Source organism: Capricornis sumatraensis, chromosome 19 (genome assembly GCF_032405125.1).
Source record: "Capricornis sumatraensis isolate serow.1 chromosome 19, serow.2, whole genome shotgun sequence".
Lineage (NCBI taxonomy): Eukaryota > Metazoa > Chordata > Mammalia > Artiodactyla > Bovidae > Capricornis > Capricornis sumatraensis.
The window spans coordinates 41,509,703-41,793,959 of record NC_091087.1 but is presented as its reverse complement, the minus strand read 5'-3'; the positions used below and the strand labels follow the sequence as shown (position 1 = coordinate 41,793,959).

Genomic DNA, 284,257 nt, shown 5'->3' with positions numbered 1-284,257 from the left:
CCACTGAGGAGAGCTCTCCTTTCTCCAAACCTCTGGCCCAGCCGGCTGCCGGGATGAGGGCTGTAATCAGGGCTATTCCAATCCAGGGCACAACCTCAGTCTGGCTCAGACATGGGCATGGCTCTGCTGCTGATGACCACGGGGCCCAGAGGAGAACAACAGGGGACTAATACAAGAAAGAAGTCGGAGCACCTGTCCCGCTCCAGAAACACCTGCCCCCTGCCGTCGGAGAGGCCACACCTACTGAGAGTCTCGAGGACTTCCTAACCAGCAAGGTCAGTGATGGCCACTGAGCTCAGCCTGCCCTTGACCAGACTGCCCTGGGAGGGCATCTCAGAGAAGCTGCCTGCCGGGGGCATCTCCCAGCCCTGCCTGCTCTGTGACCTCCGTCTTGGCCTGTCTTCTCTTCTGTAAAGTGGAGAGGTAGGGAGAGAGGACCTCCAGGGCCTGAGCTCTGATGCTCTGCAAATCCAGACAGCTCCCTATCTGTCCTTCATCTCAGGCAGGTGCAGGCTTCAGAGTCCTTCTGACTTTGGCCCAGGTGACCTGTTGGAGCCTGTCCAAGGGATGCTTGCCTTCCGGAAGCTGGCTCATACACACAGGAGATCTGATCATGCTGGGAGGTACCTGCCCATAAGCTCTCTTAGGGCAGAGACAGCATCTGCCTGGTTCACAGCTCGCCCAGGCCAAGCAAGGCACCTGGTAGCAGGGTGGGGGGCTCTGCATAGTCGCTCAGTTGTGTCTGGCTCTTTGTGACACCCCCCACCCCACCCCACCCCATGGACTGTAGCCCACCAAGCATCTCTGTCCAAAGGGATTCTCCAGACAAGAATACTGAAGTGGGTTGAAGAGTACTGGAGTGGGTTGCCGTGCCCTTCTCCAGGGGATCCTCCCAACCCAGGGACTGAACCCTGGTCTCCGGCATTGCAGGCAGATTCTTCACCAGCTGAGCTACCAGAGGTGGGGAGACTCAATATTTGTGGAATGAACGATGTAGCAAACCTGTCTCTGCTTGCCATCCCTCTGCTTCTGTGTGCTCTTACTTGGTGGGGGGCACAGTGTTGGGTCTCTGCAGCAGGTGGAGGTGGGCTCTGGGTTGTGGTGAGGGCTTCTTTCCAGAGCCCATGGGTTCAGTAGTTGTGGTGCATGGGCTTAGTTGCTCCTTGGCACATGGAATCTTGGTTCCCAGACCAGGGATTGAACCTGCGTCCCTTGCATTGGAAGGCAGATTCTTAACCACTGGACCACCAGGAGAGTCCCTGCTTCTGTGCGCTTTACTTCTGACAGCTCACACCTGCAACTTTCTTCCAAGGCCTGCCCTTCAGCTGCTGAAACTGATTGCCTACAGGCACAGAGAGGGAAATGCCTGGAAGCTTCCAACCCCAGGGGCAGCCGCTTGTGACTATCCGTGTCTGTGGAAGCCAAGCTCCTCTCCCTAGATCAGGGCAAACTCTGAGGTGTGATTATGCCTAGAGCTTCCTGGGATCGGGCTAAGCCTGCCTGAAATCGCACCCTGGCTTGGCTTCCTGCCTTTCCTCTCCTGCCTCCCCTGTCCCTTGCTGGTTTCTGCTGAGGCATTTCCTTAATGGATCACTGGGGTGCGAATCCCTGTCTCCATTCCGCTCTCTAGGAAACCATATTCAGAAACAAATGAAAAGCTTGCTGGCCACAGGAGACTTAAGATTCCCAGGAGGAAATTCAATTTAGTCCATGCTGCCACATGACCCCCATGGGCTTTGATGGGGACAGCAGATGCAGAGACCCTGGTGACCCTCCAGGAGCTTTGAGTCTGAGGGATGGAGGTGGCGGAGGTTCCCTGGGCCTTGCTTGCCCTTGTGGGCTCTGCCAGAGACCACACTGGGTTGGGGGGGCAGAGAGTCTCTGACAACATATTTATTGAGATCTTCTCTCCAAGTCCTCTGATAACGCCAGGCAAGAGAGAGCTGAGGGCCCCGGAACAGAGAGGAGTGGCCTCAGCTGCTGGAAGAGTTGGAATCCCTTCTGCATCCCAACCCCCAACCCCACCCCACCAGCCAGGGAGTCCCTGGCAACCTTGGCCTTTCTTCCTGAGCCTACCTGCCATGCTCTTGAAATATTCATTGATTGGATTTAATCTCTAATCACATCACGCCCTCTGCCCCCAGACTCCTACCATGTGAAGGACCTTCAGGAAGTGTTTTGTAGCAGGAATCCCCCTGCCCACAGAGTTGTGGACAGCACTCTGGGGAAGGGTGAGCTCCTGGGCGCAGGGATGCTGATGGCCTCAAGAGATGAGGTGGGCTGCAGTGTGGTAGGAGGGGAACAAAAAACCTGTCTGGGGGCATGAGGGAAGAGGGCAAGAGGTGGTCCCCAGACTTTATGAAGAGCCCCTCCTGCAGGAAGCCCTGGCAGACGCCCCCTAGAGGCCTCAATTCAACCTGCAAGCTTGCTTCTTAAGCTGCAGCACCCCAGACAGTGGCTCTGGAAGGGCCTCCGAACTCTTCTAGCCCATTCTTCTACCTTCCCAACGGTAGAGGCTTAGAATGAGAGAGGCCAAGGAGCTGCTTGAGATCACACAGCAAATCTGTGAAGCTGGCACCTTTGTGCCACCTCCGCGTTCTTCACAAGACCAGTAGAATTCTTTCTCCTGTTTTCCACCTCGACAGTAAAATGCCTCTCTCCCCTGCCATGGGACCCAGTGACATGTTCAGGATGTGAAGTCATATAGGAACAGTCTTTGAATTCAGAAACATCTCCTGTTCATAAATACCCAACTAACGACTGAAACTTCCACGGCTCCCAAAATAGCTTTGGATCCAGCGCTGGCATTTCCAAGAACAGATTTTTATCCTTTCAAGAATTCTATGAAAGCAGAGAATCCTCTAGTCTGTATGCCTGCTCAAGAGAGCTCCCTGATCCTGGTCACAGGTTGAGCCTTGACCCTGGTCACAATCTGTGGACATAATCTGGTCTTATTTCCAGATAAAAGGTATCTACTTTTGTTCATCATAATTACGTCAACCTCAATTCATTTTAACACAATGTTAGATTACTCTGATCATGCAATTCCCCAACTTCTATTGAAAGGAGACTTCTTGCTTGTAGTGAATCTTGGGACTGACTCCTCAACATCTATTTCAGGACTAGATGATTACTCTAAGCCAATCAATCCTATCCCCTTTGCCAGTGACTGGCTCAAAGATGGAGAGTCCTAAGCCAATATGTGTCCATAAGACCTAAGGAGAGGCAATATCTCCAGTCTCTCTCTTCTGGGGCCTGCTACTGACAAGCATGTTACCCCAGCTGCTGCCAAAGCCCTCCAATGACGCTGAGGGACATGAGGCTCAAGTTGAAGCCCTGTGGAGAATGGGAGAAGAGACAGAAGAACCCAAGCCTGCCAATGTCATTGAACTACTGAATCAGCCAGCCCTGAAGCCAGACCTGCTTCCTGCTTGTGAGATGATGCACTTAGTTTAACACACCTTAAGATGGGCAGATATGCAGATGACACCACGCTTATGGCAGAAAGTGAAGAGGAACTAAAAAGCCTCTTGATGAAACTGAAAGAGGAGAGTGAAAAAGTTGGCTTAAAGCTCAACATTCAGAAAACGAAGATCATGGCATCTGGTCCCATCACTTCATGGCAAATAGATGGGGAAACAGTGGAAACAGTGTCAGACTTTATTTTGGGGGGGCTCCAAAATCACTGCGGATGGTGATTGCAGCCATGAAATTAAAAGACGCTTACTCCTTGGAAGGAAAGTTATGACCAACCTAGATAGCATATTCAAAAGCAGAGACATTACTTTGCCAACAAATGTCCATCTAGTCAAGGCTATGGTTTTTCCAGTAGTCACGTATGGATGTGAGAGTTGGACTGTGAAGAAAGCTGAGTGCTGAAGAATTGATGCTTTTGAAGTGTGGTGTTGGAGAAGACTCTTGAGAGTCCCTTGGACTGCAAGAAGATCCAACCAATCCATTCTAAAGGAGATCAGTCCTGGGTCTTCTTTGGAGGGAATGATGCTGAAGCTGAAACTCCAGTACTTTGGCCACCTCATGTGAAGAGTTGACTCATTGGAAAAGATTCTGATGCTGGGAGGGATTAGGGGCAGGAGGAGAAGGGGACGACGGAGGATGAGATGGCTGGATGGCATCACCGACTCGATGGATGTGAGTTTGAGTGGACTCCGGGAGATGGTGATGGCCAGGGAGCCCTGGCATGCTGCAATTCATGGAGTCGCAAAGAGTCAGACACAACTGAGCGACTGAACTGAACGGAACTGAACTGAAGATGGGCATTCTGTTATCTGCAGATGGAAGCATCATTAATGATTCCCTGGCCTCCCTGCCCCTGCTTCCCCCTGCCATGGAGAGACTGGCTGCCCAGGACTCCAGCTCTGGGGGTTCCAGTCATGTCTGGACTAGGTAGAATAGCTAAGCATGTTGCCCAGGCAGGCGTGTTGTGTCTTCCAGGTGGGAGTTTCCTATCTTTGGTGAGACAAGCACAGACTCAGATAATTACATGAGATGCCACTGGAAAAGCTGTCATTAATTTTGATGGCAATAAAGCGCCTTGCCAGCAAGTTAAGCTAATTTCATGAAAGCACTGGGAGGAAGGTCATGGACTGGATTCCAGCTTATTAATAATGTCGAGTTTCATTTGAACCATTCAGGAAATTCCTCCCAGTTGCCTCCAGCAAACTGCCACAGGTTGCTACTTTCCTCTGAAATCAACAGTCTTCCCATATGCAAATGTGGATTTTTCTGTTTTTCCCTAGAAAATAATTAAAGTCACAGAGCCCAATAAATACTTAAACAGATTGTGGTTTTAATTAAAAACCTTTCTCCAAGCCTGCAGCTGCAGGTCTCTCTTCCCAAACAGGCATGCTGGTGACAGCTGCAAATATGAGAACCTGGGTTTAAGCATCTGAGATCAGAAGACTTTACAAATAATAATAATAGCAATTCTGATTTTTACCTATGCCATGGTGTGTGGGAGGTACAGGAGGAGTGAAGAGAGATTTTGGGGGGAGGGCCAAGGCCCTTCTTCCTATTGGAGAGAAGTACACAAGCATACAGGAGCATGCTCAGTGGCGCATCTCATCACCCCTGTACCCAGTGCTGGAAGATAATAATGACAGCTAATTCTAGCTATTGTTGGGAGGGGAGGAATAGCTCATTTCTGAGCACCACCTAAGTGCCAGTGTTTTGCATGCATTGACTCATTTAATCCTCACAGCAACCCAATAAAAAAGTTATTCTTATTTATACCCTCCACTCCACTCCCCCCACTCCACACAGAGAGGTTAAGTAACTTGGCCAAGGTCACACAGTACATACATGGTGAAGTCAGATGATAGCACCTTCCTTCCTAACCACTATGTAGAGTGTGTATGAGAAGGAGAGATGGAAGTTGGGACTGAAGTGTGTTAGTCGCTCAGTTGTGTCCAACTCTTTGTTGGACCCCAAGGACTGTAGCCCACCAGGCTTCTCTGTCCATGGAACTCTCCGGGCAAGAATACTGGAGTGGGTTGCCATGCATTCTCCAGGGGATCTTCCTGACCCAGGTCTGGAAGATTAAACCCAGGTCTCCTGCATTGCCAGAAGATTCTTTATCATCTGAGCCAAGGTTGGGGACAGGCTGAGGGTGGTGGTGGTGTGGTTTTATAAACAAGGACTACAGAAGCTGAAAGGTGGGAAGCTGTGTGTTTAAGAGATTTTGGCTGGAGGGCAAGTGGGAAGGGTCTCCTGAATAGGCTGCCATGCTGCAGATACTTGATGCCCTTCTGGGTTCTGTCTTTCTTACTCTCAGAGACCCTTGTTCTTTCATTAAATCGCCTGCCTGTCACATTAAATACAAGGGCATGATTTCCAAGTCATTGTCTGCTAATTCCATCATCTCTGTGGTTTCTATTTCTGTTGACTTATTTTTTTCTCTTAGTTATGGGTCCTATATCCACCTTCTTTACATGTACAGTAAGTTTTGATTGGACACTGCCCATTATGGAAGTTTGGATTTTTGTTCTTTTCCTTTAAAAAGCGTTGAGCTTTTCTTTAGGAAGGCAGTAAATAAATACAAGGGCGTGTACAACTCTGCGTGCAGTTGCAGTGGAATGGTCTGCACAGTGTTATATGTCCTAAACATTTCATCAAACGTCTACTACTTCCAACTCTGCAGTTTTCTATTTCCTTCTTAGAGCCTGAAAGAGATTTTCTTTTTCAGATACAGGCATTTTATAGGTCTGGCAAAATCAGAAGACCTAAGGTCGGCCTTCTAGGCATGTGTGTGTGTGTGTGTGTGTGTGTGTGTGTGTGTGTGTGTGTGTGTGTGTGTGTGTGTGTTAGTTGTTCAGTCGTGTCCGACTCTTTGCGACCCATGGACTGTAGCCTACCAGGCTCCTCCATCCTTGGGATTTTTCCAGGCAAGGGTAATGGAGTGGGTTGCCATTCTCTTCTCCGGTCTAAGCCTGGGTACTGGACTCAAAGAGAAAGCACTTAGCCTGCACAGGGAAGGTAGGGGAGGAGTACAGGGTGGCTTCATCCCAGGAGAACTAAACTTCTTCGTTGCTCACCGAGTATCCAGAGGGTGCCAATTGTGCCCTGGGCGTTGGAAACAGCGGGGTGCAAAGTGGGGACTGTGCCTGTGTTGTGCGGGGGGCGGGGGGGGGGCGGTGAAGAGGCTGTGGATTCCTGGGACATCCGCTGAGTGGTGGGCATGGGGACGAAAGCTTTGGTGCTTGGGTTAGCATGTCTCACTTCGGAATGTCGCACCACGGGATGCAGAACCGGGAGCCGCGCAAGCTTCGGTCCCGGCCCAGGTTCGAGCCTCAGAACCTCCCGGCCCAAGGTACCCCAGCAGCTGCCCCGCGCCTCTGAGCCCGGAAGGCGGTTTCCAGCAGGGGGCGCGCGCGAACCAGGGCTGGGCCCGAGCTTTGAATAGATGGAATCCGGGTAGCTTAGTGCCGGGATCCAGGGGGTCTCAACTCTCCCTACCCTCGGAACCGTGAGGGTCGGCAAGGTCACAGTTAAAAGTTCACAAAAAGCTGCCCAGAGCTCGAGTTATCCTCTCTGGGTTATCTAGGGTCGGCACCGCAGCCTGATCCAAAAACCTTAGCCTAGATTCTGCAGATTTCAAACCTGGGCCCTCCACGCTGGCGTCTTGGAAGCTTGTACCTCTTCTCTCCCCTATTTCCACGCACCTAATTAGGTGTCTGTTTCTTTAACCGTAAAAGACGTAGGCGGAGGTGGGGGTGGTATCTTCGCTCCCGGTTCTCCAGCCCTTCAGTAACTGTACCATCATCCACATTACCAACATTAGAGAGGCTGGCTCCTGGGCGCCTGGCGGCGCCGGTGGAGATACGCACAGCCTTCTCCAAGAGGAGCTCGGAGGCAGATTCTGGAATCGTAGCTCCCAACCGAGACCTCGGCTGACTCTGCCCCGGGGCGACTCGGGCGCCAGCCCGGCCCGGGCGGGCACTGAACTCTTCAGGGTTCAAGGCGGGGGTAAGGGTTGTCTTTTCCCCCAAGGCAGGCTCGGGGAACAAAAGCGCTTGCAGGAGAGTGGGTGGGAGCTGCGAGGGTCCGCGGGAATTGACTCCCTCTCCTGGGTGGCTACTGCGCCCTTAGCCCCCCCTCCAGGCGCCTGGAGCCCTGTCTCCCTGCCAAATTCCCCTGGCTTCTGCATCCCTGGCAAAAGAACAAGGAAGGGGGTCTTTCTCGGCTCGCGGGCCCCAGATGTCCCCAGGTGGGGCGAGTCCCCACTGTAGAGGGAAGTTCTTCTGCAGAAAGAGAGACAGCTCATTTTTCCTTCCATTCCCCGGCTTCTATCTTCCAGTCCTCAACCCTTCCGAGTTACTCCATCCCTGCCTCCCCTTAAGCTTCCTAGCCCAAGGCAAAAAGAACCAAAACGGGGGGAGGGAATGAAAACTGGTCCACAAGTCACCTGCTTCCAAGCCTGAGTCTAGGTCACTGCCTTTAAGCCAGGCACCCCTCCCGCCGCCAAAGAAAGTCTCCAGGATCCCCCATCCAGGACTCTATTCTCCAACCTGGCTGCAGGGCCCCCGTCTCCCCAGATCCCTCTTATTCGACCAAGGCTCCTGGAATTGCCCTTCAAGATTCCCAAGACGCTCAGACTGTACATCCAGGAAACCCCCCTTGCTGTGCAGACAAAGAAGCTGTGCCAGGCCTGCTGGCCGGCGCCATTCCCCCACCTAGCCAGCCACCACCACCCCCAACTCACTCCTGAACTAGGGACCTGCTCCTGCTGCCCCTTACCCCTCCTCCCTCCTCGAAGACTCCTTCTCCCTCTGGGTGCCCCCATCGCCTTCCCGGAGGCGTCTGTAGGGATTACAGACACAGGCAAGTGGAGTGAAGTTCAGGGTTCTGAATTCTGGGTTAATGAGATGCGCTGGTCCCATCAGGGCTGCCTGTAGCGACCGCAGGAATAGGCGAGAGGAAAGGATGCGGAGTATGCATGGAGCAGTCTGTTCATATTTAATTTACAAAGCCTCCTCGGAACCCCTGGTGGGGTGATCTCTTTAGATGCAGCCCTCCTCACCCGTCGCTCTCCCCCACCTACTCAGCTCATTAAAATGCTCAAATTCAAATAAGAAGATTGATCTGAGAGGCCCCAAAACCGACCCACCTCCAGAGACCACCTTGGCCGGAGTGAGGGCTAGGGGGCCAAGAGCCCCCAGAGTGCTCAGTGTTTATGGAAAAACCGAGGAACGGGGCTCTGCATGTTCACCGCCTGCAACCCCCTTTCCGATTCTGGTCAGCAACTCTGTCTCCAGGGCTGTCACGGGCACTGGGGGAACAGAAGTCGAGATCTATACAAATGCATGGACATCCCTGAGCCTCCACTCTCTTGTCGCTAGAAGAAATGTCGGAGTTTCGCCAGAGACAGGAAGAGCATATATTCGAGTCTGCTGAGGCCGACTGTTGTGTGAGGGTGTGAGACGGTAGGGCGGTATCGGGGCTGCGGAGGCTGTCAGGGATAGTGTGTGTGTGTTGGGGGGGTGGGGTGGCTGATGGTGTGTTTGCTGGTTAGACCGTGAAGACGTTGGTGGGGGCGGAGGAGGGAGAGAGATGCTCAAGCTTTACATCCCCAACGCACAGTGCTCAAAAGGAGCAGACGTTTTGTAACTATGCCTCTCCATCCCGGCGTCTGCTACAGCCTCGGAGCCCCAAGCTAGCAAGACCAGAGGGCGAGGCGCTGGGGTTCGTGGGAGCGCAGGCTGGTACCCACGCGCCCTGCCCCACTCGGCGATACGCACGGTCCCATACGCTGGGCGGTGGGCTTCAAGCGCTGGGTTAGCCACAAAAGACAAGACGTACGCAGTCCAGCTGAGGAGGCTGGGATGGGGCGGTGGTGGGCTGGGGAGGGGAGCGTCGCTTCTCCGCGCGCCCAGTAGGGCGGTGCGTTCTAGTCTACGGGTTGGGATGTTGGGGGTGGGGAGGGGGCGGGGAAGACAGGGGCTTGTAGCTGCCCGGATCCAGGCAAAAATAGCAGGGAGGGTGAGACGCTCTGCTAACACTATCAATTATGCATCGTGTTGAACGTGGCTTCGGGGAGGAGGCGGTTAGCAGCGAGAGTGCGGGAAGGAAGGGTCCGCGCGAGCCGGGCGGCGCGCGGCTCAGCCAGTCCCGGGCGAGGTCCGTCGGCACCACCGCCTGCCTTTGCAGAAAGAGTTTTAAGGCAAAGACACGCCTCCCCCACTTCAGGCGTGCGCCTTTCCTTCCCCCAATTCCTCAAAGATGATTTGTCTCACGTGTTGCGGGGCGTAAAAGAGGCTCGCATTCAATTAGCAGCAAAGCTAACGGGCCCTGGCGGGACTCGGGCGTGAGGGTGAGTGCGCATGAATGTGTGTGCGTGCAGGCGGAGGGGAATGGTGAGTGTCCCGGGTGTGAACACTCACCGGCGAGTGAAAATGTGCGTGAACGTAGCGAGAGCTCAACACATTGGCGCGATTATTACATGATGATGGGTAATTCTAATATTGAAGAGCGACTGTGTGGACGGTGTGAGGGTCTGTGTCTGTGCCAACATGTTTGAACGAGGGGAGGAGGCTGCATAATTAAGAATAGTGATCATGTCTGCAGATGTGTAGAGGTAGGGGAAATGTGGGTTTGGGGAGTGCGGTGAACTAGAAAGAGCCAAGTCGAGGGCGGTGGGCGTGGGGGCGCCTCTTTGTGACCAGGGGAAGAATCTCTACGGCTTTAACAAATGTAGACGATGCGGGAGGTGGGAGAGGCTGCGCAAAGCCCCGCAGCCCGGGAGGACTTCAATCTGCAGCAGATGAGAGGTGCGGGGAGACAGATGCGAAAGAGAAAACTGAAGCGGGACCTCAGGGCCAGGGGAATCCACAACTTACCGGTCCCTTTCTCTGCCTCTCTACCATCTTCCCCCACAGTCGCAGCAACAGATGTGGGGAGCGCCCTTGGGCTGTCGTCCTGGCTCCGCGACATCCAGGCTGGAGAGGGGGTTGCAACCCGAGGGCAGCGCACGGAGAGTTGGAGAGCAGCCGGTAAGCCTCGGAGACCACTGCACAACCCTGGCCCTGGAAGGGATAGAGTCCGTCCAGGGTGCCAGACCCTGCTGGCTCGTCCAAGCAGGAGACAGCGGGGAGCAGAGGGGAGGGGCCTTCCCTCGGAAACAAGAGGGAGTGGGGATGCCGGTTCTAAAGACCAGAGTGTGGGAGGGGCTCGGCCAGCCTGTCAGGAGCCCTAAGTGGAAGCCGGGATTCTGTTTGTAGGTGCGTTTGTTGTGACTGGGGATAAGAATTTTTTTTGCGGGGCGGGGGGTCGTTGTCAGGCATCTGGGCTACAGAAGAGAGGCCAAATCTTAAACCTTCTACTTGATTAGCTAGTGACAGGCGCCTTAACCCCACTGGCCAGGGACACCCCCTCACCCCATGGGAGGTCCCAAGGGGGAAGTGAGACTCTTCAGTGACGTCCCTCCATTGCTCTTGGTCCCAGCTTGGAGAAGGAAGGTTGGCTGGGCAGCCCTGACGCTTTCCCCTCCCTGGAGTTGCAGTCCCCGGGGGAGCAGCTTTGACTGCAGCCTGAGAGGGGCCTGGCGAGCCTGCTTCCCCGTCCCCGTTCCATCCTCCTGCCACCTGCAGCAAGCTCACACCTTTTGCTGAACCGCTGGGATTTCAGTTTCAGAGGGCTGTCTACAGACGCAAGTGCCCACCTGTGTTCCGGTATGTGGGTCCGCCCATGTGAGGACCTGTGCCCTGATGTCTGTCAGTTCCAACAATGAACAGGAAAGTGCCTTGCCCGGTGCTGGAGAATGCTGTACAAAGGCTGTGTTCAGTTCAGAGAACAATGAGGTCTCCAGAGTATATGGTGCCTGTGTCTGGGTGCCTTTGTGTTTGTCTGTCTATGAAATGTGTTGGGACACCCTAAACCCCTAAACAGAAGTCCCCGTTTGATGGCAGGTGCCTGGGCTTGTGTTGTATTGTCCAGCGTCTGTATGGGCGTGTGTGGGCGAGTTCTGTGCAGTTCCACAAAGAGTTCAGGGGAGGACAGACGGTCATGGACAAAAATAGCCTATGTATCCCTTTCACTGAGTTAAACCTAGGGTTAGAAACAGAGTCAGGGATCAATGGAAAGCTCAGGGCAGACCGGGTATCGGCCCAGCCTGTGGAGGGTCTAGCTGTGGAGGCTGACAGGATAGGTAGAGAGAAAAGAGCGAGGTTGGAGGCTGCTAGAAAAGGAAGTCTTGAGAGGGAGCACCCACTGAATCCCGAGACTTATTGAGCTCCAACTCGTGCCTAAGAGAGACTCTGGGCCCAGATCAGAAAGTTACCAGAGCCCTGGGATCTGCCCTAGACAGGTTTACAGGAGGCAGGGCTTGGCAGGGGAGGGCAGCTAGAGCTCGGTGAGTCACATTCTCCCCCTACCCATCTCGGTCCCACGCCTCCCTCCTCTCTCTCCCATGCCTATCCTCCTACCCCCACCCCACGCCTACCACCCCCTCACCCCCCGTTTCCACCTGCAGGATCAGCGATGGTACCGTTGAGGGCCCTGTGTCTGGCTTGGGCGCTGCTAGGAGCGGCCGCAGCGTGCCCTGAGCCGTGCGCCTGCGTGGACAAGTACGCGCACCAGTTCGCCGACTGCGCCTACAAGGAGCTGCGCGAGGTGCCAGAAGGACTGCCGGCCAACGTGACCACGCTCAGTCTGTCGGCGAACAAGATCACCGTACTGCGGCGCGGGGCTTTCGCCGACGTCACGCAGGTCACCTCGCTGTGGTTGGCGCACAATGAGGTGCGCACGGTGGAACCGGGCTCGCTGGCCGTGCTGAGCCAGCTCAAGAACCTCGACCTGAGCCACAACCTTATATCCAGCTTCCCATGGAGCGACCTTCGTAACCTGAGCGCGCTACAGCTGCTCAAGATGAACCACAACCGACTGGGCTCGTTGCCCCGGGACGCACTCGGTGCGCTGCCTGATCTGCGCTCCCTGCGCATCAACAACAACCGGCTTCGCACGCTGGCTCCTGGCACCTTCGACACGCTAAGTGCGCTGTCGCATCTGCAACTCTACCACAACCCCTTCCACTGCAGTTGCAGTCTTGTGTGGCTGCAGGCCTGGGCCGCGAGCACCCGGGTCTCCTTACCCGAGCCCGACTCCATCGCGTGCGCCTCGCCTCCTGCGCTGCAGGGCGTGCCGGTGCACCGCCTGCCCGCCCTGTCCTGTGTACCGCCCAGTGTGCATCTGAGTGTGGAGCCGCCGCCCGAGGCGCCGGACAGCCCCCTGCCCTCCGGCCTGACGCTCATGATACACTGCGTCGCCGAAGGACACCCCACGCCCCGCCTGCAATGGCAACTTCAGATCCCAGGTGGCACCGTAATGCTAGCCCCGCTGGTCCTGAGCGGGGAGGACGGCGGGGACGGGGCGGAAGACGGGGAGGGGGAAGGAGATGGGGACGGGCCAACGCAGACAGAGGCCCCAACCCCGACTCCAGCACACGCCTGGCCGGCTCCCCCAGCCACCCCGCGCTTCGTGGCCCTCACCAATGGCTCCCTGTTGGTGCCCTTCCTGAGTGCCAAGGAGGCAGGCGTCTACACCTGCCGTGCCCACAACGAGCTGGGTGCCAACTCCACGTCGGTACGCGTGGCAGTGGCAGCTGCCGGCCCCCCAAAGCACGCTCCTGGCGCAGGGGGAGACCCTGATGGGCAGGCTCCAACCTCTGAGCGTAAGTCCACAGCTAAAACCCGGGGCAACAGCGTCCTAACGTCCAAGCCCGAAGGCAAAATCAAAAGCCAAGGCATGGGCCGGGTTAGCGTACTCGGGGATTCAGAGATAGGGCCGGAGCAGGAGGAGGCGGAGGAGGCAGGTGAGGGTGAAGTGGAAGACCAGGTCCCCGCCGACCCGATGGAGGAGCAGCGCTGTGGCCACGGGGACCTCTCGCGGTACGTGTCCAACCACGCCTTCAACCAGAGCGCCGAGCTCAAGCCTCACGTTTTCGAGCTGGGCGTCATCGCGCTGGACGTGGCAGAGCGGGAGGCGCGGGTGCAGCTGACGCCCCTGGCGGCTCGCTGGGGCCCGGGGCCCGGGGGCTCTGCGGGAGGAGGGCGACCCGGGCGGCGGCCACTGCGCCTGCTCTATCTGTGCCCGGCGGGGGGCGGCGCAGCAGTGCAGTGGTCGCGTGTCGAGGAGGGCGTCAACGCCTACTGGTTCCGTGGCCTGCGGCCCGGCACCAACTACTCCGTGTGCCTGGCGCTGGCAGGCGAGGCCTGCCACGTGCAAGTGGTGTTCGCCACCAAGAAAGAGCTGCCCTCGCTGCTGGTGATCGTGGCGGTGAGCGTGTTCCTCCTGGTGCTGGCCACCGTGCCCCTGCTGGGCGCCGCCTGCTGCCATCTGCTGGCCAAACACCCAGGCAAGCCCTACCGCCTTATCCTGAGGCCGCAGGCCCCCGACCCCATGGAGAAGCGCATCGCCGCCGACTTCGACCCGCGCGCCTCCTACCTCGAGTCCGAGAAAAGCTACCCAGCGGGTGGCGAGGCGGGCGGGGAGGAGCCGGAAGAGGCCCCCGGGGAGGGCCTCGACGAAGACGCGGAGCAGGGGGACCCCACTGGGGACCTGCAGAGAGAGGAAAGCCTGGCGGCTTGCTCGCTGGTGGAGTCCCAGTCCAAGGCCAACCAAGAGGAGTTCGAGGCAGGCTCCGAGTACAGTGACCGGCTGCCCCTGGGTGCCGAAGCGGTCGACATCGCCCAGGAGATTAACGGCAACTACAGGCAGACGGCGGGCTGAACGCCCAGCCTAGCTGGCAGCCCATCCCCGTCCCCGACCTCGGGTATCTGGGAGCAGAGGCGTAGGGCTGTTAGGATTTATGCCCCAACCCCACCTTCACTTACTCCACCCCCTTACCCTGACTCCTGGGAGCGTCCAGTGGGGAGTGGGACGATTTCACCAGTCCCACCCACGACGGTCGTTGTCCCTGTGGGCTGAGTTCCCCTCCATGCAAGCACAGTTCCCCCCGGCTCCACCCGCCCTGTGTGAGACACCATCCGCTGACCGTGAGGCGAACTCCAAGCCTCTCCATTCCCACTCCAATTATCTGCGCAATCCCGCCCCGGAGCCCACTTCACTGTGGGCTCGGAAGCCGAAGGAAATGGAAGACGACGTTAGAAATATCTGATGGTCATGCTGTGGCTCGCGGTCAGCCCAGGACCCCCAGCAGACGTCCCTGGCGTGGAGCGCTATGGCGTCCCGCCTCCACCCCCTACTCTGCCCTTTCCGGGGCTGCGCATCCCAGCAGCCAGGATTCGGCGGCAATCCCGTTTCTAGTTTCAAAGCCCCCTCCTGACTGGAAACCAGACGCTTCTGTACTTTCATCGCTTCTCCGCTTCGGACCGGCTGGAGCCGAGCCGGGTGCCTGGGGCGCATTTCAGCGCCGCACTCCGATTTTCGTATTTTCGTTGTGTTCCAAGACAGCGACTCTCCGGGTCTGGTGCTAACACTCCCTTCTTTGCCTCTGGGGAAAACTCGTGTGTGTGCGTGCGTGTGTGTGTGTGTGTGTGTGTGTGTGTGTGTGTGTGTGTGTGTGTGTCTTGGGTTGGGGGGAATCCGTCTTCTTTCGCCCTGTCCCCTAACTTAAAGTGCGGGAGAACCACGCACCCCTTTTCCGCGGAGGGTGCGGCCTTGGTCCCGGGCCAGTTTCGTTGTGGGGGACTTGGGGTTTCCGGAGACTCGACAGCTCCGCTTCCGCTGCTGCTCGCGGCCTGGACCTCAGCTCGAGAAGGGCCGGGGAGCCCAGGAAACCTGCTCTGGCTTCCCGGATCAGGTCTCCCGTGAGGGGACTAGTGCTCCAGTTCGCACAAAGCCTGCGCATGACTGCGGCGAGGTCCGGATGAAGAAAAGTCACGGATGCTCGCGCCTCCCCACCCCGCCCCTCCTTCGAGAATAGTGTTTGCCCGGCTGTAGTCCTAGACGAGCGTGCTCTGTAGGAGAAAAGTCTGTGTCCCGTAAAAGTGTGTCAAGTATAGTGTTGGGAGGCGGGCGGGAGGGAGGGCGGGGAGAGGGGACGCGGCGCGGCAACTGGGGCGGTGGTCTTTTTTTTTTCGTTCTTCTTGCAGAAAAGCCTAGGGGTTGGGGTGGGGGTTCGGGGCATCGGGAACCAGACCTGTCGGTGAAGCGCAGCACAAGTGAGGCCTCGGGGTGGAATAGCCCCCTGGAGCCCGCGCCCTTTTCTCAAGGCGTCTGTATGATGTAAACAGTCAATAAAACAATCGATTTGAACTGGGCTCGGTGACTCTTTGTCGGGGTGGGCGGGGGGGGGGACGGACAAAGGGAGGGGATGCAAGAGGAAACCTTAGAAGGAAGGAACCCCTGGGATCCTCCCTTTGGGGTCTTTTGTGTGATTTTTTTTTTTTTTTTTTTTGCTTGACTGCTTTGTGATTTTTTTTCTAGGTGTTTACATCCCGGTGCCTGCTCTGGGCGCCTCCAACTCCAGGATGGAGCCGGGAGACCAAGTGGGATGGGGGAGGCTGCAAGTGAGTGAGGAGGGTTAGCAGGGAGGGAGGGGTGGTTTTCTGCAGACTGAACTCTTGGGGAGCTCCAGAGTGTGCGTGTGAGTGTGAGAGCGTGCACAGTCCTCCCTGGTTTGACCCTGTCACTGTAATGGGCTGTGGCTTTGTTTGTGAGGACTGCCTAGTTTCTGTGTCTCAGCACCAGCTTGGGTTGTGTGAGGAGGTAGAGGGGCAAGACTTGTGCACAAAAGTTGGCACAAGTCATGCAAAGGACAGAGCAGGCAAATGATGGAGAGCAGCAAAGGGGGAAAACTGCAAAGAACAAGCTGGCACCTTTACCCCAGGAACCCTGTGTGTGTGTGTGTGTGTGTGTGTTGGTGGTGGCAGTGACGATGCTCAGTGAAGTGATGCATGGACACCTGGTAGGGCATGTGATGTTGGTGTGGGCTGAGGTATGTACCCTCAGGACTGGAAGCATACTGATTTTAGTCCTAGAAATGGGGCTTCTTGGGTGGGAAACAGGAGAGAAGAAGGATGAAAAGTGACACTCCTGTCCAGCTTACAGTGCTGGGACTGGGCTGGTGTGTTTCAGCTGAATGTCCTCCCACCTCCTCAGGTGGTGGTGGGGTGGGGGATCGCAGGGCAGGAAGGAGGGTGGAAGAGGAAAAGAATAGAAAAGAGTGGGGCAGGTGAAGAGTCCATCCCTACGCTCCCTACTTCTCGCTTCCAGTCTATCTCATCCCTCACCCTCTCTGTGGGTATCAGGTCTTCCTAACTGGATCAGGCTGGTCTGGAGACCAGGCCCAGGTCCAGACATCCAGCATTCTGTCCCAGCTGGGACACTTCCCAGGGCCAGAGCCCAGTTTCCCTTCCCAGGCCAGCAAAGCTGTCTCTGAGAAAGATTCCCCTCTGAGGGCCACAATCCTAAGCCCCGCCACTGTAGTCCACACCACTGTCAGGGACATAGCTCAGAAGTATAATCTTTTAGGAAGCAGGCTGCTTTGTTCTACCTGCAAATGCTGCTTTTGAGCAGGGGGCAGGGACTGGCCCGATTTCTATGGTTCATGAATCCAACCACATGGTTGCATTTGGACACAGGCCCGGCTGATGAGTGCTTATCGATGTCAATCCCACACAATCTTCTCATTGTGGGAGGGCAGGCTCGGAGAGTGAAGGGCTCCTTCTTGTCCCCTCTGTTCTAAGGATTGAGAACCCTCCTGGAGAACTCCTCAGATCCTGTGTGCCCCTAAGAGATTGTGCAGAGTTGCTGAGAGTTCTGCCCTTCTTTGTCCTAGGCCAAGCTTCCTAATGAACACACACTGCTCAGGTGGGCCTCATGCCCCTTTGGTGGGGCCAGGCCCAAAGGCTTGGCCCACAGGACAGGAATGGGTGGGTGCTGAAGGGTGCTGTGACACTCTGCCCACCGCCTATTGAGACACCAGCCTCTCAGGAACTCCGAACTTTCTATCTGAATATTTGGCCCATGCATAGAATTGTCCCCAGCCTCCAGCCTTCCTTCCTGTCTCTTTTTATATTTTATCCTTTCATTTTCTCCCCCTCTCTCTTCTGATTTTTTTTTTCTTTCCTGCCTTTCCCCTTTTTCTTCCACAAGGAATGTCATAAAATCCCAGGATGGAAAGGGACCCTGAAGACTTACCAATTCAACTACCCCCTCTGAGATTCGATTCTTTTCTACACTGTCTCTATTAGGTAGTTGTGCTCACTCTATATGGGAACTCACTGTTCACTCCCTCTCGCTGAAGAACGGTGTCGAGCAGTTTAAAATGTCTGTCCTCTACATTTCCAGCCCCCAGGCCTGACACTGCTTTGACACGTGCTCTGTGAGAACTACAGATGGGTGGAGGTGAGAGCCCTGCCTCCATCCCTCACTGCAGGGCTCCACAGCTTCTCATGCAAAGCACATTTGTGAGCCTCTGCTGAATGCTTTGGGTGCTGTGCTAGCTAGCTAGCTCCAGAGCATTTTGTCATAAAGCTTGTTTGGGTGGGAGTGGTGTGTAATGGGTTGAAGAGACAGACAGACAGAGAGAATCTAAGTGTGTATGAGGGGACCTGGAAAATGGTCAGAGAATGCAGGATGACAGCAGTAGCCTTGGAACTCGGAGCAATTTATCAGGAGCAGTAATTCTTTGAGCTACAGAAACCAGATGCCCAGGACGTGGCCTTGAATCAGATCAGAAAACTGTCTGCAGAAAGGTGATTTGAAGGGAGTGCCCCCCTCCCCACCGCCCAGCATCTCTTAAAGATCAGCTGGAATGAGAACCATCTTGAAGATCATTAGAGAAAGTCCATTAATACAAAAGGACAAAAGGAGGCAGGGCTTCTTTGAGGAAGTAGCAGCTGGTGCAGGGTCCTCAGTGTCCTGATCTCCTGTCTGGGATGCAACCCCCACCACCGCCATGACACCTGAAAGCTAACATCTCTGAAGATTACCTGAGTCAGTAAATGTTTGAATTGCTATTCCCTGGTGGTGATGGTAACCTCGGATTTCCTTCTGGGGTATCAGGGTGATGCATTTTGGTACATAAAGGAAAGGGGATGGATGGCATCTTGCTATGGCTGCCTTGCCCCAGATTTTTTTTTTTTTTTTTTTAACATAAGTTCTCTAAACTCTACTTTCCTTTTGGAGGATTTTTCTGAAGGAGTATTTTTTTTTTTAAATTTAACTGTCAGGTCTTAGTCATGGCGAGGGGCTTAGTTGCTCCATGGCACATGGGATCTTAGTTCCTGCCCAGGAATCAAACCCACATCCCCTGCATTGCAGGGCACTTCCCAGGAAAAGAGGGACCTTCTGTCTGCACAAAAGAAGGCATCTTCTATAAAGAAAGAACCATGACTGCAGGAGCATGAAAAAGAAACTGGGGGACCTTGTCCTTCTAGGGATTATATGTGTTCTCTGCTGAAAAGGCAAGCTCAGATACTAGGATATAACAAAGGCCCCAGGTAGAGGCCATAAATTGCCAAGTTTGACCTAACAAATACCTTTACCTTGTAAATCTCCAACATAAAGACAATGACAAGAGCAATTCTGGAAAATTGAAGATGGAGCAACCAAAGCCACTTCAGTTGTAATGTGTCAATTAATTGATTGTATTTACAACACACCCACCCACGCATATGTGCTCAATGACAAGCTTTTGCCTTAGGACTCAATAGAGAATAACATTACATTGAAAATGAAAGATCTGCTGTGACTGGCATACAAAAGAGATTGAATTAGAAAACGTCTTACAATATTAGCATTTATTTCAAAATATGGCCAGTGTTCCTAATGAGACTTGATATGGATTAAAAAAAAAAAAAAAGCCATCCAAAGACCCCATGATGGGCAGACTTGTTGGTTTAAATTAGTTGGAAAGATTTTGTATCATCTGTTGGTTGAATAAGCAATTTAGGTAATTTGGAGATGGTATGATTTTTCAAATTGTGCTAATTGCATATGCTTTGTCTGGACATGTGAATGTAAGTTCAATAATTAAGTTCAAGTCCACATGGAATAAGGAGAATGAAAGTGTTTATATTTTTATCAACTGTTTGCTGCTTAAACATTTCCCCTTGTGTATTATGAGTTAATTTGGTTTTGGCAAATTAGACGCATTTTCTCTTAGCAACACGCTAGCAAACTGGTCCTTAAATTGAGTCTAAAAGCCATTCAAAGCATCCAACCATTTGTGAGAAAAACTGCCACAATCATAGAGATCAGAGAGAAACTTCATAAGAATTGATCAGTGTTGAAATGGAGAAAAGAATGGGAATGGAGAATTAATTACCAATGCTTTGTAATAAAAGTGGACTATCATGTATTAAAACTGGCTGGAAATGCTACTGGTGATCAAACGTTAATAAAAATATTAATAATACCAATACTGGCTAAGATTTATGCAACTACCATGTTTAAGGCATATGCTATAGAACTTGTAAGCCTTATTTTATTAATCCTTACAATAATCCTGTGAGATGATATTATTTCCATTTATAGACAGAGACCAAAGTGCAGAGAGGGTTAGTCATTTGCTGAAGGTCACATAGCTGTTACTTGCAGAGTTGAGTGAGGTTTGTTCTTTGGTTATCTGGCTCCAACATCAGAACTCTAAAACACCAAGCCAAACCTCCTCCCAATACCTATATAAATCAGTTTAAGCAAAGGGTAATGTATTTTACATAGTGTTGCCAAAGTTGCTTCTAATTATGGAATTTGTCTAGAAAAAGGATTTCTCTTGCTGTCTCATTTCTCAAACTAGCATTGCCGCCCCCCCCCACACCACAATTTAAGATAGGCATGATTTAATACATATGGTTATAGCCACACTGAGACAAATCTTTGACAGTATTCTAAAGGTAAAGATACAAAGACTTTATGATACAGCAATTTCACTCTCGGGCAAATACCCAATAGAAACGAACGCTTCTGTCCATCAAAAGACAAGTGAGACTTTTGATAGACACAAGCACAAGGATGTTCATACTGGCTTTATTTGTAATAGCCCCAAATTAGAAATAACCCAAATGCTCACCAACAGTAGAATGGGGTTGGGGGGCGGTTGCCAGGACTGCAGTATATTCATACAATGGGATACCACACAACCACGAAAAAGAACAAAGATACAATTACACACAACAGCATGGATGTCATAATGTTGAGTGAAAGAAGAATATGTAATGTGTGATTTCATTTACATGAAGTTCAAACATGGGTCAAACTAGTTTTTGGTGAAAGAAGTCAGAATAGTGCCTAAGGGACTGACTAGGAGTGGGAGCGGTCAAAGGAGTATTCTGAATTGTGAGAAAGGGTTTCACATCTGGATCCAAGCGGTGGTGTTCTTTGTCTTTATTTTGGCCACTCCGTGAGGCTTGTGGGATCTTAGTTCCCTGACCAGGGATCAAACCTGGGCCCTCAGCAGTGAGAGCCTAGAGTCCTAATCACTGGACTGTGAGGGAATTCCCCTGGTGGTGGCTTCATATCTGGAGATAGGTGGTAGTTTCATGGGTCTGTGCATATGTGAAAATTCATCAAGCTATAAACTTGAAATTTGTGCACTTTATTGTATTTGTTATACTCTGATTTTTAAAAATGGAAAAATAACCCTTGGAAACAAAGCAACGAAATAATATGTACTCATTGTGTTAGAACTGCCCTGACCAATGCATCAGCCACTAGCCACATGTGGTTATTTAGATTTAATTTTAATTAATTAAAATGAAATGAAAAATTCAGTCCTCCATCGAATTTCACAGTTCCTAACCACATTTCAAGTGCCCAATAGCCACAATTGCCCGGCGATTTCTGTATATCGGTTAGCAGAGAGAGAGAACATTTCCATCCTCATGGAAAATTCTGTTGGTAGTGTTTCAATAGAAAATTGAAAAATGCTGAAATATATAGAAACTTCCCTGGTGATCCAGTGGTTAACAATCAGCCTTGCAATTCAGGGGATGCAGGTTTGATCCCTAGTCAGAGAACTAAGATCCCACATACCCCAGGGCAGCTAAGCCCCTGCGCCACAACTATTGAGCCCACGCACCTCACCAAAGGGAAAGATCCCATGTGCTGCAATGGAGACCTGAGACAGCCAAATAAATAAAGATTTTTTTTAAGTATATAGAAAAATAACAGTATTCATAATACCACATCCAACAAAAATCATAGTTAACATTTTATATGCCTTCCAGGCTTGCTCTAAAAAAATTTTTATGAAACTTACATAAAACTTTTTGAAATTACATGAGTGATGTATGAATGCATTCTCATCCTAAAATAACTCAATGCTGATTAATTGAAACTCTCCTTGACTACTAGCTGCAATCCCAGTGTTCTCTCCAGTGATAATCACTCTTATTGGGGTAGCGTGTAACTTTTCACACCCTTTTTGCATGCTCTTGTAAACATGTATGTATCTGTATGGGCGCGAGTAGTAAATAACCCACTTGCCAATACAGGAGACATGAGACTCAGGTTCCATCTCTGGGTGAGAAAGATCCCCTGGAGGAAGGCATGGCAACCCACTCCAGTATTCTTGCCTGAAGAACCCCATGGTCAGAGGAGCCTTGTGGTCTATAGTCCACGGGGTTGCAAAGAGTCAGACAGAATTGAAGCAGCAGGCACACATGCTTGTATCTGTATGGAAATAGAAGCAGTGTCATTAACACCACCCCAGCTCAGGGAGCTTCCATCTGGCTCAGTTCAGTCTCTTCCAGTGCATGTAAAGGATGTTATCTCCATCATCCACACCCCACCAGGGGTCAAGGGCTCCACTCCCCTTCCTCTTGAGCTACTGTGATCCTGAGGTTTCATAAGAACAAATGTCACGGGGCAAGTCAGACAAGGGCCCAAGCACGGTCTCAGCCCAGAGGTGCTTCTCCTATTGGATGCTCCCAGGACAAAGAGCTGGCGATAAATCAGGCAGTGTTACTCCATACTGACTGTACGGAGAGCTAGCCTGTGGCCCAGGGCCAGCCTGACTGATGGTGGTGCTTGCGAGGGTAAAGCCTGGGAGGTCTGCAGGTAGGACTCTGCTCCCACTGCGGGGCCTCACACAAAGGTCTTCTGCTACTCTCACACCATGATGGAGCATGGAATTCTTTTGTGAGGCTGCCCAGGATCGCATTAGTACCAACATAATAATCTTCTTTCCGAGCTGCACTGCAAGGATTGTGGCACAGGCTCCCTCTGACTCAGACCAATGCAACTCTCGGTGTTTACCTTTTGAGTTCTGTTCTTAATTCATTATATTTTAAATTTTCTTGATTTTAATATATGCATCTATAGCTATTTATGTCCCCCTAAGTGACACTTTAACAACATCTACCAAGTTTTGATAGAGAGTGTTTGCATTGTCACTTAGTTTTAAATATTTTATTTCCATGAGATTTGTTTTTGACTAGTGAATTATTTAGACATATACTTTTAAATTTCCAAATGTATGCATTTTCCCCTGCCATTTTTGTGTTTAATACTAATAGTTGTATTCAAAGAATAAGGATGGTACAATGTTGGTTAATTAATTATTAAAACTTGCTCTGAGGAATAGTATGTAATAAATTCAGGTAAATGTTTACATATATTTAAAAGAATGTTTATTATTGAATTGTTGAGTTTATGTTTATATGATATGTTCATTAGATCAATTTGTTAATTTTATTATTTACATCTTCTATTTCTTCACCAGTTTTTTGGTCTGCTTGCTCTATTAATTTCTGAGAAAGATGTATTAAAATCTCCTTCTATGATTATCCATTTTTCCTTGTATTTTGCTTATTTTGCATCGTGTATTTTTGATACAATGTCATAAGATTCATTCTTCTTCAGTTAGATCTTTATCAAAGTATAACATACATACAGAAAAATATTTTCACAAACGGAAATCATGTATACCATCATTCACGTCAACAAAAAGAAAATTATCAGCATCCACAGCCTCCCCGTACTCTCTTCCAGTCACTCCCCTGCCCCCACTATCCTAACCTGTAACATCACAGACTAGTTTTGCCTCTGTGTACAGTATGTCTCTGAGAGTGCTTCATCCAGGTCATTGCATATAGTTCATTCATTCTCACTGTTGTATAGTGTTCCAGCATGTAAATATACCACAATTCATTTATTCATACTACTGCTGATGGACTTTTATGCTGTTTCCAGCGTGGGACTCTTAGAAATAATCCTGCTATATACATTCCTGTATATGTCTTTGGGGAATTGATACATTTTTGTAGGAGCAGAATTGCAACACAATACAGTGTGCATTCACAGCATTGGTAGATACCTCCAAACAGGTTTTCAATATGTACCAGTTCACGCTTGCACCAGTAATGAGTCTTCATCAGCACTCAGCACTGTCTGCTTTGGTTTTAGACATTCTGTTAGGTATGTAGCAGCATCGCACTGTGGTTGTAACCGGCATTTCGCTCATAAGATGAACATTGTTCTTTACTGTCCACTTGGATATATGTATATGTATGTATGTATTTGGCTTCACTGAGTCTTAGTTGCAGCACATGAACTCTTAGTTGAAGCATATAGGATCTAATAATACCCTGACCATGGATAGAAGTGGAGTCCCCTGTATTGGGAACATGGAGTCTTAGCCACTGAACCACCAGGGAAGTCCTGGATATCCTCTTAAGTAAAATGTCTTTTACTCATTCTTCTATTGGGTTGTCCAGCCTTTTCTTTCTGATTCCTAGAGTTTTTAATATATTCTGGGTAGGACTCTCCTGTATTTAAAATGTCCTCACCCTGTTTATGTCTTGTGTTGGCGGGGGGGTGGATGGGGAGGTGGATGGGGGGCGTCTGTGCTTTAATGAAAAGTTGTTCTTAATTTTTGTTGTTCTTATTTAGTTGCTAAGTCGTGTCTGACTCTATTGCAACCCCACGTACTGCAGCCTGGCTCCTCCGTCCTTGGGATTTCCCAGGCAAGAATATTGAAATGGATTGCCATTTTACCATTTCTTTCTCCAGGCGATCTTCCCAACCCAGGGACTGAACCCACGTTTCCTGCTTGGCAGGCGAATTCTTTACCAATTCTTAATTTTAATGTATTCCAGTTGATTTATTTTTTTCTCTATGGTTAGAACTTTTTTGGAGTTTAAGAAATCTTTGCCTATCCCAAGGTAAAATATTCTCTTATGTTTTCTTCTAAAAGCTTCTCTTTTTTTTGCCTTTTACATTTAGATCTACAGGCCATCTGGAAGTTATTTTTGTGTATGGAGTAAGGTGAGGTCAAGATTCATGTTTTTCTAGGTGGATAACCAGGTGATCGCACATTTTTTATTGAAAAGATGTTCTTCCCCCAACCCCTCAGCTCCCAGTTTAAGGCTTTGGCACCTTTATCATTGGTTAGGAGACCATATCGGAGAAGGCAATGGCACCCCACTCCAGTACTCTTGCCTGGAAAATCCCGTGGGCGGAGGAGCCTGTAGGCTGCAGTCCATGGGGTTGCTAAGAGTCGGACACGACTGAGCAACTTCACTTTCACTTTTCACTTTCTTGCATTAGAGAAGGAAATGGCAACCCACTCCAGTGTTCTTGCCTGGAGAATCCCAGGGACGGGGGAGCCTGGTGGGCTGCCGTCTCTGGGGTTGCACAGAGTCGGACACGACTGCAGCGACTTAGCAGCAGCAGGAGACCATATATGTGTGCATTTTTTTTCCTGGACTGTCTGATCCTACTTTGGTCATCATATCTCTTTTTGTGTCTCTTTTCTATGTCTTTCTTCTATTTTAAGGATCTTTGTGATCATGCTGAGTCCACCCAGATAATCCAGGATAATCTCCTCATTTTAAATCAGCTGATTAACTATTTTAATTCCATGTGCAACCTTAATTCTCCTTTGCCACCAAACCTGAAATACTCAGAGGCTCTAAGGATTAGGATATGTACCTCTTTGTTGTCGTTCAGAAGCTGTCATGTCCAACTCTTTGCAACCCCATGAACTGCAGCACGCCAAGCTTCCCTATCGCTCACCGTCTCCCAGAGTTTGCTCAAACTTATGTCTTTCCCAGCTTCAGGGTCTTTTCCAGTGGGTCAGCTCTTTGCATCAGGTGGCCAAAGTATCGGAGCTTCTGCTTCAGCAACTGTCCTTCCAATGAATATATCTTTGGAGGTCCATTATTCTTCCTACTGGAATGAGTGATTCAGTTTTTCTGCATCCTCACAAACATTTGGTGTTTTCACTATTTTTTATTTTAGTCATTCTGGTATGTGTATGGTGATACCTCACTGTGTAGTTTTAATCTGCAGTTCCCTAGTGGGCAATGGCACCTGACTCCATTACTCTTACCTGGAAAATCCCATGGACGGAGGAGCCTGGTAGGCTGCAGTCCATGGGGTTTCAAAGAGTCGGACACGACTGAGCAACTTCACTTTCACTTTTCACTTTCACTTTTCATTTTCAGGCATTGGAGAAGGAAATGGCAACCCACTCCAGTGTTCTTGCCTGGAGAATCCCAGGGACGGGGGAGCCTGGTGGGTTGCCGTCTATGGGGTTGCATAGAGTTGGACACGACTGAAGCGACTTAGTAGCAGCAGCAATGGGGAAGGATGTTGAATATGTTTTCATGTGTTTACGTGCCATTTACACATCCTTCTCAGCAAAATGTCTGTTCATATCTTTTTCTGATTTCCTAATTAGATTGTTTGGAATTTTTTGCTATGGAATTTTGAAAGTTCTTTGTATATTCCAGATACTAGTCCTCTGTTGGATATGTGGTTTGCAAGTATTTTCTCCCACATTGTAGTTTTTCTTATTGTTCTCTTAAGAGTTTTCATATAGCAAATATTTTTAATTCAGATAAGGTCAAATTTAATAGTCTTTCCTTTTGTGAATTGTGATTTTGCTGTCAAGTTGAAGAACCCTGCCAAACCTAAAAGAAGATTTTCTTTTATATTTTTCTCCAAAGTTTTACAGTTATAGGTTTTATATTTATATCTATGATCTGTTTTAAGTTAATTTTTGTATAAAGTATGAGGTTTAGGCAGATTGCCTGTGAATTTCTCCAACACCATCAGTTAAAACAGGTATCCTTCCTCCAGCAAACTGCTTTTGCATATTTGTTAAAAATCAGTTGGGTGTATTGGAATGGGTCTATTTCTGGGTTCTCTGTTGTCTTCCACTGATCTATGTGTCTATCCCTCCACATACTGATACCATACTGTATGGATTATTGACCGAATATCATGTAGAATGATTCCTTCCATTTTACTTTTCCTTGTCACGATTGTTTTAGTTATTCTAGGAACTGTTCCTTTCCATGAAATTTTTAGAATAGGCTTGTCTATGTTATGAAAAGAAAACAAAAACCTCCCTGGGATTTTTATAGGAATTGTATTAAACTTATGGACATCTTTACTATATCAAGTCTTTGAATCCATGAACATGATATGTCTCTCCACTTGTGTAGGCTGTGTTTGGTTTCTTTCATGAACATTTTGTAATTTTCAGCATGGGGATTCTGTACATACATTAATAAATGTATCCAGAAGTATTTCATTTTCTTTGGGGTTTCTGTTAAAGGTGCTGTGTTTTTAATTTTGGCTTGGACATGTTCATTATCAGGATATAAAAATGTGATGGGACTTTGCTGGTGGTTCAGTGACAAAGAATCGACCTCGCAAGGCAGGAGACATGGATTTGATCCCTGGTCTTCAATGATCCCACACGCTGAGGGGCAAATAAGTCCGTTCCCCACAACAGCTGAAGCCCGTGCACCCTAGAGCCCGTGCTCCACGGCAAGAGAAGCCGCCACAATAAGAAGGCCGAGCACTGCAGCTGGAAAGAAGTCTCCACTTGCACAGTAGAGAAAGCCCGTGTGTGGCAACAAAGACCCAGCACAACAAAAATAAATTAATTACTTCAATCATTTTTAATTTGTGTATGTCAGCCTTATACTCTGCAACCCTGTTGAGCTCACTAAGAACTTTTTTTTAAGATTCCTTGGAATTTAATAGGCAGATATTTTAATGTTATTTTGATAGCCAAGTCTTGTATTTATTTATCCACATGATCAAGTCCTCATTATCACTCCTAATGTTGTTTATTTGTGTCTCTTCTTTTTACTTGATTCCCAAATTATGGACTTTTAAAAAGAGCAAACAGCTTTTGCTTTTGTTAATCAATTTTACTATTTTTTTCTTTAATTCATTATTTTCTGATTTTTTTTTTTTTTTTTTTTTTTTTTTAGTATAAACTGAGTCTTTATTTCAATGGTGTAAGTTAAGGTGTCTACCATGGTAGCTACTAGCCACATGTGATTACTTCAATTTAAGCTGATTAAAATTAAGTTAAGTCGCTCAGTTGTGTCCAACTCTTTGGGACCCCGTGGACTGTAGCCCACCAGGCTCCTCTGTCCATGGGATTCTCCAGGCAAGAATACTGGAGTGGGTTGCCATCTGATTTTTATCTTTACCAATTTTTCTACTTTCCTTGGGCTTATTTTTCTGAAAAAATTTTGCTTTTGAGTAAATTCCTTGAATTTACTTGATTTCCTTGATCCTTTGCATATAAATCCCATAAGTTTTCTATGTCATGCTTTTGTTCTTATAAAAAGTCTGTGTTTCATTATGGGATTATGAAAAAACTTCTGGAGATGGATAATGGTGATAGTTGCATGAAAGTATGAATGAACTTAATGTCACTGAGTTGTACACTTTAAAATGGTTGAAATTTTAGGTTGTATATATATTTGACCACAGTTAAAAAAAAAGTTTGTAATTGCAGTTTGAATTTCCTCTTTAACTTGAGAGTTTTCCTAAGTGCATTTTAAATTTCTCAATTTTTGTTTTGTGGTTGTTGTTGCTGTTGTGTCTTTCGGCCATTTTTTTTTAACCCTAATTTTATTATATGTGGTTTGTGAAGGTATCACGTATGCTTTGCTATTTGAACTTTATTGATTTCTTTTGTGGCCTGAGAAAGTTTAATTTAGGAAGAACACTTACTGCGTTCTTGATGAAAATATGTACTTTCCCATTATTGGGTAAAATATTTTAGGAAATTTTTCCATCTAGCTACTTAATTATTATCAAACCATCTGTGTTCTTACTTATTTGCTGTCTGATCTCATCTGCTGAAAGACGTGTTAAAAATCTGCCACTTTGATTGTAGATTTTTCTCATTATACTTCTGTCAAAGCTGTGTTAGTAGATGCATACGTGTTTATGCCAATTGTATCTTTCTGATGGACTATACCATCTATTAATATGAAATAGACTCCCTTTTTAAGGTGGGTTGCTTTGACTCTCCTTTTTTTCTGATGTTAATATTGCAACGCCTACTTTTAAAAAAGTGTACACCTAGGACTTCTCTGGTGGTCCAGTAGTTAAGAATCCTTCTGCAAATGGGGACATGGGTTTAATCTCTGGTCTGGGAAGAATCCTCATGCCTCAGGGCAACTACAGCTCTCAGGCCGCAACTACTGATCCCAAGCGCCATAACTACTGAAGTCTGAGTGCCTAGAGGCTGTGCTCTGCAACAAGAGAAGCCACTGCAATGAGAAGCCTGCCCACCACAACTAGACAACAGTTCCCACTGCCACAAGCTGAAAAAGCCTGTGTGCAGCAAGGAAGATCCAGTGCAGCCAAAAATAAAGAAATAAATAATTGTAATAAAAAATAATCAAAATGCATATGCCTAATGTATGTTTTTCTATTATTAAAATTAATTTCCTATGAAATAATTCTCTAAGGCTTATGTTGAAAAATAGTCCTGATTTCAATTCTCTAAGGCAAACACTTTCAATTTTTTCAGCTACTTCTTCCAACATTTCCCACTGTATTAAAAAAATACTTTTGTGTTATTTCTTTCAATTTTGTGTATTACCTATTGACTTTCTATGGAAGTTGAAAAATTAGCTTTCTTACATACCCTCTCTCAACCTCCTCTATCTTCCGATAAGATTAAATTATCATTTTTGCTAAAATCAACGTTCAGTGTTTACATTATGATAATTACCCAGACATTATTCACGACTGGTTCCTGTAACTAATTAAGCTTCTATTTCTTTTCTTGTAGAACCTTTTGTTCTCTCTGGAACTGATAATTACCTTGGTTGTTTGGTGGGTTTTTTTTGTTGTTGTTGTTTATTTTTTGTTTGTTTCTATTACTCTGCCAATGCAGGAGACGCAGAAGAACTCGGGTTTTATTCCTCAGCTGAGAAGATCCCCTGGAGGAAGACATAGTACCCCACTCCAATATTCTTGCCTGGAAAATTCCACGGACAGAAGAGCCTGGCAGACTACAGTCCAAGGGGTCGCAGAGTCAGACACGTCTTAGCAACTGAGCATACCCTAAAACTTATTGCAGAAATATACATTTTCCCTCAGTGTACCCTTAAAAGTGAGCTACTTGGTCAGTTTCTTCTGTTTTCTTGGAGATATTCCTCTGAAGCTGTCCTTCCTTCTGCTCCCATCCAGGCCAGGCTGCTTGCTCCCTACACTTGCTGCACAGTTGCCATCCAGAGACTTCCCTGTACCATCATCCTCAAGTTTGCCCTGTCTGATGTTGGACCGTCCCTTTCCTGGGTCTTTTTCTTCTTGGTATAGTCCCTCTTTTTTGATGGAGCACCTTCTCTAGAGAAGCAGGAGAAGATCCTGATTTCATGGAGCCTAAGATAATTATACAAGATTAAATATAACAGAAAATAGTGTGAGAAAAGAAATCACAATTTGCATTTTTTGAAAATGGTAACAAATACCACAAGCAACAGAAAATCCAGGAAATAAGCCCAACATTAAGCTGTATGATTTACCTCTGTAACAGTTTTCCTCCTGATATTTTAGTTGTGCCTCTGATGCCTTTTGTATTAGCTGAGGTTCAATCAGAAACCAATCTCACTAGAAGGAAAAATTTCTATCTATCCATCAATCGTCTATTCATCTATCCATCTATGTATCTTTTAACTATCTATCCATACACCTATCAGGTATCTATCCATCTGTGTGTCTTATCTCTATCTATCTATAGATCTGTTAGAGGGCTTTGACTTTGCACATCATGGGAGCTGGTTAAGCAGAATGTATAAGGCTGTCCCCTTTGCATCTTCAGCTGGAGCCTGATGTCTGCAGGGCAGGGAGGGTGAAAAGGAAGCTGGATGTTATGGGGGATACCATGGACAAGCTGGCACCCCAGAGCATAAGCTGGGACCCACAAGGACTGACTGGAACTGTCTCCAACCTTGATGATGTGGCTGTCCTGGGGGAGAAGCTGGTACCCTATCTTGAAGAGCTAAAAACACAGTTGACTCAGGAGTTGGAGAAGTTGAAGAGGCTCTAGGGGAAGGTGGCGCCCCAGCTGCTGCCCCAGACCAAGGATGTGAGCCAATTGGAAAGAAGCAGTATGTGTGAGCTACAAAGTAGCTGCTGCTTCTCTCCAGCTCTCTAAACATCCCTCCAAAGTGTCCCTTGTGGCCACCCCAAATGGAGACATACAAGAAAGGGAGTTCTGGGAAACAGTTCAGCCCGGCCAAGTCAACTCCAAAGGCACCAGTGCTTCTTTAGTGCTAATGGCTTTGTAACATTTTATATTCTCCATTGAAAGAATAAAAAGGTAATACAGTCTTAATCATATAGTCAAAGCTATGGTTTTTCCAGTAGCCATGTATGGATGTGAGAGTTGGGCCGTAAAGAAGGCTGAGTGCCAACAAATTGATGCTTTTGAATTATGGTGCTGGAGAAGACTCTTGAGAGTCCCTTGGACTGCAAACCAGTCAATCCTAAAGGAAATCAATCCTGAATATTCATTAGAAGGGCTTTTGCTGAAGCTGAACCTCCAATACTTTGGCCACCTGATGTGAAGAGTCATCTCACTGGAAAAGACCCTGATGCTGGGAAAGATTGAGGACAAGAGGCGGAGGGGACAGCAGAGGCTGAGATGGTTGGATGGCATCACTGTCTCAATGGACATGAATTTCAGCAAACTCCAGGAGATAGTGGAGGACAGAGGATCCTGGTGTGCTGTAATCCATAGGGTCACAAAGAGTCGGACAGTGACTTAGAAACTGAACAATAACAACAGTCTTAACTGTAGCATGTTCAATCAAAATTTATTTCTAGTATTTCTAGTTGAGATTCATAAAACATGCGACCTCACACAGTTGGACCTGAGATTTACAATACTATTATAGTTCTGTGTCCCACAGACATGGACTCTGATAAACTCCATTTCATATGGTTCTTACTCATAAAGAAAAGAAAAAGTGCCCTGACATTTAATCAATAATTTGGCTGGGTATGGAATTCTAAGTTTGAGATTATTTTCCCTTAGTATTTGGAGAAGGCAGTGGCTCCCCACTCCAGTACTCTTGCCTGGAAAATCCCATGGATGGAGGAGCTTGGTAGGCTGCAGTCCATGGGATCACTAAGAGTCGGACACGACTGAGCGACTTCACTTTCACTTTTCACTTTCATGCATTGGAGCAGGAAATGGCAACCCACTCCAGTGTTCTTGCCTGGAGAATCCCAGGGATGGGGGAGCCTGGTGGGCTGCCGTCTCTGGGGTCGCACAGAGTTGGACACGACTGAAGCGACTTAGCAGCAGCAGCAGCAGCAGCAGTATTTGGAAGTTGTTGGTCTATTTTGCAAATACTGAATATATTCCTGATAGGATTCACCATTGGTATTGACCAAGCTTCAGTGAGAAATGAACTCTTTCCTTACAATTTTGTACATCTGATGATGGGAGAAATTTCCTACAGACTAGCTTTTTGTTCCATGCATCTCAAACCTTGTTTTTTCTCTTCTGCCCACCTAGGTAATTGCCAGATGCCATAGAATATATTATGATTCAATATCTGGCCTTGCACCTTCCAGTCAGAGTGCCAGGTTAAGTCAGTGCCAGGTAAGTCAGTGGGTGATGGAAGTATTCCCAAACATGATTTTTCTTTATTAATTTTTATTGGAGTACAATTGTTTACAATGTTGTGTTAGTTTCTGCTGTACAGCAAAGTGAATCAGCTATAAATATACCCCCCTCTTTTTTGGATTTCCTTCCCATTTAGGCCACCACAGAGCACTGAGTAAAGTTCTCTGTGCTATACGGTAGATTATCTATTTTATACATAATGTCAATAATATATACATGTCAATAGCAATCTCCCAGTTCTTCCCACCCCCAAACACCATTTTTACAATTAGATGTGAGTAATCACAACTGCTTAAGAAAGTGACTTAAAACCACATAAAAATACATAGGTCACTGTGAAAGGTTGCTGCTGCGAGCTGTGTGTTGCCAGGATTCGTGACCTCCAGAGGAGAGGATTTCGATTTGGGATTAGAGACAAGGTTTGACTACTTGGAGATTTTTGTGTAGCAAAGTTTTATTAATGTATAATAGAGATGGGGAAAGCTTCTGACATAGACATCAGAAGGGGACAGAAAGAGTGCCCCCTTGCTAGTTTTTAGCAAGGTGTTTTATGTCTGTTAGAAAGCTATTAATCAGATAAGAGAGACACCTCAAGACTGAGGGAATTGCACCAGGTCCTTTCCCCACAATATGCACTTTTGAGATAGGATGGCACAAGGTGTGTCATTCCCCGGGCATAAAACAATTGACAGAAATCCTGGTTTGTTGAGCCATTATCAGCCCAAGGTTTGGGAAAAGAAAAAAAATTAGTTTTAGGCAGAACCATGTTGAAGAAAGGTAGATTCGGAAGCAAATACACAGTTTCAATAACACAGTTTAAAAAAAACATTTCCGTAAGAAAAACGCATTGGTTAGCTCAAGGCAGAACCAAGTGTTCTCAACACAGAATTAAAGAAGCCTCTTTTAATTTTGTGTAGAGAAGGAATAAAATGCCTGCCACTTGCAGTTTATTTCCTCAGGCTGCTTGGGGACCTCTGGCCTTCCTGACTGTTACCCTGTCAACTGAACTCACACTAGACTTACCCCCAGCTCAATACATTCTTATTCTGATCCCAGATATCCCTGCAGTCACTGCTAACACCGGCCAGCAGCATATTCTGGACTTGGGACCACTTTGATGGATAGAATGTGGCAGAAGTAACTGTGGTTTCTGAAATTGAGTCTTCAGAAGCCTTGAAGCTCCCTCTTTTGCCCCCTCGGAACCACCCAATCATCATGTTGTGACGAAGCCCCAGCCAACCTCCTGCAGGATGAGAGGCCACAGAGAAGAGAGCCCAGGAACCCCGCCGAAGCCATGACCAACGACCACGCATGGATTGCGGACATCCCAGGTTCTTCAGCCTCAGTCGAGCTGTCCAGTGACATCAGCCACATCAGCCACATCAGCGATGCCAGGCCGAGACCAGCAGAACTGCCCAGATGGCCAGCCCACAAGATGGTGAGAAACATTTTTGTCTTTAACCACTACGTTTTGGAGCGGTTTGTCACGGAGCAGTAGATAACCTACTACATGTTAACCACACAATCACGTGTAACTAGAATTTTAAAAAACCCAGTTTGAATGCCCTTCTTTTCATTGATAACTGCTCACAGTTTATTAGTGATATGTTCACGTATGCGTGCGTGCTGAGTCGCTTCAGTTGTGTCCGACTCTTTGTGACCCTAGGGACTGTAGACCACCAGGCACCTCTGTCCATGGGATTCTCCATGCAAAAATAATGGAGTGGATTGCCACACCCTCCTCCAGGGGATCTTCCTGACCCGGGGATCGAATCTGCGTCTCTTACACCTCCTGCTTTGGCAGGCGGGTTCTTTACCACTAGGGCAACCTGGGAAGCCTGATACGTTCATATCTATTTCTAGCACCTTATTTTGAGTTTTCTCTCCACCACGATTTGCTTTTTTTTTTTTTGGCTTTTCCCCCCTTCCCATGTCTTGCCTTTTGTTAATTTGGTCCCGTTTTATTTGTTGTATTTTTCTTCTCATGACTTAAAAGTTACAAACTCTATTTCCATTCTTCTGGCTTTTCAATGAAACAGAAGAATATATGTGAACCTGTTTCTTCATTTTTCTTTGGCTAGCGGGTGTGCTTTGGGGGTAATTAGGTTGAATTTTACCCATTGGAAGGGAAGCCACTGCTTGTGGTCTAGAAAAATATAAAATATAGAGTAAAGCAATCAAAATCACAACAGGATAGGAGCTCCGTGAGCCTCTCTGTGTGTGGGCGTGCGAGTGGATGGTTATTGGAAAATGGCAGGAGTACAGCTCGTCAGCTCTGGTCTTGCACTTATCAGCCGCCCACCTGACACTTATTGAACGTGTCTGCAGATGGACCAAGCATCCACACTGGCCCCTTGCTTACCCTCTGCTTTTCCTTGACCACACTTCAGGCAGGCTTCTCTTTGCACTCCAGGCCCCTGATCCCTGTTCCCCCAAGCCTGCGCAAGCACAGAAACATTGGGCTGTGCCCCCCTCCCCCATCTGCCTCTCCTGGGAATTGCCAGACCACAGCGGAACACTTTTCCTGCCAAACCTCACTGGTATTTCCCCTTGCGTTTCAGCTTTCCCTCCAATGATTCTGCTTATCGCTTCTTGGCTCTCCTCTACCCTATAAACGAAAATCCCTTTTCTGTTTGATTTTAAGATGTTTGCAGATTTCTGAGATGAATGTTCTCCCTATTGCAATAGTTTTTCTAATTAGAGTCTCTATCTAAGTCTCTTATCTAAGTCTAGATTTCTGTTTATTTGACAAGACATAATTATCATTTGCTGAACTAAAAACCTGGATAACATCAGAAACCTGGAAGATAAACTCTTTACAGGGAGTGGGACTAGCCCCTTATTTTTCTTTCCATGAACTTAGACTGCTCTTGAAACATTATTGGCATTGAATAGGTGTTTCCTAAATGGAGGAATGAACAAAGGAACAGTTGCTGAACTCAGGGGGTGGAGGAAGAGATTGGGACACCTTGTGCCTAGTCCCTCTTTGCCCTAGAAGTTAAGCTCTCCCTGTTCAAATCTATAGCTGCTAGAGATTCTGGAAATACATCTTCTACCTTGGAAATATGTGTAATCAGAGTGAGAAATTTTAAGTTACTTTAAAAAGCTACATTGTTTGGAAGCAGATCTCCTTACTCCTGCAGGAGGCAGTGACTGGATGATAATGGCGGAGTCACATGGTTAATGATGACAGTCTCACAGGAAGCTTAAACAATAGCTGGAGGTGCAAACGTTTTTGCCACTTACTGAGTTCCCTGTGTCGTTTGCCTTGCTTTCTCCACTTTTACCTAACTTCTTGCAGCTGGATGCATATGTTAACAGCAGCAGCTCAGCCCGCCCTAGTGACTGAGGCAGGAAGTTGGTCTGTCTCAGCAGCTCTTGACAAAACCCAGTCGGCTAAAATCTGTCAACCCTTCCCCCAAAGCTGTTGCTGAAGCGAGTCCCCACCCCCTGGCGGCTTTGTCAGGCCTTGTTTATCTTTTCATCACTCTTGACCGGCTCTGGACTATTTCTGGATCCCATATCTGGGATTTCCCAGACAAATCCCACATCTCTGCCAGCTCCCTGGTGTCTGAGATTCTGAGAGGTGTGGAAAAACATTGTCTAACTGAACCAGCATTCCACTGTGGCAAAAAAGTAGATTTGTCCAAAGCAAGTTGGGCACAGGTGAATGTCCCTAGTCACCAAACATCCCCAATCACCGGTTTTCCCCACGGTGAGCTTTGGCCAACACTTACTCATCTCTATGCATTTTTATGCCCTGATATTAATTTCGATGGATTTTTCTCTCCCCTTTACTTAAAAAATCATTTAAATCCATTTTTAGTTGATTATTCCTTCTCTGAGCTGTTTTTAGAACAGCTGGAAACAGCATAATTGTTAATGGCAAGAGATATTCCCCCTCACCTGGTGTGGGGTCCCTGTGATTGAAGGCTGGGGCTTACCTTTCTCCTCTCATTGGGCTCACTTTTCTCCTCTCATTGGGCTCACTTGCAGCTAACCTATAGTCTGGTGGCCTAGCCTCTTTCCAACCAACTGACCTCTGCCTGGTCCACGCAATCTGACAGAGCATCTTCTTATTCCTGATGGGAGGATGGGAGAGGAGCAACTGAATGGAGCAGAGAGAGGCCTGCCCACCGGTAACTGATGACAGAGGTGAAACCGGGGACTTCCTTGGTGCTCCAGTGGTTAAAACTCTGTATTTCCACTGCAGGGGTCATTGGTTCGCTCCCTAGTTGGGGAACTAAGATCCCACATGCTGCACCGAGCGGACAAAAAATAAGTAAAGAAATAAATCTTTTTTTAAAAGGTGCAACTGATCTATGCACCCAACATGCTCTCTCTTCCACAAATGTGGGCTGCATCCTTATAACTGCATCTGCTCACTCTCCCTACGAGCCTCCCCAGTGCAGAGCATTGAGGATACTATATTAATGAAACCCTCCCCTCCCCCACATCTCTTAGTCACCTGTAAGGCCCAGAAGCAGTTACACCAATTAGAGCATCACCTCCTACCTTTCCGGATACACAGTTGACTAGCTGTGCATCAGTCTAGAAAAGTCATCCTGAAACCTCACTCTAGTGTGGGGAGGCGACACACTCTTGCTTTGTTCTAAGAGATGTTCTTCTGAGGTCTCTGTAATGGAGGACCTCCCTGGCCAAGCACAGCAGCCTGGCTAGGGAAGGAAGGATCTGTTCATAAGTCTGGGAGGTGACAGTTACTTCTAAATCAGTCAAGAGTTTTCATCTCCCCAAAGATACCAATGCTCAATTGAACATGGCAGCCGCTGAATTCGACTGGGTACATCATTTATTATGGTGCTGTTTTCTCAATTGTCTTGTGAAACTAAGTTACATTTCCTGATTCAGAGGTTGTGGCGAAAATGTTCTCTGGGGAAACAAATGCGGGAAATTTTGTTTAACAGATGTGTTGGCCCTTTGCAGGGCAGAGCGGATTCTGTGAGCTGTTCCAGCATCCACACATTCAGTAACACATCTAGCCATGTGCTGAAAACGGCAACCCAAACAGGTTCTCCTGGGGTCTGTGGTATTTTTAGTTGAAAGATGGAGTTTAAAATTGTTTTCCTGATTTCTTTGAAGATCTTGGTGAAATCACAGATTATATGAAACAAAAGATTGTTATCTTGTCTAAATGTTAACTTTGCTCGTCTGTTGGCATATTGGCAAACAGTGCAAAAGTAAATGTTGAAAAATTCCATTTAGTCTATGAACTTCTCACCAAAGAGAAATGTTTAAATCTCACCAGGCTAAACGTCCTGTACACCTTTTACATAACACTGCTAAAAGGAGGTTTGATTTGCTTACCTTGGATATTGAGATTTTCATGATGAAAGTTTAGGTCACTTTTCCATTTCCTGAAAGCATGAATAAACACTCAACGAGATTTTTAATTTATAGAAATAGAAGGAGATAGCCTCCTTAGGCATACGCTTACAAGACATCTTATGGAATAGATGTTAAAATATTGACATACTATAAAATAACACTTTCCAAGTGTGGGACCAGAAGAATGTCCTTCTATAACTTAGAAATACACTGAGATGGAATTCCCGGTGACTTAGTGGTTAGGATTCTCAGCTTTCACTGCCACGGCCCGGGTTCAATCCCTGGTCGGGGAACTGAGATCCTGAAAGCTGTGTGGCATGCCCTTGACCACCACCCCTCCTCAAATATACTGAGGATGAGAGTGGAGAAAGGGGTTACTGGGGAATGGAAATCTATATGCCATTTCTCCCCAAAATTGTCTGGTGCTCTTTGAAGAAGTTGCAGAAAAGGATGAACGGAGTGCACCTGACTAGTTCCATTCAGGTGCAGGTTGGACAGAAGCTCATCCAATGAAAAAACGACTCATTTCTTGGAAGTGAGACTGCTTCGGAATTCAAAAAATTATCATCAGTAAAGGACAGCCGAGCTGAACAGGACTTTCTGAATTCCTTTCCCGTCACTCATTTGAAACCCAAATTCAGTTTCACAAGTTCAAATGGCCTCTGTGGTTTAGAACCACTTTTCCTGAGAAAAGAGGTTTAACTTGTGATGCCATTCAATATGCTTCAAGATGTTTTAAAATGATGGACATTTAAGGCTTCCTTGGTGGTCTGGTGGTTAAGAATCCACCTTCCAATTCAGGGGACGTGGGTTCAATCCCTGGTCGGGAAACTAAGATCCTACATGCTGCAAGGTAACTAGAGAAAAGCCCACGTGCCACAACCAAAAACCCCTCATGCTGCATTTAGACCAGACACGGATAAACAAATCAGATTAGTAATAAAGTAAAATACAGTGATGGATGTCTTAGACATGGAGAACATATGGGATGAATTTATAGACACAAAAGGCTGACAAACAGCTGGTCTCCTAAAATGAGCTTGTAGGTACAAAGAGGAAGAGCATTTTTGGAGAGGTGGAAATTAATTTCTACAAGTTCAAATTTCTGCTGATGCAAATAAGTAAAATCCTAAGTTCCAGGCTCACACACTTTTTCTTGAGAGGCTGCCTAGCACAGTGTTGTCACATTGAGCCAACACTAGGACCCTGTATAGTGCAGGCTTGAGAAGAGCAGAACTGCAGGTCAAAGTGTTTAACTGTTTAAACTCTATTGGTCTCTATTCCATTTCACCATCACATAAAGAAAAAGAAGGCTGTCATAAAGGCTGCAGGCAATTCAGAGAGGTGTCATTGGTAAAAGAAGCTGAAAGAGTAAAAATATGCTACCATATCATGGGACAGAAGGAAAAACATCTTTGTTACTTTTTATTAAGTACAGGTAATATCTGTTTTGTTTAACTGATACTATTATATTTATAGAGTGTTCCTTTTAGAAGTCTTACATGTATGTATCTTAAGAATATATGATTAACTTACAAAATTTAAATATCCAATAGAGTTTAAAAGATAAACTGCTATGTCAGAGGATATAAAGAGTACAAAAATATTTTTATAGTTTTTCTCACATTTACTACATGCCTAGTTCTACTATTAATGACCACCATTGCTCAGTTCGGTTCAGTTGCTCAGTCGTGTCTGACTCTTTGTGACCCCATGAACTGCAGCACGCCAAGCCTCCCTGTCCATCACCCACTCCCAGAGTTCACTCAAATTCACATCCATCGAGTCGATGATGGCCATCCAGCCATCTCATCCTCTGTTGTCCCCTTTTCCTCCTGCCCCCTATCCCTCCCAGCATCAGAGTCTTTTCCAATGAGTCAACTCTTCGCATGAGGTGACCAAAGTACTGAAGTTTCAGTTTTAGCATCATTCCTTCCAAAGAACACCCAGGGCTGATCTCCTTTAGAATGGACTGGTTGGATCTCCTTGCAGTCCAAGGAACTCTCAAGAGTCTTCTCCAACACCACAGCTCAAAAGCATCAATTCTTCAGCGCTCAGCTTTCTTCACAGTCCAACTCTCGCATACATACATGACTACTGGAAAAACCATAGCCTTGACTAGATGGACCTTTGTTGGCAAAGTAATGTCTCTGCTTTTCAATATACTATCTAGGTTGGTCATAACTTTCCTTCCAAGGAGTAAGCATCTTTTAATTTCATGGCTGCAGTCACCATCTGCAGTGATTTTGAAGCCCCAAAAAATAAAGTCTGGCACTGTTTCCACCATTGCTACTATTGTTTAAATGATAGCTTTTGTGTAACAGAAAGTAAACAATATAGAATAATACATAATTTCAAATAAAAACTATTTTTATACTTGTATAGTAAAAATTTGAAAGTAATAGCTCATATGTATATAATTATTTATTACACATGATATTATTATACATTTATTTTTTGGTCTGGTATGGCATAGCTGTCTTAGACTCTCTGAAAAGTTGGTCATCCTGTTTGTCATTCAGCATAATGGTTCTGAGATTCATCCATGTCGTGTGTATCAGTTATTCAATGTTTTTAATTGCTAGGAAATATTCCATATTATCAGAGAAGGCAATGGCAACCCACTCCAGTACTCTTGCCTGGAAAATCCCATGGATGGAGGAGCCTGGTAGGCTGCAGTCCCTGGGGTTGCTGCGAGTCGGACATGACTGAGCAGCTTTGCTTTCACTTTTCACTTTCATCATTGGAGAAGGAAATGACAACCTACTCCAGTGTTCTTGCCTGGAGAATCCCAGGGACGGGGGAGCCTGGTAGGCTGCTGTCTATGGGGTCGCACAGAGTCGGACACAACTGAAGTGACTTAGCAGCAGCACCAACCTTCCATATTATGGATGTATGCCTGTGTTTCTTTTAATTCATTCACTACCTGATGTTGTTTCAGTCCTGGGTGATTATGAATAGTGCTACTCTAAACATATGCATGCAGGTTTTCGGATGACCATGTATTTTTATTTTTATTGAGTACCTCCCTAAGAGTAGAATTGATAGGTTGTACACTAAATATAAAGGTAAGCTCTTGTATTGTTTCCCAAAGCGGCTGTGCCATTTTGCATTCCCCCAGCCATGTACGAGCTGCTCCGCATCCCAGCAAGGCCCTGATTATTTTAGAGTTTTTTTAGAAAAATCCCTTTTCAGCCATTCTAATAGGTGCCTAGTGCTATTTCGCGGCTTTAACATTTCACAGCAGTTGTTCTGATGGACGTGCACAGCTGCCTTGAATGGAACTGAGACAACAAGAAAACATAAAGAAAAGAAGTCCCCCAGTGAAACTGGAGAATGGGACAGGTGTGGGAAGGGCCCTGGGGAACATATGTGACTTTGGGTAAAGAATCAGCTTGTGGTTGGGGAGGAACAAGAAGAGGAATCAGCCAGACTCTCCCCTCCCCTAGAAGCTCACACCCGCAACCCTAAAAATTCTCCAGAGGAAAGAAGGAATGGGGGAGAGGGGAAGAACTCTTGCTCAGAGAGTTCGCTCTCAGGGACTTTCATAAACTCTATGAAGGCAGCCTGCTGTCCACCTCATCCCCTGCCCTCTGTCCCCAGAAACTGCCTCATCACAGGAGCCCAGGGGATGCTGCAGAGTGAATGAATGAGGGTCTCTGGGCCACGGAAGCTGCTCCCTCTCACCATCCCTTTGCGAACCAGTGAAGCAGTGACTGCCCCCTCTGCCAGCCCAGGGAAAGCCCCTTTGCTCATCCTGTCAGCAGAAACACACTGACTGAAACCACCCACCCTGGCCAAGCACCATAGTAACCGTTTGTGTGAGTTATTTTAAGACAGGAGGTCCTGGTAAGGAACATGGAACTAACAAGCCACCACCAACCGGAAGAGTTTGGGAAAGGTCAAAGGGAGGCACCACGCATCCTACCACCTCCCAGAATCCTTCTCACTGGAATCCATCTTGGCTGAGCAATGTGTGTGCCACCAGGAAGAATCCTGAGTCAGGATGACTGGGCAAAGACAACCCTGAAACTAATCCCACCATCATAAAACCCGAGACTGTAAGCCATGAGGTTCTGGGGTTCCCCTACCCTTCTGTTGTCTGCCCGGGTGCCCCTTCCCAATAACGTCTCTTGCTTTGTCAGCACACGTGTCTCCTCAGACAATTCATTTCTGATTGTTAGACAAGAACCCACTCTTGGGCCTTGGAAGGGGTCTGCCTTCCTGAAACAACCCCAAGCGCAGGCCCAACTTGTTCCCATCTGGTTATTTCCTCATTGCCTCTCGCCCCTGCCCACTCCACTGCTGCCCTCTTCCTACTGCTTCTCCTCTGGGTGATTGACACAACCTCCTGACAACTCTCCCTGCACCCCAGCCCCCTTCTCTCCCGCCTTGCTAATCTATCTCCTTTGCTCCAGATGCCAAATTCAGAAATCACAGCTTCTGTCCTGTACTCACATCCAAGCCTCTTCACCGGCTCCAAGGTGCTCACACGAGAGAAGTCAATGAGCTGTCAGGGCCTGGCTCCCTTCCTCACACTGGCACTCTGGTGGCTGGGATTTTGGTCAAATTCCACCTTCACGTCTCTTCTCCTCCTCTTTCCTGATGAAGCCACAGTTGATCCAGAATGTCAGGCCCCTTGAGAAACAGAGAGATTTTGCATTCTGGTCCCTTTATTTCCTAAGCAAGGGGACATTGATGAATTTCTTAACCCGAGCCTCAATGTTCCCTTCTCTGTGTTTAGTTACTCAGTTGTGTCCAACTCTCCATGACCCCATGGACTGTAGCTCACCAGTCTCTTCTATTCATGGGGATTCTCCAGGCAAGAATATTGGAGTGGGTTGCCATGCCCTCCTCCAGGAGACCTTCCTACCCCAGAGATCAAACCCAGGTCTCCTGCATTGCCGGTGGATTCTTCACCATCTGAGCCACCAGGAAAGCCTAAGAATACCAGAGTGGGTAGTCTATCACTTCTCCAGGGAATCTTCCTGACCCAGGAATTGAACCGTGGTCTCCTGCATTGCAGGCAGTTTCTTTACCAGCTGAGCTACCAGGGAAGACCTCCCTTCTCTAGAATGGGTAATGAAAATGCCTATGTTTTGTGTGGTTTTAAGGAGATAGTTGTATGAAAGGTCTGGCACATGGTATTTAAAGAATGGTAGGTACAATTTTTGGTAATTCCTGCCTCAAATAAGAAAGAAAAAAAGGCTAAAAATGTAACAGGAGGGAAAAGGACAGGGCACAACTTTTGAAAGAATGACATAGCCCAAGACAACATAAACTGGTTAGAATCAAATGGGACCAAGATGGCAGACAAGACTAGACCCGGATCCTCAGTCAGCAACTAAATGACACACCCAGAGGCGCCAGGACAGTTCCCAGGCACTATCGAAAGAGCAAGGAGTGGGCAGGGGCCCAATTCCTGCAAACATCCTCCCATTCTCCAAAATGGATGGAATAATGCATATGAAATTACCCAGCCTATGAAAACTAGCCACACCACATTTGGCGGCCACACTCACTCTCTGCCATGGCCCACACTTTGTCTGTGCTCCTCTCTAAGTAAGTAAGTGAAGTCGCTCAGTCGTGTCTGACTCTTTGCGACCCCGTGGACTGTAGCCTACCAGGCTTCTCCATCCGTGGATTCTCCAGGCAAGAATACTGGAATGGGTTACCATTTCCTTCTCCAGGGGATCTTCCTGACCCAGAGATCAAACCCAGGTCTCCCGCATTGGAGGCAGACGCTTTAACCTCTGAGCCCCCAGGGAAGATGTTCCTCTCTAAACCTGAATAAATCCACTTCTTATCTATCACTTTGTCTCTCAATGAATTCTTTCTGCGATGAGACATCAAGAACCTGAGCTTCGTTAAGTCCTGAAACCAGGTACCATGGCCTTTGGCTGGGTTCAAGTCCCAATCTGAGGTAAATGGTTTCAAAAACAGGGGTGTAATTAATTTTTTTCAAATCCCCTTCCAGCCCCATACTGGAATATTTTTCTCTAAAATTCATCAGAGGAACCGCCTGGAAGAGATAGGGTTTCAAGGGTGGGTGCTGCTGTTGATGCTGAGCAGGGCCCTGTGAGCTCCTGGGCATGGAGGCTTTTTCATTGTTGTTCTCCATTTCTTATGGGTAAGACTCCAGCTCCCAAGACCTTCTCTCAGTTCCAAAGGTTAGAACTGCTGCCAATCAAAGGAGTAACAGCCAGGAAACCACCTGAGGCAAGATTAAAGGACCAGAGACTCATCAGGATTAGGAGACTGGCTGGACCACCTAAGATCCCAAACACACCCTCTCCTTGTCAGCAACCCCACCCTTTTGAAACTTTATGAAAGACTGTTACTGCCTTGATTCTTACTGCCTACTCCTGCCTGAGTATATGCTGCTGCTGCCGCCAAGTCACTTCAGTCATGTCCGACTCTGTGCGACCCCATAGATGGCAGCCCACCAGGCTCCCTCGTCCCTGGGATTCTCCAGGTAAGAACACTGGAGTGGGTTGCCATTTCCTTCTCCAATGCATGAAAGTGAAAAGTGAAAGGGAAGGCATTTAGTCGTGTCCGACTCTTCGAGACCCTCATGGACTGCAGCCTACCAAGCTCCTCCATCCATGGGAATTTCCAGGCAAGAGTACTGGAGTGGGGTGCCATTGCCTTCTCCGGCCTGACTATATAACCTCTCCCTACTCACTGGGGACAGGGCGCATAGTTCTGCTGGCCTTGGCCTACTGTGTTCCCCCTTTGCCTGGCAGGGTAAAAAAGGCACCCTTTCTTTCTTCTCCATAACTCTGTCTCCTTTTTCTGTCTGGCATTGGTTCACAAAGAGCCAAGATTTTGGCAACACTGCCTCTGAGTTCAATGCCCCCACCGTGGCCTTTGGGGTATCCCCTAATGGTTCATACAACCTAAAGAGGGGTGGGTCAATCGATGTGCCCTCCCAACCCCTCTCTGCCCTCTTCCCACCAGCAACCAGCCTTCTTTCTTGGGAGAGAGGTCTCCAGTGTCCAATAGGAAGCAGTAAGAAGAAGAGCGAGAGAAGATCTCTCATTCTCTGGGATGGGCAATTGGGTTTTTCTTTATGTGTGAGCCTCATGTAGCGGCAAGATAAACCAACAGACTGGAAGCTTCCTGAAGGTAGTCACTGAACTGGGGCTAGGCACAGGGCTCCAGAAACCACTAATAATGTTTGGAATTCTTCTAAGAAGGATACCCTCAAAATTCTCCAAAGTGATGGGCCTCTTTGGAGTAAAAACTTCCCTGGAATTGATGGTGTTCTAGAGGGAACATTATGATTGAGTATCAGGGAGGAGCTTGAGGCTTCTAAAGGGGTCTTTTGATTAGATGCCCTCTCAGTTCAGTTCAGTCTCTCAGTCGTGTCCGACTTTTGCGACCCCATGGACTGCAGCACGCCAGGCTTCCCTGTCCATTACCAACTCCCGGAGCTTGATCAAACTCATGTCCATCAAGTCAGTGGTGCTCTCTCAAGCCTGGCCTCATTCTGGGCTCTATAACTGAACGAGGCATCAGGGTTTCAAAGGGCTTCCAGCTGCTTGAAAAGCAAAAATAAATAGAAGCAGCTTGTATATCAATAAAGCAAGTCATTAAGGAAAGTAGGGGCTTTTAATACGAGGCAATGTCAGCACAAGGAGACGTATACAAAGCGGGGTCATTTTTAGAATATGGTGCAGGCACATTATTCTTTTGACAATAGGAATAAAGAAAGCAATTAGAAACTCCATGAAAATAAAAAGCCATACAAAAAAAGCCATCACCCAAATATAAAGCAAATGAAAATGTGGCAAGCCTTTGAGTACTTGATAGAGCCTAAGAAAACTGAATACATGTGACCTTGGGGCATTCTCAGCCACCCTTTAAATGGCCTGGGCATCACAACCTCAGATCAGAAGGGAAGGAAATCATCCTTGGGTACATATTCCTTTGCTCAGCAGTGAACTGTACTCCTAGTAATATTGGTTTATTGATTTTTCTTAATTTTTAAAGCCGATCTAAAGACAAAATGCAACTGACGTAATTATGACTTCAACACAGCATTTAAATATCATCATTCTTTTAAAATGTCAGACTGTTACAGACAGGTTGAGAGGTAGATGAGTGTGGGGGAGGGGAAGAGGAGAGAAAGGAATGGCAGATTTCTCATTTTGTTTAGTGGGAGGCATTAGATGGCATCTCCTTCCCTGGTGGCTCAGATGGTAAAGAATCTGCCTGCAATGCAGGAGACCTAGTTTCAGTCCCTGGGTTGGGAAGATCCCCTGGAGGAGGGCATGGCAAACCACTCTAGTATTCTTGCCTGGAGAATCCCCATGGACAGAGGTGCCTAGTGGGCTACAGTCCATCGGTAGCCAAGGGTCAGACGCAACTGAGCCACAAAGCACAGCACACAGCACCACTCTATGGAGGAGGAAGGAAGGGGTACTATTTAGAGAACAAAGGCAACCAACAGAAGAACCAGGACTATTTTAGCTAGCCCTGCACTTTAGAAGGCTCTGCTCTGACTCTAGCCTAGAGTTGCCATGTTTGGTAGAATTTCAGATAACAAATATGGTTTTTGTTCTTTTTTTTTTTTTCAGTATATGTATGCTCCCATTTACTATTGGGGCCATACTTACACTAAAAAATTATTGCTGTTCAGTGGACTTCCTGTATTTTATCTAGCAATCCCATCTTGCACATGCCTCTCAAGGGGACTTTTCCACCTAGAGCCTGCACCCACTTCTAGACCTGGGACCCTGGAATTCTCTGCCCAAATGAAGAGCCTGAAACCTACTTCCAGGGCATCTGTAAGTCTTCTCACCCTAACCACTCCTCCTGAGGGAGAGCTACACCAGAGTGTGTGTCCCCTTAGGCCTGAGTCAGTTTGAGGGAGGCAGGGGATGTGGACAGAGCTTGGGTGGCAGGACTGGGGCATTCACTTCTCTTTGCATAAGGCCCCTCGTGGTACGGGATGGAGCCTGGGGTGGGGAAGAGAAACAGGCCAGCTGTCAGCTGGGGGCTGTGGGAGACGGTGGGTGGGCCCTGCCTGCCTGTCTAGTTCTAGGACTCCAAAGAGTAGAAGAATTCTAAATTTGAACTTGGCTTTCAAGTGGTTATGAAAGTACATTTTTCAAGGTAGGAGAATAGAACACTTTATGTAGCTTGCAGGATTTACAACTTCTAAATATTTAGACACATGCTATGTGTGCCCCCAATGTGCCCTTGTCCCAGGCCCTGCAAACGTTCTGGGCAGGCCTGATGTGTGTAACCACAGCAGAACTAAAAACAGAAACCATCCCAACTTGTTGCCTCTGGGGAGGACGGGGCAGGAAAGGATGGGAGGCAGAGAACTGTAATATTTTATATTAAGCCTCTCTGTCCATTTGATTTTCTGTTGTATGATTTGCATTCTTTGTCATGAAACACCATTCAAGTTCCAAGCTCCTCCCTCAAATCTTCCTCACCCCCAGCTCACACCCCCTTCTCCCAACCCCTACACCCCTACGTAGTGCAGCATTCTGTCCTGCCTGGCTCTCTCCCAGAGTTCTCTGCAGCCGAGGCCACCTCCCCAGCTTGGCCGGCCACCTGTCTCCACTTCTTGTCTTCCCCTGAGAGGCAGCCTTAGGCTGAGGTCAGCACAGCCCTGTGGCCCTGCTTCCCAATGGTCAGCAGCCTCAGCACGAACTCCTGTCCTCCCTCCATTTCTGGGTGGTGCTCTCATTGGTACCCTCCAGGAAGCCTCTCAAGGTTGGGAGAAGCCTGCTGCCCTGCCTGCAACCTCTTTCTGCAGGTTTGTGTGGAGCAGGATTACATGGAAACGGTGCTGCCGCCTGGCCGGTTAATGGGAAGCATTAACCTGGAGGGCTTTCTGCTGCTGGCAGGATGCTCCACGCTCCTCCTAGCTGTCACCACCTTTCACACCCTGTTCTCTCATGGCTCCAGTGCTGCCTGCCCTCTCCTCTCTTCTTTCTCTCTCTGCCCTTGTCTCCCTGTTTCTCCTTTGGCATGTTTACATTAGTCTATAGTCTTCTGCCTACTGCCAAGGATTTTGCCTTCCAATAAGGCACAGGGACCATTGCTATTCTCCCATTCTGGATCCCAGACCCTGCTTCAGACCTGGTTTAAAAATACTCCTGTCCCACCCTCTAAACCTGTACCTTCATCCAAACCTAGCCTTTCAAGCTGACCCCTAACAAATAGCTTTTGGCCTGTTTTGGCACCTTAGAGCTACTTAGGGACAGGTATCCTGACCCTGTAACTCTGGCCCCAGTCTGAAACATTAGTTCAAAGCCTCATTCATTCGCAGCACTCCCCAGTCCCACCTCTAGCCTTGGAGAAGGGCTGGGGCTGCAAACTGTAAATCTGCTATGTGCTCTGGGTGAGTGGCCAAGGTCTGAATTTCTGGAAATTGTGGGATTGACCTGCAGAACAAAAATAATTCCAATGAAATATGTCCCAGTTGGCACTGCTGCTGAAAGTGGTCCCTGTGAACTAAGGGAAAGGTCAGGAGAGGGCAGTGAGGATGGTGCTAGGAGGTGGGGATCAGAAAGGCCAGCTAGAGAGTGTCCAGTGACAGAGAGGGCAGTGCCACACAGAAGGGAAGGGTTGGTGGGACCCTGGGCAGACAGAGGAGGGCTGTGGGCAGAGGCTTCCTGCTAGGAGCCTAGAGGTCTTTCTTCACTAATTCATTCAACACTATTTATTGAGCACCTACTAGGTGACTGGCCCTTGGCAGACACTGGGGGTATTGCAGTGAACAGAACCAAATACCCTCTCATGTGGAGCTCATATTCAGACTGGGGAGATGGAGAAGAATTATACTCGGATACATCAAAGGTGTTAGGAAGAGAGACAGAGAATTTCCTTGTGGTCCAGGGGTTTAGGACTTTCACTATCATGGCCCGGGTTCAATCTATGGTCAGGGAGCTAAAATCCTGTAAATCCCATAGCCATGCAGCTAAAAAAAGAAAGAAGAAGAAGAAGAAGAAGAGGGACAAATAAGGCAGAGTGAGGGGACAGATTCAGAAACTGAAGAAACTAGGGAAAACCACGAGACCATCAGGTATGGCCTAAATCAAATCCCTTCAATTATACTGTGGATGAGAAATAGATTTAAGGGACTAAATCTGTTAGACAGATTGCCTGATGAACTATGGCCGGAGGTTCGTGACAATATACAGAAGACAGGGATCAAGGCCATCCCCAAGAAAAAGAAATGCAAAAAAAACAAAATGGCTGTCTGAGGAGGCCTTACAAACAGCTGTGAAAGGAAGAGAAGCAAAAAGCAAAGGAGAAAAGGAAGGATATAAGCATCTGAATGCAGAGTTCCAAAGAATACCAAGGAGGGATAAGAAAGCCTTCCTCAGTGATTAGTGCAAAGAAATAAGAAAAACAATAGAATGGGAAAGACTAGAGATCTCTTCAAGAAAATTAGAGATACCAAGGCAACATTTCATGCAAAGATGTGCTTAATAAAGGACAGAAACGGTATGGACCTAACAGAGGCAGAAGATATTATGAAGAGATGGCAAGAATACAAGAAGAACTGTACAAAAATGATCTTCATGACCCAGATAATCACGATGGTGTGATCACTCACCTAGAGCCAGACATCCTGCAATGTGAAGTCAAGTGGGCCTTAGGAACCATCACTACGAACAAAGCTAGTGGAGGTGATGAAATTCCAGTTGAGCTATTTCAAATCCTGAAAGATGATGCTGTGAAAAGGCTGTACTCAATATGCCAGCAAACTTGGAAAACTCAGCCGTGGCCACAGCACTGGAAAAGGTCAGTTTTCATTCCAAACCCAAAGAAAGGCAATGCCAAAGAATGCTCCAACTACCGCACAATTGCACTCATCTCACACGCTAGTAAAGCAATGCTCAAAATTCTTCAAGCCAGGCTTCAGCAATATGTGAACTTCCAGATGTTCAAGCTGGTTTTAGAAAAGGCAGAGGAACCAAAGATCAAATTGCCAACATTCACTGGCTCATCGAAAAAGTAAGAGAGTTCCAGAAAACCATCTATTTCTGCTTTATTGACTATGCCAAAGCCTTTGACTGTGTGGATCACCATGAACTGTGGAAAATTCTGAAAGAGATGGGCATACCAGACCACCTGACCTGCCTCTTGAGAAACCTGTATGCAGGTCAGGAAGCAACAGTTAGAACTGGACATGGAACAACAGACTGGTTCCAAATAGGAAAAGGAGTACGTCAAGGCTGTATATTGTCACCCTGCTTATTTAACTTATATGCAGAATACATCATGAGAAATGCTGGGCTGGATGAAGCACAAGCTGGAATCAAGATTGCCGGGAGAAATGTCAATCACCTCAGATATGCAGATGACACCACCTTTATGGCAGAACGTGAAGAAAAACTAAAGAGCCTCTTGATGAAAGTGAAAGAAGAGAGTGAAAAAGTTGGCTTAAAGCTCAACATTCAGAAAACTAAGATCATGGCATCCAGTCCAATCATTTCATGGCAAATAGGTGGGGAAACAGTGGCAGACTTTATTTTTGGGGGCTCCAAAGTCACTGCAGATGGTGACTGCAGCCATGAAATTAAAAGACGATTGCTCCTTGGAAGGAAGGTTATGACTAACCTAGACAGCATATTAAAAAGCAGGAACATAACTTTGCCAACAAAGGTCCGTCTAGTCAAGGCTACGGTTTTTCCAGTGGTCATGTATGGATGTGAGAGTTGGACTATAAGGAAAGCTGAGCACCGAAGAATTGATACTTTTGAACTGTAGAGTTGGAGAAGACTCTTGAGAGTCCCTTGGACTGCAAGGAGATCCAACCAGTCCATCCTAAAAGAGCTCAGTCCTGGGTGTTCTTTGGAAGGACTGATGTTGAAGCTCAAACTCCAATACTTTGGCCACCTGATGCAAAGATCTGACTCATTTGAAAAGACCCTGATGCTGGGAAAGATTGAGGGCAGGAAGAGAAGGGGACGACAGAGGATGAGATGGCTGGATGGCATCACTGACTCGATGCACGTGAATCTGAGTGAACCCCAGGAGTTGGTGATGGACAGGGAGGCCTGGTGTGCTGCGGTTCATGGGGTTGCAAAGAGTCAGACACAACTGAGCGACTGAACTGAACTGAAGGTCTCTTCCTTCTCTTCTTTGGTTTCACTTCCTCAGATCCTGAAAACCAGAAAGTGTCTCCGTGATCTGCCCCACCCCCCACCCTGCTCCCTGTGTTCAGCTTCTCACATCACTTGCTCCCACCTTGGGGCCCTGCTATTGCTCTTTTCTCAAACTGGACTCTGTAGGGCTCACTTCCTCTATCTCTGGAGACTTTCAGATACCAACTCTCCAGATCTTCCCCAGTCACCATATTGTCACTCTGTCCCCTCAGTTCAGTTCAGTCAGTTCAGTCGTTCAGTCATGTCTGACTCTTTACAACCCCATGCACGCCAGGCTTCCCTGTCCATCACCAACTCCTGGAGCTTGCTCAAACTCATGTCCATTGAGTTGGTGATGCCATTCAACCATCTTATCCTCTGTTGTCCCCTTCTCTTCCTGCCCTCAATCTTTCCCAGCATGAGCGTCTTTTCAAATGAGTCAGATCTTTGCATCAGGTGGCCAAAGTATTGGAGTTTGAGCTTCAACATCAGTCCCTCCAATGAACACCCAGGACTGATCTCCTTTAGGATGGGCTGGTTGGATCTCCTTGCAGTCCAAGGGACTCTCAAGAGTCTTCTCCAACACCACAGTGCAAAAGCATCAATTCTTCGGTGCTCAGCTTTCTTTATTTATAGTCCAACTCTCACATCCATACTTGACCACTGGAAAAACCGTAGCCTTGACTAGACGGACCTTTGTTGGCAAAGTTATGTTCCTGCTTTTTAATATGCTGTCTAGGTTGGTCATAACCTTCCTTCCAAGGAGCAATCGTCTTTTAATTTCATGGCTGCAGTCACCATCTGCAGTGACTTTGGAGCCCCCAAAAATAAAGTCTGCCACTGTTTCCCCACCTATTTGCCATGAAATGATTGGACTGGATGCCATGATCTTAGTTTTCTGAATGTTGAGCTTTAAGCCAACTTTTTCACTCTCTTCTTTCACTTTCATCAAGAGGCTCTTTAGTTTTTCTTCACGTTCTGCCATAAAGGTGGTGTCATCTGCATATCTGAGGTGATTGACATTTCTCCCGGCAATCTTGATTCCAGCTTGTGCTTCATCCAGCCCAGCATTTCTCATGATGTATTCTGCATATAAGTTAAATAAGCAGGGTGACAATATACAGCCTTGACGTACTCCTTTTCCTATTTGGAACCAGTCTGTTGTTCCATGTCCAGTTCTAACTGTTGCTTCCTGACCTGCATACAGGTTTCTCAAGAGGCAGGTCAGGTGGTCTGGTATGCCCATCTCTTTCAGAATTTTCCACAGTTCATGGTGATCCACACAGTCAAAGGCTTTGGCATAGTCAATAAAGCAGAAATAGATGGTTTTCTGGAACTCTCTTACTTTTTCGATGAGCCAGTGAATGTTGGCAATTTGATCTTTGGTTCCTCTGCCTTTTCTAAAACCAGCTTGAACATCTGGAAGTTCACATATTGCTGAAGCCTGGCTTGAAGAATTTTGAGCATTGCTTTACTAGCGTGTGAGATGAGTGCAATTGTGCGGTAGTTGGAGCATTCTTTGGCATTGCCTTTCTTTGGGTTTGGAATGAAAACTGACCTTTTCCAGTGCTGTGGCCACGGCTGAGTTTTCCAAGTTTGCTGGCATATTGAGTACAGCCTTTTCACAGCATCATCTTTCAAGATTTGAAATAGCTCAACTGGAATTTCATCACCTCCACTAGCTTTGTTCGTAGTGATGGTTCCTAAGGCCCACTTGACTTCACATTGCAGGATGTCTGGCTCTAGGTGAGAAACCCTCACACCTGAGCAATGGGGAGGGGTGTGTGGAGAGGAAAGTGGAGGGTGGGAGAGAAAACAGGAGTAGAGTCAGCCGGGGGCCAGGCATGCTTTGTCTGGGCGAGGGCCTCTGGGCGGAGGCGAGAAGATGGGGCCTGGCCTGTGCCCCCAGTTACAGCCTTGGGAGCCTGCACGAGGAGCTGACGCTGGAGCTGTCTACCCCTCATACCCACAGTGTGCACATGCCAACAAGCACACATAGAAAACCAGCACAGTGCATGTAAATAGAAATGAGCGTGCATGAACACACATGTGCACGCAAACTCCTCATGTGAAGGTAGACGTTTGTTAGAAATTCTAGAACATCAAGGCTGAAGGACATCAGACAGTCTCATCTGACTCCCACATGAAAAAGAGAAACTGTATTTTCAATGGCCCAGGACAGACTCTCCTTCTGGGGAGACCCACAGGCTTACCCAAGTCCCTCCAGGAGCAGCTGAGCTCCCTACCAATTATTCCCACAAGCTGTGTGGAGAGAGAGTGAGGTTGGGATCAAGACCCACCTGCCCTCTTGGCATGATGGCAAAGCCCTTCCACCACGGCTGCCCACGCTTCTGAGTGCCTGCTGTCTCCTTCCTCTCAAAGCTGATTTCCAGGCCCACTAGACCTTCTCTCTCCATCTCCTTTGCTGTCTTCCTTTCTCTACCTTCACTCTAACCCTGGTTTTTAGTGATTCTGCGGGTTTTCTCTTTCTTTCTCCCCCATCTCTCTGTCTCTCTTTCCTTGGTCTCTCAGTTTCTCTCCGGTTCCCTCTCTGCTGGGCTCTATCCCTCTCACTCTATTTTCTTTCTCTCTCTCTCCAGGATCTTTCTTTGCCTTCCAGGAAAAGCTGACGTGGCTCTGGTCACTCAGCGGGAGTGAGGCCTCTTTGGGGTGGGGGCTTCAGGAGGGCTGAGCCGCTGCAGCTGGGGAGGGATTGGCTGCCCCGTGGGAAGGAGAGGCTGGAGGGATGGGAGGAGAAAGGGCTGGGCTTCCAAGGAGGGCTGGAGAAGGGGGAGCCGGAAGAAAAACTCTGGGAAGAGCCGAGCACCACCTCCCCTGTTAGGGCGATCAGCTGTTCCAGCTGGCCTGGGACTGTCTGGATTTTAACACCGAAAACCCCGCATCCCAGGACTGCCGGGCACTCTACCCTGAGGCCCACAGGAGCCAGGATGGGGCAGGCAGGAAGGGCTTCCAGACCTGACTCCTTCCCTCCGACTCCGCACCTTCCAATTCTCCCTTCCACTGTTGAAGGGCTGCCGGGTATCCAGGGATGGTGCAGAGGTTTGGGGTCTTGGAGATGCTCTCTAGTCCTGGGCCTTTATGCCCGCATCTGTGATCTAGGGATAGTCAGGGTGTTCACACGCTCACCAAGGACCCCCACCTCCAGGCCCCCAGGGAGCTGCTGGCCTGGGAAGAGAAAGGGGAGCTGACTCCCAGTTGTGTCCTTACCTGCTCGCATCATCTCCTGTGGGACAGGCTTTGCAGGACGAGCTTGATGAGATGATGGCACCCGGAGAGCTGAGGGGCTGCCTAGGAGGTGATAAGCCCCACTCCTGGAGGCGTGCCACTGCTTCTCAGGCTTTGTGGTGGGTGGCCCCACGTGGCCCACTGTGAAGCGCCTTGGAGGACGCAAGACGCTTCTTAGTAGAGGCCCGCTGCGTCCCGGTGGCCCTTGTCCCGTTGTCCTTCCTGGGACATGCTGCCCCCTTTTTACCCTCCGGAGGTGATGGGATCTGGGCAGATGGGGGAGGGTTGTCAGTGACTGATGGGTGCAGACTCGGTGGGCAGGTTACTCTTGCTTCACCTGCCATAGCTCCCGTTCCCCCCACACCCCCACCCCCAGCTGTTCTGCACGGGATTCTGAGGATGGCCTGGCGCCGGGTTACCATCAAGGTCTTTGGCAATGTGGAATGAGGTGCAAGGACCCTCAGGAAGGCTGGTAACATGCTCACATACCCAACAGAGTGCGGATCCCCCACGCACGCTCATGCTCATGTTAAGTCGCTCAGTCGTGTCCAACTCTGTGCGACCCTGTGGACTGTAGCCTGCCAGGCTCCTCCATCCATGGGATTCTCCAGGCAAGGGTACTGGAGTGGGTGGTCATTCCCTCCCAATCCAGGGATTGAACCCACATATCTTATGTCTCCTGCACTGACAGGCAGCTAGTGCCACCGGGGAAGTGGGTCCCCTACATTGTGCGAGATAGCCTGAAAACGTCCTAAGGAACCTGGTCTGGACCCAGAGTCCCTATCTGTAAAAGAGGGTGTGGAGAAGGGAGCCTCCAAAGTGCTTTCATTTGTGGCATCTGTTGCTCACCCAACTCACCCACTCGTTGAGTCAAGAGCTATTTATTGAGCATCTTCTCTTGTGCCAGGGATTAGCAGCAACTGGGAGGACAAGTTGTCTGCCTTCAACAGGCTTCCTCCCCAGTAGAGGGGTCTCCCTTTAAACACGTGGGAGTACATTTATGTTGAGTGAATTAACTGAGAGAACCTCTACAAAGAAAGACAGTTCTAAACAAGTAAACTAACAGGGGAAAATTAAAAGGCAACTTAAAGAAACAGACAATGCAGATAGAAGGACACTTTTTTAAAAAGGCTATTATTAGCTTCAGAGAAATAAAAAATATATATACATAAAACAAGAACTGGGTGTAAATCTCCTCCCCGGAGGCAGTTAGAGTTGGGACGGTGGAGTTCAAAGAGTGATACTGCCTCTCCAGACAAGCAGCGCCAACGGTGGGGTTTCAGGCCCTTTGGGAGACCCCAGAGAGAATATTACAGAAGGAGCAAGGTCCTCAACCTCACCTGGCTGCCAGGTGGACAGTCCTGGGTGATAGAGCCGTCTCTGTGCCTGAGTGCCTCAGAATCCCCATCAGAAAGCTGAAGCCTGGCTGATTCCTGTCCTGAGCTTCCTTTTACCCGACTGGAGTGCAGTCACACCCCTGCCTGCCTCCGCCCTCCTCTCCCAGCTCAGCTCATCCGGAGACCTCCTGGGACTTCAAGTGTTTAGGGCAGCCCAGCCCTGGAGCCAGCAGGCAGCCGTGACTTGGGGCGGCGGGCTGGTGAGGAGGATGTGTTTTCTTACAAAAACAGGTCTGAAGTTTTGGCTTCTCCCTGAGACTCTGCATCATGGTGGGTGTTTTATACACTTTGGCCTCAGCTTTTCACTGGAACACACCCACCACCCACACAGACACATGGTCACAGAGATGCACATTCATTTCTACACATAAACACACACACGTGTCTAAATATACGAATTAGACTCACGCACATCCACACAAAACACACAAAGACTTAACCTCACAACCCGCACAAATACACACACTCAAACATTCCAAAACACACAAATTCACACATACATGATCTCACACCCACATCCACACACACACACACACACACACACACACACACATACAAACTCATTCACACACAGAGATGTCACACCCACCCTCAGACATGCAGACACAGTCCCTCGCGTGGTCCCTACTTGGAGAATGCCCTCTCCTTTTTCTCCTGTTCAAAGTGAGGTTAAAAGTCCCCCACCTTCCATGGGATTCAATTTCCCACCCCTCCCTCCCATAAAATCCTTCTGGCCCCATCTTTTCTTGGGTCCTGTCCAGCTAGTGCTGTGGCTTTAAGGAAGTTGAAGCTGCTAAAAGTGAGTGAGAGAGAGAGAGAAGAAAAAAACAAAAAATTTGGCATCTTTTCCCCCTGAAGTTTCTGGTGTCACTTATGAAACACGGGTCCTTGTTGCTGCAGAGAGGCAGTCGTTTTGCTGGAAGGAGGGAGTATACGGACTGCCTGGGTTCCCTTCCTGCAGCCTCGTGTCAACAGATGGTCTCAGGCACCCTGTCTGGATAAGGGCAGGCCCAGGTGTGCAGACTGAAGGTGGGACAGGGACCAGGCTGTCCCTTCCTCCAGCATCGTCATCTTTCCTTAGCCCTGCAGACTGTCCAGGACTAACTCTTTCTTTGTTGCTTATTGGTTCCATCTTAGAAGAAGCCCTGCTTGACTAAGAAAGAGTAGTTTGAAGGTAAGTCAGCGGCAAAAGGGCTCTAAGGGCCAGTGGGAGGAGAAAGCAGTCTACTGGGCACGGGGACTGGACACTTTCCTGTTGGTTTGGGGTGCTCAAACAATCCCTTCCTTGGATCTGTTCAGGGGCCACGGATCCCTCTAACAACCACAGCTCTGGAAACCCCAGCAGTATTTGGGTTGAGCCACTGGCCTCATCCAAGCCAGCTGAGAGGTCCTGGCAGGGGTTTATTTAGGCAGCTGCCTGGTGTAGTTTGAACCGAAAAGGCCAAGGGTGTGAGTCTGTAGAAAGGGTCTGGTGTGTGCTGTGGTCACGGCTGGTAGGAGCAGGAGAGCGGTGGGTGGGGCGGATGGGGGTGGTGTGCACTGCACAAGGGGCCTTGTCTAGGCCAGGGGGCAGAGCATACCTTTGGGGGGCTCCAGGGGGAGGGGCTGTGGCCAGGATGTGGGAGGGCAGGAGGGAGGCTCTGCCAAATGCTGGGGGAGGAGGCGGCTGGAAAACAGATTTCAAGTCACAAAGTCAGCTAGGAGCCGGTGGAGGCAGGGAGAGTTCTCGGCTCAGGGAAGGAGCTGGGGTCCTCTTCCATCTTGTCTTCGCCCCCTCCTGACTGCGTGACCTCGGGCAAGTCCTGGACCTTCTGTGGGCCTCAGTTTCCCCTTCTGTAGAATGGGGGTGGTGGGCTAGGTGGTGTGGGGGGTGTCTTATCTGGATTATGTGGGCAGGGCCTTCTGATGGGGAAGAGCTCTGTGTCGGGGTGCTGAGAGGGACAAGTGCCTTCTGTGGGTCTTTGGGGGTCACCTTGGAGGCATGTCCTTCTCTGCAGGATGCAGGAGCTGCGTCTGCTGTGCCTGGTGGTCCTTGTGGGCCTGGCACGGGCCTGTCCAGAGCCCTGTGAATGCGGGGAGAAGTACGGCTTCCACATTGCCGACTGTGCCTACCGTGACCTGAAGGCTGTGCCATCTGGCTTTCCGGCCAACGTGACCACGCTGAGCCTATCGGCCAACCAGCTGTCAAGCCTGCCGGGGGGCGCCTTTAGGGAAGTGCCCCGGCTGCAGTCGCTGTGGCTGGCCCACAATGAGATCCGCAGCGTGGCCGCGGGTGCCCTGGCATCTCTGAGCCAACTCAAGAGCCTGGATCTCAGCCACAATCTCATCTCCGAGTTTGCCTGGAGCGACCTGCATAGCCTCAGCGCCCTTCAGTTGCTCAAGATGGACAGCAACGAGCTGACCTTCATCCCCCGTGACGCCTTCCGCAGCCTTCGCGCCCTGCGCTCGCTGCAGCTCAACCATAACCGCCTGCACACGCTGGCCGAGGGCACTTTTGCCCCGCTCACTGCACTGTCTCACCTGCAGATCAATGATAACCCCTTCGACTGTACCTGCGGCATCGTATGGTTCAAGACGTGGGCCCTGACCACAGCCGTGTCCATCCCAGAGCAGGACAACATCACCTGCACTTCGCCCCACGTGCTCAAGGGCACGCGGCTGAACCGTCTGCTGCCGCTGCCCTGCTCCGCACCCTCGGTGCAGCTTACCTACCAGCCCAGCCAGGATGGGGCTGAGCTGCGTCCGGGCTTCGTGCTGGCACTGCACTGTGACGTGGATGGGCAGCCAGCCCCTCAGCTCCACTGGCACATCCAGACTCCCGGTGGCACCGTGGAGATCGCTAGCCCCAACGTGGGTGCCGATGGGCGTGCCCTGCCTGGTGTCCTGGCGGCCAGCAGCCGCCCACGCTTCCAAGCCTTTGCCAATGGCAGCCTGCTCATCCCTGACTTTGGCAAGCTGGAGGAGGGCACCTACAGCTGCCTGGCTACCAACGAGCTGGGCAGCGCAGAGAGCTCGGTGAATGTGGCCCTGGCCACACCAGGTGAGGGTGGTGAGGACGTGCTGGGCCGCAGGTTCCGGGGCAAGGCGGCCGAGGGGAAGGTCTGCTACACGGTTGACAATGAGGTGCAGCCGTCGGGTCCGGAGGACAACGTGGTCATCATCTACCTCAGCCGCGCCAGGGGCCCCGAGGCTGCAGCAACAGCAGAAGGTGTCTCTGGGAAGCAGCCCCCTGGCCTGCTTCTGCTGGGCCAGAGCCTCCTCCTCCTCTTCTTCGCTTCCTTCTAGCCCCACCCCTACCTGAGGGCTTGCTGACTCCTGCCCTGACCGCTGGCTGTCCCTCACAAGTGGTGCAGGGGCCTGGGGGTAGCAATTCTTGGAGCCTGCATCAGGGACTTCCCACCTTCCTACCTCCCCTTCTCATCCCTTCTGGGACACTCAGCACTCCCACTTCTAGACTTGCTCAAAGCTAGTGACTAGGATGAAATTGGATCCCCTAACTCACCGTCTACGGTGCTAATTGCTGCTAACCACGCTGCACGTGCTCCTCTGTCTCGGGGGCAGCATGCCGACCAGGCGATGCCCTAACCACCCAGGGGGAGCCTCCCTGATGGACTTCCAGGCACTGGGACTGACAAGCTCTCTAAGGCTATGGTCAGGGCCTAGGGCCTGGGGCCTGGGGCTGGGCGGGGAAGTAGCCTGAAGCAGATGGGCACGGGAGATGTAGAATTAGGACACAGAGCAAGTGGCTGGCATAGCTTGGAGGCTCTCTGATCTGCTTGAGCTCCTGCTGACCTTCCATGTTCTCTAACGACTTGAGGGCTGGGGAGTCTCTGCCCTCAGACAGGACTAGAAGGCCCAGGATGGTGCTCATCTCCAACTCTTCCTCCCTTGATGTGCCCCTCCATCCTGGATTCCTGCCCTGCCTTCCTCTCCAGGTACACATCTATCACCTGCCTTCCCCTCTACCTCGGGAGAGGCTAGCCAGCCTGGGGGCGGCAGAGAAATAAATAGCATTTCTGATGCTCCCCTGTGTCTGCCTCGAGTTTTGTCTGGATCTAGGAGCCCTGCTGCCTCCCACCCTGCCCCTTTCCAGATCAAAGGGTGCTATGCTTCGGGACAAGAGCCTGTGAAAGAAGCTCTGAAGCCTCTGACCAGAGCCCCCAGAACTGCTGAGGCCAGCAAAGTGGAGACAGGGAGGCCCAGGAACGTAGGGTAGCAGCTGTGAGACTTGGAGTCTGGCCAGCCCCTCTTCCCCTCCTCTACACACAGTATCTCCTCATCCTCTGTCAGCTTGCAGCTCCCACTAGGCTGCTGTCACCAGAGCACAGGCCGAGGATGACCGCACCTCTGATGGAAAACAGCAGGATGGAGCCAAGTCCCCTGTGCTGTGTTACCTTGGGTGAGTCACTGCCCATCTCTGGACTTCGATTTCCTCAGAAAACAAAGGATGGGGTGGGACATGGTAATGTCAAGGGTTCCACTGACTCTGAGTATCTAAGGCCTTATAATCCTAACCCAGCATGGACCCCTTGACATCTCTGGCTCTGTTCACAGCTGAGCAGGCTTGGCTTCTTGCAGTAGGATGTGGGCCTAAGACCTGAGTTGGGGGCAGCTGGGGAACACTTGTGTCCTGCCTGAACTAGCTAAAGTCCCCTGTGGCCCCCGTGTCCTCAGGGTGAAGCCGGAGTCTCCGGTCAGACGTTCCTGGCCCTTCTGGCTGGCTCTCTGAAGTCACCCCTCCCCACCCCTATGGGAACAGCTAATTAATTGTTCCGTGAACACTCTGAGATGCGTCATCCTCTGTATACTTACTTGCACTGTTCCATCTCTCCAGACATCCTCCTGCTTGTCACTTGACTAAGGCAGCTTTTGAGACTCGGCTTAGGTACCACCTCCTCCAGAAATCCTTCCTGGATGCTTTTCCCTCAGCCCCTCAGACTGGACTAGGCCCCCTCCTCCGGCTTACATAGCCCTGAGTGTCCAGTGTCCCAGTCTGATCACACACTTTTATGACTGTTTCCATATGAAGGACAGACCCTGTCAATCACAGACACAGGGCTAGGAATACATTTTTCATCGGGCTTCAGTGGGATCATCTCTGCCTCCCTTGCCCTCTTCCTGGGCACCCTTGAAGGTGAGTTGGAGCTCCCTGGCCCTGCCTGGCTTCCTGCCAGTTTGAGGCTGTAGTTTGGGATTGGGAATGTGGTGGGGGTGGTCTTCACTAGCTGTACAGACATCTCTTGAGGCCCCACTGATCTGGGTGTGTGGGGTGGCTGCATTCGCCCCACTCTCGGTAGCCCCAGCCCCACAGTAGTCCCCACCTCAGCCAACCCCCAGCAGGAGTGGGGGGCCCCCTCAGTGGCCCTTCCCTTTGCAGGCCAGTCTCCTCCCACCTCCGTGTGTGTGTGTGTGTGTGTGTGTGTGTGTGTGACTCAGTCTTGTCCAACTCTTTGCCACCCCATGGACTGTAGCCCACCAGCCTCCTCTGTCCATGGAATTAAAGTGGGTTGCCATTTTCTTCTCCAGGGGATCTTCCTGACCCAGGGGTTGCACCCCGGTCTTCTGCATTGTAGGCAGATTCTTTACCCTCTGAGACACTAGGGAAGCCCCCCACCCCAACCTCCATACTCTTATTCACATTGCTTTCTCCTGAAATCTCTCCTCCTCCCCAAATTGCCCATTCTTGAAGACCCAGAATCAGTCCTACTTCCAAAGCCCACACTGACACAGCTCAGGGGTGGCACCCTGGGTCCCCAGTCTCCCCACCACCCAAAGGGATGAGGCCACAGGTTCCCCTCTGCCCTCTCCACCCAGCGCAGCATGTGACCAGAATACCCCAACCCCCCCCCCCCCCCCGCCCCGCCAAGCCCCACAAACACACTGTTGATTCACTGAAAGTCTGGGTGGTTTTCCCCACATATCCCCTGCCCCCCCACCCCCCACCTCAGGAGGACTGCTTCTCAAGCACAAGTTTATTACAGAGAGCACACTAACCTCTTTCATAATCTCTAAGGGAATACCAACTACAAAAATATCAGGCTCTCAAGTGTGGCCAGTTCGGTGTGGGGTCTGGTTGAGCCATGACTTTGCTGTGGGATAGGAGCCCATGGCTTCCTCCTGGGCTGCCTTGCAAGCCATGAGAACCCCCAGAAGGAGAGGGGGAAAGCTGTAAGAGACAGGAGGCACTGCGTCTCATCACGGCGGTGACGAGAAGCTGAGGGGGCCCAGCTGGAAGGCTAGGCTGTCCTGGCCTGAATTGCCAACCCAGGTCAGGAGAAGGCTTCAGGGAAGCCTGGAGGCTGGTGGCAGGGCCGGGCATCGGGAGGGGCCTGAACCTGCTTCCTGGGCCAAGCTCGCCTTCTCCAGAGCCCTTACTGGCTTCCCAAGGTCAAGAGGGGCAGACCAGAGCCTTCCCAAGGCTCAAGGCTCATAGTGCTGACGGACTTCCATCCAACCACAGCGAGCCCCGGCTGGTCCTGCTAAATCTCCGGGACCTGCAGGCAGAGCTGGGGCCAAGCAGGGGGCTGCCGTGGCCATGGTGATGATGCTGGGAGAGCCGGGGAGGGACGGGCTGGGAGGCAGGGACACGGCAGTGCAGCCTTCCCCGGCTCAGGGCTGGGCACCGTTGGCCCGAGCACCTGGCAGGGCTGTCTTCCGGAAGGCCTGCAGAGCTGGGTTGTGCAGCAGCGTGTACGCCAGACCCCAGCGAGCCCTGCCGTGGTGGGCCCTGGGCCTCGCTCCTCTGGCCACCAGGTCCTTGGCCTGTAGCAGCTGAATCCCTGAGAAGAGGCCTTCTGTGAGTCACTCAACAAACACCCGGCTAAACCCTGCCCTCCCCCCGCCACCCCAGCACCAAGATGGGGGCCGAATCTGAAAATTGCCCGTGTAGAGTCGGGGAGGTTGACGAGACAGGGCCTCCGGGTGCTATTTCACAGGGTGGGAAGCCGGGAGAAGTGTGGGGCTGCAGAAGGGGTTTGTTCAAGATCAGGTGGTCACCCTCTGGGTGGCCGGTAGGAGAGGGAGAGGAGGAGCTCTGTGAAGGCAGGGCTGGGACCAGGGACTGGAGGCAGCTCAGTGTCCCCCTCCCTACTACACCCAGGCTGCAGGGCAGGGGAAGACAGATGGCTTAGAAGGAGAGTAGGGGTGGCCTGGGTGGGGCAGTGACAGAGCCCCTTAGCAAGACAGCAGTCTCATGCCCAAGTGAGGACTAAGTGTGTGTGCACACATGTGACAGACAGTGTGTATATGTTAGTATCAAGGAAAAAGTTACCCTGAGATGGACCAGGAAAATTCTCACTTCTTCTTTCCCACAGGCAGCCCAGAGAGGAAGTAAGCATTTTCCTGGCCCTCTCTCCCTTGCCTGTGTTGGAGAGGGGGGGGTGCCTTCCTCCTGGAAGAAGCCAGCTGGGTTCCACCTCCCCCCATCCCCAGTGGAAGGGCGTACCTTCCTCTTCCTCCCCCAATCTGAGGCCATCCCGGGGGGTCACGCGGGGCTGGGGCCTCTGAGTCCGCAGGAGCAGGGTGCAGAAGGCTGTCGCAGCTGGGTGTGACTGGCTGACCTCCATCTTCAAGAAGTTGCAATATGCGTGGTAGCCTGGGTGGGGGGTGCAGCGCTAGCTGGGGAGGGCCCAGAAGCCCCGAAACACAGTCCTGCACACCCTGCATGTGAGCGCGCGGCCCCCTGCACATGCCCATGGCTCAGGGTTACGGACATCCTCCAAGGAGACTAGGTCAGGGCAGAGCCTCCCTCCCTGCTTGGCCAGGCTGAGCATCCCCCACCGTCAGCTCCTGCCCAGTGACCTTACCGGGGTCAAGAGTGGCAGCTCTAAGCGGCAGCAGGCTGAGGTCCATCCGGCCAAGGTGGACGGCATTGTAGAGGGCGGAGAGGAGCACTCTCCAGGCGGCCGCCATGGTGCCCACCAGCATGTTGATGGGGAAGAGAAGGAAGGTGGCTGCACAGAGTGCTCTTCTGCTGGCCGGGAGAAGAGGGCTGAGGCAGGTCCCCACACAGAGGCCCTTCCTCAGGTCAGTGTCAGACTGATGACCACAGCTGCCGTGCATTTACTGAGCACACCTCAGTGCACCCACCTTGTGCCTTATGTCTGCCCTCTTAACCCAGCTCACCCATTCCCCCAATCTGGGAGGCCCAGACAGATGTGGTGACTTAGCCAAGGCTGCCTAGCTGGTCAGTGGCAGATTTGGGGTTTCACTCCAGGTCCACCTGGATCTTTCTATGATCCTGGTGTCTCCCACCTCCCTCCTCTGGGTCCCTTGTCCACAACTCTAAGCCTTTCCTGGGGCCAGGATCTCCCACAGCCTAGCAGAGAAATGACATGGCTATTAACCTCCTTCCTGCAAAGGGGGGAGCAGGGCTGATCCCCAAGACAGGGAAACTCAAGGGGGTATTTCTGGCCCTGTGACAGGTAAACAGAGGCATTCTGAACTAAGCTGGGCCATGGCCGCCTCTCTCTGTGGATAAGGCGAGCTCTTTTTACCACCCGCTGGGGCTCCCTGTTAGAGAAAGGGGGAAGACAGCAGTGGAGGGCAAGGGGGACAGAAAGGAGGACAGGGAAGAGGCGGCCACGGGCCTGAGGGAGCCACGAGCCCAGGGGCCACCTCACCGGTTGGTCAGCCCCGGGCGTCCATGGTGAGTGTCCAGAAAGAGCCAGTGGGCCGCCACCTTCTGCAGGGTCACAGCCAGGACCAAGGTCAGCCAGAAGGGCCTGTGAGAGGTGAGGGGAAGGGGAGGGTGTCACTGTTAGTGGCCCTTGGGGAAGGGGTCTCAGAACCCTCAGCCTCTTCCTCACTCACCACGAGGACTTCAGGTAATGGAGGAGCAGGAGGTTCCTGCCGTGAAGCATGGGCATGAACACCAGGAAGGCCAGGGTCAAGGTCCCCAGGAAGAAGAGGATCTGCTGTACCAGGAGTCCTGCCAGCATCGGGAGGAGGGGCGCAGGCATCAGCCCACCCCCTCCATTCCCAGGCACTCAAAGCTTTGGAATCAGGTAGACCCGGTTTCAGATCCCTGCTCTGCTGCTGTTTAGCTGGGCCACCTTGAGCAAGTTACTTAACCTCTCTGAGCCTTGGTTTCTTCCTCTGTAAAAAGGGGAAAGCAGCCCCTACCCAGGAGGGCCGCGCTGAGGAGGCAGTGAGACGAAATCTGTGGCCACTCTTGGAAAACCACGAAGTGCTTTGCAAATGTTATTTTCCCCCCAATTGCTCCTGCATCCTTGAGGACAAGACAGTATTTGAAATTAATGTTTACATTCCTACTGGCCAGAGCCTGGCCCATGGTAGGCACCTGAAAGCTGTCTGTTAAAATGATGGGCTAATTGTTTACCTAGGATGTGTACAAAAGGGCTTCAGAGGCTTAAAGTTTACCAATTCAAGGAATTATGACTTTTAGTGCTAATAGTCCCTCTACCCCTTTATCATCTTTTCCCACCTTACCCAGAGGGGCGAGAACTGAAAGCAGCAGCAGGGAGGGAAATCAGGTCCTTGCTGGCTTCAGCCCGCTCACATTTGAGAGGACTTTACTCACTGCAGTGCCCAAGGGAAGAATCAGAAACTTGGAGCAGGGAAGGGTCCTTAAAGTTCACTAGTCCAATTCTCTGAGTAGGACCCCCTTTGCAGCCCCCAATAATGGCCACATAACCATGCTAGTGGAGGATGGGGAAGCCTGGCATGATACAGTCCACGGGGTTGCAGAGAGTCGGATGTGACTTAGCGACTGGACAATATCAGCCATGCTTGAATACTCCCATTGACAGGGATCTCATTACCTACTGAGAGCCCATCATGATATAGCCCTCCCTTACAAAAGCAGGAATGTGCCTCCTTCAACTTTCCAGCCCTGGGTCACCCTCTGTGCTAACACCTGGTAGCACCCAGGAGCCAACCTAGTGAGGGATGTTCTTTCACCAAGGGCTCCTGCACCTAACCCCTCCCTCTCATCCCACCTGTGCGGACTCCCTGAGGGCAGGGGAGGCAAGGTGGCTCCTTCCTTTTGCTTTTATCCCAGAGCCAGCTCCAGCACAGGCAGACCTGCAGGGGCAGCCAAGACCTGCAGTGCATTCCTTCCCCTACTCGGGCCAGCGTCTGGGGTTGGAAGGCGGTCAGTGCTGAGGTCAGGTGGAGCGGGCGAGGGGGGCTCACCAAGGCAGGTAAAAGCAGTCTGGTAGGCAGTGAAGCTCATCCAACAGAATATGGCCTGGCGGGAGGGGTGGGGGCTCTGGGTCAGGGGGCCTATGTCCAGGGCACCGCCTCGGTGCAGAGCTCGCAGGTTGGTCCTAGGGTGGGAGTGAGGAAGGCAGGGATCTCAGGGTGCACACATGCTTCCTTATTCCCAGCTCTGGGCCAGCCTCTGGCTGAACTCCTAGTCTAACCCACAGCCACGGGCAGGGAAGCCCAGGGCTGTGGGAGCCCAGTGGAGCCTACTAATCCAGCCTGGGAAGTCAGGGAGGGCTTCCCAGAGGAGGTGATGCCTGAGTTGAGTTTTAAAGGATGAATAAGAGTAAGTTGGTAGGGGATGGGGCAGGGATCAAGGGAGACAAATTAAAACAGAAGACTCAACCTGAGCCAAGTCAGGAAAGTGAGACACAACAGTAGGGATAGAAAATGACTTGCAGCTCAGCCACCAGGGCAGGAGGCCAGGTTCCAGGTAGGCAGAGGCTTGAGAGCCTTAGCCACCTGACAGGAAGAGCCGACTCACTGGAAAAGACTGATGCTGGGAAAGATTGAAGGCAGAAGGAGAAGGAGGTGACAGAGGATGAGATGGTTGGAAGGCATCATTGACTCAATGGGCATGAGTTTGAGGAAACTCTGGGAGTTGATGAAGGACAGGAAAGCCTTGTGTGCTGCAGTCCCTGGGGTTGCAAAGAGTTAGACACAAGTTAGCAACTGAACAACAACAAGTAGCACCAACCCAGTAAGAAAAGATCCTGGAGCAGGAACCCTGAGCTCTGCTCAATGTAAAGCACGGGGACCAGCTTCCTGCTAAGTCCCTGGCCCTCCCCTTCCCACCCACCCTACTCCCAACCAGAACTTTCTCTCCTTCTCTGCTCACACTTCTTCAGTGCTCCTTACCATTCACCATGAAAGGGCAAGGTAGGAAGCTTGGCATTCAATATCCCACAAGAATCTCTCTGGTGCCCCAGGCGCCAGCCGGCCCGCCCCCTCACCCACACTCACACTTGCTCTTGCTCATGCAGCTCCTCCCGCCCATGGCACCCTGCCTCCCTCATCTCCTAGTAGGACGTCAGCTCTCCCAGGTAACCCCTCCTCAGAGGACAAACTCCACACTTCAGCCCTTCATCAGCCATGCCCTGCATTAGTCACAGACATTTCTCCGACCAGACAGGGACACCCCACCTTCTCCACCCACTGCAGGGCAGCTCGCCTCAGGGACAGCTCGGTCCTGCAGGCATTCTCCCTCCCTCTAGTCCCTAGATTTTCCCCTCCTGGGTCAGGGGTCCTGCAGGCCCGACCTCTCCCCGACATCTGTATCAGAGGGTGTCAGAGCCTGCCACTGACCTGTGTGTCACCAGCGAGTGGACCAGCATGAGGAAGGTGAGCAAGCAAGACAGGACCAAGGCCGAGATGTAGCAAACTGGAAAGCCGAAAAGGAGCAAAGTGGCAGGTCAGGGCCTGGGGCGGGTCTCCTGGGTAATCTCTGAACTGCTGTCGAGGGACAGCTGGGTGGGAGTTACCCCCACCCCACAGCCACACTGAGCGGAGGCCTCTCGTCACTTTCCCTGTTCTCAGATCCAGTGTAAGTCGACAACTTTGGTTGGCCCATACTGCCAGGTGACATCTGATGGCCAGGATGGGAGAGGCCAGCTCTGAGGTTGCAGACCTGGCCCTCACTCTGGTCTTGCTGCTTCCACTGCTGTGTGGCCCCCAGTGAGGGACTCCATGGGGCTCTGCCTCCAGTTCCATGACCTCCCGGCTCTGAGGCGTCAGGAGACCATTCCATTGCCCAGCCTCAGCTTGTCCATACCAGGCACACCGCTGGGCTGCCCATTTCCCAGCATGCTGTGAACCCTAAAATCCCATCAAGGCCTGCATTAGTGGCCTTGGTTCAGAGCACAGAAGATACAAGCACCCATCCGCGTGACCTGAGTCCATCAGAATGAGGGACATAACCGCTGCTACGCATCTCCTCCTCAACTCCCCATCCACCCTGGCCAGGAGTTCCTTGTATCAGCAGCAACTGGGAGAAAATGTATTGAACAAGCCTGGTCTTTAAGCATAGCAGAGCTGCAACCCTTCCTATATCCACAGCCAGTCTCACTCAGTACCCTCAGAACAATCCCACAGGAGAGGCCCTGGGAGACGTGGGACCCACAAAGAAGCTGAGACTCAGAGCTGGTGGGCTTGACCCACCAGCCACACCACTTGGAAGTTATGGAGCAGGCTGTGCAATCTTTCGATCTAGGATAAGCCTGGGAGGTCTGCACCCTGATCTCATTAGTCATCTGAGGAAAGTGTCCCTGGTTCCCAGCAGAGACTCAGGAGGGGAGCAAACACACATGGGTCCGTGCAGCCACAGGTACTGGAGATGTGGGTCTTATCACTGACAGCATATTAGGATCACCTGGAGTTTTCAGTTCCCATGGCCCAGGGACTTCCAGTGGCTCAGAGGTTAGGAATCTGCCTTGCAATGCAGGCATAAAATCTTCCTGCTCTTCACTTCCTCTGGAACTCTTCACCTTCCCCCTTCCAGGCCCGGGGTTTTGTGGATCAGTCTGTCTCCCACACCTGATCAGGAGTCTCGAGGACAAAGATGCCTTTAGAGCTTCAACACCCATCTTACAGGTAGGGAGATTGAGATCCAAAGGAGTAAACGGCTTGCCCAGGACACACAGCTGGTAAGTGATGGAGCACAAATTCTAACCTAGCTGGCCTGACTCAGAGTGCAAGCTTTCTGTGAAAGATGCCGGGCTTATGGTCCAGGTGTCGGATGGGTAGCCCTAAAACAGGCTCTCAAAGCTCAGAAGACATTAGCTTCTTAGGCTGAGAACAGACCAAAGGGCCTCAGATCTCATCTCAGTTCTACCCCTGGGTTGCCTTGTGCTTAGGGCATATCCCTAAACCTCTTGGGCCTCAGTTTGCCTTGCCTGTGAGCTGGAACGGTAAACACTGATCTACTTAACCCCCACTTCTAAGGAGATTCAGAGTGGGAGAATTTGGGCTTGGAAACTGCAGCATGTGATTGTAAGTGTCAAGTGTGTTGCACAGAAACCAAATCCCCTGTCCTAGACATGTCTGCCTCTTGATTTCCTGCTCTGTGAGAGATCAATGATGCTGACCCAACAGGGCCGCTGTGAGCAAGGTCTGAGCTTGGATATGGACTGATAAGGGTCATGTCTGCTCCTGCTTGTGGCTCAGATTGCAACCAACTTGGAAAATCTTGGAGATGTCATTTTCAGCCCATCCAGAGCTTGTCACCTATGGGCTTCAACCACAGTTCCAGGACAGATTCTGGTAGGGGAGCAGATGCACTCAGGAAAGTGGTGGTCAGGGAAGGAAGCAGTCACTGCACACACCTCTGCCCACCCGTATTCCCTCCCTGATGGTCTTGGTAAGGAAGAGCGGCAGAGCAGTCATACCTCCACCTGCAATAATGGCAGCCTAAGCTCCGACCATCACATGTTACTCCTCAGGAGCCAGGGTGCCTGTGCCAGCCAGGGACTCCCTAGCCAGAAGAGAGTGTAGGCCACATGACATCTGACCAACAGGCCCTGTCTTAAGGTGGTGGATAGTCCCAGCCTGGGTGTTAGGAGACTTTATTCTTCTCTTGGCTCTATTTCTGCCTGGCTGTACAACCTCAGACCAGTTCTTCCCCCTGTGTCAAGTGAGGATGTGTCTCAGTCTCCAGCATAGGGCTGTGGAGATGAGGTAGTGGGTAACAGGGCGAAGGGCTAGAGGAGGCATCAGACCACAGAACTGGCGAGGGGCAGCTGGTATAGTTTTGGAGCCCAGGAGCTCATTGTCAAGGGAAGGAAGGAGAAAGGAGGTGCCTTGAGGACAGGGATTGGGAAGAGAGAGCATTTGCCCTTCCTGACCCCACCCACCTGCCACAGGATTAACTCAGAATCCTGGCCTGCCATCCTGACACACTGCCCCCTCGCCTGCTTCCCTCAGAGCCCACGGCTGTCCCCTCAGCTCACACACTCCATGCCCTCCTCCACCTCCACCCCTGCAGAGCAGGGCAAAGTTGCTGGGGGTAGGGGTGGGGGTGGAGGTGAGAGTTCCCACACAAGCTGACAGGGGGCCAGTGAGATGACCCCTTCAGGTCTCAAGACTCGAAACTGGAAGCTCCAGCCTCCCAATTTGTAGATGAGGCAGCCGAGACTCAGAGAGGGGATGCCCAAGGCACCCCACGTGTCCGTGGCTCCTGGGATAGAGCTCAGGCATCCCAGCTTGGGTCCCCACTGCAGTGCCTCGGGGGCTTCTGGGAGGCCTCACCTTCTAGAGCCCACAGGTGGTGCTTCACCAGCTCTACCACCTCCTGCCTGTCCTCTGAGAGCACGATCCCAAAGCCGGCCAGCAGGTAGGAGACGTCCGTGGTGATCCCCGCCCTCACCTTCTGGATGGTGGGTACCACGCCCACTAGCAGCAGCAGGGCCACCTGGAAGAACCCAAAAATTAGGATGGCAGGGCCTGGCTGTGCTCACACCAGGCACTCCCATCCCAGGAGAAGTGTTTTCTGAGACTTCAGGAGATAAACTCCAGCAGCCCGTGGGCTGCAGCCACATGCCCATCACTCATCACAGTGTTCTTATCTGTCTTTTAGAGCAGCATCCTCAAGCCTCTAATCAGCATGTTACAGATATGACTTTAGCCTCATCGACCTCAGACATGCTTTCAAGCAACTCAAGGGCACGTGTGCATCTCTGAATCGTCTATCTAAATTTAGTATGAAATTTCCAGTTTTTCCATGTTGGAGAAAGAAAAGTGTCCCCTAAATGAGCACAGGCATTGAAGCTAGCCAGACCTGGATTTGAATTTTGGCTACCCCGAGATATTGGCTGTAGGAACAAGGCCAAGTCAAATTCATCTCTCAGCCTCAATTTCCTCTATCTGTGAAAGGGAGAAGACTCATACCTACCTCCCAGGATGTTCCGATTTTTTTTGTCTCTTTTAGGGGGAGGGGTGGTGGTGGTGGTGGGGATTTATCAAACATACATCATTTCACTAAGTCTTCCCGACTGAAAGGAAGTAATTCTATTTCCTCCATTTCACAGACAAACTAGTGGGTTCAGGGATGTTGAGTACCTTGTCCAACATCACTTGAGGTAAACAAAAGAGTGAGGATTTAAATCTATGTTTACATGACTCCGGAACTCATGCTCTGACCCTGTGTGAGCCCAACAAGGGTTAGCATCCCCTCCCTTCTGGGTAGGCCAGCATTCCCAAGATGGCCAGAAGCAAGAGGATAGGATTGCGGGTGAGGCTTTTGGAGAGTTGAGCCTAAGTCATCTCAGGGTTGGGGGTTGGGAGCAGGGGTCCAGAGGCAAATGGCATGACAGAGGCAGGACATACCTGGTAGATGGCCGTCCCTGTCAGGGTGACTGAAAGCACCAGCTTCAGGGGGAGTCGGAATCCTGCAGTCCCCAAAAGGAGGGGTATGGTGAACCCCAGCACCACCCAGGCCCCGGAGCCCCCTCCCGCCCAAAGGACCCAGGAATAGGACCAGGGCTCACAGGATCCTGGACCACCAAGGCCAGTCAGGGGCTTCCCCTTGTCTCCTGATGACAATGGTACTAAAGGTAGGAGCTGGCCTTCTCCAGCAGCTGTTCTGTTGGGATGAGGGGTGCGGTCACCCGCCACTCTTGACCTCAGCTCCCCACCGCATACCTCGCTGTGGAATGTAGAGGGAGTGTCTGAAGTAGATCCAGGCCCGGGATGCGAAGCCATGCTTGCAGGTGTGGGAGCTGAGGAAAGACCCAGGCAGGGGGCAGCTCTCAGGAGAAGCTCCTGCCCCGAGCCTGGGCCCCGAGGTCTGGTGGATTCTTCAACTCTGCCCCACCATGGGGCCCAGCGCCAACCTTCCAAACAAACCTGCCTGCCCAGGCCTGTCCCCCCCAGCCCAAAGGATGTGCCTGGAACCTCACCTGCTTTTCAGCTTCTTCTGGCAAAGGAGGGTCCTCAGATATTCTTCAGAGTAGCTGCTCTGAAGCCCCTGTGGGGACAGAGGACAAGAAGGTGGGATCTGTCTTGAGCCAACCCTGGGGCCCTGGCTCAGGGTACCTTGCTGGGCACCCAGTAGGTGCTCCATACAAACCTCCTGTGGTAGAGTACAGAGAAAGGGCACCTTATGGGGATAAGGGCCCCCCAGAGCTGCCCTCTCCTCCTCCTTAAATAAAAGACTAATCCGTCTCCTAGCGAAGAACTCCCAATGCTGGCAAGTCTTTCCTAAGGGCTATTTCCAACCCTCCCCTGCTTTGCTCAGTCTCTTCACATCACTGCCTTCCTCCTGGCCCTCTGGCCTTTGCTAGCTGAGACGGGGGCTAAAGGGATACTATGTCCTACGAGTTTATCCCTGACCAGGACACAGGCTGGGCCGTTTTGGGTCAGATGCCCCAGGCCTCTCCTACTCCAGGGAGATCACAAGGGTGACCTGATTTGTCTAAGCCACATTCCAGGCCTTAAGCTGCCTGCCAAGTGGCAGAGGTCCACAGTAAGCCCCTGGCCCCTGATCATTTGGAAAATATAGGCCAAGTCACCCATTGCCATGGGAACCCTGGGATCCAGGGCAGGTGTGGATCAGCTCAAAGAATGACTGTGTCCTTTGAGGATTAAAACTCTTTGACCAAGGGCCAAAGAGGATTTTATTTCTCCTAAGACTTCCCAAGAGGAAAGGCGTGCAGTGGAAGGAGAGGCTGAGAAGATCCCCAGGAGAGGAAGGAAGGGCCTGAGCAAGGCAGAGACGTGCCGGTGTATCCTGGGGAGCCGCTCTCCTCCTCTGAGCATCTGGAGGGCAGTAGTGACAAGTACTGAGGACCCTACTGCTACCCTGTGAGCATGAAACCGGCAGTCAAGGGGGCCAGCGGGGGATCCAGGGCCACCCTGGAGACACTGAGCCCACCCGCCTCTTCTCCCCCGTGGGGACCTCACTCCTTCTCTGGTTTCAGTCCCAGCCCCTCTGTTGAGCTCCAGGCGCAGGGTCCAGCTGCCCGCCAGGCCCCTCGGCACCACACACGCACAGCTGTACATCGCCCCCCGCACACCTGCTCTCATCCAGGGCATCTCGCCAGGAACTGGCGCCACCACCCACCCGCTGTCTGTCCTGGATGCCACCCTTCAAGCCTTTCCTTCAACCTCCCCATCTGCAGAGCAACCAGCCTTTTGCATCTCTGTGGGGTAGTTTCCCTCCTCCCCCTCTCTCACCAGGAAAAACCTTGACCCCTCCTCCACCCATGCTCTGAGATTGCAATTCTCACACTGTAAGTATATCTCTGTATCCATTGCCCCCAGCATGCTGGGAAGTCCAACACAGGTCACCCAGCTGAGTCTATAGCCCCAGCCCAGGACCTGGCATAGGGATAGGTGCTTGGAGAATGGAGAATATGATTGGCATATCTTGTAAGAATTCTCCCTTGCCATGACATCTTCATCCACACACACACCTACCCAAAACTTCAGAAATATTTGCTGAGTGTCTACCATGTCTACCATCTCTACCATGATGCTGGGAAAGTTTGAAGGCAGGAGAAGGAGGTGATAGAGGATGGGACGGTTGGACGGCATCACTGTGTCAATGGACATGAGTTTGAGCAAACTCTGGGAAATGGTGAAGGACAGGGAAGCCTGGCGAGCTGCAGTCCAGGGGGTCACAAAGAGTCAGACACACTGAACCACTGAACAGTGTGCCAAGACCTGCCCGATGCTGCAAACCATGCACGAGTGAAACAGATGCAGCCCGTCTCTGCCACTCACACTCTTTGCCATGCCTGCAATGCCTTTCTTTTTCTCTCCCTATGCCAGATCTTCCCTGTCCTTCACCCCCGGCCACATCTACTTCCTCCAGGAAGCCCTCCAAGCACGACTTAGTTCTTCCAGCCCTCCCCTTTACCCAAAGTTATCCAACCTAGGGTTAATGTAATTCAGGTGCTCTCTGAATCATGTCAGCATCTACAGAGCTTCTATTAGCCCCAAGGCCCTGGCCTGTCTCATTTCTCCAGCTAGATCCTCTGTGTTCCAGAAATAGGGCTATGAGTTCCCTGTCTTACAGCCCACTTCTCCTTTGTTGAGTCCCCACTCTGCAAACAGCTTGGTGCCCCAGGCATCCTGGGTGCCAGCCGAGGGCCTGGCTTGGCCTTTGCTTGGGGAAGGACGACTCACCAGTTCCTCAGTGACTCAGCAAGTGTTTTCTGAGTACCTGCTATGTTCTAGGCCCTACACCAAGCATGACCACAGGTAGGATACCAAAAGACCTGGGTGAGTCCAAGGTGTCTTGAGTGCTGAGTACAAGCCCACCCAGCCCTGCGCCTTTACCTTGGAACCCGTGGCTGCCCTATGACTGAAGCTTCTCACCAGCTGCACTGGGTACCAAAGGCTCAGGAATCCGAGGCCCAGAAGGAGAGGCAGCGAGGCCAACAGCGAGTAGTGCTTGTAGATCTGGAGGGACAGACACCAAGACACATCTGCCTTCCGCCTCCTTTCCCCAGTCAAAGACTGAGATTCATTTCCCTTTCCAGCTCACAGGGGCCCCTGAAGGTGATCGAGGGTGCGTGGGAAGGCTTCTGGTTCTATTACTATCCTACAACCTAGGTCACTTGGCACCGACTCCTACTTCTCCTTCTCGGGCCCCACAGAGGTGCTTGCCCCTCCTCCAGGCCCCTAGACTCCCTGGGCCCTTTCAGGAGCCAAAGGGAGGATGTTTTGTGAGTCCCTCCTACCCACCCCAGGGGACTGCCATGGGACCTGAAACAGGAGACAGCCACCTTCTACGTCCCTATGTTCCTGGTGCTTTGACACTGGCCTGTTTTTGTTTTTTTCTATTACAGTTTGCAACCTGAGCAACTGCGAAGAACATGCCCTGCCTCCTGGGGCTGAGGCCCCCCTAGGGTTGAGCATGGATTCATTTATCTGTTAATGCCATATGTTTTTACTGAGAGCTTAGTATGTGCCAGGTCCTGGCTGGTGAAAAAGACCAACCAAGTCCTTACTCTCACGGGAACCACCTAAGCTTCAACTCTACCCTGAAGGATTCGTGTTATCAGCTCCATTGTGGGAGTGGGGTGGAGTGGGTGGGGGAACCTGAGCCTCAGAAAGGTGATAAGGTGTTCTCAAAGAACCTGGCACCACTTGGCATCATTGCATATATTTGCTTGTTTGACTGTGTGTCCCCTTCCAGAAAAGGCAGCTCTTGGGATGCCAGGGACTCCATCAGTCTTATTCACAGCTCTACTCAGGGCCTAGAAATGCCCCTGGGACAGAGAATATACTCAAATATGTTTGTGGAATGAACTAAGGCAGGAAGGGATAAAGCTGGATTCAAACCTGGTGTCTGACTATGTAGGTTACACTCACACCCTTTGGGCTCTGGACCAGGCAGCTTCACACCCTAACCAAGCCCAGTGAACCAGGGTCTGAGGTTCTGGAATTCTCTTTTTAGCCCTCTGAGACCATCCCCCGACTCAGTGCTTGCATTCTGCAGCTCTCTTCACTCCTTCTCCAGCCCAGCCAAGGGAAGTCTGGGCAATTAATAATGGGGAGATTTCAGGGTTCCTCTCCCTCCTTCTCTGCCCCTTCCCTCCCTTCCCTCTCCCAGACAGGAAGCTCCTGAGGGCAGGCCCAGCTGGCTTGGAATGAGCACATGGCTAGAGGCGTGAATCCCATGCCCAGTAGAAGGCAGCAGGGAAGCATGCAGACAGAGATGAAAGGAGACTCGCCGGCTGACGCAGCTCCCCCATGCCACGCTGTCCCGGGCTGTCTCGAGTCCATGGTTACCTTGGGTGACTCGGGACACTCTGCCCTTTGCCAGACCTGGACCCCCAGATGAGCCCAGGACAGCAGGCTGCCGAGCAAGTGGGCAGCTCCATGTCTGATGGTGGCACAGGCAGCCAGCGGATAGTAGAGGGCAGGGTAATAGAGCAGAGCCAGCATCTTCCACGGGCCTGGAAGGCAAGACAGGCGGGGAGACACACAATGGAGGAGCAGAGGTGGGGCCTGGGCCCCGCCCATCCCCACTTCCCTCCCGTCTCTATCTCCCCAGCCCCTCAGCTGATTCAATAGGCAACAGCCCTGCATTCAAGCCAGGCTCTTGACTAGTATCACCTCCGTGATCTTGGGCAAGTTACCTCTTGCAGTCTCAGCTTCCCCATCTGTAAAATGGAAATAAGAGAGCATATTAGCCAAGATCAAAGGAGAAGGTATATGTAGGGTGCAGAGCACCGTGCCTGAGTTAGTACTAAATAAATTCAGCTACTATTTTATTAGTGCTCCCATCTCTGACCCTTGGCCTCCACCACTGTAGAATGGAGCTAATATCTGCACTTTGTGGAGTCGTTGTGAGGATCAGATGACCTAAAGAGGCCACGCTGGAGGGCGGTGGCTCCTCTGGATGGTGGCTGTGCTTTCTACCACCACTTCCTTAAGCCCAGATCAACTCTCCAGGACCCCTCCCTATTCCCCTCCCCACGCTCCTTCATGTTCACACGGGACTAGGCTGTCTGGGGTCTGGGGGACTCAGCCTTTGCCCCCTCACCCAGGGGAGCAGAGTTCGTACAGGAGCCAAGAGAGCAGCATTGACCCAAGGATGGAGTGACAAGATTCCAGGCACTGTGGTGGGACAGTTGGCGAGGGTGATGGGACAGTGTCTTCTGGCCAATGGCTCATGACTGGGATCAGGAGCCCCAGTGCTCTGGAGATCTACCCGCCTGCTGCTGTCCATCCAGCCCGGGGCATGAGCCATGCTGGGTACCTTGGCCGGGTGGTGAGGCGAGGCTCAGGAAAGGCAGCGGGTCCTCGGTGGGGAGCAGCAGGCACAGGGAGCTGAAGAGGACCACGAAGACGGCAGCAGGCACGGCCCGGGGCCTGTCTCCAGCCAAGAAATCCACAGGGCTGGTACAGAGCAGGGGCAGACAAGAGCGAGTCACTCAGGCCATGCACGCCCGTTACCACCCCGTGTTCCAAACAAGGAGGTGGAATCCTGCTTTCCAGATGGGGAAACTGAGGCCCCTTCATGTATTCATTCCACAAATATCTGTGGAGTGCCTCCTACGGATCCAGACCTGGGCCCTATGGCAAGTGACTCAGGAACACGCCCCCCTCCCCCCAACACACAGACGCAGAAGGAACAAGTCTAAGCACTGCTCCCCCCCACCCCGCCCACTCTGGAAGCTTCAGGAAACGGCCGCCTCCACACTAATCGGTCTGTCTGGGCTGGCAGACCTTCAGAGAGCTGGAGAGTCACAACATCCTTATGCAACGGCCGCCGCCCTGGCCTGGGAGTGGCCCCAGGGCAGAGGGCAGACAGCGGGCACGGTTATCCCAGGCATTGCCCCTCTGAGCTCAGAGCAAGCCTCTGAGACCCTCTGCTTGCTCTAGCTTGCCTCCATGCCCAGAGGGCTCTATCCTGCTTCGTTCTCCCCCGGGCCCACCCCTAGGCAGGGCAAGCTCTTTTTCCAACCAGCTGGTGCAGCAGAAACCCCCGGCTCATTTCCGTCAAAACCAGTATGGCAGGCCCCACCTCGGTGTGCAGTTCTGAGTGCAAGGCTGTCTACACTGAGGCTCCGCCTACCACCTCCCCCGATTCTTCGGTTTCTCTCACACTTGCCTGCCCAGTCCCCACTCCTCAGAGTCATCCCCACCCCAGGCTCTGGGGTTGCAAGGCTGAAGGAGGCAGGGGGAGAAATTTCAGCCAGAGGGGCTGGAGGTCAGTCCCTCATAAACCTATGTCAGTAGGAAACACCCTCAGGGAAGAGGGCGAAGATGGCGCGGAGTGATCATGGCCCGTCCAGACCAGGGGTTGCCTGAGGGGCTGTGTCCTGGAGCTGGGCCCTCTTGGGCTCCGTCTCCCTGGGGTCTGGAACAGGAGTGGGTGCCCCTGAGCGGGTCCCTCCCCTTCTCTCTGGGAGTCCCAAACAAACCTGGAGATCTCGGTGGGGGGGCAGACGGGAGAGCCTCCAGACTGAGAGGGTTCTGGGTGCCACTGAGGCCCAGGTACCCAACAACTCACCACCCTCCCAGAGTGGCCCTGTCAGCTGGGCCCCCCAGAGAGGGGAGCCCAGGCCAAGGCACCAACCTGGGCAGCCCGGGCCTGCCATGCCCGCAGCGGGGCCAGAGCTGGCGGCGCCGCACCAGCGTGGCCAGCAGGAGCAACACGAGGACCTGAAAGAAGAGCACAGCGGCGGGGCTAGGGTGCCCAGGCCTTCCCCAGGGGCTGAGTCAGAGCCCTCGGCCCTGGGAACCCCCTGACCCCCGTGCACCCTCGGGCAGCAGGTTGGGGACTGGCACGGAGGTGACAGAAGTTTGAGAGGTTAGACTCCGTCTGCATCCTGGTTTGGGTCCCTACCCTGGGAGAACTCCCAGTACCACCACCCCCCACCCCCATGTTTAGGTTCCCAGCGTCTCCCTTCACCACCCCAGCCTACATCCCCCTGTTCAGGCTGGCAGCAGGTCAGTTTGGACTCACCGACAGCACGGCCAGGCAGGTGTGGTAGAGGCCGGGTGGCACGTTGGGCTGGCAGGAGGGGACCAGCCTGCAGAGCAAGTGAAGGCTGGTCAGGCTGAGGTAGGAAAACCCCAGGTGTGCGGCGAGGTCTGGGGTTCCAGGCTCCTTATGCTGGGGCTCTACTCATCACCTCCCTTGACCCCCTGATCGCTCACACACAGTTCCACCTTCTCAGAGCTGTTCTGGGCCCCATGACCCTACGGGGTGCCGGTCCCATACCAAGGCTTCAGGTTACAGGGCTGAAGGAGGCAGAGGGCTCCCAGGGGAAGACATGGGAGAAACAGAATGGGTCGACTCAGCCTTTCTCTCCGTCAAGGCTCGCTTCATTCCTCCCTCCTCCAGGAAGCCCCCCAGACTGCTCCAGGTGTCAAAGGCCTCTTCTCCAAACTGCGGCTGAGCATACCACCTGGATCCAGCAATCAAGCACTTGGTTCTGTGATCTGCCTTTCACTCACTGGTATCTGAGTTTGGTCTGTCTGTGACTGGAATGATCTACCTTGGTCTCCCAGGATTTATGTCTCTACTTGTTTTAGTTTTGATAAGGGCTGAGCCCTGTGTCAGTGAAAGGTATCAGGTTGAAGCCCTGAGCTCAGGATTGGACCTGAACCTGGAGGAGCAGATAGGATTGGGTTCCTGCGGGAGGGCTAGACCTCTGGGTTTGCCCAGCCAGAGCCTGGGAGCGCCAGCAGGAGGCCACCAATGTGGACGGGGCCACCAAGTTCTGGCGGATGAGGCATCGGAGGAAGCCCCTGCTGCAGCTGGGCCTGCCCTGCCTAGGGGTGGGGGTAGAGGGCTCACCCACCCTGCTGGGCTCCTTCCCCTGTGTGGACAAGACGAATCTCAAGGGTGAGCCTGAGGACTCTGCACTAGAATAGCCCAGGCTTCCTGAGCTTGGAAATATCAGAGCGTGAGCAGCAGGAAAGAACCCAGTCCTGTGGGCTTGTCCTTCGGGTACAGGGTACAGAATAAGCCTTTTTTTGTGCAACTTCTTGGCCCAAGCAGCTCCAGCCTCTTTCCAAAGCAGAGTAGTGCTCATGGTAGAGTAGCGTAGGCGCCACAGGGGACCAGGTTCCTTCTGTCTGCGCTCAGGCCTCACACAGCCCACTTACAACTCTGAGGCACCTTACTGGAGTACGTGGGGTGGGGTTTGGGTGAGGCAGGCTCCCTGACCAGCCCCAAGAGTCCAGAGCCACCACTCCTGGCCATCCCTGCTGGCATCTCATCACTTGACAAAGTCCGACTCAATCCTGCCCCCACCCCCAGGCCCAGCCAGAGCAGGGGCCTCCGCAAACTGTTCCTGGGCAGCCTGACCCTTTCCCATTCATCCTAGACCAGGAGGCACCCTGGACCCCTCCACGGCCCTGTCTGGGGGAATCACTGGCCTTTCTGTACCACCTGGCACCCGCCTCCATCTACCCTTTATTTATCTCCATGTGGCTGAGACTCATGGACCCTCAAATGTTTGAGGTCTGGGCAACAGAAATTTGGCTGAGCAAACGCTTGGCTGATGGCCCGTGGACCCGTGTTTCGTGCTGTGGGGCAGACAAGATAGCACAGACACAAAGAACGCCATGGTGGGGAGGGTGGGAGCACGCTCCTTGAGGGAGTGCAAGCAGATAATGATGAAGAGGGGGAGACATTTGGGGCAAGGCCTCGGGGCGGGTGGTATTTGAGTTTGGAAGATGGTTAGCATCTCTTCAGGCAAACAAGGGCCAAGGGAGATCCATGCGGAGGAAAGAACAGGAGAAAGTGCAGCGGCGGGCAGCAGCGAGTGGAGCTGGGGCCGTACAAGGCTTGCAGCTTGACTGGAGCCCAGAGGGCAGGCTGAGGGCCGGTTATAGCAGGCATGGGAGGCACTGAGAGTGTTTAAGCAGGACAGTGTTCCAGATTCTAGGAGATTTCTGTGGCCAGATTTGAAGGACTTCCCTGGTGGTTCAGTTGTTGGGAATCCACCTCCCAACGCAGGGGACGTGGGTTCAATCCCTGATCAGAGAACTAAGATTCCACATGCCGTGGGGCAACCAAGCCCACACACAAGTGCTCTGGGGCCTGTGTGCAGCAACTAAGACCCAATGCAGCCAAATAAATAAACATTAAAGACAAAAAGAACAGCCTAGTACTTACTAAGCATTGAATAAGTGCCATGTACTGCTTGTTCCACATGCTAACTCAGCTGTTACCTAAGAGGTGGATGCTAGTAGGATCCTCCTTGTGTAAACGAGGAAAACAAGGCTCAGAGAGGCTAGGTGTCTTGCCCAAATCACACAGCTAGTAAAGCACCAGAGACAGGATTCGAACAGAGGCAGTCTGACTCCGGTAGCCGCAAGTGAACAGGACGTGAAAGTTAAGGAATATGTGGAAGCTATTAAGCTGAACCATATGAAACTGCCATTTCTTTACATCAAAGACAGCTGAGTATCAGCATTTTCAAATGGCTCGGCGCAAACAGTCTCAGAGGTATTCAGGAGGAAGAATTGACATGACTTAATGTGGAGGAGCGGAGGGAAGGGGCATTTCTGGGATGGCTGTAGGGTCCTGGGCCTTATCCCAAGATGAAGAGTGAGGACCAGCGTCCAGTGGAGTCCAAGGAAGCAGAGGCCTGGTACTGGGCAATTCAGAGGTGGTGATGGGCACTCGGGGACAGAGGCCAGACTGCCAAGTGGTGAGGACAGCGGGACAAAGGAGAAGCCAGAACACAGTTTCTAGAGTTTGACTCTGAGCGAGAAGCTGCACAGGGCCCCACCCAGAGCAGAGGGTAGAGCACAGCTCTGGGGGTGAGACAAAGAGGCTGACTGTCTGGGGCGGGGGTCTGGAGGCCTGGGGTCCAGGGAGGCCTGAAGCCCTGCTCCCCGGCCCTGTCCCCCTCCCACAGCAGAGTGACCTGCGCATCACCCTGGCGTTGGCCTCGCTTGGTAGGAGGGCAGGCCATGGAGGAAGCCTCCCAGTTCCGCCTTCCAGGCAGCTCTTTGAAGTGGTGGGGAGGTGACTGACATCCTGGACAGCTGCCACAGATGTATTTGTGTCCCCAGGCTCTGGCTGGGGAGCTCAATATTGATGATGGGTGGATGACACATGAGCACACGGCAAGTAGCGCCCATAACCTGGCCGGAGGAGCCTTTGCGGGGAGGAAGGAGCCAGCCTGGCTTCTATAGATCAATCCTATGTCCAGAGAAGACCCTTGCCAGTGCATCCCATCCCCATCAGATGCACCCCACCCCCTAACCTCTCCAGCCAGGCCCTGGTGCCAAGGGGGCACGTGGGTAAGTGTGACCAGGAGGTTGAGTCCATCCCAGACACTGTCACCATTTCCCACGACCCTGACTCCAGCCCAGTGAAGCACGGGGGGAACCCCTGTCCAGAGGTCCTCCAAGTTTGGGGGCACCACCTCACTGGGGTGTCTGACTCACACGGGAAGAAGTGAGTCCAAATTCGCCTCCTTGGGATTCCCCTGGGCTCCCAGCTTCCCACGCCCACCTCAGCAAGAAGCTCGACTTGGTTGGGCCAAGTAAATAGAGTCAAACAAAGTTCTTCATTCTCACCTGCAGTGGGAGAAGGGAGCTACAAGTACGAGATGTCACCTACCTCAGAGGTAGTGCTGCCCGTCACTCAGCCCCTGCCACACTTCCAATTTTATTTTAAGGCCATGTCTAAATACCGGAGCCACGGAGCTGGCTGCAGGCACCCGGCCCCAGCCAATGCCTGGGTCCTGAGGTGGCTATGGACACAGCTTCCAACTAAGGCCTTAACTTGGGTGGAAGTCTGTGTCCTCCTGGGGCTCCTGGGACCCTCTCCATTCTTCTGCTTCTCTCAGCTTACACACACACACACACAGCAGGAACCTGGGGAGCCCTGGGCTCTCAGGCAAGGGAGGTGGGTACATTGTGCTGACCGCAGGACTGCATCCCAGGTGGTCAGAAGCCCAAGTTCTCCAAACAACACTCCTTCCCCCAGGCTGGGGTGGGGCCTCCCTCCCTGCCGGGTGACCCAGGCCTGGCCAGGCTGCAGCCCGGCCCCTGGGAAGGCACCAGAGCATTTTCCCTTCTCCAGTTTTGGTTGCTGATGGAGAACAGATGTGCACACATCTGGCTTGACACCACCCACCCCCCACCCCCAGCCTACCTCACCTTTCCAGTTCCCCAAACCCTCAGACAGAGCAGGGAGGTGGGGGATGGGGCCGAGGTCAGGAACAACAGTGGGATAACTGGGCTCTGGGGCCCACGCAGGCTGGGTGTCCTTGGCAGCATGGGGGCACAGGGAGGTCCAGCTCCTCTGCCAGCTTGCCCAGATTAAACAAAGATAGAGGGATCTGGGCAGAGGCAGCCGTGGGCCGAGTCCTCAGGCCACACAGGCCTGGGCAGAGGCCACCTCCCTCCCCTGACCTGGCCCGGGCACTCCTGCTGAAGAGAACTGGATCTCCTATCTCCACAGAGCCTCAGATCAGCCTGCGCCAACAGGGCTGCCTGTTCCCCCAGGCCTCCCCCTGACCCGGGCCTGCTCAGAGAAACTGACGCTCATTAACAGCGCACCCAAGATGGTCACCTCAGAGACCAGTAACCCCTTGAAGGCAGGACCAACTTCCCTCAGCCACTCACCCAGCACTCTCCGTCTTGGCTACAAGCCAGAGTCAGCCAGCCCAGTTGGATCTGAGTTTGCAGGAGGGGCCCCAGGAGTCTATTTTTGAAACACACCACAGGGAGTTCCCTGGTGGTGCAGTGGTTAGGACTCAGCGCTTTCATTGCCAGAGTCCGGATTCAATCCCTAGCCAGGGAACTAATATCCCGCCGGCCATGCAGCATGGCACCACCATCCCCTCCAAAATAACAGTAAAAAAATAAACACACCACACAGGTGATAGTGAGGTGCCTAGCCTGGCCAAGGTCCCCCACCTCAAGTATCTTAACACCAGCGCAAGGGCTGTTCTCGCAGAACAGGGGAGGAGTTGAAACCCAGAGAGGCTGTGACTTGCCAAGGGTCCACAGAGCAAATGAGCAACAGAGTCCCTCTTAGCAACCCTTGCTCAGGGTCTTCCCCACCCACCCCTCAATATCAGTAGCCTCCACCACACCCCACATGCTGGCCAAGAAGAGCCAGAGAGAGTCCAACTCACCCCTCGGGCTGGAGCTCCTGGCCACCCTGGGGCTCGTCGATGTACCAGCTGTCATAGGAATCCTCGTCGTCAGTGGCCCCGGAGGAGGTCTGGTTCCCTGCTGCCTGGGTGGACATCCTCAAACCCTTCTCCTCTGACCCCGAACAAGAGGGAAAAAACCACTACAGATGTGAAAAGAGGCTTAGGGGGAAAGAAAAAGAAGAAAGAAAGAAAACCCAAACAAAGAAAGGTTTCTCTTTAAACCTAAAGGTTACTTTCTTGCTTTTAGCTTTCTGGGAAAAGCCCGTCTGGGAGTGAGGGCTGCAAGAGGAGGGAAGGGCTTCTGTCCCCTCCTGTCCCTTCCCGCCCAGTCTCGTGTGGTCTTGCAGGAGGCTATTATCCCTCGGGGTCGGTGCCCCCTCGGGGTCCCTAGGTTCTTGCTAGAGCACCTGTCTGTCTCTTTGTGACTGGCCACCGGTAGGCTTTGCCTCAAAGCACCATTTTCAAGGAAGTTTTATCCAATCCAAGCTGCTCACAGAGACCTCCCCCTTTCCTTCCCCTCCTCCCACCCATCCAGATGGACCCACAGACACACACTCAAGGAAGGACCAGGGAGGAAGAAGCTGCGGAGATGAAAGGGTGGGCGGGCAGCGGGCAGGCTCAGCACACCCGGCTGGACTCTCCCAGCTGGGCTCCTGTCCCCTCCCGCTCTCAGGGGTCCAGCCCAATCCCCTCCTCTTTGTTCAGGTTCCCTGGAGACCATCCCCCAGCCTCAGCCTGCCCCTCTCTGGCCCCTGTGGGCGCCACTGATGGGAACATACCCAGGGTCCTCGCAAGCCCCCGTCCCAAAGGTGGAGGCCCGGCTCCACCGGCGGTCCGAGCCTGGGAAGAGCGTGGCCTGGAGGGCCAGCACCTCACTGCACCCACATACCTGCCTTCCGCGCCTGCCCCAAATCGCTCACACCTTTGCCCAGCACATCTACTGGGCCCCTACTTACAAGACAGGCATTCTGGTAACCCAGGGAGACTGCTGGAGCTGGGCCAGGGGTGGAGGCAGGGGAGGGAGCCCGTCCTTTCCCTCTCCTGGAGGAACATGTGTCCCTCGCGGGTAAAACCTTTTTGTTTCTCCAACTTGATAACTCACCCCCACAAGGCATTTAAATTAGTCCTTTAAACTCAAACCAGACCGAGTAGGCAAGAGCCCTGCCTGCCTCCTGTTCCCCCCAGAGTGTGGGGTGTGGGTGAGGAAGGCAGGAGTGGGGGTTCCTCTCCCCTTCCTGGTCCCCAACTGTGGGTGGGAGTACAGCAAGATACAGACGAGGCAGAGAGCAGTTCTCAGGACCCTACTCCTGGGTGGGAGTCAGACCCCCTCCCTGAACTTTTGAGGGTCCCTGAACTTTTGAGGGTCCCTGTCCTTTCAATACCCCACAGGTGCCTGAGCCACTGCCTTACCCAGCTAAGGCATTCATTCAACAAGCTTCGGAAAAGGACATTTATCTATTTATTGTTTTAACACAAATTCACTGAACACCTACTAGGTGCCAGCACTGTTTGGGGCCCTGTGACAGGAGAGTCTACAGTTTAGGAGGATACAGCAGTTTAGGAGGAGGCGGTAAATAAGCTCGAATCTGAAGGTCACAAAGGGAATGCAGATTGCCCTGCTGTACACAAGAAACTGAATTTGGTTTGAAAGGATGGGTTGGGTGGGCTGGAGGGAAGCATGTTCCTGAAAGAGGGAACAGCCTGAGTGATGCTCAGAAGGGTCAGAGCTTGAGATCCTAAAAGCTGTCCTTCCAGATTCTGCGGCCAGGCCCACCAAGCCTTCTAGAATTAGGACGTGATTTTGCCCTGTTGGCCTTGGCTCCTCCCTCTCCTTCCCAATGGCCCCTCTTCCGGGAAGAGGGCTCCGGCCACCCTTCCCCTCCCCCACAGATACGTCAGTATCTTGCTGACTCAGAGTTGAACCTGAACTTTGATGCAACACAGGAGCCCACACTGCCCATGTGATTTCAGGCATGTGGGGGTGAATCCTGCCTCCCAGGCCCCGCTACGATCTAAGGACAAAGATGGGTCTCTGCTCCTCTGCCCTCCTTCCCCCTGATGCATGGTTGACTGGGGCCACACAGGCTATCTAAGCTGGGTTTGGCTCGCTGCCTGCTCCGGTGACCGTGACTCCTCCATGGGCCTGTCTCATGCATGCTGCTGTTTCTCCAGGCAGGTTTCCAGAGCCCTCTGCTCCAGCACCCGAGCCCACCTTCCCTTCACTGCTCAGGAGTCTTAGACCCGTAGCTTGCATGCATGCCCGCTAGGTTGCTTCAGTAGTGTCCGACTCTTTGTGACCCTATGGACTGTACCCCACTGTCTATGGGATTCTCCAGGTAAGAATACTGGACTGGGTTGCCATGCCCTCCTCCAGGGGATCTTTTAGGGAACAGCTAACTCTCTGATGTTAAATCCCCCTCCTGATTCCTCCAACAACTGGAATCCAGTCTGTGCTGGGGAGCTCACTTGCTCTACCAGGTAGAGAAGTTTGGAGCTGGATAAATGCCCATCAGAAACTGCTTCCTACCCTGCAGGCAGCCTGAATCTGCCTTCCCAGTCTGGTTTGTTCATCCCCTCCTTCATTCAACAGCTCTAACTGCAGGCCGATTATGTGCCAGGCAAGGTTTTCCACGCTGAGAATAGAGCAGTGAGCAAGAGAGAGAAAGTTCTGCACCCCAGGGACCTTCATGTGTAGTGGGGGTGGGGAGAAAGAACACACATCATGTGTGCTGAAAGGGAAAATAAAGTGAGAGGAGGGAGGAGAGACAAACAGAAGCAGTCTGTTCTCAGCAGGATGCTGAGGACAGGCCAGGTGAGAAGGTGATGTTTCAGCAGACACCTGAACGAAGGTAGGCACCCAGATGGGCACTGAGGAAAGGCACTCACGCTGCCTGGAGGGGCCACCATCAGCCTCAGGGGCTGCAGCCAGACCAGCAGGGAGGGGCCCAAGCTACAAGGTCCAGGCTTAGCCCCTTCCCCATAGCACCCTTTCCTCACCCAAAGCCTGCTCTGCTTCCAAAGAGACCTCAAGTGAAGTCCGTGCCTCCTCCCAGGACTAGCCCGGAGCCTATGCAGAGAATGCGGAGACCACTTTCAGGAAGGCCCTCAGCAGAGGTGAGGAAATGATGAGCTTCGCCTCTCTCCCCAGCTCCAGGCACAGCGGAGAGAGGGCAGCCTTCTGCCCAGTTCCCCTAGTCAGGGCCAGGCTGAAAATGGTAGGAAGCAGGTCCAGAAGAAAAGAGCTGGGTTTCCATACGGCAGGGAGAAGTGCCCCGGTTGGGCAGGCAACCTACCTGGGTGATTTGAGCCCTGGGATGGGCTGTGTGACCGTGAGTGATTCCCTTGGCTTCTCTGAGTCTCAGCCCTGCCTCTCTTGCAGGATGGGGTAGGTTATCCAGCCAGGAGATTCTTTGTGGGCTCTCTCCTCTCTCCAAGGCCCCCACTCCCTGCCCTCAATGACTTCATGGCCCAGGAATGTGAAGCCAGCACACCAGGCACTGGTTGTAGTAAGAAGGTCAAAGCCACAGAGAGCAGCTGCGATTGCCCAGGGTCCCCCATTGTCTTTCACCCACCCACCCTCTTGGCCCCCCAGTAGAGTGGCCTCCACTCTGGGCGGGGAGGGAAGCAGGCTGAGTTGAAGATCCATGGCTATCGAGTGGTTGCAGAGCTCAGGCTAGGAAGGGAACCCCACTTCTTGAGCCCAAAGCACCACCCCAGCTTGAAGGTAGGAGAGCTCACATCTGTGAAATGGAAGGTTATCACTGAGGTGTTAGGAAGGATGCAGCCCAGTCAGATTGTGAGCTGGTGAGGAAAAGTCTTGAGAAAAGATGGCAATGACATGCTCCTGAATTCCTCCAAAGGCCTGGAGGCAGAGCGCAGGGCAGGCCCTCTGGGGTTGGCTGTATAGGGGGACTCTATCCAGAAGAGTCAGAGACTGGCACCTGCCCTCAGGAGAGGAGGGAATGTCGAGTGGAGGTACTTGGAAGACAGTGAAATCTTGGAGAAGGGAGAAGAGGGGAGGAGGAATAAACAGATGATTTGAGCAGTCCTGGAGGCTTCCTGGAGGAGGGGGCCTGGAGCAAGGCCCAGAGGCCCAGACTGTGAAGAATCAGCCTGCAGAGCAGGAGATCTGGGTTTGACCCCTGGGTCGGGAAGATCCCCTGGAGGGGGAAATGGCAACCCACCCCAGTATTCTTGCCTGGAGATTCCCATGGACAAACAAGCCTAGCAGACTGCAGTCCACGGGGTCACAAAGAGTTGGACACGACTGAGCGACTAGCACTTGAGCAGTCTTGGAGACTTCCTGGAGGAGGGGGCCTGGAGTGAGGCCTTGAGGTCAGACACGGCCAGCAAATGGTAGCAAAGATGAGGTGTGTCATAGGAGAGTTGAGAAGGGGAATTTGAGAGACAAGGAGAGTGCAGAGCAGGGGTCAGAGATGCCTGGCACACTCAGATGAGGCCAATGCCAACACCCAAGGAACAGCCCAGGCCAACAGGGCTCCCAGCTGAATACAGATCTGGGGGTGTTCATGCTGAGAGGGGGTCACTAAAAGCTTCTGGGCTTGAGCAGACAAAAGTCATCTGCCATCTGGGCTTGGCACTGAGCTGCCCGGTCCTGCCCCTCGGGCTGGAGTTGGCCCATGCAGACCTCAGGACAGGGCTTCCTTCCTCTCCGTGTTTTTGTTCAAGTTGATTAAATCTGAGGAATTTTTGCGTCCAGGAACAGAGGCCCACGTGTGTGCCTTCAGCAGCCCATGGTTATCAAAATCCTTAAAGGGCAAAGTGCTAAGCTTAAAAGGAGCTGACAGTGGGCCGGAAGGCAGGAGGAAGAACCTCAGACACACCCCCAAGGACCCCCAGTTCCTCCAGAGGCCCCCGCTTAGCATCTTAGCAATATCTCCAGAACTTTAGTAACACCACAAGAACTCCCAGAACCCAGTGTCAACCCTTTATGAGCCCCCAGAACTTCAGTAACACGCCAGAACATCTACAACACCTGAGAACTCCAGCTACTTTCTGAGGACCCTCAACTCTGGCAAATCAGGCATGGGTGGGGCAAGATGGTCAAAATCATAGTGGGTAGGCTCAAAAGGCCCAGAGACCCCTCACTGCTCACCACATTCCTATCCCAGCTTTTGCCTTAGAAGTCCAACTGCACCCCCAAAATTTCTACAGCACTGAAACCTCAGTAACATCCCAGAGCCTCAGCAACACCCCAGTCTCTGGCAGGGAGCCTGAAATCTCCCACAGCAGACTATGGCCGAGGAGTGCTTCAGTCCAGGAGTAGGGGGACGGCCCATGCCCTTGCCTGTGCAGTCCAGCCCCCCACGAGCCTGTGGATAAGCAGCCAAGGCAGGTTCAGCCCCCATGTGGACCTATGAGCTCTGAGTCTGTCCCCATCTACACAGTGCACTCACACACACACATACATATTGAACTGCCCCCGGCACACACAGGTACCTAATCCTGGCTCCAGACCCAGCCTGATCCCATTCAGTGGTTGGAAGGCAGCATTACTGGCTGCTCAGCTTATGAACGAAAAGTGTGGGTTAGCTCTCTACTCCTACCTCCCTTGCCGCATGAGAACATCAGTAGCATCATCTGATATGCCCTTCTTGGAATTCTCCTGCCCCCTCACCAATAGCATCACCACAGCAAGAGAGACTGAAGCCAGAGCCCGCTGGCATGAGTGTGGGCACTGGTGGGAAGGAGGGCAGCCAGCTCTTTCAGGGGAGCAGTTGTTCGTCCCCTCCCAGAGTGCTAGGCTAGAACTGGTTCAGAGGAGGGAAGGCAGGGAGGCAGATTTCAGCTCAAGACAAAGGTAGGTTTCTTAATCTCATGGAGTAGTGAGCCCGCCACAAGAGGAGGCAATCAAGAATTGGCTAGTAACATCAAGATGCTACAGAGGGTTTCCTGCCTTCACAGGAGGGCTGGTCAAAAGGCCATGAGGACTCCCCTAGCTTTAGAGGCCTGGATTCTCCCTTCCTAACACCTCCTCCCTAGGATGGGACCACCGTGGTCTGGTCTTGAGATGTGGGCTTTGTGCTACCCTCTTTCCTCACTAAGGACACCGACTACTGGGCAGATCCCGAGTTCTCCTTCCTTGTTGCCTGCTGACTACAGGACAGGGCTCTCCATCGATCTCTTGCCCACTTGCAAATCCTATGCGCTCAGTCCCTTTAGTCGTGTCCTACTCTTTGTGGTCCTATGGACTATAGCTCACCAGGCTTCTCTGTCCACGAGATTCTCCAGGCATGAATACTAGAGTAGGTTGCCGTGCCCTCCTCCAGGGATCCCAACCCAAGGATCGAACCTGCGTCTCTGGTGTCTCCTGCATTACAGGCAGATTCCACTGAGCTACCTGGGAATCCAACGCGGACTTCATGCAGACTCAACTGTTCTGGTGTGCCCCTGCCTTTTGGAGCTTGCACTAGCTCCCAGGGTGCCCCAAGTCCCAGCCATCTCCAGGCCTCCAACCTCATCCCCCAGAATTGCTCGACCCTACCATTCCTGCCTCCTTCCTGCCCCGTGCCTTCATTTGTGCTCTGCCCCCCACCATACCTTTTCCTTGCTCCCCAACCTGTCGCAAACCTACCTGGCCCGCAGGCTTGGCTCCAGCCCCACTGCCGCAGCGTTCTCTTGACCTCTCCCTTCTGTATCTCTTCTTCTCTTTAGTGATCACCCTCAGGAGTCCTGTGCCTCCAGGCAGACAGAGTGCTCCCCACCACCTGGGACCTCCTCCTCTGAGCACCAGCCCCAGCTCTGGCTGGGATCCCGGAGGGATGACTGGCTGTACCGCCGTCTCAGCACTTGGCCCTGAGCAGAGTCCCCAGCACCTGCTTTAAAAGGTGTTTGATCTCCTCCCTCCCTCCAGGAAAGGCAGCTCCCTCCTTCCCACCAGTCCTGGCCCTGCCCCTCCTCCCACCCCCCAGGCCTCCCCCATCCCCCAGGCCTCCCCAACCCCCCAAGCCTCCTGCCTGTGATTCCGGGGATCAGAGAAGCCCACCCCACCCCCATCTCTCCAGCTCAGGCCCACAGCCCGGCTGGGGCCCCACACAACACACAGGGCGGCTTGTTTTTGGCAGAGACTCTCCAACCCCCAAACCATTTGCCCGAAACTTGATCTCCTTGGCCCTTAGTCACCTCGGTGGAGAAGCCTGCACGGGGCTTTCTTTGATGGCTGAGTTTCCCCAGCTGTGGCCCTGGGTGGGTTCAGGAACCCCCTACCTACCTCCGTTTGTCACCATCCATCACTCCCAGGGGGCCATTGCCTGATGAATTGCACCAGGCCGGAGGGGAACCACCAGCTAATCTTTTAATAACCCGATCAGCGTCCTGCTGCTGCCCAGCTGGGCTGAGGGCCCTGACTCTGGGAAGTGGGGAATCTGTCACACTTTCATGGAGCCTTGGGGCTCAAAATTCAGGTAGGATCCATTCCAGGGGGAGAGCCTAAAGCATCTCTCAAAGAGCTTTCTCTCTACTCTAGAAGGCTGGGTTTCTGGGGGCTGCTATTCACCCCAAGCACAACCCCCAAGGCTGCAGGGACAGTCACCCCATCCCTGTCCCTGAGCTGGGAAGGGGAGATGTTTGGGTCAGATTTTCCCATCCCCCCCCCTCCCAGGTGATCTGGAAGAGTGTGAACCAGATAGGGAAGGAAAACAGGGCTCAGAAGATGCCAACATACGGTGCTATGGTAGTCGGGGAGGGAAGGAGTGAAGGTGGAGACCAGAAGCAGGGCCCTCAGTTCCCAAGAGAAGGATACCAGGGGAGGTGTCTTCTGCCTCCTCAACCTGGGAAGGGGACCCAGTCAATGAAAGGGTGGGGCAGCCTAGGCACCAACTAGAATGTGAAACTGGCTTCTGGTGATGGCACAGATCCCAGAACAGGACTTCTGTGGTGGTCCAGTGGTTAAGAATCCACCTGCCAATGCAGGGAATGTGAGTTTGATCCCGGGTTAGGGAAGATCCCACGTGCCGTGAAGCAACTAAGCCTGTCACCACAATTACTGAAGCCCATGTGCTGAGCCTATGCTCTGCAACAAGAGCATGGCCCCCACTCACCACAACTAGAGAAAGGCCGCACACAGCAACGGAGACCCAGCACGGCCAAATAAATAAATTAAAAAAAAAAAAAAAAAAGACCCCAGAACAGCGGGCACAGAGATGAGGAGGTTGCCAGAGCTGTGCCTGCCAAACAGGAAGGCAGGAGGGAGAGGGAGCCATCCAAGCCAGGACGGAAGGGGTCTCTGACCTGACTGTTATTTTCCCCATGGAGAAGGATTTTCACAGAAAGGGTTAAACCCCCAACACTAGGAGAGAATTCAACTTTGGCCCATTTTTAGAAATCTGTCCTCAAGGACCACTTGTGTATATATATGCAGAGAAGATGCCCAAGACTGTCAGTAATGTAAAAATTTGTCAACAAGCCCAATATTCATCAATAAACTTTGGTAAGTCTGTATGGTAAGGTACTGTTCAACTGTCACAAAGAATGAAGTACCTCCTCGTGAACCAACAAGGAAGAGCTCCAAGGCAGGATGCCATGTAATAACCAAAAAGGCAAGTTGCAGAACGCTATATACATATGTTCCTTTAAACTAGGTACACATTTTTGTGTGTGTGTATTGTTTGTGTGTCTGTAAACACACAAAATGAAATGGACAAACACACATCAAACTGTCCACAGTGATCACACTCAGGGGAAGGATGAGTTTGGGGAAATGAAGGGCGATTTTCACTAATAAAAACTATTATCTGTCTTTAGTAAACAAAGGAAAACATTGCAAGGCTGTGTTGAAGCTGCTGTGAGGAGCTGTGACACCATCACTGAACTGTGTGAAATGGATTCTGTGCCCAACCTGGTACTGCACATTTCACAGAATTTCTTGAAGTTAGATGCAACCCTGTGTTCTAAGTATTAGCCAATAAGATGGAAAAAGAAATGCTGAGCGTGACTTCCAAAGAGGTGTTCTTTTAAAGAGGGGTGGTTTCTCTAGCCCTTCCTTCTTCCAACTGGTTGAAATGTGCTTGTGATGGCTGGCCCACAAGCAGCCATCTTGGACGATAAGGTAGAGGTCATGAGTTAAGTAGGAAAGAGCAATAAGTTAGCGGCAAAAACAGAGTCTGAGTTAAGACCACATGCTAGGGCTGGAGGAGACCTGAGACCCCTGCCTGAACCCACATCCAGAGGAAACAGAACCTCTGGGGGCACGTGATATGTCAGGGGCAGTGACTGCGCTAGCAGAAGCTTTGCCAGAGATCCCCCACCCCCATCCCACCCACACATATACACAGAGCTCATGGTTCTTTCCCCAGAAACCTCCCTCCCCAGAGCTTTAATGCTGCTCCGTTCTGACTAGGAGACTCCCTCTGGGGCCCAGTCTTAGGGTTGCGTGAAGGCCCCCACAGTTGCTTAAGTGACCGGCCTGGGACATACCTCTCAGGACTCAGACTCTGGTGAGGACATAGCAGAACCTCTGCCCACCGGTGGGTCTGTCAGTTTCTCCTACTTGCTTTCTCTCTCTCTCTCTCTCTGTCCTGTCTTCTTGTCTGTCCCCATCCATCAGCGCCTCTTTTCATCCCAGTTATTGTCTGGCTAGCCCACCCGCTCTCTGAGCACCCCAGTCTGCTTGTCTGCTCTCTGCCCTGTCTGTCTCTGCCTCATTCTCTCTTGTCTATCTCTGTCTCCCTCTGGTCTTCCTGGCTTTCCCTTTCTGTTTCACTCCTGCTCCTGCACTGTCTCTCTTTCCATCTGCCTCTCTCTGAGCCTGACTGTGAAGCACACCTCTCTCCTCAACACTTCGGGCAGTACCTTTCGTTTGGTCATGCTGTGTACTGACTCGGTGCCACCCCGCCAGCTCCTGCCTCCTCTCTCCCCCTCTACCTGCTCTGTCTGCCTGTGGCCCCCAGGCAGGCTGGACGCCCTCTCAGGGGTTTGAGTCCTTGAAGCCAGTGGGGCAGCTGAGCAACTGGGCACGCAGAAGGCAAAGCTCAGTGCTGCGGATGCTGGCAGAGAGGCTAGCAACTGCTCCCTCCTGCGACCCCAGAACTTTATCCCTTCTTACCAAGGCCGGCAGAGTGGGCTATTGGGGTAAGCCCAGGGACCATGGGTATGACTCTAGCTCACACTTGGCTGAAGGCCAGAGCCAGAGGGCTTCAGGAATGACCTAAGACCCTCCAATGTTCCATGCTGGCTCCTGGAGCAAAAACCACCAGGGGAAGAGTATGTAAACTGATGGGTTCGGAGGCTTGGGGACTGGATCAGCCACCACTCAGACAGGAGAGTTTCAAGGTAGCCATGCCCCAATCCTGACCACCACAATCAAAGGAGGGAAGAAGCCAGGCTTCTAATTTTGCCTTTATCACTCACTAGCTGAGTGACCACAAATAAAGTCCTTTCCAGCCCTGGGCCTCAGTTTTCCCTTCTGTGCAATGGACAGAAACAGGCTGCTGTGTTTCACTTTGTTGGTCTGAGTCTGTGATTCTATCACCCCATGAATCTCTAGCACAGTGGATCTGAAGGGAGTAGGGTATGGGGCTCATATGGTTTCACTGTTGGGGAGGGGAGGCTAACTGGAGAGGGGCGGGGGGCTGAAATTCCAGTGTGAAGCAGTGATGATCACATGATCCCACTGGCCTGGGAATGAGGCAGTCTGAGGTCCAGATCTGTCCCTTCACTCATCCATCTGGTCTCTCTGTGTCTCTGTTTTCCCTTCTGTAGAAGGGGATAGTAGTCCCAGCTCCCAGGCCTCGGGAGGACCCAGTGAACTCCTCCTGGTCTCTGCCAGGAAGACTCAGCTCAGAGTGCGGAGGTGAGGGGTGAGGAAGGGGGGAGTTGGCGTTGGGCCTTGGGAGGTGGGGGTCTTCGGGCCCAGAGGAGCCATGGGGGCTGTCAGCAGGGGAGCAATTGTGGGAAGCAGGAAGGGGGCTCTCTGGAGTGGGCTAATCACAGGCCGCAGCTCTACCAGACAAAGCCAGCAGCCTCTGAATGGCCACTCTTCTGGAGAAGAAAGAACACTGTAGGCCTTGCAGGCTGGAACTGTGGAAAGCAGCCTGGAAGCTCGCCCCGCTGCCTCCTCTCCTCACGCCACACCCCCTGCCCCTTCTTGGCTCCTTCTGTGGGAGTCAGGCTTCTTCCTAGAGTTTAAACCTTTTGAAAAACCACAGGAGGCTGAATCAGGGAGGCGGCTGGGAATAGAGAAAATACTAGGAAGGGAGTCAAGATCTGGTCCTGCTCTACTATCCTGGGCTCAGTTTTTCCATCAGTAAAATGGGGGTACTATCCTGTCCTGACCTGATAAAATTCATGAGGTGTCCAGACTTTCTTGGTGGAACAGAGGCTAGGCTCAGAGAAGCCTGAGAATTAGGAACAGGCCTGCTGCTCTGCCACTTGCCCCCCTCGCTCCTGGCACCAGCCTGTCCCCTGAGATACCAGGATGCATCTCTGAGTCCAAGTGGGGGTCAAAAGCCCAAAATGGTCTTCATTATCACAGATGGGTTCCAGATGAAATGACCAAAAGAACTATTTCCTATTCTTTCATGCACTCACGGGCTTCCCAGGTGGCTCAGTGGTAAAGAATCCCCTTGCCAATGTAGGAGACAATGTAGGATTCGATCCCTGGGTTGGGAAGATCCCCTGGAATAGGAAATGCCAACCCAATCCAGTATTCTTGCCTGGCAAATTCCATGGACAGAGGAGCCTGGCAGGCTACAGTACATGGGGTCGTAAAGAGCCGCGTGCAACTGCACAAGCCAAAGCTGGGTTAGGTCTGTCCTTCAATTCTTCCTTCTTTCCCTCCCTCCCTCCCTTCCCCCCTCCCACTCTCCCTTCCTACCTTCCTTCCTTTCTTTCTGCAAGGCTTTAAGTTCTCCCAGTCACCTATCCTTTGCCCAGCCCTGTCCTGGGCACACAGACATGATTCCTGAAAAACCTTCAGTGGAGCATGGGCAAGACATCATTTGAGACAGGAGAGGAATATGCAGTGTGTGGCAACCGGGAGGGGTGGACAACCTGATTCCAGAGGAGGAGGCTATTAGCCAGACTGGAGGTTGAGTAGGGTGACATCAGGGGAGCCTGGGCAGTCTGGGCAGAGAAAACAGCCCCAGCAAAGACAGGAAGGGGACACAGGGCAGGCCTGGCCTGGGGCAAGAGTGAGCCCTCCCCAGGACACTACGTGGAAAGAAATAAGTCAGCCACCAAAGGACAAGTACCACGTGATTCCACTTACCTGAGGCGCCTAGAGTAATCTCATTCATAGAGATAGAAAGTAGCCTGGTGCTTGCCAGAGGCTAGGGGAAGGGAAGTGGAAAGATGTTGTGTAATGGTGTAGAGTTTCAGTTTTACAAGATGAAGAATGCTCTGGAGCCTGGTTGCACAACAAAGTAAATATCCTTAACACTACTGAACTTGCACACTTAAAAATGGTCAAGATGGTCAGTTTTATCTTATGTATGTGTGCGTGTGTGCGTGCTAAGTCACTTCAGTCATGTCTGACTCTTTGCAACCCTACAGACTGTAGCCAATCAGGCTCCTCTGTCCACGGGATTCCCCAGGCAAGAATACTGCAGTGGGTTGCCATGCCCTCCTGCAGGGAATATTCCCAACCCAGGGATCAACCCAGGTCTCCTGCATTGCAAGCAGTTTCTTTACTGTCTGAGCCACCAGGGAAGCTCTGATATTACATATATTTTATCACAAGTTAAAAACAAAAACAAAAAACAGTCACACATACACACCAAAACATGAGTTTCACCCAGAGACTAAGGAGGGGAGGGGAGGCTAGAAACAGGAGGGGGTGGGGTGTCAGATGCAGAGGGCCCTCAATCTATACTATCGCTGACATAGTCATCTCAGATCCTCTGTGGAAGGTTGGAGGGAGGCAAAGAAGAGAGGAAGGGGAAAGAGGGAAGCGCTGAGGAAGGGACTCAGGACAGTCCAAAGCACAGAGGTGTGCCCGGGGCCGGCCTGCAGGAGCAAGGGCCTGGATGCAGTGCACAGAGGTTTGTCCGAGGGCAGAAGAGACTGGTTCCCATCTTGTAACAGCTCTGAGGGTCACTTCAAACATGCAAGAGAAGAGGCTCACTGAACCTCCAAAACTTCAGACCTAGGAGAAGCATACCATAGCTTCTGGACTCAGGCTGGTTGGTCAGGCCCAGTTGTGGAGCCAAAGGTTTCTAGGTAACCTCTGCCAGCCAAAATGGCCAGACTGTGGCCTTTCCCAATATGACTTCCAGAGTTTTAGACCACCAGAATTCATCTGGGAAGACTTATCCATCTGACTCCTACCCATTATACAGATTGGTCCACTGATAGCCAGAGAGGGAAAGGAATCTGCCCAAGATGACCTGCAAGTTAGGTGACTACATCTCTGGCCTTATGAACCCTCTCTGTCTCAGTTTCTCCTTGGAGGAACTGAAGAAACTGAATTTTAATCATTGCAGAAGAAGACTACCACATACACCAGGGCCCTTAGCTGGACTGGCCAAACCATCTTTAGACTGTAGGTGTTAGTCATGTCTGACTCTTTGTGACCCACCATGGACTGTGGTCCACCAGGCTTCTCTGTCCATGGAATTCTTCAGGCAAAAATACTGGAGTGGGTTGCCATTCCCTTCTCCAGGGTATCTTCCCAATCAGGGATCAAACTCAGGTCTCCTGCATTGCAGGCAGATTCCTTACCATCTGAGCCACCAGGAAAGCCCACCTGTAGACTGGTTCTCTTATTTTTTGAGAATGATGCCTTCCAGTCAAGATGACTTCAAATGAATGCTTTTGGATGAAATCTATGCTGTCCATAAATCCACTTGTTAGTCTCAGAACTTTACTTCTAGAGTTTTAAGGTACAGAAGTCCTGAATAGTCTGATTGAAATCCATGAGCCAATCCCAGGACATGTTTAGTAGGGGGAAATGTAGATAGATTTAGAATCTCTAGGTTCAGATCTCAACTCTGCTTCTTACTAGACACATTATCTGAGATTCTCTCTGCCTCAGATTCTTCATCTGTAAGATGAGGATAATTATATCTATCTCACAGAGCCATATGATGTCTGGTACCTGTAGCTGCTCAATGAAGAACCATATAGTGTCTGGTACCCAGTAGCCACTCAGTGAAGAGGAAATGATGGTGATGATATTAGCTAAGGACGAGAATGATAATAGTGGTGCTGATGATGGTTATATTGGTGGTGATGGCAGAGATGGCTCTTACTGAGGAGTGTTCAGAATCCCCCGTCTCCCACTGGTATCAGCAAGACCCAGGGTGAGGAAGGATGGGTTCTAGCTTGACAATTCTTTGGTCAAGAATTGTGGCAAGTTCTGGGCTCTCTGTAAAGAGAAACTGTGCCCCATATTCTATGTTTTGAAGGTTAACAAACTGGTTCTAGAAGCAGGTGTTAAGGGTATGTTCCCAGAGAACAGACACTTCCCTAATTCAAGATCTCCAAGGAATGAACAGGCATGTGGAAACAGGCTTTCCTGGAAATGGGAAGTCCTGATTACCCCATACCCACATGCTCCCCACACAGGGATAAGTACTCCTTAACCCTGACCCTGGTCGAATTTTTCCATAGAACTTATCATCATCTAGCAGACATCACCGTTTACTTATTTTCTATATTTAGTGTTTACTTGTATCTGCCCCATGTCCCTCCCCGAATAGAAGATAAGCTTCAGGAGGACAAGAATCTTTGGCTTACTGCTTCACTTTTGATGCTGAAAATAGTGCCTGGCATATAAGACAAGCTCAATAAATACTTGTTGAATGAACAAAAGCTAAATGGGAGGAATCTACTGTTGCCTTTGTTCCCTGGGATAGGCCCAGCTTCCTAACTTGTTACCTGGGTCCTCCACAAGCAAACAGAGAAAGGCGGAGTGTGGCCCTGAGTGCCCAGCAGGTAGGTTTTTAGGCTGGGCCCAGGTAGGGACTGTGGGTGGAAGGGGGCTGTGTTGAGCCCAGGGGTCAGTCCCCAACACAGGCAAGGCCTTCCGGGGGCCTGAACCCCAGGTCCCTACATCCCTGCTGAGTCAGAGGCTGAAGACTGAGGCAAAGACACTGGACCTGGAGTTCGAAGTCTTGAATGTGGGGTTTAATGAGGAGGGCAGGTATGCCCTCCGGCTGTCAACTGAGGACCCCCTGCAGGCCTGCTCTGGGGCTGGGGTGTAGCTGCAGGTGATTGATGGGGACCACCTCCCCACCTGCTCTGCTGTCACTGATGTTGTTGAGCCGAAAGACCCTGGGCACAGCCTCACCCTCACCAGGAACAAATTAGCCTTTACTTTTCCTAAAGGTATGAAGTAAAGGTGGTGGCTGGGGAGGAACAGAGACCCTGCAAATCCTGCCCAGCCCCTGTCCGGGACTCCAGGGAGCCTCCAGGGAGCCTCAAGGGAAACAGGAGGGGCAGGGGCAGAGCTCTAGACTGAACCCACAGCTCTGCTGGTGTGACTGATGGCAAAGCTGACCCTCTGTGAGCCCCCGCCTCCTTCAAGGTGACCTGGGGACACTGATGCTGGTCAGGGTCAGATGAGGAGGGAATGAAAGGACAGGTGAGGAATGGCTTTGTGAAACTGTAAGAGCTGAGCACACAGCAGGTCTGGGGCCAGTCCTGCTGGGCATCACACTGAGTAGCCACTGGACTGTGGGCACGCAGGGTAGGCAGAGAGATGGAGACCTGGGCCCCACTTTCTGGAATATTCCAGCAATCAGGTAGAAAGGCAGAAATTCCAAATAAAGAATAGTTAACTGATCTGGAAGGAGGAGAAAATCCATGCCTAGCTTGTGAGGCCATCCAAAGAGGCTTCCTGGAGGAGGAGGCAGTGAGAGAATGGGGAAACTAAGTCCCAGGCTTTCACATGGTCAGAGATCAGGGTCGGGTGGCAGGACCCAGGATCATCTCACAGGCTAGGAGCCCTCAGCTCCCCACATGAGTAAAGGGAGGAGGCCATGGGTGTGGCCTGACAAAGGGTCATCCTCCAGAAACTCCTAGCCAAGCCTGGCTTCAGTTCGAAGGCCAAGCCGCTTGTGTTTCCCAGGGGCCCTGCCTGTCATCCTCATCCCCTGGGGGAGGCAGAGAGAGAGATTCCGGAGTCCATCTCTGGGACCCACGTTCCCTACCCAGGTTTCTGCAAGAATGATGGACAGCACGACGCATAACTGCATGTGGAGGCGCTGAGCCTGGGCAGGGCCTCGGGAAGGGTGGCCCAGGGGGTGTACGTGGCCATCTTCCCCATCTACCCACATCCAGACCAGCCCCGCATGAATCGCTCCGCGCGGGACAGGAATACAAGGACTTGTACCGCTACTGCAGCAACCTGGCTCTGCTCCAAGCCAGTGCAGACCCCACGGCCCGCCACTGAGGGGACCTGGCTTACAGGGTGGCCTTCCATGTGCCCCTCAGCCTCCTGCCACAAACTGCCATTCTGGTGCCAGCCAGCTGGAACCAATGTCACCGCACGCAGAGCCCCAGCTGCCCAGGCTGCAGGTAGGTGTTCCCTGGGTGCCCATCAGGTTCTAGCATCACTGCTCCCCTAGTTAGGAAACCCTGCGTCTCTGATGAGCCTGGCTGCCCCACAGTCCTTCACTGAGCGGAACCGCAGAACTTGCCTAGGTTGCCTCATTGGGTTCTGAAGAACAAGCAGTCTGAGGGTGGAACGGGGAGTTCCAGTTTGAGGTGGGAGACAGAATGGAGCAAACAAAGGCCACACAGATCAAGGACATCACTGGGTGGGGTTTCTTTGCCCAGTGGTGAGTGTCCCCAGAGACGCTTCAGTCCTCAAACTCACTCTCACATGTTCTCACCGGGTTTCAAGGGAGGCCTGGAGCGACCAAGAGACAGAAGTCTTTCTTTTCCCTCCCTCAACCCCATCTAGCTTCCACCACAACCAGGCAGGACTCAGCCCTGAACTGGGACCCTGGAAGCCTCAGGCCCAGGTGAGAGGATCTAGCTTTCGTCCAAGCTAAGAAGGATTCATTCCCCAATGTGGTAGTGTTCTGCAACCAGACAGTGTATCTGGTGGGCCTCGCAGCCAGTATAGGCAGAAGCTAGTAGAGCAAGCCATCCATTTCACAGGCGGAGAAACTGAGGCTCATCCCCCAAGGATACTTGATTCCATCTAATGCCAGCCACATTTCCTGGGGACCTTAGTGCACAGTAGTGCATGGGATCCAAAGCTGGGTCAGACCCTGGGTTCAAGGTGCCACCTGGCTTGAAGACAGCCTGGCACAATGTGGGGATCCTATGGGCCCAGAAGTTGTGTGCTGGGAGGAGAGCTCTGATGAGGGAGTGTGCAGGTCTGAATTTGAAGCCTAGGAAAGGCTTTTCAAAAGAGATGTTATTCGAGGTGAATCCTTCATTCATTCAGGCTTCCCTGATAGCTCAGTTGGTAAAGAATCCACCTGCAATGCGGGAGACCCCCGTTCAATTCCTGGGTTGGAAATATCCTCTGGAGAAGGAGGCTACCCACTCCAGTATTCTTGGGCTTCCCTTGTGGTTCAGTTGGTAAAGTATCCGCCTGCAATGCCGGAGACCTGAGTTCGATCCCTGGGTTGGGAAGATTCTCCGGAAGAGGGAAAGGCTACCCACTCTAGTATTCAGGCCTGGAGAATTCCATGGACTGTATAGTCCATGGGGGTCACAAAGAGTTGGACACAACTGAGCCACTTTGACTTTCACCTTCATTCATTCATTCATTCCCTCATTGATCCATTCATTCATCCATCAAACATTTGTTAAGTACTGACTCTCTCAGATTCCATGCTAGGTGAGGTAAGATTTAGTAATGGTAATTGCGGGCTTTGAGGAGTATATTCCAAGGAGGAGTGACCAGAATAAGCTGACTGAGAAGGAAAGGGTTTGGTTGGCAGAAGAAATGAGCTGAGGTTGAAACCAAAAGTTTGCAACCAAAGGTGCCTGGCTGTCCTGCAGGGCCTCCATCCCATGATGCATTAGTTTGAAAGTGGAGCCCAGGGTGGTGGGCTCAGTTGGGCTGGGAGATGGCTGATGGGTGGGAGAAAGTGGAAGGAAGAGTGACAGAAGAGCTAGACGGATATTCATGTCAGGAGGCAATGGGGAGCCCCCAGAGGGGTTTGTGCAGAAGAAAGACAATCTGATCTGTGGTCTAGCCAGAGTAATCTGGCAGAATGTGCCAGGAAACCAGAAGAATGGACCAAGGACCAACTTCTCTTGCCCAGGTCTCAGTTTGTTACCTGGACTACTTTGGCCTCTGTTTATTAATTCGTCAGTCAATCGGCAAATACTGTTGATCACCTACTTTATGCCCAGCTCTGAGCTGGGTGCTGAGGGTACTGTGGTGAGCTTGTGAATAAAATAGATAAGGCTTGGATTCCTACATGTTCTAGAGTTATCACAGGACAAGATAACGCAAGAAGCTCAGAGCTCAGGGAGAAGCAGTCCCGTGCTGTCTAGGTCCCTGCGTGCCCTGACCACCTGATCCAGGGGCCACGTGGACCGTTTTTGTGCAGGCTGCTCCTCTGAATGCCTCTGAGGGAGGGTGGGACTCCCGCAGGGAACGGGGGCTGGGAGATGGCTGAGCCAGCCGCTGCAGCTCTAATTTCTGTTATTTAATGCCATCATCTCCCTGCCGTTCTCCCTCTTAAAGTGTCAGATGTCTGCTTCTACCAAGACAAGAAAATAGCTTTCAAGGGAGAGGAAAATCACTTCCCTCCTAGGGGAGGGGTCAGCCATCACAACCCTGACAACAGGGCCAGGAAGCCAGTGGGGGGAACAGACAATGGTGAGGCGTCCTCCAGAGGAGAGAAGGGCTGTCTCACCTCAGGCAAACTCACCCAGCAGTTCAGCATGAGGAAGGGGGTTACCTTTCTGGCATCTTTGGAGGCTCAGAGACACAACTGGTGGGACAGAGCATGACCAGGCACTCAGGGAGGGGTGGGCTTGCAGGCGGTCATCTGGACCTGTGGGCAGCTCCTTGGGGAAGTGGATCAGGCCTAGAACCACAGGGAGGGAAACCATCCCCTCTCCCCTCCTTGCAGATAGGGAAAATGAAGCCCAGGAGGGAAGGACTTAACCCAGCTCTCTTTGATTCTCAGATGAAGAGGAGGAGAAAGCAATCTAGAGGGGTTGAGGGTGGCGAGAAGAAAAGACAGTGAGCAGCGGGGAAGGAGAGGAGAGGAGGGAATTGCATTCTCAAATTCAGCCCAACGTCAGCAATACTCAATTCAAGGCCAGGAATGGATTTCTAGGCTCCAGATGCTCATGGATAGACCCAAGGCCATTTCCTTCAGGAAGACTTCCGTGCATTAATTTTGTTCCTTCCAAACTAGCCTCCATCCTGTCTGCATCAGTTATTTCAGTCATTCAGTCTATTCAATTGAGAACGTTATTGTAAACTCACAAGTTGTTTTCCAACTTGTGTGTCAGGTTTTTTTTTAAGCCAGGACTGATGATGGTCATAGATTGAGAGACGGGGTAAGGGTGGAGCAAGGGGCAGAGGGCAGGGAATTAGGAATGCCATGATCAAGAAAGAGTAAGGGGCGGGAGGCAAGGCTCACTGTGAAGCTGCAGTGACTGACTTTGAATCACTTTGCTTCTCAGTCATGGTCCACAGGTTACATAGCCCTCAGTGGCCATGCCGGGGCTAGTCACAGGTTTCCCGAAATCCTGGAGACTCTGCTGGGACAATCCATTCCCCTAAAATAACATCTTTTCTTCAGTCCTCAAGTTACCTCCTCTGTGTGTGGGGAGCTGGGAAAATGGTGGGGGTAGGAGGTATGGGGGTTGGTGGTAGGAAGGGCTTACCTCCCTGAGTATTTCCAGTGTGTATGGCCAGGCCACAGACCCCAGAGCAGACCCCAGACCCTCGGGGTCTGACCCACGAATTGGGGGACCAGGACGTGCAGGCAGTGGCTGCAGAGGAAAGATTACCGCACACAGGAGGGAACCAGCTCCAGGCTTCCTGCCAGATGCAAGAGGTGCTCCGGCGGTTTCCTTGCCAGGCAGAGCTCCGCCAGACTCATCCTGTCCCTGACGCTGCCTCCTTCACCTCTTGGCTGGTTTGAGACCATGAGGCTGTACCACCCCAGCACTCCCAAGGCCCTTTCTCCCCAGGGCAAGAGAGAGTTGATCTGAGCAGAATGAGGGTGGCCTGTCCACTGCAGGGCAGAGTAAGGTACCCAAGGATGAGGGAAGCAGCAAGTGTTAAGTCGCTCAGTCGGTGTCTGACTCTTTGCAACTCCATGGCTTTGTAGTCCACCAGGCTCCTCTGTCCATAGAATTCTCCAGGCAAGAATACTGGAGTGGGCAGCCATTCCCTTCTCCAGGGGATCTTCCCAACCCAGGGATCAAACCTGGATCTCCTGCATTCCAGGCAGATTCTTTACTGTCTGAGCCACCAGGGAAGGACAGAAGGAGGAGCACGGTGCAGGCCAAATCTGGCTGCTGAGCCCTTGTGGGGGGCTCCTGCTCAACTCCTTTAAGGGCATATGAGGCCTCTTGGGAAATAAGGGTTAGGGGGAACGGGGTGGAGGAGACGGGGTAGGGGTGGGGAGGAGGCCACTGCGGCTTTGGGCCGGGAGCTGCAGGGCCCTCAGGGGCCGCAGGCCCTCCTCGCACCTCACTCACCTCTCTAAGAGATCCTGAAGGTGTAGGACAATCTCCTGCGAGCCAGGCGGAGCTATTTAAGAGGGAAACTGTGGCCTGGAAATTCCCAGTGATGAAATTTCTGGAAACATGAACTTCAAAATTCCTTGCTGCGGCTCTGTGAGCCATCCTGGGGGCTCCTGCGCTGGGCCCTGGAGCTTCCTCCCACGCAGGGGTGGGAGGGAGAATGGGAGCTGGAGGCTGGGGAGGTGGGCTCCCTCCCCTCACATGTACCTCTTGCAAACAATCGCAGTTTTGTTTCAAGGAAATGATTCTGTTCCCGAGGAGCCTTTTAAATGATGCTTTCAAGGGTCTTTTTTTTTTTTTTTAATTCTTTCCATTTAAAACATTTTTTTTTTTTGCCCTGGAGGGGAAAAAAAAGAGAGGAGAAAAAGCTAATAAAGCAATCACCAAATGCTGAGCACCTGGCTCTAAGCCTGCGGATTCTGGTTGTAGCCTTGGCACCAGCAGGCTGGGGGGCTTTCATTAAAAAGAAGAGTAGGGGAACGAGCAGTCAGTGGCTCGACCCGCATGCCTGCCGCCGGCTGTCCGTCTGGGCGTCTGTCTCCCTTTGTTCCCGCCTTCCTCCCCTCCCCCGCCCCGTCTCAGATTCTCTCCATCCTCTTCGGCTCGTAGTTCCGGCTGGCTCTCCAGCCCCGAACACTTCCAGCCCCAGGCATCTTTCTGCCTTCGGGCCAGCGCACTCCAGGCCTTCACTCTCTTCCCCTTTCTGCTCCGCTTTTCAATTTATTCTGCCTTTTATTGCTCGCTATTGCAGAGACTATTGCCCTGGAGACAGGAATGGTTCTAGTAGGGAAAGGCACACTTGGTGGATTTCATTAACATTCCTGCCCGGTCCGTCTGCGGTGGGGGCGGGTAGCTGGCCCGGCAGGGCAGCCGGGTGCCTCTTTGCTCCCACCCCTACACCTCAGTGCCAGGCCTTTGGGGTCAGGGGCGGCTGCCCAACTGTACCTAGGCTTGTGGTGGAAGGGGATGGCCCATAGCCCATTTCACAGGTAGGGAAACCGAGGCTTGGACTGCTACTAACATGGAAAGGGTGAGAACAGGTTAGGTCAGGACTGCCAGCCCCCTCCCCAGCTAATGCCCCAGTTCCTCGGTATCGGGGCCCCATGTCACCCTCCCCTCTCCCTTCCTGTGCTCCATCACGTGACAGAAGCTGTGAGCAGGTCAGCTCCTCCTTGCAAATGAGGCAGTTTTATGGGCTTTAGAAAAACACTCCAATTGTTCCCTCAATTACCCTGAGCGGATTGAATATATTAATCTCTCTCTTAACTGGAGTGAGACTCGGCTGCTGCCCCTCCCCCAGCCACCAGCATCCCTTCACCGCACGTGCCAGGGAGTGACTCCCAATCCCTGCTCCCCTGGCCTGGGCACCTGAGCAGGTCAGCCTGGGTCCAGGCAGCATACTTCTGCTGTGCCTAACACACACACACACACGTGTGCACATGTGCACACTCACACATGCACACACTCAGACATACACATGCACGCGCACACACACTCATACACAGACGCACGCGGCTGCTTTACATTTCTCTCTCAATTTGTATTGATTTTCTCCTTTGCCGCTATTTGGAAGAATCTTTTCCTTGTGTAAAGTTGATCAAGGGGCCAAGGGGGGCAGGAGGGGAATGTGGGCAGCTCCCCCTTCTGCTCCTGTGACAACTGCCTCCAGCTTAAACACACTCTGCCCCAGGCAGCTGAGCTCCGTTAAAAGCTACCTGAGGTTTCCCTTTGTAGCTCGATTTTCTTTTATTTCTGGGGAACAAAGACTCTGTCAAGGCCTTCCCAGAGAGCGCTGTCACCCATGCAGGGAAGGGTGTAGACCTGTCACCAATCACCCAGTTGGAGAGGCCAGGCTGGTAGGAGAGGCGGGGCTGGCCCAGGCTGGCCCCAGGGAGGGCGAGGGTGAGGGGCATGGCCAGTCCCCCCTCAGGAAGAGAAAGGCTCTTGGCTATTTGTACCACAATGACCCTGCCAGCTGCCTTCTGTCCCCTCGTGCTCATGGGTGGCACTGAAAGTTTTTCTGCCCATGCGGGTCTCTGAAGGGCCTCAAAAGTCCCTGAGTAAGACCTAAAAATATGTTATTTGGGGGGGTCTCATATTTAGATACTTGCCCAAGCTGGTCTCTTCTCTCTCCTAGCCGATTTCCATGTCTCTGTATATGCCTCTGGAGTCGGTGCCTGAAGCTCAGAGAAGTAGGGTATAGGAGAGGTTTGGGGTCCAGCCACCTTGCAGTGAGAGGCAGGCATAGTGGGGTCAGGTGGATCTGGGTTCAGGTCAGTCTCTGGCATTTATGTAGTAGCTGAGTGACCCTGTGCAAGTTGTATAACTTCCCTCAGCCTCCATTTTCACATCTGTAAAATGGGGTAGGACCATTCCTATGCCCTCTATTGCCGGGGAAATTAAATGACCTAGTATATGGTTAGCTTTGCCCTGCAGGCAGGGTTTAATAAATGCTGTCCTAGTCACGAGTTGGGATGTCTGGGCAAAGCAGATAGGTCTCAAATGGCCTCAGTTTCTGCATCTAGGAAAGAGGGTAGCTCCTTTATGCCTAGCTGGTCTCCCTAGGGGAGGGCATTGGGATCTTGTGAACCCCACTGTCTCTGGGACCCAGGTACCAGGTTTCTGGGTGGAGGAGGCTGGATCAGCCTGGGGTGCTGGTCTGCGAAGAAACTCCATTAGCAGATTGCTGTATCCGAGCACACCAGATGGCCCTGCTGCCCAGCCCCCATCGCTGCCTTCCTTCACCCCAGCCAGGGGCTGTCGCTGACTCACACCTCCTAGAAGCTGTGTGTGTGTGTGTGTGTGTGTGTGTGTGAGTGTGTGATATATGTGGGGTGAGGGGGAGATGGAGAGGAAGGGGGTACCGGCTCTGATGTCCTCCCAGCCAGCCCAGGCCCAGCTGCTGATGGGTTCCAGGGTGGGAATGAGGGGGACTGTGATTGCCTTCTCATCTCCAGAAATTACCTTCATGGGAAAGGAGGAAGGAGGAGCAGGAGCGCAGTTGTCCTGACCTTTTAAGGTCATCTTCCTCTTCTCTCCTTCACTCACACCCTTGGAAAGTGGAGGCTCCCCCAACAAACACTCTGGAACACAGCCACTCTCACAGACATGCAGACGCACAAGGACATGCACTTGTTGAGTATACATGGACCCACCAAATTCCGGACATGCAGAGACCCCCCCACACCCCGACATCACAATAATAGACTCACACCAGCTCACTGGTGGACGTACTTGGGGCACACCGCCTCCCACACAAACACAGGCCCACACCTCCTTGGGGAACTTCTGGCTTTATCTCGGTAGGAATTCTCCAAGTGCAGCCTCTACCAGATGAGAAAGAGGCTTTGGGGACACAACATGTGTGATGTAAGAGGTGAAATTAAAACCCTGTGTGAAACAATCTTTAATAACTGGTCTTTGATGAAACAGCGGGCTGAGGAGGGCAGGAGAGAAAGAAAGCTGACAGTGTCCAGTTGGCCTGCCCTGGTCCTGGTGAGGGCTTGGCCTGTCAGGAGTCAGCCAAGACACCCCAACCTGGATTCCGAGCTGGTACTGCAGAGTCCCTCGGCGAGGAGCAGCTGAGGCCAGCAGGATGGATGGAGGATGAGTTGAGGACATCCTTTCTCCCATGCTTTCTCCCATCCTTGTCCTTGGATCCAATGGTCCAACCTCCTTTAGCCCACAGTGGTCCTCTGTCCATCCAGCCCTCCATCCATCCATCCACTCCCCCAGCAGTAAGCAAGGTAGCTGATCTCTCAGCCCTTAGGGAGCTGCCAGGCTACTTGGGGAGAAGAGATAGGGGAAGTTGGAAGATCATGGCCTAAGAAGCACACTCTGAGGGCCCTGGAGCTCGGGGAAGAGGGATGGGCTTGAGTTGGGTGGTCATCACGGACTCAGTCTCTCGTAGGAAAGCCAGTTCTGACTGGGAATCAAAAGACCTTGGTTTAGGATTCCATTTTGAGGTTGCTTAAGAGCTGTATTGTTGTTCTGTCGCTAAGTCGTGTCTGACTCTCTGCAACCCCAGGGACTGCAGGCCTGCCAGGCTTCCCTGTCCTTCACCATCTCCCAGAGCTTGCTCAGACTCATGTCCATTGAGTCAGTGATGCCATCCAACCATTTGATCCTCTGTTGCCCCTTCTTTTCCTGCCCTCAATCTTTCCCAGCATCAGGGTCTTTTCCAATGAGTTGACTTTTCACATCAGGTGGCCAAAGTACTGGAGCTTCAGCTTCAGCATCACTCCTTCCAATGAATATTCATGGTTGATTTCCTTTAGGATTGAGTGGTTTGATCTCCTTGCTGTCCAAGGGACTCTCAAGAGTCTTCTCCAGCACCACAGTTTGAAAGCATCAATTCCTTCATCGCTCAGCCTTCTTTATAGTCCAACTCTCATATCTCTACATGACTACTGGAAAAACCATATCTGTAAGTGCTGTATGACTTCAAGAAAATCACTTACTTCCCTGGGCCTCAAGTTCTTCATCTTGAGGGCAGAGCAGTGCCCACTGACAGGGAGGTTGTGAGGCTTAGATGAGGAAGAGGGTGGGAAATTTCTTGGTTCATTATAATCCACCTCACAAATGTCAGGGGGTGGAGCATCTAATCCCTGCCTCAAAGAATGGGTGTGATTCCAGTAGGGATTGAGGAAAGTGGTTTTCAAGTGGAGAGGACACGGTGAGCAAAGGCGTGGGAACCGAAACATGGGGGTGTGTGAAGGAACAGCAAGCAGGGAGAAAGGATGGAGTGGAGGGACCACGATTGTGGGAATGGGGAGTGGCAGGGAATGCCGAAGCAAGGGAGGGTCGGTGCCAACTCCAGGCCTCTGAGCCCTCTGCTGTCACATTTGCCCAGGCTGCTTGGAGCCAGGCTGGCAAGTGCAAAGGGCTCAAAGTCCATTAGAGCATCACATGGATCTTGGGAGGTGGGCAGGGTAGCCTTGATAATGTTCATTTCCTGGAGCAAGAAACTGAGTCGCTAGGAAGTAAGCCACTTACCCAAGGCTTCCTATTGACTCAGTAGTAAAGTCAGGCTGGAATCCCAGTCTCCACGATATGTTTTGTTTTTTCTGATACAGTAATCAGCGCAGAGGTGGGAATGAGTTGCTGTGTTCTTTCCCAGGGAGACTCATTCTTCAGTGGGCTTTCTAGACAACTTGACGGGATCATGGGCAAGCACTTGGAGGAAGAGATTTCTTCCCTGTCACCCCATATCCTACCACAACCAGCCAAGACAGATTACTCAGGGTTATGCTGACCCTAACAGCAAGTGCTCATTGTCCCGGATGGTTTGGGAGCCAGACTGGGGAGGAGGTTGGGGCAGTCAGTGACTCAGAGTCCCCAGGCAAACTCCCTAGACCGCTGGAGTTGGCTGAGGACACTTAGAAAAAAGTGTTGCATAAATAGCCCCAGCGCAGAACTAAGCCCTTACCCACCCTATCTGAGGAGTGAGAGTGAGTTACAGCCAAGAAAATGCTGTGGATAAACATCAACTTTGTATTCCCATATGAATTCAGATCCCTGCTCTGCCTTGTATTACGTGTTTCTGATGAAGTCACTTCACTTCTCTGACTCTCTGTTTTCTCCTCTGCAATATGGGGATGACAATGTCTACTTTGCAGTGTGACTATGAAGATTAAATAATATGTTAGCCTGACTGCAGTCCAGGAGTCCTCCCTGGAGGAGAGGGGATTCCAAATAGATTCCAGTTCCAATACAGATAAACTGGAATACACCACTGGAAGGATACAGCCTCGGAGGCAGGAGTGGGCCGCACATCAGCACCCCTACTGTCCCTGTAGGGAGGTGCATCAACTCTCATGCAAGAATTATCTGTTAAACCCTGATTCTGCTCTAGGCCTGGCCTCTCAGAGCTCTCAGGGAGGTGAGACCCCCACAGAGACCAGAGCAGTCATGGGGATGGGAGGGGAAGCTGCTGGGGCTACCCTGGGTGTGGGGAGAATGTTCTTTAACCCCTGCACTGCCACTTTCCAGCTATGGGAAGCTGCCCCCTCTTTCTACATCTATAAAATGGGAATAATGATGATAGTTCTTGGACAGAATCATTGAATTGAATAAGTAGTAAATTTAACTGGGAGGCTAGGTTTAACATGAATACACTACCATGTGTAAACTAGTTAGTGGGAAGCTGCTGTATTGCGCAGGGAGCTCAGCTCAGTGCTCTGTGATGACCTAGAGGGGTATGGGAGGTGCAAGAGGGAGGGGATATGTGTATACGTCTGTGTATGTGTACAGCTGATTCACTTCATTGTACAGCAGAAACTAACACAACATTGTAAAGCAATTATACTCCAATTTTTAAAATTATGGGCAAAAAAATAAATATGCTAAATGCTTAGAAAACTTAAGTGATGATTATTATGCCTAGTGAACGGCAACTTGCCGGATAAGCAGGGGTTGGAGGGCTACATTCTAGGCAGAGGGAACAGCCTCTGCAAAGGCCCAGAGGCTTGAGAGGGCGTGGGTTCTTTTAGGATCTCAGGGAGGTAAGTAGTGGTGGATGAGGACAGGTGAGGGACCAGGCCTTGGGAGCACAAGTACGAGGGAGCGAATTGAGTCAGCCCCACCCCGCAACCCAGCAGCACGCCTGCCCTTGTCACTGTTGGGAGGTGGTGGAGGCTGGGTAGAGCTGAGATCGGGTGGGGCTAGGGGGTGGATATTATTTTAAACTTCCTCTTAAAGCATAATTGCTTTTTGTCAGCGGGTGTTCTGGGAGGCACCTCCCCATGAGATTGCTTTCCAGGCTCCTCTCCTCCAGGAGACAGGCAGGGCTGGGCCAGCTCTCCGCTACTTTAATACGCTGCAAATGCGATTTCATGGCCGCAAATGAGATTAGGGCCAGAGTCTCTGCTCTCTGGTTGAGACGGTGGGCAGGCGGTGTGGGCCAGGGGCTGGTGCTGAGCACAGAATGAGGTGGAGGGAACCAAGGGATGCAAGCAGTTGAGGTCTGAATAAGCAGTTTCTTGTAACTGGAGCTCCCTGGACTTGCTTGCTCATTCCAGCTGCAGAGCAGCCCCTGAGGCCCTGTCCTGGAAGTCGGGGTGTTCTGGGCTGTCTCCCCCAAACTCTTCACAAGTGCCACATTTAAGGTAGAGGGCTGTGATGACAAATGCTGGCTCTATAGCCATATGGCTTGGGTCTAAGCTTGGCTCTTCAGCACCTGCTACTGCCTCTGTTTTTTCATCTGTAAAAGGGGTTTACAGTTCTACTGACCTTACACGCAGCTGTGAGCACTAAGTGAACATATATAAAATGCATAGACAAGTGCCTGGCACACACACCTTGTGAGGTGTGTGCTAAGTCGCTTCAGTTGTGTGTGACTCTTTGCGACACCATGGGCTATAGCCCACCAGGCTCCTCGGTCCATGGAATTCTCCAGGCAAGAATGCTGGAGTGGGTTATCATTTCCTCCTCCAGGGATCTTCCCAACCCAGGGATTGATCTTATGTCTCCTGGAGGTGGGTTCTTTACCGCTAGTGCCACCTGGGAAGCCTGCTTATGAGGTTCACACTCCCAATATTCATGCTCTAGTTGGGGAAAAAGGCCCCTGAGGGCTTGCTCTCTGGAAGAGGGAGGGCTATTTGGGAAGCAGGCATCACTATCCCAGCTGAAGTGGGGGCATCTGGAGAACTGGCAGGGAGGAAGAAGGCATCTATTCTTAACATCTTCCCTCATACATTCGATGAGCACCCACCTGGCACTCATCCTTTACCAGGCAACAGCCTGGGCCTTGGGGACAAGGCATCATCAGGCACAGTCTCTGCCCTCAGAGACAGAAAGTCAATAGTGGGTCATGAGCCAGGCCAGGGGGAGGCCCAGGGACTGTGGATCTGATGCCCCTGGGTGGAGATGTGAGCTATGAGGGGAAGTGTCGGGGAAGATTTGCTGGAGGTTATTGCATTTGTGTCTTGAAGAAATATGATGAGTTATTCTAGCTGGTAGACGGAGGACAATCCAGCCAGAGCTTAGGTGAAAGGCAGAAGGCTGGAGAGACCAATGCCCATTCAGGGGACCTCAGGCATGTAACGTGGCTGGAGCATGGGTGTGAGGCAGGGATTGGCTGTGATGAAGCTGGAGGGGCTGGGGTGAGCAGACCGGGAGGCTCCTGAGTCAGCACCTCTCCTGAGAGTAATGGGGAAATGTTTATCAAAGCAGAGGAGGGACATGGTCAGATTTCTGGGTGGGAAGAGTAGGGTTGAGGGAACTGGTTGAGCCTACTGCCACCTCTGCCCACTGCTCGGTCCTGAGTGGACCCTTTGGCAGGGTCCCTCTTCCACCCCCTTCTGACAGAAGGGAATGGCAGGAGGCCTTTCCTGTTTACCCCTTTATTCAGTCCTTTGTTAACAAGTTATTGATTTTTCCCAAGAAATATGCCCCAAAGCCACATTGCATCTTTAACAAAGTGATTCACAGCGTGATGATGGGACCGGGGCTGCCCCAAACAAGAGCTCTGTTTACCAAATGCTGAGAGGACTTCTTCGATGCAGCGATCAATAAACGTGCCCGCTGAGCTCAGGGACGCGGAGCCGGTGTCAGACAACAAGGAGAACAGCACACCCATAACAATCATTGCGAGTTTCCCATTGCAGCGCTGTGGCTGCAGGGGCTCCAGATTGGCACAGATTGGCATAAACACGAGGGAAGCTTGTTTCTGGGCTGTCTGCCATGCGCCAGGTGTCCATTCTCTCACCTGATCCTCACTGCACCCCTACAAGGTAGATTATCCTTGCTGTTTCACAGATGAGGAAGGGAGGCCCAAGGGAGTCAGAAGTGAAGTGAAGTGTCAGTCATTCAGTTGTGTCCAATTCTATGCAACCCCATGAACTGCACCCCACGAGGCTCCTCCATCCATGGGATTTCCCAGGCAAGAATACTGGATTAGGTAGCCATTCCCTTCTCCAAGGGGTCTTCCTGATCCAGGGATCGAAGCCAGGTCTCCTGCATTGCAGGCAGATTCTTTACCATCTGAGCCACCAGGGAAGCCTGATAAGGCAGTCAGAGGACTTGCCCAAGTCCTTGCCACGGGGCCTGGAGGAGGCAGGGTTAAAGCCTTACCTGGCAGATTTCAAGCCCATTGGTAGAGTTCTTTGCTGCCCAGTGTGGTGGTGCTAGGCCAGTCTGGTCAGGCCTGAAGGATGGAAACGGGATGCAGGACAGGATTGAGATTGTAAAGTACTCCGTGACAAAATGTGGAGGCACATGCGTTATGCCCAGCTGCCATTGACTGAGCAGATCCAAGTCACCTCCACACAGTTGAGCACCAGAGGAAGGTCAGAAGGGGAGGCCCCCAGTGCCTCCAGGATCCACCACCCAGTCAGCAGGAAAGCTACACTGAAGGGACATAGCTGGAGCTGGGAGCAAGCTTCCATCAGTGATCCCAGGCATAGCCTCTGGACACTGGGACCCTGACAGACAGCCCTGCCACCCATTTGTGCTAGACAGAATGGGCTCCTCTGGGCACCCCAGCTACTGCCCTGGCTTATAGGGGCCTGGCCCACCTTGCCCAGCTAAGCCTCCACCTCTCTCTCCTTTGACTCTGGTGTCTGCAGGATGGCACACTGTCACAGAGCATCTCTCTGGACCCATTCAAAAAGTCGGGTGTTTCCATCTCTGAACTTCACTTGTTTCTTTTTCTAATTTATTTTTTACTGAAGTATAATTGAATTACAATGTTGTGTTAATTACTTCTGTATAACAAAGTTAATCCGTTATCATATATATATATATATATATATATATATACACATATATACCCACACATTCTTTTCCATATTCTTTTTTGTTATGGTTTATCACAGGATATTGAATATAATTCCTTGTACTGTACTATATTCTTGCCTGGGAAATCCAGAGGCGCCTAGCAGGCTACAGTCCATGGGGTCACAAAAGAGTTGGACACAACAGCAACTCAGCAACAACTATATAGTAGGACGTTGTTGTCTATCCAATTTATATACGCCAGTTTGCATCTGCAGTCCCACACTCCAGGTCCAACTCTCTCCCACCCCTCTCCCGCTTGGCAGCTACCAGTCTGTTCTCTATGTCCCTGATTCTGCTTCAGAGATGTTACAGGCTCATTTGTGTTGTATATTAGATTCCGCATATAAGTGATATCATATGGAGTTTGTCTTCCTCGTTCTGATTTACTTAGCATGCTCATCTCTAGTTGCATTCATGTTGCTGCAAAAGGCATTATTTCATTCTTTTTATGGCTGAGCAATATTCCATTCTACACATGGACAACATCTTCTTTATCCATTCACCTGTTGATGGACATTTAGGCTGTTTCCTTGTGAATTTGACCTTCTTCATGTTGTCCCAGTTTTAGGAGTGAGGGATGGAGTAAGGAAAAAGCAATATGCTTTGGTGGTTATGAGCACAGGCTTTGGAGCCAGCAGGTCTGCATCCAAATCCCAACTCTGCTGCTTTGAAGTTTGGATAAGTCCCTTAATTTCGCAGAGCATCTGTTTCCTTGTCTTAAAGTGGAGTAGCAGCAATAACCCCTGGGGACTGTGAGTGTGAGGATGGAATGAGTCAGTGACTAAGTGCTGGTCACTGCACCTGGCTCATAGTAAGAGCTCCCTCATTAGCAGGGAGTGAAGGGTGTGAAGGTAGCTGGGTGTGAAGATGCGGAGGTGACGAGGATGGCAGTGATACCAGGGTCAGATGGGTGCTCGGGCCCACAGAGAGGGGTTCACACAGCAGGTGCCTCAGTCAGGGGCCTTGTGGGAAAAAGAAGGCATTCAAATTCAGTCATTTGAGGGGAATTGATCAGAGGGGTTGTTTGCAAAGTTGAGGGTGATGTTTAGGAAAAATAAAAGGGACAGTGTAGTCCCCTGGGAGCTAGTAAGTCAGAGGACCCCTTATTGCCCCTTAGCCTTAACAAGCAAGAGGGGGAATGATGACCTGGAAGGGCAGCTATAGGAGCGTGCTGCCTATCAGGCCGCGTGGCCCTGGGGAGGGGAGCAGCCACCTAGAGAACCAGCCAGGAGGATCTGCCAAGCTCCCTGATGACCCTCCCATATACCCAGCCCAACCAGAACCCGGTGAAATAGTGACATAGATAGCCTTCTGGGCACAGGGCAGGGTGGAGACACGGGAGAATGGGAGACACCCGGCACTGTAGGTGACAAGCGAGGAGACTCAGCTGCATCCTCCAGCCACGCTCACCAGCTCTCCAGTGGGGACTCTCTCAGAAGAAGCCGGCGGCCCAGTCCTTGGGCTGCTTCTTTGGTGTGGGAGGGGCTGAGGGCAGGAATGGGGACAGGCTGAAGGGAACCACAGACCGAGGGGTTCCAGGTGCCCCCAGCAGACCTCTGGCTGCAGTGACTGAAGCTCAAACTCTGCCCAACACCTTAACAGGTAGGATGTAAACTGGCCCCAGGCGCCCCAGTGGGAGTTGTAACTGAAGCACAAGGCAGAGCAAGTCTCCCCTACTCACCCCCAAATCTCTCTAGAAACTTCCAGGTTGAGCCTCAGCTGATGTGAGGTTAGAGCAGCTGTGGATTCACCACTGTAATTAGAGGAGGGGGTCCCTCCTGGAGTCTGCCAGCCTTCAGCCAACAAGTGAGGACCTGCTGTATATGCCCCTGGGGCTCAGGGGAAGTGGCATTTGGAGCGCAGAGACCCTCTTAGGGAACTGCCTTGGCTGACAGTTGTCAGTAACTCAGGGAGGGGCAGGGACTTGACCTCAGGTTTATTTCCTGTCAGGAGTGAACTCAGCAGCGCAGGTGCAGGCAGGTGTTACCGTGAACAGAGGACTGTACAGAGCAGGAGAGAAGGGGGTCAGGAAGGGCTCCTGGATAACATGTCTTGAGCTGGACCCTGAGGATTTAGGTAGGCGAGGAGGAGAGCTTTCTGGTGAGGGGGTTGCCTTGAGAATGGTGGCTGTGAGAATGGGCTTGGAAGCCGGGAACAGAGTGAGTCGGGGAAGAGAGTAGGTGGGGGGCTGGAATATCTGGGGTGGGCTGAAGGCTCCGGTGCTGGGTAAAGATGTACAGACTGTGCCCTGCAGACATCTTTTTACTTCTCTGGCTCATTTCTTCTAGGGTAGAACCTGCCAAGGCTAAGTTGTTTAGCAAGGGAAAGAGCAAGCATTTTGGGAACACTTAATAGGATCAGCCCTAAGGGCTTTGCCTGCACTGTCTCATTCAGTCCTCATAGCTGCCTGATTTCCCCACTGTGCAAATAAGAGAGCTGAAGCTCCGAGAGGGTTAGTATTTGAACCGTGGTCACACAGTTATCAGCTGCTGTTTGCTATGAAACCCACTAAATTTCCCACTTCATCTATCCCCTCCCTGTCCCAGAAGCCCAGTTCAGCTGCCCAGAAGAAATGGAGATAAAATGTTGGGATGGGGGATGGGGAGTAGTGGTGTGGAAAGAATGGGAGAGGTGGAGGGGTAGACGCTTCCTGCTGCCCAGCGAGCCCAGCGCCAAGCTAAGGGAGGAAGCAGGACCCCTCCTTCCCCAAGAGCTGGCCTCAGATCCGGAGCAGTGGCTGTGGGCTCCTTAATGGCTGTGTTTAACCCCTGGCCCCATTGAAAGAGGCTGCTCCAAGTGTTCTCTGCTAGTGGGAGGGGGTGGGTAGGCTTACCTATTAGCTGTGAGATCAATCATTACCTGCTTCCGCTCACAATGGAATCTCCCTGAGTCATCAAAGCTTGGGGCTCGTCCCCCGGGGGAAGGGGAGCAGAAGGTCTTCTGGGCGCTTGGGAAGGAGGTTCATGTCCCTTGGCAGGGGGAGGCCAGGTTCCCTTTACTGGGAAAGAGGAATGAGGCAGGTAGAAGAGCTGGGGGTAGGGGAGGTGGAGTAGCTGGGGAAGGGGCTTCATAGTGTTGTGACGCAGGAAAGCCATGTCCAGTCCCCTGGCTGGTGGCCGTCTCCCTGGTGAGGAGTAAGCAGTTCTGGGGGGCAAGGTTAGTGAAATACAGGAGTGAGTGTCCCAGAGGCCCTTGGTCCAGGGAGCCGGGCAGCCAGTGAGGCAGTGGGAAGGCCCTCTTTCCGGCGTTGCTGAGTGTGCAGGGATCACTAGCACTCTGGAGCCAGACCGCCTGGAACCAGCCCTCAATTGCATTATCTTCTTCCCAGGCAGGAAGGTCACCGGGCTGGGAGCTGCAGAGACAGATAGTTCAAGGGCTAGAAGGGCAGCTGGGTGAGAGCCCAGGGGTCACCAGGAGGAGTTGCAGGGCAGGGCAGGGGCCACAGCAGGGCAGGCAAAGCAGTTAGGGGGCAGAATTTAAGGAGGTACAGTGTCAGGAACACTCACATAGCCCTGAGAGCCAGTGCCTCTTAAACGTTTGCTCCCTGAGAGCCCTCCTGGAGGGCCCTGGACTGAGCCACGAATGGCCTCTGGAGTAGCGCTGGTCCCCAGCCCCCACCACAACTTGCTCCCAAAGCTTTGGGCCTGATAAAAGGGGGAGCCACCCTAGGGAGACTGGGGAACCATCCCCGGAGGCCTTCTCCATGCATACTAGATCGGGACAGTCGGCCCAGCCTGGGAAGGGAGAAAACTGGGAGTGGAACTCACAACCTCCATCCCCAACCATCTGAGTAACCTAGGCTGGTGACCTTTCAGTTCTGATTAAAGGTGAGCTCTCAGCTTTTCTGTTCTAAACCAGGGAGAAGCACATCCTCTCTTCGTGGATCACAGCCTTGTTGTGGCGAAGGGGATTGCGTAACTCGATGAAGCTATGAGCCATGCCGTTTAGGGCCACCCAAGACGGACGGGTCATAGCGGAGAGCTCTGACAAAACGTGGTCCACTGGAGGAGGGAATGGCAAAACATCCCATATACTTGCCAGGAGAACCCCATGAGGAGTATGAAAAGGCAAAAAGATATGACACCAGGAGATGAACCCCCCAGGTCAGAAGGTATCCCGTATGCTACTGGGGAAGAATGGATGGCAATTACTAATAGCTCCAGAAAGAATGAAGCAGCCGAAGTGGGAAAAACTCTCAGTTCTGGATGTGTCTGGTGATGAAAGTAAAATCTAATGCTGTAAAGAACTATATTGCATAGGAACATGAAATGTTAGTTCTGTGAATCAAGGTGAATTGGACATGGTCAAGCAGGAGATGGCAAGATTGAATGCCAACATCTTAGGAATTGATATCTTAGGAAATGGAAAGGAATGGGTGAATTTAATTCAGATAACAAGATTGCCAGGAGAAATATCAATAACCTCAGATATGCAGATGACACCACACTTATAGCAGAAAGTGAAGAAGAACTAAAGAGCCTCTTGATGAAAGTGAAAGAGGAGAGTGAAAAAGTTGGCTTAAAGCTCACCATTCATAAAACTAAGATCATGGTATCCAGTCCCATCACTTTGTGGCAAATAGATGGGGAAACAGTGGAAACAGTGGCTGACTTTATTTTTCTGGGCTCCAAAATCACTGCAGATGGTGATTACAGCCATGAAATTAAAAGACGCTTACTCCTTGGAAGGAAAGTTATGACCAACCTAGACAGCATATTCAAAAGAAGAGACATTACTTTGTCCACAAAGGTCCGTCAGGTCAAGGCTATGGTTTTTCCAGTGGTCATGTATGGATGTGAGAGTTGGGACTATAAAGAAAGCTGAGCACCAAAGAATTGATGCTTTTGAACTGTGGTGTTGGAGAAAACTCTTGACAGTCCCTTGGACTGCAAGGAGATCCAACAAGTCCATCCTAAAGGAGACCAGTCCTGGGTGTTTATTGGAAGGACTGATATTGAAGCTGAAACTCTAATACTTTGGCCACCTGATGCAAAGAGCTGACTCAGTTGAAAAGACCCTGATGCTGGGAAAGATTGAAGGTGGGAGGAGAAGGGGATTACAGGGGATGAGATGGTTGGATGGCATCACCGACTCGATGGACATGGGTTTGGGTGGACTCCAGGAGTTGGTGATGGACAGGGAGGCCTGGCGTGCTACGGTTCTTTGGGCTCGCAAAGAGTCAGACACGACTGAGCAACTGAACTGAACTGAACCATTATATCTACTAGTATGGGCAAGAATCCCTTAGAAGAAATGGAGTAGCCCTCATAGTCAACAGAAGAGTCTGAAACGCACTACTTGAGTGCAACCTCAAAAATGACAGAAGGGTCTTGATTCATTTCCAAGGCAAACCATTCAACTTCCAAGTCTGTGCCCCAACCACTAATGCTGAATAAGCTGAAGTCGACCGATTCTATGAAGACCTATAAGACCTTCTGGAACTAACACCCACACATACACACAAATGTCTTTTTCATCATAGGGGATTGGAATGCAAAAGTAGGAAGTCAAGGGATACTTGGAATAATATGCAAGTTTGGCCTTGGAGTACAAAATTAAGCAGGGCAAAGTCTAACAGAGTTTTGTTAAGAGAACACGCTAGTCATAGCAAACACCCTTTTCTAACAACACAAAGAGCTGGCTCTGATCATTACTGAAATCAGACTGGTTATATTCTTTGCAGCCAAAGATGGCGAAGCTCTGTACAGTCAGCAAAAACAAGACTGGAGCTGACTGTGGCTCAGATCAAGAGCTCATTATTGCAGAATTCAGGTTTAAATTGAAGAAAGTAGAGAAAACCACTAAAGCCACTCAGGTATGACCTAAATCAAATCTTTTGTGATTACACAGTGGAGGTGACGAATAGATTAAGGGATATCTGGTAGACAGAGTGCCTGAAGAACTATGGATGGAGATTCATAACACTGTACAGGAGGAGGTGATCAAAACCATCCCAAAGAAAAAGGAAGGCAAAGTGACTGTCTGAGGAGAGCTTACAAATAACTGAGGAGAGAAGAGAAGTGGAAGGCACGGGAGGAAAGGAAAGATACACCCACGTGAATGCGGAGTTCTAGAGACTAGCAAGGAGAGATAAGAATGCCTTCTTAAATGAACAATGCAAAGAAATAGAGGAAAACAATAGAATGGTAAAGACTAGAGAGCTCTTCAAGAAAATTGGAGATATCAAGAGAATATTTCATGCAAGGATGAGCACAGTAAAGGGCAGAAATTGTAAGGACCTAACAGAAGCAGAAGAGATTAAGAAGAGGTGGTAAGAATACACAGAAGAAATATACAAAAAAGGTCTTAATGACCCGGATAACCATGATAGTGTGGTCACTCACCTTGAGCAGGACATTCTGGAGACTGAAGTCAAGGTGGCCTTAGGAAGCACTACTATGAACAGAGCCAAAGCTAGTGGAGGTGACAGAATTCCAGCTGAGCTATTTAAAATCCTAAAAGATGATAGATAATGTGAAAATGCTGCAGTCAATATATCAGCAAATTTGGAAAGCTCAGCCATGGCCACAGGACTAGAAAAGCTGTTTTCATTCCAATCTCAAAGAAGAACAATGCCAAATAATGTTCAAACTATTGCACAATTGCCCTCATTTCACATGCTAGCAAGGTGATGCTCCAAATCCTTCAGGCTAAGTAAGCTTCAACAGTATGTGAACCGAGAACTTCCAGATGTACAAGCTGATTTAGAAAAGGCAGAGGAACCAGAGATCAAATTGCCAACATTAATTGGGTCATGAAGAAAACAAGGCAGTCCCAGAAAAACATCTACTTCTGTTTCATTGACTATGTGAAAGCTTTTCACTCTGTGGATCACAACACACTGTGGGAAATTCTTAGAGAATTGGGAATTCCTGACCACTTTACCTGTCTCCTGAGAAACCTGTATGCAGGTCAAGAAGCAACCTGGACATGGAACAACTGACTAGTTTAAAATTGGGAAAAGAGTACAAGGCTGTTTATCGTCACCCTGCTTATTAAACTTATATGCGGAGTACGTCGTGTGAAATGCTGGGCTGGATGAAGCACAAGCTGGAATCAAGATTGCTGAGAGAAATATCAACAGCAGATATGCAGATGATACCACTCTAACGGCAGAAAGTGAAAAGGAACTGAAAAGCCTCTTGATGAGGGTGAAAGAGGAGAGTGAAAAAGTTGGCTTGAAACTCAACATGAAAAAACATGAAAAAACTAAGTTCATGGCATCAGGCTCCATCACTTTATGGCAAAGAGAAAGGGAAAAAGTGGAAGCACTGACAGATTTTATTTTCTTGGACTCCACAAATCACTGCAGATGGTGACTGCAGTCACTAAATTAAAAGATGCTTGCTCCTTGAAAGGAAAGTTGTGACAAACCAAGAAAGCATATCAAAAAGCAGAGACACCCACTAACAATGGTCCATATAGTCAAAGCTATGGTTTTTCCACTAGTCATGTACAGATGTGAGGGTTGGACCACAAAGAAGTTTAAGCGCCAAGAACTGATGCTTTCGAGCTGTGCTGCTGGAGAAGACTCTTGAGAGTCCCTTGGACTAGAAGGAGATGAACCCAGTCAATCCTAAAGGAAACCAACCCTGAATATCCATTGGAAGGACTGTTGCCAAAGCTGAAACACCAGTACTTTGGCCACCTGATGAGCTTGCTCACTTAAAAAAACTTTAATTCTGGGAAGGGGCTTCCCTTGTAGCTCAGTTGGTAAAGAGTCTGCCTGTGGTGCAGGAGACCCGGGTTCGATCCCTGGGTTGGGATGATCCCCTGGAGAAGGAAATGGCGACCCTCTCCAGTATCCTTGCCTGGAAAAATCTCATGGACAGAGGAGCCTGGTGGGCTGCAGTCCATGGGGTGGCAAAGAGTTGGGCACAACTGAGTGACTAACACTAATCCTGGGAAAGGCTGAAGGCAAAAGGAGAAGGGGGCAGCAGAGGATGAGATGGTTAGCTAATAACATCACTGATTCAGCGGACATTAATTTGTGCAAACGCCAGGGGATAACAGAGGACAGAGGAGCCTGGCTTACTGCAGTCCTTGGGGTCCCAGAGTCAGACACAACTTAGCAACTGAACAACACCAACATCCTCCCAGCCCACCCGCCTCGCTCTGGAGTAAGGAATGGGAGGTAGGCTAGGAGGCCTCCGTAAAATATGGCTCCTGCCTCTTGATGCCAGAGTGGGCCTGCTTTTGGCCCTCAAACCAAGGAAAATGCGAAGAACCCTCTGTACAGTGTCTAAAGCAGCTGGCAGAAGAATGAGGCAGGCCACAGGAGTCTTCCAGACATTGCTCAACTCTACCCAGTGCCCGTATCTCACCTTTGCTAGCCCAGGATTCCTGGTCATCCTTTGAGGCCAGTTCAGACCTTGCCTCCCCATGGAGCAGACCCCACCTCAGGCCAAGGGCCAGTCACTCCTCATTCTGCCATCTCATGGTGGCAGAACCATGCCTGACATGTGGTAAGTGCTTGATAAAAAGAGTTATTATCTTTGTAACCATTTCTTGTGGAGTTCAGAGTTGGGTTAGTCATAACCTTTGGTTCGTACTCTAGAACCACTGTTGACCTGTACATGCCCTCTTTAGTCATTTGTTTTCAAGAATATAATGAACACTCGTGAACTGGCCACCCATTCTAAGAGACAAGGTTACAATAACACATCCACCTATTTCCCATTCTCTCCCCCATCTTCCCACCCACCCTCCAAGAGGAAACCATTCTCCTGAACTTTGTGTTTATTATTATTAAACAAACAAAAGACCATAGGCATCCACAGAGGCAGGATGGCTGCAGATTCACTAACAGAAATAGCTGTTTTCCCAATTGAGTTGCAACTTCCTTGCCGGCAGCGGCGGGGTTTCCTCCTTTCCTGCAGAGCGGTCAGCATGTGGCTGGGTACACAGGACCATCGGTGAATCTTGGTTGGTGGGCTGTTTGGGGTCCCAAGGGCAGGAAGGATGAGGACTGAATGCTGGAGAGCGGCTCCAGGAATAGGGGGAAGGGCTTCTGATTGCCCTGCCTTGGAGTCTGTGTGACTTCTGCCTGCCCTGTGAGGTCACAGTATTGCCCAGGTGACCCAGCTGGGTGGGAAAGCCCACTGCTTTTCCAGGTCTAAGCAGAGAGAGGGCCACTCCTGTCTTTACCTTCTGTGGGTGCCAAGAGCCAGTTGCCCAGCTGCTGACCCTGCCCAGCTGGCCATGACCCAGAGTCCCCACGGCGCCTCTGCTTACAGAATGTCTCCCTGTTGAGAAAGCCCCAGACCGTGGCCCTCTCCCTTCCCCTGCCCAGGTCCCAGAGCCCGTGTCTGGCACCCCTGAGACCACCTTGACGTTCCATAATGTTAGCCAACCGCAAGACTCCAAGGTGCCCAGGCCAGCTGTCTGGGCAGGATTGATCACCCAACGATGCCAGGTACTGGTCCCCAAGACTGTTAAACAAGGCCAAACACTTCTGCCCCCAAGAGGATGGTATGGTGAAAGAGAAAGGTATGGGCTGTGCTCCGGCATGAACTCATCTCTTCTAGAGTTCTTTGTTTCGTTTGCTCCTGAATCACAACAGAAGCTTCCTTTCTCTGGACGTTGGTTTTCATAACTGTGAAATGGGGATGGAAGTGACTTTGGTGGCTTTTCCAAGTGAGGTTCCTAGACCCCCTCGAACACGTGGGATCCGAAACAAGGTGCACTTACAGGTGTTATCAATGCAATCTGGTGATTTTTGCCAGAGAGAAGCACAGCTTGAAATAAGTATGTCACCTCCCCTACACACACACACACACACACACAGTCTAGAAAGGAGTCTCTGCTTTCTTGTTGCTGGGGGTCACAGAGGCTCAGAGAGCCTGCTGCGATGGTTCATCATCATCCTCCAAGATCTTCCGGGAGATTTCCAGGCTGCTGCCCCGGCAGCGCACATACCCCTCTGCTCCACAGCCTCCCAGCCCTGACCCAGCCCTCTCCCTCGGCCCCAAATGCTCCAGTGCCTGGAGAGAGGGGATTTTTGTCTGTTTCAGTCACGGCACATAGTGACTCTGACAGAGGAGCACCACCTTTACCGTGCTCACTGGCAAGCCCACACCCTTCACTGTGTCACTTAGCAAAGGCATACAGGTACTTGCTAACTCGGGAGCACGCTTTTTGTAGTTACACTCTTAGGTCAAATAAACCAGATGGCCTAAGGGTACCCCGACCCCAGTGCGGTTTCTACTTTATTACCCTTGACTTTGGTGTCTCTGGTTCCTGGTGTTCTCTACCCCCAGCTGGTTCCTCCTCTTGGCTCCACCCTCCCCCTTTAAGCCTCTTTCTGGAATGTCACCACCACTTGGGGCCAGGAACCCAACTGGACTGACCTGGGGGGCCCTGAACTGCCGGCTGGTTCTGGAAGCTCATTCCCACCTGCCCCCGCAACTGGATTTGGGGATCTCGGGAACCCTGAGGAGGAGCCAGATGTGTTTTATTTGGTTCACAGCTTTGGGAAACATTTTTGATAGTTGGCTAGAACCCCCTATAAGGAGGTCTGTAATATACATAATCACATGTCACATATTAATAATCCATATTAGTATTTCTTGTGCATCCTCCATTCATGTTTTTTCTAAGATTGTAATGTTTATAGATTTCAGTGTTCTTTGTGCATTAGGGATATCGACCTTTTATATATACTGCAGATATTACCTCCAGTTTCTCTTTTTTCTTTTTTGCATTGTGGTGAATTTTGCACCATTATAGAAGATGACACAGATTTTTAAAATTTATTTTATTGTTTGGCTGCACTGGGTCTTTGCTGCTTAGCACGGCTTTCTCAGGTTTCAGGGAGTGGGCATTCCTCTCTAATTGGGGTGAGCCAGCTTCTCACTGCGGTGGCTTCTTTTGTTGCAGAGCAAGCAAGGGCTCTAAGGCCTCAGGTTTCTTAGTTGTAGAACATGGGCTTAGGCAAGTGTGTGATCTTCTGGGACCAGGGATCGAACCTATGTCCCCTGCATTGACAGGCAGATTCTTAACCACTGGATGACCAGGGAAGTCCTCTGGTGTGGATTTTTAATATAATCAGTCTATCAGTCCCTTTCTTTATGATTGTTGGCTTCTACGTCCTTTTGAAAAACCTCTCCTGCTCCAAGTGCCACAACTCCTTCTGTTAGGACTGTTTGCTGGTACTGGCTCCTCAGGTTATGAGCCTGCATGAATATACACATTGTGGTTCAGAGAAATCATGTCACCTCCAAAGAACAGCTGGTGAGAGCAGGCTAGAGACAGAGGATGTGGAGGTGGATGGATCCTGGTTGCATTTCCGGCTCTGTGCCTATGAGCTAAGCTGTGCGCTTCAGTGAAAGGCCTTTTGTGTCCCTGAGCCTGCCTCCTCTCCTATTAAAAGGGCCTCACCATGACCGTCATAACTCCCAAGCAAGTTTAAATGCTGAAATGAGAAGGAACAGGGGGGGCATTTTTAACTCCAAGCCCTTGTGATGCAGCTGGAGAAACAGGGGCCCTGGAGTGAATCAGCCCAAACGACTGATCAGGGGCATTCCTCCCATCCCTCCCAGCCCAGCAGCCCCTCCTCTTGCCCCAGTCAGAGCCTCACCAGTGGCAAGGCTTTCAGATCCACGGATACTCTGGAGGGTGGAACTTGCCTTCCTTGCTTCTCATGGCCTCCCAGATTGCTGGAGCAGAGGAGTGGCCAGGGGAGGTTGGAAATTTGTCTCCTTCCACCTCCCTCCCCACCAGAACCAATTTAAGTGCCTGCCACACAGACCATTAACCGCTTCACTGCTGATGCAATCTTCCTACCCCACCTTGTCCCATCCCTCCACCACACACATCCCCAAATGCCCTGAGCAATGGGCAGTCACAGGTCCCTCAGGACATCTGCTGGCTAATCCTGGCTTACTGAGGGCATGACAGACTGTCTGGAGGGTGAGACACTGGAATTAGCAACTTCTGAGCCTGCCCACATGCTGGAGCCCAGTGGTGGAGCAGAGAGAGGTGTGCTTTGGCATCAGGCAGGTTTGGGTTCTCATAACCCAGCCCTGCCAGTACAGGCTGAGTAGCCTTGGATGCTAGTGGTAAAGAACCCACCTGCCAATGCAGGAGGCATAAGAGATGGAGGTTCAATCCCTGGGTCAGGAAGATCCCCTGGAGGAGGGCATGGCAACCCACTCCAGGATTCTTGCCTAGAGAATCCCATGGACAGAGGAGCCTGGTAGGCTATAGTCCATAGGGTTGCAAAGAGTCAGATACACTGAAGCAATTTAGCATGCATGCAAACCAGCCAGACCTCTGCCTAGAAATCCTGCCTACTGATTTCTGCACCCTGGCAGTGTTGGGTGAGTTAACGGAGCAAGCCAATGGTGAGTGTATATCCAGCTCTGCCCCCTGGCCTATAGGAAGTGCCTTCAGGGGACGTGAATTCCCTCCCCAGGGCTCAGCTCATCCTCACAGATGGGTTTGTCGGACCTGAGACTTAGCTTCATCATCAGTTCACTTCCCCACATGGAACCTGGCATGTGGACATACCCTACTCCCTGATAAAGTCTCCAGTGTAGGCCTGGGAAGGGCAGGAGGTGGGGAAGGCCTTGATCCCGATACAGGCACACATCTGAGGGAAGAGGGGAAGGCAGAAAGGTTGGCCCACTGTGGCTCCTCCAGGTCCTGCTTGATGCCAGGCCTTGGGCCAGCCTGCCCAGTGGGCACATGCCTGAAAGTGAAGCATGAGCAGTTCTTGCCAACCCCCCTGCAAGCTTTATTTCCCAGATGGCTATCCAGAGGAGAGGCACCGAGGATGCAGAGGACATAGAGAGGCACCATGCACGGCCTGGTCTGCAAAATGCCTGGCCGGACTTGGGGTTGCCGGGAAGTCAGTGAGAGCCTCTGGGCAACTGCCATGCTGCTGGGCACTCACTTCCAGGGACCTCGGGAGCTCATGACAGCCACGAGGGCACTAGAGCTACCATCCTAGGCAGTTCCTGGGAACCTGGCAGTGAGAGGGACATTAGTCACCTCTCCTGACCTCACCGCAGGAACCTTAGGCCAAATCATTGGGAGAACTGAATTACCAATGGTTCCGGACATCCCCATTGACCCGGTGGGAAAAATTAAGGCTCAGAGGGTTTTTCCAAAGAGCTAGGGACATGGATGGGTTGAAACCTAGGTCTCAATCCCTGGGCTGCTTGTCTTGCTCCTGGATCACCACACCAGGTCAAACCTGCTGGGGAGTGAGTGGGTCACGGAGCATGCAGTGTGGGTGGAACACTGATCTATGAGCCTGGGGGTGGCTCTGCAGCTGTTTTTCCTTTCCCCCTCCACCTGGCAGGAGTCCTGAGTACAACCTCCCTCCTCCTCTTCCCACCCTGGCCTGGCAGAGGAATAGGGGAGGAAGGGGGGTTACCTCTGCAGATGGTGATGTCTCCTGCTGGGTCCCGGGCTGGGGGGAGGGGCTCCTCAGAGGAAAAGAAGGAGGGTCTCTGTAGGGCAGGCCCTTCTGGGCTGGGGGAAGGGCGTGGGAGTGATGCTCTCACCTCCCAATTAGCCATCTTGTTAGGCAAGGACCACAGCCTGTACCAGGAAGGCCTCTCTGATAAAGAGTGAGATGCACAGGAAATGAGGGAACAAGCCGCAGAAATGGATTTGTAGGGAAGAGCAGTCCAGACAAAAGGGACAGCCAGGGCCAAGCCTGGGAGGCAAAAGCCAGCTTGGAGGGCGTGAGAGATCACTAGAAGGCCAGCATGGCTAGAGCGAGTGGGCGAGGGGCTCGGGGATGAGACAAGGTCGGTTTCCTGGACCAGAGCATGCAGCCCTTACAGGCCACGGTGCAGCTGTGTGGGAAACAAGGAGCTACTGCAGGAGCTCGAGCAGAGAAGTGGTGTCTGCTTGACACTGGCAGAGGATCGCTCTGGCTGTTCGTGAGAGGGGGCGGGGTGGCAGGAGGGCCAGAAGGAACAGGAAAGTGATGAGGCGAGTGCAGGAATCCCATGTCTCAGACCCAAGTGGAGATGGTATGAAGGGATCCAATTCTAGACACGGCTTGAAGGTAGAGCTGGCGGGACATGCTGATAGATTGGAGTGGCACTAGGAGCTGCATGAAATCACATGCATAAAAGCCCTTCCCTTTCTCTCTGCCTGGAGACTTCCCACAGCCAGGAGCAAATGTGCCCAAGACCCCCAGGCTCAAAGGGAGAGCAGCGTCTGGGGAACCTGGACCCTCACAGAGGAAGCAGGTAAGTGTCAGACAGACTGGTCCAGGGACTCATTGTCACATTAGGGAAACTGATTCTCAGAGCACACGTGGCTTTGTTTCTCGCCGTAATGAGAGGCAGAGTTGGTTTAAACCCAGCCTTTCCAGCACTCGGTGCTCATCAGGACAGAGGGAGCCAGGGGACCCAGCCTGCCTAGGCTGCCATCAGCACAAAGCCTGCCTAGGACACGTCCTTGCTTTTCTGTGAGTCAGCGTCTCACATCATTCTTGATGGTCTCCGTGGACAATTCCCCCTTTGAGGGCTCCTCCTCCCCTGCCATGGCCTGCCTTGGAATGCAGATCTGATAGTTCAAGTTTCTCATATAAGACGGTCAGCCCCCAGTTCCCTCCGTATCCCCCCAGGACCCCTTCTCCAACCTGAGAAGGTCCACTGCCTCTCCCCCAGGGCCAGGGGGAGCCTCTCACATCAGCTGGTGCTTATGAATTAGCAGCAGGCGCATAAGGTAGTGGTGGGGGGCACCTCTCGCCAGATGAGGTTTAATCTAGGTCAACCGTGTCAACCCCAGACCCTGGGAAAGAGGGCCAGGCTGTCAGTGCCAAGGAACTGACGAGAACTGGACACCCCAACTACAGCAGCCCAAGGGATGAACATCCCAACCAATAGCAACCTCATGTCCGTACTCTGACTCTGCCACCCTCTGTGGACTCCCCACTGCCTCCAGAGTCAAATTGAGCCTGCCCTGGGCCTCAGGAAGCTCCCTCCCCTTCCCACTTTGCCCTGTTTGCCCTCAGCTCAGGGTTCTGCTCTCTGCTTGTGAGTCCACAAAATGCTGAGCTGTTGAGCCCCTGCACGTGTGAGCCCCTGCTTGGGGCAACCAGACTAGAGACCTGATGTGCGGGCAGGCCCCTCTCCTCCTCCATGGTCCGAGGGGTTTTCTGGGTAGAAGATGGATGAGGCATCTGGAAAAGACACATTCGTTCATCTCCATCTAGTGCTTTGGGTGACTTCATGGATGTGGATAAGCCTTTGTAACCTAGAAAGTGCTGGACCTCCCTGGTGGTCCAGTGGTTGGGACTCTGAGCTCCCAATGCAGGGGGCACAGGTTTGATCCTGGTCAGGGAATTAGATCTCACATGCTACAACTGAGACCCAGCACAGCCAAATAAATAAATATTCTAAAAAAATATAAAGCGCTATGCACAGGTGGGACCTGGGGTAACAGGATGGACTAGGGTGAAGTTACAGGAGAGAGCAAAGAGGGCCAATCGCCAGAATCTCAAAAGCAGGCAGGATTTCGAAATTACAGACATGGGTTCCAGTAAAGCAAAGGCTTAGAGGTGGGACTGACTGGACTTGAAAGGTGAAGTGGCTTGTCTCATTCTATAGAAAGTGCTGGATCAGGACTGGGGGAGGCAAGAGGGAGGTAGAGATGTGGAGGGAGGGACAGAGGCACAGAGAAAAAGGGGTCAAAGTTGACTGCCCCTGTAGTTGCAGATTGGGTATGGGGATGACAGAGGGAAGCAGCTACTTGGACAAGAGGCAGTAAAGAGAGGTGGCCACCCTGGAAGAGGCCACTCAGCCCCGGCTTTCTCCACAGGTCACCGAGGGCCCAGAAGACCCCATGAATACCTCCCAGAAGGTGGACTCTGTCATCAGCCACCTGGCTCCCCCTCATAAGGAGGCCATAGTGGTCACTCTCCATGGGGCCACCAACCTTCCTGCCTGCAAGGATGGCTCTGCACCATGGCCCTACGTGGTAGTATAAATAGCTAGCTGGTTGAGAGCAGGGTCAGGGATGGTGTGCAAGCTGGAGCAGAAACCAGCGTGTGGATATTTGGGATATGAGTACCCAAAGGTTCAGGGCAGGGACTGTGACACCCAGAGAGGAAAGAAGGCTGAGTGTGAACCACCCAGGGACTGTGGGCTCTGCAGAGGTCTCATATCTTCCCTGCTGTGTGGGAAGCTGCTCACCATGGCTGGGGAGGAGGGAAGAGCCACTCCTTGATCTCACAACCACCAGGGTTTGGCCACAAATCGACCTCAGCAAGGCAGGGCCCCCAGATGCAGAGACCTGGGCTGGACTCAGTGGGAGGTGATGGTCAAAGGAAGGAGAAAGCCTAAGGCCTACCTCTCCCGGCCTCTGAGTGCTCCGTCTTACCATGCCCAGTCCTGGGGTAAGGACCCCATGACCATCCTCCTCCTCAGTCCCCATCACTTCTTTGCATATGTGTATGGTGCTCAGTCATGTCTGACTCTTTGCAACCTCTTGATCCTATGGACTATAGCCTGCCAGACTCCTCTATCAGTGGCATTCTCCAGGCAAGAATACTGGAGTGGGTTGCCATTTCTTACTCCAGGGGATCTTCCTGACTCAGGGATTGAAGCTGTGTCTCTTGTGATTCCTGAATTGGCAGGCAGATTCTTCACCACCAGCGCCACCTTCTTTGGTCATTTCTATTATGAGGCTTCCCTGGTTCCTTCTGATCCCTTAATGCATGCTCCCTCCCCTCCAACCAGCTGGAGTCAGGAAGCATACTTCTTGCAGCCTGGTATCCGAGTGAGACCTGGTATGTCATGTACACTGCATGCTTCCTGGACCTCACTTCTGCTGGAAGGGCATCAATGGGCGACAGAGTCTCCATCCAACCAAACTTCTATATGGATGGGGGGAGGGTAACATCTGCTCAGTCTTGATTATAAAGCATGTGCAGTAACCCCTCCATGAACTTGCTATCCCTTAGCCCCTCAGTAGACAATGGGAGCCCTTAGGCCTCCCCACCAGGCTACCTACCCCTCCCCTCCTTCAGGCTTTGCCCACCTTTCCTTTGGGGGAGTGCCTACCCCAGCTGAAATCCACCTTCAGAGCCTGGTTTGTGCACCTCCCCCTCGGGGCACCCATCCTAGCTGAGCTGTCCCTGCTTTGGGACCCACAGCAGCAGCACCACTGGTCTGACATACTTTATATAAACAAAATTAGGTGCTGCTCCTCTGTCCCCCACACTGGGGTTTCCAAGGACAGACCCCCTCTCCCCCTCTCCATTTCCCTAACAGTATGCCCAGTAGAGGCCTGAGCAGACTTAGGGGTCAAGGAATACTGAGGCAAACATCCTAGGTTACTATGACAACAAGCCGGCCACAGGCACCCACACAGCGAGTGGGACAGAGGATGAGCTGGAGCCCAACAGGTGACACACTTGCTTGTCTCAAAAGCCGGGCACTGCCCAGCTCCTCAGCCCTGCCCGCCCCGCCCCCCTCCATTTCCGTGGTAAGGAAGGACAGGTGGCTGGGAGCAGGCTTGGCGGGGAGCTCCCTTTTCCCCTCCGCTATTTCCATAAACCAATTATCGCCGATCATCTCGGGAGATTGAGGCCCTGCCTATCACCGATCCAGCTTGGGCGGCGGGGCGGGGAGCTGGGCGGCCCAGGGCTCCGCGACCCGCGCCAGCACCCGGTTGCCATGGGAACGCGCAGTGGGAGCCAAGCGGCGGCGCCAGGGTGAAGGGTGTGGAGGGGTGGACGTGGGTAGCGGGGGAGCGCATCGCTGCACCCATCTCCCCCCGGAGAGGGGGCAGGGAGCAGGGCCTGGGCGAGCCTGCAGCCTGCGTTCCAGGGCTCCAGGCGGCAGAGCTGCCACCAGCAGCGGAGGTGCTAATGAGATGCAAAGACAAGCAGAAGGGTCGGGGGGGAGCTTCTGAGAAAGAAGGCCCAGCTGTCAGAACCTGAAAGGGGCTTTCAGTGTGAGCCCCCGGCACCAGGCAGGAGCCCCAGAGGGAGGACTGGGACCCTCAGAAGCCCTACACCCTACACCCTACACACCTTCCACGCCTGATTTCAAATACACAGCAACAGAGCGCGTCCACCAAAGCTTTCATTTTTTTCACAATGAATATTTCAATGCTTGAAATATATATTGTATGTTTAATATATATTAAATCATATTATATAATATATATTGAATATATATGGAATTTTATGTCCTTTCAAAGTTTTTTTTCCCCCTCAGATTTTTGTTGCCTGTGTTTGGGTGCCCTCTCCTCAATTCCTAGCTTAGTTCCCTACTTTCTGCCAACCCATTGGTCTCACCTCAGATAGGGAATATGGTCCTTGGGGTTCCTACCTCTGTCTGGTACCCTCCCCCTCTCTGAGTGGTTGCAATCCCAGCAGGCAGGCCCATTTTGGGGCCAGAGAGGTGGAGTGGGTGAGAGCACCCCAAAGCCATTCACTCACTCAACTCATTAGTGAGGAGCAGAAAAGGCAGGGTTCAGGTCCAAAGACGGGGCCTTGCTAGTCCGGGGTTTAGCCACTTCCTCCATCATGAAGGCTCTAGCCTTGAGAAAATCCAGTAATAGAGTGTATCCCCCAGTGGTGACTATGCCAGACCAACAGGTCCACGTGGCTCATCTTGTGGTTGGTTCTGCCTCTTTCCAGCTGAGCCATTGACCTGCTTCCAATCTGACCCCACTTCTTCACTGAAATGTTGTTCAGTCACCAAGTTGGGTCTGACTCTTTGCCACCCCATGGACTGTAGCACACCAGGCTTTCCTGTCCCTCACCATCTCCTGGAGTTTGCCCAAGTTCATGTCCATTGAATCAGTGATGCAATCAAACCAAAACTTTGTTTAAAATCACCAGTAATCACCATGCCTAGCTCTCCATCCAACGGGTCTCATCTGTAATCTCTCAGTGGCATTAGCCCCTCATGACCACTCATTCTGTTGGAAACCCTTCCTTGTCTTGGCTTACAAGATGCCCTACTCTTATTTTCTTTGAAGTGTAACTCTATCTCGTCTACCTGAAATTACATGTTGGCCTGTTCCAGGTTTCAACCCACGGTCTCTCTCTTATTTCTCTATACTCTCTCTTCATGTGAGCTCCTCCCCATCTTGGCATCAGTAATCACATTCTTTTTCCCCAATTCAATCCACTGCCAAGTCGTGTCAATTCTCCTGTGATCTTGATTTTGGCTGCTCCTCTCCCTCAGCTCCACCACCTTAGGTTACTGCACTGTTCACCTCTTGGTACATCTAACATGACCTTTTTTCAAACCCCCTTCAAAGACAGGTTGTCTTTGATACGGTGGTGCCACAGTACCAGTGGAACTCTCTGATGCTTTCACATTGCTCCCAAGGTAAAGAGAATTCTAGGCCTAACATGGTTAGGTCTTTGTCAGTCCCTCCAGCTCCCCAGCAGCATGATACCCCCCACCTCCTTCTGTCTGCTCCAGCCATACCTGATGGACAAACATCTCTCAATTCTCTGAGCAGTCCCTCTTCCCTCTCACAGCAGGCCTTTGCACTCTCCCTCCCCAGAACATTCTATCCCCGCTCTTTGGGGGATCATCAGTCATCACCGCCTCAAGAAAGCCCTCTCCACTTCCCAGGCCAGGCCAGATCCTCATCTATTACATGCTTCCACGGGACTCTGTACTTCTCCAGGGTTGCTGCTGCAGTTTCGCGTGGTTTATGTGCTTTGATGTGATTAGTGACTTATTCTTCATCAGCACCTCCTCCCATTGTGCCCCACTGGTTCCATGAGCAACCCCAGGTCTGTTTCCCTCACCATCTTATCCCTACTTTCAACATAGTCTCTGGAGCTTAGGAAGCTCTCAATAATTATTGAATGAACAAATAAACAGATCTGGCTGTATTTTGAGCATGCTCCATGACATTGGGAAAGTTACTTTATCTCTTGAAGCTGAATACCTCACCCGAGAACCTGCCCCAAAGGGCTGAAGAAATGGGGGAGCCAGACCACCATCTGGGAGATACTGGCAGATATAAACCCTTACTTACACAGGGTGAGGGGATATCCTTAGTAGGGGTCACAGTGGGCACCTGAGACATAGCAGAGGAAGCCACAGAGCAACAGAGAGAAGGCAAAATGGAATCAGGAAAACCCAGGGTCGAGCCCACGGCCCCTGAATCCCTGTGTGACCCCAGGCTGGGCCCTGCCCTTCTCTGAGTCCTGGTCTTCCCGTGGCCAGGATATAAGACTTGGCATCCTTGCTAGTTTCAGGCTTGCTGGGCTGGTTTGTGCTCTGGCCTGGTAAACCGTCTCAGTTCCTTACAGGCAACAAGAGCTCCAGTTGTACCCCCCCAACAGATTACACCCCGAGGTCTGCTGGGCCTGTGGCCAGGCCCAGGGGCTCCCCTGAGTGGCTTGATTCAAGGCTCTGGGGTCTGAGCAGTGCCCAGCACCTGCCTGTCAACTTGGCACAGAGAGACCTGCCTGACAGAGCACAGCAGGGACCAGGAAGACAGTGGCCTGTCAGGTGGGGAGTATCCCAGCATGCAGAGTGTGGGGAGGGGACCAGCCAGGAGACGGCCTGCAGAGTTCCGACCCTTGGCCAAGGGCTGGATGGCTGGGCTGCCCGTGGCAGCTGCTTCTGTGACTGCTTGCTGCCCAGAGCTAAAGAGCAGGGACAAAGCCAGTACTGGGAGGGGGAGGGCTGCTTCCTCTGTACACATGGAACAGGCTTGGTCCAGGCCAGGGTAAGAGAGACAGGGCACAGATCAGCCCAGTTAGTCATACTCAGGATCTTTGGGGGTTTTTTGGACAAGCCTGAGAGCTATGACTCTGGCCCCAGACTGAGCCTGACCCTGATGACTAATTGAAGAAGCTATTAAAAGTAGGGCACTTTTGTCTAAGGTCCTAGTAAGAAAGGCCAAGTTGAAGATGGTTATATTTTTCAAGTGTCTACCATGTATCCAGGGCTTCTTCTGCCTGCAATACAGGAGACCTGGGTTTGATTCCGGGTTGGGAAGATCCTCTGGAGAAGGAAATGGCAACCCACTCCTGTATTCTCGCCTGGAGAGAATCCCCTGGACGGAGGCACCTGGCAGGCTACAGTCCATGGGATCACAAGAGTCGGACATGACTTAGCAACTACACCACCATCACCATATACCTGTCAAATGGGCTAGGAGTGTGCGTGTGTTTGTGTGTATGTGTGTGTGAGGTTTAATCATCACTTGGTCTTGTTAAGTAGGTAACATTGTCCTTAGGTTACTAAGGCTCAGAGCATTTTCATGACTGCCCAACACCACAGAACTAGTGAGTATCCAAGCCAGGATTCCAAAATCCAAAAGGTCTTTCCACTTCACTTGCTGCCTTGATCTTCATGTAGCTGCTGCCCTTGGAAGGTGACGTTGGCATCAGGGTCCCAGAATTGCAGAGAAGATCCAGTGACTATTCTGAAGACCCTCCTGGGACTCGACTGCTCAAACCTGCCCGTGTCCAGTTGTGGGCCTTGGCCAAGGCCCCCAGAGGGCAGAAATTCGGGCAAAGTGGGTAGAGGCCCAATATGACCCATAGGTGCCCTGGGAGCTTGTCTCAGCAGCCAGAGCATTGGACTCACAAAAATAACACTATAATAACAAAAATAATCCAGTGACAGGGGTGATGTGAAGTTAAAAAGCAGCCCGCATTTGCTGGGAAGGTCCCACACTGAGCTCACTCAGCGCTTGGTTCTCCACGCACTCTGGCTGTAACACAGGCCCCAGGGAGGCCAGTCACATTGGCCCCATTTAATAGCCAAGGAGGCCAAGACTTTGAGCAGTGAAGGGACTTGACTAAGATCGCATGGCTGGCCAGTGGGAGTGGAGCAGATGAAGAACACTGTCCCCATCTGGCCACCAGCCATTTGCTCTGGCAGAGGCCAAGCCTCCTTCCTTCCCAGCAGGATGCCTGTGGGAGAAGGCGTGTGATGGAGGAGAAGGCCCTGGAATCCTGAGTTTTATCTTCCCTGCAGGGCCTCCTGCCTATGCCACAGCCTGACCTACCTGCACCTGCTCCAAGTGACGTCAGTCCCCTGAGGCTCAGAGCCTCAGAATTTTTGTTCAATGAGAATATCCCTGTGGCCCAGAGCTCTAAACACAGCTGGCGTCAGTGTTTAAAAGGAAGTTGGTGGGAGACCCCCCAAGCCAGACTGAAGCCACAGGGTTCTTTCCCAATGTTCCCCCATCACTGCTGCCAAGGCCTCCTGAGGTCTTCTCATACTTGAAACTTTTATTCAAACCCCCAAAGCCTGAGTTCTCCCCCGGGGGTGCTAGAATCCCAGAGGGGCAGCCCGGAAAGACAGAGCTTACCAATTGAAGCAAGTATTAGTGGAGTGATTTCAGGCAATGAGGCAGGCCGGGGGGGCCCTCCTGGTGTCCTCATCGCATTAGACACAGACTGTCTGGTCTGCTTATTTCTGAGCATGACCAAAACTGATGACAGGGCTCTTCCTTCCTCCCAGGACACCATGAGGAGCCCGGAGCTTTGGTGCCCCATCCAGGCGTGGTCGGACTTCACTCTGCCCTCGCCTGGCCCTCCAGGTTTCAGGGCCACACGCCTGTAGTCTAGCATCTATCGAAGAGGATGGGAGGCCACTGGGCAGGGAGCCAGGACTCGGGTTCCAATTCGGCTCCTTCTGCCCTGTGCGCTCCTGTTTCTGTCCTTTCCCATCCGTACACACACAGTGAGATTCCACCAGAAGGAATGGCATCAGGGATGGCACGGTCACAGCCCCTTCAAGGCCCATGCCAGTTAATAGGTACAGAAGTCAGCCAGGTGTACGACATCTCGCTCACCCCAGGCTACCCATCTCCACCCCAATTCTGGAGTGGTTAGAGCTCTCCGGTTTTCAAGAGAAGATGGGAATCCAGATTGTTATGTGAAATCAGCCAGTTTTTACAGGCAGAACGAGCACCTCTGCTCAGTTGGATCTGAGTCTCACCTCCTCGTCTTCCCTTCCTGAACCCTCAGCCCACTTAGGCTCAACCTCTGCATTCATTGTCGCTGACCGCCCTGCTCTCCCAGGGGCCACAGACTCCCCCATGATTGCTCATCCTTTGAACAAGTCTGAGAGGCATCCCCCCCTTTTATTAAAAAAAAATATTGATTTATTTGGCTGCACAGAGTCTTAGTTACAGCATGTGGGATCTACTTCCCTGACTAGGGATCGAACCTGGGCTCCCTGCATTGGGAGTGTGGCATCTTAGCCACTGGACCACCAGGGAAGCCCCAGTCGCCACTTCTTGAAGCCCTTTCTTTCTTTGCTTCCAGGACACCTGGTGTCCTGATTCCCGTTTCTCTCTGCCCACTCCTCTGTGGGGCCCTTTCTCCCTGTACCCTATGAATGTCCACGCTCCCTGCTCAGTCCTAGACCCTCCCCTGCATCTCTACACTCCTGAGACATCTCCCCCACCCCAGACTACCCACCTCCACCCCAATTCTGGGGGTTCCAGAATGTATATGGGTCCAGTTCAGACCTTTCCAGCCCCTAGACCCACCAATCAGTGTACACTCTATGCCAGACTCAGTCTTCCGCAAACTGGCCTTCTCATCCCCTCCTCCTCTGGGGTTCACTGTCCATCCAGAAACCTGTGTATTACAGAGACATTGTGAGTTACACTGTTGGGAGGTGCTGAGCTCACAGATGTTTAAAGGATGAGCCCGCACAATCAGTAGCCAGTCGTGTGTGCGTGCATGTGTGCTAAGTCACTTCAGTTGTGCCTGACTCTTTGCGACCCCATGGACTGTAGCCCACCAGGCTCCTCTGTCGATGGGATTCTCCAGGCAAGAATACTAGAGTGGGTTGCCACATCCTCCCCCAGGGGATCTTCCTGACCCAAGGATCGAACCCGCATTTCTTGTGTCTCCTGCTTCGGCAGGTGCGTTCTTTACCACCACCGCCACCTGGGAAGCCCCAGTAGGCAGTGAGGCCAGGACTCAAGAGACCCACAGCCCATGAGACTGAGCACCAACCCAGCCTCTCTGGCCCGGGAATGCTCAGAAGGCCGAGGGGCTTTATCTCTGGGGAGGGGGGCTGTGGCCTCCCTCTTTCCTGCTCCCACAAAGTTGGAGACAGAGGTGCGGCTGGCCCTGAGTTAGGGGAAGGGCTCATGGCCCTGACCTTCTCCCGCCCCATCTCTCATTTGCTGACTTCCCAGTTAGTTCCAGGGCTTGTGGGGAGTGCCGTGTGCATGCCGAGATGTCCTGTGGGTGTTGGAAAAGCTGGACCTGGGGAGCCAGACCATGGCTACGGTGGGCAGTGATCAGGATGGTCAGTGTGGCCAGGAGAACCAGGATTCAGGATCCAGCCCCAGGGCGCCAAGCTGGGACAGAGAGGCCAGGGTCCAATCTGCACCAAGGATCTCAAAGCCCCAAGGCACCAGAACCTCAAGAGGTCCCAGCCCCTACTGCTGGGTTCCGCTTGCCTCCTTGTGAGGACACGCTTCTGGGTTAGAACTTGGGATCTGAACTCTCCTCCTAGGCTAGAACTGATTCCAGGGTGGTCCTGATGAGCTTCCCCGGGTTAAAGAAGGGTCCCAGCAGTCCAGGCTGAGGGCTGGCCTAGCAGAGCTGGAGAGGAGGGGCTGCCTCTGTCTCCACGTGCTTTTCCAAGGGTCTGGCGCCCCTTTCTTCATGCCACAAACACTTGCTGGGACCCACTGTGCCCAGACTGGGAGCTGGGAACAACTGCAACTCTGACAAGGCAGATCCTTGTCCTCCAGGAGCTCACAGTCTAGTGGAGGGAGATGGAGTGGTGAGTAACAGATAGCCCTCACTTGCCCTGTGCCCACAGTCTCCCAAGGCAGGAGGCAGCTGAGCAGGCTGCAGGCCCCAGCACTTGGGAACCAGAACTCCTGAGGGAGGCTGTCTCTTGGGAAGGGGACAAGAGGCAGGCTCTGTGTCTCAAGTCATTTTTCTGAAGCTGGGAAGTTCACTTAAATGTCTGCCCACATTCTTCCTGCTCTAAAACAGCATCTGTGAGAAAGGGGATACTCAGAGGGAGTGCACAGAGAGACCCATTGAGAAGGTTCCAAGTCATGGTGGATCTTCCAGGGTTGTCTCTCCCAAGGCTGTACTTTCCCAAGGAGACTGTCATGACATCCTTTAGGACATGGTGTTGATGGACAGCTGGGCCCTCTCTCCTCTGCCTGAGAAATGGGTCCCTCACCAAGCTAGGCCACAGGATTGGCCACAGCTGGACATGCCAAAGGGCTTCTCTGGTGGCTCAGAGGAAAAGAATCTGCCTGCAATGAGGGAGACCTGGGTTTGATCCCTGGGTCAGGAAGATTCCCTGGAGAAGGAAATGGCAACCCACTCCAGTATTCTTGCCTGGAGATTTCCATGGACAGAAGAGCTTGGCGGGCTACAGTCCATAGGGTCACCAGGAGTCGAATGCGACTGAGCAATTTTCACTTCAGACATTCCAAAGGCTGGCAGATGGCACAAGCAGAGGCCTTTCTTTGCCTCCTATCATCCCCTGCCTCAACAGAGACAAAAGGGGTCTCTGGAAAACAAGGAAATTCTTCCCAGGAGAGGATGAAGGATGTGACGGTGCCTGGTAGACTGGGGCTTGAGTCTGGCTTGGACCACCCCCAAAGCTCTGTGGGCTCTGATTTTCCTGTGGGCCATATGGAAAGACTATCCCTGCCTGGCTGTCTCCCTGAGCTTCCAGGGGGAGGGGTGCCTGTTGACCATAAGGGGCTCCCCTGAGAACAGTCGGGCTATTTCAGATGAAGTGTGGGTGGGGGTGTGGGGATCAGCGTTCTTGTTTTACAGAAAGACTTCTTCCTTTGCCAAAGCGCTCATCTCAGAGTTTCTTGGAGTGTGCCATTTCTGATTTCCAGAGCAGTCCCCGCTGCCCACAGGAGAGTGCAGGGAAGGAACCATGTCTGTGTGGATGCCGAGATGACTGGCCTCCAGTTTACACCCGCCTTACACCTTCGATCCTCTAAATCGAGGCCCCCCTGAGGTGGTGTAGCACCATCAACAATTAGTGATGGTTCATTAGCATCCAATTAAGAAATGAAACCCAGGATGAGAGCCCATCACTTCACTGAGAATAACAGCCCCGCTTATGCCTTAAGTGGCAGCCTTCCAGGAGCTCAGAACCCACAAGGATCAGATGCACTGGGAGCTGGGTGGGGGGAGGCAAGCATGAAGTGGGAGGGGGACATCATGGATGGGCTGTTATCTGGTGATGTGGGAGACTCGAGAGGAGGAGATTCAGACTAAACACTCCCTGACTCGGATCTCGGCTCCTCCTTCATGGAGCCTCTGGAAGCATCTTCTTGCCCAGCTATCCCTTGGCCGACACTAGAAGTGTGAGGAACAGGGCTTTTCCCTCCTACCTGTCTGGCCTCAGAGGATGACCACACCTGGGTGTGGAGAGAAGGCTGGAGAGGAGATGAGGTCAGGGAGGACCACAAGCCTCGTTTTCCTCTCTGACTACTCCAACTCAGGCTCCCAACCCACTGACCTTAGAGAGGACCGCCAGCCCCTCTCCCGACCTGCCCATTGGCTCACGGCTCCTTGGAGCCTCAGGCTCTACCTCCAATTGCGAAGGTCTTCCTTTCCACCTGTTCAAGCCCTGCCTCCTCCAGGAAACTTTCCTTCCCTGGTCCATCTCAGGCAGGGTCAGAAACACAGGAATCCAGCCTCTGACCAGCCTGATCAGATGGCCATCTCTGCAGAGGCCCGCTCTTCCATCCTGTCCACATTGTGTAAGGCTGGGCCTCTGAGGCAGGAAGTGGTCATGGGGTTTGTCTCTGCCTTCCGGGGATGGGGGTAGCCCTGTGACCTGGGAATCCAGCTGCCTCTTGGGCTTCTGGAGGGTGGGGGAGGCTGGCCTTCCTGGCTCAGAGGCCAGCACGGAGGGTCCAGGTAGAAGACAGTTTCCTTGTCCTCTCAGAATAGAATGAGGCCCAGTCATGGCGCGCCAGCATCTGGCCTGCAGCAGTCTTCATCTGAATCTGTTTCCTCGCCTCCCTCTAAGGTTCCCTGTGAGAGAGCAGCAGGGCTGTGGAGGACAGGTCAAAAGGTCATAAGACCTCCTCTGCCACCCATCCACCTACAGTTCTGCCCTCCACCACATCCTTCTCTATCTACCCAAGCACTTCCCTCCCCAGGACTTCTGGGAATATACCTGTGGTCTTTCAGGATTCAGGAGCCTGCCCATGTGGGACCCCAGCAGCCAGAACAGACCCACACTGGAGGGCTCCCCTTTCCCCTGATCCCCCAAGGGCTGCCCAGGGAATGGCACTCAGGTCAAGTCAGGTGGCTGACATCCTTCCAAAACCCTGCCTAGGAGGAGGCCAGACCTTGGCAGTTGTTCATTTTGAGGAATGTGGAAGACCAAGAGGACAGCCAGGGCAAGAGGTGGGCTGAGAGGCACAGAGGCACCTTGAGGGCTAGCAGACTGGAGGCTGGGTATGGAGATCAGGTACAGCATGTCACACAAACTTCTGGGGCAGCCTGTGTGTGTGCGTGTGTGTGTGCGCTCGCACTCGCGTACACACACCCACACATGTGCTTGTAATGGGAGAGGGGAAACCAAGGAGTCAGCGGAGCCTTCCTGGGCACAGGGACTTTGGCACATAGGTTTCCCCCAAGGTATGTGCCCTGGAGGGCATTCGACAGACAGTGGAGGCTGAGGAGGATCTCAGGGACTCGCCTGTCTCCGTCAGCACTCTGCGCCTTCTCGGAGCTCACCTCCATTCAGAGCTGAGGCCCCTGGAACCAGACAGCACTCTCCCCTTAGTTCTGGCCTCACGAAGCAAAGCAGAGTCCTTCTCCCCTCCCACTTGCAGCTGGCTGGACTTTGTCAAACACACAAGCACCCGCTCCCGTGCCCTGAGGGGTAGGCCAGATGGAGGCAGGTTTACATTTCCTGCAGTTTGGGACCCAGGACTACTGCACTGGGCCTCTGAACCCAAGCCCGCTTCCATCCTGGGGTGGCTGCCCTGCTCCCATGGCTGGATGAAGTCTGAGCCCTGGGACAGTGGGCAGCAGCTGGCAGCTCCCCCACGGGCCCCTGATAGAGCCAGGCCAGGGCTTTAAGAACAGGGAGGGAGGGTCTCAAGCTTGCAGGCGGTCTGTGTGGAGGCAGGTCCCTGAGAGGTCCTCTGGGTACTGAGGCTGCACTGGGAGACCTGAACTCCATCAGAGGCCTGGGGGATATTAGAGCTCAGCTTCTCTCATACCAGCTGGGGGCCCAGAGTGGGGACTGAAAGCGGAGAGTGAACTGGTTTCCTTCTGCAACTGTGTGAAGGATCAGAGGCCCCTCTAGCTCTCATTTCTAGACTAGCATCAAGACCAGGAGGAGTCAGTTATGCCAGGAAAAGCCATTACCCTGACAGCCTCCCTCCACCTGCTAAAAGCCTCCATCCTTCCCCTGGGGCCTCACCCCTCCTGAGCTATTTCTTCTCAGCTCACCTAGCTCTGCCCAACCCCAGTACTCCCACTGAGGGAGATGCTTGCTTAACCCTTTCTATGCCTGAGCAGAGTCAGCACCAGCAGACTCCTTTGGCCTTTTCCATTGCCCTTCCCTGTGTCTTTCCACCTGGAATTCCTCCTGCCAGATGCCCAGGAGCTTATGTAGAAGAGGGGAGGGGACAAGAGGCTGAAGACATCAGAAGGGTGGAAGACAGGCTGGAAAGTTGGGGTCATGGGTTAAAACCTGCATTGTGTCACTGCACTGCTGCAACCTAAGTTCATCACCCACCCCGTGGGTCTGTCCTCTCTTTGCTCAGGGAAGCCCCCAGGGGTGCAGTACCACGTGCCCTGCAGAAGCAGGCTTGCTGTTTGGGTGGAGAAGGTCTGACTTCCTCCTGACACATGTCCTTACATCACTCCCCGCTCAGCGCTTCTGCCTCTCTGCTTCGCTCTGCCTTCTGTCCTCTGTGGAGCCTGGTTCTTGGTTCCCAGAGGAAGGGAGGCGTGGGAAACAGACTGAACAGGCAGCATGGGAGCTGGTGGGAGGCTGCTGAGAGCTCTGCGGCCTCCAACCTTGGGGCTGGCTGTCAGAGGGAGGACCCGAGCAGAGCGGCAGGAGGAGAGGTCCCGGTGTCACCCCTCAGTTAGCAGAGGTCACAGAGCTGGGAGGAAGGGACTGAGGAGCATGGCAGGCTGGGCTCTACCACCCCGCCAGCCTTTCTGCCTGCTCCTCTGCAGCCTGGCAGCCTCTCACACGCATATCCCTGGGCCTGAAGGACCTGCTTTTCAGGCATGCGGAGGTGATGGCCATATGTGGGTGGGCACTGAGTCTGGGGGGCTCCGTGGTATGGCTCTATGGGCACCCTTTCATACCTCATTGAGGTGGCAGGGGGGTCGGTGCTAAAGCTTATTATACTTTCTTCCTTGTCCTGATAACCATCCTTAGAGGGAGTGGCTGCTTAGAGAAGAGGAAACTGTGGCTCAGAGAGGGGAGGTGCTCGGCCAGGAGAGCACTGTGGGCTTGAAACCACTTCGGCGTGGCTCCAGAGCCTGTGCTCTTTGCATCCTTTGGTCACAGCAGCCAGTGACCTCCTGTTGCAGACCAAGAGTTGGGAGTCAAGACGGAGAGACACCAGGCCAGGAGCAGCTAAAATTATTGTAATTATTGCTACTATCGTTATTGTTAACACTCTCGTGGTATTTAACAATGTCAGATAGTTTACATGCATGAATTTTTGTCCACAACAACCCTGCATTACCACCCCCACTTCACAGATGGAGGAAGTAAAGCCCAACAAGGTCATGAACCTTGCTCAAGGTCACACAGCTACTTAAGGATTGTGTGTTCAGTCGTGTTGGACTCTTCGTGACCCCATGGACTAGAGCCCGTCAGGCTCCTCTGTCAGTGGAATTCTCCAGGCAAGAATACTGGAGCAGGTTGCCATTTCCCCCTCCAGGGGATCTTTCCGACCCAGGGAGCAAACCTGTGTTTCCTGTGTCTTCTTCATTGACAGGCAGATTCTTTACCACTGAGCCACCTGGGAAGCCCCATACTTCAGGGTTAGTGCTGGGATTTGGAGCCCATGTGGTGTGACTCCAGGGAGCCTGTTGCCATCATCACCATGCCATACTACCTCTAGCTGAAGCAGAGGGAGGAGTCCTCAGTGGACCCCCCAAGCTTGGATACAGGACTCCCATATGAATGGGTGTCCATAGTAGTAGAGCTGTAAAGGTTCGAAGAAAAGTTCCAGGCCCCTATGTCACTCAAGTTGAGAGGACAGAGGGAGCAGTGAGGGCCAGGGCATCCCAGAAGGCTTCCTGGAGGAGAGGAGCATGCTGGGCTGGGAAGGATCTCGGGCCAGGCTACTAACACAGGGGACACATTGGCTCTGAGCTTCTGAGCTGACTCCCCTGCCGCACACTTCTTGTGGGGGCCTCTGCAGGTGGGGGGCCAAGGGTTGGTGAGGACGCCATCCCTGCGTCCCACCCTGAGGTGCCATTTGATGCTTCTCCCTCCCGAGTGCGGTCCCCCTGCCAAGGCTCGCTTGGATGGTTCCTCACCCGTGATCGCTGCAGTTAATGTAGCAGCACCTGTTCCAGCCCTGATGTAATAACCTCCTCCATAGAAGAAGCGTTAATTCCCTCACTGAACTGTTTGATGGCTCAGGATCTCAGGGCCGCTTATCCCAGATAGCTGTGGGGTGCTCTGGGATGCAGAAGGCCCACGCTCCCGCCTCACCTCGGACAGCCTGACCTTGCATGACCTTGAGGTCTCATGGGCTTGAAACCCCTCACCACCCCCTGCCCTACCCCATGCCCGGCTCCAAGTGCCCAGCCCCGGGGCCCTGCACACAGTGGCTGCTGCAGAGGGCAGTGGTGTGTGTGCGTCCCATTGGAAAGGTTCAGAGCCAGGGGAGCTGGGAGGACGAGGGTTAAGGAGAGACCAAGCAGGGGGACACTGTACAGCTGCCCTGCCAAAGGCCCCCTCCCACCAGAACCTCAGAAGAGGGCCAGGAGAAAGGCGTCTCTGCACTCAGCAGCCTGCTGGGCCGCCCTGACCTGGCAGGGGGCAGGAAGTCAGACAGAGAAGGTGTTTCCCTCCAGTTCTACCCCACCCTCAGCCACCAGTGCCTTGGGCACCCGGGTAGGCAGGGCAGCCAAGGAGCAAGGCCTGGCGTTCCCTGGGCCTGGGCCGACGTGAGTGTCTCTGCCTGGGAGGGAGTGCGTCATGCTCTGTCCACCCTTTGCTCAGATTTATGGACAGTGGAGTCTGAGAAGGGGAACAACAGGCAGGACCCCCCTCCCTCTGACTCAGCCTGCTCCTCCTCCTCTCCAGGAAAACTACATCCAAGGGGGCAAAGAACCTGAGTTCCAAGGCAGTCACGTCTGTGCCCTCAGAGCTCACCAAAGCCCCCATCTCGGGGGACACAGGCAAAATGGAGATCCAAGCGGAGGATGTGGGGCATGAGGGGGAGGTGGGGCAGGCCGGCTGGCGTGCTGGGGTGGAGTGCGAGGCAGAACCAGGCTCCCCAGCACAGCTGGAGACCACCTGAACATCTTGGGCTCAGCTGAAAGCACTTTAGAGGAAAAAAGTCATAATGCTGTCATGCCTCATCTCCCCAGCCTGCTCGAAAAATGAGTTGTTCCACATAAATGAATTTTCCAGACAATGAAAGCTTATCTTTTTTACGACCGTTGTTATTATTTTCATGGTTGTTATTACCACCGTCTCCCACTGAAATGGCACATAACTGCTTCCTGGCACGTCCCCGCGCACTGCTCACTGGCTCACCCCTCCCCAGAGGAGCAGTGCTGCTCCCACTGCTGAGATGAGAACACTGAGGTTCAGGGGATTTATGTCACAGACGCAAGCTCAAGTGGTCGGTAAGGGGGGAACTCGGCCCAGGAGCCCGTGCTCTCAGTGTAGCTCCTGAGGTCCTCTGCTTCCCTGGAATGGCTGTGTTGTCCTGCCTCATCCTCCCCAGGCACTGCAGGCTGTCAGACAGTAGTAGAATGTCTGCTTCCGAGGTCGGGGGTCGTGTTCATAGAAGCTACCTAATAGTTCTCACTCCTTCACCCGCGGGAGCCTTTCTAGGCCCTGTGTTTTGGCAAATTCTGACACTGCAGGCAATTTAAGGTACCCATGTACACACGTATGGGCTTCCTGGGTGGCGCTGGTGGCAAAGAACCCACCTGCTAATGCAGGAGACAGAAGGGACCTGGGTTCAATCCCCAGGTTGGGAATATCCCCTGGAGGAGGGCATGGCAACCCACTCCAGTACTCTTGCCTGGAGAATCCCACGGACAGAGGAGCCGGGGGGCTATAGTCCATAGGGTCCCAAAGAGTCAGACACGACTGAAGCAGCTTACATGCACACACGCCTGTACACACATATGTGTGCACACTTGTGTTTTCCATACTGGGGACCCATCTGGTTTCCATTCTCAGGTGAGAGCTTGGGCTGGGCACGCAGCAGTATTGACCGGCTGATGCCAGGACAACTGTGGGCACCAGCATCAGGCTCTGTTAGCGCAGACTTGCAGATGCCGGTCTTATCTGGTCAGTCTCAGGCTCCCATCTTGCAGGCGACCTGCTTCCAAAGACAGGCCTCACTCCTCCCCTTGGAAACCTTGCCGGGGACTTAGGCAGAGCTCCTCATCTACCTCGCAAAGACGGGCCCCCAGCTGCTAAAGACGGTGGAAAGGGCGAGAGGGAGGGGTGGGAGAGGAGCACCAGTAACAGGACAAAGAAGCTGGTTCCAGGGCAAGCCCCAGGATTTTCCTTTTCTGCCTATGAAGGGATAAGTGGAGCTGCTGAGCAAATGTGGAAAAGGATGAGAAACTGACCAAGGATCTCATGCAGGTACACACGTACGCCTGCGTATGAACACCTTCATGCTGGTTCAGGTGCATGTGTGAACACGTGCCTGTGCCTACAGGCACACACATCTGCGTGTCTTGTATGTGTGAGTGCATTCACATGTCTGGCTGCAACAGTGTGTTAATGTGTGCAGCTAGATTTACCTGGGAGCTGGTGTAAGCCTGTTGATACATAATGTATATAGTTTGTGTGTGTGTGTGTATGTATACCTCTGCGTGGCTGACAGGCTTGCAGGTTGGGATGAGTAGACCTGGGCTGTGATCCTGCCCTGGGCTCTCCACATCTGGGGGGATTACAGGAAAGGGCATGATGAGTCAGTGACCTTGGGGCCCATCCGTGTAGCAGAGGGGGAAGCAGGATTCAGCGCAGGAGGGACAAGAGGGTGGGGAGACTTTGTGGGCAGGCAGGGAGTATTCGCAGGAGCCTCTTTGCAGCCTGAAGGAGCTGGATGCTTGTTGGAACCGGGTTGGAACTGGTTGCTGTGGCGATATCTGCAGTGGGGGGTGGGGGAGATTGGGGGCCAGGCCAAGAGGTGGGGGAAGGGTGGGAGGTAGCTCAAGGATGTGTTAATGAAAAGCAAAGGGGAGTCACAGACCCCGTGTCAGGGCCAGAGCAGGCTGGCGGCAGAAATGGCTTGTCGGCCACACAAAGGGAGCTGTAGGAGGCCGGAGGGGCACAATGCCCAGAAAAGAAGCTGATGAGGCGTGTTTGTAGCAAGGAGACAGGAACAGGGAGGATGGCTGTCCATTTCCCCCAATTACAGCTCTTCTGCTGGCTGCCCACATAGAGCTCCAGAGATTGCGGAGGGGCGTGATGAGAAATGCAGGCACTCACCCCTTGTTTGGCCTCAGCAAATTCCAACTGGATTTGAGGACTCAGGGCCCATGGGTAACGGCCATGAGGGGCTTCAGGCTTCACAGCTACTCTTGTAAATTTGACTGGGAGCACTGGAATCCCCCAGCTGAGTGTTTTGAGTCTGCTCAGGTCTGGGTGAGCATATGGAACACTACAGATGGTTAATGAGCAAGAAAAGGGTGACTGCTACAAGGAACATTTATTTGCTAAGAATTTTATGGGTTGAAAAACATATACCCCTTCCCTACAGCAGTTATTAGGAGAGGGACAGTTTTTCTTCTTTAAAGTATTAACATTTTGCAGAGCAGGAACATGAAGCTCAGAGAGGTTAAGTAACTGGCTACAAGTCACAAAGCAAGTCAGTATGTTGGTACTAGAAACTAGGTCTACTGACTTCATCCCTTGCCTTACTCTACTTCCTTTTTTTTTTTTTTAATAAATCACTTAAAAAGTGAAAGTATTCCTTGCTCAGTCATGTCTGACTCTGCGACTCCATGATCAGTAGCCCACCAGGCTCCTCTGTCCATGGAATTCTCCAGGCAAGAATACTGGAGTGGGCAGCCATTCCCTTCTCCAGGGGATCTTCCCGACCCAGGAATTGAACCTTGTTCTCCTGGATTGCAGGTGGATTCTTTATTGTCCGGGCCACCAACGAAGCCCTATATTTCTGTTTTATTGCATTATTATTTTCAGCTGTGCAGCATATGGAATCTTAGTTTTCCAACCAGAGATGGAACCTGCACCCCCTGCAGTGGAAGCGAGTCTTAACCACTGTACTGAAGTGAAGTCACTCAGTCGTGTCCAACTCTTTGCTACCTCAGGGACTGTAGCCCATCAGGCTCCTCTGTCCATGGGATTTTCCAGGCAAGAGTGCTGGAGTGGATTGCCATTTCCTTCACCAGGGGATCTTCCCGACCCAGGAATCGAACCTGGGTCTCCCGCATTGCGGGCAGACTCTTTACCGTCTGAGCCACCAGGAAAGCCCACACCACCAGAGAAGTCCCTTATTCTCCTTTCTTCGAGGCAGCTTCAAGTCCTTTCAGTGCCTATTTCCTCCTCTTTCCTTTGAGCATGAATCCCATATGGCCGGCTCTAGAGGGACTTTGGCAAGTGTCTTTCCCTTTCCGTGCCTCCACCGTAGCTGTGGGGAGGAGGAAATAAGGAAGAGAAAGCAGCAAAGCTCTCAGCTCCTCCTCCACCCTCTCATCCAAATGACCCACTCAGCTCACGTGACCCAGCAGCGCTGTGCTCCCAGTGAGCCTGCAGGGCCGGCAGCTGTCCCTGGTGCTGAAACGTCCTTGTCTCAAGAAGAGAGGCAAAGGGCAAGGGGCTATCCAGAATCTCCCTCCAGTACATCCATCCACCCCGATTCTCGCTTTCCCATTCTCCTCTAGATCTCTCTTTTATCTCCCTCCCTCCTCCATCTACTTATTTATTTCCTCCTCCCCCCTATCCTCTTCTTCCTCAAATCATAGGTTTCCAGAGTGGGAAGATGAGTTCAGGGTCACTAAATCCAGCCTCTCACATCAGCCATTTACCAACCATGGGATGTTGATAAGTTAGATCACCTCTCTGAATTCCAGGTCCACACTTAAAAAACAGAAATGGTGATTCCTCCTTGAGGGTCTGTGGTGGAAATTTGTTGGAATAATGGGTCAGGAGTGCCAGTCCCTATGGCTGGCAATCAGTCAGTGCTTACTGAGTAGGATCACCATGATTATTTCCAGGTCAGTGGTGTTCCTCAGAGTTCATCCCAAAGTTCATGCATTTGAAGACAAAACGAAGTCTCTTTGGAATGAGTTTCCTAAATGGCACATCATTCTCAGTGTTTAGATCAGTTTTCATTTACAGACTTTTGTTGATATTTGCATTGAAAGATTTCTTGATTAGAACATTTTTTTCTTACTGAGCCTCATTTTTCCCACTCTACAACTTATGGGAGACAAGCCCTCCCCCTCCTGCCTAAGGAGTTAGTAAGAGTGTCTATGACCACTGGAAGGGGCCTTATTCCCGGGAAGGGGTACTATCTGTACTTACGTGTGTGTCTCTGGGTCTGTCCATGAGTCTATTGCTAAGGGGACTGGGCTCCGTTCTGTGTGTGTTCATCTCTGGGCTGGGAATCTGGAGAGCAGGAGAGAACTGCATCGTTCGGTCCCAACAGCGCCTGGCGTGGATCCTTACCCTGTGCAGGCATCAGTAGTGCTTGTGAAGTTGTGTGTGTCTGTGTGTTCTACAGCTGTGCACGCATGTTGATTCTTCAGTGTGGGCCCCTTGCTCACCTGTCACTGTCTCACCTCACTTGCAGGGACAGTGATCAGCTGAGCCCTGCTATGAGCCTGTGTTCATTTCTCTCTCTCCAGAAGTTATTCTCAAGGTGGTGGACAATGAAAAGAAAGAGGAGCTGTTGCCCTTCCAAATCCCCATCAAGTCCTCGCATGTCTTCCGCCCCTACCGCTTTGAGTTGGTGAAAGTGAGGCAGAGCCCTGGGCTCTGGGCTCATGTGGGCCTGGGACAAGTAGAGAGAGGGCAGGTGGGCACCACCTAGATGACCCCAGCTATTCCTTCAGAGCAACACTGGGCATCCCAGGCTGACCCAGAAGTATTGCAACTCTTGGGCCATGTGGGACTCAAGAAACATAGCTCCCAGCAGATAAACAGGAATGATTTCCATAAGAATTTGGAATTCTTCGAGTTCATCTCCATAAAACAGTCTAGTGAGCGCAGAACATCTACTGCATTAAATGAATACACCAATTAAAGACGTATTCTCATTTCACACATATTTAAAGAAAGGGAAGTTACCTAAAAGTCAAAGAAATACAGTATTTACAGAGCACCTACTATATTCCAGGTCCTGGGCTAGGTACCACACACACCATCTCTGATTCTCAAGGTGAATCGTATTTTGCATACATAGAACTCAGACCCAGAGAGTAGAACCCTCTCATCCTGGGTGACAGAGTAAGTGAGTAGCAGAGTCAAGGGTGAGCCTAGGACACACTGTCTCCCACGCTAGCTCATTCTGTGCTGTCTCCATGCTGCCTTGGCAGGAGGAAGGCTCGGGAGAATTGGGGTGTGTGGGAGATACAGTGTTCCTTGGAATGCACCCCTCTAGTGGACAACAGGGCAAGAGCCTAGAGGGGTGCATTGCAAGGCAATAACCCCTCAGTCCATGACCCAAGCCTCCCTGCCCCAGTGCCCCCTGCCCAACCCTTCTCCCCATTGCTGACTGATAGAAAGGATAATTCAGTCTTTCATTATTCAAGTACTTTAATAAGCACCTACTGTGTGCCAAGCACTGGTAAGAGATGAACAGAAGCATCACTTTTCCCTCTCAGTATACATCACAGACCTCTAGGATTGTTTAAAGAAAAATGTGAAGTTAGCCTGGGTTCCTAACCCAAGTTTCAGTTCAGTTCAGTTCAGTCGCTCAGTCGTGTCTGACTCTTTGTGACCCCATGAATCGCAGCACTCCCGGCCTCCCTGTCCGTCACCAACTCCCGGAGTTCACTCAGACTCACGTCCATCGAGTCAGTGATGCCATCCAGCCATCTCATCCTCTGTTATCCCCTTCTCCTCCTGCCCCCAATCCCTCCCAGCATCAGAGTCTTTTCCAATGAGTCAACTCTTCTCATGAGGTGGCCAAAGTACTGGAATTTTAGCTTTAGCATCATTCCTTCCAAAGAAATCCCAGGGCTGATCTCCTTCAGAATGGATCTCCTTGCAGTCCAAGTTTTGCTGCTTACCAGTGGTATATCCATAACCCCCTAAGCCTCTATTCCTCCTCAGCAAAACTTAGATACTGTCCTTCCTAGTGAGGACATTAGGAAGCTCAAGTGCCATGATGGGCCTAAAGTACATAGCAAGGGGCCTGGCACATAGTAGGTGCTCAGTTCAGATTAGTTCTCCTCCTCCCTCCCTCCCTCAGGCCCTGGCACTGACTTCTTTCCAAGCAACTCCTCAACCACGGCCCCAGAAGTCCATACCTTCCCTGGGTTCCAAGGAGAACCCCATGCCCAGGCCCTCAGGATGAGGAAGCAAAGATCCAGAGAGATTAGTGCCTCACCGGGGACACTGAGCAGTTCAGCCATAACACTGGGAACATCAGCAGACCTCCTGACTCTCTGTCCGCTTACAACCCTTATCACATCTTTACAAAGAGAACAGGCAGGCAGTGGTCCTTGTGAGGGTGATGAAATATTCAAATAGAACAGGGAAGATTTATTATATTGATCTCCTTGGAAGGGCTCGCAGGGACCATGAGCTTTAATTATCAGCTGGGAGCCCCAGTAGAGCAATGCCAAATGATTGCAGAGGGCTGGATTTATGGCCAGGGTCGGCCCCTTAGTCACGCTTCCTCTTGTGTGTCTTCTTCCAGCACCCTGTCCCTAGCCCACTGAGTCTGGGAAAGTCAATGAAGCCACTGCCAAGACCCAACTGTATGCAATGGTCATTCAGAAGGGCAGCTTCATCCCCTGCTACATCGACCACAACCACACAGCTCTGGGGGTGTTGGCACTGGGACCCTCAGGCATGGGGTGGGGTCCAACTTTAAGCAGGCCCCAGGCTCTGCTCTTGGCTGCCACCTCTGGCTGGCCTGATGGTGTGAGGCAGGGGTGTCTGGGGAAGAAATTGAGAAAGAAAAAGGCACTGGGCCTTTCAAAAATAGCCGAAGTAGTCTGTATAGAACCTGCCCTGGGATGGCAGGAATGATGGGAATAAAAATGATGATGATGGTCCCTGATCTTTTCCAGCACTTTCCAGGCATGTGACCCTGCCCTAACCTTGCTCTGCTCCTCACATACCACGCAGGGAGGACAGGAGGTTCCCAAAACCTATGTCTCCCTGACCGTCATGGGGTGAGGCAGAGTGCCCTACTGTGGCCCACATTCTCTGGTGTTCTCTCTCTTTTTCTGTCCCTTCAAGAGTAGTGACCCCTGAACTAGGGCTTACATACCCTGAGGGAAATTTTTAGGGACCTCCTTACCCTTCCTTGTTTCTGAAGAGATTTGGCTGGTCTTCCAGTTAGGTCATCATTCATTCATTCAATGAATGCCTCTTCCATTAGCCAGGTCAGGACCAGGCCCAGCTTGGGCCTAGCTGCCATACATGCTCCCCTCCTCCCATTACCTTCTATCTCCAGACCTTTCAGTAGCTCCAGGAGGACTGGCAATGCTCCAGGAAGATGTGGTCTTGGGACCTAGCCCTTCTCCCTTGCCCTCAGCCTTCAAACAGCCCAGGAGGACAGATTCAACTCCAGCCATGGCTGGAGTATGATCAGGGTGGGAGACAGGTGGCTCCTGCCTAAGCTCTGGGCTTCCCCTGCCCCAACAGGGCTGGTCTGATCTACCCCATAGCACTGTAAGCCCGGTAAGGCAAGACGTGTTTGTCAGCCCCATTTCACAGCTGGAAACACTGAGACCCAAGGGGAGTCTGGTACGGAAGCCCAGAGCTCCTGACCTACATCTCTGCTTCCCCTTGAACGCTAAAGGTGTCAGACCTGCAGACACCCTCTGCTCCCATCTACCCCTCTCCCCCTTTGATCATGTCTTCCCTGAAGACAGCCAGCAGCTCTCACACACACACACACACACACACACACACACACACAAGGAAGAGTGACAACAGCTTGGCTTTGCTGTCCCCAGATCACACCCCTCAGTGAGGGGTTACACCTGTAATATCCAGGCTGAACTTTGGCCTGCAGGGCGCCCCCCACTGTGGGTCTGCCCCACCCCCACCCCAGCCCTCTGACTTGTCCTGTAGAGTCTGGCCCCTTTGCCCACCAGCCCCCTGCCCACTCCCCTGCCCCAGCACAGATGTCCTTCCTGTCTGCTCCTGATGGCAGAGCAGAGAGCACAGTGGAAGAAATTGCTTCAGGTTGGCATGAGCAGGTAGCCGTTCATTCACACTCGACCATTCAGAACAGAACAGTTGGAAATTAACACCTCCCCCGCCATGCACACACACTTCTCAGATCCCCATCTCAGCCCTTACACCTGTTGAAGTCCCTGTGAGTAAAAGTCTAACAAGTTCCAGTGAAGTCCCTTAGGCCCTGACCCCACTTCCATCCAGAGTTTAAATTGCCACCATCAGAGATTCAGTCTTTTGATTTTAGTAAAGAGATTCTGTCTCTTGTGAGAGCTGAATGGTCCTCATCACTGTTTTAAGCCCTTGTCAGCTCATACCTGTGTGGAGTGAGCAGGCAACCAGCTGGGAGGAGTCCTAGCAGGGGGGCTTAGGAAAGGGCGCTGGCGAGACAAAGGGAGGAGAGAAAAGAGAGAGAGATCCAGAGCAAGCCCCTACTCTTCCCACTGAAAGCAACGCTAGAAGGGCCAGAGAGAGAGTGGTCCAACCTGGCAGGGGCCTCTTCCCATCCCCTTCCTCATCCTCCTGGCAGTCTCCTTGGCCCCATCCCTGGCCCATCCTCCTTCTCCCCAGGCCTCTGTTGGGTTTGGTGGGTTCCCAGTCCTCAGGAGGGGACTCAGTGAGGCCGCCGTGAGTCCTGGGGAAGGGAACCTGGGCACTGCAGCCCGTATCCTGAGCAGGGCTTTCTCAAGACTAGGACCAGTGATCTGAAGGATCAGGGTCCATCATCTGTCTGGGGGTCCAGACCTGAACGATGCGGGCTGCCTCACCCTTTTCCTCTCTCACATCAATCCAGCGCCCGCATGGGAGTCCTCGGCCACCAGGCTGGGCACAGAGCCAGCAGTGCTGGACACCCATCACACTCCTGTGCTGAGGAGGGTCTCTTTGCCTCCCCAGGGACAGTCAGGTAAACCAGAACCCGGCCACCACGGGGCTTCCCGTCACCCCACTCTCCTTCCCCACGCCGTCCGGAATGAACTTTGGCGTTCCTCGGGTCAGCCAGAACAGGTGCCCTCAGGTATGGCGCTTTCCCTCATTCGCCCTGTCTCTGGCTCATATCTCTAGTAGCTGACCCACTCATGTATTTGCTCACTCAGTCAGCTGTTCACTTGACTGTTAAATAAGAGTTCACTGGATCCTGGCCTGTGCCCCAAGGCAGGGCTGTCTGTGCTGTGGAGAAGCTGCCCTCAGGGGAGTTTTTGGTTTGGTGAAGACAGGAGTCACACACGTGAAAAGGTTAAATATACAAAATAATGCATAATAGCAACAAACCAGGAGGGACTGGCAGAGCCATAAAAATCAGAGCAGAGATAAATATTATGTGATTCCACTTACATGCAGTACCTAGAGCAGGCGAATCATAGAGACAGACAGTAGAATGGTGGTTTCCAGGAACCGGGAGAGGAGAGAAGGGGGAGCTATTATTATTTAATGGGTACAGAGTTTCTGTTTTGTATAATGAGAAAGTTCTGGAAATCAGTGGTGGTGATGGTTATGCCACATTGTAAATGTACTTAATGCCACTGAACTATGTACTTAGAATGGTTAAAATGATAAATTTTATATTATGCCTGTTTTACTACAATAAGTAAAATTTTTTAACCAAAGGTGAGAGGGGTGTGAAGGCTGGACAGGTGCCCAGACATTGGACCACTGAGTTTTTAACAGGGAAGGGTTGGTGTAGAATGGCTGAGAACAAGAGCACAGATGTGGAGGCAAAAATGCACAGGACATGGTACACATCTGGGCTGGAGGGGAGGGCGGTGGGTTTGAGTACAGCGTGGAGCGGGTTGGCTGGGTCCAGCAACGGCCTCACTGATCTCTTCCCATAGTCTTCCCTTTGCCCCACACCATGGTCCCAACTTTCCTGGGGTCTTGAAGAAGATAGGAGTGCTTGGGAAGTGCTTCCTGTTGTCTGCCAACCAGAGTTTGTGTCTGGCATAATGAATATAGAATGAGGTACCTCTTTGGAGCCCCAGTCTCCATTTAAAGGCAAAGACACTGGAAGAAGGCTTAGACATGAACAAGAGTGATGGTGGTAAGGAGGGGTGGGGCAGAGGGGGACTCTGGGGACAGAGGCTTCAAACCCAAACCAATCCTCGGCCTGATTTCCCCAGAGTCATCTCACTCATGGCCCTGCATTTGCCCAGAAAATTATGAACCAATCAGCAAGCAATCCCGAGGGACAGGAAGCGCTGACTGCTTTAATGAGTGAGCCCCCTCCCTACCCTGGGGGGGTCTGGCTGCCTTTGCTGCCTAACTAGTCTGGGTGGGGGGGCATTGTTCCCAGTGCCTCTTGCACGTGTGGGACTGGGGGCCAGAAGCCCAGCGATGATGGGACACTTGCTGAAGATCACCTGGCCATGGCAGTTGGGCCAGATTGGGAACTCACTGGCAGCTGGCAAAGGGGTGCCCAGGTCCCAGCAGTGAGAGGACACGGGCAGGCTTCTGTGGTACAGGCGGGGAGATGAGGGGGGTGAGCAGAGCCCTACCTGGAAGGGGCACCAGTCAGCAGCTCACACAGATCCCTGTCCTGTCCTCTCTCAAAGTTATCAGTCCCCTCATCTGAGTTCAGGGGTGGGGGGTGGACTAGGTCACTGCTGGGACCTGCCCCTCGGACATCTTGGGGTGTAGTGATGTCCCACCAGTCACGCACCATGACGCAGCACTGTGGGTGGGGACTCGAGGGTTTAGAAGACCTGAGTTTGACCCCTCTTCTGTGACTTGCTGGCTGGGTGAACTTTGGCAAGCTTCTTCTTTTTTTTTTAATCTGTTTGGCTGTATGGAGTCTTGGTTGTGGTACATCGGGTCTTCTGTGTTCATAGTCACAAGCAAGATTTTTTTTTTAGTTGCAGCATGCAGGTTCCAGTTACCCGACCAAGGGTTGAACCTGGGCCCCCTGCATTGGGAATGTGGAGTTTTAGCCACTGGACCACCAGGGAAGTCCACTTGGCAAGCTTCTTGATTTCTCCAGTTCCTAATTTCTACCTTACGAGGCTGTTAGGAAGACTTACTGGATTAACCTCTGCAAAATGTCCACCTCCTGGGTGGAAGTGAAATGGATTCAGACCCTTTCACAGCTGCCCTTCCCCTGGTGCAATGCCCCCTCTGAGGCCAGCCTTGCCATTGCCCTTGTTACAGTTGGCTGCAAGTAGCATGAACCCTAATTCCCATCAACTTAAACTCTTATGGCCCCTTGGGACAGATCCCCATGAAGATGCTGCCAGAATTGGTTGATGCGTGGGCTCAGCAGCATGCTCAAGGACTCAGGATCTTTTCAACAACCCTGGATTGCCATCTTCAGCCAGTTAACAGCTCATGGGTACATAACATTCTGGCACCCCATCCAGAGAAAGAGGTGCCAAGACCAGGAGGACAAGAGAAACTCTCCTTCCCACAAGTGTTGTTTTTTTTTTTAATTTATTGAACTGTAGCTGATTCTCTGCTAAACAGCAAAGACTCAGTTTTACACATATAGACATGCTTTTTATATATATTCTTTTCCATTATAGTTTATCACAGGATATTGAATATTAACCCCTGTGTCATATAGTGGGACCTTATTGTTTACCCATCGTCCTACATATAATAGTTTACATATGCTAATCCCAAACTCCCCTTCCCTCCCTCCTCCACCCCCCCTCCCCCTTGGCAGCCACAAGTCTGCTCTCTGTGTCTGTGAGTCTCTTTCTACTTTGTAGATAGGTTCATTTCTGTCGTATTTTAGACTCTACATACAAGTGACGTCATGCGGTATTTGTCTTTCTCTTTCTGACTTACTGCCCTTAGTAGGCCAATCTCTAGTTGCATCCACATTGCTATAAGCGGCATTATTTCGTTCTTTTTACCGCCTGAGTCGTGTTCCATTGTGTATATGTATATACGTTTTCTTTACCCACTCATCTGTTGATGGACGTTTAGGTTACTTCCTTGACTTGGCTATTGTGAATAGTGCCGCTGTGAACGTAGAAGTGCCTGTATCTCTTTGAATCATAGTTTTGTCTGGGTATATACCCAGGAGTGGGATTGTTGGATGATACAGCAGCTCTCTTTTTTTTTTCAGCTTCCTGAGGAACCTCCATACTGTTTTCCATAGTGGCTGCACCAACTTACATTCCTGCCAACACCCACAAGTGGTTTTTATGAGGACTTGGCAACCTCCTCCAGCTGCCCTTCAGAAGACTCCCCCCCTCATCTTTTTGGCCAGAATTGGATCACATGCATGTCTCTCTGCCAATCATGGAGAAAAGGCATGGCATATCACCCTGCCAGTGCAGACAGGTGTAGAGAAGGGGCACCTGGACCAAAGCTGGTTCTGGGCTTGGAGGAAAGAAGGGGATGGCTGAGGGGTAGGCAGCCCTCAGTGTCTGCTTCACTTCTCTCGGAGCCTGGTGATGACAGCGAAACCTGAACTCTGATGAGTTGACTGGGCACAGCCTGTGGGACCCAACAGAGGGTGGAACTTAGGAGTCACTCCTACCCTGGCCTCCTACAGAACTGATAGAGCTCCTAGCTGATGAAATGCAAGCAGTGGAGTCTGTGCCCACTTGCATCTCTTCCCTGCTCAGTTCCCACAGCCGATCTGCACCCAAGCTCTCACGAGACCCCTTTCCCTTGCTGGCGTCTCCTTTTGGCTGGACCATTGCAGCAGCCTCCAGCAGGGCCCTTCCCATCCATCCTGTGACAAGTGGCCACAACAGCTCCCTGCCCAGGTTTAGGCTTTCCCCCTGGACTCCTTGTCCCTACCACGGACAGGGCAAAGTCCTCACTGTCAGCCAGATACACAGGCCTTGTCCCCCTCCAGCCTCCTGGGTCTCTGTCCCTGTTCACCCAGGCGTTCTCTAGCTACACTGGATGACTGGCTGTTCACAGCCATGCTGTCCTCTGTCACCTGCCAGTCTTGGCCTCTGCTATACTCTCAGACTGGAGTGGTCTTCCACCTTCTTATACCTCCTGCACAACCCCTAAGGCCCTCCCCTCTCCAGTCAGGAAGTCATAGCTTTTCTCTCAGACATTTGGCTTCCACGACCCACAACTTGCTTAGGCCTCTGCATGGATCATAAGTGTGTGTGTGTGTGTGTGTGTGTCTGTGTGTGTGTGTGTATCCTCACCCCCTGGCAGGCAATGAGCTCCAGAGGGGAGAATGGTCAGGCTCTAGTTCTCCCATAGGCCTTACTGCACCCCAGTATCCATGAGCATGGAGAAGCCTCCAATTAGTATTTGCTGAGTTCAACTGAACTGAGCCTTCACCTTCACAGCCAAACATCTGCTCTCTCCTTCAGCCTTCACAGCAGCCTGTCAAAGCATGGCGCCCAAAATGTCTTCTCACTGGACAATGAAAACCAGGTCTTAGAGAGGGGAAGGGACTTGCTGAAGGTCACACACAAGGTTGAAGCAGACCCGGGCCCAGAGCCTAGGTGTCCCAGCCACCCAGCATCAGCTGCCCCCTTGGTGGCCACCACTGCGTCTGGGCAGAGCAGGCAGCGGCAGGCGTGGGTGTGGTTGTGGTGGACCCTGGAGAAATGTGAGGAGGGACCGTAGGCCCATGTAATGAAGGCTCTGTCCCCGGGGAAGGCAGGTCTGCCTCAGTGGCTGGGGGTTAATGGCTTTGCTGAAGATCACAGCTGAAGGTTAATCACATTCCTTATTCCACAGCCTGCCAGAGCCTTTGCCATTAGCATCTATGGGGAATGGCTTCTGCACTTATGGTGCTCCCACCCCATGCTACCAGCATCTTCACCAGGTCCCTGGTGTCAGCCTCGGGAGATAGTTTAACCTTGATTCCTTGCCCCCACCCCATAAACACAGGAAAGAGGCTGTCCCTTCCTCCGCAGTTCTAGGTCTGAAAGGATCTTTCCTGGGGGACTCATCTGGGAAACCATTCAGGGAGGGAGCTGTCCTTTCTGGCCAGGCAGACACTGTTTCTTGCTGTGTAGACTCCATTTAGACACATTAATAGCCCCTAGAGAGCACAGACAGCATCCATTAAACACCCCTCTTCCTGGGTGGGGCAGAGGGGGCTGTCACAGGTCCTCCTTGAGTGCCTTGGTATCTGGCAGATGGTCCAGGCTGTGTGGATTCCCCTCTGGGATTCGGGAGAATAGTCGCTCTGGGATGGGCATGGTTTGGGGATAAATCCTGAAAGGCCATTCCCGGGCACCACAGAACCCAGAGCAGCTTCTCTGACCTGACCTGGTGGCCAAGTCACTGTCCCTGAGCTGCCACCAGCACCTGCTCTCAGGAGCACTCCCATCACCCCTGGTTTCAGGTCCCAAAGTGACTGCAGCTCATCTCCCTGGGGGCAGAGGCAGACACAGCTGAGCCTGCAGCCGGGTCTGGGAGGATGGGAGAGACACTTTAGTGTGACAGGCATCAGGGCCCTGCCATGGCGGGGGAGGGGACCCACACTGTGCTTCACAATCCTGCTGTCAATAATTCCTGGAGCCGGCAGTGCATTTGTGCTGACCTTTTCGAGTGGTGACTGATTCCCGCAGGAGAGCCAGAGGTGGGAGCAACTGCCACCCACCTAAAAGCCCCAGGCTGGGGGCAGAGGCACGGCAGCTACTTGGAGAGTCTGTGCCAATGACCCCCAAGCACCTCCCTGGGTTGGGACCATGCAGGGCTGCCTGCTTGTTGTTACAGGCTGACACCACCACCACCCCCCACCACACACACACACCCAATCCCATCACTCACTCATCACCTTTTGGCCTTTGCAGATGCTTGACCTTCTCTCCTTGGAGTCCCTCCTCATTCTAGGGGGTCCACACATGCCAGACTTGATGCCACCTCCACACGTTTGCTCAGGAGGTTTTCCCACCCAGAATAACAGCCTCCCTCCCTTCAGCCTGCCAGACCTTTCTCTTAGAGGCTTTCTCTAGTCCTGCTTCCTTCAAGCAGGCTTTTCTGATCACCCGTGGGAGTGTCTCAGATAGTCCCTTGTTTGGAAGCTATCGTTAATGCTGTCTCAATTTGTTGTTTAAATACTAGCCACATGCGTGCCCTGGATACTGGCTTAGTCCCCTAAATGCCCTATTGAAGACCTGCTGTGGCTGCTGCGAGGGGCTGGGACACCCATGCAGGGCAGAGAGGGACTGGTGACAAGGACAGAGGTCACATCTAACTTGGCATCTAGAACACCACCGGCCATGGGTGGGAACACTGGTATAACTGTTGGGGAAGAGTTTCCCCATGATGAATCAAGTGTCTTAAAATATGTATGTCCTTTAATTCAACAGTTCTATTTTGGGTACTTGTTCTAAGGAAATAATTTAAGATACAGAGCTATGTATCAAAGATTATTTGATGCAGTTTATTGGATAAATGGGAAGGGAGGAACCAGGATGCTTGGACATGGCAGAATGTCCTGCAGCTACTACAGATGGGTAATTAATGTTACTTAGGACTCTGGATATGCTCAGGGTTTAATGGTAAATGTAAAAAAAAAAAAGGCAAGATGACAATTACATGGCGATTATATACAAAATAGGCATAGGGGAAAAAAAAAACACTGTCAATAAAAAGAGGTAATTCCCTGGCAGTCCAGTGGTTAGGATCACAGGGGCATGAGTTTGATCCCTGGTTGGGCAACCAAGATCCTGCAGGATTCACAGTGCAGCAAAAAAAAAACCGAGAAAGGAACATGCAGTATTATGAACAGCTTTCTCTAACGTAGGAATTCAGGTTTTGCTTCATCTTTCTGCTTTTCTGTATTTTTCCAAAACTGTGTGTTGCTTTCATAATCGGGACAAATCTCTGTGATGTATACAGACATGTACACAAGCTGATGTCTGAACATTCCTTGATTCAGGAGAAGCTGTGACCCCACCACCTACTCCCACCTTCTCCTTGCAGCTGTTCAAGCCTGTGGGACCCCCAGAGCTGCCCCTGTGGCATCAGTCCTTCCTCTTCCAAAACCAAGATGGGGCCACCAACTTCTCCGAGGACACAGCCATGGTGCTGGAGTACTGCCCCTCGTCTTCAAGTGAGTGACCTCCGTTGCCACCTCAGGGAAGCCACACACCAGGACATGTGTCTGAGAGGGTGTTCAGACCATCCTGCCTCTGCCTCCTGTGGGGATGGGTGAAGGGGTCCCAAGAGAGCCTCCGGTGTATGCAGACAGATTGGGGAGCACACTGGGGCCTGGGCCAGGACACACGGGCCCTATTTCCATACTAGATCCATGTGTTTATTGCACCACCACCTGCCTCCAGTTGAGTCTGTCAGTGACAAGAGAGGAGAGGGACCCCAAGAGCTCACAGCCTTGGGGGCAGGGATACAGGATTCAGAGACCAGCTGATCCACAGTCAATTCCGCACCATCAGACTGAAGCCCCCAAAGCGCAGAGCCAAGGGAGAACCATATACACACCTAGAGACATGGAATATGCTTGGAGTTGGCCTTGCACTCAGGAAGCCCTGAAGGGCAGAGGAGATTTGCGCAGGGAAAGGTCAGGAGGCAAGAAATTGGTGGGTGGTGAGGGATGGGAGAATTAGATGTCAGGTACCAAAGCGGGCTTCCCTGGTGGCTCAGTGGTAAAGAATCTGCCTGCAGTGCAGGAGACACAGGCAACGCGGGTTGGATCCCTGGGTCAGGAAGATCCCCTGGAGAAGGAAATGGCAACCCACTCTGGTGTTCTTGCCTGGAGATTCCCAGCTGGAAGCAAGCTGGGCAGGCTGCAGTCCATAGGATCACAAACAGTCGGACATGACTGAAGCAATTTAGCACTCAGTACTGACCAAAAGACGGGCCCCAGTGGGGCCTCAGATGCTGGGATCCAAGAAGCCTGGGCTGGGGGCTTTAGTGGGAGCCCACTTGATCTTCCCCCACAGTGAAAACCAGTGAACCATGGACCCTTAACATACTCCTGGGCATCTCCGTGTTGCCTCTAAAGAGCCCTTGTGCCACAAGATGCTGATAGGGCAAGGCCTGAATGGACTGTGCGTAGAGAAGCTCCCATCACTGTGAGTAGTCCCCTGGCTCATCCCCTGGACAGAGTCCATGGCTGGGCCCCCTGACCTCACCCCTCCCCAACCTGCTCCACCACGCCCCACCAACAGAACAAATCTGGTTTCTCCAGCAACTTCCAACAGGGCCTCCACCAGGGCATCTGACCACTGTCAGATGTGAGGAGTACCTCCAACACCAAAACTCAGTCTTGCCCCGGGCTAGTGATGAAATTGCCCCTGAGCAACTTGGGAGAGGCACAGGGAGGCCCTGGGGGAGAGCAGACTTTTAACCAGCCAAACCTGAGTTCAAATCTTAACTTGCCCTAGTCCTCACAATAGAACCTGGGACAGTTTACTTAACCTCTCTGAACCTATAGAGCACCCATCTCTGAAATGGAGACAGCATGCTGGATATGATTTCTCTGTATATCATGACAGTCTGGAGCCAGACTGTCTGGTTCTAGCATTTATCAGCTTATATGACCATGGAAAAATTACTTGGTCCCAGTGCCTTAGTTTCCCTGTCTATAAAATGGGTTCATAATAACAGTACTTCTCTCATATGGTTACTATAAGTTTTGTTTTGTTTTGTTTTTGAGGAAACACCTGTATACCACTTAGAATAGAATAAATACTCAATAACAATGAGTTATCATCATCACTGTCTATTTCTATGCCATGTTTTTCCCTAAAAGACTATGGTCAAGGGGCTTCCCTTGTTGGTCCAGTAAGACTCTGAGCTTCTAAATCAGAGGGCTTGGGTTCCATCCCTGATCAGAAAACTAAGATCCCACATGTGGCATGGCCAAAAAATTAAACTCATAAAAAACAAAGAAGCATAATTTGGCAACCAAAAGTAATTTTAAAAAGATATCTTGGCCACCCTGACATAATAGATAGAGTTAGGTGCTCAGTCATGTCTAACTGTGACCCCACAGACTGTAGCCCACCAGCCTCCCTGTCCATGGAATCCTCCAGGCAAGAATACTGTCGTGGGTAGTCACGAACAGACCTCAACAAATTAGAGCTTCCCCATTCCACCAGGAGGCAAGCCTGAAGGAGCCAGTCAACTCTCCTGCGGGCTTGGGATCAGGGGGGTACGGAAGCAGTTAGGGTGACCAGAGGTAGGAGACCAGCTCCTGCCTCCCTTCCACCCTCTGGGCACAGCCTCCACCAGGCACCGTCCTAGGGAACCTGGGACAGCGGGCAGAGCAGTGGCAGCAGCTGCCTGCCCTGGCCAGCGCAACCAATGTTTCCCTTTACCTCCCCAGGACACCAAGCTGAAAACCATAAATAGTGAGGCCCCGCGGTGGATCTCTCCTTCCAGGTGCTTTCCTCTGATGTAAGACCAGGGTCAGGGAAAGCTCAGGGCCTGGCAGCCCACACGCCAGCTTGTATAGCCTCTCAGTGGCTTGCAACCTCCTTCTCAATTGCTGACCTTGTTCAGGAGCTTTTGGAAGGAGAGGGCTGCTGTTCCTGATGGTGAGTTTAGGCTTGAAAAAAACAGATTAGGAGGAAAGAGTTGAGAACAGAGGGCCACTCAGACCTGGGAGTCAGCCTCTAACTCCTCCCATGCCAAGCCTGGCTCCCTGGGATCGAGATGCTACAGGAGTGAATGAACTAGGATGTTCGCTTCTGTCACTGTGTAAAAACTACCACAAACTTCGTGGCTTAAAACAACACTCATGTATGAGCTCACACTTCTGCAGCTAGGGAGTCCAATACAGCAAGGCTGAAATCAGCATACAGGATATGGGCAGAGTCCTGTTCCTGTCCGGAGGCTCCGAGGAAGGGGGCACTTTAGGCTCACTGAGGTTGTCATCAGAATCCAGTTCCCTGCAGCTGCAGGACTAAGGTCACTGTTCCCTCACTGGCTGGGCTCAGCCGGGGGCCTCTCTCAGCTCCTGTAGGCCACCCACATTCTTTCTCACAATGCCTCCTCCGTCTTTACACCCGCATGTCAAACCCCCCTCCCACAGCAAAGCACTCTGACTTTCTCCTCCGTCAGCAGCCAGAGAGAATGTTCTGTTTGTAAAGGGGCTCCTGTGACTCGATCAGGCTCCTGCTGATGTTCTATATTGAGGTCCGCGGTGCCACGTGACATAATTTTAGGAGTGATAGCTCACCGTATTCACAGGTTTCAGGGCTTAGGGTATGGAATCTTGGAGGCTCGTTTTTGGAATCCTGCCCACTGCTGAGCCCTGTCTGATGGACGGGTTCTCTTCCTCCAGCAGCTGTACCTGAGCTCTGAGTCCAGCTTGAACCTGGGTCACTTGGCACCAGGGCACATGATAGGCTGAACTCTTTCCACTTTTCCCTCTGAGGTGCTGAGAGAGGCAGGAGGTTGGAATGTGGGCAGTTTAGGACCATGAACCCCGGAAATGCTTGCAGGGGGCTGATGGCTGAATCAGTCCACTCCTGCTGGCTTCCCAGACCAGGAGAAAGAGCCACCTGCTCTAGGGTAATACTTGGTCCTGTGACTTTACCTGTGAAGAACCCAGGGACTTCCGTGTGGGAGCATCTGAGGGGGTATCTGGGAAGGTACCAGCCCCAAAGTGTCTCCCCGCAAGCCCTCTGGTGAATGCTGGAAACCTCCCATAGCACTCCCCACTGTGGAATGCTCCGCATCGCCCTCCTATGGTTCTTGGTCACAGAGGGTTTGTTGGGTACCACCTGATGTCTACCCTCCCCCCACCACCACCAAACCAGGGACAGATGGAGAAGTTACCGAGAGGGGAGGACACAGAAGCAACAAAAGACCCCAAGGAAGGGGAAGCAGAGTCCTCGGAGAAAAATGTCCCAGACTGGAGCTCAACCCTCCACGGCTCTTCTCAGGGTCTGGAGTCAGTCAGTGCCAGGCCACCGCCAGCCCTTTCCTTACCCCCGCCCCCGTCCCACCTTCTACCCATTTACTGGAGCACATGTGTCCTGAGGACAGAAAGGAGCGTCACGTGCTGCTGGTCAGGGCACTGGGGGACCCAGGCAGGCAACAGGCAGGTGGGCAGGATGTTTCCTCCATCACCCAGGGGCTGGGCACAAAGGTCTCAGTGATGAATTATTCACTGGAGCTGCGCTAAGTGCAGAATTAATCCCTTTCCTTCCAGCTGGCGGCCTCACTAAATTATCCCTCCAAGTCATGCGGGAAAATGCTGCCGAATTCATTTAGCTGCTGAGTGTTTTGATCTGGGCCTTGTGATTTTAGCTTCCCCTTCTCCCAGCCCCCTCCCCCTGGAGGCGGGTTTAAAAAAAAAAAAACCTTTCGGTAATGGATTTCCGAGAAGAAAGGACAAGAAAGGGGATCAAGATTGGGTGTGGACCAGGAAAGCAGTACTGAAGGAAATTCAGATTCTGCAGCCAAGTGTTCATACACACACAGTTCTACACATGCTCTCACAAGATCGCATTTGAAAACCCACACATAGACAACCACATATGCAGAGACACACACACACAAACTTACACACCTCTCTGCAAGGGTGTGCACATTTAATGCGTACAGATGCATGCCCCCCCACACACATGCAAACTGACACACAGATGTTTTCACACCGGCACTGGCGCACGCAGAAGCGCAATCTTTTTGTGGTTAAACTGTTTCTTGGCGAAACCATCTGAGAATTGGCCAATAACTGACTCGCTTTGATTCTAGAATCTTGAAGTCCAATGTGGGGGCCTGAATATGAAGAGCTAACATGGATGGCTTTGGCATAAGGTTCCTGCAGGTTTGGTAACCCAATCACTTTTTCTTTTATCCCACATATATTTGACGAGGACTAGAATTTCAGAGGCCCTTGTGGACTGCAATGAGGAGAGGGAGGAGCCGGCAGACATGCAGCCCGCCTGCCTTGAATTCCCCCTCCTCAGGTGTGGACATGGCTCTTTGCTAGCGTCTGAGCCCTTTGGCGTCCTCCTCCCTAAGGGTGGTAGGAGAGTGCTGATGAAGAGATCAGAGGGTATAGCAGCTCCACCTAAAGGACGCGTCCCCGGCTCCGCTCCTCACCGTTGTCTTCATTGTAACACCGCCACCGTTTTCCACAAAACCACAAGTCTTTGCTGAGCACCTGCTATGTAACCAATACTGTCCTAGGTTTATGGGTCTTACCTGGAAAAAGATGATAAAAGGCCCTGTCTTCACAAAGCTTGTATTCTTAGAGGGCAGGGAGTGTGGACCAGACAATGAGCAAATCAATTCACAAGCAGATATCAGCTCAGGATACGAGGCCTGATGAACCCCAAATGAGTTGACATGATAGGGAGTATTTGGACAGGCTCTTTGCATCTGCTGGGCTCTCCGAGTAAGCTTACCAGCCAAGCTGCTATATCAAGGAAGAATGGGTTCCTTCCATGTTATTGGTCTACCTAATGTGCTGCCCACCAATTTGTGGTGGGAGTCACGCAGCCTTCATCTCTGCACTCCAGCCTCTTCCCTGAGAACGTACATGCCCTGCAGATTTGGGCACAGGCCATCCCGGTTACTTGACCTTCTGGTAAACACAGTTTCCTCGCAGCCACAGCTCTCATATCATCCATTCTCAGAGCTCCAGGAACAACACCACTGTGGAACTTCCAAATAGGCAGAGACCACAGAAGTGTCTCTCTGGACAGCTCACGTGGACAGGACTCTCTGTGATGCTGTCCACCACAATGGTCATCCCAGCCTCTTCCTCTTGCTCTGCCCAGTCGGGAGCTCACTACCTCCAGAAGCAGCCAGTCCCATGGTTCAGTGGCTACAGCTGATAGAAGTGCTCTCTCCACGTTGAGCCCACCCTGCCTCTAGGGGCTCTCCCTCTGCCCCAGGCTGCTGACTCTGCCCTCTGGAGCCACTGCGCAACCCCAGCAAGCCTCCTTCCAAGCCCTCCAGCACGCTGGTGGGCAGACTACACAACCAAGCCTGCCATCACAGTCAATGGCAAGAGAGAGCTGTTTCCTAGATTGGGGTACTGGGTTTGAAGCTGGTTCTGCTGGTGACGGGTTAAGCTTTTTCCCTCCGATGGAACTCCTCAATGGACACCTGCTGCTTAGAGTGACCTGCCTTAAGCTGGAGTTGTGTGTGTGTAGATGAGTACATACACGTATAACTACACACAGATACAAAACCTAGGAAAACATGGACACCTGCATATACATGGAAAACTTCTCTTCATGGCCTATTCAGTGGGAGTTCACCTTGGAGGTCTATTCGACTCTGAGAACCCAGGAGTCAATGGCCACTCCACATATACATACATGAATAAACCCATAGCCTCCTCCAGTCCCTCTCTGATCTTGGCCTCTACTCTTTGAAGAGTGCAATCTGTCTCCCAGGAGTCTGGGCTTCTCCGGGCTAAGCAGTCTGCCGCTTTTAATGAACTGGTTTCTGGATCCCACAGCATCCTGGGTGCCCTGCAGCTTGCAGACAGCCTCTTTGAAGTGAGATCACTGACTGGGTTTCCTAAGCTGACTATGTGGATGGGAGCCTGGCTTGCACACAGTAGGAGCTCATTGTGTCAGCTCCTGACTCCTTGCCTGGAAATACGCCTCCCCCCAAGGTGGGACAAATCCTTACTGTCTGGGTGTTCTCTTGGGGCTGGGATTTGGGACCTAGAGTCTTGCCAAAGCAGGGTGCCAGGTCACCAGGCAAGGTAGGGCCTCTCGGGTGGGTAGCCACCTCTCGTTAGCCCACAGCCCTGAGAGTTGCTGGAGGATTCAAAGCCCGCTGCTTCCTTGGGTTTGTCACAGACAGGGTGCACTGAAGGAGAGGCAGAGGTGGCCCCTGCTCTCCCCACTGAGGGTGGCTCCCAAAGTCTCATCTGATCTGACCTTCCCCCTCCTTGTTCTCCTCAAGGTGGGGGGCAGGGCTTTGAGGCCATGCAAAAGGCTGCCCTGGTGCTTTTATTCAACCCACTTACAAAGATCTCTCTGGAGACCAGCCCAGAGTGGGGACAAGTGGCTGTTTCACAAATGTGGAGTGGAGGGCAGGTGACAGGCAGAACCACGCAGACATCTGATGAATTTTTATGGATTTTTGGAAACCACACATGACAGCCCTGGGGCTGGTCCTCAGAGAAGCCCCAACACAAGCTCATCTCCATTTCCTCACCAAGCCCAGCTGCCCAGAAGACCCAGTGTCCAGGGTAGCACAGCTGCCTCCTCAGTCAGTTCTATCCTCTGGAAGCTTCAGTTCCACCCCCAAGACTTCAGCTCTGGAAATGCTACTGTAAGGACAATGGCGAATCCAGAAATAAAATACTCTTTCCCCTCTTTCAACCTCACAACATCCCTGACTGTCTTCCCTGCCCTACCCCCAGCCCCGAACCTCACCCTGAGCCCCCTCCCTCCCTGTCCTCCCATTCTCCCAGGCCACATGGCAAGAGACAGAGAAATTGTCTGTCTGTCTCCAGTTCCCAGGTACCCTTTCCCCACTTGCTCAGACTCTAGGCCCAATTCAGAGATCTTCCCATACAACCAAAGGAAGCTGGAGACAGATGTGTGAGAGGGCAGAGCCTGTGCTTTTCCAGGGCCCGCCTGGCCCTTGGCTCACAGGTGCTCAGTGTTGGGGCAGGGCTCACCATCCCACCATAAGAGGCTCTTGCCTGCTTTTCACAGTGCCTCAACCCCTCCCAGAGGTGCTCCATACTCCCTGCACAGGCTGTTGGTTATGATTCAACCTTCCCACGCTGCTCCCTGCCTCAGAGAGGACTTTTGACACTCCCTGCAACACACAAGGTTTGACAGACTCTGCTTGCTCACTTCTCATGACAGGCAGCTCACTACCTCTCAGGAAGCCCTCTCCAGTCTCCATCAGTTCCCTTATAGGCCTCTTCCTCCCTACCTCTCTCCAGTTCCCTCTCCCAGTCCTGCCTTTTCCCTTCTGAGATCAGCTCTGGAGAAATCAGCTCCCATGCCCAGGTCAGCCCTGTTGTTTGCAAACTGGCGTCGTCTCCAGCCTGACCAACTCTCCTTCCTCTGACTGTCCTTGGTCACACTGAGTGTTTCCCTTCTCACCCTCCTGCTCACCTCACCTTGCCAACACCCCTCTTAAAGTGTCCCCTGCAAACTGTGGAACTGGATCCGTATTGGTGGGTAGAATAGGACCAGCACCCTTTTGCTGCAAATACTTTCTCCCCTTTGGTGCAGCCGAAGCCTATCATTTGCTTTCTTTGATTACTAACCAAGGCCGTGGGGGCCCATTTAGAGCCAAGAAGTCCAGTCTGGATGTGAGCCATTGTCAGGCAGCACATCTTCACCTTGACCTTCTGCTGCTCCATTTCGAACTTAAGCAGGGCTTCTCTTCCCTGCGGTATTTCACCTTCTGTGTCTCAGCATATTGTCTGGACTTGAGATCATCCTGGACTCTGATTTCATCATGGGTCACACATTCACAGCCCCGCCTCCACCCCACCCCAAGCTCCAGGTCATCTGTTGACATGGTTAGGACACTTTGCTGCAACGTGCAGTAAAAAAAAAAAAGATGCATCCTTAGAACTGGGTTTGAGTTCTGAATCTTCCACTTGATCTTAGCCACCTTAAGCTTTACTTTACTCATCTATAGAAAGGGGCTGTGATCCCTACCGGCCAGGAATGTAGTGAGCATTGAACGAGGGAGCGTGTGTAAGTGCCCAGCACAGGGTCTTGCAGACGCTCAGTAAAGCGAGTGCTTCCTATTGTTCACCCAAGTCGCTGACAAACACGTTGAACTCATCAGAGATGAGGACAGGGCTCCTGGGGGAGGGGAACGACAGAGCCCTGCTAATCCATCACTCGGCGCCCGCCCCTCATGACAGCTGCTCCACCAGATTCCCATCCATAAGGACATCAGGAGGCCTTGCCGAGTGCTGAAGATAAACGTCACCAACACTACATTTGGTCTCACAGCAATTTTTCAGGGAATGAAGAAACGCAGAACAGACAGACAATCACGTCTCCAGAGGCCAGAGCCCTGAGCTGGGGGCTGGAGAGAAGATAGAGAAAATGAAGACCTGTGAGCTCCCAGGTCAGGGAACCCAGAGCTGAACCCAGAGTCACACTGCAGGCTCATCCTGAATGCCTCCCTGATCACCCCGTGCTGCCTTGAGTGTGAGCCTACGACTCCCAGCCACAGATGGAATGGATTGAGTCAGGATACAGACTTGGAAACTGGACATCTGGGCCTTCCTCTGGCCTGCTCTCCTCTTCCCGTGAGCCCAATGCATAGCTGATGGATTGAAGAAGGGGAGGTGGGGAAGTAAGACTGGGCAGAAACTTTCAGACCAAACTTCTTAGAAAGTGGAGGCTGCTCTTGGGTTTTTCCCTATCTCAAAGCCAGACTACCGCAGCCTAGACCTCCTTTCAGCCAAACCATGAGCGCCGTGGGTCCAGCCGAGGTCATTCAGGCATGAATTCATCAGCCGTTTATTAGATCCCTCACCTGCACAAGCAGTAAAGCACTCCAAAAGAGCATCAGTACCCACCTCGCTAAGGGTTCTAGCTAAGGTAGACGCATTGAGCACAGGGGAAGAGTCATAGAGAAGCATGGTTTACACTCTGCCTCAAAGAGTGGCTTGGAAATGGGCAAGACAGGGGAACCACAAGTGCAAAGCCCCAGAAGCATGTCTGGAGTGCATGGGACATGAGGGAACTGTGGTGGGCAGCAAGACTGGAGGGTTAGATGAGGCCTAGACTGCGGAGTGTCTGGATGCCAGGATACAAGGTTTAGACTTTGTCATATAGCAGTAGGAAGCTGGACTGCCCTGGTGGCTCAGACAGTAGAGAATCTGCCTGCAATGCTGGAGACTCAGGTTTGATACCTGGTTCAGGAAGATCCCCTGGAAAAAGGAATGACAACCCACTCCAATATTCTTGACTGGAGAATTCCATGGACAGAGGAGCCTGACTGGCTACAGTCCACAGTACCAAAGAGTCAGACATGACTGAGTGACTAACACACGTAGACACACAATAGGAAGCTGAGGAAGAGGTTTGATCAGCAGTAAGATGTGATTTGATCTATACATTGGACGGATCTCTCTAGATACGAATAGAGGGAACCCAAGGGGAAAGATTCAGCACAGAAAGACAAGGTTTCAGGCTAACAAGAGAAAGCCCACAGCTTATCCACTGAGCCATAGGCAGGGCTCTATTTAATACTAAAATCTCTGCCAGAATTTTTTAAAAATCTTTATCACTGGCTCCCCTCCTCTGACCCCACAACTTGCTTTTAGATTAACCCTCTGACACCATTTTCTGGAGAATGAATCATGGCCCCAGTGAGGATTAACACTTGGGCCCTTCTTGGCTGGCAGACAGACTCAGAACTTCAAACCCCACTGCAGCTGCCAGACCACATGGTTTGTCATAAATGAGGCTTTCGATATTCAAGGGAGGTGGCAAGCCCTCTTGGAGGGACTCCTTGCCTGAGCCTCGCCTTCAGCTGAAGAGATAAGAACCTACAACTGCAGCCACAGGAAATGACAAAGCGGCGACTGAGGGGGATCCACGGCACAGGGCTCATTACAGCGCTTGCCAGCGGGCGAGACACCCTTATCAGGGAGAAAATTGCATCAGGCCTAGTGAATTACTAGCGATTGGAAGCAGATTTCTCGGGACGCACTTTGTTAGATACCTAATGAGCAGGATACAGGCGGGCAGAGCCCAAAGCCAGTAGGGCGGGGGACAAATGTCTTTGTTAAACAGAATTTGTCAGTTTCCGCTTCAGGCTCCCTGGGGAGGGTTCAGGGCCAGCTAATTGAATTAAGAGGCCTGTGCGCTCCAGCAAGAAGATTCTGGGCGGGGCGAGAGGCAGGCAGCCCTCAAGACCGGCACTTTCAGAACCGAGGACAGCAGCTGCAACCCGGCTAGTCTGTAATTGCCAGGGCAGGTTGGAACTGTTGCATTTTGCATGATCAGGGATCTAGGGGATGAACTGAGTAGGAGGGAGGCAGAAGATGCTGGGGGGGCGGGGGAGGGGGGAGACAAGTGACCCAAGACGCCTTGAGCCTCTTAATGCTATTGGCCTGGTCTGTCTCAACAGACCCTCCTCTGCAGGGAACAGCGAGGGCTGAGAAGGATAAAGAAGGGGTGTCTTCTCCCCTCCCTGCCTCATGTGGTGTGGGGCAGCTGCAGCAAGACAAGGAGCGGTGGGCTGGGCGCTGAGTCTGAGCCAGTGCACGGCTGTGCATCACTTTGAGCTCTCAGAGTAAGTCTCCCAATTACAGCCCTAATGAAGCAAGACGTGCTGTAGCCGTGGAGCCACAGAGCGCGGGGGCCACTTGTCAGCCCCAGGCTTCCTCCGCAGGCAGGGCCAAGCTTACCAGCAGAAGAGCAACTAAGCAGGCTTGTGGGGTGAACCAGCAGCCTCCTCCCCCACCTAGAAGAAGGGAAGGAGAGCAAGGCAAGGCTGGACCTGAATACGGAAGAGCTAGTCCCCAAAGCCCCACCCTCTTTCCGTCCCCATTTTAGCACTGCTTCAGCCTGACTCACTGCTGCCTGTAGCGCCAGACAAGCCCCATCCCATGAAGAGCAAGGAGAGGAGGGCACGCCCCCCTCCCTAAAATGTGGGCAGGCAGTGTTGGCCCTAAAGAAAGGGAATGACTGGGGAGCATTCAACCACTATGTGAGGTGCTATGGTGGTCCTGGGGCCTCTTACATCAACATGACTGGAACAGCTGCCTCTGACCTTCCCTTTAGAGCCTGCGTTATACGGAAGTGAAAGAGATTTTTCTAGAAAAGTCTCCCACCCGCCTTGCCCCAACCCCCAGGAAGGGAGGGAACTTGGCAAAGCTGATGGGGGCAAGGATTGGAAATGTGGGCAGTAGGCCTGCAGCAGTGGGGGCTGAGGAGGTACTGGCATGAAGCAGCTGTGGAAACAGGTAGAGGCCAGGGCCAGCCATGGAGAGGACAGAGCGGGAACCAAGTCTGGCAGAGGCTGTAGAAAGAGCCGCGGGGAGTCCACAGGGGGTATGACTGAAGTCCGTAAATACCCTGCCTTTCCTTTCCTCCTCCTTGGAACAACCCCTCTGCCCACCAGCAACTGATGGGGTGGTCTGGACTGAGGGGTCTGTCGCATGTTTATCTTTGTGATGAAATTAAATGAATTATACATAATACATTTCAGAATCCACATAAAAGTAGTACCTGGTGAGTGCCCAGCCCTGATCAGGGGTCCAGTAAGTGTTGGCTCTGGGTCACCAAATTGACCCACCTGGTACTGGGACCACACAGGGTGGATATCAGGCCGACAGGCTGTGGGGGGAGGGACACTGTCAGCAATGTGTCCCTGCTTTCAGAACTGACGGGGGCACCTCTGGAGACCTCGCCCTTGATTTCATTACTTCTACTTCCTCCCCTAACTGGATTAGATGGCAGTCTATGAAATCCAGGGCATCCAGATTGGCTTTCTGCCTGGAAATGAGGAGAAATGTCGTTATAGGTCCTGAATCAGCATCTCACCCCAGTCCCAGGGGCCAGCTGGTCGAATGGGAGCCACTCTTTGCTCTGGCTAGCTATTCTTTCCTTCCCTCTCTCCTGCATCCTCCCACCTATCCATCCAACCGGTACACATTCTGCCATTTTTCTGCTACAGCCAGTCTGGTGTTCAGCTGTTCCAAACAGGAGACAGACGTGGTGCTTTCTACTACCTAAAACACACAGACGACCAGAAAACCCCAAAGCATCTGACTCAGATGCTTTACAGAGGGCATGTTCGGTGGGGAGTCTCTGAATGAATGAAACTTACTGAGAGGAGCTGATGAGAGAGACAGCCAGGCCTCACATCCAGGGACAAAACAGCCCCAGAAGTCTTGGTTATGAAGTGCAGTCAGTGCCAACGTCAGCCTCGAGGTCACCCAGTGCTTCACTCTTCCCATCCCCAGAGTCTTCATACAGCAGCTTTCTCCTGGTACCCATTTGATGGGGGGGGGGGGGGGTGAGGCCCAGACTGGACAGGATACCTCTGTACTTGTATGAATGTCCCTTAATCTGCTGATGCAAGCCTGAAAATGCTTCTTGTTAATGAAGTTCTGTGCACCAAATTTATTTTATTTTATTTTTTAAGCATTTACTTATTTATGTGTTTATTTGGCTGCATTGTGACTTAGTTGCGGGGTACCGATCTTCATTGTGATGCACAGGCTTCTCTCTAGTTGTGTCTCATGGATTCCATTGTGCAGGGACTCAGTAGTTGTGATGCTTGGGCCTAGTCGCCCCTCAGTATGTGGGATCTTAGTTCCCCGACCAGGGACCAAACCCTTGTCTCTTGTATTGGAAGGTGGTCCTTTACCACTGGACCACCAGGGAAATCCCCACCAAATTTATTTTTAAAGGTAATGGGCTTCTCTGGCGGCTCAGTGGTAAAAGAATCTGCCTGCTAGTGCAGGAGAAGCGGTTCTATCCCTGGGTTGAGACGATCCCCTGGAGAAAGACATGGCAACACACTCCAGTATTCTTTCCTGGGAAATCCCATGGACAGAGGAGCCTGGTGGGCTACATAGTCCATGGGGTCACAGAGTCAGAGTCAGCTTAGCAACTGAGCGTGCATGCATGCACAAGTAATGGGAAGGGTCGTTGTCCTAATTCAACTGGTCCATATGTGTGGACTTTCATACAGAGCATCCACTTAAAGAGAGGACCACCTGCATTTGTTCTGCTTTGTTCAGGGTCAGACATTCGGGCATGTCTAACGCTGAGCACGTTTGTCCTGGTTGGCATGGTGCCCGTTGTTCAATTTGCTCCTAGCACAACACTCTAGACAGTGGAATAATTTGTCCACTGTGTGGCCAAGACAGGATTCCAACAGCTGAAGTAGGGTGGAAGTGGGTCACTGTTGAGGTACCTGCAAACTTCAGACTGACTACACAGTTCTTTGAACAGTGGGCACATTTTGGAGGCTAACATGGATTTTCAACAGAGCTTTCAAGTAATCTCTCCCCAAAGGGAGTATGAGACATATCCCTAAGCTTGAGCAACTTAAAGTTTTGCCAGAAAAACAAAAGTGGCAAATAAACCTAGAATCGGAGGAAAATGTGAGAGCAGAAAGCTGCCCAGGTGGTGCCAGTGGTAAAGAACCTGCCTGCCAGTGCAGGAGGTGCAAGAGATGCAGGTTCAGTCCCTGGGTTGGGAAGATCCCCCGGAGGAGGGCACGGCAACCCATCCCAGTATTCTTGCCCGGAGAATCCCATGGACGGAGGACTCTGGTGGGCTATAGTCCATAGCATCGCAAAGAATTGGACACAACTGACTTAACACACATGCTTGTGAGAGCAGAAAAAGCCAGCTGCTGGGCTGGGAGAACCCAGAAAAGCTTCGAGCAAGTGTGTGGAGGCCATCAAGGGTTGTTGCTGGTTGTTGCTGTTGTTCAGTTGCTAAGTCACGTCCAACTCTTTTCAACCTCATGGACTGCAGCATGCCAGGCTTCCCTGTCCTTCACTGTCTCCCTGAGTTTGCTCAGACTCATGTCCATTGAGTCAGTGATGCCATCCAACCATCTCATCCTCTGTTGCTCCCTTCTCCTCCTGCCCTCAATCTTTCCTAGCATCAGGGTCTTTTCCAATGAATCAGCTCTTTGCTTCAGTTGGCCAAAGTGTTGGAGCTTCAGTTTCAGCACTGCCAATGAATATTCAGGGTTGATTTCCTTTAAGATTGACTACTTGGATCTCCTTGCTGTCCAAGGGACTCTCAAGGTTTCCTGGAGGGGCTGGTATTTGAGTGGGGTTAAATTCTGGATAAGCAGAGATGGGAGTATTAGTCATGCCAAGGGAGGAAGAAGAGAATTAGGAAAAACAACATGGATGGAGAAAGAGGCCCATCAGAGAAGAGAAGATGAGAGGGTGAGATGAGGAGATGGAAAGGAAAGCAAGTCTACAAAGCAAAGGGTGTCAAAGGAGCAGAGAGGTTTTCAAATCTGTTATTACACCAAGGGTTGGAGTCACAGATGGCACAATTTATTTATTCTTTCAACAAATATTTCTTAGATTTCCCTGGTGGTCCAGTGGCTAAGATTCCTTGCTCCCAATGCAGGGGGCTGGATGTGATCCCTGGTCAGAGAACTATATCCCACATTCCACAACTAAAGATCTCACACCCGGCAGCAAATATCAAAGATCCCATGTGCTACAATTAAGACCCAGCACACCAAATAAATAAAATAAATGCTAAAAAACCACAAATACTTCTTGAGTACCTACAATCAGGCAGACACTAGCGATAAATGGGGTCCCTGTTCACTAGTAACTTGCATTCTAGTGTGGAGAATGGAGGAGGGAGGCAGACAGTCAACAAGGAAACACATTTTTTGAAAATGAATTTTCTGGTAAATACTGTGAAGACAGTAAAATGGGATAGTGTGGATAGAATATATTGGAGGAAGGGTTACTTTAGTTGGGATGGGCCTCTATCTCCAAGGCAGGGCCTCTCTGAGAAGAGCCCATCTGGGCTGAGACCTGAATGATGAGAAGTGGATAGCCATGTAAAGACGTAAGGGACTCTCCAGGTAGAGAGAACAGCAGATGCAAAGGTCCTGAAGCGAGAAAGAGCTTCAGGCAAGGTTTTCCTCGTTGGAAGAAAGGCAAGGACAGTGTGGTTAGGGCGCAGTGAGCAGGAGGCAGGTGGTCGGAGGTAGACAGGGGCCAGGCATGCAGGCCTCCTGAGCCATGAAGAGGAGTGGCCTGGGGGTGTGGAATGGCACGGTTATGGTAGAAAAGTCACAGAGCCACGTCTCTGCACCTTCTCTCCACAAAGACCAGAAAACTTGACACCAAACTACAGCAAAGGCCTGCCCGTACTGGACCCCAAGATTTTAGATGAGAAGCTGGGTGTCATCCGTGAGTTCTGGTCCAAGGCCACGGTGAGCTGCATGATTGGGTCCATCACATCCACTTGGCAGGAAACAGAGGCCAAGTCTCAGGTGCCCAAGGTGTCCCGAGAAACGGTGAATGTCTCCCCTCCGAGCCAGGCTGGAAGGGCCAGAGTGGGGATTGGGCCTGGGGAAGGGGCTTGCCAGCCACCTGTGGGCTGTTCACTCCTAGGTGGCCAGTGGACCTTCCCTTTAGGCTCCTTCTGTATGTGAGTCACCCTAAATGGGTGAATTCTTCATTTTACCTAGTCTCTTTTCCTTTTGAATGGAACTCCCATTTGCGCTTCCCAGGTGGCGGAGTGGTAAAGAATCTGCTTGCAAGGCAGGAAACCTGGGTTTGATCCTTGGGTCAGGGAGATTCCCCTGGAGGAGGAAATGGCAACCCACTCCAGTATCCTTGCCTGGAAAATTCCATGGACAGAGGAGCCTGACGGGCTACAGTCCAGGGGGTTGCAAAGAGTCAGACACGACCGAGCACACACACACCAGGGATTTCTTCCCAAACAAACCCCTGCCACACTTGTAAGACTGGGTTCCTTCCTCTGACTCAAGTTGCCATCAACACAGAACTTCCTTGGGAGCTCGCCCTCTGGGTAATGGGAAGCCCCCGAGAGTTTGAACTTTCGAAAGAGGAAACTGGGGCTCAGAGAAAAGAAGATTCGGTCTTGGGTCACAGAGTCTCTGCCCTTAGTCCCGGGAATTGGTCTGGCTTCCTGTTGACCAGATGCTGGGAGAGGGATGGTGCAGGTGGCTGAAATGATGCCTTCCTTGGATGAGGGGTCATGGCCCAGTCCCAGCCCCTTGAGGCGGAAAGCTCCAGACTGGCCACCAGAAAGACAGCACCGTCCAGGGCCCCCACTGAAGTCCTGCCCCAGCCACCATGGGTGAAATCACACATGGCTTCTTCCCTTCTCCCCCAGCGCATCCCATGGGGAACACTGCTCTGGAAGACACTGAGGAAAGGCCCGAGCCGAGGCCACCAGCCCCTAGGGGAGCCCTGGGCCTCCTCTTCTCAGGACTTACCCCTCGCCACCGACAGCCTCCGCATCTTCCCCTGGCACTTCTGCACCTTCCTGGAACACGTCCCATCAGACCAATAGGGAGGGAGCTGTCCACTGGGTGTGCCAGGATGCCCCCACGTGGAGTGCCCCTGCCCACCCCCAATGGTGCCCTCCCTGGAGACCCAGAGCACTCAGGCCATCTTCTACATTCACTCTTTTCACCTCTGCCCCCTGGGAAAGCGACTCTCAGGCCTGACCTGCCAGCCCACCCATCAGTTGGGTTGAAAATAAAGATTCAGGCCTGACTTTGGAGACTTTGGGTAGTGTGAATAATCCAATGCCTGCTGCCCCTACAGCCTGGCCTCATGACATGACACCCCTCTTGTGTCTCTGAGCAGAGGATGTGCAGGGGAGAAAGGAGGAGGGGAAACAGGGAAGAAAGGAAAAGGGAAGGTGCCACAGGAGGGGAAAGGTAGACCGGGAGGAAGGAGAAAGGCAAAGGCATTCCGTCCCTGGTCTTGCCGTGCAGAGAGCTCACCCCTCCAGGGCACTCTCCTCCCCTCACCCCTCCAGCTCCGGGGGGTCTCCTGGGGGATGCTGAGCCAGCCAAGCCTCGGTCATCACCCAGTGAGGCCCCACTTACTGCTGGATGCAGACCTCACACTCTCCCAGAGAGTAGAACTGGGTGCTGGGCCAGTGGGACCAAGGAGGGAGCCGTATGGGCCCCACTCCGGGTACTGTGCATGGCAGCCCTCTCTGGTTTGGAGTCTGGTGAACATTTCTGCTTGGCAGAGGATCTGAGGTCTGAGTTGAAGTCAGCGGCTCTGGATTATTTGAGAGAAATTAGATAGAGATGGGGGCTTCCCAGGTGGCGCTAGTGGTAAAGAACTAGCGATGTAGGAGACATAAGAGACACGGATTCAATCCGTGGAGTCAGGAAGATCCCCTGGCGGAAGAAATGGCAACCCACCCCACTATTCTTGCCTGGGGAATCCCATGGACGGTGAAGCCTGGTGGTCTGTGGTCCATAGGCTCACAAAGAGTCGGACATGACTGAAGCAACTTAGCACCCGTGCACAAAGACAGAGATAACTTAGTATGGTCTTTGTGTTTGGTTGGGGGAGGGTATGACTTATTAATAGAAAGTGTTGGAATGGGCTGAGCTGGACTTCTCATACTGCATACAAAATGCATTGGTGTTAATGGCAATGATGGGGGTAAGAAGGAGAAAAAAAAAACAGAGCTGAGGGGAAAGGGCCTTTACATATAGGATGGATCCAATAGGTGGGCAAATTTAAACATTTTATTTATATATATATATTTAATGTCCTCTAATACTTAAAGGATAATAACTTGGATAGTGGCCGGCTAGTCTTGACCCTCTCTAAAGCATTAAGCTGTGGAGATGAGTCCATATTGCACTTGAGAAGTCAAAGCTAGCCACCAGGAGGAACCCTTTTTGAGCGAGGGGTTGAATAAATATCATGACTGACAGGGGGTAGGAGGAGAAATAAGTGGCCCGAGGGCACTAAGGCAGGATGTGAGGAGGCTCTGAGTATGAACAAGGGGGCTCAGGGCTGCCCTGTACCCTGTCAGAGGTGTTGTGAGCTGGGTCTATATGGAGAACTAATTCCAGCATGCCCTCTCTGGGTATCACTGCAGCACCCTCGTTGGTGGACTCAGTCCTCTATCCTCCCCCTTGCTGGGTACGTGGCAAGGTCTCAAGCACTGGCTTCTCGCCCTAGCTTCCTGTTGAATTCGGTACCCTTAGCCACCACCTTCCAGAACTTGAACTAAGAGCACTTTGGCTTCCTCATCTCTGAGCTCCAGGGCCCAGGGCAGGCCTGGTTCTACACAGATGTAGGTAAATGCTTTGGGACCGTGTGAGAGAATTCCTAGCTGGACAAGGGCATCAGAAAGAACCTTAGAGAGGGTATCCGGGACAGTCTCCTAATTTTGCAAAGGATGTCAGTGAGGAAGCCCAGCCGTGGGACGACCCTTGCCCGAGGCTTTCTGACTCCACCACCCCAGGGTGTCCTGCACACAGCCGAGTGAACACCAGATGGCTGCAGAGGCCCACACATCCAGCCCTGGGCCCTTTGGCCACCCTGATGCTACTGGATCCTTCAGACACTCAGAGTACTCAGGCAACAGGCCTGCCTGGATCTCTTTCCCATTCATCCTGTCCCAGGCCCAGCTTCCAGCCTATTCTCTGCTAACTTTTGTCTCCATTCCCTTTACCCTCCAGCCCAGCCTCCGTCCTCCAGGGCATCATTGTTCTGTCTCTCTCTGTCTCTTATCAGCACAGATTTACCATGCTGATTATTCCCACCTCTGCTTTGGTTGAGTCCGAGACTCAGCCCCCAGCTCCAGTTCCAAGCCTTTAGCCAGAGCCTCGAAGGACCAGTGCAGGAGCCAGACAAGCATTCATGCAGCCAGCAGAGCCCAGGAACAAGGACTAGACCGTGGGTGGGTAGCAACTGTGCACAGCTCCGTGACAGGGCGCATGTAGCAATGGGTTCCATAGCAACCAAACAAAATTACATAGCAATCAGTGAGCCATGTGACCGAGAGACACAATGACAAGCTATAGGCCACGGCCAGGGGGCTGTGGAGCTTCGTTGCACAGCAATAGACCCAAGCCACACAATGATATCACACAGCCGGCGTAGAGGAAGGCACAGCCACGGAGCACGGCAGTGGGCAAAGACGGCAGTGTGCACACTGTAGACACAGCCACAGAATGTGGAAAGACATGGCACCGTCACGGGTGCGTGACTCCTGGATGTGCCGTCAGGGAGCGGTCAGCAGAAGCGGAGCCTGGTGGACAGCGGTGGGCTCACGATTGACTGTGTCCCTCGGCTCTCAGCCGCTATATCTGGACTGGAGCCTCTCAGCACCACCTGATTCCAGGAGTCATTAATCTGTGTCTGGTCTTGAGCACACTCCCCAGAGCCCAGAAACGATTCTGCTGCTGATTTCCTCCAGAGCCTAATAGGAAATTGAACATTTGCTGGAGAAAGGATCACCTTGGGAACAGAGAATGGAGTGGAGGAGAACAGGGTCTGTGCCCCCTCTTCCAGGAGGATACCACTGATGCTCCCTGACGCCCTGGGCCTGCCTGTCCCAACCCCACACCCCTCTTCCCTTACTGGCCGCGCTTGCCCTGGTGTGCCCTGGTGTGCCCTGGTGTGCCCTTGGATCTGCCTTCAGGGCAGTCAATTCTTCCTCCCTTCATTCAAGACACCTGATTTTGACACAGGCTTTTCAAGTTCCATTCTGTCCAAGAGGTCCAAAGTGCCAGTCCTGAGTGGACCCACCCGGGTCAGGGCCTTTGTGAGTGTGACCTTGAGTCCAGAGTTAGTCCTGGGCAGAGCTAAAGAAAGCCTTCACCTCCCTTCTGAACAGCCTAGGGAGCCTTCTTTGGAAGAGGTAGGCTTTTGAGTGAGGGTGAAGAATGAGATATTAAGAGTCATCCCAGGGGACTTCCCTGCTGGTCCAGTGGCTAAGACTCTGAGTTCCCAATACAGGGGGCCTGGGTTCAATTTCTAGTCAGAGAACTAGATCTCACATGTTACAACTAAGACCCACACAGACCAATAAATAAATAATTTTTTTAAAGCCATCCCAAACATGCTAACTCTCCAAATTCCAAACAACTTGTAAGCATTCCCTGCTCGCTCCCTAGACACCCTGAGCCCACCTCCTACTGAGCCAAGCAATAGATGAGGGGCCCCAGGCAGCCTCCAGACAGAGCAGCTCCACTCACTGGGGCTTGTAAAACCCTTGCCATTGCTCAGGTTTCTGTTCCCCAGCAGCTCCAATTGCAATTTCTCCAACCAGCCAGGAAAAAAGAACTTGCCCCAGCACCAGGTGCCCAGCCGTGTGCCCAGCTGTGCAGGGGCCTGGAAGGTGGTGGTGTGGGGTAGGGTGGGAAGAGGCCCAGGCACCCAGCTCTGGGAGTTCCCAGCAGGTAGGAGGAGCAGGGTAGGTACACAGTAGCCGGGAAATATTTGCCCTTTCCTCTGTCTCTCTCCTCCAGTGCCCCCCCAAACCATGCCCCCTCTGTTTCCTTCCCTCCCTCCTTTCCTCCACTGCTCAGAGGAGATTTGTGGCAGACCAGAGGGCCCTCATACCAGCAGATGAATGAATAATTGACGAGGGTTGTTTAAAGATTCAGTGGAGTTTTTCCAACCTCACCGCACTGGAATAACTCATTTCTTTCATTCTCTGTTTGAAAGCCTAACCCCCTCCCTTCATCTTTCTCCTTCCTGGTCCCCACATGCCTGCCCTGCTCCGAGCATCACACTTTTGTTTCTCTTCCTCTCTTGAGTCTGCTGAACCCTGAATGATCCCTTGATCTCCGCCTACCCCCGTTTCCTTTGTGTCCCCTTCCCCAGCTGTCCCCACCCCCATTTAACCTGGTAGGTTGACTTCAACTCCTCTAGACGTCATTTCCCCAAGACAAAGGGCCCCATTTCAAGGATGAGGTAAGGAAGGAAGGCGGCAGGCACTGTGGCTCCTTCCAGGTCACACAGCTGTGGAGGGGGCGGCTCGGGAGACCGAGGGCAGACCTCCCAGCCCAGGGACGGCTTCCTTCCCAGCCAGGCAGAGAGGGGCTGGCTCTGCTGTGCCTTCCCAGGGTGACTTGGAGCCCTTTGTGTCCCTGGACCTTGATTTCTCCCTCTGTAATTGAAGAGAACCACTTACCTGCCTTGCCTGCCTCTCAGGGTCAAATGGAACTGGTGAGGAGCCATCAGAAAGGGCTGGCATGTAGCAGAGACACCTGTGAGCCTGGGCCTGCGAGTCTGCCTGGCATGCCCTTTATGGAGTCCAGCCGTCCCTGTTTGCCCAAGACTGAGGGATCCCGGGACATAGGACTTGCAGAGCTAAACCTGAGTCCCAGGCAAATCGGGATGGGGTCATGGCATGGGCTCTCCCCTACCCCTGCCCCAGCCCTGCTGCTTTCAAGGTAGTAGCCCCCTCAGCCCCTCACAGCCATAGGACATATACCCTCCACCTGTCAGCCCAGCGCCACACTGTGCCCCAGACTCACAGCACTCCTCCTTGAAGTGACCTTGAACTCCCTTCCCTTCTCTGGGCCCCGGTCCCTTCCTCTGTCTGCGGAGGAGGTTGGAGCAGATGTTCCAAAGCCCCCTGGGGTCCCTGGGCTGTGACTGGAGCCTTGGTCCTGCCCGCAGGCTCTGGCCTAGGAAGAGGACTGCAGACTGAGGTGAGGTTCAGCAACAACCTCGGCTCCCCGGGCACCGTGTGGTAGCAGGTGATGCGTCCTGGGTAGGAGGCAGCTGCCGACAGTGGTCCCCAAGTATGGATGCCACGCACATCAGTGGCAGCTAGTAGCAGGAACATCAGCTGAGGTTGTGAGCATCACAAGGCCAAGAGCCTGGGGTCAGCCCCCAGAAACCAGAGTGACACAGAGCCCGCCCTGGGAGGCAGATTGCCCGGTCCTGAGAGTCGGAGCCCCACCCAGATCTTTGGTCCACAGGAGGAGGAAAGATGCAAGAGAGACAGATGGAGGCAGAGACAGAGCAAGCCTCTGGTGCCCCTCATAGCCTCCATCAGATGGCCCTGACTGGTGCCCCCATGGACCACCAGCTGTGTTCCAGAAACATCACTGTCACCCCATCTCTCCTGCTCCAACACCCCAGTCTCCACAGTTCAGCCTCCACTGCCCAGTGTCCGTGGTCCCGTTTGCCAGGTCAGGCTCCTGTCCCTGTCACTCTACAAGCGCCCCTGTTCTGTCCACCTGGCTTAAGGCTCATTTAAGGATACGTGTTCATCGCACACGGGCACCAGATCCACTCCCATCCCGAGCCCAGCTCCTGCAGGTAGAAGGTCTTCTCGGGACTCCAGCCCGCCTCAGCTCCTCCCCTGCACTCCTGCAGCCCGAGTGGTAAGCCCTGCATGCTAGCACTCGGGGGCTGTCTAAAAATAAATCTTGTGAGGGTGCAGCAGTCACAGCTCCCGGGCTTGGCTGAAAGCCGTCACCAGCTCCACTCTGCTTCTTCTCTGTCCTTCCTCCTCCAGTCCCTACAGAGAGAGAGAGGAAAAGGTGCTTACCAAGCATTTGAGAGAAACAAGGATCTCATCCTATATGCCTCTGTTATCTCCCTCTGCAGACTCCTCCTCTCCCCCCTCTCTCAGCCGTGAGCCATCTCCACCTCTCAAGAGCTGTGTGACCTTGGATAAATCACTCCACCTCTCTGGGCCTGTCTTCTTATTGCTAAGTGCAAGAAATCCACCCCCTCCCCACCCATACACAACCTCTTGAGGCTGTAGAGAGGGTTAACCAGAGAGTGGATGACAGTACGGTGCATTAGAAACTGTAAGGGGCTGTCCACTTTACAGGAGGCTTTATATAGTCACTGTGTTGGTGGGGCTTTTGCAGACAGAGAATGAAAGGGGGGAAGCACGCATCTCCCAGGCCTCCCCACTCTGACCCCTTCTACAGAAGGGCTGTTCCCAGACCCCTGACCCTCTTCTCCCTCCTTCCCCCCATCTCCGGCATCTCCCCGGTGGGCCATTCTCTTCCTCCATCCATCACCTGGGACTAAAGAGATTAATAAACGAGACTCATAACTCAGCTGCTGGGATGAGGCAGATATTTACAGCTTCGTTTCAATTTGCAGAGAGATTAAGTGTTTGTCGATTTATTGTCTTGGGGTGTGTGTGTGTGTGTGTGTGTGTGTGTGTGTGTGTGCAGCTGAGCGAGGCCCCCTGCAGGCTGGCTCCACCTCCCCCAGCGCACATACTCTCTCGCGTGTGGGCTCACTCCCTCCCACACCATCCCACACCCCTGCCAGGCCCCTGGAGCTGCTGGGGAGCCCAGGGTCAACTAGTAGCCAGTCCAGAGAAAGCCACTAGCTGCTGGAGTGGGTTTGTTTTTCTAAACACCTTGACCAGAGTGGCAAGTGGCTTGGCCACAGGAAAGGTCCCCAGGGCCCTTGGAACCAGGGTTTTAGACAGGACAGGGGAGGAATACCATCCTTAGATTATTTCAGTTTAGTTCAGTTCAGTTCAGTCGCTCAGTCATGTCCGACTCTTTGTGACCCCATGAATCGCAGCACGCCAGGCCTCCCTGTCCATCACCAACTCCCGGAGTTCACTCAGACTCACGTCCATCGAGTCCGTGATGCCATCCAGCCATCTCATCCTCTGTCGTCCCCTTCTCCTCCTGCTCCCCAATCCCTCCCAGCATCAAAGTCTTTTCCAATGAGTCAACTCTTCACATGAGGTGGCCAAAGTACTGGAGCTTCAGCTTCAGCATCATTCCTTCCAAAGAAATCCCAGGACTGATCTTCAGAATGGACTGGCTGGATCTCCTTGCAGTCCAAGGGACTCTCAGGAGTCTTCTCCAACACCACAGTTCAAAAGCATCAATTCTTCGGCGCTCAGCCTTCTTCACAGTCCGACTCTCACATCCATACATGACCACAGGAAAAACCATAGCCTTGACTAGACGGACCTTAGTCGGCAAAGTAATGTCTCTGCTTTTGAATATGCTATCTAGGTTGGTCATAACTTTTCTTCCAAGGAGTAAGCGTCTTTTAATTTCATGGCTGCAATCACCATCTGCAGTGATTTTGGAGCCCCCCAAAGTAAAGTCTGACACTGTTTCCACTGTTTCTCCGTCTATTTCCCATGGAGTGATGGGACCGGATGCCATGATCTTCGTTTTTTGAATGCTGAGCTTTAAGCCAACTTTTTCACTCTCCTCTTTTACTTTCATCAAGAGGCTTTTTAGTTCCTCTTCATTTTCTGCCATAATGGTGGTGTCATCTACATATCTGAGGTTTTAGAAGGGCCCTTTCTGGGCTTCCCCCAGCCTCGTCTCTCCCCAGAGAGCAAGGGGTCCACAGGGCCAGATAAGTGTACTCTGGAGCCCAAGCCTCACAGTCTAGACCAGTCTTTTGGTATCCAAGACCTCAGAATTCCCTGCCTGAATGGACCTGAGCCTGCTTCTGAGGGCTGTGCAGACCTCTTGCCAAAGTCTATCCTCCCAAGATCCAATACTTTTGGGGATGCCTATAAGCCCAGGAGATAGCTGTTTATCGGGGAATGTGGGCACCTGCTGGTAGCCTCTATTTATGCCCTTATCCTGGGCCTCACAGATGTCAAGGGCAGACCTAGAGATGAGGAGACATGATTCCACGGAGAAGGCCCCCAGCCTAACTGGGAGGAGCCTGCAGAGGCCAAGGGAAGTGAGCCAGCCTGGGTAGGTGAGTTAGAAAACTGCGCTTCCCCAGGGACTGCAAAGGGGAAAGAGCTCTGCCCTGAGTCTGAGTGGGGCTTGAGGGGCTAAGACAAGGGCATGTGGGCACAGGGAACAAAAATGTCAGGCACTCCCCCACCCCACATGCCCTGAGCCACTCCCCTTCCCAGTGGACTTTGCAGTCAGGCATATGAGCTCACTTGCTCATTCATTCACTCATTCATTCATTCAACCAGGTTTTTGAGCATCTACTCTGTGCCAGGCCCTGTTATCTCCCCCTGCAGACCCATCTACTCATCTGCACAGCTATAACAGGTTTGAGTCCTGTCTCCACCACTCAGGAGCTGTAGGACCTTGGAAAAGTCACTCCACCTCTCTAGTCCACCTCATCTGTTAAAAGGAAGGAATCCTCTCCCCCTACCCGACCCTTGAGGCTTTTGAGAGGATTAATAAGAGAGTGGATGGCGGTACATGGGAAACTGTAAAGGGCTGTCCACTTTGCAGAAAAATTAATAGTCACTGCATTCATGGGGTCCTTCCAGATGGAGAGAGAAAGAGAGAGGTGGCACAACTCACCCAGACCTTCCCTTTTGATCCCTTTCCAGAAGCTTATCCCCAGGTTAAGTGACAGTAACATGATAATAGTGAAGTGAAGTGAAGTTCGCTCAGTCGTGTCCGACTCTTTGCGACCCCACGGACTATACAGTCCATGGAATTCTCCAGGCCAGAATACTGGAGTGGGTAGCCATTCCTTCTCCAGCGGATCTTCCCATCCCAGGGATTGAACCCAGGTCTCCCACATTGCAGGCGAATTTTACCAGCTGAGCCACAAGGGAAGCCCAACATGATAATGACCCCCTACAAAGGTCCCTGTCCTCAGGAAGCCCAATTCAACAGAAGAGTCATTGTTCAATTGCTCAGTCATGTCCGACTCTTTGTGACCCTGTGGACTGCCCCATGCCAGGCTTCCCTGTCCTTCACCATTTCCCTGAGTTTGCTCAAACTCATGTCTATTAAGTTGGTGATGCCATCCAACCATCTCATCCTCTGTCGTCCTCTTCTCCTCCCAGCACCAGGGTCTTTTCTAATGAGTTGGTCTTTTCTGATGAGACAGAAGAGACACATCAGAATTCACAGGAGGAGAGTATGTCCAGGGCTGGGGAACAGTCGGCTCAGGGGATTGTAGGAGCACAGAGGGGAGTATACCTAACCCTAACCTCAGTGCCAGGAAGGGCACATTTCATAGAGAATGCCAGGTATAGTCCACAGACGGCACAGCTGTCAGGAGTTGTTGGTATGAAAACCGTGGCGGATCATTGATTTGCCAGTAGAAGAGAAGTGTAGGTGAGTGAACTTGTTCCTGCAAAAGCAGTCTGTTGAGTGGCGATGACGTGTGTGTGTGTGTGTGTGTGTGTGTGTGTGTGTGTGTGTCTCCATATCCCCCAAGTGGGACCCTGGTCTAGTATCTCACCAAGAGGTACTGTGGATCCTTTGGGCTAGTCTCTTCCCTCTCTGGACTTCAATTTCTCTATCTATAAAATGGAAATTGGCCAAATCAGGGCCTATCCCCAAGCACCCAAGAACTGGGCTCAGAAGGGGAGAAGATGAGGGGGCCACCGGGAAGAAAGGAAATTAACAACTGAGAGAGCACCGGACAGGAAAGGCATCTGAAGGCCTGGGGCCCAGTTTCTGTTCTGCCACTGACTGGAGGAGACACCCTGGCTGACTCCTTCCTTCTCTGGGCCTCCGCCTCCCTCCTCTGTGGAGTGAGAAGCCTGGTCTTCATGATGTCCTCCTTCATCCCGGCAAACAAGGCAGGCAGAGGGCAGGATGGCCTTCTGGCTCGCTCCTTAGTGAGACGGCTCTTGCTGCCCTGTATCACTGTCCATCTCAGTTCCTTGATTAAACAGTGGGTGGGTGGGGCAGGAGTGCAGCTCTCTCTGTAAATAAAGCCGAGATGATGAGGCCATAAATTGCTGAGCACTCCAATCATCGATTGCGGAGGGTAGAAGGGGACTGCAGAACCAGGGGAGACTGGGAGAGATTTGCTAAGCTGGGAAATGGGACCCACCCCTTTCCACAAACAGCCAGCTCAGCCCTCCTTTTAATACTACTAATTATTCCATCAATCTTTTACTGAGTCCTTACTCTGCTCCCAGATCTTTGTCATAATCTTATTTCATTCTTGCACCAATCTGATCAAGGATGTACAATGATCATCCCCATTTTCCAGCTGGGAAAACTGCTGGGAGCTCGATAACTGTCTCAGGGCCGTGGGGTGAGACTAAGGGAGAGCATTCATTGGTCCAGCGCAGGTCTGGGTTCTCCGCCCAGGGCCTGCTCCTGCAGCTGCCTTGGCCAAGCCTCGTGACTCAAAAGTCAAGAGCCTGACTCATCGTCTTCGCAGCCTGTCTGGGTGGGAGGACTGCCTTGGTCTCAATTAAACTCCAAAACAGAGCTCTGTGGCTGCAGGTCCCCTCCCCAAGCCCATCCCAAACCCTTGAGAATACATGTGGAGATCTATACATCACATTACCTACAACCCAAATAATGAAAATTTGTAAATCAAGCCGGACCCCCCTAACTCTTACATACATTCTATTCTTCTATCGTGACAGATATATATAATATATATATGTATATTTAGACATATATATCTTGCATATGTTAATAATATATGTCTTATATATGCATATCTTAGAAACAACCTCAGAGGGTTCTCAGATTCCACCTTGGACCCTGGCGACATGGGGAGCACAGCTCCCAGCCCCCGCCCCTAGTGCCCCCACATTACACAGGAGGCACCCCCTTTCCTTCCCTTTAGGCTCAGTTTCAGCCCCACACCCTACTGACCCAGTGACCATGGGAGGCATTTCACCTGTGTCAGGGTGCACTGTCCCCTTTAGGAGGACAGGCACTAGAAGCAGGAAGGGATTCCAGGGTCCCCTGTACCAGGGTGTGGTCTAGTGCAGGACTCAGACCCTGCATGGGCACAGCCCCTCTGCCCCACCATCTCCTCCCACCCCACAGGGAGGGTTCGGCCCTAGGAGAGCTGGAGTAGGACTCCATATAAGACACAGGGCCCAGGGCAGGGCCCCTTTTCGTCCAGGGTCAAGGGCAGAACTGTCTCTCCCCCAGCTCAGTGACTCTATTAGGATGGGCTCCTGAGCTCAGATTAAATGCTTTTCAGTACAATCCAATTTCCTCCCGACATGGACTAGAAAAGCCCAGTTCATGCATGTGCGTGCGCACACACACACAGGCACACACACACTACACTTGGTGTTAAATATCCAATCAGGTACAAAGATAATAGAGAAGGGCCAGTTCACTCCCAGTTTAATCAGATAAAATGCCCATTCATCGCTCCTCCAGCCGCAGCCCTCCCCTCCTCAGCGCTGCAGCCAGGACCAAGCAGACAGTGTGGGAGGGGAGCAAGGGGAGGGCTGAGAGGCCGGTGGGAACTATGGGAGAGGAGAAGGGGCTGAGTAGGTGGGCTGTGCCTTTAAATCTTCAAGGAGGGGGGGCAGCGTTGCCCACAGGGGACTAATTATCCTTCAGCCTTCAGCTCTTACTCAAACAGACAAAAGGGGGCTCGAAGCCCTGGTGGCGCTAAGCTTCTGCTGCAGAATGTTTTTTTTTTCACCCTCAGATATGCAAATCCACCTTGATGTGTGGACACTGGGGATGGCCAGATAGCGGCTCAGGGATTTTGAAAGGCCAGCCAGGGCACGGGCCTGGCAGCTGGACCGCCTCAGAGGACTGATGTGGGCAACTGGCGGCATCTCACGGTCCCTGAGTCCTGCTCCCCCCTGGAGGAGAGTCTCCTGGAGGCCAAGATGAAAGCCCCTCCCTCTCACCTTCCTTCAGAGGTGGGGGCTCCTGTGGAGTGCCGGAGGGGCTCCCTCGGGAAGCCAGCTCAGGGTCCAGGAGCCAGCAGACCAGATGGAACTCTCCTGTACACCTGACCCCCTCTGCCTTGGCACAGAGCCACCCGGCGTGTTGCTCCAAAGCCTTCCACAGTTCCCATACCTGCTGCGTGTGCCCCTCAGCCTGATGACCCCTGCAACCTCTGAAGCCTGTGCCCCAACCCAGAATATTCTACCCACACCCAACCCTACTCATGCTTGCTCACAGCTCAAGGCCTTTGCTCCTCAGCTCTCTCTGCCCACATTCTGGGGAGCCTGGATATATGCTCCATAAATGGGTCCACAGGTGCAGAAAATGTCCCTCCTAAGCAACCACATGACCTGGGGAGAAGACAGGTCTGGATCAGAGATAGGAAGTTTGCTTCCCACTCAGTACCCAGCCAGCACCTATAGGAACCTCAGTCTTTTCAGCTGTGAAATGGGAATAATGATAATGCTCACGCTAACGCTACACACTAGCTTTAAAAATCCCATGGTGCCTGGAAAGGGTTCTGTGAGGTGTGAAGGGGCTCAAGTGCCTTAATATTCACAGCAGGAAGTGAGGACAGTATGGGAGAGTTTGGGCAGATTTCCTCTCTCTCCAGCCCCTCCAAGACCCTCATATCAGACTACATAGCCACTCCCTTGGGGAATCCAGTCCCCCACTGTGTTTGGATCTCTGCCTTACCCAACCCAGACCTTCCCAAATCCTCTGGAGCATGTGATCTTATTGCTGTCTCAGCAGGAGGGACTTGGGACCTGACATTAGAAGTGGGAGGGCAGCTGGCCCTGAGGCAGGACTTGTGCTTGGAGCAAGTCTGACTAGTCAGGATTTGAACCTGGGCCTTAGCTGGCCAGGGGCATGGGCACCCCGAGAGACTGGGTAGAGAGGGAGCCCTCAGCAGCAGCACCACCACCCACCTCCACCGCCCCATGAAGCCCATCCCTTCATTCCTGCCTAATTCTGGGAGGACCAGGGCCTGGTGTGCGGCGAGTGGGATTCCCAGGATGGGGAGGGGGCAAGTCATGAGGACAAAGTGCCTAAAAGAGGCTGGGTCACCAGTCAGGTGAGAAGGAGCTTTGAAGGGACCCACTGCCTTGTGGCTCAAGCCTCTGAAGGCAAAGCATAACATGGTTGTCCAGAAGCACCACCCAGGAGGCTGAAAGCAGAAACACCCTGTGACGCTAGGGAATGAGCCTGGAGCCTGGCAGAAATGGAGCCCAGTGTCTAGCACTTCTGGGCTGGCTTGCAGACAGGAGAGGACAACCAGCCAGAAAGGGTCCAGACACTGAGGGCGTGGGGCAGACGACATAAAGGTTTCTTAAAAAGAAACTCGATACGGCTAGAGAGGCAGAGACAAGGTCGGTGAGCTCCCAGGGGTGGGGAATTACACTTGCCCATCCCCAAGTACCCTGGGGCATTGTCCAGGCATGCCAGCCCAGAAAGCCCTGGGAGTCTGGCCCTTGGGCACATCAGGTCCAGGCATTTGGAGTAGAGGACCTGGCTTTCCAGAGGCTAAGGTGAGCGCTGGAAAGAAGGAAGAGAGACCCTACCTCCAACTCCTCTGTCACCCCAGCCCCTCCCCATTCACCGTCTCTCTCTCAGCTCCAGATTGTCTCAGTACCCCTGAATCACGCAAGAGGTCCAGACATCCAGCCTGGGGCTCCTTCCTCCACACCAGAGACTTGGCAGGTAGCCTGAGGACCTCTCTCTATTGCAGTCTGCCCCAGGGCATCTTTGCTTCTGGCCTAGGGAGGGGACACTGAACGGGAAGCAGTGGACACACACGGCTTCACAGAAATGATGAATTGTGGAGGGGAGGGGTTCTGAAAATGAAAGTCTAGAATTCAGGCGTAGAGCACGCTAATCGAAACAAATGATGTGCTACTAATAATCTCAACTCCTCTAGCCAAAGATGACCGAGAAGGTGGGTGGGGACCTCAGGAAGTTGTGCTGGGAAAGGACAGGAGGGACTCAGGCTCCCGTTGGGTGATTCAGGGGAGACTTCAAGGACAGAGGGCTTTTCTCTGGTCAGATGCTCTCAGGAGGGGGGATAGTTCTATAAGCAAGGATTTTAGTGATTCTCATCCAGAAGGAGGGGAAACAATGAAAACTACAACCGTTCTTGGTAAAGAAGCAGAAGGCACTTGTATTAGCCAGGGAAGGCTGCTGTCTTGTCACCCTTGTGGTTTGGGCAATGTTCACGTCTCTGCTGTGTTCAGACACGATTACGGAGTGTCTTGCTGGTCAGAGAGTAGCCTTGTCAATGCTGTGAAATTATGTTCAATAGGAGAACACCAAGGTCCAGGTGGGTGTGCCAGGCCAGCTCCTGGCATGTAAGGGGCTGCTGCCTTCTTTCTCGGTGACTTCAAGCAGACTGACCAAGAGGAGAGGGAAGGGCTGTGTTGCACATGCACCAGTGTCAGGCCTGGTGCTCGACTGTTACAGACACTGCCCAGTTCATCTTCACCCCAGTCCTGTTCCCACTGTACAGATGAGAAAACTGAGGTTCAGAGTGGCCAAGTGCCTGGCAGAGCCAAGAGTAACTGGCAGGCGAACCCTGAGCTCCCTGGCCTCAAAGTCTCTTCCACCCCGCTGCCTTTCGTCTGGAGGCTGAACCTCTGCCCACTCTTTGGGGCCTGGGACCCTAAGTCGTGTCCCCCTAGGCATCCCAGCTGGGCGTCTCTTGCTGCAGCAGCTCAACTCGCTGTCACAGTCCAGCCGGAGTGTCAGCAGCCGCCACGGCTCAGGCTGGTCCCCTGTGTCTAGAGGTGTGAGGGGTAATGAGGCCCCGTAATTAAGGTTTCTGAAGACACGGCCAGGAGATTTATAGACAGGCTTTGTCAATAACCACGTTAGCAACTGCAGACCCAGAGAGACATCGATAAGTGCTCGTTACAGCTTACCCGTCCTCACCGCCCCCTCCATCCCTCCCAGGCCTGTCAGCCTGCCTGTTCACGGCGGCTATGTACACAGGCTTCGCTCAATTAATTTGCACTTGTTGGCACCATCTGTTCTTTTCATGTGTCCTTATAGGGAGTGTGTGGGTCCTGCCTCCCTGCCAGACATGCTCCTGAGCAGGCCCATGGCTCCCCCCTCAGACTGGGGCTCCACAGGCAGGGGCACCGTCCCCTCCCTCAACCTAGGACCATCCCCCTGAAGGTAGGACCAAGTCTTCCTCTCCTTCACCTCCCTCCCCACCTCTAGCCCCTCACCCCGGTGAGCTGATGAGCCGGGCCTGACGTGAGGTCCTTGCAGATCCCCTCTGAGCCCTCCCCGACCAGGCAGGGCCTTGGTCCTCCCATCCCAATCAAACTGTCCCCCAGAAAGCTGGCTGCCCCGGGGGGACCTGAGAGGCACAGCCTGAGGTTTTCAGGTTCCTGCTCTAAGAAGAGGGACATCACGGAGCCACAGGGTGGGAGGGGGCTGAGAAGTCACAGCCAAGTCTGCTTCCTGTGAGGTGAGGTGGGGCTGGCCTGGTGGCTCCAAGATGTCAGGATAGGTGGCCCACCCAGAGAAAGGGCAGCATCCTAAGCTCACCTGCCGGAGGCTGGCTCCCCATCATCCCCAGGTTCTCAGCGGCCAACATCCCAGCCCAACCCTTTCAGGCCACTCTCTCTTCCAGAAGGTCTATGTCCTTCCAACTCTGATAGACTGTTTTCCAGCCCTCAGCATGGATCTTGAAGCAGCCTGGCTTTCCCAACCCTGATGAGCTATGAATGCCAAGCTGGCTCTGCCACTGAGGTCTGTAGGAGGCAAGGCAACTCCCTGCCCTCTCTGGGCTCTGGTGCCCTCTGCAGCTCGCTGGGCATGGTTACAAGGCAACCAGGTCCTGGGAAAAGTGTAAAAGTGTTAGTCACTCAGTCACGTCCAACTCTTTGCAACCCTATGGACTGTAGTCCACCAGGCTCCTCTGTCCGTGAGATTCTCTAGGCAAGAATACTGGAGTGGGTAGTCATGCCCTTCTCCAGGGGATCCTCCTGACCCAGGGATCAAACTGGGGTCTCCTGCATTGCAGATTCTTTCCTATCTGAGCCATCAGAGAAACACCCAAAGGTCTTGGGAAATTCATCATCAGGCTTGGTGCCAGCATCTAGCTCCAGCCCAGCCCACCTCTCTGGACTATGATAGGCTTAGATCCCAGCCGGCATTGAAGTCCCCATGACTGGGCCCTACAGCCACACCAGCCTCATCTCTCACCACCCCTCCTCTGCACACATCCGGACTGTCTGCCCTTCAGCCAGTGTGCCAGGCTGCTTCTCGCCTTCCCTCCTTTGCTCCTGCGGCTCCCTCTGCAGGAGCCCACCGCTTCCTCACTCCTTTCTCACCTGACACACTCCTACTCACCCTTCAAAACTCGTTTCCGCTCCGGGATACCCTCTCTTTACTCTTCTGCCTGCATGCATCCTGGGGTGAGGAAGGGCTGGCTGAGGGGCTCCCCCACTTATGCGCTGACCATCCTGTGTATCATATCACACTCTGCTTGCTGCCACATCCACTACAGGCTCCCCGGGGACAGTATAAGCCCCAAGCATTGGTCACATGCGTATCCCTGGTGCGCAGTACAGGCCTGGTCAAACGGGGCTGCTGGGCAGTGTGTGCTGAATAGATGGACCCTAGTGCCCTTATCCCAGCTTGGAGAAGAGAGATACTTAAGCCTCCCCCACAGATGGGGGGCTATGTGCCTTCTCCCTGGGCTGCCTGCTAATAGAACTCTGGAGGCCTCAGAGGGGGCTGTGGATTCATTAGGGCCCAGTGCAGTGCCCCACCAGGGAGGCACCCAAGGAGGGGGCTCTATCCAGCTCCCCACCCAGCTCCCCCAGCCCGACCTAGATGCAGGCCCAGCACAAGAACCCCATGTAGATGTTGGCGTTAGAGTCATAGTGAGTTCCCTGCCACAGCTCCAAGCTTATCCTGCCTGGGCTCCTGGAGCAGGGTTTTGTCTGGGCAGCAGAAAGGGAGGGACGTGTGATTCATGGCTTCCATGCGTATTTCAGACCCACTGGTGGCATTTCTGCCAGGAGAGGCTTTTAGAAATGGGGACCCACACCCGCTTGGCGTATGCCAGGCCTCCAGGTGCTGGTGTCTGAGGCCCCACACAGCCCATGTGCAGGGACACAGAGCCTGGGGTGCCCACACGCCCCCTCCCAGGCTGAAGCAGAGGCCCATAGCTTGGCAGGGCCCGAAGAAATACGGCAACGTGCCAGAAGCCATGGGACAAATCACCTCGGTCCCAGCCTCCTCCTCTCCCGTGTGTTGATGTGCTTTATTGCAGGGAAGGGCAGAGCCCAGGACAGCCTCAGGATGTTGGAGCCAGTCTTGGAGCCTGCAGGGTGGGGGGAGTAGGTCAGGGTGGGTGTTATGAGACCTCCAGGCCCTGCTCTGAGTTCCCCTGAACTGGGAGCCGGAGAGCCCTAGGCCCTGCAGTGGCAAGATCCCAGCCCTAGTCAGTGAGGAAGTGGGGAGCATAAGCCCTGCCTCAGGGGACCCGAAGGCCAATTGAGGACAGGACAGCCAGCCCCAGGGTCTGAGCAGGTGGTTAAGAGCGTGGACTCGAGCCATCTCCTCCACTGGGACAGGTTCCTGCGGCACCGCCCGCCTCTGTAGAATGGATGCAGTGGCAGCTGCCTCACTGGGTTCCTAGAGGGATGGAATCAAATTCATCTCTACAAAGGACTTAGAACAGAGCCTGCCCACGATGAGCGCTTCGGGCCTGGTTCAAGCTCTCGAAACTCAGCAAAGGAAGCTGCCGTCGCTTCTCGCCAAGGAGAGTGGAAAGGCTTTGTCAGGAGGGAGACTGTTTAAGAAGGGATCTGCAGAGATAGGGTGAAGGTGCCTCCATCTTGCCTGTGGAAGAACTGTAACGGCTCAGGGGAGAACAGGACAGAGCCTCTGTTCTTCCCCCAGCCTTGGTTCTGAGACGACAGAAGCGCTCGTGGAAGGGGAGCTGGGCTTTGAGGCTGGAGGGGGCAGGGCCGGGGCCACATTGGACCTTGACCACGGAGTTGAGTGAATAACCTCTGCCTCAGTGCCACCAGGCTTCCCTCTTCTTCCCTCAACTGCCTCCCCACCCCAGCCTGGTGCCTACCCTGCTTTCCTGGAGTCCACAGAGGAAGGATATCCCCCAGCCCCACAAAGAACCCTAGAATTCCCCTAGCAACTCTGCTATGCCTCACCATGCTTTAAGGAGTAGGGGGCTCCTCAGCACCCATTCTGTGGATGAAGTGACTAAGACAAGGCTTCAAGGGGGCAGGCTCAAGTCTTTGAGTCCAGCTTCTTCCCACCTCCCAGCATCCCACATTTATGGGGTCCAGTGACGGACCCCCGAGAGCTCCACTCCCACCTCCCACCAGAGCAGACTGGAAGACAGCCGTGTCTGGGCCTGGCTGAGCTCAGCAATGCCTCTGCAAGGTGCATTATTGATGGGGCTTCTAATTGTGCATTTCCCAAAGTCTACAGGCCTTTGATGAAAAATTCATGGCACGCCCGAGGACGGGAGCAGATTCAATCGATAGGCAGCGCGGCAGGCGTGTGAGCCCAGGGCCCCTCTCATTGAGGGGGCGGGCGGCTGAAGGCCGGGCTGGGAGAGGATGTTACTCTGGCTTTGCCTCTATCCCAGGCTTCTTCCCCGGGATCTTGGGATGGAGGTGGGTGGAGATGGGAGATACACAAGAAGGCAGCAGCCTGTTTCCCCTGTGGGGAGGCTGAGGGGCAGGACCAGGAAGGTCTAGGCCCATATCTGGGATGCCATCTGAGAGGCTGGCGCTGCCCAGAAAGGGTGGCCAAATCCCTCACAAGCCTCATTTCCTTAGAGAAGGGTTAGAACCCCCAGGGGTCCCACAGAGGAGATGATAACATTTCCAGAGCTGCTCACGTGCCAGGCACTCTGATTAGAGCTCTACCCACCCCCTTGCCCCAGCCTCAGTATCCCTGCCCCCCAGCAGCTCTGGGAGGTGGGTGTGATCACACTCTCCACCTCACAGAGGAGGAAACTGAGGCCCAGGGTGGGACTCGAACACAGTGCTGAGCAAACACAAAGCCCACTGCCTTCCCACAGCTCCCAGCCAGCTCAGGTGTGAGCCCCAGAGCTGTGTGGAGCTTATCCTGCTCCATACTCCTGCCTTTATGATATCATATTCCGATGATAGAGAGGAAGAAACCCCGTGTGGAACGAGTGAATTCTACAGGGTCTCAGAGTAAATTCAATGAGAAATGAGGCCTGCCAAGGAAAGGAGTAAGAGCCCACCTACAATACTGACAGGGGCCCCCACCCACACAGAACCCTGGGCTAGCACCCAGCAGTCGGGGGTGGGGTTGCCTTAGACAGGCTGGAGCTTTGGAAACAGGTCAAGCTGTCTGTCTTGGACTGTCTTCTTGAACCACCACTGAAACCCCAGAAACCCCCATCGTTCCTCCATTCATTTATTAAATAGATGAGCAAATATATATGGAGTCCCAGCTTCATGTAGACATCTTGCTAGGGGCAGATGGAGGGGTGGGGCTATCAGAGGAGGCTTTGGGACCAAGCTTGCCTGAGATAGACAGGCTGGACCCAGCTCAGTTGGGGCAAAGCCAGACAGAAAACGCCAAGCCCTAGGAGGGTGTCTCGGCAGTCCCAGGCCAAGGGCAGTTGTAGCAGATGGCTTTGCCTTAGAGACCAAGGCCGTTTCTAGGTGGTGGGCTGCCTTGTTTGGGTTTGTTTTCCATTTGCTTCCCAGGGAGTTCCTTTTAAAGACATCCACCCATGCTGTCTCCACTGAACTAACAGGAAAGGAATTTGTCCAGACTATCAGGACAGCGGAGATGGGAAGGCCCGGGGGGCAGGCTTGGAGCCCTAGGCCTCGCTATGCAGCTGCAGGAGAAAAGTGAGCCTGGCCTGGACCACTGCAGAAGGACTGCTGAGGGTTCAAGGGCCAGAGAGAAGGGAGACTGAGGGCTAGAAATAGGAGGAGGCTAAAGGGAAGAAGATAGGGGAGACTAGGCTACGGGGTAACCAAAAGGCAGAGACAGTGGGAATGGATGGCGAGACTAACGGGAGACTGAGGTCTACATAGAGGGCAGGTCGGGGGGGATGCTGAGACTGGGGTTGGGGAGACAGAAGGTCGGAGCCCTTCAGGGTCTTGCCCGTTTCCTGGTCTCCTGGCCCCACAGCCCTTCCAGGTCCTGCCATCTCCTTGAAGTTCCCTGGCTAAGGAATAAGCCTAGCCTGATTCCAGCCACCCCACCCAGATGCCCTCACCCTGGAACAAAGCAGGAGTGGTCCCCTGGGCCTACCTGCTTCCAGCGCAGGGCAGGGCTTAGTCACCAGGCAGGCACTTGTTGTAGCAACGGTCCCTGGGGGCCCATCCTGGGGAACGGAACTGCTAGCAGGAAAGATGGGGGAACCAGAGTCTCCATCCCCTCCAGCCCCCCAGGTTGCCCCAGGCCTCCTGGACGGCCACTCTGTAAGTCTGCCCCCATACCGCTGGTTCTGGGAGGATGGGTTGGCTCACCTAGCAGCCAGGTGTGTTGGGGTGTGTTACCTAGCAACCAATAAATGTATTTCCAGAGCAAGGTAGAGGGAGGACTAGAAGATCAGGCCCCCACAGCCACTGGCCACTGGATGCCTGTGGTCACTGGAACCTCTGTGGGGCTCCCAGGCCCAGCCCAGGCTACCCGAGCCCACACCCGGGAACCCAGAAAGGGAAGAGAGAAGGACTTCTGGAAACACCCCTTAAAGTGACCACTGCATCCTGCTAACTCAGGGCTTGTCTCTGGTCTCTTGGAGGTCCAGCCCTATATCCTAGAAAGTGGCTGGAGCTGGGCTAGCCTGGGGCAGTCAGGCCAGGAGGTCTTGTTGTTAGGGCCAGAGCTCATAAGGGCCAGTGAGGGTGAAGAACAAAGCAGATTATTCAGTCATTAAGTCACGTTAGACTCTTTGCAACCCTATGGACTGCAGCATGCCAGGCTCCCCTATCCTTCACTATCTCCTGGAATTTGCTCAAATTCATGCCCATTGAGTCAGTGATGCCATCCAACCTTCTCGTCCTCTGCTGTCCCCTTCTCCTTTTGCCTTCCATCTTACCCAGCATCAGAGGCAGGTGGGGTCATCCAAAAGGAGGGGAATCAGCCTTAGGCCAAGGGGCCTGCCTTGCCTGGGATAGGACACCTTTCTCCTTCAGACTCCAGGAGCCAAAGCCTTTGTTCTTTCTTCATGGCAAGAACCCAGAGCAGGCCCATGAGGGAGCATATCTCCAGCCCGCAGATCAGGAGACCTGGAGTAGGTCAGGGCCTTGCTTAGGGTCACACAGCTGATTTGAGCAGAGGCTAGATTAAAACCCAAGATTGTGGCCTCCAACCAGGGCTCTCCTCACACCCCACATGGAGCATTCAGGGACAGCAAAGCTCTAACCAGGGAGGAGGCTGGCAGGACATGAGCACAGGGGAAGGGGTCCTTATGGGAGAGTAAACAGAGCCTGTAAAGCCAGGGCAGGGATTTGTCTGCTCATCAATGCCATGAGTGCCTGTTCCTCAGCTCCCCTGGGCTGAGGTCAAAGGCCAACCCCAAGCTGAGTCTAGGAGAGGCAGGCCTCTGATCTCCAAACCTGAGGAGGTATGATGGAGGTAGCCCAGGAGATCTTCCTGGAGGAAGAGGGTCCAGAGTGGAGCCTTGAAGGTCCACAGGGAGGCCTGGGAAGGGAAACGGGAATGGGAGAGAGCATCCTTCAGGAAGCCCCTCCCCCAAGCCAGCCCCACCCCCCTCCATTGTCCAGGCCCTGCTCAATTAGCCGGCTGACTCGGCAGGGGCCACCTAGGCAGAGCTTGGGGTCAGCAACCAAGGCCTTGCCGTCACCCCTCCAAGCTTTACTGTGCTGAACACAAAAGCTTTCCAGGCGCCGTCTCTGCTGCCACTGGAAGGAAAAGAAAGAGCAGAAGGAAAGGAAATTTCACTCCTTTCGTTTCATTGCTGTAACCTTGGGCTGAACAAAGAGGCAACTGCCTCCCTCTCAGGGAACCTGTTTTGAACTGCAATTTGCACAGATTTGCTTGTGTTTGGGAGGCTCAGCTGACATCTGAGGTGTGGAGGTGTCGGGTGGAGGCACCAACTGGAAAAACAATTGCACAAGCTGAGATCTGTGAGTTCAGTTTTATGTAGGGTCTTAGGACGATAGCTCAGGAGACAGCCTCTCTCGTAGCTCTGACGGAGCTCCTTCAGAGAGGGAGTGGGGGAGGTCAGCAAGCACATATGTGACTGTGGAGAAAGGGGTCACCAAGCACTCATCTCGGTAGAAGGCTGCTCTTAGTTACGAGGAACAGATTTCTCAGTTCGTGGTTTTAGTGCTTTTCTAAGTAGGGGAAGATGCAAGATTCTGGATTCATACAATTTTCTCCTGAAAATGTACCTAACTATCTGAAGGCTTCTTCTGCTGTTTTTCCCAGAGCACAGAGTGCCTCATTCCTGATTTTTGCCCTGAATTTCTTTCAGGGTGTACTATACATGGAACTGGATTAGGGACATTCATAAATTCGACCAAGGTTTGGGAGGCGTTGCATGACCAATTTTTAGTAGAAATCCTCGTTGCTGAGTCGGGCAGGGATTCCATTGCTAGGTCCCTCGATGGACTATTACTGGACTAGACCCTGTTAAACACACCCAGAAGTCTCTGGACATGTCTAACTAATCTGTTATGGTCCGGGAGAAGATTCCCTCTTGTTGCTTCTTCCCATATCTGCAACTACACTATTGCAATCATTGATCCATTTATCTGGTCGGTCATTTCAAGTCACCAGCCATCATTTTTATCAGTAGCTATCACACACTGGAGAATACAAGAAATAATAATCTTGTAAAATAGGCAGAATATAATAATATGTGAGTGAGTGTTAGTTGCTCAGCTGTGTCTGACCTCTTTGAGACCTCATGGACTGTAGCCCACCAGGCTCCTCTGTCCGTGGAATTCTTCAGGCAAGAATACTTGAGTAGGTTGCCATTTCCTCCTCCAATATACTAGTAGGCTTTATAAGGTCATAAGTAAGAATTTAAGCCAAGAACTTCTATTAGATGCTGCCCAGTACATCCCTGGTCAGCTGACCCAATCTGTTTAGTATCCATCTCTATCTTTAAGGGCAATGATGTATTGGTCCTGTTCATAAGGCATCCAGCCCCAATTTCCTAGTGTTATTAGGCTGATTATCCTTAGTATGATTTAACTGTCCCTGACATAAGGGGAGGGGGGGGGGTCCCTTCAATTTAAGCCATAATAGCCTGATGTATAAATCCATCTCATAACTGAGGGAGGGGGTCCCTCCTAATAACCGAGAAGTTGTATTCTTTGATTGAAATTTAGGTCATTTCTCTGATTGAGCCTGAGTAAATTTAAAGATCTTGCTTAGAGCCAGTGTGATTGATTGGCCAAGTGGGTTCCATCTAGTAAGATCAATAGTGACTCAGACAGAACTACAACTTCTTTCTTCTAGAACAAATTTCCTAAGGGCTATCCAATTAGAGCCTCAGAGAGGAGAAATCCACCAAGAAGTACTGGTCATATTGGTAATTGACCATAAACCCAACACTTGGATTAATTTTGAAGTTCTGCATAGGCTTATGCTCATGGTAGAAAAAACTTTTGATTCATATGCAAAAGTTCAAGACCACAAAAACACTATAGATAATCACACAGATCAGGTCCAGCATCTCGGAATTGCTGTTGACTGCTGTGGTCAGGCACAACCTCTGTCCTCTCCCCTGCCTCCCCTGCTCAGACTTCTGATCTCAGGAACTACAGAAATGACACCAATTTGTACAAACTGAGTGTTTCCATTTAAAAGAAATGTGGTTAATTTCCCCTTAAAGCTACAGATTAGCTAAGAGTGACCTCTCAGACATCCTGAGGGGACCTATAGGAGCTCTGCCCATCAAGTGATGACCAATCCGGCAGGGTCCTTGGCCACCACTCCAGGGTTGGGGCGGGGCGGCAGGGGGGGGTCTTCCTGACCCTACTTCCCCAACTCAGAATGGCAACCAGAGGTTGTGGAGAGGAGGAGAGGTCCTTCCATAAGTCAGGATCTTCCACAAGCTAAGGGCTTCCTTGGTAGCTCACACTGTAAAGAATCTGCCTGCAGTGCCTGAGACCCAGGTTCGATCCCTGGATTGGGAAGATCCCCTGAAGAAGGGAATGGGAACCCACTCCAGTATTCTTGCCTGGAAAATCACATGGACAGACCGTGGGGTCACAAAGAGTTGGACATGACCGAACTACTAACACTTTCCAGGAGCTAAGCAGAGACTGGTAGGATAAGGAGTGCCAAGCTAGAGTGGGGGTGGAGGTCAAGGATGTCTTCTAGACAGAGCAGTAAGATTTCAGAGATAGGGAGGAGCCCAGGAAGGCTGGCCCCTGAACTTAGTGGCCAGGTGATATGGTTGTGCTATGACAGATGGCCTTGAAATTGAGTTGGAAGTTTATTATGCAGGCACGTGGAGCCATTGGAGGGCTCCTGAGGCCAGGCAGAAGGTTCCAGTTACCTCTTGCTGCATAATAAGCATCCCAAATTTAAAGCAGTAATGTCTTCTTTTATCATTCTCAGTTTTGCGGGTCAGGAGCTAGGCCAAGGCACAACAGGGAGGCCTGGTCTCAATCCATGATATGTGGGTTCCCAGCCGCCATGGCTTCCCAGCCCAGGGAGGCTGGGGCCAGGCAGGTATCTCTCTCCCACACACTTAGTTTGGGCTTCCTCACAGCATGGCCACCTCAGGGTAGTGGACGTTCTTCTCTGGGGGGACAGCAAGGCTTCCAGGAGGAAGGGTGGACGCTATGAAGATTCTGATGACCTGGCCTGAGAAGTCCCAGAACTTTGCAATGTGCCATTCTGCAAAGTCTCTGAGGCTCATCCAGTTACACGAGGAGGGAGATTAGATTCAATAAGAGGAGGAACACAGCCTTTCTAGCCCTCTTTCATTGATCAGAGAGGTAGGCTGTGTATTGAGGGAGCACAAAGAAAGACCAAATGTAAGAGAAGCGGAGAACCATGAGGCCTGCCTGCAGAAGGCTCCAGAGATCAGACCAGTCAGCCAGGAGCAGTGGAGGAGGCTGCCCCATCCCTGTGCCCTTCTGGGCAGAGGGAATTCCTGAGGGGAGGTTGGATATACCTACAGTCTTAGCTGGTTTCTCAAGGGCCGGGGGCTTCCCAAGTGGTCCTAATGGTAAAAAAAAAAAAACCTGCCTGCCAATACAAGAGATGCAAGAGACACGGGTTTGATCCCTGGATTGGGGAGGTCTGCTGGAGGAGGAAATGGCAACCCACTCCAGTATCCTGGCCTGGAGAATCCCATGGGCAGAGGAACCTGGCAAGCTACAGTCCACAGGGTCGTGAAGAGTCAGACACGACTGAACACACACACACACACACACAAAGGCAGAGGGATTATGAGGGAATAGAAATGGGCCCTCCTTGCTTGTGTAGGAGTCCAGGAACACCAAGGCCTGGCCAGACCTGGGTAAGGGGGTGTGTGGGTAGGAATGAATCTTTCTGTCTCTGACTCAAAAAAGCAGCTTCTAAGGGCTCCTAAAACACCTTGCTTGAAGGGAATGTGCACACACCCACCCCCAGGCAGACACGTTGCCTAGGAGATAGCCCCAGTCCTTGGAGAATGGAGAAGGTCAAGGGCAGGGTGGCAGCTCGTCCTGTCCCCTTGGAGACAGCAGCTCAGTAAACCCTACCCCAGGCTTGGCTTCCTGGGCACCATAGCAGCCTCCCTCCACAATGCCCAGAGCGCCCCAGGTAGAACTGCAGCTCTGCCTGTGAGAGTGGGGCAACCTTGAACACATCACTCAGCTCCTCCCACTCTGGGCCTCAGCTTCCTCCTCAGCAAATTGGGTCTGAAAATGCCTCCCTTGCAGACTCATTGCTCAGCTCAGAGAAAAAGTACATAAAGGGCCTGGCCAGTGACAGACGTTCAACAAAGGGGAGCTGCTGTCATGAGGCTCCGTGACCCTTACAGGTCAACCTGGGCTTTGTGTATCTTCCTGGGTGGATGGAGGACTTGTAAAGATTTAGGCTTTGGGGTGTGTGCGTGAGGGCGTGGCGTACACATTTTAAACTGCATCCAAGTCCCTCTCAACTGTTCCTTTGCCACAATGGTCAGCTATGTATGTGTATGTATGTCAGGGTCGCTTCAGTGCTTTGAAATGGCTCTTGTCCCAAGTCCCATCTCTCCCTACTCAACCCCATCATTTTCCCTGGGGCTGGCTCAGGACAGAAGTCCCAGCTGAGGAGCAGGATTTGCTGTGTGACCTCTGGTAAATTACTGCACCTCTCTGGTCTCCATGGGTAGTTCTCAGCAGAATCTCCTAGATAGAGTTCTGGGGCAGGAGGTGTGAGATGGCAGGTTAGACTACCGGGGGGGAAGAACGTGTGTGCCTGCGGCTGGACAGCACCCCTAGACATGCTCCCCAAGAGCACGGGGCCCACTCAGGCCATACTTCCCACTGCAGGCCGAAGCCAGAGCATCTGTGGAAGGCGAGTGCCCTCTGCCGGCTGCAAAGGCAGACCGCACTGCAGGTAGCCTGCCAGTCAGGGATCCCTGAGGCCTGGGGACCCAGATGTTGGGTGGTTCCCCAGGGAAGGGCAAAGTTGGAAGGGTGCATGCACAACCCTGCAAACCCACCCCCTGGCTGGGCCTCCCCACCCACCCTCTGCACCCACTCCACCCCCTGCAGAGCGCGGTCACCCATGCCACCTTTGATCTGGACACCCCAGGATTCTTCCTTCCCCTTGGAGCATGAAGCCCCCGCCAATGCCCTAAATCCCCATGCTCCAATCCATGACCCCTAAACACCTCTCCCTGCATGTCTCCTCATCCTCCAGAAAACCCCCTCTCCATCCCCAGGTCTCTCTTCTACCCGGTATCCCCAGCTACCTCTGTCCTTTCTCATCCTCTGTCCTCCTGCTGCACACCCTCCTCCTGGCACTCAGAGTGCTGGCCAAGGTCACCAGGGGCCATTTCCTTCAGGTCCCGCCCAGAGGCTTCCTGTACAGATTGGAAAGCTAGTAAACCCCACCTTCTATCAAAACCCTTTTAAATTTTGAAATACAATCCCTATGGAGACAATTGTGCTGAACAGAAAAATTAAACACAACCAAATTATCTTAAAGTAAACATCCATGAAACCAGCTCTCAGGTATAGAAATGGAATATCGCCAGCTCCCCAAGGCCCTGGTGCTGCTCATCTCCTAGACATGACCCCTGGACCCGCTCATGTCTTATACTCTGCTGCTGCTGCTGCTGCTTCTTTCTTTTTAAATTTATTTGGCTGCGCTGGGTCTTAGTTGTGGCATGCGGCATCCTTAGCTGAGGATACAGGGTGGAAAAGAGACCTAGGGATGGAGAGGGGGTTTTCTGGAGGATGAGGATTTTTTGTTGGCCACACATGGGATCTAGTTCCCTGACCAGGGATCAAACCCAAGCCCCCACACTGGGAGCTCAGTCAGCCACGGGACCACCAGAGAAGTCCCATTTGCTTTATTTCTTTATATTATCGACACTTCGGTACATCTCCCTCATCACTATGGCCTAATAGGCCCTGTTTTTAACTTTCTATAAAGAGCATCACGTCACGTACGTTTTATTTTGTGTATGGTTCATTCGCTCAGCTTTATGTGTGAGAGTCATCTGTATGGTTGTGGGGTGCTGTGGGTCCTCTTTCACATTGTTGTATAGTATTCTAATGTATGGGTTCCTCCACCCCACCCCAACCTCCTCTCTTGCCTATTCCATTAATTCCTCACTGTCACACCAGTCCTTTATATGTTTAAGAAGGTAATTTCTACTTTGTATCCAGCTTTGCAGCTTATCTACAGGGAAAGTTGGTCTGTATTGCTGCATGTGCCATTATCCAAGTTCAGTTCAGTTCAGTCGCTCAGTCGTGTCTGACTCTTTGCAACCCCATGAACTGCAGCACTCCAGGCCTCCCTGTCCATCACCAATTCCCAGAGTTCACCCAAACTCATGTGCATCGAGTCAGTGATGCCATCCAGCCATCTCATCCCTGGTCGTCCCCTTCTCCTGCCCCCAATCCCTCCCAGCATCAAAGTCTTTTCCAATGAGTCAACTCTTCTCATGAGGTGGCCAAAGTACTGGAGTTTCAGCTTTAGCATCATTCCTTTCAAAGAACACCCAGGACTGATCTCCTTTAGAATGGATTGGTTAGATCTCCTTGCAGTCCAAGGGACTCTCAAGAGTCTTCTCCAACACCACAGTTCAAAAGCGTCAATTCTTTGGCGCTCAGCTTTCTTCACAGTCCAACTCTCACATCCATACGTGACCACTGGAAAAACCATAGCCTTGACTAGATGGACCGTTGTTGGCAAAGTAATGTCTCTGCTTTTGAATATGCTGTCTAGATTGGTCATAACTTTCCTTCCAAGGAGTAAGCGTCTTTTAATTTCATGGCTGCAATCACCATCTGCAGTGATTTTGGAGCCCCCAAAAATAAGGTCTGACCCTGTTTCCACTGTTTCCCCATCTATTTGCCATGAAGTGATGGGACTGGATGCCATGATCTTCATTTTCTGAATGGTGAGCTGTAAGCCAACTTTTTCACTCTCCTCTTTCACTTTCATCAAGAGGCTTTTTAGTTCCTCTTCACTTTCTGCCATAAGCGTGGTGTCATCTGCATATCTGAGGTTATTGATATTTCTCCCGGCAATCTTGATTCCAGCTTGTGCTTCTTCCAGCCCAGCGTTTCTCATGATGTACTCTGCATATAAGTTAAATAAGCAGGGTGACAATATACAGCCTTGACGTACTCCTTTTCCTATTTGGAACCAGTCTGTTGTTCTACGTTCAGTTCTAACTGTTGCTTCCTGACCTGCGAAAGCAGAAGGCTATCTCCCCTCCTTTCTAAAGCTCTGTGGCCTTGACCAAGTCAGCCTGCACCCACCCCTTTTCCTCCCACGCCTCTGGCAATTTCCCTGAACTTGAAGGCTCCTGTCCCACCACCACCCTTTTCCTTTGTCCTTGAATCCCTCTCCCCACCCTACACTTCCTCTGACTCTGGAAAATCTCCTCCCCGTCAAGGTTTCCATCACACCTGGGAGGCTGTCTTCCCACCCCTTTATCTCCAGCTGAGATTCTTTAGCTTACCACCATCACCTTCACCTGGAAGCCATACAGGTACCTCCCATCCAGCCTGACTGCACCTCAGGCCAACTCCTCAGCCTCCGTACTCCATGTACGCGCCTCCTCCCCTGAAGACCCACTGCCTACCCCTGATACAGGTCCTAACAAGTTCACCTGGCTCGCTGTTCTTAGCCTTCATTCTCCTGATTTATCTTCTGGGCTCAGCATCCTGAGAGGTCTTATCACAGGCACCCCCTGCCCCACAGCTTAGGCCCTTCCATGGCCTTCAGAACGGAGTCCTAGGCCCTGAGACTGGCCTTCTAGGCCGTCTTCTGTCTGCCCAACTACCTCTCCAGCTGAACCCCTATTTCTCCTCCCCGCACCCTGCTCTCACCTGCTTTGTTCCTAATCTCACCCTCTCACCTCCTTGTCTTTGCCACAGCATCTCCTCTGCCCAGGGGCTCCCCAGGTGGCTCAGTGGTAAAGAATCCCCCTCCCAATGCAAGAGATGCAGAGACTCTGCATCTCCAGGGTCAGGAAGATCCCCTGGAAGAGGAAAGGGCAACCGCTCCAGTATTCTTGCCTAGAGAATCCCGTGGACAGAGAAGCCTGGCAGGCTACAGTCCATGGGGTTCCAAAGACTCAGGTATGACTGACCGACTGAGCAGTGTACACGCCTTTGCTGGGAGAGCCCTCTCTCCACCTCGAGAGAGCTCATTCCCAAGAGTCAACTCAGATGATCACTTCCTCCAGGAAGCCTTCCTGCCCCACCCTGCCCTGAGACTGGAATAAGACTCTGAGTTTCCCTCTGTCACAGGCACTTTCTGCCACCTCCTCAGTGTAGAGGGGAGCCCACCACGTTCCTGGAACAGTCTGGACTCTTCTGGGCTCTGAGCCCCCAGCATAGCTCACAAGTGGCACTCAGCAAGTGCTATTTGACTGGATGTTTGCTGAGCTGCTTCCAGTCAAGGCTTTATGACTGAGTTTCTGCAACCTTGGGCACACTGCCGCCTTCTTGCCTCCGCTTCCCCATCTGAACAGTGAAGGTATAAGGCGTACCTGGGCTTCCCTGATAGCTCAGTTGGTAAAGAATCTGCCTGCAATGTAGGAGACCCCAGTTTGATTCCTGGGTCAGCAAGACTCCACCAGAGAAGGGACAGGCTACCAACTCCAGCATTCTTGGGCTTCCCTTGTGGCTCAGCTGGTAAAGACTCCGCCTACAAAGCAAGGGACCTGGGTTTGATCCCTGGGTTGGGAAGATCCCCTGGAGAAGGGAAAGGCTACCCACTCCAGTATACTGGCCGGGAGAATTCCATGGACTGTATAGTCCATGGGGTCACAAAGAGTCGGACACGACTGAGTGATTTTCACTGTCACTTTGGCCAACATAGTTGGTTGTGGCCACAGGGATATTTGAACAACCTCAAATGGCTGAAGTGCCTCTGATTCCACCTTAAAAAATTTCTTTGTGGGGGAGAGGGGCAAGCATTGCCCTCTTCAGGCTTTTGTGAAAGATCACCACCACCCCTCCTCTTTTATTAAAGGTGAGGGAGGCTGAGGTGGATGCTGGGCCTCAGCTTCTGTAAAATGGGAGCAGTCAGATAATCATACCTTCTGGACTCGGTACTCAGGGCTATCACACAGATACTTTTTTTAAATCTATGTCCAATAATTCCTCATTGTCTCACCTGCTCTTTATATGTGTAAGGTGATTTCTACTTTGTATCCAGTTTGTAGGTTATCAAAAGTGGTACAAAGATGGGAGGTAGAGGGAGATCCCTAGTGGCCTAGTGGTTAGGATCCCAGGCTTTCACTGCTGTGGCCCAGGTTCAATCCCTGGTCAGGGAACTGAGATCCCACAAGCCAAGGTGGCCAAAGAAACAAAGATGGGATGTGGTGTCTTCAGGCAGCCTATATACCAGAGCCAGGCAGGCCCTCATCACACTTCCTGATTCCACAGCCACCGCTTGAGATGAAACTATTTTCCCATTCCACAGATGAGGACACTGAGGCTCAGAGCATAGTTACTACCCTTCCAGAGCCAGAGAGGAGGTGCATGCAGCAAAGGCCACCAACACCCTGTAGCAAGGGAGTTATGAACCCAGGGCCACTGGTGCCTCTCACCTCAGCTGCTCAGAGAGCTGGGGTCCCAGTGGGTGAGGGGGGTACAGTGGGCACTCAGGGTCGGGCACAGGTAGAGTCCTTGTCCCTAGAGGATGTGCAGGCCCAGAGAGATAGGAGTGAGGCTGACGTCCTGCCCACGACCCCCACAACAGAGCAGCCTGGGAGCTGGAGGGGGAGGGGCCAAGTGGAGGGCCAGCACACCACAGGAATCTGGGTCGTGGTGTCCTGGGTTTTCTCAAGGCTGCACTGTGACGCAGAACATGGCCCTGAGCCGGGAGCCCAGCCCAATCTGTTTGGAGAGGTCAGGGCTGCCGTCGAGAAGCACAGCTCAGCTGTGGGGGTGAGTGGAGTTGGAGAGGAAGGGAGGTTGCCGCCGCTCTGGGTTCCCTGGGATAGAGGAAGCCGGCAAGAGTAAAGCCTGAGGGCGGGTGATCCAGAGCCAGGTCCCTCTCCACCCCTCCAGGGGAGATTTGGCTGGGGGTGGTGGTGGGGCCTGTGGAAGCTCAATAGGGCTAACCTCCGAGGGATGGAGCCTCCAAGAACCCATCAGCCATGTGGCTGATGTAAGGCCTCCCCACTTCAGCAGAAGCCACACTGTCCTTCTCCATTTCTTTTTTTCCCTTCCTCTGGACCTCATCTCTCGTTCTTTGTCAAGGAGGAGGGGTGTTAAGAATAGAACTTTGTTCACCCTCAAGACTCCTGAGTGAGAGGTAATAGAGCATTAGAAAGGGTGAGCCCAATAAGAAGAGGAGCTGATTAGTCCCGTGGGGCAGGCCAAGGTCACAGCCCCTTCCCCAGGACTCCCTCCACGCACACGTGCACAGGTGCACACACATGCACACTCAGGAGCACACACACTACCAGTCCTCATGCAATTACAAATTACTGTTGTTGTTGTTCATTCAATCATGTCCAACTCTTTTCGACCCCATGGATTGCAGCACGCCAGGCTTCCCTGTCCTTCACCATCTCCCGGAGCTTTGAACCCATGTCCATCGAGTCGGTGATGCCATCCTGTCCTTCACCATCTCCTGGAGCTTTGAACCCGTGTCCATTGAGTCGGTGATGCCATCCAACCATCTCATCCTCATCCTCTTCTCCTGCCGTCAATCTTTCCCAGCATCAGGGTCTTTTCCAATAAGTCAGTTCTTCGCATCAGGTGGCTAAAATATTAGAGCTTCAGCTTCAGCATCAGTCCTTCCAATGAACGCTCCAGATTGATTTTCTTTAGGACTGAATGGTTTGATCTGCTTGCAGTCCCTTAGACTACAAATTACTGAGTGGACTATAAAAGATCAAAGATTAGGTAGTGGAAATGGGGGAGAGGTTCTCTGCAGATATTAATAGTTCAGCCTGAGTAGAGATGTGAAGGGGGAGATAAGAGTGCTGGAGGGGAATGGCGGGGTTGATGGGCATAAGGGGATGGCTTGTAAGAGGCCTTGAATGCCTAGCCTTAGATTTTGCCTCTAAGTTGAAGTAGGGCAGGAAGAAAGCTGCTCCAAACCTCAGGCACTTATTCTGAACCACACCCGTGATGATCTCACACTTCCCCATCCGCACACACATAGACTAAGGTACCCGGACCTCAGCATCTAGCAGGGTTCTTCCCTGCCCAGCACCTCTCTCGCTGCCCCTCTACCTTGAGCAGGACCTACTGAAGGAGAAGCTGGTGAAGCAGCAATGGGATCAGGCCAGCAGTTTTCTCACTGTGCTAAGCAGGCTGCATGCCCACCTGTCCCAACACAGGCAGACCTGGGCACTTCTGGCTCCCTGAGAAGCAGGCTGGGGATGCCCTTCTTCCATCTCCATGCCAGGCAGCCTTGGCATCAGGGACAGAGGGTACCCTGGGACCTTGGGACATCATATGGACACCAGTGCCTGTGCTGGCCACAACCCCCATCAGTGCCGCTCAATTTCTGTAGACAGACTCAGCTACTGTCAAGGCAGGATCCCAATCTTCTTCCCTCTGGGTGAAGCCCCAACCTGGCTCAATCCAGTAGGTGCAAAGAGCACAGGTTTTAGCGGGGTCTGGGTGCAAAGGCTCGCTTCACATTTGCAGGCAATGGGAAATGTGAATTAATCTGAGTCTCATAGGATGTTCTGAGGCATCCTTTAGGCCCTCGACAAGGGTCAGCGTGGGCCTGCTTGCTCTCAGAGCGCCCTGCCAGAAAGGTAGAGCAGATCTGGCCATTTCTCCTGGGCAGGACTGGATAAGCCTCACAGGGTGGAGAGGCTGCGCTCAGGGCCCAGAACCAGGGCCCACAGGGAGCACCCAAAGCTCAGGGCTGGAAAGGACCCCACTATTGCTGAGAACCAGGATGATCTCCAAAGCGGTGGAAATGTGGAGGCTTCCTGTATTTAACTGAAGTTGACCAGGATTTCCTTTCTTTTTTAATTCATTAAACGTTTTTAACTTTTTAATGTGAAGTACAACACCCATTCAAACAAACACGCAAAACATAAATGTATACAAGGGATGAATCATCGCAAGGTGAACACACACATGTAACCCCCTACAGGTCCTACAGGTCAAGAAGAGCACTCCAAGCACCCCAGAAGCTCCCTCATGCCCTCATCATCTCTCTACCTTCCCGAGGGGATCTAATACCCTGATTTTTAACTCGTCAAAGTGTATTTGCTTTTAGAGAAAATCTGTATGGAATTGTAGAGTAGGGGCTTTGTGTCTTTCTTCTTTTGCTCACAATTAGTTTGAGAGATTCCTCCATGTGGTTTTCCATGACCACCATTCATTTATTTGTGTTGCTGTGTAGCATCTTACTGTATGACTCTCCCACCATTCTACTCCGATGGGTACTTGTGTTATTTCCAGTTTAAGATTATTACAAATAATACTACTAGTGATGTTCTTAAACCAGCTTCTTGATACATTCACATGTGCATTTTGGGGGGTGGTATATACTCAGGAGCAAAGTTGCCAGATCATAGGCTATGCAGGCATTCGGCTTCAATAGGATCCAGTTTCTGAACAGATCTGTGAAAGGATGGTGGCACTTCACGTTCCCCCAGCAGGGACTAAGAGTTCTACTTGTGCCACATCATCACCAATATTTGGTATGCTCAGGGTTGTTTTGTTTTTGTTTTAGTCAGTGTGGCAGCGTATAGCAGAATCTTTTTGGTTTTAAAGGACTAATGAGGGTGGCCACTGATTCCGATGCTTATTGGCTTATTTTGTTGAGGGTCAGTTCAAATCTCTTGCCTGTTATTCTCTTGCATAGTCTGTCTTTCTCTTATTGATTTGTGGGAGTTGCTTGTTTATCATTTTATTTATTTATGTCTTGTGTATTCACTGGCTATGCTGGGTCCTAGTGGCTGTGCAGAGTTGTCTCTAGTTGCTTTCAGCACGGATGACTGTAGTTGTGGTTCATGGGTTCCTCTCTACGGTGGTTTCTCTTGCTGTGGAGCGTGGGCTGTAGGGCGCTTGGGTTTCGGTAGTTGTGGTTCCCGGGATTTAGGGCACAGGCTCAATAGTTGAGGCTTAGTTGCTCTGCAGCATGTGGGGTCTTCCTGGACTAGGGATCAAACCTGTGTCTCCTGCATTGGCAGGTGGATTCTTTACCACCGAACCACCAGAGAAGCCTGGAAGTTGTTTTTATATCCGAATATGAGCTCATCTTTGGTTGTGTTTGTTTCAAGTATCTTCTCCCACTTTTCTTGCGCATTTCACCCCGTTAATAATGTCTTTACATGAATACAATATCTTAATTTAAATGTACCAATTTATCAATCTTTTCCATCCTGATTTGTGCTTTTTTGGCATATTTTGGTTTGGGGTTTTCTTTGTTGTTTTGGGTTTTGTTTTGTTTTTTTGCCACACTGTGTGGCTTGTAGGATCTTAGTTTCCTGACCAGGGATTAAACCTGGGTCCGCAGTGGTGAAGGCCAGCATCTCAACCACTGGACCATCAGGGAAGTCTCCCCTTTTTGGAGATAACCTGTTTTGAAATACCTTTCCCTACCCCAAGTTCATAAAGATGTTCTTATCGTCTCCTGGAGGCTTTATTGTTTTACCTTTTACACTTAGATCTACAGTCCCTCTGGATTTTTTTTGGGGGGGGGATTTATTTTTAATTATGGTATGTAATAGGAGTCAAGTTTCCCTTTTCTCCAGATAGATATCAATCGATGCAGCACCTTTTATTAAAATGACTGTCCTTTCCCTACCACCCTATAACACCATCATATGTTAAGGGTCCATATATGCATGGATCTGTATTCGGGCTCTCTCATGCTTTGGCCTGCTTGTCAAACTTTGCGGTTATATTACCCTGTCTTAATTACTGTAGCTTTATCATAAATCTTGACAGCTGACACAGCAAGTCTTCCCACCTGTTTCTCTTCAAAAGCATTTTGGCGATACTTGTTCTTTTTATTTCTCATAGAACCAGTTCATCTGTTTCTCCACATATACAAGAGGGTTATGATCTTAATTGAAAATACATTGAGTCTATGAATCAGTGTAAGGAAGAACTAACTCTTTAAACATTTTGTCTTTCACTCTGTGAACATGGTATAGCCCTCAATGTATTTCGGTTTAAATTATTTTTAATTAGATGAATAACATGAATAAATTCTTAGAAAAATGCAGAGATTAAGCAAGTGTTCCTTTTCCTTCCCAAACTGAGCAGTTACTACTGTTACTATACATCTGTATGTATGCTCTCATGCACACATGTGCACACGTGCATTCACACGTACACATACCAGTTGTGGATGTGATCATATTAATTTGCCACATTGCTACTTTTTTTTTTAACTTAAAAATACAGTGTGGACATCTCTGCCTCAGAACAATTGAATCTAGGTCATTCCTTGTAAGTACTGCCTGTATCCAGAGACTGAGCATTTCCTAGAATAAAATCACACATTGCAGTGTGTGAAGCATCCTTGAACTTGTTTTCTTGGACAAGCTGTGTTTTCTCTAAAAGATAATTCTAAATCAAGGAAACCCACTTGGATACTGCCGTAATTGTTCAGAGAAGACATGAGAAGAGCGTGAACTAGGCTAGGGAGGGAAAGGAGAGATGAATTTTCTTTTTCAAAAATATCATGTGATTCCTCTTGACGGTCTACTGAGCCTCCCAAACCCCTGTCCATCAAAGGGCTGCTATACATCGAAGATGTAGAGCACAGCAGAGGAGGGAGCAAGGGAACCCAGGCTGAGGGTAGCAAGGACCAAGAGGAAGGGGTCTGACCTGTTAACTAAAGCTGGTGCTAGAACAGTGATGGGGTGGGATGGGAACTGCTGCCTCCAAGGCCTGCCTGCCTGAGGCAGGGCCCCTGAACTCTGACCTTGCAGCAACTCCATGCTCCTCCTGCCAGAGGAACCTGAGGCTCAGCAAGATGAAGGGGCTTGTCCAAGCTCACTCAGTGAGTCAGTAGCCAAGCTGGGCTTTGGCCTGGGGCCCAACCACAAAGCCCTGAGGGGGTGCAGTCTCTGGGCTGAGTGTCCTAGTTAACGTAGCTGTCTGAGGGCACCAGATGGGCAGATCTACAGGAGCCAAGACCTGAAACTTGACTGGGGCAGGTGCTGGGGAGACGGACCCAGCGCTGGCACCATTCAGAGGCAGTCTAGCCAGAAGGCTAGACAGCAGCAGGTGACAAGTGGTATCTGATGAGCCCCTGCTGTCTGGAAACCCCGCCCTGGGAAGCCAGCAGCCCACCATGCAACAGGTTGGAGGCAGTGACTGGGAGCCAGGCCATATCCCCAGTCAGCATGGGGCCCAGGTGGGAGTTGGGGACCGAGCTCTGCTTCCTGAGGACTTGGGAGCCCCTTCCTGGCTGGAGCCCCCACCCCCCGCCTGCAAGGCCTGCGCAGTCTCAGGAAGGCCACAGGCCACAAGTTCCCCCTGGCCTTGCTTCCCTCCTCCCGCTCCACCCCCAGCCTAGCTCCTCCCTCCTCCCCCTCCACGGACCTTTCTGGCTTCACGTTTTGAGTCTCTCTTTTCTATTTTGTTGTACTGTTTATATTTAAGAAGCTACCTTCACAAAAGTGTTTGTAAATAACAGTAGGGAATTTCTGATTATAAAACAAATAGTGTAAATATAACCTATGATTTCTCCTATGTACACACAAAGATAAACATGAATTTTTTTCCCAAGTTGAAATCATAATTCTTTGTAATAATCTGTTTTCATCACTTCTTAAAATATTGTGAAGTTTCCCTATATGGGGCATCGTGACAGGATTGCACAGTGCTTAAGAACAAGGATTCAAGGGCCAGCAGGCCTGGATTTCAGCCCCTGACCCTGCCGCTCATTAGTTTTGTGACTGAGCAGGCTACTCACCTCTCTGGGCCTCGTCTACATCATCGGTAAAATGAGGATGATAAGAGAACCCATCCTCACAGGCTAAATGAAGGAGCGGGCCTGACCTAGAACATGGTAAATGCTCAATGAACACCAGATATTAGTATTGCTGTGAATCCTATCCTAATGACAGAGCCTGGCATCCTGGCCCCACCTCATACCTGGATCCTATAGCTGGATCCCAGCGCTGACCCTGAGTCCTTATCTGGGTCTCCCAGGCTTACCTTGGGTCCCTTCAAGACCCCTGGGCTAGTTGGGAGGCTGGTGCCCAGAGGCAGCTCCCAAGGGGCCTTCAGGGAGATTTCAGAGAGAGTCTTCCCTGGGTTCTCAGAGACATAAAGAAGAAGAGGGATTAGAGAAGGAAGAAAGGAGAAAGGAGAAGGTGAGAATGGCCCGAATTTAGCCAGGCCCTGGAGAGCTGGCCTGGAGCTTTTCAAGTCTCCATCGCTCAGGGGCTTCCTCAATGGTGTCTGAGGCCTGGGTCCCCCCTAGAAGGCATCTCATGAAAAGATGTAAGCCCCCAGCAGAGCACATTTCTACAGCTATTCTCACTGACCAGGAGGGGTGAAGACCCAGTCATGACCACCCCTCCAAGGAGTTGCTAAGACTTGAGGGCACAGCTTGGGATTCTCTCTGTTCTTTGGCCTCGGGAGTGACCCGCTGACCTCTAAGTGTGAATGTCGATATTGGGTGGCAGCCACAGTGGGGCTGGGGGTTCAGCTCTGAGCTCCGGGGTCTGCAGGAGATGAACAACTACCGGCGGGCCATGCAGAAGATGGCAGAGGACATCCTGTCACTGCGGAAACAGACCAGCGTCCTGGAGGCAGAGAACCGCATGCTGAGAAGCCAGCTGGCCCAGAAGGAGGTAGAAGAGGAGTCAGCCAGCCCTGACAAGGCCCAGAACCTGGGTGAGGGCGTGCAGGCCACCTAGGGAACAGGGAGGTGGGGGCCTCTCCCAGGTGTGCGTGCTGCGGGACACAGGCTAACCAATAGGAGTCTGGGGTCTCTCCAGGGAAGGAAATGGAGAGTCCAGTCCTGTCTCAAGCCCCAGAACTGAGAGACATCTGCCCTCCCCACCTGCCCACCCTCAAGTATTCCAATTTGAATTGGGAGGTGCCTCCTCCCTGAGCCAGCTCCTCCACCACCACTAGCATCCATGAAGCAGAAACTGCTGCTGAGCGAGCTGGACATGAAGAAGCTGAGGGACAAGGTGCAGCGTTTGCAGAATGAATTGATTCTAGTAAGCCAGGGCTGAGTGCAGAGGGGAAGCGCACTCAGGAGGGAATGTCTGAAAGTAGAAGGGAGAGGGACATAGGGGCCAGGGGGCCAGGGCAGTGGAGGACTGACCAGAGGGGGCTAGGGTAGACCCTCGGGGCCAGGGGCACCCCTGTTCCCCCTTCTCTCCTCTCTCTTCCCCCGCCCCCCACCATCAGAAGAATGATCGAGAAAAGGAGCTGCTCCTCCTATACCAGGCTCAGCAGCCACAGGCTGCGCTGCTGAAGCGCTACGAGGACAAGCTGCAGAAGATGAAGGCGCTAGAGGAGACCGTGAGGCACCAGGAGAAGGCAGGTGTCAGAAAGGCCAGGTTGCCCGACCTGGCCATTGAGGGGAAGGTGTGGTGCCCCCGGGCCAGCCCAGCCTTTGTGCTCTGCCCTCCAGGTGATCGAGAAGATGGAGCAAGTGCTGGAGGACAAGCTGCGCAAGAGGGGCAAGCCCCTGCAGGACAAGCCGCAGGGAAAGCCCAGCATGCGTGAGTCTGCTCCCCAGCTGTCGTCCCGCCCCTGGAGGCCCTGCCTTCTTGGAGCCTCTCAGTTTCAGCAGCACCTTCAAACTGCCCAGAGGGTGCTAGTTCCCCATTCATTCAGACACTCAGCACTTTCAGAGGCTCCCTGAACTCTCTTCTCCTGCCAGGGAGCCCCTCAACACAAGGGAGGGCACACAGCATGTGAACCATGCTAGAAAGAGGCTCTGACCTTCCAGAAGCAGCTCTGAGACTCAAGTGAACAGAGATGGGCTACCTGCAAAGTGAGGCTTTTCCAGGCAGCAGTTACCAACTTCTTAACTCCAGGACCCTTCAAATTATATGCTCATCTCCCTGTATCTTCAAAGAGTCTGCTTCTATAAAATAAACAGAAAAAAAATATTTTGGTCAAGTCCATGATTTGCTTTCTCCATCAATGTTAACCAAAGCCATCCAAACTGCCCATCCGAGGCAGCTCTGATGAGCAGAAGAGAACCAGGTCACACGGGATCAGGTCAGCCCAAGCAGAGGATTTCTGTGCCACCTCATTGGGGACCCCCGTAAGCCCAGCCCTGTGACAGCCTTCACTGCATGGAGGTGTCAGTGGGTAGGGGGCATTTTTGAAGGCCTTTAACAAACAATGAAAGTTGAGCCTGCCTTTCAGGAACCCTGAGGTTAGCATGAGAGATGAGAAGGCAATCTTGGGAGAGGAAACAGCCAGGCCCTGGCTCAGGGAGTAAGGATGCCAGAAGCAGAGAAAGGAGGAGAGACAGAGATGAGAAGCTGAAACAGACCCAGGAAAAAGGGTGGGGCAGTGATTAGGGAGATCACCCAGGTCAGATTCTAAAGAGCCTAGAACGATGGCCTCTGGAGGCGTGTGGACCTGATCTCACTGGCAGTAGGGAGCCATAGCAGGCTGGGGAGCAGAGGACGAGCAGAAAGAAGGAAAACACTGAGGCAGATTGGACCAGGCACACGGAGGCAGGAAAGCCTATCTCATGCACATCTATGGCCACATTCACAGGCTTCCCCATGCTCTGGGCCTCTGGCCTTCCTCTCGGTCCTACGGGCGAGAATCTGCCTGTTGACGTCTACTCAGTGCTGCTCACGGAAAACTCGAGACTGCGGGCAGAGCTGGATAAGAACCGCCACCAGTCGGCCCCCATCATTCTGCAGCCGCAAGCCCTGACGGTAAGAGCCACCAGCACAAGCGTGGTCCTGGGCCTGCCTACCCAGGTCACCAGGTGCCCAGAAACCGCTCACCACACAATCCGAGGTGAAGCCCAGGCCAGGAGCTAGGTTTCCCAGGGTCTTCAGTGTGCCTGGAATCTCTGGAGAGTCTCTAGCTCTCGGGCCTTGGCTCTTTTCCCCTGGAGAACGCTACGAGTCTGAAAGCTTCACCCTTACCCTCATCTAGTATCCTGGGAGAGCAAGCAAGCCCCTAGCTGACCCCTGAGCCCATTTGCCACTGGCTGGCCTGCAGTGGGCTCCACACAGGGCTCTCAGAACTCCATCCTGGAGCATTTCCTGGGATTCGTACAGCCTTGGAGAGCCCTTTCCCTGATTCCAGGTGGACCCTGGGGAGTTGGGAGCAAGAGGAGACCTGGCAGAAAGCCTGCAAGAGACAGAAGCCCTGGGCCAATCCAGGGGCACCCTGCCCGCACAGGTGGGTGTCCCTGGCCCCTCCCTCCTTCCGAGGCTGTTACAGGTGTCCGTGCTTTATGCAAACCCAGAGACTGAACATTTGGAATTACAAGCCAGGTGGGCTGCCACAGCAGAGTTTTTCTCTTCATCCCAGGATTTGCAGGAGGTGAGTTCTGTTTGAAAGCACCCTCGATGTGTGGACATCCAGGTAAAGTGCAGAAGACGGGGAACTCTCACTTTACAAATGGATCCCTTACTTTACAGAAAGACCCACCCCCACCAGCTCAAGATTCCCTTCTGTGCACTAACCCAGTGCTCCCTAGTATTAATACATTTTTTCTTAAAAAGGATTTACTCATTTACTTATGGCTGTGCCGGGTCTTTGTTGCTGTGTGGGGGCTTTCTCCAGCTGCAGTGAGCAAGGGCTACTCTTCGTTGTGGTGCATGGGCTTCTCATTGCAGTGGTTTCTCTTGCTGCAGAGCGCAGGCTCTAGGCACATGGGCTCAGTATTTGCAGCTCCCAGGATCTAGAGCGCAGGCTCAATAGTTGTGGCACATGGGCCTAGTTGCTTCCAAGCATGTAGGATCTTTCCAGATCAGGGGTCAAACTCGTGTACCTTGCACTGGCAGGTGGGTTCTTCACCCGAGCCACCAGAGAAGCCCTCCCTGGTATATTTTTACATTTTTAATTGATGTACAAAAATTTCATACACTCAAAATACGTGGGGAGAACAGCTGTGAAAAAGCCACATGCTAAGTGTGAAACCCTGGACAGGGGCTTTGGCCCTGAGTCTGAGGTTCTGCCAAGAGTCGGACACGACTGAGAGCACAGCCAGGGCTCTGCACTGGGAGCTGAACTTGGAGCTTGGACCTGGCTGATTTCCCCCTCAGCATCACCTGGCCTCCCGAGCTCACACAGCTGCAGCCCCCGACGGGGACCATGTGCCAATTTCTGCTGTGCCCACAGGATCTCCTTGCCAGTAATTCAGACAAGTTTAACCTCCTGGCCAAGCTGGAACGAGCTCAGAGCCGGATCTTGTCCCTGGAAAGCCAGGTAGGTGAGGCGAAGGGGTCTCACAGGCCAGGGAGGCTCCACGCAGTCAGAGACCTGGCTCCGCCTCTATAGTTCAGGAGGGCTGGGGCTCCGTGTGTGAGGAGGGTCAACTCCAAGTTCAAGGAGGGTTTGGGTCCATTTATGGCCAGAGTCGGGGCTCTGTGTTTGAAAAGGATCAGGGCTGCATGTGTAAGGAGGGTCAGGACTGAATTCATGACCAGGACTGGGGCTCCCTGTATTTACATATCAGGACTCCCTATTTAATGACATTTGGGCTCAGTGTGTATGTGTAGGGTCAGCACTCAATCTGCATCCAGGGTCAGGGGTCCATTGTGACCAGGACTGGGGGCTCCCTTTTGTGACCAGGGCCTGGTGTGTGACTGGGGTCAGTGCTCTGTATGAGAGGAGGGTCAAGGCTTCGTGTGTGATCAGGGTGGGGGCTCTGTGTGTGTCGAGGGTTGGTGACGGATGGCTTTATTTCTAATATTTATTATTCGGCTGCTTCGGGCCTCAGCTGCAGCGCTCGGGGTCCTCATTGTGTCATGCAGGATCTTTCCCTGCAGGGCACAGACTCTACCTGTGGAGAGCATGGACTCAGTAGGTGTGGCACACGAGCTTAGTTGCCCCGAGGCATGTGGGAGCTTAGCTCGCCTGCATCCCCTGCGTTGCAAAGCAGATTCTCAACTGCTGGATGACACGGGTGTCTCAGTAATCAGTTTCGGTCTAGGGTCTGGACTTCCTGTGTGAGGAGTGTCAGAGCTCAGTGTGTGAAGAAAGTCGGGGTTCCCTTTGTGACCAGGGTCAAGGCTGCATGTTAGAGTAGGCTAGGGCTCAAGTCAGTCTCCATGCGTGACCAGGGTGGGAATGTCCTGTGTGACCAGGGTCAGAGCTCTGTGTGTGTCCGGCACTGCTGATCGGTGTTTGCTAGGGTCGGGACTCCCTGTATGAGGAGGTTGGGACTCCAAGTGAGAAGAGGGTCAAGGCTTGCTTTGTGAGCAGGATTTGTGTTTCAGGACAGTTAAGGCTCTGTGAGAAGAACTGGGGCTCCACCGGTGACCAGGGTCAGGTCTGCATGTCAGAAGAGGGTTGGGGCTCAGGGCGTGAGGAGGGTTGAGGCTCCGTGTGTAAAGCCTCGCGGGGGCTCTGTGTGTTTGGAGGGTCAGGTCTCTGTATATGACCAGTGTCGGGGCTCCATATGTGACCGGGATCTGGGCTCAGTGTTTGTCCAGGGTCAGGGCTTTCTGTGTGACCACGTCTGGGCTCAGTGAGGAGGCTCAGGGTTCAGTCTCCATCTGGGGTCAGAGCGCATTTTGTGACCTGGTTTGGGGATCCTTGGATGAAGGGTCAGGTCTCCATGTGTTTGGAGGGTTGGGGCTCAGTGTGAGGAGGGTGGAGGCTCCATGTGTGACCAGGCTCAGGACTCAGTGCTTACCCAGGGTCGGAGCTCCCTGTGTGACCACGTCTGGGCTCAATGAGGAGGGTCAGGGTTCAATCTGTATCCAGGGTCTGGGCTCAATTTGGACCAGGGTCCGAGTGTGATGTATGACTGTGTCCATGCTCCGTGTGTGATCAGGGTGGAGGCTCAGTTTGTGAGGAGGGTCTGGGATTTGTGTGTCAAGAGAGTTGGGGCTCCATTTGTGATCAAGGGGGCTACCTTGGTGGTGAGACCTGGGTTAAATCCCTGGGTCAGGAAGATCCCCTGGAGAAGGGAATGAACGGCTACCCACTCCAGTATTCTTGCCTGGAGAAATCCATGGACAGAGGAGCCTGGTAGGCTACAGTCCATGGAGCTGCAAAGAGCTGGACACAACTGAGCGACTTTCACTTTCACTTTGTGATCAGGATCAGGGCTCCCTGTGTGACCAGGTTTGGGGCTCAGTGAATGAGGAGTTTGGGGGCTCAACTCGTGACAATGGTAGAGGTGAGACAGGGTTTCCCGTACGTATAAGGAGGGCTGGAGCGCCGTGGTGGAGGATTGGTTGGACTCATTGTAATAGTGTCTGAGCTCAGTCTGCTGGTGGAACTAAAAGAAGATCCATCAGCCACAGTCAAGCTATCACTTAGTTCCTCTTCACCAACTCTTGTCACCCTGAGGTCTCTAAGGAGGGTAGCTAGCCCACATGACCCAGGGTTTTGTTTTTTCCCCAAAGAGCAGGCTCAGGTAGGTTGTCCTAGCTCTCAGGGAGGGGCCCTGCTGCCTAGTGGTTCTCCATCTATGCCTCTTCATGTCTATAGTTAGAGGAATCAGCTCGGCGCTGGGGACGAGAGAAGCAGGACTTGGCCACACGGCTGCAGGAACAAGAATATGGCTTGTGGCACCCTTCCAACATGGTCGCCACAGACGTGCCCGTGAGTGATCCCCATGGGGGAGCTTCTTGGGGCTCGGGTGGTGGGTCTGACAGCCATCCCACCTCCAGAGTCAGTGGACCCTGATAAAAACTGTCCAGGGGGTCCTACTTCCTGGCTGGTAGTCAGAAGACCCAGGCTCAGCTTCTGCTCAGCTGAAGCTCTTGCCCCATCTCAATGCCCTGGTCTAAGGGGAATAGTGAGTCCTGCCAAGACAAGCCCTCCCCTTCAGGTAGTGATGAGTATCACCAATGAGATGGCTGTGGTTGACAGGTTGCCCACGAGGGCATTTCTCGAATGCCCTGGAACTGGCTGTACCTTAGGACTGGATTTGCTCATGGGCAGAGTAGCTGTGGCCCCACCCCACCCCACAGTGCCTAAGATTCGCCCATGAACAAGCCCTTCTCAGGCAAGCGCAGTGCTGCAGACCTGCCAGAGATGGGATCGTGCTGCCAGAGAGAAACCTCGCCAGCTTCCCAAGAACAAATAGGCCCCTCAAGCTCAGCCCTGGGCCACCCAGCCCCACAAAGCAAACCCCCTGATTGCTCCTGCTCTTGAATTATCAGTATTCTGCTTCTTTCCTGGCTTCTGGACAGATCTTAAAAGGATGGGGCAGCTGGGGGCTGGAAGGAATACCGGGCTACCTTAGTAGACTCACCCACTGAGCCCTGGAGACTCTGAGAGAAATTAGATATGACCTACTGTAGTTAAATGGGTTTGGAAATATTTGAGAAGTCATGACCCACTGGATTTCAGATTGTCTGAGGCATGACTTTCCAGGAAAGATGCATTTTATTGGATTACTCCTCTGGGAGCAGGGGCATACTCACTTCATCTCGCTTTGCCACCACAGAACCCTTCCAAGGACCAAACGCAACCCTCCAAGTTGGATCCCTGATGCCCAGCTCAGAGACTAAGCTCAACAAGCTCTCGAAATCTCAACAGACTGACTGCTAGCAAGCCTCCCTCTCTGTGTGCTGGAGTCTCAGTCCCACCCCCTTAAACTGACTTTATTAAATGCTGTATGTCGGTGAGCATTCACCCTTTTCCCAGAGCAGGGCAGCCTGGGGTACCTAAGCTTCCTCCTTCCAGACCCCACTCTGGGTCTGGGCCCTCTGCTGCAGCCCTATAGCCTCCTGCCTGTCCCAGGAGCTACCCTCTTTAAAGAGTCAAATGCCATAGTGGACTCAGGACAGGGGTGGGCAGGGAGAGGGAAGAGGCCTTTCAAAGCATGAACCAGGGAGACAAGCCCCGTTCAGACCTCCAAAAGAACTGAGACCACCAGAGGTCAGCTGGTAAGAGAGGCTGGGATTTTCTACCTGCCCCTCAACATGTATCATATCTGAAATCCTTTGTTTCAAGTTTGGTTTATCTGTTTCTTGGGAAGGAAAAGACTTGAAGCCTGCCTGTGACAATCAGTTATATGTTAGTATGAAATACTCCATTCACAAGGGATAGGCTGAGCTGGGAGTGTTGTGTCTAAACACATCCAGTGACAGAAAAGCAGAAGGGGCTAGAAGAAGGAGCCCTCCACTGAAAGTTAGGAGGCCTGGCTTCTAGCTACAAGCATGCTGTGTGACCTTGTGTGACCCAAACAACCTCTCTGGGCTAACATCTGTGACTGTAAGGCCCTCCAGCTCTATCATTTCCAAGCAAAAAATGACTCAAGCCTGGAGAAAGGAAAGGAAGCAGGAAGGAGAGAGAAAGACAAGGAAGAGGATTGTGATGAGGAAAAGCAGAAGGGCTCCAAGAGTGAATTCAGAACCTGCAGATCCTGGTAGAAAGGCCAAGCCATCTGTGCTGCTATCCTGAGCAGCACTAGCCCCTTATGTCTGCCTGACTTGGACTTGGGTAGCCAAGGGCCAGGGAGGATCAGGTACCTGGTCAAGTCAGGAGTCACAGAATTCAGAGGGGGCCAAGGGGGTTAAAATTGAGACCATTTTCAGGCAGTCCAAATAATGCACCAGAGGCTCTGCCCCAGTCTCCCTGCCTAATGCCCAGAGCTTGGACCTGTGGGCCCATCCCACTGGTGCTGGAAGTTAAGGCCTGGGGAAGCCCAGAGAAGGGTGGTCAGGTGGGGTAGAGGAAGCATGCCGGCCTCTTATTCCCAGAGTCAGTCACCTCACACCAGCCCCTCACCCACATTCTCTTCACCACATTATCCCCAGATATCACGCTCGAGACTCTCATTGGCCCTTGGCAGGAAGTCCTCATAGCCCCACAGGCAATTCCCACCCAAGGCTCAGCCAAGCAGAGCACTGTAGGCGCCTCATCCGTGATAAGCGGGCCTGCCCCAGGAGCCAGGATTGGCCCACACCTCTCAGGCTGCTCTGTTCTCTCAGCAGAACTCTGCCAAGTTCTTTATCCCTATGCCAGCTGCTCCAGGGGTGCAAAGGCAGTACCCCTCCATCTGCTCTGCCTCATAAGCAACGGGACAACAGGGAGCTGCTATAGGTGGGTGGGTCCCGGCAGAAAAGGCTTCAAGGGTAGCAGTTCTCCATTCATGCTCAGATCTATCTGCTGACCTGGGTCAGAGAGCATCTCTCCAGGAGTGATGACTACCTTAGGGGGTCAGAAGGAAAACGAAAGCACTTTGCAGCGTTCACCCGTTTATTGCCTTCATAGGGTGGGTGAAGAGGGGGAAGAGGTAGGGTGAGACAGGGGTGCCTCAGCTGAGCCGAAGCAGCTGACCCCTGAGTGCCAGCTCCATCTGGTCACAGCTGGCCAGAAAGGTGCAAGCGGTGTGGACTGAGTGAGCAATGGAGGTGCGGGTACCTCCACGGCCCCACCCCCTCGGGCCGTCCTCCCACACCCCGGCTAGCTGGATTGGTGGAAAGGGGAGTGCCCGCCCTCTCCGGTCACGCCTGGGGCGGGTCCTGGTTGAAGGGCCGGAAGACAAGGAAGATGGGCTTGTCCGGAGTCAGGATGAGGTTGAAGATGGTGTTCACATCACCGATCTGTTGCATTTCAACCCTGAAGTTCTCCAGAATCTGAGAAAGAGGGGTAGTGGGCTTAGGGGAGAGGCGGGGCAGGTCTGTCTCCCCCAGCCCAGGCTCATTCACCTGGGAGCAGTTGCGTGTGATGCGAGACGCTCCAAGTGGGTCTACCTCCAGCTCCTACTGAACCCTGTGCAGAGCCTGAAAATACCACTAGCACTCTGTCCCCCTGGTTCAGGCTTTCACTTTGGTTTCTACGAAACCTTTTCCACCCCACCCTCCTCCCATCATAAGTTCTGTGGGAACTTACGGCCAGGGAGCCCCCGTGGATGGTGAGTGGATTTGCCCCAAAAGGAGACCGCAGGAGGCTGTGGGGGAGGGGAGACCAAGTCCTGGGAGACAGATGTCCCCAGGTCAGACTCACGTGGATGAGGAAGAGGGTCATCTCCAGCTCGGCGATCCGCCGGCCCACGCACTGCCGCACTCCCCAGCCGAAGCCCAGGTTCCGGAAGTGGATGAGGTCCTTGTCTTTACCCAGCCACCTGGTTGGGTCAAACTTGTCCGGATTGGAGAATAAGGCAGGGTCTCGGCCCATGGCATAGATGGCCACTTGCACCAGTGTCTGAGGACAAGGTGAGCTGAGGTCTGAGTAGGCCTTACCTCCTCACAACCGGAACAATACCAGCACAGCATAATACCCACTATGTGATCTTGAATAAGGCCCCACCTCTCCCTGAGCCTCGCCCATCCAACGGGCACCACCAAAGACACTAGGCTGGGGACGGGCCAAGGGATTGTCGTGCCCCTTTCCTCAGTCCCAGAGGACCCTCAGAAACCCAGGCAGCCCGTGGAATCTCCCTCCTAACCTAGAAGTCCAGCAAAATCCCAAAACCACCGTCCACTGTGACCATCCCCTCTGCCCTTCATTCACACTTGGACCACTGCTGCCAAGGACCCCACCAGCCAGCCCCAGGAAGAAAGGCAGGACAGAAGCCCTCCTTGCCACTATCTTATGCAATTGCAGTCTGCCTCTGGCCTCCCCTGTCTGATTGACAGAGCCTGCAGCCTTCTTGCCATACCTACCTTGGCAGGAATCAGGTAATCTTGAAGAACCAAGTCACTTTCAGGGTATCTCTGCAGGGTCACGGAGATAGGGTGGAGTCTGCCAGTGGAAAGCATTCAGAAGCTGGTGCCCCAAGGCCTGGACAAAGGCCCGGCCCCCAGCATGGCAGCTCAGCTCCAGCTGCAGCACCCCGGCAGGGGGTGGTGTTCTGGAGGCAGGACCCCTCCTCCCCATTCCCAGCTGTCTTCCCCAGACTCCTCACTTCCTGCTACCCATTTTCTCCACCAGCCCATCCTTGTAACCCTGTGCTCAGGCAGCACCCTATCCCTGCCCAGGGATTTGAGGGAGTAGGGTGGGGCAGGACAGGCATAGGTGGGAGTGGACTTGCCTCAGCGTCTCCTTGATGCTAGCTTTGAGAAGTGGCACCATTTGCAGCATCTTGCTTATGTCGCCCTCAGCCTGGCGTCGGGCATTCAGAACCTCCTCCCGCAGCATCTCCTGCACATTCAGGCTACGTGCCATCTCGTACAAGTGCCACTGCAACGTCATGGAGGTCTGGTGGAGAGTGTGGGGGTGCAGAAAACCCAAAGGGCTGGTTACTCATGGGGCATCTAGTTCATTGCCAAACACTTCCCCTCACCCTTGTCTGGGGATCCGGAAACCACAATCCACATAAAGCAAACCACAATTCAGAAGGCAAGTGTCAGGACTTCCCTGGTGATCTGGTGGCTAAGACTCTGCATTCTCAATGCAGGGGTGGCCCAGCTTCAACCCCTAGTCAGGGAACTAGATCCTGCATGCTGCAACAAAGACCTGGTGCAGCCAAATAAATACTTTTTAAAAAAATTTTTTAAGGCAAATGTCCAAGAAGCTTTTCTTGTGGTCCAAGCAGGAATGTTTGGGGCAGCACTTATCCCTGCCCTCCCTACTCACATCATCAGAGCCCTCTCATCTTCCCAGCCAGTAGAGGGTCATCCCCTAACTAATGCCTTCTTCCAAAGGACTCCAGAGGCCTTAAGAGGCCAAATCCTACTTCTGTAATGGTTGTACTCCTGATGACTGCCATTCCTCTTGAAATGCCTGTTAAATGAGCAGCCCTCTCTCCAGCAGAACTTCCCTCTAAATGTAGCATCTGCCTATAGTAGTATAGCATAAAATGATGCTCAAAAATGCTGAAACCAGAACAACCAGACCTCTTTTATGTCAGAGTTGCAATTAGCATGTGGTCTATACTGAGACTGACCAGCTAATCTCAGAGCTAATGTAGTGAGTGTTAACTTTCACTGGAGGTATGAGTGATCCTCCTCAGGCCCCATAGAACAGATTCTTCAGTGATGGAACTGGAATATGTCCTAGGGCTAGACACACAGTGTTGGCATATTAACTTGCCAAGGATCATATTTTGGTCCAAGAGGTTTGGACATGCTTCTTCTTCCTCTCAGTGGAAGCAATTGTGAAAAAAAAAAAAAAAAAGCCATCTGGTCACTTCCCAGCTTGAAATCCTTGCCTGGATCCCTGGAGTCCCCAGATCAAGTCCAGAGTCTGTGACCAGACCCATGGACCCCCTCCAACAGCTGCTGGTTGCTCCCAGCCCACTGCCACCTCTCTCCAGCATGCTCTAGCCACCTTGAGCTACACGCAGCTCCTGAAGCCCAGAAATCTTCCTCATGCCATTCCCTTTTCCTACAGTTCCCTTCCCCACCCTTGGAAGCAGGTGTGTACCCCTCCCTTAAGGCTCAGATCAAATGCATGTAATTGTCTCACTCCTTCCAAGCCCTGACACAACGTGGGTACTCAAGAGATACTTGTGTAATAAGCAACAGGGCTGAATCACGAGGCATCAGGTACTGACAACACTGAGAAAAGAGGAGAGACCGACATGGCTTTTGGAGAATGAGGAGAGAGACTACTGGCTGTATTCAACTAAGTTAGGGCTTCCCTGGTGGCTCAGATGGTAAAAGAATCTGCCTGCAATGCACGAGACCTGGGTTTGATCCCTAGAGAGGGGAACAGCTACCCACTCCAGTATTATTGCCTGGAGAATTCCATGGACAGAGGAGCCTGGTGAGCGATATTCCATGGGGTGGAATAGAGTCAGACATGACTGAGTGACTTTCACTTTCATTTTTCACCTTCACCTGAATTACTGGTTGTGTGACCTTAATGAAGTTCCTTAACCTCTCTGTGCCCCAGTTTCCTCATCTCAACAAAGGGGAGCAGTAACATACCGCAAAGTGTTGTTTGTGAATGCTAAACGAGTTAAAAGAGTTAATGTGAAAAGCTTAGGCTCCTGCTTGCTGTATAGTGCTTGCTTTATAAATGTTACCCAAGAATAACAGCTGCTCTGGTGCAGGTGAGCTTTTAGCGGGGAATCCCTTTTACATGACTGACAATGAACTATGTTTAAAATATGCTCAAAGTCTCCATCTGCAGCCCAGGAATAGAAACTCCTGCATTAGAGGTTAGAGCACAATGTAAATAGAATACCTAGGAAATGAAGTTATTCACCCAGGGGCTTTGTCACCGGCTTCTCCCCAGTCCTGAAATGCTATCTCCTCTCTCTCCTCCTGGCACAAGAGGGAAGAGACGTTGACTACTCTGTGGAGTGCTCTCCCTGTCCTGCAAGGCCACGCTGGTCTCTCCCCTCTTCTTAGCATTGTCAGCACCCAGTACCTCGTCATCCAGCCCTATAAGGTGAAGAGGTGGTCGTCTGGGCCCATGCTGCCTCCTTGTCCTGGGCTGAATTGTGTCCCTCCCAAATTCATATGTTGAAGTCATAACCCCCAGCACCTCACAGTGTGACTGTATTTGGAGAGAGGGCCTTTAATAAGGTAATTAAGGTAAAACAAGAGCTTCCCTGGTAGCTCAGCAGTATAGAATCCACCTGCCAATGCAGGAGACACGGTTCGATCCCTGAGTCAGGAAGATCCCCTGGAGGAGGAAATGGCAACCCACTCCAGTATTCTTGCCTGGGAAATCCCATGGACAGAGGACCCTGGCAGGCTGCAGTCCATGGGGTTGCAAAAGAGGCGGACACAACTTAGCTACTAAACAAGGTAAAATGAGGTCATATGGGGGGGTCCCTAATCGAATAGGATTGGGGTCCATGTAAGAAGAAAAGAGAATGTTAGTTGCGGCACAGGAACTCTTAGTTGAGGTATGTGGGATCTTGTTTCCCAACCAAGGATCGAATCCAGGCCCCCTACACTGAAAGCAAGGAATCAGAGTTCAAATGCTGCAACTAAAGATCCTGCATGCTGCCACTAAGACCCAGCTCAACCAAATAAATAAATATTTTTTTGAAAAGAAAAAGAAGGAAATAGGGGAAATCATATGAAGATGTAGAAAGAAGACAGCCATCAACAAGCCAGGCAGAGGGGCTTCAGAAGAACGCAACCTTGCTGATACCTTGATCCAGAATTATGAGACACTACACTTTTGTGGTTTAAGTCACCCAGTCTGTACTACTTTATCATGGTACCTCTCACAAACTTATACATGCTTTCTGTCTGAGCCATTTAGGATATCTGAGGTCTACTGTATTCATCTTTATAGTCTTGGGGCCTGAATCATAACTAGCAATCAAGAAACGCTAATGAATTAACCCTCACCATCACATTCACTTGAGGAAGTTTAAGGTTTAGGAAAAGGGAAGGCACATAGGACAGAGAAATTTTGACATTCAAGAACAGAAGCTTCTGGGACTTTCCTGAAGGTCTAATGGTTAAGATTCCACGTTCCCAGTGCAGAGGGTCCAGGTTCAATCCCTGGTCAGGGAACCAGACCCTACAGGCCACAACTAAAGATCCCACGTGCCACAACCAAGTCCTGACACAGCTAAATTAATACAGTAAAATAAATACTAAAAAAAGAAGTTTCTTGGATATTATTCTCCCTGTGGACCTCTGGGAGACACCGTGCATGATGCCTTCAGACACTGGGGGCATCAAGGGGGACTGAGGTCTGGAAGAGGGGGCATGGAAGGCAACAAAAAGATTTGGAGGGCAAGCCCAGGGCAAATTCCACTGGTTGGTTGGCTCCCAGCTGCTCAGAGACCCGCCTGCCTTCCTGATACCAAGTGAGCTGTGTCACCCACCTGAACCTGGTCACGCCCTCTTCATTAGCAAAGGAAAAATGGTGGATCAGCCTCAAGGCACGCTCAGTGGATGACTGGCTTGAGCTCCCTCTCCCAGAAGATTAGCATCTAAGAAGTGGGGTCAGGAGGGGGAGATGGAGCCTTCATGGGCAGGGGTTTCAGACAGTGAGGAAGGCTGTGGGGAAGGGGCGCAGGAAGGGACCGGATGTACCCCTACGGCCACCTCACTGGGTCCTCACCGTGTCCACACCCCCGGCCAGCATCTCCGTAATATTGGCCTTGACATCCTCCAAGAGCATCTTCTCACTTTTCAGGAGGCAGTAGAGGATGCCTGGGTAATTCCTAAATTCTGTTTTCTGTCTCAGATCCTGGTAGAAGATCTCAGTGTATTTTTCAGCTGTGGGGCAGAAAGAAAGAAAACAGAGAGAGGCCAGGAATTTCCCTGGCTGTGCAGGGGTTAAAAATCCATGCTTCTCCTGCAGGGGAGCACAGACTCAATCCCTGGGCAGGGAAATAAGATCCCACATGTTTCCAGGTGGCCAAAAGAAGAAAAGGAAAAAGCAGCAAGGCTCTCGCAGAGAGGCAAGAAGGAGCACAAGGGCTTGAGGGTTCTGGAGCCCTGCACTTCCTTAGCTGCTGTTTCTTTGAGGAGCATGCTCTATAAAGTTCCTCATACCTGTTGTTTTTTTTAAAATTATTAATTATTTAGGGTAAATGCTATCATGCCCATTTTACAGATAAGGAAACAGAAGTCCATCTAAGATAATAACTTGCACAAGGTCACAAGGGTGTCCGGGCAGAGGCAGGATTTAACTCCAGACCTGGCATCATCACCACATCCCAGTCAGCCTTCTCCACCCTGTCACCAAAGCCCTGCTCTGTCACTAAGCACAGCCGTGTCTGAAATGCTGATCTTTAACCCATGTTGGGAATCCCAGGCTCCTTGGAAGAATACGATAGACCTCTTTAATCCTCTTTCTTCAGAAAAATCTGATCATCCCCAGGAGCCAGCTTTCTGCCTACCATATTCAGGGGTTCCTGGTCCTTCCTGATGGCCATCCGTGGGTTTTCTATGCGGCAAGTCGTAACTTGGGACAAAGCGGCAGGCCAAGGTCTGAGGCTCCCAACTGACTTTCTCTCTCCCTCTGTGTCTTTCTCCCCACTCCCCCAACCCTCAACCTTCCAACCCAGGCCTGGATTTCCCATCTCCAGAGGCAGACAGGACTCTCCTGGCTCCCACCTATGACTGCCCAGGGTACAGCCCTCACCTTTATTGAAAATTGTGTCCCATGCGGCTACATGGTCCCTCCAAGTCTTGGTTCTGAACAGACGGTACAGTTCTGGAGGGAGGGTGAGCAGAGGGACACTGGTATGGAACATCTTGTAGACGGCATCAATGAACTTCTGGGCCTCAGTGTTCACTGTGTCCTCCAGCATCCCCAGGCGCTCCCCAAACATGACATTGGTGATGGCTGCAAAGTTGAAGAGTCTCATCCAACCTGACCATCTGACAGCCTCAGCTCCCAGGAAACTATCGCCCCCCCCCCCCAACACATGGAAGCCCTTGCATCCAACCTCAGCCTCCTTCAGTAAAGAAACTGAGAGCTGAGTCCCAAAGGGCTGAGATTGCAGGAATAAGGAAAACTGCCTTTGTGGCAGTCAATCAGGCCCTTCAGAGGGTCATAGGACAGACCCTGAAAAAGGATCCCTGAAGTGGGAGGCAGAGCCTCCAGCACGGCTGAGAAAAGGCTCAGGCTGGGAGGAAACTGCTCTGTCCCCCTTCCACCGGCGCCCCCCAGCAGCCTCTCAGCTTTCCTCCTGGGAAGAGAGACTTCTCGTCTATAACTGATCAGAGTGGCTAAATACTTCCTGGAACAGGTCAGATGGGTGCCTGGGGGGACATTAGTCCCCAGTAACTGGCCATCCAGGGCCTGCTCTAGCTGGTCATAAGAAGTCACAACAACCCTCAAGGGTTTCCTGCCTCTTGGGTCAGGAATTTTATGCCAAACCCTGGGCACTCCAAGCCTCCTGCAGTGACCACATGACTCCATCAAGCCACAGGGCCTTTGCATGTGCTGTTCCTTCTGCCTGCACTGTCCAACCTCTTTATTCCGTCTGGAAAATTCCTACACATCCTCCAATACCCTGTTTCAATTACCCACCCAACCCTCCCCTCTCCTCCCAGACTTTGAAGGGAAGCTCTGTCCCGAGAGAGAGATTTGCTGAATGAAAGGCCCAGTCAAACCCTAGCTTTTGGAGGAAACTGGTGACAGGGACCCACATTTTAGAAATTCTTGCCCCCGTATCATGAATCAGATGAGAGCGTGCAGCTCTCCCCCGGGTAGCTGATGACAGAGAATGTGTTCAGCAGCTCCTCCCAGAAACCAATCCTGACACTTCTTCAGAGTCTACGCTGGGTCTCAAGGTGAGATGCTGGGTTCTCCCATCCCCAGGACTGTGGCCAGGTAGGTTCCAGTTCCTTACACTCAAAGGCAAAGTGAAACAGGTCTTCCTTGATGTCCCCTACAAACTTTCCGGAGCCCTGTTGCTTGATGCGCTTGTGCAGGAGGCTGACGAAGTCCTGAGACACTGGATTCAGCAGTGGGATGAAGTTCTTTATTGCCTCTGGAGCCATCACCTCCGTGTTCAGGACCACCCGGTCTTTCTTCCAGGCTCCTGACTTCCTGGAAAAACATGGGCCCTCGGGCCCTCATGGTCACAAACCCCAGGCCTAGCAAACACAGAAGGGGCTGACTAGGCTTTCCCAGGAGGCTGAGCCACAGCTTAAAGTCCAGCGCTCACATCCACAGCCCTCCCTGCCCTACCCTCCTCCCAGCTTCTGCCTGGCCTAGGCGGGACAGAGGGGAGGGAATAGGGAGGCTTGTGTGACAGACAAAAAAAACAAAAAAGCTGAAGATCAAACCCCCAACTGTGCTCGACTCCCTCTGCTGCTGCTGCTGCTTTAAACAAGATGGAAATCCTATTCTTAGAGCCTTTAAGTAACTGTCAAGCCCTCTAGTCTTGGCCTCTGCTACAGATCTGCCCTCCCCACCACTTCTGCTTCCTCCTGGTCAGTCTCACCTCCTACCATTCAAGGCTCCCTCTACATCACCTTTTTTGGCCCCTGCACAGCTGACCAACCTCTGTACCCCCAACACGTCTCATTGCTTTCATTGGTGGGGAATCTCAGGTGCCCAGAATTGGGTTAATACCCATTCCTATTCACAGCTTACAGCCCTTTCTTGAAAATAGATCCGTGCAAAGCCCTCTTTGTTATTTGGGGGCTTTTTATGTTTACAAGAATGTTATTATAAATTCACAATCCAACATGAATACTAGAAGCTTGATGATAACTTTCAGATGCCAACCCGGTCCTCCCACATCCTGCCTCCCTTCCTCCCAATCTCTTCTTTGCTTTTGTAAATAGTTTTATCTGATCAACATATATTTCCAAAACGTGCTTTTAAAAAAATGCATGCTTGTTTTCAATTTCTTATAAAAGCTGTCATGACTTGCTTTTTTCACTCAATTTATATCTCTAAGTATCATCTGTATTGTTGTGAGACACTGAGTCTGTTCTTGTTGACTGGGGCCTGCCACCATCACTCGTTTCATGCTCCTGTTAGGCATTTAGGTGACTTCCCGGTTTTTGCTATTATGAACAACTGCGTTGCAAACATCTTAGTACATATCCGTCTCGGTGGGTGGGGTGGGGGTATTCTTTGGAGTATATTCCTGAGAGCAGAATGACTGCATTTTAAGTATGGGTTTATAATGGCTGCATTATAAACATTCAAGTGCAGGAAGTAATGTCCAACCATTTTCCAAAGTGGTGACATCGGTTTTCAGTCCCACTAGCAAGCTAGGAGCACTCTAGTTGCTCCATATCCTCATCAACATTTGTTATGGTCACATTTTCTTGTTTTGATGAGCAATTTGGTGGAAAATGGTATCTACTGCATTTAGATGCACTGATTTGTTCATGCTTCTTACTGCTTCTTTAGACTATAAGGGACTCTCCTAGGGGCAGGGTCCTGCCCTACTTGTCACTTAGAGTCTGGCACCAGGACTGGCACATATGAGGCACTCAATAAAATGGGTCTTACTGGATGAACCAGTGAATGAGAACTTTTCAAGGTCTTTAATTACTCAGTAAGATCTTCTTCCTGACCATGTTCCTGAAGATTGGCAGGGCAGTTCATCCTCCCCATCATCTGTTTGATGGAGGCAGGAAGATGACAGGGATTTGTCTAGAGGCCCAGCTGTTAACAGAAAGGGCAGGACAAGCACGGCCCAGCACCTCACCCCCAGCCTTTGCCCTTGCCCCAGCCACTGAGCATCTCCCTCCAACCCCTGGGAGAGGGCCCAGGACTCACTTAAACAGGACTCCGATGGGTTTCTGATAATACTGGTGATAGGCCAGCCAGGGCGGGATGTCATATCTCTGTGGGTAGGATCCCTCGAACTTAAAGAGATGGGCCACGTCTTCAGGCTGAATGATATAAACTGACTCCAAATTGCCGAGCTTCTCCCTGGAGGGGCAGAAGAGGGGCGCTGTGAAGTCAGGATCTGCGGAGAGTCCCGCAGACCCTGAGCAATCAGGGCACAGGACTCAGCTCCTCTGTAACCACCCTGCGGCCGACAGCACGGCGTGGACGGGCCTGGGAGTGGATCCTGGCCCCTAGTGTCCTTGCTGTATGACCTGAGTCTCCTCCTCCGAGTCTCAGTTTCTTCAGTGGGAATAAATACAGTACCTGCCCGACAGGATTGCTGAGGAACAGGATGATATGAAATCTATGAGTGTGACTGCTGTTGCGTGTGTCTGTGCTCAGTCTGATTCTTTGTGACCTTATGGACTGTAACCCACCAGGCTCCTCTGTCCATGGAATTCTCCAGGGAAGAATACTGGAGTGGGTTGCCAAGCCCTCCTCCAAGGGGTCTTCCTGCCCAGGGACTGAACCCTCATCCCTCGTGTCTCCTGCATTGGCAGGTGGATTCTTTACTACTGTGCCACCTGGGAAGACATTCTCTAAGTAACAGCTTTGTGCTCATCTTATCATCACAGTGGCTTCACACATCCTCAGGACCAAGCCCACCCCTACCCAGGGCCTCCCCTGGATCATCAGGCCGTCCAGTGTTCATTCTTCCTGTGTGTCTACACTCTTAGCACCCTCCGCCCTCTCACCTATGCAGAGCTCAGAAACATGGCACTTCCATGGCAGCTGGGAGTAACCCTGGATTAGAGTGACTCCACGTAGCTTGCTAGCAGGTCACACACCAGGCCAGGCAGTCCCTTCTAAGTTCTAGGATTGACGTTCTGGGACTGGTCACCCTCCCCCAGGAATTAGATGCCCAACAAAGTACTCTGTCACTATTAAAATAAAACAGAGCTAAATCATCAAGCCCCAGGTATAAATATACCTGAAGACACTTTGCATAGTATTAATGTACAACTGTCATGAAACAACAGAAAATTCTGCTTCTCACTTGTATCTGCCTTTTGCATAAGAAAGTTAATTCAAGATACACTTCAAGGTAAAATATAAAAGCATACAAGTATAAGCCAAATTCTTATTCTCTCCCTCTCTCTACCCTCCTTCCCCTCTCTTCCTTCCTCTCCCTTGAGAATGGAGAGAGAGGGAAAGGGGAGAAGGCAAGGCTGGGGAGTGGGAGAGAGCATGGCTTTAGCCACTAACCCACAGAGCCCAGGCCTATCTCCCCCAAGTCTGCTTGGCCGACCATGGCCTCCCAGAAAATCCCCTCAGTTTTTTTTTCCAGCTGCCACACATCCTCAAACCACTGACTCCATTAAAAACAGCTAAGCAGAGTCCTTGAAATGCTATTGTTATTATCAATTCTACCTCTGGGAATCTGGCCCAAGGCAGCTATCTGACATCAGTAATGCCTGATGGATGAAAATGTTCATAGAGAAAAAAAATGGATAAGGATGTCTAATAGTTAAAAAAAAAAAATAGAGTGGTCTAAATATCCACTTTAAAAAGCTAGCTGAAAAAAATATGCCTTATCCATACTATGGGCTAATATGCTGCCTTTTAAAATTATATTGAAGAGAGAAAAGAGAAAAGAAGTCCTTGGTACATTGTTATAGGACAACACAAAATAGCATATAAATACATTCACATTCTGAATGGTACATAAATATTATCAAAACTGAGATTGTATTTGATATCAATTTTTCTAAACTACTGAATAAAGAACAGGAATAGACTTGTATTAAGGGAAAGTCCATGAAACTTGTAAATTCCTCATGTTCATTTAGAAGTTTGTTATTTCCAGGCTATAGTTAGAATACTGACACCCTGAATAATATAATAATATGTATTATCATGTCCAACTCTTTTCGACCCCATGGACTCTAGCCCGCCAGGCTTCTCTGTCCATGGGATTTCCAGGCAAGAATACTGGAGTGGGTTGCCATGTCCTCCTCCAGGGGATTTTCCTGACCCAGGGATCAAACCCGCATCTCTTGCATCTCTGGCATTGGCAGGTGGATTCTTTACCACTAATGCCCCCTGGAAAGCCTGACACCCTAAACTGGAAGCTAAACAATCAGGGTTCCAGCCCTGGCTTTGCCCTGATGAACTGTGTGACCTTGGCAAGACCCTTCTCTCTGGGTCTCAGTTTTCCCATCTGTGAATTGGGAATAATGCCAAATTTAAGGACAGGTTGCAATACTCAAATGAAAGTGACTTGGAAAATAAGGGCTTTATAAAATAAAGAGTTCCTACAAGGGGCTAGGAACAGGAAGGAGGAGGAGGGGAGGAAGTAGGGAATAATGAAAAAATCCATGGAGTAAGACTGGGGAGAGAGGCTTAGAAGGGAGAGAAAGAGACAGACAAAGAAGAGAGACTAAGAAGCAAACTTCTCCAAACCTAACATTCAGCCTGGGAATAAGGGGGTGCCCTGTCTCCAACCAGTTCTAAAAAAGCGCTTATAACTGTAAAAGGGGGAATTCCCTGTCAGTCCAGTGGTTACGGCTCAGTGCTCCCACTGCAGGGGACACAGGCTCGATCCCTGAAGAGAACTAAGATCCCACAGGCCACGCAGTGCATCCCCCCCACCAAAAAATAAATAAATAAATAAAGTAAAAGTAAAGCGTCATCCTTCCTCGTATCCCCTCCCTGCCCTCAACCATCACCTTTGCCACCTCTAATCCCCCTCACCTATGCTCTCAGAAAGGAACCCAAATGTCTCTTGAAGCCCACCTACCTTAGAAACTGCTAAACCAGAACAAGTGAGGCCTCCCTCCCAAGGGCAGCCCCCAGACCTCACCCCCACCCCTGGGCAAGAAGGTGGGGTACAGCGAGGCCAAAAGACCAAAGGCCCTCCCTCCTGGCTGGATGCAAGGCAGATGTTTGGGGAAGAGGGACAGCAGCCAGGCCTAATGGAAGGGACCAATCAGCCACTCAGAGCCCCACAGGCCCAGGGGTGACAAGACCAGCACCCTAGCAGGACAGGCTTCTAGCTGAGTGGTCAGGGCTAGAGTCCTAACCTCTCTGAACTTCCTTCTCCTCTGAAAATGGGGATGACAACCACACCTTGCAAAGTGTCCTGCAGATAATGGAGGTACCGGGGCTTATTCTCTTGGCCTCCCCACCTCCCCAAAGTTTCTAAGGGTGTAGAGCCCAGGGACTGTTGAGGCCTCAGGGCTGGAAAGTGAACCCACTGTCTGGGAAGCATTAACTCTACTCCTGCCACCCCAGGCAGGAAGAAATAAAGTCAGAGGTGAACCAGAGCCTGGAAGGGGAAGGCAGACCTTTCAGGGAGGGGGCCACCACCGGCTTCCCTATCCCGCTAGCCCCCATCCTCTGCCAGGCTTACCTGTAAATGGGGCCATACTTCTGGAAGTTCTCGATGTGGTGAAAGTGGATTCGCTGTGAGCTCTTCTTCCTCCAGAAATGGTACAGGTTAATCCAGCCATTGTCACCAGGGGAGGGGATCTCACTGTAGGGGCGAGGGGTCCTCGTGGAGATGCCAGCTCCCTCTCCAGTGCCCACCCTGTGGTGGCCCCAGCCCTCCCTGCCCATGTTCAGGAGGGGTGGGCAGGCTTTGACCAGGGCTGAGCGGAGGGGAAGCCCCCTGGCCAGCATGCTGCCCCTACAGCTGCCGCTGTCCCTGCCTGTACTGCAGCATGTGACTCTGGCCCTGGGGCCCTGGGACCCAGCTTATAATCACCAGCTCAAGGCTAAGTGAGAAGCCGACAGGGCGGTCAGTTTCCTCCAGCTGACTCCAGCCCACACAGCGCCTCCCAGACTCGGTACTGTAAAGGAAAGAATGTAGCCCATCATTCCAGTTCTACAAACATCAAGCATCAGCCACAGTGGTCACCTACCTGAGGGAACTCCCTCCCTCAGTGCACCCTGAGGAGACTTCAGGATGAAGAAAAACAGAAAGCATTTGCATTGTACTGGTCCCTAGGTAAGATGTTTATCTAAGGGAAAATTTCCATGACCCCAGATTCTTGCACACATAACTTCTCTGGTGGCTGTCAGTAAAAAATCCACCTGCAATGCAGGAGACGAGGGTTCAGTCCTTGGGTTAGGAAGATCCCAGGGAGAAGGAAATGGCAACCCACTCTAGTATTCTTGCCTAGAAAATCCCATGGACAGCGGAGCTTGGTGGGCTTCAGTCTATGGGGTCTCAAAAGAGTGAGACAGGACTTAGTGACTAAACAACAACATATATAGAAAAACACTAAAATCATTCACTTGAGGTGTCTGTTGTTTGGGATTAGCAGTAATCTTTTTATAACTACATATTCATCCCCCTTCTCCTGGCAAAAAAAAAAAAAGATTGATATAAACCCTATCTTTTCCCTTACTTCTTTGGAACAGATCATTGGAGCTGGCTGAGAGCAGTCTCCTAGGCCAAAGTCCTGTAGGGGAGCAAAATCTGCAACCCAAAATATCTCCTTAGAATGCAGATTACCTAAAAATGAAAACAATCAAAGCCCAAAAGACTCAGGAAAAATTGACCTTCCCTCTAACTGCCTGAAGAATTTAAACAGAGGGCCTGTTTCAGGAATCACCAGGGACATCTGCAGAGAATATGGGCTTAGAGATGGAGATGAGACCCCTCTGTATCCCATTATCTCTGCATGGGCCAGCAAACATCTATTTACCAAACATTTGCTATTCCATCTCCATGCCTCTTCAAACCCCATAAGCCCCTACCTCCAACATCTTCTTTTACGGGAAAAACACAAGATACTGGCCCCAGATAGCTGAGATACAAATGAAAAAAATTATTTCAGTGAGCCCAGACTCTTATAGTTGTTGTTGTTTAGCCGCTCAGTTGTGTCTAGCTCTGCAAGCCCTTTGATTGCAGCATGCCAGGCTTCCCTGTCCTTTACCATCTCCCAGAGCTTGCTCAAACTCATGTCCGTTGAGTCGGTGATGCCATCCAACCATCTCATCCTCTGTCATCCCCTTCTCCTCCTGCCTTCAACCTTTCCCAGCACCAGGGTCTTTTCTGATGAGTCAGTTTTTCGTATCAGGTGGCCAAAATATTGGAGCTTCAGCTTCAGCATCAGTCTTTCCAATGAATAGTCAGGGTTGATTTCCTTTAGAATTGACTTGTTTGATTTCCTTGCAGTCCAAGGGACTCTCTCCAACATCACAGTTCAAAAGCATGAGTTCTTCAGCACTCAGCCTTCTTATTGTCCAACTCTCACATCCATACATGACTACTGGAAAAACCATAGCATTGACTACATGGACCTTTGTCGGCAATGTCTCTGGTTTTAATAGGCTATCTCGGTTTGTCATAGCTTTTCTTCCAAGGAGCAAGTGTCTTTTATTTTCATGGCTGTAGTCACCTTCCTCAGTGATTTTGGAGCCCAAGAAAATAAAGTTATTCACTGTTTCCATGATTTCCGCATTTATTTACCATGAAGTGATGGGACTGGATGCCATGATCTTCATCTTTTGAATGCTGAGTTTTAAGCCAGCTTTTCACTTTCCTCTTTCACCTTCATCAAGGGGCTCTTTAGTTCCTCTTCACTTTCTGCCATGAGGATGATGTCATTTGCACATATGAAGTTATTGACATTTCTCCTGGCAATCTTGGTTCCGGGAATCAAGTTTGTGCTTCATTCAGCCCAGCATTTCACATGATGTACTCTGCATATAAGTTAAATAAGCAGGGTGACTATATACAGCCTTGACATACTCCTTTCCCAATTTTGAACCAGTCCGTTGTTCCAGGTACGGTTATAACTGTTGCTTCTTGCATACAGGTTTCTCAGGAGGCAGATAAGATGGCTTGATATTCCCATCTCTTTAAGAATTTTCCACAGTTTGTTATGATTCACACAGTCGAAAGCTTTAGCATAGTCAGTGAAGCAGAAGTAGACTCTAACTTTCCCATGTATAGAAAAGTGCTAAATTCATTAACTTAGGATATCTGGTTTCCTTTAATTACATCATTTTGATGTTCAGACTACATGCCCTTTGTTACAAAACTTCTATATAACCTGGCTCCTCGCCTCACCTCCTCAGAGAAGTTCTCTCAGGGTCACTTGAGATGCTGTCTCCCAGGCTTAAAGTCCTAAAAATTCCCACCAAATAAAAACATATCTCTCAACTTTTAGGTTATGACTATTTTTTAATTAGACAGTATTTAAGGTGAAAGTTTCAAGTATTTCAGCGTGTTCGTTTTTCTGGATCTCTCCCATTTATGTGTGTTGTTAAACTTCGTTTTATTTTCTTCTGATGAGACATCAGTCTCATGTCAATTTCATTCTTAGACCAGCAAGAGGAACCTAGAAGGGCAGGGGAAAATTTCTTCCTCCCCAAGAGCTGACAACAAGGGTGGGATGCAGCTTTACTGGCTGGACACTACTCACTTCAAAGCTGCTACAGTTAAGAGACCCTAGGATGACTGACAAAATTTAAGAATTCTTACTATGCCTGTCTCCTGAATCTCTATCTTCTAGATCTATTGGAAACAAGAGTGGTAAGTTTTTCTCTTTCCTAAAATAGATTATCTGGAGAAAACAGATATAGGGCTAACTGGATTTGGTGACTCTTGGCTTGAAATTTGGCAGAGTACTCTCGATTTGTTGATTCTTTTCCTCTCAGAAGTTGTCACTGTTTTCCTTGTCTGTTTTTTGTGTCCTTTGTCCTAAGGAAGAAAATCACTCATCTGATTAGGTTTTCCTTTTGTCTTGTTCTGTGTCTTGAGAGCTTGGCTTGTAAACCAGTGAGAATACTCTCTATTTTCTCTACCATCTCTGGCAGGTGCACTTTTGCTTTTGTTGTTCAGACACTAAGTCTAATCTGTCTCTTTGTGGTCCCATGGGTTACAGCATGCCAGGCTCCTCTGTCCTCTACTCTCTCCTGGAGTTTGCTCAAATTCATGACTATTGAGTTGGTGACGCTATCCAACCATCTCATCCTCTATCTCCCCCTTCTCTTCCTGCCTTCAATCTTTCCCAGCATCAGAGTCTTTCCCAATGAGTGGACACATCCCATCAGGTGGCCAATGTTTGGAGCTTCAGCTTCAGCATCAGTCCTTCCAATGAATATTCAGGATTTATTTCCTCTAGGATTGACTGGTTTGATCTCCTTGCAGTTCGAGGAGCTCTCAAGAGTCCTCTCTAGCAACTCATTTTGAAAACGTCAATTCTTTGGTGCTCAGCCTTCCTTATGGTCCAGCTCTCACAAGGTGCACCTACCAGTGTGCACTTGGGAGCCAGCTGAATAGACTGGGATTCTTAGCAATCTCTTGGTCCAGCTGTGCCATTTCTCAGGGGACTTTGTCATATGGAGTCTCAGTCCATACGGGCCTGTGTTATCTCAACCCTCATTGCTTTATTAGTGAGGTAACAAAAGTCTTTAATTTCTCAGACTATATTTGAGACTGAACTTTCTGGATCTTGTGAAGACTGAATTCTCTACACTCCCTTGTGGGGATGTCTCTTGCATTTTGTTGGTTTGAGTCACTAATAAGATCCTTGTCAATGGCCAGATGATGGATCCTTTAAATTGGAAAAGCTTCTAAAGTGATAAAATATTTTACAGAGCTCATCATAAGTACCTGTTTTATTGGTACCTATTAAAAAGAATAAATTAAGAGGGTAGATACAAAGAAATATAGCAACTAACTTTAAGAAATCCTTGATGAGAAAAAAAGGAAAACAAAACCAAAAAGAGTTTGGAAAGCCTTAAGGAGTTTGGTGTCTCAGTTTTCCCTCATGGGGAACAAGGTGGAAATTTTAAGGGGTTATTTAAAAATAAGATAAATAAAACAAATATTGTAAGTGGTAGAATAAAGAGAAATCAAAAGGGAAAAGTTACTGGACCCCTCAGGCAGAATGAAAATCTTTAGATATTTATTAACTAATCGGGTAAATAAAACAGACATTGATGGGATTAAAACAAAGGTGTTAGGTTTACCTAACACTGGGTGGGTCAATGAGATCCCCCCTCCACTGGTCTCCCCAAACATTCAGTTCAGTTCAGTCACTCAGTCGTATTCAACTCTTTGCAACCCCACGGACTACAGCATGCCAGGCCTTCCTGTCCATCACCAACTCCTGGAGTTTACCCAAACTCATGTCCATTGAATCGGTGATGCCATCCAACCATCTTATCCTCTGTTGTCCCCTTCTCCTCCTGCCTTCAATCTTTCCCAGCATCAGGGTCTTTTCAAATAAGTCAGTTCTTCACATTAGGTGGCCAAAGTATTGGAGTTTCAGCTTCAACATCAGTCCTTCCAATGAACACTCAGGACTGGTCTCCTTTAAGATGCTCTGGATGGATCTTCTTGCAGTCCAAGGGACTCTCAAGAGTCTTCTCCAACACCACAGTTCAAAAGCATCAATTCTTCAGCACTCAGCTTTCTTTATAGTCCAGCTCTCACATCCATACATGACTACTGGAAAAACCATAGCCTTGACTAGACGGACCTTTGTTGGCAAAGTAATGTCTCTGCTTTTTACTTTTATTATTATTATTTTTTTTACTTTACAATATTGTATTGGTTTTGCCATACATCAACATGAATCCGCCACGGGTGTACACGTGTTCCCCATCCTGTACCCACCTCCCACCTCCCTCCCCATACCATCCCTCTGGGTCATCCCAGTGCACGAGCCCTGAGCATCCTGTACCATGTATCGAACCTGGACTGGCGATTCGTTTCACATATGATATTATACATGTTTCAATGCCATTCTCCCAAATCATCCCACCCTCTCCCTCTCCCACAGAGTCCAAAAGACTGTTCTATACATCTGCATCTCTTTTGCTGTCTCACATACAGGGTTATCATTACCATCTTTCTAAATTCCATATATATGCATTAGTATACTGTATTGGTGTTTTTCTTTCTGGCTTACTTCACTCTGTATAATCGGCTCCAGTTTCATTCACCTCATTAGAACTGATTCAAATGTATTCTTTTTAATGGCTGAGTAATACTCCATTGTGTATATGTACCACAGCTTTCTTATCCATTCATCTGCCAATGGACATCTAGGTTGTTTCCATGTCCTGGCTATTATAAACAGTGCTGTGATGAACACTGGGTTACACGTGTCTCTTTCAATTCTGGTTTCCTCGGTGTGTATGCCCAGCAGTGGGATTGCTGGGTCGTATGGCAGTTCTATTTCCAGTTTTTTAAGGAATCTCCACACTGTTCTCCATAGTGGCTGTAGTAGTTTGCATTCCTACCAACAATGTAAGAGGTTTCCCTTTTCTCCACACCTTCTTCAGCATTTATTGCTTGTAGATTTTTGGATAGCAGCCATTCTGACTGGCGTGAAATCGTACCTTATTGTGGTTTTGATTTGCATTTCTCTGATAATGAGTGATGTTGAGCATCTTTTCCTGTGTTTGTTAGCCATCTGTATGTCTTCTTTGGAGAAATGTCTGTTTAGTTCTTTGGCCCATTTTTTGACTGGGTCGTTTATTTTTCTGGAATTGAGCTGCAGGAGTTGCTTGTATATTTTTGAGATTAATTCTTTGTCAGTTGCTTCATTTGCTATTATTTTCTCCCATTCTGAAAGCTGTCTTTTCACCTTGCTTATAATTTCCTTTGTTGTGCAGAAGCTTTTCATTTTAATTAGTTCCCATTTGTTTATTTTTGCTTTTATTGCCAATATTCTGGGAGGTGGATCATAGAGGATCCTGCTGTGATTTATGTGAGTGTTTTTCCTATGTTTTCCTCTAGGGATTTTATAGTTTCTTGTCTTACGTTTAAATCTTTAATCCATTTTGAGTTTATTTTTGTGTGCGGTGTTAGAAAGTGTTCTAGTTTCATTCTTTTACAAGTGGTTGATCAGTTTTCCCAGCACCACTTGTTAAAGAGATAGTCTTTACTCCATTGTATATTCTTGCCTCTTTTGTCAAAGATAAGGTGTCCATAGTTAAGGTGCGTGGATTTATCTCTGGGCCTTCTATTTTGTTCCATTGATCTATATTTCTGTCTTTGTGCCAGTACCATACTGTCTTGATGACTGTGGCTTTGTAATAGAGCCTGAAGTCAGGCAGGTTGATTCCTCCAGTTCCATTCTTCTTTCAAGATTGCTTTGGCTATTCGAGGTTTTTTGTATTTCCATACAAATTGTGAAATTATTTGTTCTAGCTCTGTGAAAAATACCGTTGGTAGCTTGAAAGGGATTGCATTGATACTATAGATTGCTTTGGGTAGTGTACTCGTTTTCACTATATAGATTCTTCCGATCTATGAACACAGGATATTTCTCCATCTATTAGTGTCCTCTCTGATTTCTTTCACCAGTGTTTTATTGTTTTCTATATATAGGTCTTTAGTTTCTTTAGGTAGATATATTCTTAAGTATTTTATGCTTTTCGTTGCAATGGTGAATGAAATTGTTTCCTTAATTTCTCTTTCTATTTTCTCATTACTAGTGTGCAGGAATGCAAGGGATTTCTGTGTGTTGATTTTATATCCTGCAACTTTACTATATTCATTGATTAGCTCTAGTAATTTTCTAGTGGAGTCTTTATGGTTTTCTATGTAGAGGATCATGTCATCTGCAAACAGTGAGAGTTTTACTCCTTCTTTTCCAATTTGGATTCCTTTTATTTCTTTTTCTGCTCTGATTGCTGTGGCCCAAACTTCCAAAACTGTGTTGAATAGTAGCGGTGAAAGTGGGCACCCTTGTCTTGTTCCTGACTTTAGGGGAAATGCTTTCAATTTTTCACCATTGAGGATAATGTTTGCTGTGGGTTTGTCATATATAGCTTTTATTATGTTGAGGTATGGTCCTTCTATTCCTGCTTTCTGGAGAGTTTTTATCATAAATAGATGTTGAATTTTGTTAAAGGCTTTCTCTGCATCTATTGAGATAATCATATGGCTTTTATTTTTCAATTTGTTAATATGGTGTATTACATTGATTGATTTGCGGATATTGAAGAATCCTTACATCCCTGGAATGAAGCCCACTTGGTCATGATGTATGATCTTTTTAATGTGTTGTTGGATTCTGATTGCTAGAATTTTCTTAAGAATTTTTGCATCTATGTTCATCAGTGATATTGGCCTGTAGTTTTCTTTTTTTGTGACATCTTTGTCAGGTTTTGGTATTAGGGTGATGGTGGCCTCATAGAATGAGTTTGGAAGTTTACCTTCCTCTGCAATTTTCTGGAAGAGTTTGAGTAGGATAGCTGTTAGCTCTTCTCTAAATTTTTGGTAGAATTCAGCTGTGAAGCCGTCTGGACCTGGGCTTTTGTTTGCTGGAAGATTTCTGATTACAGTTTCAATTTCCATGCTTGTGATGGGTCTGTTAAGATTTTCTATTTCTTCCTGGTTCAGTTTTGGAAAGTTGTACTTTTCTAAGAATTTGGCCATTTCTTCCACATTGTCCATTTTATTGGCATATAACTGCTGATAGTAGTCTCTTCTGATCCTTTGTATTTCTGTGTTGTTTGTTGTGATCTCTCCATTTTCATTTCTAATTTTATTGATTTGATTTTTCTCCCTTTGTTTCTTGATGAGTCTGGATAATGGTTTGTCAATTTTATTTATCCTTTCAAAGAACCAGCTTTTGGCTTTGTTGATTTTTGCTATGGTCTCTTTTGTTTCTTTTGCATTTATTTCTGCCCTAATTTTTAAGATTTCTTTCCTTCTACTAACCCTGGGGTTCTCCATTTCTTCCTTTTCTAGTTGCTTTAGGTGTAGAGTTAGGTTATTTATTTGACTTTTTTCTTGTTTCTTGAGGTATGCCTATATTGGTATGAACCTTCCCCTTAGCACTGCTTTTACAGTGTCCCACAGGTTTTGGATTGTTGTGTTTTCATTTTCATTCATTTCTATGCATATTTGGATTCCTTTTTTGATTTCTTCTGTGATTTGTTGGTTATTCAGAAGCGTGTTGTTCAGCTTCCATATGTTGGAATTTTTAATAGTTTTTCTCCTGTAATTGAGATCTAATCTTAATTGCATTGTGGTCAGAAAAGATGCTTGGGATGATTTCAACTTTTTTAAATTTACCAAGGCTAGATTTATGGCCCAGGATGTGATCTATCCTGGAGAAAGTTCTGTGTGCGCTTGAGAAAAAGGTGAAATTCATTGTTTTTGGGTGAAATGTCCTATAGATATCAATTAGGTCTAACTAGTCTATTGTATCATTTAAAGTTTGTGTTTCTTTGTTAATTTTCTGTTTAGTTGATCTATCCATAGGTGTGAGTGGGGCATTAAAGTCTCCCACTATTACTGTGTTATTGTTAATTTCCCCTTTCATACTTGTTAGCATTTGTCTTACATATTGTGGTGCTCCTATACTGGGTGCATATATATTTATAATTGTTATATCTTCTTCTTGGATTGATCCTTTGATCATTATGTAGTGGCCTTCTTTGTCTCTTTTCACAGCCTTTGTTTTAAAGTCGATTTTATCTGATATGAGTATTGCTACTCCTGCTTTCTTTTGGTCTTTATTTGCGTGGAATATCTTTTTCCAGCCCTTCACTTTCAGTCTGTATGTGTCCCTTGTTTTGAGGTGGCTCTCTTGTAGACAACATATATAGGGGTCTTGTTTTTATATCCATTCAGCCAGTCTTTGTCTTTTGGTTGGGGCATTCAACCCATTTATGTTTAAGGTAATTATGATCCCGTTGCCATTTACTTTATTGTTTTGGGTTTGAGTTTAAACACCCGTTTTGTGTTTCCTGTCTAGAGAAGATCCTTTAGCATTTGTTGGAGAGCTGGTTTGGTGGTGCTAAATTCTCTCAGCTTTTGCTTGTCTGTAAAGCTTTGATTTCTCCTTCATATTTGAATGAGATCCTTGCTGGGTACAGTAATCTGGGCTGTAGGTTATTTTCTTTCATCACTTTAAGCATGTCTTGCCATTCCCTCCTGGCCTGAAGAGTTTCTATTGAAAGATCAGCTGTTATCCTTATGGGAATCCCCTTGTGTGTTATTTGTTATTTTTCCCTTGCTGCTTTTATTATTTGTTCTTTGTGTTTAACCTTTGTTAATTTGATTAATATGTGTCTTGTGGTGTTTCACCTTGGGTTTATCTTGTTTGGGACTCTCTGGGTTTCTTGGACTTGGGTGATGATTTCCTTCCCATTTTAGGGACATTTTCAACTATTATCTCAAGTATTTTCTCATGGTCTTTCTTTTTGTCTTCTTCTTCTGGGACTCCTATGATTCAAATGTTGGGGCATTTAACATTGTCCCAGAGGTCTCTGAGATTGTCCTCATTTATTTTAATTCGTTTTTCTTTTTTCCTCTCTGATTCGTTTATTTCTACCATTCTATCTTCTACCTCACTAATCCTATCTTCTGCCTCCGTTATTCTACTATTTGTTCCCTCCAGAGTGTTTTTTATCTCATTTATTGCATTATTCATAATATATTGATTCTTTTTTACTTCTTCTAGGTCCTTGTTAAACCTTTCTTGCATCTTCTCAATCCTTGTCTCCAGGCTGTTTATCTGTGATTTCATTTTGTTTTCAAGATTTTGGGTCATTTTCACTATCATTATTTGGAATTCTTTATCAGGTAGGTTCCCTATCTCTTCCTCTTTTGTTTGGTTTGGTGGGCATTTATCCTGTTCCCTTACCTGCTGGGTATTCCTCTGTCTCTTCACCTTGTTTATATTGCTGTGTTTGGGGTGGCCTTTCTGTATTCTGGCAGTTTGTGGAGTTCTCTTTATTGTGGAGTTTCCTCGCTGTGGGTGGGGTGTACAGGTGGCTTATCAAGGTTTCCTGGTTAGGGAAGCTTGTGTGGGTGTTCTGGTGGGTGGAGCTGGATTTCTTCTCTCTGGAGTGCAATAAAGTGTCCAGTAATGAGCTATGAGATGTCAGTGGGTTTAGAGTGACTTTGGGCAGCCTGTATATTGAAGCTCAGGGCTATGTTCCTGTGTTGCTGGAGAATTTGCATGGTATGTCTTGCTCTGGAACTTGTTGGCCCTTGGGTGGTGCTTGGTTTCAGTGTAGGTATGGAGGCATTTGATGAGCTCCTGTCAATTAATATTCCCTGGAGTCAGGAGTTCTCTGGTGTTCTCAGGATTTAGACTTAAGCTTCCTGCTTCTGGTTTTCAGTCTTATTTTTACAGTAGCATCAAGACTTCTCCATCTATACAGCACCGTTGATAAAACATCTCCTTTTAAAGACAATAGGCTGCTTTTCTGGGTGCCTGATGTTCTCTGCTAGCATTCAGAAGTTGTTTTGTGGAATTTTCTCAGCGTTCATACGTTCTTTTGATGAATTTTTCAGGGAGAAAGTGGTCTCCCCATTCTATTCCTCCACCATCTTAGGACCATCTCCTCTCTGCGTTTTGATATGCTATCTAGGTTGATCATAACTTTCCTTCCAAGGAGTAAGCGTCTTTTAATTTCATGGCTGCAGTCACCATCTACAGTGATTTTGGAGCCCCCCAAAATAAAGTCTGACACTGTTTCCACTGTTTCCCCATCTATTTCCCATGAAGTGATGGGACCAGATGCCATGATCTTAGTTTTCTGAATGTTGAGCTTTAAGCCAGCTTTTTCACTCTCCTCCTTCACTTTCATCAAGAGGCTTTTTAATTCTTCTTCACTTTCTGCCATAAGGGTGGTGCCATCTGCAAATCTGAGGTTATTGATATTTCTCCCTGCAATCTTGATTCCAGCTTGTGCTTCTTCCAGCCCAGCGTTACTCATGATGTACTCTGCATATAAGTTAAATAAGCAGGGTGACAATATACATACAGCCTTGACGTACTCCTTTTCCTATTTGGAACCAGTCTGTGTTCCATGTCCAGTTCTAACTATTGCTTCCTGACCTGCATATAGGTTTCTCAAGAGGCAGGTCTGGTATTCCCATCTCTTTCAGAATTTTCCACAGTTTCTTGTGATCCACACAGCAAAGGCTTTGGCATAGTCAATAAAGCAGAAATAGCTGTTTTTCTGGAACTCTGTTGCTTTTTCGATGATCCAGTAGATATTAGCAATTTGATCTCTGGTTCTTCTGCCTTTTCTAAAACTAGCTTGAACATCTGGAAGTTCATGGTTCATGTATTGCTGAAGCCTGGCTTGGAGAATTTTGAGCATTACTTTACTAGTGTGTGAGATGAGTGCAATTGTGGTGTGGTTTGAGCTTTCTTTGGCATTGCCTTTCTTTGGGGTTGGAATTCTGGTCAGATTTTTCAGTGTATTTTTTTTCCAGTTTTTAAATTTTTCTAAAATGGGAGTAAACAGAGTGGACTTGTTTAGAAAAATTTAAAAACTGGAAGAAAAAAGTATACACTGAAAAATCTGACCAGAATTACTTACAGCGACAGCTAGACCAATTAGTCAAGTTAAAGACTGACCAAAGAACCTGAGTCCCTTGGCTCCATCCTTCAGTGATGACCCAAAGCCTTTTAGACTGGAGTAGACAAAATACCAGGGGACATCGGAACTATCACAACATTGTTAATTGGCTATACTCCAATATTTTAAAAAGCTTTTAAAAAATAGCCAGAGGATAAAACTTTCTGGGACTCATTGCAAAACTGAGTCCCCCCTAAAACTGAGTTCCCCTACCAAGTTTTTGATTAACTTCTCTGTCCAAAACGCTATTCTCTTTCTTGTCCCATTCCTGTTCCCCCCACAACTGAGGAATATCAAAGAAAAGAGGAGATTAAAACTGAGCAAGATCCTGTCAGACCTTCCCAGTGACAAGACCCCTCTGTGTCCCCCACTTCTTGTTTGTAGAAAAAGCTTTCATCTCCTAGACCTTCCCTGAGTTCCAAACAGCAGGTTCAAGAAGTTAGCAACTAGAGAAGTGAGGGAATGCAAAATCAAATGAAAAGCTGTCCATCAAGAAAAAGAATGGTAACTTAAACAAATAGTTCAGTAATAAAAGAATCTTGGCTCTTCCTCAAGGGCTCTAGATAACCATCTGATTCAGAGCTTTGAGTTGTTTTGCAGAAACTAAAACCCTCCCCTGGCAAAGGAAGGAGACTCACTGACCACAAGGACATGGACCCCAGACTGGCTGGAATCAGAAGGTGGATGATAAAAATTCCTGAAATATCACTGTTGCCTCACAACCAGCCAATCAGAAGAAAGTCCACAAGCTGCGCCCATCACCCCTAATGTTGCCTTTCAAAACACTTTCCTGAAAGCCCTTGGGGAGTTCAGGTCTTTTGAGCAAAAACTACCCGCTTTCATTGCCTGGTGCTCTGCAATAAACTCTGTACTTTCTTTCACAACAATCCAATGTCAGTAAATTGGCTTTGCTGTGGAGTCAGGCTGCTACTGCTAAGTCGCTTCAGTCGTGTCTGACTCTGTGCGACCCCATAGACGGCAGCCCACCAGGCTCCCCATCCCTGGGATTCTCCAAACAAGAACACTGGAGTGGGTTGCCATTTCATTCTCCAATGCATGAAAGTGAAAAGTGAAAGAGAAGTCGCTCGGTCGTGTCTGACTCTTTGAGACCCCATGGACTGCAGCCTACCAGGCTCCTCCGTCCATGGGATTTTCCAGGCAAGAGTACTGCAGTGGGGTGCCATTGCCTTCTCCGGTGGAGTCAGGCAAAGGAACCCAAATTTGGTTCAGTAGCAGCTGTAAGACCAGGACCTGCTGATGGGGTCCTAATGGAGGCTATGGTTAAAAGAGTAGGAGTTAACAGAATTGAGATGAAAGTTTCTAGGGAAACTGAAATATCTGAATGGGCTTTTTGTAAGATGGTGGCGTCTCTTTTGCCTGATTTGAACAGAGGAGCCTGGCAGGCTGCAGGCCATGGGGTCACAAAGAGTGAAACACGATTGAGCAACTAAACAACAACAGTCGTGGGGACAGACATTGTGTCTCACTGGGAAATGTTTCCCCACCTGTAACACAGGGCGCAGAAATCCAGCCTCAGGCAATGTTAATCAAACACGCTGAAGAAACTAGTACAGATGACTGAACCCATACAATGTGAGGTAAAAACTGGGGATTCACATTGTGTGGGTTCAGTTGCCCCTACTAATATCAAGGGGTTAAAATGAGCAATAGTGAAAGCTTTTTGCCCATAGGGTGAATTGATCTGGGGTTGATTTATGTGCTTGGAAAAGGGGTCTTTGTTGAATGCCTTGTGCAAACTTTTGAAGGCATAGTACACTGAGCTCTAAAGTTTTAGAACATAAAAATCTTTTGATTTCCCATTTAGTTGAAACTCTCACTGATATAAAGAAGCAAAGTGAGAAAAAATGTAGTTGGGCAAATCAATCTTTTGATATCATTTAGACAGCAGTCCACTTCTTTGGGGAATTGAAAGTAACTGTCTTTGTCTTGAAAACTCTACAAAGTCAGAAATATAACTAGACTGAGCCTAGTTAACTTGGATCGGGTAAAACTTGAAAGCAAAGAAGAGACCTTTTAAAAAATATAAATTGCTGGAGTTCTCCCTTACCCAAAAACTAGTTCACAGGGCTTTCCTAGTGGTTCAGTGCTAAAGAATTCACCTGCCAATGCATGAGAAGTGAATTTGATCCCTGGTCTGGGAATATCCCACTTGCTGCGGAGCAGCTAAGCCCATGAGCCACGACTACTGAAGACTGGGCCACCTAGAGCCCCCTGCAGCAAGAGAAGACACTGCAAAGAGAAGCACTCGCGCCACAACTAGAGAGTAGACACCAATCGCCGCAACTAGAGAAAAGCCTGCATGCAGCAACGGAGACCCAGCACAGCCAAAAGCAAATAAATGAAATTATTTTCAAAACACTAGTTCACAGCCGACATAAGGATTTATTCAGGACAAATACAAATCTTAAAATTCCTTTCCACAAATAGTGAAAAGCCTTAGCCATCAGAGCAAATAAACTTAACTTATTCCAACTTCTATTTATAAACTAATGAGTTTTATACTGTTATGTCTGATTCACGACTAAAAGTTTTAAATGCAAGCTATAAGGTCTCTGGTTGTGTCTGTCTTTAAGTCTTAAATGTGTACATTATAAATGTGGTAGTTTTCTACCTCTGGATGTATTGCCAAAATTAATTTGTAAAAGATCTCTATTTAATGGGCTTAAAAGTAAACACTTACAAATCAAATAACTCTAAATCTCAAAAGTGTAACAGAAACTAATCCAAACGTTTTTCAGGTTCACACGTTCTGGGACTAGTGCACGCGTGTGTGCTCAGTCGTGTCTTACTCCTTGCAGTCCCAGGAACTGCGGCTCTTCTGTCTATAAACTTGTCCAGGCAAAAACACAGGAGTGGGTTGCCATTTCCTACTCCAAGGGTTCTAGGACTAATCTTTAGTAAATAAAAGCAAATGTTAAATTATTGGCTTAATTAAAATAAGCATGTTTTTACAGTTATCAGCATTAAATGTAAAACTTTTATTGTACTTAGGCTTACCACAAGCCAAATAAGCTTATGCTATCCCTGTTACAAAATCTATCAGCAAGAAAAATCGCTTGGGATGATGGGTGATTTTACAGAGAGAAAAAAAGTGTTTCGGCAGAAACTATAACACAGCAGTTGTGGATGTTAGATTCCGGTTCTGTTTATTATCTTTGAGGTTTTTGTTTTTCCATCAGTAAGCTGGACTGGATCCTGAATTCTTAGGGTTTCCTCAAATACTTGACTACAGCTCTCCACACTCTTCCAATTTTTTCCTACTTTGACTTGGAATCATTGAGAACTAAAACCGTCCTTTTTCCTGAAGCCCTGCAAACTAAAGCTCGATGATTGGATAGAAACTTCAGAGAAATCACCACAACAGCTCATGTTTAAACAGCTTTCACTTCTCTTGTTGTTGGGGCCACTCAGAAAGTTTACCTAAATACCTGACAGCATCGTCACAGACATTTCAAACTTCAGCAGGTGGTTCGACCCTCACACCTAGAAACCTTGACGGGTAGCTTTCAGGACTCAGACACTGGGTTTATATTAATAATTTGCTCCAATCACTAACCTTTGTTTTCCTCCACAGAAATGTCTCTTATTAAATACCTGATTGCTAGCACCTTATACACCTAACTTTGAGAATCCCCCAGTGTCAGCATCTCCTAAAATGAGTCCTATTATCAGGACTAAGAGAGATGGAACAATCCACCAACTCAGCTTCTGGAATGTGAAACTTCTGAAAAATTTCAAAGGCAGGACTGCAAGGAAGCAAAATATGCCCAAAATATCTCTGAAATGCATATTGTTTCAAGATGGAAACAGAAGACTCAGGTAGAAGCGTTTAATTTTCTCCCAAATTCCCTGAAGAATTTAGATAGAAGGTCTGTTTCAGAAACAGACTTATTATCAGAAACATCTACAAAGAATACAGGCTAAGTACCATGAGGTCACAGAGTCCAACAATACTGAACAACTGGGCAGGCTCGCATGCAGGCACCAGCATGTGCATGGGGGCGGGGGCAATGCTTGGAGATAGGAGACCACTCCATCCCATTGTCTCTGCTGCTGCTACTGCTAAGTCGCTTCAGTCGTGTCTGACTCTGTGTGACCCCATGGACTGCAGCCTACCAGGCTCCTCCGTCCATGGGATTTTCCAGGCAAGAGTACTGGAGTGGGTTGCCATATGGCCCATCAAACATTTATTTACCAAACATTTGCTTTTCTATCTCCCTGCCCCTTCAAAGTCTTAAACTCCTTTCTTCAGCATCCTCTTTTGTCTTCAGTTGAAGATGGTATCTATGGTGAAGGTTTCAGCCATTTTGGCGACTTACTCAGTTTTCCTGGGTCTTTCCCATGTATTCATGTTACTAACTTCTTTTTATTTTCTCCTCTTAATCTGTCTCATGTCAATTTCATTCTTATACCAGGCAGAAGAACTTCAAAAGGTAAAGGAAAATTTCTTCCTCTCAACGGTCTTCAGGTAAGTCCCAAAATAAAACTGAAATCCACTGTTCTCACCTTGTGTGTGTGTGTGTGTGTGTGCTTTTTTTTTTTTTCAGTTGATAGTACAAAGGCTTGACCTGGAATTCCTGTAGTCAGAGAGGCTCCGAAAAGCACAGGAGACCCCTGTGTCTCTAAACTCAGCGCCAGCCCCAGTGGGCCCTTGTAATGATACAGAAATGGTTCAGATTTACGCCTGTCTTCTACTGGGGCCCTTTGCTAACCACCTCTGTTGTGGGACCTATTGTAACTGAATCCCCCTAAAACTGAGTTCCCTTACTGAGTTTATGATTAATCTTCTTTTTTTTAATGTATCTGACTGCGTCAGGTCTTAGCTGTGGCACAGAGGATCTCCACTGTGGTGCTTGGGCTTTTTTCTAGCTGTGTCGTGCAGGTTTATTTGCCCCACAGCATATGGGATCTCAGTTCCTCCACCAAGGATCAAATCTGAGTCCCATGCATTGAAAGGTGGGTTCTTAATCACTAGACCACACCAGGAAAGTCCCTGATTAATCTTTATGCCTAAAACTTTATTCCTTTTCTTTATCCCCTCTGACCTCAATCCTGTGCTAAACAGAGTTAAATGAATAAGTGTCGATAACATCATTAATGTACTAAAATTTGCTGTTCTAGATATCATCATCAACGTAAAAACTCAAGTTGTTTCTTCAGGACAAGATAAGTTAACAGATCCCCAAGCCATAGAGAATTATAAACCAGGGGCATCTTGATTCCCAAAACTACATTCAAGAAATGCCACATAAGTGTCACAAGACCATGCTTCATTCCAGCCTCTTTGCTTGTCCCCATTTAAAAATCCTCTAACTTGGACTTCCCTGGTGGTACAGTGGATATGAATCCACCTGCCAATGCAGGGGACACAAGCTTGATCCCTGGTCCAGGAAAATCCCACATGTCAAGGAACAGCTAAGCCCAAGCATCACAAGTATTGAGCCCGTGCACCTAGAGTGCAGGCTCTGCAATGAGAGAAGCCACTGCACGGAGAAGCTGATGCATCGCAACTAGAGAAAGCCCGTGAGCAGCAACATAGTTCTATGGCAACCCAAACTGAAATTAATTAGTTAATTAACAAAATGAATAAAAACCGCTAACTCAAAGACCAAGCAGAGTGGCTCTGAGGCTTGTATCTCACTCCCTTGCTTGGCACCCTGAAATAACCACTGTACTTTCTTTCACCACAGCCTGGTGTCAGCAGGTTGGCTTTGGTGCAAGTCAGGCAGGCAGACCCAAATTTGGTTCTGTAATGCTAGCTGCTGCAGGAATCTATAAGGTTGTGCAGACAGCCTGGTTGTTGGGGTTAATGATGAGGGGCCCAAGAAGAGATTGGAGCCACCTTGCAACTTTGGGACGACATACATCTTAGTTGCCACCTCATTATTTCTATGCATATGATTATCAACTGTTTTTGTATAGTTCTATGATTTTTCAAGTTCTACTTTTTCTGCTCACAAAAAAAATGCCTATACTTTCTGAAAATGTTGTAATTGACAGGTATTATGATTATTTTTAAAGATATTATGATCTGTAAAAAATAAACTTAATTACAGTAATGCTTGCTCACTGTAGAACACTAAAGAAAAGGACAAACAAGAAAAATTGAAATCTCCTGAGCCTTTCATATGGAGTGAAAGAAACCAGACATGAAAGGGTATATACTGTTGCATTCCATTTTGACAAAGTTCAAGAATTGGCAAAAAGAATTTGTGCCGTTTAGAAGTGGTTCTCTTGTGGGATAGTAACTAGGAGAGGGAATGTAAGAACTTCCTGGGGTCCAGGGATGTTATCTGTCTTAATCTGTGTGTTTATATTTGTAAAAATTCACCTGAGCCATCAACTTGCAACATCAGTATTATGTGAAATATACACAATTAAAATATAAAGAAAAAGAATGGGCCTTTGCAAAGAGGAAACTGCCTCACCGAGTAGGAGTTAAATCCAAATCAAGCAGATCCCGGATCCTTAGGCAGAGTGGAAGGAAGTCCTTGGCTGAGGGTGAGCACTGCAGACAGAACACAGACGATCAGACCGGGGAGGGTAGTGGAAGCCCTGGTCCTGAGAAGCTGTGCCCAGCACCGCCCTTCTGGTATGGAAGGGCAGCAGTTCACCCAGTGGGTTCCAGCAAGGATGACAGCATCGCCCTACCCGAACATCTGTCCTGCTGGCCCAGAAAGTGGCCATCAGACTCACTGTTTATGGAGCCAATGAATCAAAAAACGTCTTTTATCCAAAAAATGCTGGGGGACTTCCCTGGTGGCCCAGTGACTAAGACTCTGTATTCCCAAAGAAGGAGGCCCACGTTTGATCCCTGGTCAGGGAACTAGATGCCACTTACAGCAACTAAGAGCTTACAGGCCGCAACTAAAAATAAAAAGATCCCACATGCCGCAGTGAAGATGGAAGATCCCATTTGCCACAACTAAGACTCAAGACAGCCAAAAAACAAAATAACTGCTGGGCATCCAGGGCTGTGCTGTCCCAGGGACAAATGCCCACACATTGCTTTCTTTTTAGAGATTCTCCATTTAAGAACCCACACCCCGTTTAGAGGCAAAAGCCAGAAGCTCCCTTTCCCAGCATCCCTTGTACCCAGTGGCAGGCCAATGACTTGGGCTCCACCAATCAAATGCCACCTTTGTGAAATGTTAGTTGAGAAGCTAGTGACATGGAGAGGTAGCACCATGTGGAAGGTATCTGGCACCTGTTGTGGCAGAGACCTCCAGGTTGGGCAGCTGCAGTGTGTGAGCCTGGGGCAGAGGGGAGTGCAGGGGGAGGAAGGGCATGGGCAGGGATCAGTGGGTGGCCACCAAGGCAGCCCTGGGATATGATTCAACTGATGTTTCTGACACTGTGGCATCCAAGCCTGATTAACTTCCCTCTGAGAGATTTTGTGAATGACACAGTAACCCTTGATAAGTTCTTTCCCTGAGAAATACTAGCTGGAGTGAATTCTATTCTTGACAACTAAGCACTCTCAATGAATCAACAGTAAACAAAATTGGCTTAAAGCTCAACATTCAGAAAACTAAGATCATGGCATCTGGTCCCATCACCTCATGGCAAATAGATGGGGAAACGGTGGAAACAGTGGCAGACTTTATTTTGGGGGGCCCCAAAATCACTGCAGATGGTGACTGCAGCCATGAAATTAAAAGACACTTGCTCCTTGGAAGAAAAGCTATGACCAACATAGACAGCATACTAAAAAGCAGAGATATTACTTTGCCAACAAAGGTCCATCTAGTCAAGGCTATGGTTTTTCCAGTAGTCGTGTATGGATGTGAGAGTTGGACTATAAAGAAAGCTGAGCACTGAAGAATTGATGCTTTTGAACTGTGGTGTTGGAGAAGACTCTTGAGAGTCCCTTGGACTTCAAGGAGATCCAACAAGGCCATCCTAAAGGAGATCAGTCCTGAGTGTTCATTGGAAGGACTGATGTGGAATCTGAAACTCCAATACTTTGGCCACCTAATGTGAAGAGCTGACTCATTGGAAAAGACTCTGATGCTGGGAAAGATTGAAGGCAGGAGGGGAAGGGGATGACAGAGGATGAGATGGTTGGATGGCATCACCAACTCAATGGACATGAGTTTGGATAAACTCTAGAAGTTTGTGATGGACAGGGAGGCCTGGTGTGCTGCAGTGCATGGGGTCACAAAGAGTTGGACATGATTAAGTGACTGAACTAAACTGAACTATATTGGTAAAAGTCCATCACACTCCTACATGTCAATTGTCACTTACACCTAAATTAATAAAGCTAGGTTGGACCATTTTGTATCATCTTACTTTTAATTTATCCCCTGTGATTTGTTATGGAGACATTCCAGGAACCAAAGAGAGAAGGTCTCATAACAAAGTACTTTTGAGGGACCTCCTTGGTGGCCCAGTGGTTAAGATTCTGCACTTCCAATGCAGGAGACAAAGATCTCACATGTTGTGGGACGCCAAAAAAAAAAAAAAAAATACCAAGAAGCAAAACAAAGTGGTGTTTGATGAAAACAGGGAGCCATGGGTTTGTCATGGGGACTGCCACTGTAATACCTGTCATTCTATCACACTAACTAAGATAAACATAAACCAAATGGCAACTGAAGAAAAAAAAATGCACAACATGAGAGCTGTGAGGTCAGTTTTATTGGGAGACTTATTGAGGACTATAGCCCAGGACACAGCCTCTCAGACAGCTCTGAAGAACTGTGCCAAAGAGGTAAGGAGAGAAGTCAGTGTATAAGCGATTTTAGAGAAGGGGAACATGTAATCAAACACACATTTCGCTAGAAGGCTACTGTTAAGTCACGAGGAATGTTATCTCAGTAAATTAGTTCTTTTGTACGTATGCAAGGTGGAGGAATCTGTGTTCAGACAATTTTCTTCTCAAAATATCTAACCTCTGGAGGCCTCCTATACTTGTTTTCCCAGACCACAGACTGCCTCATTCTTGATCTTTGCCCTGAATTCCTTCCAGGATGAACTGTAGGTAGAACTTGATGGTGGACAAACATTTTGATGTATTTCCTTTAGTCCTGTTTCCTAGCTCCTCATCCGATTTTCAGGACCTTCCTTAGAAGGAGTGCATGGAAGGTTAAATGTTGAGATCTTGCTATTTTGACAATGCCTTTATTCTACTCTCAACCTTGATGGCGAGTTTAGCTGGATATAGAATCTTGGAACTGTTGTTGAGAAGTCCAAAGCCATTCTGATTCCTGAACCTTCACATTTGCCTTCTTTCTACACCCCCCACCTCAACTGTACATAGAACCTTCTCTTTATTTTGGTTGCTTCAAATTTCACAATGCATCTTGTCACATTAGTTCTGGGGCTGGATCCTTGGTAAGCCCTTTTAATCTGGAAACTCGCATCCTCAAATTCCTGGACATTTTCTTGTATAATTTATTTCATAATTTCTCCCTTTCAATTTCTCTTTTCTCTATTTCTAGATCTCCTAGTTGTTACATATGAACCTCCTGGATTTATCTCTCTTTTTTTTATCTTTTCTCGCCCATACTACATTTCTCTGTCTCTTCATTCCATCCAATGAGAGACTCTGTCCTTCAACTTCCAGTCTCATGGCTACTACAGCCATGAAATTAAAATATGCTTGCTCCTTGGAAGAAAAGCAATGGTAAACCTAGACAGCATATTAAAAAACAGAGACATCACTTTGTCAACAAAGGTCCATCTAGTCAGAGCTATGGTTTTTCCAGTAATCACGTACAAATGTGAGTGTTGGACCATAAAGAAGGCTGAGCTTCAAAGAATTGATGCTTTTGAACTGTGGCGTTGGAGAAGACTCTTGAGAGTCCCTTGGACAGCAAGGAGATCAAACCAGTTGATCCTAAAGGAAATCAACCCTGAATATTCTTTGGAAGGACTGATGCTGAAGCTGAAGAAGCTCCTATATTTTGACTACCTGATGAGAAGAGTCAACTCATTGGAAAAGATCCTGAGGCTGGGAAAGATTGAGGGCAAGAGGAAAACGGGGCAACAGAAGACGAGATGGTTGGATGGCATGACTGACTCAATGGACATGAGTTTGAGCAAACTCAGGGAGATAGTGAAGGTCAGGGAAGCCTGGAGTGCTGCAGTTCATGGGGTGGCAAAGAGTCAGCATGACTTAGCAACTGAACAACAGTCAATTGTTTAGCTCCCTCGGGACCTTTCCTGTGTCTGAATGTGGACACATTACGGACCTGACAGCTTCTCTAATCTCTGAAGATACTAATCACAGGGTTGCTTTTTAAGTTTTTTTGTTTTCAATTTCCTTTTGTTCTCTGTACTATCTCTGTTTCCTCTGAGTTCCTTTTTCTATTTGTTTCAGTCTGTACTTTTCATGTCAGAAGTTTCCTCAAATGTCTACTGATTTTTGGCAGTTCCCTAGGAGTCCTGCCTTGACTCCAAATTTAACAATCAGGACCCGAAAGGCTGGGGCTTCCCTGGTGGCCCAGAGGGTAAGAATTTGCCTGCAAGGCAGGAGACCTGGGTTTGATCCCTGGGTTGGGAAGATCCCCTAGAGTAGGAAATGGAAACCCACTCCAGTATTCTTGCCTGGAGAATTCCATGGACTGAGGAGCCTGACAAGCTACAGTCCATGGGGTCGCAAAGAGTCAGCCACAGCTGAATGACTGAGCATACACACGCACGCGCACACACACACAAGGCTGTCCAGTTTGGAGCAGGTGAACAAGGCTTGCCAAGCTGTGGCTTCAGGGCAAGGTCATGAGAGAGGACTCTGACAGATCTCCAGTGTCAGCGGTTACAAGACTTTTCACTTAGGCTGATCATTTTCCCTAAGGAAGAATCTTGTACATTTTCAGTACAAGACATCTCACTCACTTCATTGCAGTTGGTATCCCCAGGCCCAGAGCCTTCTTGGTTCAATGAATCCAAGGAGTAAATTTCAACACATTGACCCAGAAACCCTCCAGACATCCTGTGCACCCAGCTATGATCATTATGTTTATACAGTTTTCTGTGCTGCCACATGGTCGTCAACATCTTCATATGCGTTTCTCATTTGTTATTAAACGCCCCTGAACTGTCTCTCAGAAAAGTTGCATCACATTCTGTGAGTGAGTTTATCTGTGTCTTGTTCTTTTAAGTTCAAAACTCTGAGGTTCAGAGGTCTACTTGGGTGATTAGGTGGGGCCAGATTTTGCCAGGTCACAACCAAGAGGTGGGGGAGGGGAAGCTGGCGCTTTTACTTATTTGCCACCTGCAGCATTTGACATCTCTGCTCCAGACACTGGGCCAGGCAATGGTTTGCGGTGGAGAGGGGGGTGGTGCAAAGGCCATGCGGGCCCTGACCCCATGGAGGGCACAATTAGGGGAGGCAGTGAGAAAGCCTTGAGGGAGGGAAGGACTAGATGGACTCTGGCCTCCAAAGAGGAGGTTGAAGTAGGATTTGTGGGCTGAGGCTTGGTGGCCCCCATGGGCTCCCAGATGAGAATCTGCAAAGAGAACAAAGGAGAAGCATGTAGTGGAGGCAGGAGAAAGCCAAGGGGAGCAGATTTCATGAGGAGAGCAGATAAGGTGGTCAAACCTCCCCAAGGGAGGGGGCTATGGTCTGGGTCTGTCAGTATTGGCATTTTTCTTTTTTTCTTGGGTTTTTTTTTTTTTCAGCTTGGATTTATTTTATTTTTGGCTGTGTTGGGTCTTAGTTGCTGCATGCAGTCTCTTCGTTGCAGCACATGAACTTCTCTCTAATTGTGGCGCATGGATTCCAGACCATGGACTCCGTAGTTGCAGTATGGAGGCTCAGCTGCCCCTCAGCATGTAGGAATCTTAGCTCCTGGACCAGTGATCGAGCCCATGTTCCCTGCATTGGAAGGTGGATTCTTCCCCACTGGACCACCAGGGAAGTCCCAGTATTGGCATTTTTCACTCCTCGAACGTCTGTGCCTTTGGTTTCCTGACACTGGACAGTCTCATGGAGGGCTAGATCAGCGAGGGGTTTGCCTAAGTGAAGGGCCATCCACTGCCTGCTGATTTCATGCCAGTTTCCTCCTCTCCAAGGCAACAGATGAAGGATCAGTTCCAGAGAACTAATGAGAAGGGAATGGGTGAGAAGAGACAGGGAGAAGGAAGATCACAGTTTGGCATCAAGCTGACCAGGTTGACTATGGCTCTACATTTTACCAGCTGGTGACCCACGACATGTATGCATCTTTGCTGAGAGTGAGTAAAGGGGCACTGAGGGAGTGGGGACAAGGCCAGTGAGGAAGGAAGGTGATCAGCTCCAGAGAATATTCTTTTTGAGTCACACCATGTCCAGCAGTGAAAGATATCAAGGTGAAGGAGGGGAAAAACCAATTGCAATTGGTAAAATGAGCCATCTGACAGGGTCATCTGAAGTCAGAACACAGTACTCAGAGCCCTCTGCAGAAGCCTTGCACTCTAGAACCATGGGTATGGACCTTCCCTCGGAGCAGTGAGGTGATGGGCAGAAGGAACCCGGACAGGACCCAGATGTGGCAGACAGGTCCAGTCAGGGTGTTTTCTGTTTTCCTTCTTTGGGGCAAAATAAGGGAAACCAAGGAAATGGCAATCCACTCCAGCGCTCTTGCCTGGAACATCCCATGGATGGAGGAGCCTGATAGGCTACAGTCCATGGGGTCGCAAAGAGTCAGACACGACTGAGCGACTTAAAAAAAAAAAAAATGGGGCTTCCCAGGTATCGCTTAAGTCACCACCCAGGGAGCGGTAAAGAGCTCGCCTGCCAATGCAGGAGACACAGGAGACATGGGTTCGATCCCCGGGTCAGGAAGATACCCTGGAGGCGAGCACAGCAACCCACTCCAGTATTCTTGCCTGGAGAATTCCATGGACAGAGGAGCCTGGAGGGCTACAGTTCATAGGTTTGCTAAGAGTCAGACATGACTTAAGCGACTTAGCACAGCATAAGGGAAACCTGTGTAGGCAGAGAGGACCAGAGGGAAAAGGAGAGGCTGAGGGAGGCAGGGCCTTGAGACCAGGTGCCAGGGCACTGAGGGAGTGGGGACAAGGCCAGTGAGGAAGGAAGGTGATCAGCTCCAGAGAATATTCTTTTGGAGTCACACCATGTCCAGCAGTGAAAGATATCGGGGTGAAGGAGGGGAAAAACCAATTGCAAGAAGGAAATGATTTCCTGGGCACTGGGGCCCTGCCCTCCCCTCACGGCACCCCAACTAGAGGGAAGGACTCAGTCCCCAGCAAGCAGTGCACAGCCTTGTTTACCGCCTGACACTCACCCCATAGGCCCCCCACATCTCTGTGTCATCCTGACCTCCAAGACCACAGCTCCAGAATTTTTCACAGCCCCCTCCAGCACACTACTGATGGGGGTCAAGCAGACAGCCCAGCAGAAGTAGAAAGGTGTGCCCCCAGGCAGCCTGCCACCCAAGCAAAATCAGTAAGAGTCTGGTTTTCCATTTCTGCCCTGGACAAGCCCTGTAAGTTTCCCTGTCTGTATTGTTTTCTTTTTCTGGTGGTACCGTGGGGGTAGTGGTACACACATAAGCCTCATTTATTTTTATTGGAGTGTAGCTGCTTTACAATGTTATGTTAGTTTCTGCTGTACAGAATAGTCAATCAGCCATTTGTACACATATATCCCCTCTTCCTTGGATTTCCTTTCCATTTAGGTCACCACAGAGCTCTGAGTAGAGTTTCCAGAGCTATACAGTTGGTTTTCATTAGTTAACTATTTTATCTGTGTGTGTGTGTGTGTATGTGTGTGTGTGAGAGAGAGAGAGAGAGAGAGAGAGAGAGAGTCATTCAGTCATGTCCAACTCTTTGTGACCCCATGGACTATAACTCACCAGGCTCCTCTGTCCAAGGAATTCTCTGGGCAAGAATACTGGGGTAGGTTGCTATTCTCTTCTCCAGGGAATCTTCCCAACCCAGGGATTGAACCCCAGTCTTTCGCATTGCCAGGCAGATTCTTTACCATCTGAGCCACCAGGGAAGCCTACTGTACATAGTAGTGTATTTATGTTAATCCCAATCTCCTATCTGTATTGATATGATACAGTGACTGTGTAGTATGTGCAGAGCATATTATATGCATTAATCCACTTAGTCATCACACCTCCCTTATGAGGTAGGTTTTAATACTTTCCCTATTTTACAGATGAGGAAACCAAGGCATGGACAGAATGCGTATTTGCTCAAAGACACTGCACTAACCAGAAGCAGAGTCGAGATTCAAACCCAGGTTATCCCTCTCCCAGGCCTGGGCTCTCAGCACGCTGTTGAGAAGTGAGCCTGAGGACACCAGTGAGAGCATAATAATGTGACAAAACCCTGCAAACCACAGAGCAATGATGACATTACTTTAACTGGTCTAGGCGGAAAGACCTACAAAGGCCCTTGGGAGTCATCTCTTTGGTCTCCTGTTGTACAGATGGGAAGACTGAGGTCCAGAGAGGGCAGAGCCCTACCCTGGGTTACTAGAGCAAGGCAGGAGCCAAAGTAGGCCTGAAACTAGGCTTTGAGCCCCTTAAAGAGCCTGTAGGGACCAATCAGAAGTGGCCATTCTGGAAAGGAATGGCTGGCCCATCCCCTGAGCCTGCCCTGTGAAAGGCCAGCTGGGCACCCACTGCAGACTTCCAGAGAGTAGGTGTCTGGCTGATGACAGGCGGTAAGGTCAGAGCAAGAGGAAGAGGTGATGAGAAAGTCTTTCTTACACCAGGCCTTGGAAGAACTTGAACAAAGGAATTTCACCTTGAACTTCAATCTGTGTCATCCCTCCCCAGTTGGCCCTGATCTGGGCTGTGATTCAACATGGCTGACTCAGATGAAGCTCTGGGTCCCTTGAGCTGAGGTCTGCGGTCAGGCCACTTTGAACTTACTCCAAAATCTTGGCAAATCAGGCCAACCACTTGGCATACCACTGAAGTCAGGATGTCAACTCCTGTCCATGCACTGGCTCTGTTGTTTCCCTCGCTGACCTGCCTCCACAACCCTCCCCAGCACACCACACCCCAGACCCATCCCAGCCCCCCCGACACACACACCCTCCCCCTGCATCCACCACTTCCCCAGACAACAAGGATCAATCGTACAACATCAGTCAACAAAACTACAACCTGGGCTTCCCTAGTGGTCCAGTGGTTCAGAATCCCTCTTGCAATGCAAGGGACACTGGTTCGATCCCTGGTACTGGAAGATCCCATGTGCTGAGGAGCAACTAAGCCCACGCATCACAACTTCTGAGCCCACGCGCTGCAACTACTGAAGCCCACATGCCCAGAGGCCATGCTCGGCCATAAGAGAAGCCACTGCGACGAGAAGCCTGTGCCCCACAAGGAAGAGAACGCCTGCTCACCACAACTAGAAAAAACCAGCATTCAGCAGCAAAGACCCAGCACGGCCATAATAACTAAAAATAAAAATAAATAAATCTTTTATTTAGAAAAACTACAGCCCACTTGATAAACGCATATTTGCTAGGAAGCACACACACCACGCGTTGCACTTGATAACTATATCTACACTGTACCTTATGTTTTACAATGGACAATATATTTCTTCTTTTTTCCCCCCCAAATCTTATCTGCTGGCAAAGCATATATGTAAAGCACACATAAAAGAGAAAGAGGGGCAGTTGCTTCCAGCTGAGAGGATGATATCTGAAGGGAATGGAGTTTCTCTGGCAGGTGATGAGCAGGAAAATGTTCTAAAATCGATGTATGTAATGGCTGCACAACCATGGAATTGTACACTTCAAGTGGGCGAATGGTGTAGTATGTGAGTGACATCTCAACAAGGCTGTTACCACACACACTCATACCTTCACAAGCTGACATCCTCCAAACCCTTCTGTTATGTTTATCAGCCCATAGATCACTTGGGACAGTGAAAGCTGTCCTCGCAGTCACTTGACCTAGGATTCCAACAGTGTTGGACCACTTCCAACAAATTTGTAGCGGCAGTTTTTTGGTGTTTTTTTTTTTAGAAAAAAATATATTTTAAAATTTTATATTTATATTATACTTGTATATTTTGCATTTATATATTTTTTCTCTTTGTACTTATCAAGAGTGGTTGTTGTCTCCTAGAGGGGGGTAACCATTGCCCCATCCAGGAATGACTTTCTGATAAAGAGAGTCTGGAGGGAACCTGTTTTGCCTCACCGATGGCCCTGAGCCTGGAATGATGACATCAGCCCAGGAAGGTCAGGTCTTATAGGCGGCACTGGAGCAATGAACTCTCACAAAGAAAAGCAGTCAACTTGCTTCTCTTCATAGACTCTCACAACCAAGGTGAAATTTGTGGATTTCTGCCTTGAAGCCAGTCTCTTTAAGTGGCCCCACAGTCCTCTGAGGAAGGAGCATGAACGGCCACTTCCTGGCAGCACCCCAACTCTGGTCAGGCCTCCACCCCTCCCCCTCAGCCCATACTCTTGGGCACTGACCCCAGGAGTGGCCCAGGCCAGAGGCTATTGGCCTCCTCTGAGCCCCTGGCCAGTCATTGGTTGAAGAATAGGCCTGTGATCAGTCTGGGCCAATAAGACATGAGGAAGGGTTTGCAGGCGGCTTCTGGGACAAAGGCTTCTTCACTTTCCTGAAAGAATTTCTAGAAGCGTATTTTCTCCTTGGGCAAGGATAACTATGTTAGTTATCTATTCCTGTTTAACAAACTATCTCAAAACCTAGTGGCTTTACACAACAGATAATTATTACCTCACAGTTTCTGAGGGCCAGGAATCCAGGAATAATTCTGCTAGCTCAGAGGTTGTTTTGAGGGGCTGCTGTCATCTGAGGTTTGGCCAGAGCCAGGGATTGGCCTCCAAGCTCACTGGATTAAACCGGCCCTTCCTCAAGATCTCTCAGTGGCTGTTGGTAAGGCGACTCAAGTTCTCCCTGGCTATTGGTCAGAGGTCTGTTTTTCACCTCAGAGGCCTCTTCCAGAGTCACTTGAGTGTCCTCACCATATCGGCAGCTGGCTTTCCCCAGAGCAAGAGATCTCAGGGACAGCAGCACAAAGCTGTGTTCTCGCACCACCTCGTCTCTGAACTTACATAGTGTCACTTCTGCTTTTTCCTAGTTGTTAGATGCAAGCCCCTAAGTCTAGCCCCATTCAAAGAGAAGGGGATTGGCTTTGCAGCTTCTAAATTCGTAGACATATTTTCAATCTCACTGAGGAAGCTTGCACCTCCCAAAATTCTGGGCAGCTGTCTTCACAATTACAAAGGGGGATCCAGGTTTTAGAAAGATGTAAAGAAATCAGGCCCTCGAGGCCACTGTAGGAATGCGGAATTAGATCAGCTCTAAACCAAGTCTACTTGGAGACTTTGCAGTTATATGAGCCGACAAGTCCTCTTTATAGTTTCAGCTAGTTTGGAAACTTTCTATAAAACTATAGTTTCTACTGTCTGAAACTGAATGCTTCCTAATCCAGGCAGTGAGGGCATGGAATTCCCTGGACCACTAGGGAATTCCAAACTCGGGGTATAGTTCAAGGACAATCCCCCGCTCCAGCACCTGAGCAGGGATTCAGGACATGCCCCAGCCACTCCCTGGGCTGCCCTGCACACCAGGGTCAGTGAACTCTTTCCTAAGTACCAATCAGCCTAGGAGCGCCCACCACCTGACGGGGAGACTTGATTAAGAAGAAACTCCAGGACGTTCACACAGCTGGCATGCACTCACTTTGTTTCCCAGACAGAATGCTCAAATGCTAGATTTTTAAGATCAAAAACCAAACCCTGGGTGACCTCTTAGTTGAATCCCAGCAATGAGATCAGTTTGGGGCATTCAGGCCTTGATGGGTCCTAGATCCTTCAAATTCCAGAAGGTCATTCTAGATATGACTTCAACTACTAGCTCAGTTCAACACTTGCATGGAGTGGGAATTCATAAACAATTTTAAGAACTGACAAGTATATGGTTGAATTCCTATCTACCCAATCAGGGATGGGGCCCTGGGCAAATGCTTAGCTGCTTCATCTGTTCATGGAAAAATTAGCACCCAGCTCACCAACTATTGCAGGAAATAAGGAAATCCTATATATATTATATATACATGCAGCTACTGTATCATTTTTTCACTCCTTTTCTGTTTCTGCCAGTGCTCAAACTGAAAGTGACAGGAAGTTAAGGTCCATCCTCACCAAGTCCTTCACAAGGGGTATGTGAGGGGTACAATTGGACTCATGGGAAGGCAAGCTCAAACCCCTCTTAGGTCTCTCAGGAGAGCCAGCCAGGGCTCACCAAGCTCTTTTTCTCTCCTTTCCCATCACCTCTGACATTCTAGAACTACCCTGCAGTTCTCAGAGTGGGCGTAGTACACATTTAGATCCATCTAAAATTCTGCCTGGGCGTCCCAAGTAGCTCAATGGTAAAGAATCCACCTGCCAATGAAGGAGACATGGGTTCAATCCCTGAGTCAGGAAGACCCCCTGCAGTTGGAAATGGCAACACATTCCAGTATTCTTGCCTGGAAAATTCTATGGACAGAGGAGCCTGGTGGGCTGCATAGTCCATAGGATGGCAAAGAGTCAGACCTGACTAAGTAACTGGACATGCATGCAAAATTCTGCCTATGACAAAGAAGGTGAATATATTGACTGGGATCAGATTTGGATAGATAAACAGAAAATCCAAACCACAGGCTCACACAAAAGAGGAGTGGATTTCCTCTCACATATAGGGCAGTCCAGGTCTAGTTTGTCAGTCCTGTGGAAAACCCAAGCTCTGTCTCCATGCATGCCAGCAACGGCTTTGTAGCCTCGTGGCCACATGTCATGGTCCCAGATGCTGCCAGAACTCTACTCAGGCTTCTAGCCAGAAAAGGAGAAAGAACTAAAGAAGACAAAAAGAGCCCTCCCCTCCTCGCTGAACCAGCTCCATCTAAGCAGGCTTCCTGGAGGTCCCACACAAGTCCAGCTATGTCTAATTTTCCAGAACTTACCTGCATGATTGCACCTAGCTACAAGGAGACTGGGAAATGTAATTTTTATCTTGGTGGTAACATACCAAGTCTTGGCTGCAGTAAATTAAGCCAACTGGAGGAAGAACGGGAAGGAAGCCTGGTTCTTTCATTGAAAAAGAAAGCTGAAAATCTGACCCTGTCTAACATCTGGGTCTATTGCTTAATCACTGCAGAACTTGTGTGCGGGGGTGGGTGGGGGGCAGGAATGTGCCTGGAAACTCAGAAATCCCCTGCCTCTTGTACAATGCCTGGCACAGAATAGATGAACAGTATTTTCATTTCTCATACCTCAGATATGCAGATGACACCACCTTTATGGCAGAAAGTGAAGAGGAATTAAAGAGCCTCTGATGAAGGTGAAAGAGGAGAGTGAAAAATCTAATTTAAAACTCAACATTCAAAAATGAAAGCCATGATATCCGGTCCCATCACTTCACGGCACAGAGATGGGGAAACAATAAAAACAATGACATACTTCATTTTCTTGGGCTCCAAAATCACTGTGGACAGTGACTGCAGCCATGAAATTAAAAGATGCTTGCTCCTTGGAAGAAAAGCAATGACAAATATTTAGACAACATATTAAAAAGCAGGGACATTACTTTGCTGACAAAGGTCCATATAGTCAAAGCTATGGTTTTTCCAGTAGTCATGTACATATAAGAGCTGGACAATAAAAAGGGCTGAGCACCAAAGAATTGATGCCTTCAAACTATGGTGCTGGAGAAGACTCTTGAGAGTCCCCCTCGGACTGCAAGGAGATCCAATCAGTCAATACTAAAGGAAATCAACCCTGAGTATTCATTGAAAGGGCTGATGCGGAAGCAGAAGCTCCAATACTTTGGCCACCTGATGCAAAGATCTGACTTACTGGAAAAGACCCTGATGCTGGGAAAGACTAAGGTCGGAAGGGAAAGGGGATAGCAGAGGATGAGATGATTGGATGGCATCACCAACTCAACGGACATGAGTTTGAGCAAAGTCTGGGAGATGGTGAAGGATAGTGAAGCCTGGTGTGCTGCAGTCCATGGGGTCACAAAGAGTCAGACATGACTGAGCGCTGAACAATGACATTTTCATTTCTGTGGTAGACAATGTGTGGTAATTCCCTGTCTGATGAGAACCACTTCTTCTCTGGGAAAGACCCCAAAAACACACAGATGGGTAACCCTCCCTTCTGGCCACAGAGGACAGTTCTACTTGAGTATCGACTCACCTAGACTGAGCCATTCATGGTCCCTTCCAGAACTTTCTGAAGCCCATGTGAGGAGAGAGCAACAGTCCTTCCCTGGTGGCCAACCAGTGAGGAGTCAGGGAGGGAGAGAAGAAGTCAGTGAAAAGAATGAAAGCGTCAGAGAAACTCAGAGAAGAACTCTGAACACACAGGTCATGGCCAAGACCTTGTCTCTGTTCCCAGAGCCCCAGAGGCCCAGATACGCCTCTTTTCTTCAGGCGAACCCCTGTCTGTGCCACTCAACTCAGGCTGGGTTTCTGTTACTTGCCATCAATAACTCTAACTGCCTTTCCCTTTCTAGCAGGGAACAGCTTCCGAATTTATAACACATTTAATTATAGAATGGTATTTGTTAGAATTCTTTCGGTAACAAGTGGCAGAAATCTAGCTCAAATTGGCTAAAACAAAAATAAACGCATAAATAAATAAAAATTCAAGGACATAAATTTGAAAAGTCAGGACAGAACCTGCTGATCCGATGGCGTTTCAGGGCTCACAGTCTCTCTCTGCAGCTCTTTCCCTGACTCTTGGTTCTCCTTTCTTCCATGTTGCCTGTGCCCTCCTGTGGCTGCCATCATAGGGCAAGAGGAAGCCAAGGTGACTCCAGACTCCATGATCCTCAGAGCTCACCCGCCTATAGGTAGAGGGACGCCCCTGCCCCCTTCAACAACCACACTTCTTACAGTAGAGGTCTGATTGGCCAACCAGGGTCACATGTCCATCTGTTGGTCAAACATAGTGGACAGGGCCACTATACCCAGCCTGACAGGCAGGCATGCGTCACCACCCAGCTCTGCAGCCAGGGGCCAGCAGCTCTGTGGTTGACGGGGCCTCAGGATGGGGATCAAACAGTCTCCAATGCAAGGAGGCACTGGGCAGGCACAGTGATACTATTTTGCACTGTGGAACAAGCAAAATTTTGGAGCCAAATGGACATGGGTTTAAATCCTAGGTTAACCACTGAGTGAACATGTGGCCTTGGACAAGCTACTTCAGCCTTTATGTTTTCATCTTTAAAATGGGGATAATCAGGAGTTGGCAGGTGGTCCAGTGGTTGGGACTCAGCACTTTCACTGCCATGGCCCAGGTTTAATCCCTGGTCAGGGATCTAAGATCCCACAAGTCATACAGTGTGGCCAAAAAATAATAAATAAAAACTTTAAATTTCTTTTTTTTTAAATGGGGATAATCATTTCTGCTCTTCAGTGTTGTTGCAAGAAGTAAGTAAGATAATAAAGCACTTCAAATATCATGGCTTCTCAAAGTAGCCCACCTAACTTCTTTGCATTTGATAGCATTCTACTACCTGCTGTGACTTAGCTTCAGGTGTGGATGTCATTCATGAGGATGATGTGTTTCTTTCACATGCACAGATTCAGGCTGTGTCAAATCGTCACTAAGTCAAACCATACCCCACTGCTGCCTCATTCCCTCCTCAGAGTGATCTTCTATGTTCTAACCCCACCCTGACTCTAATAGTTTAAACAGTCTGGATTAGAGGGTGAGAAGGACCTAGAGATGTTTGGAGAGAAGTCAGCCATGGAGACAAGTCTCAAGGTTATGACCTTTCTAATCTTGAGGAACGGAAAATGACTCGAACATTTTTTTATTATTATTACTAAACTAGCATTAAATTCCTTTTACTCTTCCTTCCTCTCCCGCTTCTTTCCTGCCTTTTTTCACCTTAGGAGGGGTCATATGGTCTTTTGAAGGTCAGGAGACCTTCCCAGGAAGGAATAACATCTGTCCTCCCCACCCAGGCTGGCCATGAAGGTTGACAAAGACTGAATTTTCATGCCCTGGAGGAAAGGGATCCCACTTGGAAAACTTTCTATTCATGGATCCTGGGCTATTCTTTTTGACTGGAGAGAGTGAAATGAAGGAAAATATGGGACAGAGTTGATGGAAATTTGGGCGTAAGAGTAAACTAGGATGGAGGAGGGAAGATGAGACCTGGAAACCAGGGGCCCAGAGCCCTCAACAGAGGAAGGTTTCCAGTTTGGAGATCCCTGCAAAGTGCATCTCTGAGGACTGATTCTCCCCAGTGCCAACCATCACAGCCCTCTATAAGAACATACTCCCCAAGGGCTGAGAGCCCACAGGGACTTCCCATGCAGTGAGCGCAAGCTTGAGCCCTGCTCTTTCCTCATCTACCCTGTGGGCCCCTTCTGGCACCCCTAAGACTCCTGTAAATAGAGGAGCCCTGTACCCCAACTCCAGAGGTGAATAAGTAGCCCAGGGTACTCCCTGCCAGGTTCCCTGCCACCATCACTGTCCGCCCCCCACCTCGCCACCCCTCCCCCGCCCCCATCCCCCCACTCCACCCCCTGCGTCCCCAGGCCTTCCTGTGCCCCACCCCCACCCTAGCAGCCTCACTGCCTCCTGCAAGACAAAGCGCAGTTTTTGGACCTTTATAAGACCAGACATTTTTTATTTTTGATGGCTTCACCCCACATCAGTGCAAACATATTAAAATATTAAAAATCCTCTGTAAAATTATTGAAAGGATATTTATAATTTTGCTCTTGAAACCATTTGGCTAGGAGTAACTGATTTAAATTACAATTGGGGAATTCTTGTAAAATGAGAAAAACCCAACCCACACATTCCTTCAAATGTAATGAAAGTTTCATGAATACTAAATTTAACAATTAATGAGGTTGATATAATGTTACAGTTGGACATTTGATTAAGGATTTATTGATTTCAATTTTTCAGTGTTCTTATTTTAGAGCAGGTAATTTTTTTCCAGCTGTCAAATATTCAAATAATGCCCCTGTGGAGGCTCTTGTGGGCAATATATGAGCAACCTGGGCCAATACATCTTGCCTATCCTCCACCTGAAGCATACATCCCTGTATACACACACACACACACACACACACACACACACACACACACACGACAAACATGACCTTGGTTAGACTGTGAAGTCAGAGTCTAGCTCCCAATGAAGAAGACAACGGGCCACTTAAGAGCAGAGATGGAAGCAGGGGCACATCATGCCACGTCATACATCATAAAAGAAAGATCTTCCTTACTACAACCAGTGGCTGGACCTGCTAAGGGCACAGAGGTTGGGACAAGCCAGCCTTGGAAGCTGGCACAGGTGCCTCCTCCCTCCCAAGGAGGGTGAGTAGAGGGGGCAGAAGGAAGGGGACCACTTGCCCTGGTTTTCACAGCCAGTCACAGATCAGCTGCCTGAACGTATCTGGGGACTACGGCCTCCATGTTCCAGAAAGGTGACATCAGGACTAGTGGGCTGTGAGGTTTCTCCCTGACACAAAGGCAGTGCCCTACAGGGAGGATGTGGAAAGGCTGACAGACAAAGGGCTGTTGGGGTAGATGCAGAGAGGAGAGGAGGGAGAGGCTGGGGAGAGAAAATCATTGAGAAGGAGCTGGAATGAGGGCAGGCGGAAAGGTGGGAAGAGAGCTGGACTGTGTGCCAGTACTCAGGGGAAGGGAAGGAGGATCTCCCAGGACTGGGGTGGCCCTGGGACAGCAGCAGCAGCTAGGTGTCACCCAGGGATGGAGGCGGGGTGGCAGTGATGTAGCCAGGAAAGGCAGGGGCACTAGTGCTCGGAACACCAGCATGGTGTTGTTACCCAAGCCTTCTCCACACAGAGGCAGAGGGGTCTGCAGGGGCATCTGGGGTTGGTAAGAACCTCTCCCAGTACCCCAGCCTCCCCTCGGAACAGGAGGGAGGGCCTGGGCTGAGGCAGCCCTCAGCCAGGTCTGCAGCAAGGGCTGAGGCAGAGAAACGTCACTCTGTCCTCCCCCCCGTCTCTTTAAGGTACCCAGTGTACCAGCCGCTTCCCTCGCCCCAGAACGTCAGCACCTCTGAAGTTAAACACTGTGCCACTAGGTGGAGCCAAAGCCCACGGCAACAGCATGGGATTGGGACTTTTCAGTGGCCAGGGTTTGAGGACGGTGGGCTCGGGAGGCAGAGGACAGAAGAGAGGCTGAGTCTACGCAGAGCCAGGGAGGGCACAGGACAGCCGGTCCCAGCCTATTTGGTTTATGAAGTCTGCTCTAGCAGTAATGCCTATATGGTCCCAGAGCGGATCCCGGCAGCCGAAAAAGCCCATTTGTCAGACAAGCCTGAGGCCTGTCAAAGGGATCCAGGAGTCGGCTGAAGCTACAGCCCTTGCGCCACAGCTCCTTCCCCTGCCCTGCTCCTGAAATCTGTGTCCTGCCGGTGGAGAGGGTGCCGCCTCCAGAAAGAGCAATCCCGGGCAGCTCCCGCTGGGCCCCGGGGCCTACGACTGGCACAGGCACAAGGATGCTGGGCCCTCCGCCACCCTAGGGTGGGACGGGGTGGCGCAAGCGAAGGCCCGAGCTTCTGCGAAAGACCGCGGCTGACCCAGAATCAGAACAATCCACACGCCTCGGCGGCAGGTGGAGGCGGTGGGGCGGGGCTTCGGTCGAGAAGCTCCGCATTGGGCGTGGGGGGTTGCTGGGGTTCTCGCATTGGCTGGGGGTGAGGGGGTGGGATCAAGGGCGTGGCTGAGAGATGTGACACCCGAAGAAAAACGCTTCGGGACAATGCACGAACCTCAGGTGTTGCTCTGAGGCCAGAGATACAGGAGTTGATCCGCACCTGGGGTGAGCATCGGCCACGTTGTCCCCAAGCACAGGTGTGCTGCGGAAGACCAAGCTCCAGACTCCCTCTGGCAGCCTTGTCACTTCCAGAACTAGGGGGCTCCCCCGGGTCTCTTGCCTGCCCTTCTCCTTGATCTCACTGACCTACCACCAGCCGAACCAGATAGGTGTCCAGACCTTCTCCAACCTGCCCTCCACCTCTCACAGCAGCCATGCCCTCTCTTTACCTTCATCACTCCCTTTTAAAAGAATCTTTCCCCAGGGTTCACGGATACATCGCACTTGGCTTTGCACAGCCAGCGCCCAGCACAGAACCCCTACCTTCAGTGGTGTCCTTTCGCTTTTCACAGTGTCTGTAGAGGGGGAGGATGGAGAGGGGGACAACATGGCCACCTGGTTACTATGAGTGAGCTACTCATTCCACACACATGTACTGAGCACCGACTATGTGCTACAGCCTGTGGTGGGCGGACACCGGAGATAGAGCTTTGAGCAAAACAGACACGCTCTCTACTATTTTACACATCAAGCTGTAGGACCGGGAGAGAAAGAGAGAATTTAAGGATACTGACAGGTAAGCCCCACCACTGGGGGTGTGGGTGGGCAATGTTAGCCTTAGCCGGTGGATAAGGACGTTTGCAGAAATGTGTTGGGGTCAAAGCTTATCACACCTGTAAAAGCAGAAAATGATCAATTATCTTAACTATCAAGAAGATATACAGTGCCCTCTTGTAGCAGGGTACTGCTTCAAGCAAACTAATACGCAAACGCCAATCCGGCAGGGGAAGAAATTAGTTGTTTGACTCTATCCAAGAATCGATCATTAATCAATCAAAAGCAGATTTCCTTTGAAATCCAAAGGAAGACATTGTCTTTGTGGACACAGCAAATTAACCGCCTTGCCTTCCTTCTGAACAGTGCAGTTAGTAACCACTAGAGGGCAGCAGAGAGATGGGGATGCCAGAGGGAAGAGCCATTGGTTAGTTTCCACCTGCACCTGTAATGAAAAAATATAGCAATAGTTCACATTCATTGAGTGCTTACTCTAGGCCAAGCATCCTTCTAAGTGCTTTGTAAAAAACTACCTCATTCGATCCTCCCACCAACCCTGTGAGACAGCTTGTTGTTTAGTCACTAAGTCGTGTCCAACTCTGCAACACCGTGGACTCTTGCCTGCCAGGCTCCTCTGTCCACGGGATTTCCCAGGTGAGAGTACTGGAATGGGCTGCCACTTCCTTCTCCAATGAGACAGATACAGTTGTGTTAACCCCATTCTACAGGTGAGGAAACAGGCTGAGTAACTTGCCTGAGGTCACACGGCTAGTAGAGAGTAAACCCCAGATATAATCCCTGGAGTAGAGCTATGGAGCCTGCATGCCTCACACTGTGCAGTTCTTTCTGTGACGAGGACGGAGAATGGAGGGGGCAGCTGAGGTCCTTACACATATAACCCCAGTGTGTTTTCCAAGGCGCATTCCAGATGCAGGCATCAGACAAGGCTTCTAGCTAATTAAGGACCTTGGGGCACCTGTCGGGTAAAGTCAGAAAGTCTGAGCTTCCCTCTACAGGGCCATGGGGAGGCAACACCAGTTCTCATCACCACCTGCAACAAGGCCCAGCCCTCCTTTACCCCTGGGTGCCCACCTCCACGGTGTACCCCTATACCGCGTGGCCTCTTTGGTTCAATTGTGTGATGCTGGCTTCGACCCACCCTTCTGCTCATCCTCAGACAGCCCTACCTGCCCCACCATCAGCCTGGCTCAGTCTTCCTCACTGCAGTCAAGAAGGGGCTGGTCAAGAGTGGTGATGGCTGCTCAGAAGTTGGGGTCCAATGAGAATCAAGAGCACGTTGCTGGGGGTCCTGTCCAGGACCACCTAGAGAGGAGTTTCAGGCCAGAGTCCAATCCTTTCTTGGCTTTCTTCCTGATTTAACAACCATTCATTGAGCTGCTGCTGTGCGCTGTTTCTATGCTGACTGCATGGGTCATAAGGAGAACTTGCTGGGTGACCTTGAACAAGCTGTTTACCTGAAGAGGCCTCTGACATTATGCCTATGTGTGCCCAGGTACATTTTTCCAGGTCAGGGTTCCTCAGCCTCGGCATGATTGGCATTTTGGTCTGGATCATTCTTTCCTGTGAGGACATTTCCTGTGCACTGTGGGATATTTAACAACATCCACGGCCTTCACCCAATAGATGCCAGCAACACCACCTTCCCAGTTGTGACAATAAAAAAATGCTTCCAGATATTGCCAAATGTGCCCTGGGGGTGGAAGGTGGGGCAAGGTTGCCCCTGGTTGAGAATCACTATATTGCAGAACTACAGGAAATCCTGGAATTTGCTGAACAGCAAATTCATCAGTACCGCCCTCTGTAGACTGTGGGTAGAGCAGGGTTGCTGCGTGTGAGGCAATGGGTAGGCAGTGCTCAGCTTCCCCGCTTTCCTCATCCCTGACCTGGGAGTCTCAAGGGTCTGCTCCTCAAAGAGAGGAGTACCTCTTCTTAAAAATATTTATTTACTTCATCTTTGGCTACACTAGGGTCTTCGTGGCTTTTGCGTGGGCTTTCCCTAGTTGTGGCTAGCAGGGCTTTCTCTTGTTGTGGATCACAGGCTCCAGGTGCACAGGCTTCAGTAGTTGAGAGCCTCGGGCTCAGTCGTTGAAACTCACATTCTCTAGAGCGCAGAATCAGTGGTTGTGGTGCAGGGCTTAGTTGCTCCGCAGCACGTGGGATCTTCCTGGACCAGGGATCGAACCCGTGTCCTCTGCACTGGCAGATGGACTGTTATCCACTGCCCCACCAAGGAAGTCCAGGAGTGCCACTTTAAAGAAAGAACCTGAAAGGACCAACTCTTACCCAAAGTGCGGCTGGAGATGGGACTTCAGACACCCTCTCTGAAGCCAGCTCCTGCTCAGGCTGGAAGGCATGCAGGAAGGTGGCACATTGCCATTACCGTTTGGGAGAGGAAATAGCAGGATCTCCTCTGGGCCCAGTTCTCCAGGAGCCCTGCCAAGGCCGCCCACACCTGCCGACTCTCTGGGGCCCCTCAGCCCTGTCTTGGGCAATATGGCACCTCTCTGCCCCAGTGCCCAAAGATGCAGGCCCCCGCCCTAGGTCTTGCCTGTGCCTTCCTCCCTGAGAGCCCTGAGGGGAAAACGGGGCAGCGGCCAGAGTCAGCAATGGTGGCAGGTGTTGGAAGCAGATAATTCTTTCTCCCCTCTTGTTGGGCAGCCCTCCACTGACCCCTGCTGTGTGCCAAGGCAGGCGGTCACAGATGAATTGAATGGGAAGCTGGAAAATGTTTAACAACCAGTTCTCTGAGATGTGTGGAATTTACCCATTTCTGTGGTGTCAAAATTCCTACCATGGCCGGGGTCCAGTCACCAGTGTGATGTTGCTGAAGGCTGGGTTGGTTCACTCCATAGTAGAGGGTGTCCCCACCGCCCTATTACCTTATGAGCATAGGAGACAGTAAAATAATTAGAAAGTGATGGGGTTTTATGTGTATTTCCCCTTTTAATGAAATTAATTGTAGGTTTATATAATTTAATCACTAACAATGGCTACATTTCACACCCAGTTCACAAAATTCCTGAACACTTAACCACCAGTTTTCAGAAGCCAGTCCAAGCCATCTCCGTTTCCTTGCTGGGAATTGAATGGGATCCATGACCTCAAGACCATCATTTCTAAGGAAGACAGGTCCACAGGGTAGGACTGTCATTGGAGGACAGAGTGAAGCACTGGGGCCGTGGAGATCTGAGGAGGCTCTGACCCTGCCCAGAAGTTCAGGGAAGGCTTCCTAGAGGAGGTGCCATCACACAGCGACCTGATATAGCCCAGAGAGAAGGGAGGGAAGTGTGTGAGGCTGAAGCAGGTAGAGGGGAAACACCAGGAGAGGAGAAAGTGCTTGGCATGGACCAAAACCCCCAGTGAGAGGCTCAGTCTGCCGGAGGGAAGGCTAGGATCCAGTGCAGGTTCTTCGGGTGATGCCGCTCTCATTTTGGGCAAGTGTCCTCCTTTGTAGCTCAATCGGTAAAGAATCTGCCTGTAATGCAGGAGTCCTCCAGCAATGCAGGAGATTCGGGTTCGATTCTTGGGTTGGGAAGATCCTCTGGAAAAGGAAATGGCAACCCACTCCAGCATTTGTGCCTGGAGAAGCCCATGGACAGAGGAGCCTGGTGATGACAGTCCATAGGGTCACAAGAGTTGGACACGACTCAGCAACTAAACCAAACCATCACCTTCTTCTCCAGACTTCTCCCTTCTGTCTAACTGGGGCCTTGAACTACATGGTCTCCAGGCCAGTCAGTTACCTAGAGCCCCTAGGGGTCTCTGGAAGGGACCTTGTGAGTATAGTCAACTGGAGGTGAGGGCCTGGCCCATGGCAGACCCTCCTCAACCAAGTCTTCACCTCTCCTGCCCTCCCCCTCTCACCTGGTTCCCCCAGGTGATCCCCAAAACTCCTGGTTTGGCTGCAGAAAGTAACTATAATTACAGTCATTTATAGAGCAGTGTGCCACATCTCCTAATTACCAAGCAGTGCAATTTCAATTATACATCTAAGGAAACATCTCGGGAGCCCCCTCCCCAGGGCCAGCCTGTCAACTGCAGCCCTCAGGCCGATGGTGGGGGCGGGGGGTGGGGCGAGGAATGGGATGAGGGGCTGGCCGCGGCTGCTGCTGGATCTCCGAGGTAATTCTCTTCATGTGATGACAGGCAGGAAACCTAGCCTCAGAGGCCTGCCCTGCAGCGGGCATGGGGTGAAAGGAGGCAGGGGAAGCACCCCAAGAAGAGGGCTTGAGACCTGCAGAGGGGCAGGGGCCCATCACACACAAGTCCGAGCTTGCAGCCAAGGAAGGGGTCCGTTCAATGAGGAGGAAGCAATGCCCCCTGACCAGATGCAGACTCTCTGGCCTCACCTCGCTCACCACCCGCAGCAAAAATCCCCGCAGAAACAGTTCCCCTCTACAGAGGGGCCGTCGGGCCTGCCTCACACGCCTCCTGTGACAGGGAGCTCAGGGCCCAAAGAAGAAGCCTGTGTTATCTTCAGGGGCTCCATTGATGAGAAAATTCTTCCTCAAATCAAGAGAACCCACCCTCTGGGCAATTCCTGCCCACAAGTCCCATCTCACACCCTCCCTACTGGGGCTGCTCTCCCCTCTGTCCTGGGGGTGCTAACCGGCCCTGCTGCCCACTTGTCCTCTCCTAGACAGGCGGCTGGCCCCCGGGCCTTGTCTGGTTTCACACTGCGCCACTCCCCCGCAACCAGCTCCTGGGAGGACCCTGATTAGCGGCTCCCAGGGCTTCTCCCTGCACATGCTCCTAGGTGCCCGCATCCAGTCTCACAGCTCTGGACAGATAATTCTCAGGTGGCTCTGCTCCCGAACCCCAGACCTGTGCCCCTCCCCCAAACCTGTACCCACACCGCACCTAACCTGGCTCTCCTGGCCCGGTCTCCGCTTTCCCAGGCTTCAGAGCCTCGAATCCCAGCACTTCCTTCTCTTTCTCCCAAGTATGCCCAAATCTATCTCTCTTCCAAAACCTCCGGCCCTGCCCCACTCAGCCCTCCATCCTGTCACCCGGAACACTGCCAAGCCCCCTCACTGGTTCCTCCCCTGAGGCTGCAGGGGCAGCAGAGCGTGGAGATCAGGCACGTGGCTCCAGGTGGATTCCATTCCCAGTTCCTCCACTGCTAGCTGGGCTCTCAGGCCTTGAGCAAGCCACCTGACGTCTCTGTTGTTGAGTTGCTAAGTCATGTCTGACTCTTTGCCAGTGGACTGTAGCCCGCCTGGCTCCTCTATCCGTGGGATTTTTCAGGCAAAAATACTGGAGTGGGTGGCCGTCTCCTGCTCCAGGGCATCTTCCTGACCCAGAGATTGAACCCATGGCTCCTGTACTGGCAGCCAGACTCTTTACCCATGAGCCACCAGGGCAGCCCGGCATCTCTGCATCCCTTACCTAATATTAGTACCCTTCGCCTAGGATCACCTGTGAACAGCGTGGTTCCCAAGGAATTCAGAGTGCCCAGAGCTGGTAGGAGGAAGAGAGATGAGATAAGGCAGAAAGGGCACAGAGGCCTGGTCCCTGACACCTTCTGTGTTCCACTGAAGACTGTGGGCTTGTTCCTGAGATGAGTGGGGAAGCTTCAGGATAAAGTCTCTGATCCATTTGCTATCTTAGATGGTGCCAGGTGATGCCTGGCATCTTCTTTCCTGAAGAACTGAAACCTCCCCTGCCCAGGGGTACAGGGGGTGTCTGGCTCCAGCCCCCACCAACCCCCTGGACTACTTTAGTATGTGTAAGCAGTTGAGTTCTGCCTGGCTGAGTCCTCCCCTCTCACCAGACTTCAGGCCTCTCTCACCTTGAGAGAGAGGACAGGGCAACTCTGCAGGGGTCTGACCTGAATTCCAACCCTCAGAGGGTGGGCTTGTAGCCAGCGAATGAAACCAGCGCAGGCACGGCCCTGCAGGCAGGGGGTGGGGAAGCCGGCCTCTCACAAAGGCGCACCACCTACAAAGCTATTTCGCAAACGTCATTAGCTTGTTTAATCCTCATAACACCTCTGGGAGTTGCGTGTTATTATTCCATTTTACTGGGGGCAAACAAAATAATGTTATGGTCCCATTACATACCCATCAGGAACTTGCTCAGAACACATAGCATCAGGGTGAGAAGGAGGAAGTGTTTAAGTCAACCTCGACAACCAGGCCCAAGGCAGAGGGAGGATCAAGCATGGAGTGGGGAGAGGGGCCACAGAGAGTGGAGGGGAGGTACGGGTGGGTGTGCCCCCAGGGAGGGCTCCCAGAGCTGGAGCCTGCCAGGCAGCAAGGAAAGAGGTGGGCAAGACCCAGGAGAACAGGAATGGGGGTGAGAGTGAGGCTGGGAGAGGGCCCTAAAGCTGCGGTCCGGGGGAAACCTCCTGGAGTCACCCTGCTCCTTGTACAGATGGGGGAATTGAGGCCCAGGTAAGAACAGAAACTTACTTCAGGCCACGGAGCCTGCCAGATGCCCAGCTGGGACCTGCCTCCTAGGCTGGGGCTCGAACTCCACTCTCAGTGTCCTGAGCTGCCCTGGATCTCTCAGAGGGCACGCAGCCAGGCCTTGGGGAAAAACAAGAATCAGAGCCTCTGGGGTCCCAGCAGCTCCCTGGGCTCCCTGGGCTTACCAGAGGGGACTGGGTGAAACTTCCAGCCCCTGGAGCCTCTCTGGGCTGCCCCAGGAGTGAAAACTTCTAGGCTTCCAGCCCCCTTCCCAGGGGTCCTTCCCAAGGTCCAAGGGTAGGTGAGCAGAGGGGCAGAACAGGGTTTCAGGGTGGGAAGAGCACCCGGGGCTGAGCATGAGGACTCGTGGGCCCTGTCCTCATGTCCTCTCTTCCTTCAGAGTCCAGCTTCTCCACCGGAGCACTGGAGAAAAGAAGTCCTTTCCCTCCTACATGCCCACCCACTGAGAGAACATTCTAGAGATGCAGGACTCCTTCTACCCTCTGCTCTCTAGAGGAGAGAAAGCTTCCTAGACTGCACCCCTGCACAGAGGGAGGCCTCCCACCAAGGCTACACATGAGAAGGAGCTGGCCAAGGTCTCCACCCTGAGTGCCCCTATGGATCCCAGGACTCGCCCTTGGAGCAAAATCCTCCTTTGGGGGCAAGGAGGATGACAGGACTGTGAGCCGGGAGGGACTGGATGTCTACTGCCCTCTCAGGCCTGCCATAGGAGAAGGGAGGGGTTTTTCCCAGGAAGCCGAAGGAGGGGAGTTGGGGGGATGATCCCTCCAAGCCCCTAGCAGAGACCTCAGTATAGGGCAATGGCCTCCCTGGGGAAGGGGGCTCCATGTCACCCCGCAGCAGCCCAAAGACACTTCTCAATGGAGAGGTTTCCTATAACCAGTCTCCTGGAGTCCAGTGCCAGTTGAAACCCCTGCTCTGATGTAAAGCTCACTGCCCATCAAGAAAGTGAAAGTGTTAGTCGCTCAGTCCTGTCCGACTCTGCAACCCCATGGACTGTAACTCACCAGGCTCCTCTGTCCATAGGATTCTCCAGGCAAGAATACTGGAGTAGCCATTCCCTTCTCCAGGGGATCTTCCTGGCCCAGGGATCAAACCCAGGTCTCTTGCGTTGCAGGAAGATTCTTTCCATCTGAACCACCAGGGAAGTCCATCAAGGCCTCCCTTCAAAGTCTCAGAGGTCCACCTTCTAAGAGCAAGAGTCCCAGGGCAGGAGGCAAAGCAGGACCCAGGACAATGAAGGGGGCTTGAAAGACCCCACAACCCTGCCTCTCCCAAGATTTAAAATGCCCAGGAAGCTGGAGGGTCCCATCCAGGTGTCTGTACTTTGCTGGGGTGAGTCATACCCTCCCCAACCCTTAGCACCCAGCCTGGCTGTGCCACATAGAGGGTGGTCTCCCAGGGGCCCTTTCAGCATCACCCTTCTCAAGAGCCCATCAGTGTCCCCATCCACTCAAGTCTGGGCATTGTCTATGAGAAAGCCTCCTGTAAGGGCCCATTGTTCTAGTCACAAGCTGACTGGCTCTCCTGCCCAGAGAGAGCTGACAGGTGGGGCAGGGGACCAGGGAGCCACAGCGGGCACCCCAGAGGAAAATCAGAGTGGGGACACAAGGGGGCAGAGTCCTGGCAGGTCCCAGGCTTGCACTCCCTGGAGGGACCAGTGACTCACGGGGCTGGACAGGGGGCATTTCCTCCCGGAGGCGAAACCAGACAAGGAAGCAGGGAAGGAGAAACATCCGGGAGGCAGGCTTTATTCTGAAGGTGTATCTCCAGGTCTGTACTGTGAGTCACCAGGACCCTCCCGCTGCCTCATGCTGACGCTGATGTCTGAGTCTGGGCCATTACAAATAGGGTGCCCCGCCCACCCCCACCCCCATCACCATCACTGTGGTTCAACTGCCATCACCTTTGGCAAGGACCAAATAAAAGCTTCAAATCAAAAGTCTCCTCCCTCTTCCAGGGGCTTTCATCACGTTGACACTGTCAGTAAAGGCAGGCCTCCTGGGGGCCCCCTCTCTGCTCTAGCCACCCCAGCTCTTCCTCAGCCTCCTCTCTTCTCACCCATCTTGGTTCCTCTATTCCCTCTGCCTGAAATTCCCCTGCCACTCCCTGCTTTGCCCAGTTATTACTGATTGTTAATAATAACTGCTTTGTCCTCTCATTACCGTCTTCAAGTTTCAACCATGTCACTTTCTCCAGAA

General features: G+C 51.1%; 5 protein-coding genes across 7 annotated transcripts; 3 read left to right on the top strand and 2 right to left on the bottom strand.

Moving 5' to 3' along the window:
* The first annotated feature begins 11,991 nt into the window (after positions 1 to 11,991).
* On the top strand, positions 11,992 to 14,238 carry ISLR2 (immunoglobulin superfamily containing leucine rich repeat 2). Its single transcript, XM_068991414.1, has one exon. The coding sequence runs from the start codon at positions 11,992 to 11,994 to the stop codon at positions 14,236 to 14,238; it is 2,247 nt and encodes a 748-aa protein (XP_068847515.1).
* Positions 14,239 to 56,379: 42,141 nt separating this feature from the next.
* On the top strand, positions 56,380 to 59,033 carry ISLR (immunoglobulin superfamily containing leucine rich repeat). Its single transcript, XM_068991381.1, has 2 exons — positions 56,380 to 56,604; positions 57,428 to 59,033. The coding sequence occupies exon 2, from the start codon at positions 57,429 to 57,431 to the stop codon at positions 58,713 to 58,715; it is 1,287 nt and encodes a 428-aa protein (XP_068847482.1). The 5' UTR covers positions 56,380 to 56,604; position 57,428; the 3' UTR covers positions 58,716 to 59,033.
* A 3,006-nt stretch (positions 59,034 to 62,039) lies between these two features.
* Positions 62,040 to 90,518, bottom strand: STRA6 (signaling receptor and transporter of retinol STRA6). Of its 3 annotated transcripts, none has more exons than XM_068991354.1 (19): positions 90,474 to 90,518; positions 83,222 to 83,352; positions 78,076 to 78,142; positions 77,686 to 77,771; positions 76,363 to 76,502; positions 75,740 to 75,763; positions 75,390 to 75,556; positions 73,932 to 74,054; positions 71,549 to 71,616; positions 71,292 to 71,368; positions 70,977 to 71,038; positions 69,900 to 70,062; positions 66,963 to 67,038; positions 65,586 to 65,719; positions 64,242 to 64,359; positions 64,052 to 64,153; positions 63,236 to 63,399; positions 62,875 to 63,024; positions 62,040 to 62,209 (listed from the first exon to the last, which is right to left on the bottom strand). In XM_068991354.1, exons 2-19 carry the CDS (start codon positions 83,335 to 83,337, stop codon positions 62,040 to 62,042), a joined length of 2,007 nt encoding a protein of 668 aa, XP_068847455.1. In that variant the 5' UTR covers positions 83,338 to 83,352; positions 90,474 to 90,518. The 3 variants fall into 3 exon arrangements, with proteins under 3 accessions (XP_068847455.1, XP_068847456.1, XP_068847454.1); XM_068991355.1 differs by lacking the exon at positions 90,474 to 90,518 and adding an exon at positions 83,484 to 83,522; XM_068991353.1 differs by lacking the exon at positions 90,474 to 90,518 and having other exon boundaries at positions 76,363 to 76,475; positions 83,222 to 83,337.
* Positions 84,010 to 223,343, top strand: CCDC33 (coiled-coil domain containing 33). Its single transcript, XM_068990971.1, is given in 27 exon segments — positions 84,010 to 84,213; positions 98,056 to 98,134; positions 98,216 to 98,527; positions 99,356 to 99,510; positions 99,513 to 99,718; positions 100,107 to 100,167; positions 129,443 to 129,621; positions 144,889 to 145,009; positions 146,803 to 146,815; positions 149,649 to 149,758; positions 151,681 to 151,904; positions 154,054 to 154,174; positions 161,011 to 161,140; positions 161,988 to 162,050; positions 162,053 to 162,123; positions 163,376 to 163,409; positions 163,412 to 163,444; positions 176,792 to 176,985; positions 216,344 to 216,509; positions 216,753 to 216,841; positions 217,035 to 217,166; positions 217,261 to 217,342; positions 218,358 to 218,533; positions 219,954 to 220,040; positions 222,276 to 222,410; positions 223,252 to 223,279; positions 223,282 to 223,343. Coding segments are annotated over 27 exon segments (3,267 nt in total).
* Positions 223,344 to 225,244: 1,901 nt separating this feature from the next.
* Positions 225,245 to 238,592, bottom strand: CYP11A1 (cytochrome P450 family 11 subfamily A member 1). The gene is made up of 9 exons (XM_068991496.1): positions 238,324 to 238,592; positions 234,858 to 235,013; positions 232,966 to 233,165; positions 231,750 to 231,953; positions 230,721 to 230,878; positions 226,774 to 226,940; positions 226,406 to 226,484; positions 225,747 to 225,944; positions 225,245 to 225,376 (listed from the first exon to the last, which is right to left on the bottom strand). Exons 1-9 carry the CDS (start codon positions 238,590 to 238,592, stop codon positions 225,245 to 225,247), a joined length of 1,563 nt encoding a protein of 520 aa, XP_068847597.1.
* Positions 238,593 to 284,257: the final 45,665 nt, after the last annotated feature.

Bases quoted from the DNA above. Each gene is read 5' to 3' on its own strand.
- ISLR2 (XM_068991414.1), top strand. From the start codon at position 11,992: ATGGTACCGTTGAGGGCCCTGTGTCTGGCTTGGGCGCTGCTAGGAGCG.
- ISLR (XM_068991381.1), top strand. From the start codon at position 57,429: ATGCAGGAGCTGCGTCTGCTGTGCCTGGTGGTCCTTGTGGGCCTGGCA.
- STRA6 (XM_068991354.1), bottom strand. From the start codon at position 83,337: ATGTCCACCCAGGCAGCAGGGAACCAGACCTCCTCCGGGGCCACTGAC. The intron at 71,617-73,931 runs GTAAAGGCGCAG...CTGTCCCCACAG, and splicing joins GGGCAGCCACGGGTTCCAAG to GGGCTTCAGAGCAGCTACTC. The intron at 71,369-71,548 runs GTGAGGTTCCAG...GTCTTTCCTCAG, and splicing joins CAGAAGAAGCTGAAAAGCAG to CTCCCACACCTGCAAGCATG.
- CYP11A1 (XM_068991496.1), bottom strand. From the start codon at position 238,592: ATGCTGGCCAGGGGGCTTCCCCTCCGCTCAGCCCTGGTCAAAGCCTGC. The intron at 230,879-231,749 runs GTGAGGGCTGTA...TCTGCCCCACAG, and splicing joins GGACACAATTTTCAATAAAG to CTGAAAAATACACTGAGATC. The intron at 225,377-225,746 runs GTGAGTCTGACC...CCTCTTTCTCAG, and splicing joins TGACCCTCTTCCTCATCCAC to ATTCTGGAGAACTTCAGGGT.